The sequence below is a fragment of the Vulpes lagopus genome, chromosome 19, assembly GCF_018345385.1.
Source record: "Vulpes lagopus strain Blue_001 chromosome 19, ASM1834538v1, whole genome shotgun sequence".
Classification (NCBI taxonomy): Eukaryota; Metazoa; Chordata; class Mammalia; order Carnivora; family Canidae; genus Vulpes; species Vulpes lagopus.
In genome coordinates this window covers 51080762-51369119 of record NC_054842.1, presented here as the reverse complement: position 1 = coordinate 51369119, position 288358 = coordinate 51080762, and the positions used below count along the sequence as shown (strand labels likewise).

Sequence of the window (288358 nt, the reverse complement as noted above, 5' to 3'; positions counted from 1 at the left end):
GTGATCCGGAAAGGCTGTGCAAAAGGAGACGTTCTTGAAATTGCACAGGGAAGCTCAGAAGCCCCGAGGCTCCTGGTAGCAAGAGCAAAAAGTGCCGCACGGTGCCTTCTGCGGCTTTCGTTAACTGATAAAAGAAAGCGGAGCCACACTTCCTCGACGTGAAAATTACCGGCAGGGGTTTCTTAGTGTCGTCAACCTAATGAAAGGTCTATGGCAACTTCACGGAGATTCTACAGCTGGTCTTCAGCGGACCATTTCTTAAAACGATGCTGGATAAATGTTTAGGGGCATCGAGGTTCGATTATCTGAGAGAGCATCTCTATGGAGGACCCGAGTGATCGGGTCAGGAAGGGAACCTTATTTTTTTGTTTTTTGTTTTTTTTTAATTAATTTATTTTTTTTTAGGAAGGGAACCTTGTGATTCCAAAGAAGGAAAAGCTTAGAGAATTGCAAACATCCGCACATATTACCATTGTTGATTGTTTTTTGGCAACACCTAACCCCCTTTCACTTTATTTTATTTTTTTAAAGTAGGCTCCATGCCCAACACAGGGCTTGAACTCACCACCCTGAGATCAAGAAATGAGCTGAGACCGAGAGTCCAACATGGAGAAGACTGAGCTACGCGGGCACCCCCTTAACCCCCCTTTTAAATGCAAAGACCAAGGTCATCCGAGAGCACCAATTAATAGCTCTTATTAAAATAAGAGCACGTGGGAACCGGGGTGGCTCAGTGGTTTAGCGCCTGCCTTTGGCCCAGGGCGTGATCCTGGAGACCCGGGATCGAATCCCACATCAGGCTCCTGGGATGGAGCCTGCTCCTCCCTCCTCCTGTGTCTCTGCCTCTCTCTCTCTATGTCTATCATGAATAAATAAATAAATAAATAATATTTAAAAAAATAATAAGAGCACGTTCAAGAGCGCATACTCGGACGTGTACCTAAGGTATTTTAAACTCAGGCTGCAGAAGGAAAAGAGAAGTGCAATTTTGTGCTTCTGTTTGGAAAAAAGGTGCGGAGGTGAAAGGAATCTGTGGAAATCCCAGATTTTCAAATCTAGAAAAAGAAAACCTTGGTTCTGGACGGAGTCGTATTTCCAACAAAAGCTGGAGTAGTTTGCTTTCATTCCTGGAGTTAAGGTTAAACAACGGCAACCAGGAGAGCTGCTCTGAAATTAAAAGAATCCGAGTGAGACGGAGTCACAACCTATAGGGTCATGATCGTCTTCCTAGATTTGTTATTATCATTATCATCAAATATATTCGCCTTATTAAGGGTAAAGAGGGTCTGGGGCGGCCAAGTTTTACTGGTCATGGAACTGTGGCCCGGGACACCCCTCATTATAAAGCTCGGCCCGAGGAAGCTTAGGTTCCCTTGGGGGGTGAGGGCAGGGCCCCGGGGTCGAGCCCAAGCGGGCAACGTCCCCTGGTCCCTCCAGGGTCACCTGTTGTCCGGGAGGCCAGGCCTTCCACGCGCCCCAAGCCTGCCCCTGTCCCGGTCCGCCGGCGCTGCTCCGGCTGCTGAGCAGACCCTGGCCTGCGCCTCCCGACAGGGTCCAGGGTGGTGACAGGCAGCTCGGCCCGGAGCCTCTGCCCGCGGGGGGAAGCCCCTGCTGCCTGCCCAGGCCACACGGAGGCCGCAGGGCCCCGGGGGGCGTCCCCGGACCCCCCCTCCCCGTGCTGGGCGCCACCTGTGGTCCCGGCCGCCCCCTCCACCTGCCAGGCGTCACCTGTGGCCCCAGACCCCCGCTCCACCTGCTGGGTGCCAGCTGCGGCCCCGGAACCCCCCTCCACCTGCCGGGCCCCACCTGTGGCCTGGGACCCCCCTCCCTGTGCAGGGTGCCACCTGCAGCCCCGGACCCCCCCTCCGCGTGCCAGGTGCCACCTGCGGACCCGGACACACCCCCCTCCACCTGCCGGGCCCCACCTGTGGCCCCAGACCCCCCCTCCCCGAGCCGGGCACCAGCCTGGAGCTGTGGCTTCGGGGAGGGCCGAGGCCACGAGGCCAGGAGCACCGCGCAGACCGCGGCTGGGGCATCCGGGCGGCCGCCTCCCAGGGGCGCAGTGGTCCCTACCTTGCCGTTGACGGTCTGGGGACCCTCCCAAGTGGCGGAGTTGTAGCCCGGGACCCCCACCCTGGTGCGAGGACCTGGCCCAGCAGTAGCAGGAGGTGGACAGGGTCCGGGCCGCAGCCAGTCCAGCGCAGGGCACGCGGGCCCTGAGGCTCATTTCCTGCTGCCACACGGGCAGGCGACTACATGGGGCACCTGCGGGCGGCACCTGCGGGCAACTGAGCGTGCGCGTCCTGCACTGGGCACCTGTGGGCAGCACCTGCCGGGGGCCAGACATGCGCATCCTGCGCACAGGGGATCTGGAAACACTTGGAAAATGCCCAAGGGGCCCGTAGCTCACTGCCCTAACCTTGCGGATGTCCTTTCCTTCCTGATGTTTCTAGATGAAAGGACAGTTGGTTTGGCCTTTGGCTTTCCTTAGTTTCTTTTCCCTTGTACGGACTCTGGTGTCCCCCTCTGTCCCCCGTCTCTGCTCTGCTGCTGCAAAGTCCCACGTCTATGCAGGCCTGGAGGCCTCGGGCCAGATATAACATTTTTCTGGACGGGGCCTGCTTCAGAACCGCTTCTCTAGTCTATTCTTCAGATATCTAGAATTGAGTTAATAGCGGAAACAATGGCAGGTGTTTTCACCTTTGCATAATAGTATTTCCTTCTTTTCAATGCATGAAACAAGTGCACGGTGACAGAACTATTGCAATTTTACTAATAGATTAACCGCTTGCAATTTTGTGCCCAACAATTTTCATTCAACATCATAACGCGAGTGTTGATAGTTTTCCCCACATCACTGCAGAGCCTGTATGTCAATACTGTTTGTAACGACCGTTTCTCCACTTGGCAGGCTGCGCCTTCATTTCCTCAATCATTTCCTGATTGTTGGATATATGAGTGGTTTCCAGATTTCCACCGTAAAACATAATACTGCAGTGAACATCTTTCTTCATTAAGCCGTTTCTGCTTTCTATGCACCTCCTTAGAGTAGGTTTCGATAAGATAAATTTTGGGTTAAAGGCTACGAACATTTTGAAGAGTCTTTTAATGTGGCGGCGTAGAGGGGCGGCCCTCAGATAGTTTCGAGCCACGGGAATTTCACCAAATAACTATGATGGATACTTGACAAGAAGACAGAAAGAGAGAGGGATGGCATGAGGGACCTTGCCTGAGCTTTAGGGCTTTATTCACAAATACGTGAAATGCTTGTATGTTTTAGAGTCTAATCCCCGAGTGTTGAACTAGCCTCACTCACAGCCCACACTGAAGGAGCAAGTCGGGACGGCATCTGGCAGTGTGGGTGATAGCTGGTTACCCAAGCACACACTGGGGCTTCTCAAGCAGCAAGTGTCCCCACACCACTGTCGTCACAGTTCTGGTGGCTGCAGAAGTAGAGAGGATCTTAGAGAGGTCTGCGTGAACTCCCCTACAGGTGAAGAAACTGAAGCACAGCACACTTAGGACACTGGTTCTGAGCCCTGGTTTCATATTATAGTTGGTCTAGGGATTGGTGTAGGGTATTGGTCTAGGGATTGGTATAGGGTATTGGTATAGGGATTGGTATAGGGTATTGGTATAGGGATTGGTATAGGGATTGGTATAGGGATTGGTATGGTATAGGGTATTGGTCTAGGGATTGGTATAGGGTATTGGTCTAGGGATTGGTATAGGGTATTGGTCTAGGGATTGGTATAAGGTATTGGTCTAGGGATTGGTATAGGGTATTGGTATAGGGATTGGTATAGGGTATTGGTATAGGTATTGGTATAGGGATTGGTATAGGGTATTGGTCTAGGGATTGGTATAGGGTATTGGTCTAGGGATTGGTATAGGATATTGGTCTAGGGATTGGTATAGGGTATTGGTATAGGGATTGGTATAGGGTATTGGTCTAGGGATTGGTATAGGGTATTGGTCTAGGGATTGGTATAGGGTATTGGTCTAGGGATTGGTATAGGGTATTGGTATAGGTATTGGTATAGGGATTGGTATAGGGTATTGGTCTAGGGATTGGTATAGGGTATTGGTCTAGGGATTGGTATAGGGATTGGTATAGGGTATTGGTCTAGGGATTGGTTGGTATAGGGTATTGGTCTAGGGATTGGTATAGGGTATTGGTATAGGTATTTCTGGAGAGTGGGTTGGGGTCTAGCTAGAAGAGAAAAAGCCCACACATGAGGAACAGCTAGGGACCAGTTTCCACCTCAGAGCTGTGTTAAGTCCAGCCCAGGTGACTGGTGCAAGAAATAAATGGGAACAGTTAAGGGATGACAATCATGGAGAAGTGAGAGGGAGTCGAAAGTCCATTTCTGTGCCTTGGCTCTACTTCTCTTCAGTCCGTTGCACGGGGTCCTGGAGAGCAGGAGCCCAAAACAAAAGGGCTCTAGGTTGGTGGAAGCAGGCACTTTCCCAACAGCACATTCCAGCCCTTTGTCTGTGTCCTTCCCTCCCATCACTTAGCCTGGTTTCCTGCAGACTGTGCAAGGCCCAGGGTTACCCCCCCGCCCCCCCCCCCGCCCCCCGGCCAGTGCTGCATTACAGCTTCGACAGAGCCCACGCTGTGTAAGGGCCACACGAAGGGGACACGGTCTGCAAGTAGCCGGCTAGGAAGGGTGGCAGCAGGACGGGCCGGCCGTTGGGAGGGCGGGTCCTCGCCGGGGTCACCGCTGAGGCCCGGGGAGCCCTGATGGGCTGGCGGGCATTTGGGTCCCCACGCTCCTTTCCAGCTGCGGGGCCCCGCGGCCGGCCCGGCCTGCTGAGCGGTGCCAGGAGAGCCGAGGGCGCTGGACGGGGAGGAGCTGGTGGGGCTCGCGGCGAGGCTTCCCCGGAGCTGCAGGGCTGAGAGGCCAAGGTGGAGCTGGGGACGCCCCGCTTCCCCACGGAGGGGACCTGAGTGGGGCCACAGCCCCCGCCCGGCCGGGGCCTCCAGCTGCACCAAGTGACAGGTCGGCCTAAGCAAGCGGTGGCCTCGTGGACGGACATCCTGAGCGGCAAGGCGGCCGGAGGCTTGGCCCCCCACGCTGCTCGGGGCGCTGAGTGTGCAAGGGACAAACACACCCGCTGAGCGGGGCTCGGGGCTCAGCACCTCCAGGCCGCGCTGCAGCCTGCACCAGGCAGACAGCTAGTTTGGGACAAGGAGCCTGCCCCTTCCCGGCCCCGCCGCCCCCCACCCACGGACACACACACACACACACACACACACACACACACTGTGCGCGGCGCCGGCAGGCTGCGGCCTCTCCTTGCTCACAAGGGCAGCCCTTGCTTGTAAGCTCCTTGACATCTCTTGTTGGCTCTTTCCTGTTATTCTCGGAATCTTCTGGGTTATGTAAAGGCGAACGTCTCAGTAATCCTCTTAACAGCAGAGAAATCCGGCCCCCCTGTTAGGCAGGGGGTGGGAAGGGTCACAAGGTTCTCGAAAGCAGCGTCAGGCAAAGCTGCAAGATCACTTTGCACGGAGAAGCCCAGGACGCGGTCGGCACCGGGGCGCTGGCGTTACCCTGCGTCGCGTGCCACCGAAAGTAAACGCTAACGTAGAGTCATGCTAACGTTTTAGTCTAAAACTTTCTTTAGATCGACATTTTTATTTTTTATTTATTTTTCATTTTTTTTTTTGGGGGGGTAGATCGACATTTTTAAAAAGATACAATACCACAAAATTTTAATTTCTTTCTTTTTTCACATTTATTTACGCTCTTGGTGTGTTATCTCTGATGGATTTGTTTATTTTTTGGCTTGGGAATGTTGAAAGCACCCTTGTGACACTTGACATGATAGGACTGCGGGGCCATGGCCCGGCCTGTGCTGATTTTCTTCAGTCACTTTGTTCCTAACAAGCTGAATGCAGATGGAATCATTAAAAACTGACTCATATTTCAAAGACACTTGAGAGAGTTCAGTTTAAAAAAAAAAATACGCCCCAAAGCCTTTTCTAATGAGGGTAATCACTTCTCTGTTTGTTCTGAAAATCAAGGTTTTTGAATTTTAAGGTTCTTGAGTAAGGGACAGACCCCGTGTGGAAAACACTGTTCTTGAGAGAGCCGTGGAGTCAAAATGACCCAAGACCATGGGATAATTCTATTTGCTCCTTTGAAGTCCTCTTTCTTCGCCTGGGAAGACAGGGTTGCCCAAACGTGGCAAATCCCCAGCTACGGCGCCGGGGCCACATTGGGCTCTGGGAGCCCCAGGGGACTCCAGCTTACGGTCCGTCCCCTCCCAGCCGTGTGGCCTCAAGAAGTCACTTCTCAGGGCCTGCGTGTTCTCATCTGGAACACGACAATTGTGTACAAAGTGATCTCTGAGTCCCTCCCGGTTGTGATACTTTAGGATTCGAACAGTCTAGTGTTTGGAAGCAGCTACAAAAGAGAAAAGAAGGGAATCAACTGGGGAATCAACTTGGGTTCAAGGTCAGAGGCGGCCCAGGGCCCCCCGAGCCCGTCTCGGTGCTGTGTCAGGTCTCGGGGAGGAGACGATGCAGCGTCCAAGCCTCCCCTCGCTCAGCAAACACGCAGGAGCACCTGCTACGCGCAGGACACCGCGGAGGGTTCAGGATGTGGATGTGAGCACAACCCAGCCCCCGAGGGACTTTCCGCGACGCAGGACAGAGGCACACGAACACTCATGTTCTAAAAAGTTAATTATTTATGCATTTAGTTCTTCAGGCTCTAAGATTCTTTATTACCAAGTAATAGAGCAAGGAGGCATTTTTCACCAGAACAGCTCGGCTTTTACCTCCTGGCTCCGAGTCACTAGGATGAGGTGAAGTAGGGCTCCCTATTGATGGTTTTAAAAATTTTATCATAGAAATTTTAAATGTGGAGAGAGAGAGAAATGCAAATTTATGTAATCATAATTTATGACCAGCCTGTTTAATCTGTAACTTCCCTTAACTTCAGATTATTCTGAAGCAAACCCAAAAACATCCACATTCTTTCATCTGTAAATGTGTGAGAATATATTACTAAAAAATAATGCTTCTTTTTTGATTTTTTAAAAATGGTTTATTTATTTATTCATGAAAGACACAGAGAGAGGCAGAGACACAGGCGGAGGGAGAAGCAGTCTCCTTGCAGGGAGCCCGATGTGGGACTCGATCCCTTGTTACGATGTATTTCTTTTCCTTTTTTTTTTTTAAACATTTTTAGGGGCCACTCTCCCTCGGCTCCAGCCCCTGCTAATATTATATATGAATAAATTCATTAATTAAAAAAATTAATTTATGATAGACCCAGAGAGGGAAGCAGAAACACAGCAGAGGATAAGCAGCCTCCCTGCAGGGGCCCCAAGGTGAGACTAGATCCCAGGACCCCAGGACCACACCCTGAGCCCAAGGCAGATGCTCAACCGCTGAGCCCCCCAGGCGTCCACTTCTTTTTTTTTATTTTTTAAAACAATTTATTTATTTACTTTAGCGGAGAAAGGGAGGGAGAGAGAGAGAGAAAATCTCAAGGGGGACTATCCGCCAAGCAGGGAGCCTGATGCAGGGGTCAACGCGGGGCTCGACCCCAGCACCCTGAGGTCATGACCTGAGCCGAAATCAAGAGTCGGACCCTTAACCAACTGAGCCAGGTGCCCTCCTCCTCCTCCTCCTCCTCCTCTCTCCTCCTCCTCCTCCTCCTTCCTCCTTCCTCCTCCTCCTTCCTCCTCCTCCTCCTCCTTCCTCCTCCTCCTCCTCCTTCTCCTTCTTCTTCTTCTTCTTCTTCTTCTTCTTTCTTCTTTTTCTTTTCTTCTTTTTAAACAACATACTGTAAGGCTTACAACGGTCTGTCCCTTGATCTGCAGGCTGGCAATACAGATACTTCTTCTTTTTAAGAACTTCATCAGTTGCGTGCATATGGTTTTTTTCAGCATATACATTATACTTCAATACAAAGGTAACACAAGACATAACCACGACCTCCGTCCCTCGCACACAAAGGGAGTGAGCATGGCCTCAGGGCACAGTCCCAGTGAGGCCGTCAGTAGATGTTGGGACAGAGGAGCGAGTCCTCGGGGTCAGCCAGGGGCCCTGAACGACAGGGGAGAGGTGTGCCAGGGCTCACCCAGGCGCTGAGCAGGGGCAGCGCTGCCGCTCGGTGGGACCCGGCTGAGCAGGGCCAGGCCCCGTGGCCTGTGCACACCTGGGCCGGGCGGGCGTGAGCAAGGCCGGGGTCACTCTCCTTCAGAGGCGCCGTCTGGCATCTTTGGAAAGGCTCCCGGGTACTCCCGCCCTGGCTCCGTGTGAGTCCTGCCCTCGCAGCTCCTCCAGGCCCGCTGCTCCCTGTCGCAGCCTCAGGAGGCCACTGACCGTCGGGGCCACCACTGCAGAGCGGCCGAGAAAGCATAAGAGGGTGATGCAGGCAACGCCTGCCCCGCGGCGAGCCTCAGCAAGTTGGAGCCTTCGGGGGTAGCCGTTTTTATTTTTTTTCAAATTGCTGTTGCAGGAAATTTCAACCTTCGTACCGTGGGAGAGTATGCTGAGTCCCAGGCCTTCAGCTCCCAGCCGTCTTGTTCCCCCTCGAGGCCACCCCTCTCGTCCCTCTCCACAGTCCCTTCGGCAACTGGATTATTTCAAAGCTGATCTCAAGGAATCGATTTTGATTGTTATGATGTATTTCCTTTTTTTTTTTTTAAACATTTTTTAGGGGCCCCTGGGTGGCTCAGTGGTTGAGCGTCTGCCTCGGGCTCAGGATGTGATCCTGGGGTCCCGAGATCGAGTCCCACATTGGGATCCTTGTAGGGAGCCTGCTTCTCCCTCTGTTGTGTCTCTGCCTCCCTCTCTGAGTCTATCACAAGTTAAATTTATTTTTATTTAATTAATTTATTTATAATAATATGAGCAGGGGCAGGAGCCGAGGGAGAGGGAGAAGCAGTGCCCCCCCTTGGGTTGGATCCCAGGACCCGGAGGCCATGACTGAGCCCTGGGGCAGAGGCCCCGCTGCCTGGGCCACCCCGGGGCTCCCCCTACTTCTGAGTGGCCGATGCTGACACGACTCCAGTGGGAAGAGCACAAAGGGCAGAGGGCGGAGAGCGTGTCCCTGTCACCCTGCCCTCCCTGCGGGCATGACCCTTGGCTCCACTTGGCTTTGAGCCGCAGCTTCGACCCTCCCCCTCCCTGCACTGGGTGGGCCTGCGGGAAGCGCTCTGGCCCAGGGGTCAGGGGGGCTCGCCGGCCCCTGGGGGCTCCCACCGCGGGAAGGAGCGGGCCCGCCGGCCCTGCAGGTGCATGAGCTGCGTCCAAAGGTGGTGTTAAGCGGGCGAACCACACACTGCACAGGTGGGTCCCGGCTCCTTGGTGGGAGGGGGGAGGGGGGAGGAGAGGGAGGGAAGGGGAGGGGAGGGGGAAGAGGGAGGGAGGAGGGGAGAGGGAGGAGGGGGTTGTGCCCTCCTCCCCGGGGCTGCAGCATTGCACGACTGGGTCCTTCTAGAGGCAGGCCCTGCGCGAGTCCGACTCTCATCCCTTCTCCCCTTACCCTCGTTTGTGTGTGTGTGTGTTTTTTTAAGATTTTATCTATTTATCCATGAGACACAGCGAGAGGGGCAGAGACCCAGGCAGAGGATAAAGCAGGCTCCTTGCAGGGACCCCCAATGCAGACTCGATCCCAGGACCCCAGGGTCACGACCTGAGCCCAAGGCAGACACTCAACCACTGAGCCACCCACCCAGGCGTCCCAATCCAAGAGTTTTTGTTGAAAATATATCTTTCTCTTAATGAATTCACCTGTAATATAATCTGTAAAAAAGTTACAATCTTTTATTAAAATTCTATTTATTTACTCATGAGAGATACACAGAGAGAGGCAGACACACAGGCGGGGGGAGAAGCAGGCTCCTTGCAGGGCCCGATGCAGGACTCGAACCCGGACCCTGGAGTCATGGCCTGGGCCGGAGGCCGACGCCCCACCGCGGAGTCCCCGCCCGGGTGCCCACTTCCCCTGGTGCTTGAACACCTGACAGCACGCAGGCCTGGACTCAGCGGGCACCTCGGGCACCCCCCCCTGCACCCCAGGAGCCGCGCCTCGGCATGTGCACCCGCGGATCCCATAGTCCCCCCTGCCCCCCAAGTGTGCATGAGGAGCTGGAGACGCTGAGAGCCCAGCCCGCAGGCCTGGCGCCCCGGGGGCCGGTGTCCTGACCCCTGCCTCCCTCTGCAGCCCTGCCGCAGGGAAGCCCGGTGCGGGGAGCTCCTGGGCCCCGCGGCTCTCGTTCTGTGCACGTGCCCACGCGTGATCATCACCCACCGACAGACACCCACACGCCCAACGAGGCAAGAGTCTGGGGCAAACAAACCAGTGGCGGCCGCAGCAGCGCTAATGCCACATCCCGCTCCTGCTTCCCCAGGCGCACCCCAGCTCACAAGCCCAAACGCAGCTGCGGTCCCCGCCAGGTGTCCTTGGAGGTTGTGGGACAGGAGTGGCGCCAAGCAGCTGACGGCGGCTGCTGCCCGGAGCCAAGGGCCCAGGCCCTGCTTCCAGTCCCCGGGGCCTGGCCTCTCCCTCACTTCCCTTCAGCCACCCCCAGGCCGGCTTCTGGAGAGGCGGGGCTGGCCTGGATGCCCCCACTTCCCCCCCGGGGAAGCACATGCTGCAGGAGCCTGGACCCCACGGTGACCTGCGGCCCACAGCTGGTGTCCCCGGGAGGACCTGCGCGCGACGGCTGTCTTTCTCCACCGCCCTCCTCCCTGGTCCCGCAGGGTGCAGCACCTGCTGTGAGGCTTGTGAGCACCCCGAGACCTCCCCGTCCCCGTCCTTCCTGCGCTGGGCCCGCTCCCGGCCTGGCCCGTCTCCCAGGGCCTGGCCCGTCTCCCAGGGCCTGGCCCTCCTCTGCCCGGGGGGTGCGGGGCAATCCTGGCCTCGGATCCCCCCCGCCCCCCCCACTCCGGGGCAGGGAGACAGTTCTGTCCACACCTGATAAGCCTGACGCCGAGGTGGGGTCAGAGCCCGGTGAGGAGCCAGCCAGGCCTGCAACAGATAACCCGAGGCTGCTCCGGGTCCTCGGCGGCTCTCAGGAAAGAAAATACCTGCACCAGCAAAAAAATAAATTAAAATAAAAAGCAAACTCTGGGGAAGGAGAGAGAAGGGGGAGAAAGGACCAGGGTGGGGAAACAAGGCCTGTGAGGACCTGCAGATGTGGCCTTGGGGTGGGGGGGGGTCTCAGCCAAGGGTAATTCGCTTTTCAGGCGAAATTTAGCGAGGACAATAGTAAATGATTTTACTATCGATTGAGCAACGTTGTGCTTAGGCCGCCCGGTTGGGCCTCTCCGCGGGGCAGGTACGGCCTCCCCTTCGTGGGGAGAGCTCGCAGCCTCCTCGGAGACGCTTGCCCAAGCTCACACGACTTGGACGAGGTTGGGCTGGGGTTCGAACCCTGGTCTGCAGGACTCCCAAGTTGGGGCACCTTCCCCTCAGCCACCACGCGCCGCTTTGGGGGATCCAAGAAGAAAAAACCAATGAGGTCAGGAGCGAAACGCGGCCAGCCAGAGACCAGCACTCCCTGGGTCCTGCTCACGTTGGTCCAGGGCCTGTGATCACCCGGCACAGGACGGTCTCTGGGCACCGCGAGGGAGGCTGGCGCCAACACACCACCGAGCTGCCCTTTGGGTCTGCACATACCGGCCCCCCCTCCCTGAGGCTCGCTGGTGGGGGAACCGACGAGCCCGAACCTCCTTCCTACGCCCCTGGCACCCGCGGTGGCAGGTTCTGGGTCAGTGCGAGGGAGGCTCACACACACACACACACAAGTCGGCTTAGCGTGTCTAAAGCTACTTAAATGGCACTTCAGTGATGATAAAAATAATAAGCCCTTTAGTCTTGGTCGCAAGTCTCATCCAGGCCGAGCAGCTGCGGGCCACTTGGGTAAGTCGTATAACGCCCCTGAGGCTCACCTGTCCGCTCTTAAAATAGGATAATGACTGTAAAGTGCCGGAAAACCCGGCGTGCACAGCGTTTGCACATCAGAGGGCCCCCATCAATGCCGGATGCCTGAACGGATGAAATCTAGGGACCGGTCCTCTTATCTTGCATCTCCTGCAGCACCTAGCACGCCTGGGGCTCTTGCGTGATTCATGAATATTTTTGCAGTTGTCTTTACAATTGAGAATGAGGGGCATGCCCCATTAAAAAACAAATTAGCAAAAAACACCAAAAAAAAAAAAACAAAAAAAACAAAACCAAAAAAAAAAAAAAAACAAATTAGCTCCACTTAAACCCGGAGAAACTCTTGCTAAGAGAGGCCAAGATGGGGCCGAGATGTGCTGCAGGCCCCGTGGGGTGCTGTGGTCCTGGGATTAATGATACGATACAGATGTGCTCCTTCTCTGCTCTTGCCCCGGCTGCCTTCCAAGAGGTGACGGGGGATCCTGCTGTGCCTGCTCCAGATAAATCGCTGATAATCTTCAACCCAGTGAGGGGCGAGTCCTAGGAACGTACCCCGGGTCAGCTCCGGGGTCAGCAGCGTGGCTAAAAGCAGATTTCTTGGAAGCGGGTTACGAGAGGCTTTGAATTGGCCAGATTGCTCGCCGGGCCTGAAGCGCCGCGCACGCACGTGTGCCCACCTTGCCCACCTGGCCGTGGCTATTTCCGTGCGTCCTCTTTTCCCTTAAGCCGCCGCCGGACATTTCCAAGTCCCCCGTGGGGATCCCCAGTTTTGCAGTAATGACCATTGTCCGGCGGCCCCTTCCCTGCAGATTCGGCTCGGATGGGAGCAGAGAGGAGGGGAGGCGGGCTGCAGGGGGCCCTCCCTTCCCGTTTTAGCTCTTCGGTTGGGGCCGCTTGTGGGCAGGGATCCTGCCTCCCTCCCCGGGCCTAGACCGGTGCGTGTGCAAAAAAGGCGTCCAGAGGGTGAGCGCGGGCTGGACGGGCGCTAAGGCCACGGGCAGGTGCCGACGAAAGGGAGGAGGGCGGTGTGTCTGTCCAGACGCCTGCCTGGTTCCCACGTGGCTCCTTAAGAAAGACCCCGTCGAAACGCTTGGCGGGGCCACTCCTGGGGTGGGGGGAGCAGAAAAGCAGGTGTCAGAGGTGAGGGTTCGTGGCCGGAGCCCCTGCTCTCCTCTCTTTCTGGGGCAAGGACACGCAGTTGGGACCCCGGCCCTGGGGCCGTCCCTCGCCCGCCCTGGCCTCAACATCCGTCTATGGGGGCGGCATCCAGAGAGGGGCGACCGCCACCCGGCCCACGGGGCTGCTCCCCCAAACACAGCGGCCTGGGGCTCTCTGGCTGGCTCGGCCACGTGGGCAGAGGCAGAGGAGCACGCGGGCTGTTTCCACTGGTGTCCACCCGGTGGCCTTGGCGACAGGGAACAAGAGGAGGCGCAGCCTTACCTCGGTGCACCCCACGAGGCCAGGGGAGTGGAGGCAGCGCTGGCCTGGGAGTCTGGAGGTGAGGCTCCCGCCTGGGCTCCACTGGCCCCCGCCGCCGCCCCCCCCCCGCCCGGGCACCTCCCCGCTGGCCCGTCCGGAGCTCAGTCTTCTGGGGAGAAGGCCTGACCGTTTCCGTTTTCTGTGGCTTCAGGGGCAGCTCCACGTCGACCTGCCCTCCGTGACTCACCTTGCCCCTCGCCACCTGTGATGCAGAAGTGTCTGCCGACCAAGCAGGTGACTGAGCTGCAAGGAAGCTGGCTCTTGGCAGCGCCTGGGCCCCCGAGGCGGGGACACCTTCATCCGGGGGAGGAGGTAACCCGGCCCTTGATCCTTGACCCTGAGCTCGTGGAAAGGAAACTGGAGAAATCAAAAATAATCATGGGCAGCGTCACCGCACGAATGTCCGGAATAACAGAAATGGTAACAAGCATAGCGTCCCTGGCATGGTCTTTGACGCTTTCGGGGAACCCCCATATCCATTCTCTTGTCAGGTTCCCATAATCCCCCAGTGAGGCGGCGGCGCAGATGGGACGGTGGAGAGTGCTGAGGCCCAGGGAGGCTGAGGTCTAGGGTCCTTGGACAAGGGAGGCGCCAGGCCTGGCCTCTGTCCTCCACCTCTTGGCCTCGGGGCCTTTGTGTCGGACGTGACCCACGGGATGTCACAGAAGCATTCTCCAAGCTTGTTTGTGGCCATGACTCTTGGACTTGACACGTGTCAGACACTTTTCCGATCAAGAAGATGATCAAGATTCGTTCGCTCGACCGATGGCTTCCTGGAGCCCGTCTGGGAGCCGGGCTGGGGGCTCCGAGGCTGCGAGAGCGAGCGGGATGTGCCCCCCCGCACCCCCCCGAGCCGCTCTGGCCCTCGGGCAGTTACTCCCACGTAGTTAAATCTCTTCTGGTGACACTGGATGGAATCACCGACCACGAGATCCCCAAAGTGACCCCCGCACCCTGCGCCAGGAACAGGCATCGGCCTCTTAAAATTGCCGGGAGGGGAACGAGGAACGCGGAGCGAGGACGGAGAGGCCGCCGCTGGGCACCTCGGGCTCTGGGCCAGGCCGGGCTGCGGGGACGAGGCGGGCCCTGGGTTTGGCGATGGGAGCTGCAGGGGGCGGGCGCTGGCCACGGCCCAGGGCCCACAGCGGGGGGGGGGGGGGGGGGGTCAGCCGCAAACGGCCGTCAGAAGGAAACCCGGAGTCCATCCCCGAGTGCTCACAGCCCTGAAGAGCGGGGGGGGGGGCTGGGGGCCACGCTGCGCCCACGGCACATACTTTTCTGAAATGGACACGTGGGATCTTGAAGGCAGAGGCCTCGGGCCGCGGAGCAGCGGCATCCCCCCCCCCGCCCCCCCCCTCAGGGCCGGGAGATGAGTCCGCAGCCTCCCTCCTCCCTCGGCCTCGTGTGAGGAACTGCAAGTGCCTCCATCACCTTTCAGACTTCCTTAAAGCAGCTTTTATCTACTCGATACAATGGCAAGGAGGGGCGCGGGGGGGGGGGGGGCAGCGGTGGAGCATCTGCCTCCGGCCCAGGGTGTGACCCCAGGTCCCGGGATCGAGTCCCGCGTCGGGCTCCCTGCATGGAGCCTGCTTCTCCCTCTGCCTGTGTCTCTGCCTCTCTGTGTGTCTCTCATGAATAAATAAATAAAATCTTTTAAAAAAGAAATAAAATGGCAAGGAAGGGACAAATTTCCACATGAAGGACCCAATTTCCGGGCCAACAAGGGTTCGGGGGATATACTCTTAACTTACCGAAAACGACCTCCAACCTAGATTTCTGCTTTCCTCTGCAGAACCTGCAGCCCACACACCCTGGGGTAAACCTGGCGGACCTGAAGGCGCGAGCGAGCGCAAGGGATTCAGGGCCCACGCCCGGCTGAGGGCATGACAGCAGCAGGGGTATCAGAAGGGAAATCAGGGCCACGCGGGCTCATTTTTAACGTGCGCGGACGGAACCCACATCCACGGGAAGGACGTGCTTCGCCTTGTTTTGCTTTGCTTTTTTTTAAGACCACCTTCACGTTAGCCCATCTTTTAAAAACAAAAAATAAAAATGAATAAAAAAGCAAAGAAGCGTCGAAGGACCCGGAGCATCGGTGCCCGGGACAAGCAGAGCCGGGCTGCCCTCGGGTTGTCGGCTCAGGGAGGGAGGCCTGGAACCCGGCGGAGGCCTCGAAATCCTCCAAGTCGCCGACTCCAGTTCCCGCAGGTTCCAGAGTAAAGGTCGCATGTGGTTGGCCACGCTTCGCCGCTCTGGGAGGTCGGGGAGCCGCAGCGGAGCCCGCGGGCTGGGGGGCCAGGGCACAGGCCTGTCGCCCAGGCTGGAGGCCTGAGATGGCGCTGCTGGCCGCCTGGCACGCCCTGGCCTGTGGGAACAACCCCCACCTCCCCCCCCAGCCCCGGCCCTGCGTGGCGTCTGCCATCTGCTCGCGGCCTCCTCCCTCGGTGCACCTGTCTCCAGGGCCGAATTCCTTTTCTTCCTAAGAACGCGGGTCATATGGAATCAGGCCTTGTCTTACCTAATCCCACCGTATCTCCATATAAGGTTGACTCTTGAGGTATGAGGGTTGGGACTCTGACATAGAGTCTGGGGAGGAAACCCAGCCCGACCCCTCGCAGAGCTCTCCCTATGTGGCACGTGCCCCCCCCCCCCCCCCCGCAGCCAGGCTGCCCCCAGGCCAGGCCCCGCTGGGGGCCGGTGCGGCCACGAGCCCGGCTGCTTGGTGCCCCAGCCCCACCTCCCAGGAGCTCATGAATGTGGAGAAGTTGTTTTTGATCTCACTGTGCCTCAGTTTCCTCATCTGTAAGACAGGGATGCTATGAATCTACAAGGTCAGAGCCCTACAAGCCCCAAACACCAAAAATTGCATTTATACCTCATTTGACAGCAGAATTTGACGCGGAGTGACTTCGGGTGGCACATAAACCGGTCCTGGGTGGACAGACGGCTACGTCCAGTCTTCTTTGTGCACCACACACATCTCACTACAGAGACAGGAGCGTGTTTGACCGCAGGACACGGTTGCAGATGCTGCGGGCAGCTGTGTGGCTGGAACACACCCCCTGTGCTGCTTTCTCGAAGGCCCAAACTCTGAGGCCTCTCTCCCCGGTTTGCAGATGGCTGTCTTCTCTCTTTTTTTTAAAGATTTTATTTATGTATTCACGAGGGACAGAGCGGGGGTGGTTGGGCAGAGGGAGAAGCAGGCTCCACGCAGGGACCCGGGGTCACGCCCTGAGCCGAAAGCAGACGCTCAGCTGCTGAGCCCCCCGGGGGCCCCTGTCTTCTGGGTCCTCACATGCTCTGTCCCCTGTGCTGCGTCCTAATCTCCGTCCTTAGAAGAACACCAGTCACGTGGGGTCAGGGTCCATCCCAGTGACCTTATTTTTCATCTCATCAGCCCTTTAAAGGCCCTATCTCCAAATGCAGGCACATTCTGAGGTCCCGGGGGCTGGGGCTCCGGTGTATAAATTCAGGGGCGTGGGGCTCCCCATTCTGGCTTGTGTGTGCCGCGGTATCCTTCACACTGTGTAATCCAATCGCTTGGGCCCCGAGCCCCCGAGTCAGGACCCGGGGAGGTGACTGCGGGGCCCAGGCAGGGAGCTTGCATGCTTTGCACTTTCATGCGAGTCAGGAAAGCTGCAGAGCTTGGCTGCTCTCGCAGAACCCGGTGCCCGCCCACCCGCCCAGAGGTGAGGTCTGCCGTGCGGGCTGTGTCCCCAAGCGAGTCTCCCCGGCAGCTCGACGCCCAGGGCCAGGCGGGGTCCCTCCCTGCCCGGGGGGGCCAGGGCTTGCTCTCCTGTTAGGCTCCTCAAAGGGACTCCCTAGCTCAGTGGTTTAAGGAGCGGGTAGGAAGTGACCCCGTGAGCTTTCAGGGACCGCCCCGTCGGGGACCAGGTTTGCATCCAGCTCGGGCAGGGCCGGGGACAGGGTTAGGGCCTTCTCCAAACCACTGCTTTCTCCGGCGCGGCCTCTTGCTGAGCTCGCTGCACTTGGCGACCGCTGGTGCCACCCTGCCCCGACCCGTGTCCCTCCAGGCCCCCTGCAATGACCGCGTCCTGATGGACACCTCCCTCACCCCCCCGGGCCCCGCCCCCAGCCCTAGGCCTTGACCCTGTATCTTCGCCTCACAGAGCTCTCCTGGGCTGCCTGGACGCCCTTCTCCCCGACATGCTATCGAGGCACAAAGCCTCCTGTCACCTCCGGGATTGATGTCCCGTCTCCTCGGGCCGAGCGCTCAGGCAGGGGGGGGCCTTGCTAGGCGGGCCCTGGCCCGGCAGCCCAGGGAGGGAAGGTGGGAACCGGATTTGGGCTGCATCCCCGAAGGCCCGGCCGCCTGCCGTCCTTGCTCTGTTCCCTGACCACCGTTTCCGCGTCCTCCCGGGAGGCTCCCCGCGATCGAGGCTGCCCCGGGGGTGGCCGCCCCACGACGGCCCGCACCAAGGCCACAGCACACGCAGCAGGTGCGGGGCCATCAAAGAACGTTCCCCGTCCTCCGGGCTAGCCAGGGCCAGCAGGGAGAAGGGACAGAAAGGAACGTCGGCGCCCACTTCCGAGCGCAGCCCTGGTCACCGCGGGACGCGCAGACCCTCCGGCCGCCGACTGCTCCAGCGAGCCTCCGAGCCAAGCACCCCGCCGACGAGCCCAGGGACTGTCGCTTCCCCGAGGCCCCGCAGGCCTGCGCACCTGGCGGGCCTCCGTGCCCCTCGCCGGCCTCCTCCCTCCCTGGCCCAGGGCCCGCGTCCGCAGGGCCCAGCACGGAGCAGGGAAGCTACGCGGCTGGGAGTACACGGGTGCCTGGATCCCACCCGTGGAGAAAGCCAGGCCCCCCCCACCCCGAGTTAGTTATGTGGCTCCCACGTCGGGGCACGACGGCTTTATGTCTCCTTATTGTGATCAGCGATTCTTTCCTTTTCTTTTTCCCAAGAGTTTTCCAAGTCTGAGATGTAAATTTTTTAAGTTGCGATTTTTGAGATACCCCTTACAGAATAATACTATTTCCAAAAAAGACACAGCGTGAATTTTAGAGTAAAATGGATGATTATTTTCCTCTGCTGAGAACTTAAATACCTCCTCTTACTTAGGGCCGACTTTAATAATAATAATAAAAAAAAATTATAGAGTGGAGTGTTTTGGGATGTTGAAAATAAAAGCCTGTGAAGAAAACCTGATGCTGCCCATACCATCTCTCCTTGGATGATTAAACATTTTATCACACAAAAAATATTTTTTAAACAGGCCCTAGCTAATGATCCAGTTTCTCTTGGATTTAGGAGATGGTGATTGGCTTTAAAAAGAGAAAATAATAATAAAAAATAAATAAAATAAAAAATAATAATAATAAAAAAGAAAGTAATGCACAGAGGAAAAAGTAAGACAGTCGTCTTCACATTCACAAGGGGATAGACCGAGTATTTTCTAGACGATTTATGAAACGCACTCTGCTTTACGCCATCCTCGACACTTGGTTGATTATATTCGTCTAATGCAATTATTAAAAATTGATTAAATACCAAAATTATTTAATAAAAATTATTAAATAATTATTTAATAAAAATTATTAAATAATTATTTAATAAAAATTATTAAATAATTATTTAATAAAAGTTATTAAATTATTAATTATTAAATTATTAAATAACAAAAACATTTAAGAGGAGAAAAAATTCTACTTTGATTTACTGTTTTTCCATATTATCTACGTGGATCACTTATGGATAAATGTTTAAGTGACATTGCATGCTGTGGAGACACTCCACTCATCCCTGAGTTTTAGAAGCTAAAGCCCAGAAGGCCTCTGGGGTTGTGTGCCTCAACGTGCCTGCCCGCCCAACACCCAGTACCTCATTTTCTACTAAGAGCGTCCTGATTTCCTCTGGGGAGCCGTGCCTCCCCCCACTCTCAGTCCCTGAGACCGGGCTTGGCCAACCAGGGGTGGGCTCAGAGATGGGTACATGAGTCGAGCTGGACCAAGGGGACTGTGACCCGGGACCGTTGCTGGCACTGAGCTAGACACGTGCTTTGCCCTCTGGGATTGCTAATGCTTGGAGCTGCGGCCCAGAAGTGAAGCCAACGTAAAGGAGAGCAGATGGAGGACGGATTCAGCACACGCTGCCATGTGGACGTCTCAATAAAATGTCATTTTTCTCATTGTCCATGCTGGGCCTCCCTCTGTCCACCCAGGGTCTCCCTCTCATAATTCTAGGGTGGAGGGAGGAACAGGAGAGCAGGTCTTCTTACACCTATGGGGTTAGTCATGACTTTTTTCCAATGCTATTGCTCTCCCTAGGCCTCTTTCTTGACTTGTTCTGCTGCTTCTGTCCCCCCACAATCCCTTCTCTTCCTGTCTAGACGCCTCATACAGAAAACTCCAGTGTTAGTCTACCAAACCCAGTCCTTGGTCTGCTAAAGAAGAAGGTAATGGAAGGGGGGGTATTTTTCTCAAGGTAATTTTCTTGAATTACACAGATGTTGTCTTGCTACAAACTCCACATTTGAATTGTGAAGCTTTTATCTTTGGATACCTTCTGGAAAGAATTTTCACCCCCCACCTCCACCAGGCAGATGAATGCCTTGAACAGACTAAATTCATACGTCATGATTCCTATTACTCCTAAAAGCATCTTTTTTAAGCACCTAAAATCGAACGATACCTTAAACCAGTCTACCCAGTTTAGCAGACTAATGGATTCCGTTGTTGGTTTAGCTGGTTAGAGCTGGGTTTCAGTCACCTGCTACCCAGAGCCCTGACCGACGTGGTAATAACAGGAACTATGTCACATCATTCGCGTGGTGTTGAGCACAGCTCCACATGCAAATGAGGCTCATTAAACGCATTTGACAGACGGATGCCATGGTTAGATCCGTGACTCAGACAAAGGTGGTTGTGAAGAGCTCCTCAAGTCCATCCCCAAACCCTTCAAGGGCACTGCTTCCCTTCACATGGTGGAAGAAAAAGAATGAAGGAAGAGGACTCCTTCCTTTGGGTTAATGGGGACAGAAGAGCTTCTCCTCCCATCAGCCTGCGGAGGTTGTACCGAGACCCCACTCTATTCCTCCCCGTTCACCCAGCCCACCTCTCTTTAGCCTGTCAGCATGTTTCGGGGTCTCCTAGTAAAAAGACATCGACCGACCCCCCCCACCCCAGCCTCCCTGGCTGTAATTTCCCCTTCTCCAACCACCCAACTCCTCCGAAGCAGTAAGCTGTACCCACTGTCCTGCTGCTCCTCTTCCTTGACTCTATTTGCCTCCAACCCCTTGTGACCTGGTTTCTGCTCTCATGACCCTATCGAAACAGGGGTCAATGACTCATCCATGACTTGACTTCCTCATTGTCCCTCTCAATGGTTACATCCCAGCGTTCATGTGCTGGGCATCTCTGTGGCATTTCCCGCTCCTGGTCACTTCCTCACCCCAGAAAAACCTCCTCACTTGGACTGCTTGCTGCCATTTCCCCCCTAGTTATCTTCTCAGTTTTCTGCGCTCTCCTCAGGACCCCTATTTGGGCTCAGGACCTGGTACCCATCAGGTTCAGCTCTCCTCCATCCCGTCACCTTCCCAGGTGCTCAGCCCAGCCCCAGCTTCAGGGCCCACCTCTCTGTTGACTATTTCCCGGGGGTGCTTCGCGCGGCCTCTCTCCGGCGGGCCTGGCACCCGTGTTCCTAACTGCCTCCTGGAGGTCACCCCTGGAAGTCCCCTGCACATGAGGAATGCGTTCAAAACATGCCATCCTGCACTCAGAGCCATTCGTCGTCCTCCAGCCACTATCGCAGCGAGCGCTACCGCTATCCGCGGAGCTGCACGAGCCTGGGAACTCTTCTGGGTCCCGATTTTCCACTTCCTTCTCCCTGCTTCCTGAAACGGAGCCTCCGGAGCAGTGTGCAGGAGGGCGTGAACGAACAGAGTCCGGGCTGAGTTGAGTCTAAAGCTTACGGTCATTTGACCTTTTACATGTTTTTCCAGGCTCCTTCGTTTACGCCAGGGCACGGGCCTGGACGGTCCTCAGCTCTGATGACCCAGAGTCCAGACCCCTCCAGTCTGGCGCCGTGGGGGCTTCACCCCCGCTTCCCTCTGGTCGCTGGGAGCGATTGCTCCTCTGCCTGCCCTGCCTAGGAAGAGAGGAGAGCGGCCCTGCGATGAGCAGGACTTCACACCGAAATCAAACCTCCTCGGAGAACGCATTTCACTCTGCTGAGAGGTCCTCACCTATCTCTGCAGCCGCCATGAGTCACAGCGAGAGCTGGGAAAGGAGGGAGACGGGAGGGTGGCGGCCAGCAGCTGCTGGAAACATAAACAGACGTTTCCTCTCTCCTCTGTGTGCCAGGTCACGTAGCCCTGGGTGAGTCTCCCTAAGCGCCACCCAGGGCTTAGGGGGAAAGTACCTTCCCTCTCGTTCTGCGTGACTTTGCCTGGAAATGAGTATTGTGACTGTCCCGGGGACACCTCTGTGCCCACCGCTTCTAGTCCCCAAATCCTGCGTGCACATGGGGGTGCCTTGCACTGCAGTGACCACGCTGAGCGGTGCGCACCTCATGTCACTTACACTCTGCCACCCTGCAGGTAGGTCCTATTTCATCTCGTTTTTGCAGACCAGGAACCCACCGCTCCCCGAGCTTGGCTACACCAGGCCACCTGGCTCGTAGTGCAGGCCTGCCGAGGTCGAGCCCAGCTGTGACTGGCCGACGCCCATGCAGAGGGCACGGCCTCTGATGCGTCCCTGCTCATCTCCGTGCCATGCACGCGCCTGGCCCGCAGCAGCCTGCAGCCTGGTGGATGCTCACGGAAGGGGCGTGCAAGCCTCGCCCTACGGGCTGGATCTGGCCCAGCTGCCGGGATTCAGAAACCGCAGCCTGGGCCGGCGCCCACCGCCCTCTGCATCCGCCTCCTCGCAGATGCCCTGGAGGGAGCCTGTGCCTTCAGCACCCTCTGGCTCGGCTTCTCGCCAAGCAGCCAGGGATGAGGGCCTGACCCCGTGCGCTCGGGTCTCCGCGGGGCGGCCCCGGCCCCACCACTGACGCATGCGCGGCCCCGACGGCCGGAGCCCGGGAGCCCGCGCGGCCCTCTCCACGCATGCGCAGCCCCGACAGCCGGAGCCCGGGAACCCGGAGCCGGCAGGCCCTCCCCACGCATGCGCGGCCCCGACGACCAGAGTCCGAGAGCCCGGGAGCCCGCGCGGCCCTCTTCACGCATGCGCGGCCCCGACGGCCAGAGCCCAGGAGCCTGGCAGCCCGGGGCCAAGAGCCGGCGCGGCCCTCCCCACGCATGCGCAGTCCCCGCGACGGGAGCCCGAGAGCTAGGAGCCAGCACGGCTCTTCACGCATGCGCGGCCGCGACGACCGGAGCCCAGGAGCCTGGCAGCCCGGGAGCCGAGAGCCGGTGCGGCCCTCCCCACGCATGCGCGGCCCCGGCGGCTGGAGCCCGGGAGCCCGGAGCCGGCGCGGCCCTCCGCACGCATGCGCGGCCCCCGCCGCCCTAGCCCGGGAGCCGGCGCGGCCCCTCCACGCATGCGCGGCCGCGGGGCGGGAGGGGCGGTGCGGGGAGCTGCAGGAGCGCCTGCCCCGCGGCGGGAAGTCCGCGTCCGCGTCCCCGCAGGGACCGGGTGCGCCTGCCGGGAACGAGCCCCGGGGGGCCACGCCCTCGTTAGCAAAGGCCGGGGCTCGCCCTAGGCCCCGGGAAAGCGGTTCGTGCAGCGCGGGGGCCCCGGGAGCGCCCTGCTGTGCAGAGGAGCGCGGGAGCCCCTGTGGGGGGTGGGCGCCCCGGGCGCCGCCTGCAGGGGTGGAGGTGCTGGGGGAGCCCGGAGCCCGCCCGACTCCCGACCTGGCTCGGCTGCACGTCGTGCCCCTGCGGGGTGCGGGGTGCGGGGTGCGGAGCGCTGGCTCCAGGGGCTGGGGTCGGAGGGGCGTGGGCCGGCCCCCCCACCCCCCCCAGCCTCCCTGCTGGCATCCCTGCGCCCACCCCGCGGGACTCACCTGTGGTTCCCTTCAGCTTCACTCCATTTCCCTCCCAAGCCCCAAGAAGCCTGCAAAAGGAGATACTAAACATGATTGCAGAAAGTTGGACCAGGCATGAAATGACCCCTAAAATGACAGTGAGGTCGTGGAGACCCACTGTCTCGGGGTTTGCTTAGGCGACGTTTTAGTCTTTTTGAGATTTACGGAGACCAGCAAAACAGAAGCAAAAGCAGACCTTTCACGGAGGCAGAGAGGTTACCTGGGAACTCTGGGTCACTTCCAAGGTCATCGTGGGGATAAAGGGTGGGGATGTGCGGGCTGAAGCGGGCGAGGGGTGCTTGTAAATGAGCTTCATCCATGACTAATGTCTCCAGGGACGGGAAGGAAATACTCTGCCTTCTGCAAAGGGAAGCTGGGATTCAAAGTAGTGGAGACGCAACCTGCCCTGAAAGCTGCCGCAGCCTCCTGGGTCCCAGGACAGCGGGGCCCTTCCACACTCCTGCGCTTATTCCAAGGGCAGGTCAAGGAAGATGCTGTTTTATTAAGGACACACTACAATTCGGGGGGGCCTTGCATAACAGAAGACCCCCACACCCCCAAAGTATCCGTGCATCGGTTGCTTCTTAGCCACGTTTGAGGGGAGACCCTAAAGTTCACATTATTGTTCACATTTTCTTGTATGTTTGGTTTTTAAAAACAAGAGGAGGGGGCGCCTGGGTGATGGTCAAGCGTCTGCCTTGGGCTCAGGTCGTGACCCCGGGGGTCCTGGGATCCCCGCACTGGGCTCCTTGCTCAGCAGGCAGCCTGCTTCCCCCTCTACCTGCTGCTCTACCTGGTTGTGTGCGCGCTCCCTCTCTCTGTCAAAAGAATAAAAAAAGTAAACACACAGGACAACTTCTGTACCTACCTGGATGCAGACCCTGAGAGCTTTCAGACGGCCAAGCCATCCACGTGCCTCGCGGGATGATTGCGGGCTAGTCCTCTTTCTGCCACCCCCTACGTGGAGCACGTCACAGGTGGGCAGCTTGCTCTCCTCTCTGGCCACTTTTACCAGCCCGTCCCTCTGTCCGTGGGAATTAAACCCAGGTCTGAGAAGCAGAAAACCAGGCTTCCGAAGAGATTAGGTCCCACCAGGGGTCAGGGCCAGTCACCTGCCATCGTGGAGATTCTAACGGGTGTCACGTTTATTTGCAAGAAGAGACACAACATCTGAACTGCCAGAGTTCCACAACCACTTTCTGCTCTGTGACCTGGGACGGGGGCAGGGGTGCCGGAAGTGGCAACCTAATTCGTGTCTCCTTCCAGCTCGGTCATTGCAGACGGCCTGCTGCCTCAATGAGCGGCGGGGGGCAGCTCCCCGTAGGTACCTATTTTAGTGGCGCTCCCGCAGGATGAACGTTAGTTATTTTCGGTTGCGTGTGGGAAAACCCAGGTCCGCTGCCAAGCCGGGCAAGTGGGCATCGCGCGCTGAGCTGTCAGCCGCGGTGCTTAGCTCCGCTCGGATTCATTTCTCATTTTCAGTTGGCGCGTGGCCTTTTCCCCAGTGTGGGGTCCTGATCACTTCCTTTCTCTGCAGCATGTGGCCGGATCCCTCTAATAATAGCCGCGTGAGTGCCGAGTGGGTTGTATAAAATCCTCGGGGAGGCGCGTGGAGTGAAGCACGTCGTTCTCCGGGGGACCAGATGTACCCGTCGACAGAAGCAAACTAATATGCGGTGAAACCACACGGGTTCGTGCCTTCCATAGCTCTCCTGTACGCGGGAGGCGGCCTCTGAAATGCCCCGCTCGTCCTCACCTGCGGGCGGGTATTCCCACCTGTGGGCCTGCGGGCTCCATCTGGGGACTCCTTAAACAAGTAGAATTTTTAAAAAGTGATGGGAAGTCACCTCTGAGATTAGGTCACAAGAAGACGACAGCTTTCTCTCGACCTGTCTCCTTCCGTGTCTCTCTCTCCGCCACCCGGCACGTGGCGCGCTGCCTGCGGAGAGGCCCGTGTGGCAAGGAGCCCGCAAGGACCTGAGCTTGGCCAACAGCCACGGGCCTGAGCCCCGAAGGCGAGCCTCCCTCCGTCCAACCTGAGGCGACCACGGCCGGCCCGGGTTGTCACTTTGATTGCCACCGGGAGGCCCTGAGTCAGAGGATCACTAAGCTGTGCCTGGATCCCTGACCCACAGAAAGAGTGAGGCCAGACGTGTTTGTTGTCCTGAACACCTCAGTTTGGGGTTATTTGTGATGCGGCAATAGAAATGCGAACGCCAGCGCTCACGTCCAGATGTCCAGATCGGGTGGCTAAGAGCCCGTGTGACCCAAAGGAGCGGGCTCCCCTCTCACCTCTTGCCACACCCCCAGCATCACTCCTGGGCCATCGCTTTTTGGTCACACCTCATTCTTAGGTGTTTTTGTGCCTTTGTACAAGCAATTTTTTTCTGCCCGAAACAACCCATGTCTGTCCTGCAGGTAAAGTCCTGCTCACGCCCGGACATCTGGTGTGGATGCCCTCTGGAAGGCCTCCGGTTCAGGGTTCAGCCGGCGCAGCTCCCACCCCTTGCCCTGGGGCCCCCCGGCCCTGGGCCTCCGCCCCCGGCCGCACCACCTGGACGGCGGGAGCTTCTCTTCATCTTGCAGCCCCTGCTGCCCGCACAGCACGGGGACGGACGCCAGGCCCAGGCACGGTCCGTGGCTGTTTTGCGGAGCCAAGGAGCCTGGCAGGAAGCCGTCGGCAGCCAGTCGCGCTCCCAGCTCGGGCAGGAATCGGATCCCCGGGCTGCGCCGCGTGTAGCCCAAGACTCCTGGACTAATCGGCCCCGTCGGCACGTCTAACGCCACGGTGCCCCCCAGCGCTTCAGCCCTCATGTCAGGTCATGGGAGCTCGGAAGCTGACAGTCCTGTAATCTGAGTTATCATCATTTCAGCTTGTCCTTTGTTTTGGTTTTTTTTTGTGGTTTTTTTAAAGATTTTATTTGTTTACTCATGAGAGACCCAGAGAGAGAAGCAGAGACCCAGGCAGAGGGGGACGCAGGCTCCTTGTAGGGAGCACGATGTGGGACGCGATCCTGGGACCCCGGGGTCACGCCCTGAGCCGAAGGCAGACGCTCAACCTCAACCGCTGAGCCACCCGGGGCCCCCTGGCTTGTGACCTTTGAATTGATATGTTCCAAGCATCACAGACCTTCCTTCCCTGCATTTTGAGGGAAAACTAGAGAGGAACCATGAAGGCATCCCTGGGGCCACCTGAGAGCCTGCTGACTGTGGGTGTCAGGTCGCCGTACAGGCCCTGAAGCTCGGCGAGCACCTGGGTGCGGAGCAGCTGCAAGCCTGTCCCCCCAGCGCGTGTTGGGGTGATTGCGCGCCCTTGGTCGGATTGTCCCCGCTCCTCCGAGGCTCTCCCCCTGGCCTTGAACTCCCCAGGAACGGCTTCCCACGCGGGCTCCGGACGTGCTCTTGCTGCCCCGTCCCCGCTGTCCGCAGGGCGGCTGGAGAGTCCGCCCGGCCCATCCGCCCAAGCCCTGTGGCCTCCCCGGGCCAGGTCGGTCTGGGCGCAGCCTCGTCCCGCCTCCCGCCTACCTGCCTGCCGAGCTCTGGTCACGCTAGAGCCTCTGTGGCCGAGGAGGCGCCACAGCCCCTCCACGGAGCCTGGGACCACCTGGCCCGGGGAACCCAGCTGTTCCTGCAGATTCTGTTGCGCTCTCGCCTCCTCCGAGGACCCCCTGACGTCTCTAACCAAACCCAAGCACGGACGGGAGCTTCAGGGCTCCACACGTCGCCCTGTCACTGTTGCTCGGGCGGGGATCCGACCCGGGTCTCTCAGTTTGCTTCCCCACGGGCCGGGGGGAGAGGGGGAGCGGGCACCAGTGCCGTGGAGGGCCCGTGGGGAGGGGCAGGCATGAGGACTGAATGGAACCCAAAGGGGGAGCAGGAAGACGACCTGAAGGGCCCACAACAGGATGTCGGAGTTTCTTAGGAAATCTGCGGAGTGCACAGCATTCCCAGTTGCTGTCGCTGCCCTGCCCTGGGCCCACCTCTGCCCCCCGCCCCACTCCCGGGGCTCTCCTGCCCCAGCGCCCCTTCCCCCTGGGTGGGGGCGCTCCCTTGGGCATGTGCTCTGGGGCTCCCGTGTGTGCACCCTAGCCCAGCACCGCCCTGCACCCTAACCCCCGGCAGCCCGGCTGCTGCCTCAGAGCTTCCCCCTTCCCCCTGGGGGTGCAGGGGCACGGGACACACGTCGCCCCGGCTGCTGCTTCGGGCCTGCGGAGGGAGCTTCGCCTTCCTCCCAGTGTGGACGGCGTGTCAGCCGGCCTGCAGTGAGCATGATCCATTGTCCCCTCGTGTCCCCCGGGGCCCCCACTCTTCCTGGGGGGTCATCTCTAGTCCCACGTCTGTGGCCACCCGGTGGCTTCATGTCCCAGCCCCTGTTCCTTCCAGGGCTCAGGCAGCCTGACGCACTCGGGGTGGCAGCCGTTCTTCCCACATTTACTGCCTCGGAGAGACGGAGACAGGGATGGGGGGGCTGGGGGGAGAGGGGCAAGGTGGTGCCCTCACCCAGAGCTTGTCGCCCTCTGGGGCTCCTTCCAGGCACCTGCGCGGCTGGGTGAGCGGCCTTGGCCGCGGCTGTCGGGGGGCTGGGAATCCGTCTTCTCCGCACTAATTTTTGCTAAGAGGCAGGAGTTTGGAAGAACAAGAATCTGCTTCCTTCCAGCTTTGCCTACACGGATGACAGTATCATCACCCTCGGGCTTTTAAACCGAAAGTCTGCACGGAGATCACGGAGTCCGGGAGGGCTCCTGAGTCATCGGAGCTAATTGCCTCCTTTCCTCCCTAGGTCCTCCGTGTCTGTGAGTCAGCGGCTGGAGGACGGAGCCTCGGGAGGCCTGAGGTGAGCAAGGCGGGGCAGGGCGTGGGCAGGGGCGCTGGGAGGGTCGAGGTACGTCACCCCGGGGAGCCCCTGGCCAAGTATGCGTCTGCAGGGGACGGCCGGATCCCTGTGGCCTGGGCCGGGGCACCGCCGGGCGCTCCACGGGTGGGAGGTAGCCGGATGCCCTTGCGGCCTCGTGCATGTTCCCGAGTCCCCTGAACAGAGCAGTTGCTAGAGCGGCTTGGCCGGGGCAAGAACCCACGGCAAATTCGGGTGCCCCCCCCCAAGGCCTTTGCTCCCTGGGCCCGGCGCTGATGCCCTCCGCGGGCGCCCACCTGACCACGTGGCCATCGGGGATGAGCGGGCCCTGCCCCGGCTGCGAGCTCCTTCCCTGTGTCCAGCGCTGACCATCCATCCAGGGGTCTCCGACGAACAGACGAGCGCGAGTCTGGACGTCCAGGTGGCACGGGAGGCTCCCGGGGTGGGAACACGCTTAAGAGAACTTCTGTCCCTTCTAGGGGCGGCGTGTGCCCTGTGGAGCCCGCACACGGGAAGGTGCCTCGCAGACCACGGACGTGCAGGGGGGCATCCCCAGGAGGCTGCGGGGCGTCGGGGCAGAGCTCGGGTCCTCCGGGAGACCCGGAGGCGTGCTGGGGAGCAGGGCTGGGGGGGCTGCTCCCCGGGAGCCCCACTCCGGGCCGCCTCCCAGGCTTTCCCACTAGGGGGCAGGCAGAGGCAGGAGAAGAGTGAGGTGCTGGCCCGCAGCTCCCACCCAGCACCAAGCCCACAAGACCAGGCCCCTCTTCCTGCCCTCTCCGGCCCGTGACATCGCAGACCACGCGGCCACGGTAACCACAGTGGATGTAATGAAAGAGAGCGAGCGAGATCCCTGGTTTTCTTATTTCACTCACCGTTTGTGGGTTTTCTATCTGTGCCTCACGTGGCCGTTCATTGTCGGGAACAGTCAAGATGTACCTGAAATCCGCCACTTTATAAAATGAGAAGGTCGACGGGGGAGGGGCGCCCTGGGGGTCCCCGGGTCACCGAGGCTCAAGTCCTCAGGCCCAGTCACCGCTGCCCCCATCTCCCACCCAGCGCTCCTCTGTGTACCAACCCGGCAGTTCGAGGGAAACTCATTTTCTGGATGATTCCCACGTGCCTTGAAAAGTCATTTCCGCCTCCTCAGAAGCTCCAGGTGAGGGATCCCTGGGTGGCGCAGCGGTTTGGCGCCTGCCTTTGGCCCAGGGCGCGATCCTGGAGACCCGGGATCGAATCCCGCGTCGGGCTCTCGGTGCATGGAGCCTGCTTCTCCCTCTGCCTGTGTCTCTGCCTCTCTCTCTTTCTGTGTGACTATCATAAAAAAAAAAAAAATCCTTTCCTATAAAAAAAAAAAAAAAAAGAAGCTCCAGGTGATGGGGACCCTTGATTGGTGTAAATGTTTTCTAATCCCCAAGGATTAGAGAAAAGCAGCACAACTTTCCTTCTATGCCAGTCACCCTCTCATCAAAGTTACGGGGCCCAGACACCGGAGCCTAAAATAACTAAAGTGAGTATAAAGGAATAAACGTCTTCCTAGGCCAGACTACGGAAATGAAGGTCTTTTTTTTTTAATTTTTATTTATTTTTATTTTTTATTTTGGAAATGAAGGTCTTTGTGTGGAAAGGAGAGTCGCTTCATACGAAGCCGGAGGGTTGGAAAGTCGCATCCGCCTGCCTGCAGAGAATGTCCGACCCGCAGCCCCTCGCGCTTGGGGACCTTAATAGAAGGCTTTGCTTTAACGAAGTTAAAGACTCTTTAAGGGTTTGCATCTTTAATTGCAATGAGAACAGACCAGCCGTATGGCGTGAGCCAGTGGGGAACGCGAGACCCGGCTGAAAAGGAACGGTTTGGTTTTCCTAATGGAATCAGGATTCTTATGCAAACCTCTTTTATGCCGCAGCCTTTTTTGAATGCCGCCCGTGATTTCATTCCAGTAGTAATCACAGCTGAGCACGATCTTTTAAAGATAAAGCCTGATGGCGTTGCTTTAACGGTCTGCAAGACGCTCTCCAGAATCACCTAAAAATATGCATCTTCAACGATACCATAGATTAGTTCATCTAAAATTGTTTGGTCTCCAATTAAAAACATAAACAGGCTTGGATATATTTGGACACAGATGTTGCCGGAGTTTCCAGATCCCATTGTTTAAAGGTATTCCATAAATATGACAAAAAGCGCGGAGACGGCGCCCGTCTGATTGGGTATTCAGGCTGACAAAGCGCGTAATCACGGGGCCGGAGCCGCCGAGGCAGCCCTCATTCATCTGATTCCCTTTCGCGGAACAACAAGGCTTGACCTCGATTTCTTAAACGCAAGCGAGAGACGTTGATGTGATCCGGGCAAACCAGTCGTTCCGACGCCCCGACCAGCCTGGAAGCAGAACTGATGGACAGAAGCTGGAGGGAGCAACGGGCTCCCAGGCGGTCGTGCTGGGTTCGGAGGCCACGTCTACCTGCCGAGCCCAACCTCGGCCTTGTGCCCAGGGAAGGTCCGTTCGCCAGCGGGGTCCCGCGGGGAGGGCCGCCCCGGCCCCGCTCCAGCGTCCCCGGCCCCCTCCGCGGCCACCGCGCCCGGCCTTCCTCGCCTGTGTCCCGGGCAGGGCCTCCCTTCTCTTCCTGACAAAGCACTTTCGGGCAACTCTTGGATTTCTTCACGGCTGATTAAACTGTCTGTGTGTGTCCAGGGCCCTTCTCCTCTTTCTGTGTCCGGCCGCTGACCTTTCTGCGAGTTCACTGTCGGGGGACAGAGCTCGCCCCCCCACCCCCGACTACTTGCTAGCAGCCCTGGTGACCATGTGACCCCGGGAAGGGTGCGGGCTGTTGAAATGTCAGTGCCTCTTCTAAGCATAGGACTTTCCCCCCGGGGGGTTTTCTGAGTGAGGCAGGGGCACGGGGAAGTGGCCACCCTGCCAGCCCGCGAGTCACACCCACCAGCACCCTCCCCCGCTTGGGGGGTTGTGCCATTGGCCCCCACCGGCTCCCCGTGGGGGTGATCCCAGCGAGGAGGAGGGATGGTGGCGCGGCCAGGAAACGGGAAGGACACAGGAAGACGCAGCACGAGGATCTGTGGAGGGCCCAAAGACCAGTCCCTCGAGCCGGGAGCCCTCTACAGAGGTTCCTGGCAGCAGAGCACCAGCACCCGCACCCCCTGGTCTGGGGCTCCCGGCAGGCCCAGCTCCCCAGGGCGTGCCCAGGCCCCGTCCCCTGCACGCTCCTCGGCCTGCAGGCCCCGCTGCCTCCCGAGCTCGGGGACCCGTGCTTGCTGTACCTCTCAAAATGACACTTCTGTCCTTTGCTTCATGGCTCAGGAGTCCCAGGGGTCCCATACGCCCGCTGGCGTGGGTTGGCAGCTGGCAGCCCGGGCCTCCGTGTCTGCCCGGCTGGGACCCTGGGCACCGGGTGCCTTGGTGACCAGCAGGGCTGGAGGTGACCAGGCCGGCCTCCCCGCCCCCTTCTACATTCCTCGGAGGCCACCCTCCTCGGGGTGATAACCCAGTGGGCCCCTGGCTGTTGCTCAGCGCTGGACTCGCCACCCGGCCTAGTGTCCGAGCCGTGTCATCTGGCCGCCTCTCCATCTCCATCTGCACACTCCTGGGGGCCCAGCGCCCAGGAACCCCCCTGCCTGCTGTTCGACAGCAACACGTCGAGTGGCTAGAGGGTTAACGGCCTCCGGGGGGCGACGGTCAGGACGGACATGGCCCCAGAGCTGAAGGCGGGTCGTCCTGGCACGGCGTCCCCAGCCACCGCCGCGCCCTCCCTCCTCACGAGTCACCTGTACATTTTGTCTGGTGTGTCTCGGTGTCTTGGGGCTTTCACACTCGGCGGGACCCTCCGCGGAGCCATGGGGAGCCGTGGGGCTGGGCCGCGGGGTCTGGACCCCTGGGAGCAGCCCCGCTCATTGCCAAGTACACTGGCAGGCTTGGGGGAGACACGTAGCCGTGGAGCGGGGCACCCAACGGGCATGGATTTTAGACCTAAGGCGCAAGGCACAACTGGGTTCCACTCATTCACTGATTCATCCATGAGACACACGGAGGAGGAGGGACCCAGGCAGAGGGGGAAGCAGGCTCCCTGTGGGACTCGATCCCAGGACCCCCCTGTCACACCCTGGGCCAAGGCAGACGCTCAACCCCTGAGCCACCCAGGGGCCCCCCCAAAATTGGGCTTTTAGTAGATGTTTTTCTCCCTTGCCCTTTTCACTCTGACCTTGCTGCCCCCACAGGTCACTTTGAGAGCAGAGGATCCTGCTAGGGGGCCTGCGGGGTGGGACCACCTGTCTGCAGTCTCCCTATGAGCTACCTCAAGGCCAGAGAGCAAACCCCAGGCCGCGTGACCCCGTATGTGCACTGATGTCCCCTCCTGAGGCTCCTGCCCCAGCAACAGAATTTCTCTGCGCCTTGCCTCCCACCGACAGTCGTGAAGGTGAGGAAGTGGCTGGGCCTCCGGGCCTGCGATGCGTCCCCACCGCCCAGTGACAAGTACCTGATGCGGGAAGGTTCCCACACTACCCGGGAAACCTGCTTAATGCAAGAGATGCCCCCGCCTCCCTCTGTTCTCTCCACACACTATTAACGGTTAATTGTCAGCACGAGGTAATTACTACCTCAAAAAAAAAGAGACGATATTGGGCTCAGAAGTGTTCTCCACATTTGTTACAGGATAAAAGGGCTTAGGCCTTTTAAGAAGAAGCCAATTAAGGGGGCGCCTGGGTGGCTCAGTCGCTCGAGCATCTGACTCTTGGTTTTGGCTCAGGTTGTGATCTCAGGGTCGGGAGACATGAGGTCAAGCCCCACGTCGGGCTCAGCGCTCCGCGTGGAGTCAGCTTGAGATTCCCTCTCTCTCTCTCCCTCTCCCTCTGCCCCTCCTGCCCCTCCCCAACCCCGTGCATGGTTCTCTCTCTCTCAGATCCATACACATATCTAACAAGAAGGAGGAGGGGAGGGAGGAGGAGGGAGGAGGAGGAGGGAGGAGGAGAGGAGGAGGAGGAGGACGGGGAGGAGGGAGAGGAGGAGGAGGAGAGAGGAGGAGAAGGGGAGGAGGAGAAGGGGAGGAGGAGAGAGGAGGAGAAGGGGAGGAGGAGAGAGGAGGAGGAGAGAGGAGGAGGAGAGAGGAGGAGAAGGGGAGGAGGAGAAGGGGAGGGGGAGGAGGGGGGAGGAGAGGGGGAGGAGGAGAGGGGGAGGAGGAGGGGGGGAGGAGAGGGGGAGGAGGAGAGGGGGAGGGGGAGGACGATGGGGAGGAGGGAGAGGAGGAGGAGAGAGGAGGAGAAGGGGAGGAGGAGGGGGGGAGGAGAGGGGGAGGAGGAGAGGGGGAGGGGGAGGACGATGGGGAGGAGGGAGAGGAGGAGGAGAGAGGAGGAGAAGGGGAGGAGGAGAGGGGGAGGAGGAGGAGGGGGGAGGAGAGGGGGAGGAGGAGAGGGGGAGGAGGAAGAGAGAGGAGGAGAAGGGGAGGAAGAGAGGGGGAGGAGGAGAGGGGGAGGAGGAGGATGGGGAGGAGGAGGAGGGAGGAGGAGGGGGAGGAGGAGGAAGGAGGAGAGGGGGAGGAGGAGGAGGACGGGGAGGAGGGAGAGGAGGAGGAGGAGAGAGGAGGAGAAGGGGAGGAGGAGAGGGGGAGGAGGAGGATGGGGAGGAGGGAGAGGAGGAGGAAGAGAGAGGAGGAGAAGGGGAGGAGGAGAGGGGGAGGAGGAGGAGGAGAAGGGGAGGAGGAGGAGGACGGGGAGGAGGGAGAGGAGGAGGAGGAGAGAGGAGGAGAAGGGGAGGAAGAGAGGGGGAGGAGGAGGGGGGAGGAGGAGGACGGAGGAGGAGGAGGAGGAGAGAGGAGGAGGGAGGAGGAGGGGGGAGGAGGGAGAGGAGGAGGAGGGAGAGGAGGAGGAGGGAGGAGGAGGGAGGAGGAGGAGGAGGGAGGAGGAGAGGGGGAGGATGGACCAATCCGAGCGGGGGGCGGGGGCAGCTCGAGGTTGTCCCAGCTGTGGGGGCCTGTCCTGCAGGAAGTCGCCCGCCCTCGAGCTAAGGCTTAGCAGGCGGGGAGCCCAGTGAGCTGGCAGTGCCGCCCGGGCAGAGCGGCCGAGATGCGGTCTGGCAGGACGGGCCCTGGAGGGAAATGGGCACGCACCCCGAGGGTCCTGGTGTCCGTGGGGCTGAGGACCCTGGGGGCCGCGGGAGGGAGCTGCAGGCCACTCGGGGCGGTGCCAGGGCTGCACACAACGGGGCTTGCCCTGCGCTGGCTCTTGGCACCCCCGGGACGCTGACACAAGCTGGGCTAACTGGGGGCGTTAGTGGCCTCGTCCCCGTTCGGTGACCAGTAGCTGATGCAGAAACCATTGCAGGCTGGCGCCAACGTCGTGCGGCCCGGGCAGTACTGGTGCCGAGTGACGAGCCAGGCCGGGCTGGAAGCCACCTTCCGGCTGCCACTGCGGGCTCTCGGGCTCTGAACCCGGCTCTGGGTGGCCCCCTGCCCAGGGTCCTCAGGAGCACCCACTGTCAGGGGTCCCCACGCCCCGGCCCACAGCCCTGCACCAGCTCCGTGCTGCGATACGGTCATACGGACAGAGGGTGACACAAGATGGAAAGCGGATGGAAGTCACAGAAATACCTGAGCATTTGTAGCTTTAAAACTTTGCTCTGGGGGCACCGGGGAGGGCTCAGCAGTGGAGCGTCTGCCTTCGGCCCAGGCTGTGACCCCGGTGTCCTGGGATCGAGTCCCATGTCAGGTCCCTGCATGGAGCCTGCTTCTCCCTCTGCCTGCATCTCGGCCTCTCTCTCTCTGTCTCTGTCTCTCATGAAAAAATAAAATCTTTAAAAAAAATAAAACTTTGATTTTTGGAAATTTTAACGCATTCTAATAAAAAGTATATTTCATGAAAAAAAAGGGGGGGGGTTTATTCTACATTTGGCTTCTTGTATGGAGGAGAAAGCCTAACTATGAACTACAGACGGGCCCACAAACGTGTTAGGGCACCTGCAGGGTAAACAATTTTTGTTTTGTGTCTTAATCGACTGCCAACATGCGCCCCTAGAGGATTTCCCACTAACAAAACACAACAAAACAAAACAACGACCCACTGAACCAAATCCTAGATTTCAGTTTTCCTCGGGGACATAGAAGCCGACCTGCTGGCCCAGGCGCGTGGGGTTTCCGGCTGCGCCCCGCACCCCCCAGGCCAGCCACACCAAGGCACCTCCCCTTCCCGGGACGCCCTTCCCACCGGAGGCCGGGGGGTGCGGAGAGCCCTGTCCCTGCACCCCCGTGGGGTCCGGGGCGCTCCAACAGGGTGGGCCGGCTGCTCTGCGCCCGTGTCCTGGACTCTTCCTGCAAGACGCACGTGGGAGCCGGTGAGGGTCGGGCAGCCCCTGGGTCGGCCCCCACCCAGGGCGCACGAAGGTTCCCACCGTCCGCGGTTGGGGCTCCGGAGGGCCACCCACCACCCACCCTGAGGACCCGCCCTGAGGGCACCGGGACAGCGGCAGCTTCGGGAGGAAGGAGCTGTCTGCGGGCAGGACGCAGGCCCAACACCAGCGGACACCCCCTGTTGCCGGCGAGTCACCCCGTGGCACCGGGACTGCGAGGCAGCCGCGAGGTGCCCGGGGACGTCTGTTCCAAGGAGGCGACATGGAGCACACTGGGGACAATTGGGGGCCGCTGCCCGCGGTCGGGAGGCAGGCACCATCCAGCGCACCGAGCCCGGGCCGTGGGCACAGCTGCCACCTGCGGGGACCAGGCCCCAGTGGGACATCCTCGGGTGGCCCAGCTCCGAGCAGCTCCTTCGGGGCAGGCAGGGGCCGAGTCACGCCCGGCGCCCTGGAAGGATGTCGTGCACGTGTCTGCGGCCCCCGACGCTCCGTGTTCACCCCGCGGCCACCTCGGGCGGTGCCTGCCTGGCGGCTGGTGGGCTGTCACAGCAGGGGGTGACACAGGGGCCTGGTGCGGCCATGGAGGCTTCCCTGCCCCGCTTCCCCCACCTCATGAGCCTGCGCAGAGCGACTCTGAGTCCCCGCCACCCCCGCCGGCCGTGTCCTACCCAGTGTCCTACCGAGGAATCACAGCTGTCGCCCCCCACACCCGGCTGCGTCCTATGGAGGAACCGTAGCTGTCGCCCCCCACACCCGGCAGCGTCCTATGGAGGAACCGCAGCTGTCCCCCCCCACCGGCCCTTGTCCCGGGCCTGCCCCAGGGGCCGTCCACACAGCAGGGGGCTGAAATGAAGAGGGGCACATCTCAGAGGGGAACTGAGGTCATGCTGCTGCCAGGGCAGGGACTGTGCACCAGGGGAGGGCCCCCAGGGAGTCTGGATTCGGGGATGCCTGGGCCGGAGCTGCAGCTGGGTGCGGACTCCCCGGGTTACTTGGGAGGTGGCGGGAAAATGGGCGACGGCCTTGGTGTCACCGGGGCTTCCTGACTCACATTGGGGCCGACCAGTCTTTGCAGCACCCCAGACCCCACCCAGTCCGCCCCAGGGGCCTGCCCCTCCTCCCTACTTGTGACAACCGGAAGGACCGTGGTTGGCACCGCCTCCTGGGGGCACAAGTGTGCCTCGCTGAGAACCTTGGTGGAGGGGGGTCCCCGGGAGGCGGGGGGAGCGCGGTGCAGCCTCCCACCCCGCCAGGCCCCCTCAGGCCCCTCCCTCTGTGTCCTCCTGCACCAGCACCAGGCAGCCGCGGCCTTAAGGGAAGTGGGGAAGGAAGCACGGAAGTCGCTGAGGCTCTTCCCTTGTGAAATAGGAATTATTTTGGGGGAAGCTTGTGGCCTTGGAGGTGCCTGGGCTCCTACCGGCAAGGGCACAAAGAGAAAGTGACAACCCAACGAAACAAAAGTCCGATCGGTCCCCTGCAGGCGTGGAGAGCCACGGAGGGGGGGGAGTGTGAACACGTGCAAGACGGGGGCGGGGGGGACATGAGCCGGGCTCTGGGCAGGGCGGTCAGACCGAGGGGGTGCGGGGAGGCACCCCGGCCTCATCTCCGGCCCTGGGCCCCCGGGGCTCCGGCCGTCACGGAGTAGCCTGTGGGCACGGGGAGCACCTGCCAACCTGCCACCCGCCGGGCCTCCCGTGAAGCCACTGCAGCCCGGCGCTCGGCCGGCGGGGAGCTGCAGGATACCCCCTGAGACGGCGCAGGCTGCGGGGACGCGGGGGACGCCGTGGATGCTGTGGACGCAGGGGATGCAGGGGACATAGGGGATGTGGGGGACACAGGGGACGTGGGGGACGCCGTGGATGCTGTGGATGCAGGGGATGCAGGGGACATCGGGGATGCAGGGGACACAGGGGACACAGGGGATGTGGGGGACGCGGGGGACGCGGGGGACGCCGTGGATGCAGGGGATGCGGGGGTCACCATGAATGCCGTGACCGAGGCGTTTGGCATTAACAGCCGCGTGGGCGCTTGTGCTGCACCTGTCGCCCTCGGACACTGGAGCCGGGGCCGGCAGGTGAGGTGCGGCCGGTGCCCTGGTGTGAACTCAGCCTCGCCACACGGCGTCCCTGCCCCAGGGCCCATGGGGTGTGGGTGGCCGAGCAAGGGCCCGGGGCCTGCTGGGAGGGTCCCGGCCGAGATTCCAGAAGGGCCGAGGCGAGCGGGGCTGCCCGCCACCACCACCACTGGCCGCCTGGGCTCGGGCGGGGTCGGAGGAGGAGACGAAGATTCGAGGCCGCGGCCGTCGATGCCCAGGGTGGGCTCTGACACCAACACGCCCGGCCGGCGAGGGCCGCAGCCTGCGAGGCTCCGGCGGGTGAGAAGCCGGGAACAGAAGCAAGAGTGACCGGAACCAGGGTTTGTCCCGTCCCGAGGGAAGGCGGGGGGGGGCTGCACCGCCGAGGGCACAGCTTCGGACGGCCGTCGAGGGAGACGGGCTGGGCCCCGGCCGCTGCGCCTCCGGGTCGGTGGGGGGGTCGCATAAACACGGCCCAAGCCCAGGGCACGGGCTCGCGGGGCTCTGCGGTCCTCCGGGGCACCGGGCCGAGCTCTGCTGGCCCAGAGCAGGGTCACTCTGGAGGAGGAAGCACGAAGGTTGGGAGGATGCGCGACGGTCATGGGCAGAGATGCCAGCTGTCATCAGGAAAGGGTGTTGGGGAGGAGGGGACACAGAGGAGCCCCGACTTGTGTCAGGGCTTGCGGGGGACACACGGCAGACGCGGTTCTTGGCCTCCGGGAACGTGTGACAGACTTGCGGGGGGCGGGGGGAGAAAACACATCGAAGATTCAGAAGAACAGGTAAGGGGGGGCGACAGGACCAGCTGAGGACAAGGCCCGCTGGTGAGTGCTTGGCGCAGGCCGAGGGACCTTCCTCTAGGGACTCAGCTGCCTCGATGGTCAGGCCGTGCTGAGGGCAGAAGCCACCTTGGCCCGGCCCCCAGGACCCTGTGCCTCTATTTGAACATAAAAAAATTCCCTTAGAAATGTCCTTTATCTCTAAACGCCCGAGGTAGGGGTTGGCGACCATCCCCAGCACATGGGCCACGACGCACATCTGGAGGGTCCCCGACTCGGGCCTTACCAGGCAGTCGTCCCCGGCTCTCGCGGCGACAGCTGGCGTCCTCACGGTCCGGGCACCTTGCTCCCCAACCTCCTCACAGACGCGCAGGGCCACCCCCTCCCGACTCCGGGGTCGCAGCCGGGCCGCCCGGGCTCTGATGAAACCACCGCTTCGCGCCCAAGACGTCTCCAGAATTCTCTCTTGGTCGTCGGCGCCGGACCTCACCCCGCCAACCTCACCCATACCCCAAAACTTCACCAGCAGCTGTCGCCCGGGGGGCCGGGGGGCCGGGGACTCGGAGGCCGCGTGAATCCAGCAGCGAGAGCGGCCTGGCAGGGGCGGCCCAGCCGGACGGAGGCGGACAAGGCCCTCCCGGGGGAGGACGGCTGGAGCCCGCGCCCCAGGCCCACAGGGTGCAGGCGACCTGCCCCGGGGCAGGGGTCCCCTGGGGGGTGCAGGGCGGAGCTGGAGGCGCTCCCAGCTGGGAGTCTCCCCGGAGGCCCTCGGCACCACTCACTGGGCTGCTCCTGGGCCCCTCGGCCTCTGCCCCCCCCCCCCCCGTGAGGGGAGAAGGAGTTCCCCGGGGGGTCCCCGCGGGGGGCACTGAGCCTGCCGGGGACAGAAGCCCTCCTCCTTGGAGGTCCCTGTGACTCCCAGGCTCCGGGCAGAGGATGCTCCACGTCAAGTCTTGCCTCGATGCGCCCAGGCGGCCTCCTTGCAGTTAGCAGCTGATGGTGCTGGAAAACAAAGTGAAAAATTGGAAATAATCTGGTATTTCAGAAAAAGTGACTCAGGTGTTCCCCATGAGAAAAGTGATGACGTGAACGTCTTTGCCCTTATCCCACGGGGTGGGGGTTTCTGATTTCTCCATATGGCGAAGCCCCCGCAACCCCTCTTTCCTTTTAAAGACTTACTTGAGAGAGGGAGGGCGCGGGGAGAGGGGCGGGGGAGCAGTGGGTGCCCCACAGCGCGTGGGCCCGGACTCGGGGTGGGCCACCCTGACATCAGGCCCTGAGCTGAAACCACGAGTCGGCGCATCCCTGAGCCACGCAGGTGCCCCCACCGTGGCCGTCGGGGCCCGGGGGTCCCTCTGGTCCCGCTGGGACCCTGGTCCCCTGGCCGACAAGGCTGGCCTCTCCACGTCCATGTGGCCCTCGCAAGTGGCCCTGTGTGCGCCCCCGTCGGGGTGCGGGGCCTCGCCGGGTCCGTGCAGCTAAAGCTCCGGCAGCGCTTTCCTCCTTTTAGACTCTGCTCTCGGAGAGACAGGTGGACCCTGGCCACCGGCACCTGGTCCCCGACACCCTCATCTCCGGGAGCCCCCTGACCTATTCCAGAAGTCTGATCTGCCCCACCCTGAGGCGACTCTCCCAGGAAGGGACGCCACGGGGATCCGAGGCCGCGGCTCTCGCCTTCTTTCCAGAAAGAGTGGAGTCGGCCGTTCCCTGCCCGCCCCTCCGTCTGCACGGGCGCCTCCTGCCCTTATGACGCTCTCCCAACCTAGAACCCCTCCGGGACCCTGACTTTCCATGCCCTCCCAGCGCAGTGACGCTTGTGTCACCCCGCGTCTGTCCTTACAGCTTACCCGTCCGCTGTCATGCTGTCGCGGCCTAGCGGAGCGATGGAGGTTTCTGGAATCGGGTCTCGTCTCTGGTTCCCAAGTACCCGAGGTGACCCGGGCGCCGACGGCCTCCCCGTGCCCCGTTGGCACTGGCGGGGAATGGGCGACCAGCAGGCGGAGGCGGCCCCCAGCGCACCCGGCGCCTCTCCAGGCCCGCGGCCCCCTCCGAGGCAGCACCCGGCTCCCGAGGGCCATGACCTCCCGCAGCTGCCGCTCCCGCCCTCGAGCACGTGCCCCCCGGCCCAGCGCAGATGTCCCGCTGCCCGTTTCTCCCTCGTCAAAGCCTAGCGGCCCCTGGGTGCCCCTCGTCCCCCAGATCCAGCCTTGGCTGGCGGGGCTGAAGGGGGCCGGAGGCTCAGGCCCTCACCATGGCTGCACGTCGGGGGGCCTCCCCTCCGGGTATCACGGCCTCGTAGATGGTTCTGGGTTGGGGCTGGCTGCGCCCCGACTTACCCCTGGTGATTACTCCTCCCACACGTGGGAAGCTGTTCGGTCACGAGGCCTCCGTGACTCTGGCCCCAGGAGACGCCCTTGACCCCGAGAGGGTGGTCGGATCGGCCTTCCCTGGAATCCGACCCTTGGGCCAAGTTATCCAAAGCCAGACGCCGGCTGGCGCTTGGTCACCGTCCCCAGTGGTGCACCCAGGTAACCCCGCTGGGAGCCCCGTGCCTCAGGCCCCCATTCTGCGCTGCCTCCGGCCCCCCGAATGCCCCACTTCCTGCCCATTGAGCCCCCCTTTCTGAGCCTGCCTTCCCAGCCATTGAGAAGTCAACTGTCCTTGCAGGAAAATCCTTCTGGGTGTAGACCGGCCGGGCTTGGCCTCTGTTGCTCACACCCAAGGGGTCCTAGCTCACAGCCACCACGAACGCGGGATTCTGAGTGTCCCTGAAGTCACACGTAGTTTTACAACACTGTCCCCAAGCTTTGCTAGAAGCCAGGGAAGCCTCTACGGTTCCCCTGACTCTGCAGGAGCCGTTTCCTAGACTCCGTCCCTTTGGCCGCCAAGCCCGGCTGGTCATGGGCTGGCTGTGGTTTGTGTCCGCCTTTGCTGTTCTTCCCGCGAGGAACATTCCCCGGCCGCCCCGGGTCCCCGCGGGAAGCAGCGCAGGACGCAAAGTGTCTATGCAGGATGGTCTCCATTCGTTTTATTCAAATTGGGAAGGACCGTAGGGACCCGGGAGCTGTGCTACCTCCGGCACGGGGGGGGGGCGAGGACGCCCGAGCAGGGTAGGGGCCGCTTCCTATTTAAGGCTGGTCACAGCTCTAATCCCGGCTGCAGCCCCAGGCACACAGCTTCCCTGTTGAAGTAGTGAGTGCGTTGCCTTATATATGTGTCCATGGTTTTCTTCTCTTTTAAATAACGAACGTGCATTCTGTGTAAAAGCAGAATTTATTTTTATTTATTTATTTATTTATTTATTTATTTATTTATTTATTTATTTTAGGAAACAAAGCTTTGGTATTTTGTGATACCATTTTTTTGTGATCCTATTCATGCTTCCAGGTCATGAGGGCAGTTTTCAAGTGTGTCAATAAATGTTCAATTACTCGTGCCACAGGGAGGGAGAGTGCGTCTCGTCCTCTTAAGTGAAGCTGCTTCCACCCTGAGCACAAGGGAGGTGGGGCGGCGGCGTTGCAAGGCCAGGTCCCAGGGGGGCAGGGGTTTCCGCCTTGTCTGCAGGGGTCCCCCTCGACGTGAGGGGTGGGGCGCTGCGAGTCCTAGCAGGGGCGCTTCCCACAGTGTCCTCTGAGCCCCCGCCAGCCGCTGCAGTGGAGACCAGTGCATCTGCACCGGCACTGTGAGCGGTGGCTCTGGCCACCAGTGTGGGGGCTCTGCATCCCCCACCCACCTCGCCCCCCCCCGCCCCGCCCCGGCCTCACAGGATCCCAAGCCCCAGGGTCAGAGGAGTCGTTCCTGCCCCCAAAGGTCCTTGGTTCCACCCGGATCGCAGCCCTGCCCCCTCCTGCCTTCCTGCCAGGTGAGTGGGAACAGCAGGTCTGAGTCACCCCGGGGCCCCCGCACAGGGTGCAGCGTGCTCAACCTCAGCGGTGCTACAGGGGCCTCGTGCTGTCGCTGTAACCGTGAGAGAGATGCAGGCGGACGGAGAAGCCAGATCTGGTGCCCACCTCAGGCTTCCACGGGATTCTGGCCGCTGCCCGGTTCCTGGGCCGCGCCTTGGTGTCACAGGGGGTCGCTGCAGTTGGGAACTGTCCTGACGTCTTAGTTTGATCAGGCCGCGGACTCAGGCTGCAGGAGCGAAAGGCCGTGGACTGGGGGCTGAAGGCACAGGAGCTTGTTTGCCCACGTCCTCAGGGCTGTGAGTTCAAGATCGGCCTCTCCGAGGTCTCTGTGCTTGCAGGCTGCTCAGCCTCCTGTGTCCCCGCGTGGTCTTTGCTCCATGCACACACACCCCTGCTGTCTTCGCCTCCTCCGAGGACACGGGCTCTATTGGGTTAGGGCCCCACCCCGTGACCCCGTTTACCCATACCTCTTGAATGGTCCCGTCTGCCACTGTGGTCAGTGTGGGAAGCAGGGCTCCCCGTGTGCGTGGGAGGGGTGCACAGCTCCGGCTGGAACACCAAAGGACACAAGGGACTCCGCGCTGTGACGTGCGCCCCAGGAGCTGCAGGTGTCAGCCAAGAGAGCGCCTGAGCTCAGCGATCCAGATCCTCTCCACCAACGCCTCCTGGCCTCAGGCCCCGGGCCTGCGCCACCCCCTCTCGTGCCCGTCCAAGCAACAGCCTGCCTCGCAGGTGGGCATCGGCGGTAACCGTCCTTCCCCACATCCAGGGACCAGGTTGGGCTTCGTGCAGCTTTTACCAGTTTGCTGTTTGCTGCCCGACGAATCTCCAGCGAGAACCCCCAACGAATCTTCAGCCCCCGAAGCCGCGAGACAGCACAGAGGGCATGGTGCTGCGCACACCGCGTGTCGGTCGGTGGTGTTCGGCTGCAACCCGTCAGCTTTCCGACGCTTGAATGAAGCGTTACCCAGGAAGGGGCTTGGGAGGGGAGTTGCCAAAAGCAACCAGAGAAGAACTGAAGGAAATGCAGAGTGCCGGGAGCTACAGTGACCAGCAACAATTCTGGGGGGACTTTTCTTCTCTGATTAATTCCTAGCAATTCCTTTTTAGGTCAGTCTCTGTTCTCATCCTCTTATAGCATATTCCAGATGTGAGTCAGTCAGTGAAAGAGAAAGGAGCGAGAGAGAACACAACCTTCTACTGAGTTTTTCGAGTTAGATCCGGGACAATTTTATGCCCGTATCTGGGAGCTACAGGTGCAGAGTGAGGCCTGGAGCTGATGCGCACATTTGCCTTTTGTGATTCAAATTAGAGTGCACCCATCTTGCACTTTCCACCTTGTTTTCAGCTGCTCTTTGTCCCACTGTTTGTCCCCTGTCGTCATTCCCGGCCTCTGCCCACCTCACTTGCACGGCTTAGGGCTGAGGAGGCCTTGATTGCCCCTGAGTCACGCTCCCCTCCGTGCTCCGCAAGACCCGGCTGGCTCTCCGGGCATAGGGTGTAGCACCTCCATCCAATTGCCACCCTCTGGGGGAAGCGATCCAGTGCTAGAAACTTCTTTAGGTGAACATCAGCTCTGAAATGCATTTTATCCGCTGGTTGGAACTGGTAAGAATTTCGTTCCAAACTCTGAGAGGGCTTTATCCCGGCGTGACCCTATAAAGCTCTCAAGATTTTATCTTTCTCGAATTGTCTAAAGATAGGATGAGAGTCAATTCGCTGAGAGTCCTTGTTTTTGACACAAAGACAAATACGTGCTCCTGTGCTCCTTCACAAAGCAATGATTTATTTTAAAAAACCTCCCAGGATCCTGAATTCTCCAGATAGAGAGTGAACCCAAGTCATGCTTTCTTTATTAATTTTAGTACGTTCTCTCTCTATTGCTTCACTTCAGAAAAGAGGTATAATTACTATCTTTATGAGTCAGACTCATAGCCCAGCACCTGTTAGAAAATTGAAAAATATTTTCCCCACATCACATTACAAAGCAAGACCCGTTGTTTTTGCGCAATTGCTGGTATTTACGCCTTTGCCAAAATGACTATATTGGAGGTTTTAAAAGCCATAGTGACAATGAAAAACAATGACTAGAGACATTTCCAAATGCCGATACATAAAGATAGTAACATGAACTTGATAAACTCTGATTTTCATTCCTTTTAGATTGTTCATAGATTAATAAAGGAGAGTCTGTTTCTCCCAGGCTTGACAGAATAGGGGAGACAGACAGCTCAGAGCTGTTTCCTAAAGGCACACCCCAGCTGGTCTCTTGCACGTTAGCTATGGAATTCAATCAGTGCTAATTATGGACAGAGATTCCATATATTTGAGTATGTTGTGGGCATAAAAAGAATAATTGTAAGCAAGTAAATGCCATGACATAAAAACCATCTAGCTGAGGAAGGGGCAGCGTGTGATCAAAACAATCTTTGCACAGTCCATTTCTTGCCTAAATGCTGGATAAAGAGATAAAGGTCAAAGCACTATTGTTCCGCAGATGATGGATGTAGTGTTTGATCCCAACGCCAGGCAAAAGACGGTCAGGTGGTCGGTTCTCTCCGCTTTGCCATCCTTCCCCAGACATTTCAAAGGGTGTTTCTTAACAAGACCAACTTGAAATTTAAGTGAGAAATCCACGCCGCGCAGCTACGTACCATTCGGGTGCCGTAGGGAGGGGAGCTCCCCTAAGCCTGCAAGCAGCCCGGCGTCCAGGTCACATTTCCAGGCGAGGGCAGGGAGGCGTCCCAGGCCCATGACGACGGCAAGTAAAATGCAAGTTCAGATACAGATAGAAACCTGTGTCCTTTTCACCTAGGCTTTTTTGGTTATAGTCTTTTTTTTTTTTTTTAATATATTCTTTTCTTTTTCCTGAAGCCAGGAACCGATATTGAATGAATTTGTAATGAATTATTGGTTGGACAAGCGATATGTTCTTCATCTCTTAACCAAATTTCTCATTTCATCTATTTCTTTATAAAATAATTATGAGGTCAACAGTTTATTCATGACAAAGTCAACAGAGCACCTGGGTTTCATTCAATTTGGAGAATTATTTAGGAGCAATTTGAAGCCAGGCCAAACAATGTTTTAGGGTCAGGCACTGAGTTGTGATCTGTAGAAAAACAGGATTTTGATTTCCCTTTTTAAATCTTTTTTTTTTTATATATAATGTTAAGCACAAGAAAATTCACCATCTGGTAAAGTTATTCCTTAATTCACTACTTCAGCATAATAATTGGAACAAAGAACTTAATATTTGTTGAATAAATAAACGAATGAATAGATAATGATATAAAGTCAAAAATTATGGATGACCATTGTACTTAAAAATCAGCATTACTTTTCAGGATTAATTTTAGACAGCAGTGTTTATTCTAATTTTCTGTGGACAAAAATTAAACAAAGAATCAGAAGATATAAAACATATATCCTGGGGTTTTTTCCAAACAGAAAAATACTTTCTTCATTAAACATTTGATCAATTTGCTTGTCTCAGAAATAGATGACTAAAGGAATTTTCTAGCTTTGACTTCTTATATTAGAAAAAAAAGAAATGTTTTAAATAATTATGCTAGATTTGTACCTTCATAAACAGGAATGGGAAGAAAATTCAAAGACAAAAAAAAGAAAGGTCATAATAACATTAAAATCTGGGTCTTCTGGGAAGTAGACACAAGACAGAATTAGGAGTGTATGTACTTCTAATTTGTACAAAAATTAAAATTCCTTTAAAGGGAGAAAGAGGAGGCAGAAAACCCTTCGGGCCACAAGGCAGGTGTGGCACCTGCGGGGGAGAGGGAGCGGGGAGGGGGTGGAGGCCCAGCCGAGCCAGGCCTCAGCCCAGTCGGGGTCCCCACTCACAGTCCTGCACTGGCTACAAATGGCAGCAACGCTCGTCATTGCCCAGGGTCTTCCTGGAAGCTGTGGCTCCAGCTTGGAAACCGAGGCAGGTCCCAAAGGCCCCGTAGCTGGAGCCTGCTGGTGAGCTCCTGGCCCTCGGAGCAGGTACTTACGGGAGAGCCGAGTAGCACTCCTGGGTGGCTGCTGCAGTTTACTCCTCGTGCCTGGGGGTTCGCTTCCTCTGTACCTTTGGGACACGCAGCTGTCAGGGTTCCCGTGTGCCTTATCCGCTGCTGTGTAACAAGTTAGCCCCAAACTCAGCAGCGTAAAGAACAGCCACTATTATCCCATCCAGTGTCTCAGGGCCAGGAATCGGCGAGCTGTCTCATGAGGTTACAGCCAGGATGGTGGCCGGAGATGCACTTGTCACCGGACTTGACTGGGCCTAAAGAATCTGCTTCGGAGCCCACTCATGGCCTCTGGCTGGGTAGTGGCTTGAGATCCTCATTCTTCACGTGGCCTCTCTGAAAACCAGCCTCACGAGGGTCTCACGAGCAGCGGTAGCTGGCAGGTTGGCCAGTGGTGTGACGGAGAGTGGGGAAGAGGGAGAGCGGGGAAGAGGGGGAGCGAGAGATGCTCAACCAGAGGGCATAGTCTTTTATAACCTGTTCTTGGACGTTATATACCATCCCTTCCACCATGGTCTACTGGCTGCCCAGAACAACCCTGATACAATTCGGGGGGACCACACCAGGGTGTGAACATCAAGGGGCGAGGATCATTGGGGGCGATCTGGGAAGCTACCTACTGCACTGACCATGAGCTTCCTTTCCTGAAGGCGAACCTGGAAAAGGGAAGTCAGTGGGTCAAACTAAAGCCCCTACCACAGCAGTCAGTTTTAGGGCCACAACTGGTACCCATTGTCACTCCTCCACTATCCATTCCAAATCCCCCCAATCAAGTGCCTAGCACCTCTCCTGGTCTTTGTAGCTGCCAGTATGACGACACCTTTCCCACCTGCCGCTGCGTGGGCACATCCAACACGAAAGAACCCAGAGAACCTGGTGGCATCTGTAGCTTGTAGTCCAAAGGGACTCTTGATGTGCCGGGGTGAGAGTGCACCCCCTCTGGGGTTCGGGCCTGCGGGTTCTGCAGAACCCAGAGCTGCAGAAGCAGGAAGGAAAGCTCATGCCAGTGGGTCGCTGGAATGGTGGTAGTGGGGCCACGCCAGTCTCCATCTGTTGCTTCCCAGACCACACAGTCCTTTATGGAGATCTGCAGTTCAGGGTACACACTGCATTCCAGAGGGGGGCACCCCAGTGCCGCGGAGGGTTGCCCTCAGTCTGCTGCGCTGGGTGAGCTCCAAGGTTCACCTGATGGAGACCACCAACGTGTTAGGCAAAATAACCAAGAAAGCACCTTTAAAAGGCATCGCTGAGATGGCTCAAAAGTAAAAGAATCTGCGGAGGCCAAAAGCAAGATAAAAGTAGCAACTCTGGGAGAGGAGCACCAGAGCCCGCTCTCTGCATGAGGTGGATCCACACAGAACTGGAGATTTTTATTTTTTGTGCAATATTATTCAACAATTCCATACATTACCTTAGTGCCCATCACGGTGAGCGTACCCCTAATCCGCCTTATCGGTTTCACTCAGCTCCCCGCAACCCTCAAAATTAGAAGCCTTACAGGGGACTCCCGCATGAAGCTGGAATCTCAATTAAGAATGAGTAAAACAGGGATCCCTGGGTGGCGCAGCGGTTTGGCGCCTGCCTTTGGCCCAGGGCGCGATCCTGGAGACCCGGGATCGAGTCCCACGTCGGGCTCCTGGTGCATGGAGCCTGCTTCTCCCTCTGCCTGTGTCTCTGCCTCTCTCTCTCTCTCTCTCTCTCTCTCTGTGACTATCATAAGTAAATAAAAATTAAAAAAAAAAAAAAGAATGAGTAAAACATGAACTGTTTGCAGAAAGGGGGCAGCGGCACATCTGATTTGAATTTTATGTCGGGGGAGAACGGTGGGAAATCTCACTGGAGAATTTGTAGCCGCAGCCTGGCCTTCACACGGCTTTTTGTACAAAGTTATACTACCTGCGTGTGAAAAACTAAAATAGGAGAATTTTAATTAAAGCGCTCCCAGAATGTTTGTATAATCAACTGGGAGGAGCAAATATAAATGTTTTCAGGAAGAAGGCAATGTCAACCCAGGTCTCAAAGAATTCCTGTAGATAAAGTTCCAAAGGACGTAAGCTCACACAGGACCACACCCAGGTACGCCCTCCCTCGCCCCCTCCCCTGCTTTGCAGGGAAACAAAGCTCCGTGAGGGAGAAGGAGCAGAAGCAGTAGCAGAAGCAGACCTGAGGAGCTGATCAAGACGCAGGATAGAGAACAACCGTGTTTGGTATGGTGAAGAAATAAATATTCTGCGAGCAAGGAATAAGAGATGGTTTTCTCCACACCCCCCACCCCCAAAAAATCAAGCAGATTGATGAAAAATGGAGTAAAAGTTTCTGAAATGAAAAACTGCTTTATGCAGAAAGATTATGAGACCAAATGGAGGAAGGTCTGCAAGAAGAAATGGTAAGCGAATAAATTGATGAATATGTTGGGTAAAAATAAATAAACACTGACCACATATCATAGTAATAATAATGTCTAATTTGTGAGGCTAAACACATTCGAAGATTGGTCAAAATATAGTATAAATTGGAATGGGGTGAAAAAGCGTAGTTTAAATATTCTAAGTTTCTTGCATTGGGTGGAGCAGCAAGAAGTGAAGGAAGGTGTTCCAATGCCTAGGGTGACTCCTAAAAATAGACACAGAGATAATTAATTCCAAAGGAGAGGTAGGGGGTGGGGTGAGAACAGCAAAAGATGAAAAGGAAAAAGAAAATCTATTCAGAAGATGGCAAGAAAGGAAGAAAGAGAGAGAGAAATGGAAAGCACATAGTAAGATGACAGAAGTAAATCAAAGGCAGAAGAGCAAAGACAGAGTCTTAAGATCCTCTGCCCCAAATCAAAACAATGGGAGTTTATACACATTCTAGAATGATGGGTGTTAATTCCATACTGTTATTAACAATGAAAAATGGGCATAAATGACCTTTGAGAATAAAAGGCTTTTTATCCCACAAAAGAAACTCTAACTTCTGAAGACCTGCGTCTCCAAAATGGGACTTTTATAGACAATTTTTATGAGCACTCTTCTGATTACTAAATTTAGAACATGTTTTTATTCTTATAAATTTTGGCCTTTGACTTTATCTGGAGCGTTTTTTTCCTTGTGAACAGCTGTCTAATTCGTTATATCTCTCTCCTTTTGTACCGGTTTTAACACTCTTTCTTCTTTGTCTGTATTTAGAAGGACCTGCTTTTTTTTTTTTTTTTTTTTTTTTAAGGCTGCAGCCAGGACATCATATTCTAGAAATAAATCAGAAAGCACAGGACCTAAAGACCTAATATAGAAAATGACACATTTTTAAAAAGGAATATGGGACCTGTAATATTCTGCTGCTACAGGATGCTAATAGCTTCCTAAAGGGTCTTTGTAAGATTCTGCGATAGATCTTTTCCATTGATCTGTTGGGTCTTATTTTTTCCTACATTTCCTACATGTTGTCTTATGGCACTTTGTCCATGGGTTCTAGGCTGTGTCTTCTCTCTCTCTCTGTCTCTCCCCCCTGCCCCCCAGTTGCTCATGGTCAGTGAGGCTACACTGTCATGGCAACAGTGTAGAGATGTCACTCAAGGCTGCTGTGAAATGAGGGCCCGTCCCTTTTCAGAGACACCCACAGAGGGCAGGGTGATGGGCCTGGTCCCGGTGCCCACGAGGCAGGCCCAGCCCTGTGGCTTATAGGCTGCAGGACTTGGGGGGCGGCTCGGCCTCTCCATCCTCAGTTGTCTCTCCTGTAAATGGAGCCGATGCGCACAGCACCCCGCGTGTTCTCAGGAGGACTCAGCGGCCCACGCTCAGAGGTGGGCCCTGCACGGGTGGGCCTGGCTCTCCCGCAGGCCGCAGCCCCTCGCCCGGCCTCCCAGGCTGCCCCTGCGCCCACCAGCGCTGCCCAGCTCTCCCTCCCTGGGTCAGTCGCACAAGCTGCTTCATGAGCCGTCTTTTGTTTTAGGGGTTTCCATCTCGGGGTGTTCCCAGCAAAGTGGCCTGGGTGCTTTGAGGGGCAGCACCCATGCGGCCCAGCAGCGGAGTCAGGTTCTCGGGATTTTGTGCCTGTATGCTATGAGTGTGTGACCTTTTCTTTTCCATCATAGGGTACTTATTTATAAAAATTTTATTTATTTATTCATGAGACACACACAGAGAGGCAGAGACACAGGCAGAGGGAGAAGCAGGCTCCATGCAGGGAGCCCGATGTGGGACTCGATCCCGGGACCCCGGGGTCACACCTTGAGCTGAAGGTAGACGCTCAACCACTGAGCCCCCCCAGGTGTCCCCATCATAGCATTTTTAAAGGAGTGACTGGAAGGGACTGCACCAAGGCCTATAAACGAGGTATCACACCATTTTACACCAGAAATCTAGCTCCTGCTTTTAAACTGGGAACACAAAGTGGGGGCACGGCCTGATGCCTGTGAAGAGGGCCTTCTCCCCAGGCAAGGCAGCCATTCCTTTCTCATTCATGCTCTTCCAGTAATGAAAGAAAATCCCTTGGTCTAACCTGCAGAGAGACCTTGACTTTAACCTGAGATGACTAAGGGGGTATGGTAATTCCCTTTTTACATACATTTAAATAAGTTAGAAGGTCTGAGGTTAAATTTTCCCCTCAGGAGTCCTAAAACTAAATATAAGGGTGGCCAAGGAAAACTGCTGAGACAATATCCTCATCATGTTTCTGGGAAAATTCAGAGCCTTTATGAGAAGATCCGTACACTGAACCCTGCGGTAGTACATGTGGAATAAGGTTGGTGTTAAACCTGGAGTGACTGAGTTTCAATAACGTATGAATACATAGTTTCTTCATTAAAAGTTTGGCTGCTTTTACACTAAGAACGGCCAGAAGAAGCACACAGAATAAAAATAACTACATGAACAGTTTACAAAGAAGTTTGGTTGAAAAATAGTCAGGATCCTACACTAAATTGGGTCACATGCCCTTAGACCCAGTTGGACACCTACCTTTGCCTGTGCCCTTCCAATAACCATCCTAGTTCTGGAGGGATAAGGAGGGTTGCAGAAACTCTGGGTATTTGGGGACCCAGTACCTAGATGGCTGGATGGCTCAGCGGTTGGGTGTCTGCCTTTGGCTCAGGGCGTGATCCCAGGGTCCCGGGATCGAGTCCTGCATCGGGCTCCCTGCGAGGAGCTCCTTCTCCCTCTGTCTCTGTCTGTGCCTCTCTCTGTGTATCTCTCATGAATAAATAAAATCTTTAAAAAAATAAAAAATAATAATTAAGAATATGCCCACAAAGTGAGCATTAGAAACATTTAGGACTTTGTAACTAAAATAAGAACAGCAATACGGACTCTATACACATGTGCTACCGAAATGCATCATGACCAATGTAAAGCACGAAATTACAGATTGTTGAAGAAACATTTTCAAGACCCTTTAAATCATAAGCAAAAACTCTAACATTGGTTGTATAATTATATCTGAGTCACGAATAATAACATCAGAACGTGGAAAAGTCTCCCCATCAAATGGGGTCATCTCTCTACCAGTGTGCTACGTCCAGGGCACAAATGGTAAAAATAAACTCCTTCCCCACTTCTACATGAGTCATGCAGATATCAAGAATTTGGTGACATTAGCAGTTACTGGATCAGAGTTCCAACCACGTTATTTACGGAAAGTTTAAACCCTCCTTGACCCCAAACTTGACTTTAATGGCTCATATTCCTCTTTATGGCTTCTCCTATTGTTGCCAGTGACTGGAAATGAAGGAGAACTTTCTTTTTGGTGACTGCAGGTGTGCCTTAGACTGCGTAAGGTAAATAGGCTTGGTCCTCTCTGGGGTTCCTTTGGTTAAGGGTGTTATAAAGAGTTGCACTGGGACCTGATCACAGAGAACCACGAAGACAGCACCAAGGCTGTGCTCAGAAATTCCCTCTTCTCTGCTCTGGGCCCAAGGCCAGAAGAAGTATGAAGTGGCTCTCAGGATCCTCTCCCTGACACTCTGTATCCTGGGTGGAGGCGGGCTGAGGAAAGAGAGCGTAGCCTCTGTCTTGGATCCTAAGTCTGGGAGGCCAACCTTCTGACCTGAGGTGTTCTCTTCGATTTTGTCCAGAAGGTCTAATGCTCTGATGCAAACAGGATTCTGGTTGATTTGACTTGCTAACTTAGAAGAGTGGCCTTTAACACGGTAGACATGTACCCCAGGGGTACTTGAAAGGACTGATGACCTTAAATTCATAGACTGTCAACTTAAGATTACCCTATTTTCCTGACTTAAAAATATTGCTGTTAATGTGTCATGCTAGAAATGTAATATTTTAGTACACATCGGGATTTTCTGGTAGATTGCAGAGATGGGAGTTGGACAGTTTTGGATGAATGGTTCTCTTCTTCCGTACCCTGTATTTGTCAAATATCCATTTGAGGGACAGTTCCATGAAAGCAAGGTGAAAATAATGTTAACTAACATTGAGTAAGAAAGGTTGATTATTGAAAATGCCCCATCCTGCAATGCTTTAAATATAAGCAGCTCTTTTCAGCTCTTCTTGATATTTACTCCTCAGACATTTACTCCTTATCATTAGCTAGAAAAAAAAAACAAAACAAAACCAAAAAACTTCAAATAGCAAAGCAGTATATAGGTTAATGTCCCTAATTCTTTTAAATGTAATTAGAATTTTTTCTTAGGCTACCAAACTTTTCAAGATATCCTAGATAAAAGTTCTACGGGATCTTTCCACTTGGCACTTATTCTTCAATCAAATAGTTAAAACTAATTTTTATCAGATACTGCTTGAAATGTTTATTAAAGCAGAGTAAAATCTTCATCTTCTTTCATCATAAAATACTAGTATTTTCTACCTCTGTTAATAAAAAGCAAACAATATCTTGTTTTTTTTTCACTGCATCTGGCTTCTTTTTCATTAAATGTAAAAGGCAACATTAGATATGGATTCATTTCATCAAGAGGTACATTGTAAATAGAATTGAACTTTTGTGCTTTATAATTATTTGTCAAAATTTGTAGTATATGTCTGTCGTTTAAATAGTAGTATATTAATAAGAGATCCTGGAGGGAGCTTGGGAAGATAGTGACCGGAGTAAGAGGACCCTGAGCTTACCCTGTCCCGTGTTTTCAGCCAGAATCATTCACGTCCAGCTCCAATAAACCAGAGAGTGATCTGAGCAGAGTGGCAGAGCCGCCTCCGTAGATAAATACCGAGAAGTAGGAGGGTCAGAAAGGCAGAGTGGGGAGGCTGCTGCAGGAGGGAGGGAGCTGCGCACGTGGAGGGCAGAGGAATGGGAGCTCCCGTGAGGAAGACTAATCCCCATAGTATTTGGCTTTAAAAATCAGAGGGCCTGAATCCCAGGAGTTTGTACCAGCGATGGGACTGGAGCCTAGAGCTTGCAAAGGCGCAGCACTGGGTGAGCCTGGATGGGCACCGAGACGGCACGAAACTGGCGGCCTTAACACGATGCGGGGGGCAAATGGCAGACAGATCTGTTCTAGTGGCTTCCGAGTGTGTTGGGGGCACTTCTGAAAATGAGGGAGCTAACAGGTGCCATTTTCCTCCCCGGCCCCGTAGCATAAATCCAGAGGCCCCTGTGGGAGGCAGTGCTGCACAGACACTTGCCACTTAGCCTTTAGCAGTGGGCTATGCCCACAAGTTCTTCTGAGGACCTCCCACTCCAAGCCTGCGGCCTCAGCCCCGGGTTCAGAGCACACCTGGTTAAAGGCCTGAGTGCACTCCGTGCAGCTGCCAGGTACACAGCTGCCTATGCAAGCCACACCCATCCTCCAGCGCCCAGCCCTGGGCCCCCAGCCACGCTGGTGTGCCACCCCCAACCAGCACAGCACTTCTGGGGGGATCTGGTATAGGACTAGTGGCCCAGGACAAATTGTGCTAACACCGCTGCCCTGCTCCTAAGTTCCCTAGTGGGCATACCCCCATGGAGCTGGCCTGCCTGGGTCCTACTAACACCACAGAGAGCAAGCATGGCCTACAGTAGGCTGAGGGTCAGTGCAGATGACTGCACTAAATGGAAAAGTGTCTCAGACACAACAGCAGGGCAGAAGCAACACACATAGGATATTCTCCTGATGTGTCACTGCACTGGGGCACTCCAGGACCTCCTCTTTGTCACGTCACTATTTTCAAGAGTAGAAGACACAGCTGACTTTCTTGGCACACAGAAACAGACATGGAGAGGCAAGCAAAATGAGGAGATAGAGAAATTTATCCCAAATGAAAGAACAAGACAAGGCCACACCTAGAGATCTAAGTAACATAACTGACAGAGAATTTAAAGAATGATCATAAGGATACTCACTGTACTAAAGAAAGGGGTGAAAGACATGGAGAGAGACACTTAACACAGAGATAAGGAATAGGAGAGCAGAGACAAAGGGCTCAATAAATGAAATGAGAAATATACTTGAACAGCAGGATTGAAGAAGACAGAGAAGCGAATTACTGAACTAAAAGAAAGAACAATCGAAAGTAATCAAGATGAACAAAAGAGAGAGAAAATAATTATTCGGAATGAGAACAGACTTAGGGAACTCAGTGACTGCATCAAACCTAGTAAGATTCATACTACAGCAGTTCCAGAAGAAGAGAGAAAAAGGGGGTCAGAAAGTTTATTTGAAAAAATAATAACTGAAAACCTCCCCAATCTGGTGAAGGAAATACATATCCAGATCCAGGAGTCACAGAGAACCCCCAACAAAATCAAACCCATACCATGACATATTGTAATTAAATTTGCAAAATACAGTGATAAAGAAAAAAATTTTAAAGCAGTAAGACAAAAAGAAGCCAGTAAATTACAAGGGAAAACCCATAAGGTTAGCAGGAGATTTCTCAACAGAAACTTTGCATGCCAGAAGAGAATAGCATGATATAGTCAAAGTGCTGAATGGGAAAAACATGCTGCAAAGAACACTCTGTCCAGCAAGGCTATCATTCAGAATAGAAGGAGAGATAAAAAGTTTCCCAGACAAAAACTAAGGAGTTCATGACCACTAAATCAGCTCTGCAAGAAATATTAAAGGGGACTTTTTGAGTAGAAAGGAGACTCCAAGAGTGACAGTGTATAGGTAGAGGGAAAAAAGTAAAAATGAATATTTATATAAAAATCAGTCAAGGAATCCACACACACACACAAAAAAACAATATAAAATGTAATAACAGGGATCCCTGGGTAGTTCAGCGGTTTAACCCCTGCCTTTGGCCCAGGGCATGATCCTGGAGTCCCGGGATTGAGTCCCACATCGGGCTCCCTGCATGGAGCCTGCTTCTCCCTCTGCCTGTGTCTCTGCCTCTCTCTCTCTCTATGTCTGTCATGAATAAATAAATAAAATCTTTAAAAAAATGTAATAACATATACCTAAAATGTGGGTATAACGTAGACCTAAAATAACATATACCTAAACTGCTACTAAATAAAGTAGTGGATTCTTTTCTCCCTAACTTCACCTTTTCCCACTAACCTCAGTTCTATACTGAGTACCGTGTACCCCTTGGAAAAATAAAAATGACTCTGGTTTTGAGATCCTATGAGATCCCAACTAAAACCTCAACCATTTGAAAAGTCATAGAATGGAAATTTGGCCACCCTGGATTTTAAGCAGAATTTTTAAAATTCTGCTTTAAATCAGTGAAAAGTAGTAGTCAGTTTAGTCTTGGCAGTAACCTTAATTCCCTAGAAATTTAAGGTTCCAGATAGAAAATTACAAACGTAGAACTCATTCACTTTAAGACGACAGAAGACAGAAGGCATCTCTTTAAATTCATGTGTTAGACCATATCAAGCTTACTTGGGAGAAAGACGGATATATCTGACAATGGCGCACAATGCAAAGCCAGACGTTTGTACTTTTCGGAAAAAAGTATATTTCCAGTGTTAAGTCTTATAAAAGCCTCTATTTTAAAATGCTTCAATATTTTAAAGTATATGTCTAATTCTTGTTTTTGAATTATTATTATTATTTATGAGAATCATTAGTAACAAATCATACAAGCTGAATATCAGCAATAATAATGTTAATAAAAGATATTTAAAAACTTTTCATGCCAAATAAAGTCAATCATTTCACTATTTTCTGAATTGAAAATTTAAAGAATTGTAGTTACCCTGTTGTATAATGACATGAGCTGACTTAATACAGGCAAGTGAGCTTAATGCCTTGCTGTGTTAAATACGGATTTTGAATCTGAATTCAGATTCTTTATTACTGTTGTTACTTCTACCTTTAAAGTAAATTGATGTAGGAATAATACTGCACGTTATAGTTTTACATTTAAGTGGTTAAGAACTACTTCTAGAGGGAATAATGGTATTCTAGTATCTCTTTCATGATTCTAATAAGGCACCTAAGTATTTCACAAGCCTCAAAAGACAACCAGCTTTACCAGATTTTTTTTTTTGAATCAGATATCTAAAGATGTACCATTATGAGATTAAATGTAAGATTATTCAATGAGTTACCAATGATCAAAATGAAAGCATTTCCACGGGATTTTTTTTTTTTTTAATAACAAATCTTCAGTTCTTTGCAGGCTCAGAAACTTGGATCATGACATAAGATTCTATGAATATTCATTGGATATTGATTTCCTTTAATTCACTAGTTTTTCTGGAGCGTTTTCCAGATTTACAATCAATAAGAAAGAAAGAAAGAAAGAAAGAAAGAAAGAAAGAAAGAAAGAAAAAGAAAAAAGAAGGGATTTGAGTGCATTGGGATCTGAGGTGTTGGATGGGTCAACAGGGGGGTAGGTGGTCTCAGAGCACCATTGGTTTCAGTTAGGCATAAAGGAACTGAGTCTAGAAAGATTATTTCTGTTCAATCCTAATGCATGGCTCTTAGAGGTGGGATATACCAGGGCCAGTGGCACCACAGTGAGCGAGACTGTCATACTTTAATATGTATAAGAATCACCTGTGGATCTCATTAAAATCAGATTTCATTCAGTAGGCTTGGGTGTGAGGCCTGATAGTCTGCATTTCTAACAAGGTCCCAAGAGACACTGATCCTGCTGGATCACTTTGAGCGGCGAAAATTCACAGCATTTATATTATTCTTCCAGTCTAGGAATGAGATGTTTGGCCAAGAGCTGGAGGCCGTGACTTTCTCATCAAGTCAGCTGTTAAGCAGTTATAAGAATTTAAAAGATTATTTAACCTCTAAGGGACCCATTATCTCCTTCTGTAAAATTATAGGTCTGGTCCAGGGGATGTGTCAAGTTGCTTTGAAATTTAAGGATTTTAAGATAACACTCATTTTTATTTTGGCTGCTATCTCCTGTACTTTCCCTCATAATCAGGAAAGGTTTTATTGCACTCTATCACTCCCAAAGATCACCACTGAGTTGCGCTTTGCCGCTTTTGAGGCCAAGATGATCACTATTTTTTTTTTAAATGTCAATTTCTTCATTCTTCCTCCATAATTCTTAGAACACTACTTAGATTTTAATTTTCTTCTAACTTTAAGGAAAGTTCTTATGAATACTGAGTCTGTGGGATTAGTTATCTGTTGCCCAAATGAAAGTATAGTTTATGATTTCACATTTTTCAGAGAAACTGTAATATTCTTAAGTAGAGGGTGATCTTTTATTTGGAGCTGATCTCACACACACTGTACCCCTGCTAAGTGGCAATAGCTAGTAACAGTTTCAAAAAATATTTAACAGGGAACAAATTCTTTCCCTTCTCTGAATAGAACTGGAGTCAGCTCCTTCCTGTTTATTTCCATTATCAGCATCTTTACTCAGAATCTCAAGTCACTCTTGTCTGGACTACTGTACTAATCTACCAACTCGTGTTCCGTCTCCAGTCTTTCCACTCCATAATCGTTCCTCTAAATCCCTGCCAGATTTCAACAAAGTGCATGCCTCTTCCAGTCAAAATGCTGCAAAGCTCCTTATTCAACAACTTCATAATTTATTACTTCCCTTCACTAAATATCTTCCAACCTTCCCGTCTCTGTGCCTCTTTATACATCTCCTCTACCTAGTGTACCTTCTTCTGTAAAACTCTACCTATTAGGACCTTTGACAAATGACAGTTCTTGCTAAAAATGTTCCCTGATTCTTCCAGCAAGAAGCTGAACTCACGTAACACCTTGCTTTTGATTCTCTTCTCCGCACCGACTGCACCTATGTTATAATTTCTGCATCTGCTTCCTCTCACTCTCTACTATACAAATCTTGGCAATCTGTGGTCTGTCTTCATTAGTATAGTTCTCCCAGTGCTTTTTCAATTCTCTGTATCTGTTGAAGAAATCAGTGACTGTATAATATAGCTTCACTATTATTCTACAGATCAAGACGCTCAGAAACTGTAGAAATTTCAAAGTTATTCCTTGGTCTTAATTAGTATCTGTTTTGGATAAATTATGTAATCTCTGTGACACAGTATTCTTTTATATATTTTGGGGTGGGGTAAGGGATGTCTAGTAAATGCTTTTACTCACTTAATGGATATAAAGCACTATGCTATGTGAATGCTGGAGAGGAAGGAAATCTTTCGAATGCTGGATCGTGGTAAATATTGTCATAGGATAGGTGTGTTTCAGATTCAACTACTGTGCTGTTAAGAAAATTTTGTGCGAACTAAGAATAAACAAAGATGACATGATTTGTATTTAAGATTCTAAAGATGCAACCCAATTACATTGGCTTCACAATTTATTACTATATAGGGTTAATATTTTCAAAAAGGAAAAGCAGAGTTTCCTCCTTAAGATACCATAGACACCACCTTAGGAATGCTGCCATTATTGCCTATCATGGCTTGGGGACTATAGAGGTGTTCTGTGCAAAATACAGTGCACATGCATTATTTTCTTAAGGCATGGAAGTGAAAAAGTAAAAAAAAAAAAATCCATAATCATTGTAGGATTTGTGAACTTTGGGCACATATTAAATTGCTTTCCTGTGTTCCGTTAAATACAACATAATAAAAAAAATACAACATAATATTCTGGAATTTTCAGTTCCAGTGCATTAACCCTTTTAGGATACTAGGTTGTTCTATCAGTGCAAAATTATAATAATCATAAGAACCCTACAAGATGAAGCTTGAGAAAATTTGTTCCATAATCAACAAAATTAGCTATAATTGATCTGTAGTATTATAAAAACTTTTAAGACTAATAGAATATTTTTTAAAAACCTTAGTTTTACATAATTTTCAACATCAATGTCTCTTCCAGCCAATTCCATTTCCAGGAAATATAACTTTTAAGTAATTCTGACTAACTATAAATGTAGTAATTTAATTTTAAAAAGACTTTCAAAAATTACTTGAGAAATCTATGTCAACTATAGAATTCTCCATCTTTGTCTACAGAAGAAAAACGAAATAGGGTTATAATTCTGTGAGGAATATTTTCTGTGATATTCTTTCCTTTTTGCACCCATCAATCCTTCCCTTGAGGTCACGGAAAACATAGGTAGAGAGAGAAATTAGAACTAATAGACTTAAACCAATATCCATCATATGCATTTGAGAGCTCTAATTTGCCATGATATTCACCACTTCCTTAACATTCCTGCTACTGTTTCATGCTAGGAGTCAGCTCATCGGTGAGAAAATCAAGGAAAGTTTGTGCTCTTAAATCCCCAGGTTACTAACACTAATGTGATTCTCTTTTAAGTGTCTTTCTTTAAAAGACACCAGCACATAGCTTAGAGGGCACCATTCAAGTGGTCTAGTTCGAAACAAACGTAAATATTGTCTGTTTATCTCTCTAATGTACTTGTGGAATATAGCACAGCCTTACCGCACATCCTGATTCTGCGCTCAGAGAGGTTATTTGCATCATTACTCATTATATAAGCAAGAGTGTAACAACAAATCAAGAAACCGGGTTTTGCACTGATAGTCTTTACATCACTTTAGAAAAGCTCGTGTGTGACTTTCTTTACAAATTTAAATCTATTCATAATTTGGGAAAAACGTATCCTCATGGTTCCTGAAGAGATTGCTGAAATTGTGAGACTGTGGAGATACACGGACCATCTGATATTCTTGTATGCTTTTACTAAAGTTTTCATCAGCTTTTGTCATCTACCCTATGTCACTAGTATTTGTAATAAACATGCAAATACCAGATCAGGAACATCGAGGTCTGGGACCATACTTCCCTGAGTACGGCATGAGTATTAGTGTCATTACACAGGATGATTTTAGGGGGTGTGCCAATTAACGTTTCATATTTTAGTAGATACGCATTTATTTCCAAGTATTAGAAAAAATATACCTAGAAAATCAAATTCAATACAGTTTTTCTTCCTTTGGGTCAAGTTTTCTTTTTAATAACTTTAAAAAGTGAGGGCATTTAAAGAAAATATTAGGTAAATACTATGTAGGGCTTTTGAGAAAAGTCATGATGGGGGCTGGGGAATCTCTGATGAGTGGAAAAGCAAGGTGGAAAGTTGGGGTCAGTTAACAGTGGTCTGGTTTTAGCTCTGTCTCTAATCAGCTGTACTGCTGTAGCCAAGTCAGACCTCTTTGGGCATTTATGCTTTATTTGTAAAGAGACGTTTGGGGGTCAACATTCAATGATGTTTTGTTCTCTTGTCAAATGCCATCATAAGGAATACTGATCTCTGTAAAGCGAAAACTCAGCATTCTGAGCCTTAACATAAGATATACTCAAACTAGTCAGAGAATCAGCGGACCTAATGTGGAATTTTTTTTCTTTTTTTTTTTTTGAGGCTAAAACACTCCTGGTAGATTAGACTAATCCTTTGAAAGATAGAGATAAACTTGAATTTACTTAGTAGCTTTACTTTTTTTTTTTTTTTTTTCAGATTGGAGGGATTCCAAGTACCTTTGGATTCTCTCATCAATATGATAGCCAGAGGAGAGTTTTACATGCCATTTTTTCACGTGTTATTCTATGCTCATCTGGAAGTAAGAAGCCTCGATATCCCTGATACAGTCAGATGAAAGGTTTAAGTCAGTCAGTCTTGAAAAAAAATTACATTTCAGCTTGAAGAGGAAAAAGATAGACAAACATTAGCTTAAGGTAAAGAGTTGTGTTTTAAGAAATAGGAGGGACTTGAAGCTTTATAACTTAAAATAGCTGTTTGGTTTCTGGTTTTAATTTTTCACTCTGAAAATTGAAAATATATTAACCAGTTGCCCATTTTCAGTAGTAAAATGTGAACCCCCAATTAGCACTATGCACCTCTACAGAACTGTCCTGAATTAGTTCTTTAACCAATAGCTGTAGGATACAAATTCAAATAAAAATCTAACTGTGATTAGCAAAAAGCATTCAATGTAGAAAATCTTTACCAAGTAAATTTTCATGGTTATCCAGGCTCTCTGTTTTTAAAAATAATCTCAATAGTTTGAAAGGTAAACCACATTTTCCTTGTATTGGAGTTGCTGTCCCTTTTTCTAGAAGGTCCCAGCCTCACAAGGAAGCCTGCCTTCTTGAAGGGTACCTATCATTACTTCTGGCCTAAAAAGAAATTAGACTAATCAATTAGATTGTGAGGTGAGAAAGAAGAGGTTTCTATGCAGATAATGAATTCTGTGAATATTTGAACTAAACATTTTGGAAACTATCAAATTTAGGACTAAAGTACTTCCGTTTTCTATTTGAAATATGATTTACATCTCTAACCTATTCAGCTCAACAAACAACAAACTCTGAAAAGATGCTATGAGTGAAAACATTTACCTATGATCTCTAAAAGGACATATTCATAGAACACATCTAAACATACGATACAGAAATATGGAGAGTGGCCCTCTGGGATTATCGACAACTTCATCATCTGTTGCAATTTCAAAGGTCTCTTAGAGAGTGTGGCTTCACAATTCCTAGTTTTTCCAATTATCCTATTAAAAATATCTACAAACATGCATTCTTGATCTGTGATAATGACTTGACCTTTGCCATCCTCAGTTACAGTGTATCCCTGGCACACTGGAAAGACCAGGCGTGCCGTGTGGATCACTCACTGTTGACTCAGTCTCCTCCGCAGAATGGCAGCCAGTCTTTGTCTGGTGTCATTTACTGAAGATGTTCGACCTCTGGGAGGATGGGGTTGGGGGAGAGTGGGCAAACCTGAGCCGCCTACCCTCTTGGACTGAGCTGAGGTTGGGGGAGCAGTGGGTTTTGATACTCCGTGCAGGCTGGGGATTTTGATTCCTTTTCCAGAGTTCGGTCTTGCACGGCTTCTGTCTCCCTGATTACTGGCCACTGCAGCAGAGGAGGTTAGGCTGCCCTGGTTAGGGGAGCACGATGACAAAGGTGAACTTCCACTGAGCTTCCTGAGCTCCAGAAGCTGTTCTCTGGCTTGACTCAAAGCCTCTGTCAGTTCAAAGCGTTCTTCACACTCCCTACGCACTGTTTCCTGAAGAAAAGTGTTCTGAAATGAGAAAAGGGGGGGGGGGGGAAGCATCCGTAGCTTTAAACTGTACATATGGATAATTATCGGCATATAAATGGAGAATTGAACCAGAAATCAGAAGTCTTCTCTTTGACTGTCTTTGTGGATACTCTACTACATGGGACAGACGAGCTAAAAACGCAAATGATTGGTGAAGCTGGGAAGAACTTAAAGAGGACATTTTGTTCAATCTTTGCAGTTTGCATAATAGGGAACAAGAGCTAGGATCACTCAGATGGGTAATGGGGGGCTGGGGCTGGAAACCAGAACTTCTAATGCCTACTTTAGTGGGGTTTCAGTTTGTTGGCACGTGTGACGTCTCATGGTTAATATTGTAGGGACAAGTATGTTATTTTATAATGAAGGTAAACTGCAATACAGAAGACAGATAAAATTGCTTGAATTGTAACACTGAAGAATAAAACATATCAGCCATAGCATTTAAACAGTAAAATCAGTTAATTTATATGATGCTTTCTCAATAGACCTTAAATATACTGGTCATTTACTATTATGTAAGACATATATCAAAACAAGGAACATCTTTTGCTTTTAACTCCATTTAACAATCATTTATCAAGTTACTAGAAGCTGTAGTGGATACAATACCTGCCCTCGAGAAGTTTGCAGCCTCATGAGTTTGGGCAGAGCTGTTTTTTTTTTTACGTCTGCAACAGAATTTGGAGCCAAGGGTAGAAGCTACCGGGTTGAAGATAAGGAATAGCTTTTTAATAGCCAGAGCTGTCTGGAGGATTCCCTGAAGGGTTGACTCTCACTTGACTGGGATGTACTGGAGCAGATTTAAACTTCAAATGTGTGACTAGACTAGAGATCATCAAGGCCCCTTCAAATTCTGAGATTCTGCTGTTTTAGTTGAAGAGTTACCCATCCTCCATCTATAGAATTCATCCAAATTACTTCAAGGCCCATGGTAAGAATTAGGTCTTGGATCTTTCTAACTTCCTAACATTCATGTCTGTAGGATGTCAAAAAAGAGGTTGAAAAGTAAACAACTCAAGGTAATACCTGAAGAAGTAAACACGATTAAAATGATTGTGCTATAGGATCCTTTAACTAAAAATGAATTTCTATAGTTTGTAAAACTATCAAAGGCATTCCCAAATCTGATTGTCAGTGGGAAGTGTCCTCCTAAGACTTTACTGACTAATCTTCTGTCAGTGGAACTAAATAACAAAGCATTCAAGAAAGTAGCATCTTCCTGTATTTGAGTTTCTTGTGATTATGATCAGAATTCTATTCAATTCCAAATTTGGTAATCAGAATTGAAGAATATGGCACAATTCCAGATTAACAGTTGCTCCACAATTTTCTAGAAAATCAGCAGCATGTCTGGGTTAAACAAAGCTTCATCATTTACATATATTATTAATATACATATGTATCCATATAATCATATATTTTTAAAAATCATGAGGGTTAAATATTTACTTCCAGTTAGGTCACTTTTTTTGGTTTCTTTTTTTGTTTTGTTTTGTTTTGTTTTGTTTTGTTTTGTTGAGGAATTAGAGAACGAGGATGGTGTTGGTGGCTTTCTCATCTGGTTTTCATCAACTCCATCCGAAATACTTGTTGAAAAGGTAAGGGAGGGAGGGATAGAGAAGATTAATCAGTTGCTATGTCAGATGTCACCTCATTTCCTGCTCTCAACAACTATATTTGACAAAGAAACACACTGAAGCCTCACTGCTTATGTAACTTGCTGAGAGTCACCCAGCTCTGAAGTGGCAGGGTCCTGCCTGCTTCCAGAGCCCTGTTCCAAGCTACCAATGCCTAAATGAATTATCTAATTAATTATATCAAGCATGCAGGAGACATTTTGTTCCAGGACACGGAAGCAATTTAAAAAAAAAAAAAAGTAAGACACTTCATCTAGTTTTACGCAAGTTTTCTAAACACAATCTAAACTATTCTAAAGGGCACAACCATCAATGCATTATTTCCTCTCTACTAGTCAGTTAGCTGGCAAAATGTATTGAAGTGATTAGATTTAAAGGGCTTTCAATAACTTAGTATAAAAAATTCCCTTGATTAAGAAAGCTATAGAAAGTCTTAAGTTTATTTGAACATATAAAAGAAAAGAACGAATAGCAGTTAACTAATGAGGTCAATAAATTGGTGAAATGAATAATAGGTGCACTAATATGGAAGGATAACGTGATGGGTGATGTGATGACAAGAACTCTCATTAAAAGAAAAATAAAATTCAATCCATTTACTAAAATTAAATTCAAGCCTGAAAGGAAAGGAGCAGTGTTCTACGGAAAACATCCATAAAGCAAGCCACTTAAAAGCTATTTTAGGCAAGTGACACTCCACTAAAGGAGGAAATGAAAAGATGGAGTGAACCCAAAGATGTCCCCATAGCAAGTATAATGGGAGCAAAGTGCCCGCCAAGTCCAGATTGAACTTTGGAAGGGCTGCTGACCATCTTGGGCTGGGGCCCACTGCTCTGGAACTCATCCTTCTTCAAGGCTATTAGCTTCCCGTTCAAAGGACTATTTCTCTTTCTTCTATTATTTCCAAACCAGGAGAACCTCTGAACTGAAACAGGCTGCAGTTAGAACTTCTATTTTTGTCTTTGCCACAAACTCTGTGAAATCTCAGGTGAATTTCTCAATATCTGCAAATTCTCTGCTATCATCCTCTCTATTTCTTTTTCTTTTCTTTTCTTTTCTTTTTTTAGGGGGATGGCAGAGAGAGAGGAAGAGAGAATCCTACACGGGCTCCATGTCCAGTGCAGAGCCCAAAGTAGGGCCTGATCTCACCATGCTGAGATCATGCCCTGAGCTGAAATAAAAGAGTCAGACATTTAACTGACCTGAGCCACCCAGACCACCTGCTATGATCTTCTTTTAAAATTGAGATTATAATTCAGTTTTGTACAACAGGCAATTCAAATGTTATAATTTATCCAACTATGGAGTAACAAAATGGAAATAGAACACATCAAGTTTAGAGGATTGCTATTTCGGGGGCGGACTGTGTGTGACAGGGCATGACAAGAGCACACGTGGATGTGGCCAGAGTCAGTAAAGCACATAAGTGGAAAATTCCATCATGTGGGGAAAAAGAATCATTCACTTGTGATTAGATTGCTTTCAGTGATTTAAGCAAAATGTATCTTTCCAGGGTGGTTTTTATTTATTTATTTTTTTGGAAGGTTGTATTGTTATAGGATTTTAACGTGTGTTTTCATGGAACAGCATAGGAAAATGTGTAAGATGGGAGCTCAGTAAGAATGAAAATCCTGGGCAAACATGAGAATAATCAGCAAAGTCACAGCATTCTAAATGTTTCAGGTAAAATCATCTTTGGTCATATTTTAGCATGGTAAAATGGTATCGCTGGGGTGCAAGTAAAGCGTAAGTCAAAACGAAAAGGGAGGCATGAGCCAGGTGAAGAAGGGGCAGAGGGGTTTTCCAGGCAAAGTGGGCAGTGACTGCAAATGCCTGGCAGTGAGAGAGGGGGAGGCACATTTTGGGACGACACATGGCTTAGTATAACTCGGGGGCAGAGGGCACAAGAGGAGGAGAGACCAGGACTGAGGCAGGGAGGAGTGAGCAGGGTCAGAGTGAAGATGACTTTAATAACGTGATAATACTAGAGTTTTAACTTAATTCTGAGGGCCCTGTGGAGTCATCGTAAGGTTTATTTCAAGCAGGGGGCTGGCATGGTCAAATTTGCATTAAGGGAAGATCCCTTTGCTAGTTCTGGGGAAAATGGCCGGAAGTGGGGCAAGACGGGAGGCAGGAAGGATAGCAGGAGGCCAACATTTTCAGAGGCGGCTCCTATCCCACATTAATCAATCCCTTGATTAGAGTGGTCTTGGCATGGAAGAGCTAGTGTTTCTGGGTCCTTAAGCTCTGTTGATGGTGAAGAGCATTATCTGTAGATACGTCTATAACATTTTCAGATGAAGGCCCCTTTGAGTGGCTTTGAAATATGGCCTAATTGCGCTCCCATTGGGTAAGTAAATGTCAAAGTGAAAATATAAATTAGCTCACCATCTGTTTGAAATTTCTGATATCAAAAAATGGCCAATTTCCCCCACTCTTTGCAATAAACGAGTGGTTTATTTTTATGTTTGTTTTCATTTTTATCCTTAGAGACAGCTGGATTGCTTTTGATTCCAAAAACAGTGGAAGAAGCAAGAGACAGCTTTGCTGGGTAATTTGATCACCCTGAAGGTGGGAATCTCATTCGTGATGGCAACTGCCTGAATTTGGCAATTTGGTGGGGAACATGCCAGGAAAGCAAGTCCTCAGTGGAGGATAAGCACAGATGGGTGTCTTTCTTCATGCTTTACACCCAGTGAGGTCTGAACCAGTCACGGAATGATCAGGTTATAGTTTCCATCCACCCAAACTAGATATGTCCCAGGGTGAGTGGAGAGCTGAACAACCTAGCGGGGAGGAGATGAGCTGAGACAAAGGGAAACTGTGGGAAAGCTGTGGAAACCAGAAGGATGAGTAGGAGCTAGCAAAGGATGTGACCAAGCTTCCATTTAAGGCTTCTGGACAACTGATCTGATCAGCCCAAAACCCTGCAGAAAAACAGTAGAAACTGTCCTTTGGTAAGACAAGAATGAGAATCTGCATGTATTTCCAAAAAAGAAGATGGATGTTAGGCGGGTTGCTCTAAAATTGTATTCCTACGCTCACGGACATAATGGGCACCGTGGAATAACCACTGCGGATACAGCCAAGCCGAAGGAGAAATAGGGAAATAATCCCTTCAACTAATATGCTCCAAGAGCAGATTTTTCAGGATGGGGAGGAAGAACCGATGAAGGCTCAGAGATCAGGATTCATTTTTCTAAGTCAAGAATCTACTTAGGACTTGGTTGGTATTAATTAAACATGACAGAAACATTTTTTTTCTGTATTTTTTCTCATTCTGTCAATTTTCTGCACTTTGCATCAGGACAAATGGTCTCCACCAAGTGCAGGGCCGCCTTCTTCGGCTCTCCCCCTCCCTCCACTGCTTCTCCCCACTCCCGCGGCTCCTAGAAGCTTCTCCAGTTCTCCCCCTGCTCCCTGGGGAGCCAGAGGTTAGAGAAGCGATTCAGATGTTCTGATTTTATTTGGTCCCAAACTTGAGAACTACTCGTTTGTTAATATACCAACTGGTACTTTTTCTCATAAATGGAATTACCAGAGAAATGTGTGCCACTTTATCTATATCAGTTGAATATGAGAATATATATAGAAAATGTACGTCCTAAAACTAAGCAAATCCCTTCTGCAAGAAGAGCTGTTTGTGATTGCAAATACCCTGTGTTCCTCAGATTTAATCCTTGAGTTCACATAAATCCATCATGGCCAGATTTGTTAGTAAACTTTCCTAAATATATGGGTTTTCTCTCTTTAATAGATCTAATATTTGAAAAAAATCTTTAAAACACCAAAAAGTTTTAAAGTCACCCATAATCCCCAAATTTTTAAAAAAGTTTAAGACGTGAAACCCCCTCCATCTCTTCCTATCTCCCAAAAGGTGACCACTGTAGACAGTGTGGGGAAAATTCTTCCTTCGCTTTCTCTTATCATCTCTCTGGGTCTCTAATCCTACAGAGCCACCTTATGCACTCTCCTTTTTTTGTTTTCTAAACAAAATCGTATCCAAGATCCCAAGTGATGGTCAGGTGAAGGAACAAAACCAGCAAAAAATAGCTGTTGGCAAGAAAGTAAGTACACATCCACAATCCATTAGCCACAATTTAGACTTCCACAAAGTTCTGAAAAGAAAAAAATTGCGTGACTCATTATCTTTGGTAATAAAATCTGACTGGACTGATAATCTTCATTTTACTCCGTGAGGCCGTTCCTATGCTTCACTGCAGAAATATTACTGTTATTGCATGGGAGGGCCTGCCCTAAAATATGAAATCATGTGAATTCCCAGATCTACGGGAAGGCAACGTTTTGAATACGGGATTATGGCCCCATAGAAGTTGCATGCTCCCTTCGATGAATTCTTTCTCTCCTTACAGTCCTTGCTAGCATTCTCCAGTTTTCCTCCTACTCACTAGACATCCCTTCTCTGTCACTGTTGCTGGATTCTCCTCCTCCCAGCCTCTAAAAGTCGCAGTGCCTGTTCTCAAGCCTCTACTGCCTCAATTCCCTGGGTGATCTCATGCGGTACCAAGGCTTAAGTATCAGCCGCATGTGGTTGTCCTAAAATCAGTCTGTAGTTGGGCCTTCCCCCAGACATGCTGCCCATTACATACCTCCATTTGGATACCTAAGATTAACATGTGCCAACTCAAATTCTCGATATTCCTCCCCAGATGTATTCCTTTCCTAGTATTTCCCATCTCCGTTGCTGACATTCCAAACTTCGGAGGTATCGTTGATCCGTCTTCTACTTTCACATCATCCAACCCATCAGCAATTCCATTGCCTCTACCTTGAAAATACGTCCTGAGTCTGGCCACTTCTCACCTTCTTCACCACGATGACCATCCATGAGTTTCTAGATCGTTTCAAGAGTTTTGTCATTGGTGCTCCTGCTTTCATTTTTGCCTCCCTTCAACCTGTTTTCTACACAGCAGTCAGAGTTATCCTCTAAAAATAAATCCAATCGTGTTGCTGCTTTGTTCCTAATTTCCAGGTGGCTTTCCATCACTCTGAGAAAGCAATCCAAAGTCCTCGCTGCAGGACTACAGACTCCGCGTGGATTGGTCCTTCCAGCCTTGCTTTCCACCATCGTCCTCCTTGCTCACTAAGCTTCAGCAATGCTAGCAGGCTCCCCCGTGCTTTTTCCAAGGTTCCCAGGTGTTCTTTGCTGCAGGGCCTTTACTCTTCCTGTTTCCTCTGCCTGGAATGTTCTTCTCCTCACTTTAGGTCTGCTTGAATATTACCTCCTCAGACAGTCCTCTGACCACCCCATCTCCCACAGGACCTCTCTTTCAGGAAGTATCCCTTTGTTCTATTTTTCTTCTTAGTATCTGTTTTTAATTTTTATTTTCTAAAGATTTTATTATTTATTTACTTATTTATTTTGAGAGAGAGAGAGCGCACACATGAATTGGGAGAGTGGCGGTGGGGAGGACAGTGAAAGAATCTCAAGCAGACTCTGCGCTGAACTCAGAGCAGGAAGGAGGGCCTCATCCTATGACCTTCAGATAATGACCTGAGCCATAATCAAGTCAGACACTTAATTGACTGAGCTCAGGTGCCCCAGCATCTATTTTTCAAAAATCGTTTTACATTTTCTAAAACCTTGCCTTTTAAAACAAAACAAAACAAACAAACAAAAAACAAACAAACAACTTTGCCTTTTTATCCTATCTTCTGCCACCCTTTCTATTAGGTCTTTATATATATATATATATTACTCCTTTACATTGTTTTAAATTATTTTTTTAATTAAAGTAATACTTCACACATTTAAAAATTAAAATAGTACTATGGTATAATGAGAAGAAGCACTCCTTCATACTTCCAAGTCCTACAACCCAGGAATAACCATCTTAAGGTTTTCCAGCAGTTTCTTGTGATATTTATTTCCATATTCCTAAATAATAACATTATGCGGTCATCTCGTGGTTTTTGTTTTGAAGCCATTATCTACCAGCTTCATAGAATGCAAAATGAAGGTCTAGCTTCCTATTCCAACTCCTAGATGCTTTACCTTCCCCCATGAGATGTTTCTCTTCCTCTGGGAGAAATCCCTATCACAATTTTATTGGAAAATCTTTCCAATTTCCATCATGATTTTTAGTCAAATCTATATTTTACTTTAGATGAGTACAGTATATAAATATTATGTATACCTGAGCCATGCAGTGAACTATGATTACATTTCCCTTCTTGCATAGCTTCCTTCCAGACTTAATCACTGCCTCACTATTTATCTGCTTACGGTTCTAGGTGTTGGTTACTAATTTTTCATCAAAACCACTTATAGAAATGTAAATATCCTTTCGACATGTTCAAACACTCCATGTAACCCATCAGCTTCTCTTTGTTCTTGGAGACGCACTTCTATGAACTCTCCATTCTGCTGAACACAGCCTGGTTGTTCTCTAAATCTGTTGCCCTGATGCTTGGATTTCTTCCTGCCATCATCTTGGGGATTCGCTCCACTTCTCTCCTGTGCTGGAATTCTTACTTCCCGATTCCTGTGTCTTCTCCTTTCCGATTTTGCTCCCTCATTATGGTGTCATATATCATCTGAAAGCTTCTCAAGAAACGTTGCAAAGGAAAATATCATTTTTGAGAATTCTAGTATCTGAGAATATCCTTATTTGATACTTGCTTGATCCATCATTTGGCAGGCTATAGAATTCTAGGTTGAAAATAGTTTTTCTTCAGAATGTGGAAACCATTGTCTTCTAATTTCTACTGCTATTGTTAAGAATTCTGAGGCCATTTTGATTCCTGATCCTTTTTAAGCAACCTGCCCTCCTACTCTGCTCCCCCCTCCCCGAAACTTCCTAAGTACTTATGTTTATCCTTAACATATTGCTATTTCATGATGAAGTGCTTTGGTGTGGTTGCTTTATTACCCAATTACCATCCATTGTGTAGAAGTACATGTCCTTCAGGACTTGGAAATTATCTTGATTAATTTCTGGGTAATTTTCTTCCACTTTTTCTGTTCTCTCCAAATCTCCTCTAACTTTCTTTTCCTAATTTTCTTTTCTTTATCTCTGCTTTTTTTTTTTTTTTTAACCTTCCGGGAGATTTAATAATTTTTATCATCTAACTCAAGTACTGAATTTTTTACTTTAGCTTTTATATCTTATATTTATTCTTATTCTTTTTTCATAGCCTCCTGTTCCTGTTCCATGGATTCAGTATCTTTTCTTTTCTCTCTTAGGATGTTAATTATGCTCTTTTTGAAGCTCACGTTTGCTCCCTGCTTTTTTTTATGTCTTTTTATTCTGCGTTGGGTATTTCTTTGTTTTTTGGTGGTTTTGTTTTTTTTTTGTTTTTTGGGTTTTTTTGCTTATTTGTTTGATCCTTGTTTCTGTCTCATATTAGAGGTGTTTCTAGGATGTTTGGTGATCCTTTGGCTCTTCATGTTTAAAAATGAGTCTCCAAAAATGTTCCTAGAAGCTCTGTGTGCCTATATGAGGGTTTATTGATTGGTATACTTCTTAGTGGGTAGATAAGACATGAACAATTGCCATTTTCTCTGACCCCAATTATCAGTAGCCATTGGTTTTTTCTTTTATCTCTTCTCTTTTGTCTTCTCCTCTTCTCTTCTCTTCTCTTCTCTTCTCTTCTCTCTCTCTCTTCTCTTTTTTTTCTTTTCCTTTCCTTTCCTTTTTTTCCCTTGCCTTCCCTTCTCTTCTATTTTCTTTTCTTTTCTGCCTCATATCTCCAGAGAAGGCTCTTCCAATTTCTTAGCTGTTGATATATAAACCTGTTTGTCTGTGTTCTGGTAAGTAAGTGGTAAAGTGAACCAGAAGGTCTCACTTTTTAAGATACAGATTTTCATTCCAGTCTTATCCCCCATTCTGTTGTTCTATATCCTCAGGTCCAAAGCCCCTCACATTCAGTTTTTCTAGAGTATAAATCTTTGGTATCCTGCCAGAATGGTGACTGAGGGTTGCTTAGGGGTTTGGGAGGGCATCTGAGGATTTATCTGGTCCTTTTACAATCATTCAAACAATCCTATTTTCAGATCTACTCTTCTCTCTTTCAGAAGAATCTGGTGTCTTGAATTCCTGAGCCTTTCCAGTGTTGTGTCACATAACTGGAGTTGCTGCTTTTAGGGTTCTACCCTACTTCCCCAATCCCCACAGGCATTAGGTTTCAACATCTTGCAGTCTACAAATTACTTCCTAATTATTTTCCAAAATTCAGTCAACATGTCTTTCACCTGGTGTCAACTCCTTCCTCTCCTATTCTTTTTTCCCTATGGATGTATTCACTTTTAATTAATTTACTGTCATTTTAGTGCTGTTTTGGGATGAATCATAGATTAAAATCTGTATTCAATTCTCCATGTTTATTTTTTTATTTTATTTTTTTTTAAATCTTTTTTTTTTAATTTTTATTTATTTATGATAGTCACACAGAGAGAGAGAGTGAGAGGCAGAGACACAGGCTGAGAGAGAAGCAGGCTCCATGCACCGGGAGTCGACATGGGATTCGATCCCGGGTCTCCAGGATCACGCCCTGGGCCAAAGGCAGGCGCCAAACAGCTGCGCCACCCAGGGATCCCTCCATGTTTAATTAACCAAGAGCATTCCTTTTTATTTTTGAATGTCTTTGAGTTTTATTAGATTGCTAGAGGAACTGATAGAATTTAAAACTTCTATCCCTTTGTTTTCATTATTGATAATCTTAAGACAACAAAAATATTGAACACTCTGTACTGGTTTTCCTTTGGTACTTGTATGTAATTTCTTCTTCTTCTTCTTCTTCTTCTTCTCCTTCTCCTTCTCCTCTTCTTCCTTCTCTTTTGGATTTACCACATTCTTCCTCTGGATTACAACAAGCCCCCCGATAGTGGGGACAGGCTGCACAGTCTTGACAGGACACACACAAAGCTAGCAGGAAGGAAAACTGGCAGCAAGAAGCATGTGATCTATTTTAACCTGGGATGATGATGATGATTATTATTATTATTATTATTATTATTTAATTTAAATTTTTTTTAATTTTTAAAATATTTTTCTTTTTTTAAATTTTATTATTATTATTATTATTATTTTAAACCTGGGTTTAAATGATGTTCTGTTCTCTAACATGTTATGTTTCTTTTCTGACTTCTTTCTTCTTTTAAAAAAAAATTCCAATTTTTTTTATGTGTGTCTTCTCCATATGAAGAGTTTTCACAGGCCCTCTTTCCTCATTCACATTTCCCATACAGTTTTGCTTTCTGTTTTCTCTTCTTATTTACCTGCACCTTTTGTTGCTTGACATTTTTGACCCCTGTTGTTTCTGTGGATGCTCTACAATAATCCCTACTCCATACAGGAATGCCTATTTGCCCTTTAGAGGCTCTGGCTTTCCTCCTATCCTTGAGAATGTTCTTCATACAATGAAAAGCAAAGTCCACTCATCTCTGCCTCTTGAAAGAGAACAGGGCTTTCCTACCGTTAATTAGCTTCCTTATTAGACCATTAATTTACCTTTATTCTACTGAGAATTTGCTCTTCACCTACATGTGGCTTTATATCTCTAGAACCTGAGAAATTTCAAGTGTCTGGAATGTATGATCAAAATAATAGTGTTATTGCTTTACATGGTACAACCTCTATTCTTTCTGGCTCATAAATCCTATTACTTTTTCTGTCTCATTTCCTCTTTTTATAAGAATATTCTGGACTTTGGCATGCTTAACCAGAGAAGCAGCCTTAATTATTTACTTTTACAGTTTAATGGTAATTATTTAACTTCTAATGGAAAATCTAATCTACCTCCCTTCCTCCCACCCCAGCTAAAGGAAGTCTGTCCCCAGGCATGTCTTTAGGTAACTTTACTTTTGGAATGATCCCTTTCTATTTCCCAGTAATGATCAAATCTCTAAGTGGCTTCCTTTTATAGCTAATGAGCAGGAAGGCCTTCACATGTAGCTCCTTCTGTCTGAAAAAGAAATTCACTCTCCACCTGTAATCTAGTTTCTCTTGCCAAAGTTACCTCCAGAGGCCCTGAGATTGGCAGCCTCTACAATGGCCCCAGCCTATCACCACCCTCTTGGGTATTCACCCCCTTGTGCAATCCGTTTGCTTTGAATGAGGGCTGGACTTATTAGCTCACTTATTATAATGAATAGAATTTAGCAGAAGCATTGGGATGTCACTTCCGAGATTAGGTTAAAGACTGTGTCTTCTATCTCAGTCTTGCTAACTTGCTTGCTCTGAAGGAAGCAAGCTGCCATGTGTAAGTTTTTCTCTGGAGAAGTCCTTGCTGCAAGGGATTAAGGGAGTCCTCTGACCAATAGCCAGCAAGGTGTTAAGGCTTTCAGCCCAACAGCCATAATAAAGTAAATCCTGCTAACAACCACAAAGTGAGCCTGGAAACAAATCCTCCTCTAGTTGAGCCTTCAGACAAAACTGTACTCCTGACTTCTCACAAGAAGTCTTAAGCCAGAGGTACCCAGCTAAGCCACATTCAGATCCTGACCCACAGAAACTATGAGAGTAGATGTTTGTTGTTTGAAGCTACTAAATTTGAGGATAATTTATTGTGCAATAAGGAATAACCAATACAGGTCCTTAAGGCTAATATTGAAGACTTTAGTCTATGCTTTTTATATGTTAAGTTTTTGTTTAGGTCATTCTATCCTCTGGATGTCGATTTAATTTTTTTTTTTTTTTTTTGAGATGTAGCGGGGAGAGAACAGTGAGAAAGGGAGAGAGAATCTTAAGCAAGCTCCACACTCAACACAGAGCCTGATATGGGGCTTGATCTCATGACTCTGAGATCATGACCTGAGCTGAAACTAAGTGTTGGACGCTTAACCAACTGAGCTACCCAGATGCCTCTGGATATATTTAATCAATTTAATTACTCATATAAGATTGTCTTTAAATTCTTCTTTGAGAGCAGGAAATGGCAGTTGTCAGTTTTGTTCATAATTGTACAGATAGGGCCTAGCATAATGTCTGACCCATAGACAAGATGCTCAGTATATAATAACTGGATTCAACCCTTCTACCTTTTTCTACTTCTCCTAGTTTATAGGTTACTCCTTACTTTCTGTATTGCCATTTCTTTGGTGACGTAAGCATTAGAAAAACCTGCTGGTCTAATTGCCTTTAACCTGCCATCCCTTCTCTACAGTTTCACCACTCCTGCCTCCTTTGAAGCAAATGTGCATTGCCTCTCTCTTTCTTAGGGTTTCTTCAGCAGAACTAAGTCCATGTGTGCTCTCCTTTCCCACTCCTGCCTGGCCTATGAAGCAGGTCCCTTTATCAGGAAGGCTGTGCTGCTGTGTGTCAGCAGGAGACACTCAATGAGCTGACCCCCTTAACACCTGGAGAGGTAAGTAGTATGTTTAGTGTTATTTTAAAAGGAAAGAAAAAAGAAAGAAAGGAAGAAAGAAAGAAAGAAAGAAAGAAAGAAAGAAAGAAAGAAAGAAAGAAAGAAAGAAAGAAAGCCTAGAGATGTTGAGTGCTAAGCCTGAATTTATTTATTTATTTATTTATTTATTTATTTATTTATTTATTTATTTATTTATTCTCTTTGAAATTTAGAAGCAGAATCACTGAAATTCAGGTTTCTCAAACCAGGGAACATCATATCATGGAGACCTAAACGGCTTAGCAGTTCAGAAATGAGACTTTATTAGGAAAAAAAATTCAAATCAAAATAAGTCTATTCCAGTTTAGATAAAAAACATTGCTGAAATAATCATGCATACATAAGAAAGAAGACCAACACATATAAATTACCCTATAGTCTAGGTTGATGGAAATATAAAGCCCTAAAGAGGAATTACTTTTAAAATATATTTTCCAGGGCCACCTGGGTGACCCAGTAGGTTAAACATCTGCTCCCACTCAGGTCAGGATCTCCAGGTACTGGGATGGAGCCCTGCATCAGGCTCTGCACTCAGCAGGGAGTCTGCTTGTCCCTCTGCCTTTCTCTTCCCTTCCCCCTGCTCATGCTTTCTCTCTCTCAGATAAATAAGTCAAAATCTTTAAAAAAATAAAATAAAATATATTGTTTTTATTTTCAGATTATTCAGAAAATTATTTTCCGAAATTAAGTGGCAAGTGCTCTAAAAGTTTATTTGGCAAAGATTTAATGTCAAAACAAGTAAGAAATAAATATACAAAGGTTCCTAGTCTTAGAAGTTTTAAATGGTCATTTGCAACATAGTAGAACAGGGTGCCCAGGAAACCGCAGAGATTATGTAGTTCAATGAATTCATTTTATAGAAAAGGAAGCCAGATGCTTCTAGATCTGGCTTTATTTCTAGAAGAAGGGAGAGGTTAAGTGACTGCCTAGGTAAGAACAGAACAAGGATGTAATTCCAAGTCCTTGACTAAAAGTCCCCGACTCTACGTGACACCAAGCTGCCTTTCATGTTTTTGTTTGCTGGTCTATTTTTTTGAAAGAATGTGTGCTCTTTCACTAATTGCGATGGCACCATCAGCTGCTTCCTACCTGTTCCTGGGACTGGTTAAACTGCCGTATCAGTTGTGTTTGTGCCAGCATTACTCTTTCTAGCTCGTCCGACTTCTGCTTCATTTCCTTCCTGAGGTCCTCTGACACAGAATCATTACTATCAATTTCCTTCTTCAAACGGGATTCAAAGTCTGCAACCAGATTTTTAAGGTTTTCGATTTCTCTCTCCTTCGACTCAGAATCTTCAGTATATCGGATATAAGATTCATGGAGTTTTTCTTCAAGGGTGGCTACTTCTAGCCTTAGGTCTCTAGTAGCGCCTGCGATTAAGTCAGGTATCTGTAAGATAAAGTTTGAATTAGTTTGTAGGCAATATCTCTAGGTAACCACAGAGTTCTTAAGGTTCTAAGAAGTTTATTCTAAATAATCAGTGTTCTCTTCCAACCAGATGAAAACAAATCCTATGACATTATACAGGCCTCCAAGATCTTCTTTTTAAAAGTTCAAGTGTAGTTTTACTATGTAAAATAGAATTGCATATTAATCACTTGAGCATCCTTGGAAATATATAAATCTCTGTGTCTATTTTTTTTTTAATATTTATTTTTTTTTAAATTTTTATTTATTTATGATAGTCACAGAGAGAGAGAGAGAGGCAGAGACACAGGCAGAGGGAGAAGCAAGCCCATGCACCAGGAGCCCGATGTGGGATTCGATCCGGGGTCTCCAGGATCACGCCCTGGGCCAAAGGCAGGCGCCAAACCACTACGCCACCCAGGGATCCCCTAAATCTCTGTGTCTAGACTGAGCTACCAAGGACAGCTCAAGTTTTGATCCAAGTACCTGTTTGGATTCAGTATGTGGTGGCTTTGGGAACTAGAAATGCCTGATGTTTGGGGATGCACGTAGGGGCGCACCACAGTTATAGTCTACTCACACCATAGCAATGAGTTTTCCTTTGATTTATTTTTTTTTCTTTCTTATATATGATGACTGGAGGTACTCCAGGTACTATACCTTCTAAAGCAGTACTGCCCAACAGAACTTTCTGTGATGATATTCTGTGATGTCCAATATGGTAGCCACTAGCCACATGTGCCTACTGACAGTAGTATGTCAATGCATGTTTAGCAACTGACTCACATAAACACAAAGCCAGATTTGTATCTCATCTCCATGGTGTGAATATTCTCACCATGGCCAATTCCAAGGTGACATCACCAATTGTGGAGCTGGGAAGAGACGCATTCAATAGGCTCTGGCTTGCCAGGACCGGCTAGTGAGCATTTTAAAATGTGGCTAATGTGACTGAGGAACTGAATTTTAAATTTTATTTAGTTTTTATTAATTGAAATTAAAGTAGCTACACATGGCTAACATATTAGACTGTGCAAGTCTAAAGAATACCAGAACACTCTGAAAATACATTGTCTCTCAAGGTGGTACCTCTAGATAAAGAGATGAGAGAATGAGAGATAAAGAGATGAGAGAAGATGAACAGCTTTTCCAGAGAGTCATGGGAGTCTTTGGAAGGAAAAGGGCTGCTTGTTTTCTTTCTCCTTAAAAAACAAAACAAAGAACAGAAAACAAACCGGGAAGACCAAAGCTGCTTTTGATGAAACATATCCTTTTTATTTATGCTACGGATATTGTCATATTATAAATATTAGTACAACAAGAAACCAGTTTATGAAGCATCTGGAAAACATTCATAGACCAAAGTTCCAAGGACTTTGTGAACTATTACTTAAGAGTTATGTATCCAAAATTTGTTTCAAATGTTAAATTTACATTAAGAATAACTTTTGCAAGAAATCTATTTGTACTTAGTAACTAAAAATTAAATTAATATTCCACTATATACAATCAATTTGGGGAGGAGGAGGGTCCTTGCTAGGTCTGAGCAGCAGTTTCCATTATTCAGAGGCGAGTCCACACCGAAATAGACCAGGTTATCCTTGGGAGATGAGGCTCCCACCGCCACAAATATGTTTTCATCTCTTCAAAAAGGGAGTCAGCTTTTAAAAATCAAGAGAATTCACTTGCAAAATCTGGATTTAAGACTTCTTTTGAAAAACCATAACCCCTGGCAAGTTGGGGCCTACCATAAGAGGCCTCTCTCAGAGAAAACTAGTCTAGGAGAACTAGTCCATTCTCCCAATAGGACTCTACTTACAAAACACAAATTCAAAGATAAAGTTATTAAGAATTTCAAGAAACATCTGCAGATCATTAAACTCAAGTGGTAGGAGGCCTTTTTGAGTATGAGGCCCCGTGATACTATATTTGTCACGTATTCCCGCAGCCGGCCCTGCCTGTCATTCAGAGTGCTGTTGAAAAGGCTGTACATATCTCCCATACACCAAAGGAGGGGCCACTAAGTCCCATTTGATGTTTGATTTACACAGACTGTTAAGGAGTTATTCAGAGTATGGTTTCCCCATTGGGTCTTGGTTAATATATACACACATATACATCCATACAAACATATACACATATACACAAAAACAGGCGTGTAAATAAATGACACTCAGGTATTAAAATAACAAAGCAACCCTAACGAAACCTTAGATTATGTTTAGGGGGCCTCTGGCTGGCTTAGTTGGAAGAGTATATAACTTGACCTCAAGGTTGTGAGGTGGAGCCCCACATTAGGTATAGATATTACTTAAAAATGAAATCTTTTTATAAAATTATGTTTAGGACATACTGTTTCAGAAATTATGGAGGTAAATTACAGTTTTCAAAATATTTCAAAGATATCTAGAATTGGAAATATTTGCAATTAAAGGAGAAAGGCTTTAGTTGTTGGGAAAAATGTTAATTATGTAAAACACCTCGTTATCATTTGATGTTGGATATTTGAGGTGTTGGAATATCTAACCACATTAATTACTAGTTATATAATTTATGCTATTTTATTTTTATTTATTTATTTTTAAAAATTTTATTTATTTATTTGAGAGAGTGAGAAAGAGCATGAGCCAGGCTAGGGGCAGAGGGGGAAGGAGACTGAGCACAGAGCCAGACATGGGGCTGGATCCCAGGACCCTGAGATCATGACCTGGGCCAAAGTCAGACACTTAACCAGCTGAGCCACCCAGGTGCCCCTAATTTATGCTGTTTTAAAAATAGGCTTATTTTGAGGCACCTAGGCAACTCAGTTGGTTAAGCATCTGACTCCCGGCTCAGTCATGATTCCAGGGTCCTGAGATCCAGGCCCCTGGTGCATTGGGCTCCTTACTCAGCAGGGAGTAGACTTCTCCTTCTCCTGCTGCCCACCCCCACCCCATTCATGCTCTCTCTCTCTCACCCTCTCTCACTCTCTCTCCAATAAATAAAATCTTTAAAAACGTAAGTTTATTTTAGTAGAAAAAAATTCCATACATAGCTATATTGTATGTTTATATGATTTGTCTCAGCTATTCATTCTGGAGACTATTTAAACCATCCCACCTACGTAGCTAAAACCAAGGCACAATGACCATGAGGAGAACTACCTGAGTTAAAAATACTGTACGGTGTTCTTGGCAGGAAATAACCAACATCTATAGTTTCAAACCCGTTAAATAATAATGAATATCATAATGGCAGACCTTTGTTTGTAGTTCCTCTTGTTCTTTCTTATACTTTTGGATTATTTCTTGGTGTTTTTCCTTTTCAATATCAAGTTCCAGTTTAGCTTCTTCCTTAAAAAGCAGAGCGTGTTCCTGAAATTCAACTAAATGTCGGGCTCTTTCCTTGGAAAGCTCAGCTTCAATCTAGGAAATAGAGTAAATTAAGCTTATTTTCAGACTCTAATTTTTTAAGATTAATTCTAATATTAATTTTTTAATGAATCTAATTTGTAAATTCTAATAATTTAAAATAATCTGATTTAGAATTTAGGCCAGAAAAATTTGGGTCAAATATTTCAAGATCTTCTAAGACCTTCTAAGACTTGTAAAGTGAATAGAAAAGTTAGGGCAATATATCATGACAGTTTTTGGAAATACTAAAATCTTAGCCTTCTGTATATTTGTATTATAAACTAAGTCCCTGTCAGAAATCCCATAAGAAAAAAAAAGATTTTGATGTCTTTAGACTAAGTTCTGCTGAAAGCTCAGAGGGGATACACAGTACAAATGTTGATTTTTTTTTTAATGGTCTTTCCTGATGAAGATCCCAGAAAGTTTTGGAGTCACAGTTTATCATTTTAATGTGATTGAGGTCAAAAGGATGATTAAGAAAAACTCAGTCAAGTCAGTGATGCCTGTATCTATGTTGGATCAGATAGAACCACAGCACTGGAGGGGACCTTAGAAATCCCCTAGTTCCATTTCTCAAGCTTCCATGAATTGTGGAAAGAATAAGCAAGGGCTTTGGATTCAGATGAAGTTGAGTTTAAATCCTGGCTCTAAATCCTGGCTCTGCCACATTCTAGCTGAATAATCTTAAATCGTGACTGTAACCTCTCCTGGTGGAGTTACAACTAGTTCCCTTGGGAGTTATTAGGAAGATAAACGGGACAAACTGTATGTATAAAGCTCTAGCACGAGCAGGGATTCATTAGTCAGTGGAGAATACGTCTATGTTCTGACGCTTGAGTCCCTACCACAGGATCTTCCCCAAACCATTGCCTGCCCTGTGCCTCAACACCGCTAGAAACCATAATTCACTTCTTCCCAGCAAGCATTTCCATTTTCAGACAGTGCTAAGTATTAGGCAGTTTTTCCTTTAGTTCAGCCAACATCTCTCTCCCTGTGGTTTTTAACCACTGGTTTTGGCTCTGCTTACTAGAACACGTCTTTGAGTACTGGAGTCATCCAGGTCTGGTTGTTCATCTAGTGAGATTAGAGAATCTCAGTGACAGACTGGCTCTAGATTTACATTGTGCAATGGCTGTAAACGCCAGATAACTTGGGAGGAAAATGTCAAACTTGTGACTGTGACTCTGAGGTTCAGACCACTACGAGAGGAGGAGAGAGGTTAATATGAATTTCTCAGGGAAACATGGAAACTAGCGTACCAGGAAACAGAAAATTTGCTAAGAAAGTTTACATAAAGCCCTTTAAATTAAATAAAATTCAGATAGAAGAATAGCCCCAGCGTGGGGTCAGTTGAGTTTATTGCACTAGTTATAGGACTAAGCGTTTCCTCTACGGCAAAACAATTATGTTTATACTCGATGCAAGTAGTTATTTTGGCTCTCTCAAAATAAATTTCTGGATCGTTTGAGAAAAAGGATGTTAAGGATCACTTAGGAACATGATAGCCCTGCTTAAATGTGTTGTTCTCAGACTTCTAAAGGTAAGAGAAGCCTTGGGGGCACTCAGGAAAAAAACAAAACAAAACCACCAGATGTTCTTCTGAATTCCAGGTACTTACATCTACCTGCCTCCTGCTAGCCAATACCACAGGTGTCTCTAATAAACTGAATCGGAAACCTAGATACAATCCCTTCCCCACCTGTTCCTTCCTGTTGTCAGGACACAGAAACCACAATCCATGTAGTTATTCAGGTCAGCCACGGGGCATCATTTTTACCATTCACACCTAATCCAGCACAAGTTCTATTCAGTTTGCCTTCAACAGATGCCTTGAATCCATTCATTTATTTTCATTTCCACTCCTAACGCTCTAGTTCTGGCCGCCACCACCTTTCCACTGGCCTCTTTCCTTCCACCCCTGCTTCTCTCCAATCCATGGTACACACAGCAGGGTGTACTTGACAAAATATAAATTGGATTATTTTATTTCCTCTTAGTGGTTTCTCAATATGTTAGTATAAAATCAAAACTCCTAAACATGATCTTCCACTGGGCCACCACCAACCCACGTGACACTTTGTGTGAAGCAGAAAAGTGCCCCATCCTTAGGTGAACATAGCCTCATGCTGAGGACAGCACCTGGTGGGCAGAGCGCTGGCTGGATTCCAGCTCCCTTCCCTCCCTTGGCCTGCACTGCGGTGTTGGGCACAAGGCAAACGCTGTCTACGGCAACCCCGGGCCCCTCCAACCTGACTTTCCCTTTCCCCATTTGATTAGCACACAGTGCTCCAACCACACTGGGATGGATCAGTTAAGAACACATGAAAGGAGGATATCAAAAGCAAAGACATTTGAAAAACTTGCAAGGTTCGACTTTAAGAGTTAATAGCCCACGAGATACCCTGACACCATTAAAAAAAAAAAAATACAACTAAATAAAACAGTTTTTGAGAAGCTCAAGAGAAACATGTGCTGAGGTGTTCAAAAAAAAAAATTCCTTGTGTAGCTAATTGGTAGAGCCAAGTAGTCATTTTAGGACAAAAAGACTTCTCTCAAAATATGGACTGATTTCTCGAATTAAGAGAATAAGAATGTATACAGACCAGGTGGGACAGGCCAAACTGTAAATTAGACAACAGAAAGACTTTAGACAGACTCTTTTAAAAAGTTATTTAATTGTATTATGGGGAAGAATCTAGTTATGCAATCAGTAGAGTCCTTAGAAGAGGACGAAACACAAAGTATTCAGGGAAGAAAAGGTAGCTCACAGATTCAATGAGTCAAGTAGCAAGGAGATCTCCTTGCCCCGACGCTATTCCTTGGAGCGAGCTATTGTAGGTAAAGAGAGGGAGAAAAAGAAAAGAATAGAAGGAAGGTGGGAAAGAAAAAGCATGTAGGTGGAAGAGAGAAGAGTGATTCGCTGAGTTGAGTTTTCATTTGCACAACCAGGGAAAGGGAAGCGAAGTAATGAGCTTCAGGTGGGATTTCTGAACATTTAAGGAAGCTGCGATGGATGCCAAGGGCCACCTGAACGTGTTGACACCGTAGCACAGAAACATGATACCCCTGGTTCCTTCATAATCTGAATAGTTTGAACAAAATAATGAGCCCACAAACCCGATGGTTTTCTTAAGCCGGTGCATCAGTTGTCATTGAGGAGACGTGTTCATGCCAATTACCATGTTTATGTCTTTTATAGGTTGGTACAAGCTCCGAGATGGGGGCACCTGGCTGTGGCTCAGGTGGTGATCCCGGGGCCTGGGCTGGAGCCCTGCGGGGGCTCAGTGGGGAGTCTGCTTCTCCCTCTCCCCCTCCCCCTCCCCCTCCTCCTGCTGGTGCACTCTCGCTCACTTTCTCTCTCAAATAAATAAACAAAATCTTAAAAATAAATAAATAAAATCTCTTAGATTAAAAAAATAAACATAAAAAATAAATATCTTCGATGGCAGAATGTGTGCTTATGCAAAATAAATGAATTTGGTGATGGTGGTTACATAAAAGATAAATGACTTTATATAATAGCTAATAGTAATTTTAATAATCGTGGGGAAATTCTGATTTTGAAAACCAAAGCATGAATAATATACAAGCTCGGGAGTTACACAAATTAAAATAAATGATCTCTGTACAGATTTCAGGTTCTAATTTTTTTTTGCTTTTTATTGATCCATAGCTCCCGTTAGCTCAGACTCTCTCCTTGGTCAAGGTTTCCTGATGACTCTAGAGCACTCGGAGTATGTTGTTTTTTGATTCCCTTTGAATTTGTATGGAAACACATAACTACTATTTTATAACACCCGCGTCTAATACTGATGTGCAAAATGCTGTCTGTTCACTATTTTCCGCATGAGATATTTGTGGTTGATTCTGTGATAATTTTCTGTCTATGGAGCCAAATACCATGTTGTAACATAATCACTCATTAGTGATGATCCCCATAAAAGCAAGGGAATTTCAGATGCTGAAGTAGAAATTAGGCCACTTGTGTATATTTGATGGGTACCTATATAATTTTTAAAAATATATCTCCTAAAAATAAAATTATTTTGCTGTTTTCCAAAAATTAAAAGCAAACGCTGGTGGAAAACTAACACACCAGATTATTTATGAATTGACTACTGAATAAAAATATTGTAAAAGTAGATGGTTATTTAAATACAAAAATTTTGCAGCAAAAAAAAACCAATCCTAAGGAATCAGAATATGTATTGAAGTCCTGCCAAGAACTGAGTGAACTCGGGATGAAAGGAGAGACTATTCACTTGGTGGTACCAATACAAGGTAGGGTGGCATAGTATTAACTCATTTAATTCTTACAATATATAATAATAATAATAATAATAATATATAATAATTCTTATTCACACTGTCTGGATCCTGAAATAGGACCAGAGAGGTTAAGTACCTTCTCCAAGATCATAGAGCTACTACGAGGTGGAGACGGTGTGCACACCTACCTGTTTCTGGTAGATCCCCGGCTCACATGTTTCATTCTTCCATCTAGCCTGTCTCCCCACACACCTACATAGCATGGTGACTAAGGGCATGGACTTCGTATTTATTTAGTTTCAAAATGCTTGGGGATCTTTCCAGATAGCTTTTTGTTCATAAATTCTAATTCAATTCCACTGTGGTCAGAAAAAATACTTTGCATGTTTTGAATCCTTTTAAACTTATTGAGAGTTATTTATTTTCCAGAATATGATCTATTTTAGTAAATGTCCCATGTGCACTTGAGAAGAATGTTTATTCTGCTGTTAAATGGAGAATTTTATAAGTATCAATTAGGTCATGTTCGTTAAAAGTGTTGTTTAATATATCTCTTTAAAATAAATTGTTATGGGGCACCTGGGTGGCTCAGTGGTTGAGTGTCGGCCTTTGGCTCGGGTCGTGATCCCAGGGTCCTGGGATCAAGTCTCGCATCGGGCCCCTGCATGGAGCCTGCTTCTCCCTCTGCCTGTGTCTCTGCCTCTCTCTCTGTGTCTCTCATGAATAAATAAAATCCTTTAAAAAATTGTCATAAAAAACTATGACACTATTTTCCACAGACTATATCCTACTAATTTTCCAGATGTTTTTCTATCAATTTTTGAGAGACGGCTATTGTTGACATCTCTAATTGTGGATTTGTCTATTTCTTCTTGCTGTCCTAACAATCTTTGCTTAATTTTAAAACCATGTAACTAGGTGAATAACATGTAGGGTTATTATGTCCCCTTGGTGAGCTGATCCTTTAAACATTATGAAATGATCTTCATCATCCTTACTAATATTCTAAATATTCTGATAGCTTTGCTTTGAAATTTACTTTCCTTTTTTTTTGAAAATATTTATTCATTTATTTTAGAGAGAGAGAAAGAGAGAAAGAGAGTGCCTGCATGAGCTAGCAGGAGGAGGAGAGGGGGAGGGAGAGAATCCTCAGCAGACTCTGTGCGAGTGGACTCTGACCCTTGGCTTGACCCCAGGACCCTGAGATCATGACCTGAGCCGAAATCGAGTCAGCTACCCACTGACTGAGCCACCCAGGCCAAAATTTACTTTTCTAATAGTAACCTGGTGCTTTAGTTTTCTTTTGATTTGTATCAGCATATACTCTATTGTACATCCTTTATTTTTAACCTATTTATGAAAATATTTCTTTATATTAAAGTGTATTTTTTGCAGGGAACATAGTTTTGGAATTTTATCCAACATGACAATCTCTGTCATTCAACGGGGATTTTTAAGCCAGAGCTTGGCAAACTATGGCCCAAATGGACTAAATTTAGCCATTCATTTGCTTATCGTCTATGGCTGCTTTTAAGCTATAATGGGAGAGTTGAGTGGTTGCAACAGAGACTCAATGTCCCACAAAGCAAAAATATTTACTAACTGGTCCTTTATAGAAAACGTATGGTAACCTCTGGCTTACATGATTTACATTTAATTTGATTATTGATATGATTAGCTTTAAAGTTGTCTTGCTATATGTTTTCTGTTTGATCCATCTCATCTTTTTTCCTTTTCCTCCTTTTTTTTTTATCTTCTTCTGAATTGAGGGTTTTTTTTAATTCGATTTTATTTTCTTTGTTGGCTTGTTAGCTATAATTTTTTTCCTACTTTTGTGGTTGCTTTAGGATTTTAGCTTAATGCAATCTATCTTCTCGTGATAGATCATGTATAGGAATCTCACATTAGTATCCTCTGTTTCTTCCCTTAGACACTGTGTTTCTTTTCAATATATTTTTCTTCTACATGTTATAAATCTCATATTAGGTGGGTAATATTTTGTTTCAATAGTTAATTATATTTTTAAAAATTCAAATAATCAAATGGCTCATGTTTATCCACATTTTTATCATTTCTGATGTTCTACATTCCTTTGTATAGATCCATATTTTCATATGGTATAATTTTCCTTCTGACTAAAGGACTTCTTTAAACATTTCTCACAGTATGGTGATATATTTGCTCAACTTTTTCATTTCTGAAAAAGCCTTTCACCCTCATATTTGAAGGATACTTTCATTTTGTATGGAATTCTAGATTGGCAGCTTGCAATCCCAGTCTCCTCATTCTTTCAGTACTAAAAATACTCACCTTCTTCTTGCTTATATTGTCTTTTATTTTTGGTTTGTTTTCTAGAGAGAGAGGGGTAGGGAGGGACAGAGGGAGAGAGAAAATCTTAGGCAGGCTCCACGCCCAGCATGGAGCCCAATGTTGGGCTTAATATCACAACCCTGAGATCATGACCTGAGCCAGTCAAGAGCCTGATGCTTAATTGACTGAGCCACCCAGGTGCCCTAATCATACCATCTTTGATGAAAAAAATCTGCTGTCATCCTTACCTTTGTTCCTCTCTATATGTCTCTTATTCTCTGGTGGCATTTAAGATTTTCTTTCTACCACTATTTTTCAGCAATCAGATTAGAATGTTCCGTGGTGTGCTTGAAGTTTGTTGAACTTCTTGAATGTGCAGGTTTACAGTTTTAATTAAATCTTGAAATTTTTCAGCCATTATTTCTTCAAATATTTTTTCTGTCCTTTCTTCTTTCTCCCGTCCTTTGGGAATTCCAATTATGCATATACTAGCTTACCTGTATTTGTTTCATAGCTCACTGATGTTCTTGTTTGTTTTGAGTCTTCTATTTTTGTTTCATTTGGATTGTTTCAGTTGTGTGTATTCAGGTTCAGTAAACTTTTCTTCTGGAATGGCAAATGTGCCATTAATCCCAGTCAGTGTACTTTTTATCTTAGATATTGTATTTTTCATCTCTAGAAGTTCACTTTAAATCTTTTTTATATCTTCTATATCTCTACTTAACATAGTCGGTTTTTCCTCTATTTTTTGGACAAATAGAATACAGTTATTGCAACTGTTTTATTGTCCTTGTCTGTTCATTCTAATATATGTGCTTTTCTGAGTCAATTTTTACTTATTAATTTTTCTCTAATTATGAGCTCTCTTTTCCTTTTTCTTTTTAATGGCAGTTTTTGATTGAATTTCCATTGTAAATTTTACCTTGTTAGATGTTGGATATTTTTGTATTCTTGTGAGTATTATTAAACTCTATTCTGGGATGCAGTCAAGTTTCTTGGAATCAGCTTGACTTTTTAGTTCTTCTTTTTAAAATTTGTAAGTCAGAATCAGTTCAGCATTTAATCTGGGGCTAATTTTTTTCCTCCTACTGATGCACAACCCTTCTGAGAACTCTTCCCAGTGCCCTGTGAATTATAGGTCTTCCCGTCTGGCATTGTGTGAGAATTTGGTACTCCTCTCTGTCCTTTCAGGTGGTCTTTCTCTGCCTTTGGGTAGTTTCCCCACACATATGCACTGACCATACATATACTAAATGGGGACTCTCTAGATCTCCAGCATTCTGTCTGTGTGCAGCTCTCTGCTGAGAACACTACTCTGTGAACTCTAGCTGTCTTCGTCTCTTGGGTCTTCTCAAGACCAAGAAAGAGATGACAATGTCATATTAATGATTTTCCTCTCTTGTGCGGAAAAAAAAGTCCATGCTTTTCCTTGAGCACTTGAAGCAACTTCAGTCCATATTCTCAACTTTTAAATTTGAGCAATCACAGAGCTCACTTCTGTAAGAAGTCTCCTATCTGTAAGAATCATTGTCTTTTGTTGTCTGGTATTGGGTGTCTTGAAACCATTGTTTTCTATCTTTTCTCCAGTGGCTTAGTGATTTTGGAGGGAGAGTAAATCTGGCTTCTATTAATCCATCTAGGCCAAATGCAGAAGTTTTGAATTTTGTATTTAGCTCTCATTTTTTCCCCCAAGGTTTGTATCCGTTGTTATTTCCTGGCTATATAGCCTTGGCAACTTACCTAACTTCTCTGAGCCTTATTTTTTCCCGTGAGCTACCAGGAATAATAATTTTATAATAATTAAAATTACATTTATGAAAAGCACAAGGCCTGGCATATAGTAAACACTCTAATAATGGAGGCTACTTTTATTATCTTGGTTAAGGATTTAAATCAGATGATATTTGCAGGACATTCTAGATCTAAAATTTTGTGATCTTATTAATTCAATTTTGAAAATTACATGGTATAATTTTTCAAATTAAAGTGTGCTCCCAATATTCTTTTTAGCCATACATTTCTTATGCATAAATGTACAATGATATTTTTATGACAAGTTCATCTCTGTCAAAATTTGTTATTTTACAAGTTATTCTTTTAAATTTCATTAGTAGTACCCTAAAACACATTAGGGATTACTCAGCCATCTGCCCCTTATATTTTGAAGGAAAATTTGAGATTTTTTTGTTTGCTTCCCTTTGATGCTAGAATTGACTATCTCTTGAGGTAAACCCCAACCCCACTACCCTGCATTTTCACTATCAATTCAGCTGCTCACCTAGGAAGGTTCTGTTTGTTTATTTAACTATTGACTTTTAAAAGTTCTACGCACTATTTAAAATGAGGTCAATAGTAGTACAATTCTAAAATGTTCCTAAATGGGACGATATTTTAGTAATAATCTGACAAAATATTTGGCTGGGATTTGTTTATCACACTAAAAAGTAATAATCAACACATGACTATCACTTAATGTCAGCACTCTGGCTATAGGAAATTTTTTAATTATAAAAATTTTAACTGAAAAGTAACAACATTGTGCATTTGGAACCAATTTTAAATGTTCAGTATGCACATTAATTTATTTTCTTCACATCAAAGGAATACTTGAAATAAAAATCTATGGCAATTAGTAAATATGCAGTTATTTTAAAATGTGCCATCCTTGTTGCATAGCAACTATTGATTCTATTATGTGCTTTTTACATACTCTAAAATAATTAAGTACAGGCACAAATTGCTATCTACTTTTTTTGAATGTTAAAAACATTTAAGTTATGAAGTTTATTCTAATATGTATATTATATATTTGTAAAGGGAACACTTCATTCCTACACAAAGGCACAGTGACCCAAGAAAGAGATGACAATGTCATATTAATGATTTCCCTTTCTCATGAGAGGACTTTTTGGGAACTTTTTATTCATAGTCTCAATAACTAACACAGCCAAGACATAATTATCATTCCTTGGCTTTACTGGTCTGGATCTTGATTTACTGCTAAGCTAAATGATAAGATTTATTAACAAGAAGTCATGTCCTCTCAACAGAATGAAATGCCCATTTATATCATAGAAAATTATACATGCCAAAATGCATCTATGATATAATTAATTTATTAGAATGATATCATGGTCTTAGCTAGAACTTAGAAAATCTTACATAGGTTTATTTTCATCATCAAATTAACAGCATGAAGCAAGATCATAATGCTTTTATATGATCAAATGCTAACACTAACTTGGTCCACTTCCTCTGTCAGTAACCTCATAGACAGGGTACAGTGAGCAGCAGTAATAGAGTAAGTAGATTGTAAATGCGGAGACTTCTCTAGTAGATTGTATCTGAACGTCCTTCACGGGGTGTGACCACAGAGATAAGGAACTTCTACACAGCAAAGGCAGGAAAGTTCACTCTGTCAGTCTAAGAGAAGCTCAGGTGTCTGAGGGAAGGGAAGAATCTGTGGATTTCTATTCACATTAATTCCATCAATGAAATTTCTGCTTTAAGAGATATTTACAATATCTCTTCATACACACTTCCAAATTGCTCTCCAAAGGGTTGCTGTAACTTCCAGCCCCTTAAAGAGTGAATATGAGAGATTATCTGACTAGACTTCACAATGCCAAAACCGCTCTGTTAACTGGATGGGTTAAAAAATAATCTCATTATTTTAATTTGCAATTTTTGGATTGCTGAGTAGGTTGAGCTTTCTTTTCTTTTCTTTTCTCTTCTTTTCTTTTTTTTTTGTATTTTAAAACATGGATTCATAAGGATGGAGGAAGTGAATAAGAACAGACTAGACAACTATACCCCAAAGCCAGTAAAATTACAAAGATTTTTTTAAATGTGAGTTTTAGAGTAGAAGGAAAAGAAAAAGTCCATGCTTTTCTTTGAGTACTTGAAGCAACTTCAGTCCATATTCTCAACTTTTAAACTTTTAATTTTTGCCTCTATGGAACTGTTGTTATAGTGATCACTTCTCTTACAGAATGAGTGTGTGATCCCTGAGGGACAAGGAAAGTGAGATTGTTTTACAGAGGGCCAGTAATGCCTCAGTATGGCCAACTGAGGAAAGAATGGAAATGAAAGTGAAAACTTTAGAACAGACCTGAGCAAGCAACAATCTCTAAAGGGTTTCGATTTGGTGGATGGTAGGGCGGAAGAGTCCGCGTGGAGATGTTAGTTTGAAGGTGGCCACTGCTTGTCCCTTGAGGTTACAAGTTATAGGGCCTAGACATCACAGAGAAGAATCTGGTAATAACCAAACAGCTTGTCAAGACTTTAGTCAAGCAATCTGAATTTCAGTAGCCAGCTCTAGTTTGATATGCAAATTTACAATGTTATCAGAAAACCAAGGATGAGGACTAGTGCTAGGGAAGGTATCAGTTGGGCAAGAGAAAGAGGTGGAAAGGGTTCAGGGCATTGTTCAGGGTACGGCCCAGGGACCAATCAAGGAGTATCAGAAGTTTATGGCCGGGAGATGATGGCTGTAAGCCTCAATGACTAGAGCGGTACAAGGCCTGAGGAGGTAGAGACCAATAATTTTTAGAATATTATTTGTATCCTTTAAAATTATCAAAGTAAAAAAAATAAAAAATAAAAAAAATTATCAAAGTAATACATATTTATTACTGAAATCTTGAAAAATTTTAGAAAGTCCAAAGACAAAAAAAATCAATGCATTTTTCAGTACTCTAAGAGAAAACATTTTCTTTGCAAATAATGAGCTAAATTCTTATACATTTTACTTTGCCAAAAGTTCATAACTGAGTAATTCTGCCATTTTCCATTCTCTTGCAGTATCTTCTTAAAAGCAGAGAAATTGTAAGAATAATTGAATATTCTTCTGCTTTTAAGGATGTAGTCAAATGAAGTTTCTGTCACTTTACAGGAACAAGGTAAATACTTAAAGATAAAAATTACACTTTTACATGAGAACTAAGGGCTATCTTAATTTTATGAGATTTCAAATTCTGTTCTTACATTTTTATTTCCCATTATGTTGTTTGGTATTTTGGAAAAGACACTTACAAGCATGTTTGGTCTAGGAAATTCCAGAAGGAATCAAAATGTGCATAGAAGCAAAGACACCTGGAATAGTCTCCTGACAAACAGAATTTTTAAAAGCAAATAAGACACATGTAGATGAAAGCTACATTATTGTTACCTTCTCTCTCCAGTTATCATCATTCAGCAGCTTCTGTCTAAGGGTTTCCTGCAGCTGCTCGATGCTTTTCTGATGTGAAATCAGCATTAATTCCCTGAAAACCATAAACCCAACAAATGAGTCAAGACCCTGACACTCTTCCTAAATTGCAGCTCCTGGCTCAGGTAATAGTATTTCACAACTTAGTCTGTTTCTTCTCTTTAGCAATATATATCCTGCCACTAGATACTACTTGTACCATTAACAGCAATTTACAAACACTACATACAAGGTAAGTATTTTTCTCAGGCATAATTTTTGCTTATTAAGTTATTTCTTTTTTTTTTAAGTTATTTCTTTTGTATGAAATAGTAACAACATATGTGGAGTCATAAATACCATAAAATGTTACACATTATGGTTTCAAAGTTTATGACTAAATTCTAACACTAGACAATATTTTGTTTCCTAAAAAAAGGAAAATAGGTTGGGATATGCCATAAAATCAACATATGTTCGCGGTTCTTGCTAAATTTATTTTTCTTATACTTGTCTTAAGTACTGATTGGAACAAACCAAATGAAACAGAAGGTAATGTCTGAGATATGGTATAGTATAAAACATATTAGAAAATTGAAAAAAGGGATCCCTGGGTGGCGCAGTGGTTTAGCGCCTGCCTTTGGCCCAGGGCGCGATCCTGGAGACCGGGGATCGAATCCCATGTCGGGCTCCCAGTGCATGGAGCCTGCTTCTCCCTCTGCCTATGTCTCTGCCTCTCTCTCTCTCTCTCTCTCTCTGACTATCATAAATAAATAAATAAATAAAAATTAAAAAAAAAAAGAAAAAAAAAGAAAATTGAAAAAAAACATAAAGAACATTTTAATATTTTAATCCACATAAATGGATCTTAAAGTTTAGTTCATAATCCTCTGGGTGGAAGAAAGTGCAGAAGATTCGTTAAGAGCATTTCACAGGGGCACTGAAATTAAGCTTCTGAATATCACAAGTAGTGGCAAAAGCACATTTGTTGATCAGGGCTCCTTCCCTTTTCTGTACTGACCATGTCTCTCCTTAGTTTTTTATAGGTGATTCTTCTCCATTGCTTATTCCTCTTCCTAATCTATTTGTGTTCCATTACCACTCTATTCCTTTTAGCTCTGACTCCTTTCTCAAAATTGTGGCATTCAATTACAACTGCTTATTGGACATTTCCACCCTAATGAATCATTAATACCAGATACATTCAAAAACAAATCCACCATCATCTCCTACAATATTGCTTTCCCTTTTGGCTTCTAAAAATCTTCAAAAGTCAAAATCTTTGGTTTGAAATCCCCGAGTTTTCCCTGACCCTTTCTTCTTCTTGTCCCACCACATCCATTCAACACCAAATTCTCTATTTTGCTTCCTGAGTGCTCCTCAAACTATTTCCTCTCCTCCTTTCCTACTGCCAACAGTCTTTTTAAGGTTCTTGACTTTCTCTCACCTATAGCACTATAATAGACTCTCAATCTATCTCTTGATTTCTTTTCTGGTCTTATAATTAAACTTTTTTTTTTTTTTTTTTTTTTACCTAATAAAAATAATGCCAACATTTCTAGGCTAGAAAAACTTAAGGACACAGCTTAAGAAGACATGTTGGACTTGGTAACCAGGATTATGAATATCATTTGAGGGAAAATGATGTTTAAAAAAAACTCCCCTTTAAAAAAAAAAAAAACTCCCCAGACTTCTCTTTCTAGAAATGTGTTGGACGAGGTACTTTGACAACTCTCCTACTGAAAATAAGTAAACATTTTTTTTAACTTATAAAAAATATCTTAAACTTCATCAGTGAGCTGGACAAAAAGTAGAAAGGATGCAGAGGAAAAAACTCAAGTGAAAGGACAGAAAAAGGATATGAGCGGAAAACTTGAAATCTAAACAAGGTCTGTAGTTTAGTTAATTGTATTACACCAATGTTAATTTCATAGTTTTTACAGATGTGTCCCTGTTATTAAAAATGGGCAAACAAGGGCAGCCACAGTGGCTCAGCGGTTTAGCACTGCCTTCGGCCCAGGGCATGATCCTGGAGACCTCAGATTGAGTCCCACGTCAGGCTCCCTGCATGGAGCCTGCTTCTCCCTCTGCCTGTTTCTCTCTCTCTCTCTCTGTCTCAAATAAACAAAAAAAAGGGGGGGGTCCAAACAGAAACATAAACTCTCTCTGTATTGTCTTTGTAAATTTTTTGTAATTTCAAACTAAATCTTAAAAAAAAGAAAGTAAAAGGAAGAACCTCCAACAATAAGTAGAGCATTGAAACCAATTCTTACCTTGAAGGTACCTTCCAAATCTGATGAACCTGAGCTTTAAATTTCATAACCATGAAGGGCTCAGGAGGGAAAGAGTAAAAGGAAACTCACCTGCATGAAGCTGCATCTCAAAGAGCTGCACATGCAGTTTATGTGTGAAATTCACACCTAGTATGTGTAAAATGCAAATAACATCTCTCAAGGTACAAAAAGAAAATTACTACTTTTGAATTTTGGTGCTAGGGAGAGGGAAAAATATAAATCTCTCACAAGAATTTATAAACACAAACTAACCCTAACACAGGTTTGTATTGTGAATTCATATAACCTGAGTGATTAAAAAAGCTTCATGTTGAAAGGATATCTTCAAGTCATAATAGGTTAACTTTGCCTCCAGATGCCTGATAGAAAAAAAAAAAAAAACCACAGTATTTTGGGAACAACCTATCTTCAACGTGGGACTCAAAGATTTTCTACAGTGATAAAAATCAAGACCTATGAAATCATGTTTTTTTTTTTAAAAATCACAAAACTATAAAAGAAAAAAAGCCAGTAAGAGAATGAGCAGACACAAATGAAAGCATAATCAAACTCATGAGTGTTGAATTTTCAGATACAGAATATAGAATCAGGATATTCAAAGAAATAAAATATTTATTTAAACAACATTTAAATATGAAATATAAGATTGATTTAACATGAAATAAGAAAAGAACCAAATCAAACTTGTAAAACTTAAAAATATAATAATCAAAATGAAAAACAGTGGGTGGTCCTGTAGCAGATTATTCATAGCTAAACAATGAATAAACTTAAAGGGAGATTTAAAGAAATTTTATGGAGTAAAGTACAGGAAGTGAAAAATACAGAAAATATAAAAGAGAAGTTAATACATGGAGGACAGAGTGAGAAGATCTAATATATATCTATTTATTATTTCAGAAGGAGAGGAGAGATAAGGGAGAGGAAGCAATATGTGAGGGGACTATTCTAGACTAATGAAAAACACTAACTCACAAATCTAGGAAGCCAAATGGATTCCAAGCAAGATAATAAAAAATGAATCTCCCATCAGGGCCTCTGTTGGTAAACATGAAGAACATCAAAGTTAAAGAGATCTTAAAAGAAGCTGGAGAGAATAAAACCATTATCTTCAAAGGAACCCAAACATATTGAAAGTTTATTCTCCAACACAAATGAAGGAAGTCAGACAGCAAAATAATATGTTCAAAATCTTATGAGAAAATAACCACCAACTAAAGTTAGGTACCCAGCAAAACTATCTTTCAGAATGAGACAGATAAACAAAACCAGAGTGTTTACTACCAGCTAAAGGGCCTTTTACAAAGGAACCTTCTAAAGAATATGCTTTGCAAGAAGGGATAAGATCTCAGAAGGAAGGTCAGCATGCAAGAAGAAATGTGAGCAAAGGAACTGGCAGACACATGCAGGGAGGACAACTTCTTGGGCATATGGTCAAGACAGCTGTACAAAGCCCATGCTCAGAAGGGGATCCCGTGCTTCAGAATGAATGCTTTTTGGTCACCATTATGAAACTCTTAATAATTTTATCTTTACATTTGTGTTTTATGTGAGGTCTCATGGGACAATTGAGTATGTACCAGGGGCTTGGCTTGGAGCCTTGGCTCACACACAGTCCTACCTCCTACCACCTCTCAGCCCCTGCTCCTCAGCCCTTGCCCAGACTCTTCTGCCTTCCTCTGATTCAGGCATGGTCTCAGGTACAGGCACCTGCATGGGCAGGGTGGGGTTTGGGCATGTGCACTCCCCCTGCTCTGAATCATAGGGAGGTGTACTGAGTGCCTGTGAAAGCCTGCATCTGTTCCATGATGCCCCCAGGCCTCAGGGAGCACCACATTCAATAGTAATCATGAAAATACCATGCCAGGTTGAAAGAGATACTGTGAAGTCAGGGAAAAAAAGCTTTGTAGCTTTTTGAACAGGAGACCCATGTTTTCATTTTGTACTGGGCCCTGAAAATTCATTTTGTACTGGGCCCTGAAAATTATGCAGCCAGCTCTGCATGCGGGTGATTATAAACAAATATCTGCATAAAATACAGTTTTAACTATATCTAATTAGTGGGGCTAACAAAAGGATAGAACTAGAACAATAGACAAAACTGTAGACTATAAGTTAGGAGGGCAACTATCAGAGCTCAAGTGTTCTTTGGCCCTTGCATGGTTGGGAGTTTGAGATATTATTTTTAGACTTCACTAAGTATGCATGGTAAAATTTCAAAAGTAACCACTTAAAGAATAGGAATAGAATATACCATTAGAGGAAAAAGCATAAAGAAAATAAACTCCAACAATACCCCTCTACCCAAAGGCCCAAAAAGTAGAAACAGTGCAGAAAGGAAAAAAATAGAAAGCTTAAGGTAGCAATCACATTGATGGCAAATAAATTAAACTCACAAGTTAAAAAAAAAGAAAGAGAAACAGGCCTGATAAATGAACACAGCTGAGTTCCTTATCAGAGGCATTCTTAAAACATAAGGACATGGAAAGATTTTTTTTTTTAAAGATGTAACAGAAAGAAAAAGTATAAAGAAAAACAAGTATGCAATTAAATTAATATTAGACAAAGTAAACTTAAAGACAAAAGTCATGGGCAGCCCAGGTGGCTCAGCAGTTTAGCGCTGCCTTCAGCCCAGAGCCAGATCCTGGAGACCCGGGATTGAGTCCCATGTCGGGCTCCCTGCGTGGAGCCTGCTTCTCCCTCTGCCTGTGTCTCTGTCTCTCTCTGAGTCTCTCGTGAATAAATTTTAAAAAGATATTAAAATAAAAAGACAAAAGTCATTATTCTTGGCTTCTAGTGAGACTAGATTAATTCACCATAAATAGTCTAAATTTACATGCACCTGTTCAAGTAGCCTTAAAATATATAAAGCAAAATCCAATAGAACTGTAAGGAGAAACTATAAAATCCATCCTATAGTGGTAGATTGCAACACAGTTCCCTCAGTTACGTCAGTCAGTCTCTGGACCCACCATATAAGGCCATGGAAATTCACACTACACAGCTCCGTGCTATTATGTGAGAGGCCTTCCTATGAGGTACAATGCAGCAACCCAAAGTCAAGCACACAAATAATTCAGTAAAAATATAGAGGTTTTAACAATGCCAATAAGACAGGTTTAAGGTACACATATAGAACTCTGTACCCAACTAGAAAAACACACATTTTCCAGATCACATGAATTGAGGACTACATCCTAGGCCAGAAAGTAAATTTCAAACAATTGTCCAATTAACCTGTATATTCCAATATGGCAGCCACTAGCCATATGTAGCTTCTAAGCAGTAAAGGGTAACTGGTTCAAATTAGGATGCGCCTAATTTTAAAATGCATACCAGATTTGGAAATTTAGTAACACCCCAAATCTAAAATATCTGTGATAATTTTTAAAGATGATTACATATTTAAATGATAATTTGTATATATGGAGTTAAGTAAAATATATTAAGGTACATTTTACCTGTTTATTTTTCTCTTTTAATATGGCAATTAAAATTTTTTAAATTACATATGTACATAGTCTAATTCACATTATACTACTGAACAGCACTGTTAAAGTCCATATTCTCAGAAAACAAATGTCTGTAACGAAAGATACGTAAAATATCTCCATGTATTAGGAAATTTAAAAAGTGTATTTCTGAATAAGTCATGGGCCAAGTAAAAAATCATAATTGAGATTTAAAAGTACTTAGAATCAAAAAAAAAAAAAGTACTTAGAATCGAACAGTAATGAAATCTCTACATATCAAAACTTACGGAACACAGGTAAAACAGAAAGGACAAATCCGTTGTGGTATAGTTCCGACTGTGATGCAGATGAAGAAATGAATGATTTTCAACTACATGCACCATAATGGACAAGTCCCAGAAACATAATCTTGAGCACAAAGAAAATCACTGGGTAACACATACAGTATGATTTTAGTCCTATGAAGATAAGATCTATGCAGACTCTTTTTTTTTAAGGAATGCAAGCATACTTGGTAAAATCATAAAGCAAAGAAACATCAGGTATTATCTGCAGGTTTTTACAGACACTCTTTATCCATGGGAGAAAGTCCCCTTCTCTCCCTAGTTTGTGAGAACCGCAAAATGCGGGTTGATGGCTTCGTGTGCGCAGGAGGCACTGGGGTGGACCTGGGGAGAAGCGCAAAGGGACTTGTAAGCTAAGGTATAAGGTTCTTTCTCCTCAACTGAGCGGTTGCACACAGGTGTTCATCGTACTGTGCTTCCTTACGCTTCATACCTATGTTCACCTTCTATGGTCTAGCCAATATTCATGTGAAAAATAATTAGTGGTAAAAGCCTGAGCACATGCATGTGGAGGAAAAGGAATCAAAGGGAAAAAGATGAAGGTGAAAGACCAGCCTGGTGACCAGCGGGGCGGAGTTAGCTGCCAGTTATGCCCACTAGGGACACGGCAGGGTCACTGGGCCCTGAAGGGACAAAGGTGAATCAGGAAGGCAGGATCCCTGTCCAAATGGTGCTCAAGATCCATAAAGGAAAAGGAAGATTTGCCTTTCGGAGTGGGAGGTGCACCCAGCAGGTTCTGAGCTTGCTTAGCCGTCTCTAAGCTGGAGGAAAGGAAATGAAACAGAAGAAACAAAGAATGAGGACAAGCAAAAGTGGGATTACATTAAAAACCTCGTTTGTGGCTTTCCTCCAGATATTTGGCCATTCCTGTCTCCCTTGCAGACTCATCTTCCTGTACTTGTTATTTCAACATTAGTGTTCCTCAGCACTTTTTCCTTCCTACCCTTCCTCTAGGTGATCTTATCCGCTCCTATGCTTGAAATGCAATCTAGACGCTGACAACTCCCAAATTTTTATCTCTTGCTCAAATCTATTCTCTGAGTGTCTGACTCATGAGTCCAGCTCACCATCTGAGTGCTCTACTTTTATATTTCAGAGACGTCTCAAACTTAACGTATCTGTAATCTCAGAGGCTTAAAGTACTAGAGTTTATTTTTTGCTCATGTACGTGTCATCTGCGGCTTTGCTCCCCAGGTTTTGTTCCAGGATGTAGCTTAAGGAGCAGCTCTTACCAGGAATGCTATTTTTGTGACAGACAGAAATGAAAAGTCTCCAAAACACTGGGTCTTTTGAGGCTTCTACTCAGAATTGGTGCATTCTCTCACATTTCAGTGGCAAGAGCAAGTCAAATGGCCGAGCCCGATAGTAGGCGGGCGTGGACCGAACAGTTGTCTCACTGGGAGGTGTGCACCTGGCACCACCTGGAGTTCATCACACTTCTGAGTTCCCTGGAAGCCACTGCGAGGATCTCTACCCTGAAGGTGGACAATTTTCCTTGCCGAGATTGTAGTTCCTTTTTATTGCTGAGTAGTACCTCATTGTATGGCTTTATCAATTCACCTGTTGATAGACACATAGGTTGTTTCATAGGTTTTGGCTGTTGCAAATAAAGCTGCTATGGATACCTCTGTGCAAGTTTGTATGTGGATTATTCCATTAGCTTCCCTGGGGTGAAACGTCTGAGTAACAAGGTAAGGGTAATGCTTAACTTTTTAAGAAATTTCCAAACTGTTTCCCCAAAGACATTGCACTGTTTTACATTCCAAACAGCAGGGTATGAAAATTCCAGTTTCTCCACATTCTCATCAACACTTGGTTATGTTCAGACTTTTTAATTGTAGACATTCTGAAAGTGTGCAGTAGTAGCTCACTGTGGCTTTGATTTGCATTTCCCTAATGACTAATGATGTTGAACATCTTTTTTTGTGTACGTATTGACCACCTTTATATCTTCATTGGTGAAATGTCTGTTCAAATCTTTTGTTCATTTTTTATTAGGTTGTAATGGTCATATAATGGAGTTCCTAAAGTTCTTTACATATTCTAGAAACAAGTCCTTTATGAGATGCATAATTTGCAAATATATTATTCCAGTCTACAGGTTGTCTTTCATTCCCTGTCTTTTAAAGAACAGAAGTCTTAATTTTAATGAAGTCCAATTTATCAGGGCTTTCTTCTTTTTTTTTTTTTTAAGATTTTAATTATTTATTCATGAGATTCAGAGAGAGAGAGAGAGAGAGAGGCAGAGAGAGAAGCAGGCTCCATGCAGGGAGCCTGATGTGGGACTTGATCCTGGGTCTCCAAGATCACGCCCTGGGCCGAAGGTGGCGGTAAACCCCTGAGCTACCCAGGCTGCCCAGGGCTTTCTTCTTTTATGGAACATTCTTTTGGTGTTGATTTCTTGATTTCTTGGAAATCTTTGTCCAACTCAAGGGAGGGTGCATGCCCCTGAGTGTGGGTGGTAGGGAAGGGGAAGAGGCAGAGGGAGAGGGAGAGAGAATCTTAAGTAGACTTTGTGCTGAGCACAGAGCTCGATTTGGGGCTTGATCTCATGACCCTGAGATCATGACCCAAATTGAAATCAAGAGTCTGATGCTTAACTGCCTGAGCCACCCTGGCACCCCTACATTGGATCTATAAATCTATTTGGAGATAATTGCTCTCTTAAAGATATTGAGTCTTCTGTTCCACGAATACTGTATAACTCTCCATTTATTTTGGTCCTCTTTAACTTCCCTGAGCAGTTATAGTTTTCAGTGTATAGGTCTTGCCCATCTTTTGTTAGATTCACCCCTAGGTATTTCATGTGTTTTGAACTATTTTTGTAAATACCGTTTTTAAATGTGAATTATTTGCAAATACATGGAAATTAACTTGATTTTGGATTTTGATCTATTTTCTTGTAACCTTACTAAACTCACTTATTCCAGCAACTTCTTTTGTAGATTCCATAGGGTTTTCTATGTTAGTGAGCATGTCCTCTCCAGCTGAGCAGGGAGCTTATGTGGGGCTCAATCCCAGGATCCTAGGATCATGACCTGAGCTGAAGGCAGATGCTTAACCAACTGAGCCACCCAGGCGTCCCCAGGAATTGATTTTTTATATCCTATACGGTTTTGTTTTCCATGTCATTGCTTTCTGCTGTAATCTTTATTAACTTTCTTCTTACTTTGGATTTGCTCTTCTTTTTCTAGTTTTTTAAGTAAAAGCTGAGACCTTTTTTCTTTTTTCACATTTATTGCTATAAAGTTTTGCTTTAGTGACATCCTACAAATTTTGATATTTCCATTTAGTTCAAAATGCTTTGTAATTTCCTTTTCAATATTTTCTTTGATCTATGTCTCCTTTAGAATTGTGTTATAGAGTGTAAAAATACTTGGGGGATTTTTGAGATACTTTTGTGTTATTTATTTCTAAATTAACTACATTGTGACCAGAGAACACACTTTGTATGACTTGATTTCTTTTAAATTTCTTTGGTTTTGTTTCATAGACCAAGTATAAGATCTATCTTGGTGAATATTCTGTATGCCTTTGAGGAAAATTCTGCTGCTGTTGGGTGGGATGTTGTATACATGCCAATTAGGTTAGGTTGATTGATTGCTAAGTTCAAGTCTTCTATAGTCTTACTGATTTTTCTATTTTTTAATCTATTATTGTGAGAGGCTAGTGAAATCTCTAATAATAATTGTGGATTTTTCTACTTTTTTCAGTTCTATCAGTTTTCACTTCATATATTTTTAAGCTCTATTATTAGATGCACAAACATTCAAGATTATGCCCTCCTGATGAATTGACCTACTTATCATTTTCATTTTTTGAGAGAGAGAGAGAGAAAGACAGAGAGGAGGGAGGGAGGGGCAGTGAGAGAACCTTAAGCAGACTCCATTTCCAGCATGGAGCCTAACATCAGGCTCAGTCTCACAACCTTGAGATCATGACCCAAGCTAAAATGAAGAGTCAGAAGTTTAATGGACCGAGCCACGCAAGTGCCCTGATCCACTTATCATTATGAAATGAATCTTATTCTTAGTAATGTTTTTTGTTCCAGAATCTACCTTATATGATATCAATAGTATTTCAGCTTTCTTTTGATTAACACCAACTTGGTATATTTTTTTCATTCTTTTAATTTTAAATTATTTATGTCATTACATTTAAAATAAATTTCCTATAGGTAGTTTATAGCTGAGTCTTACTTTTTTTATATAACCTGATCATCTTTGCCTTTAAATCAGAATGTTTAGACACTTTACATTTAATTGAGTTATTGATATGGTAAACCTTAAATCTATCATTTTGTTTCCTATTTGTCTCATCTGTTGTGTCCTTTTCATATATATATATAAAGTATATATATATATACATATATATATATATAAGATTTTATTTATTTATTCATGAAAGACACACAGAGAGAGAGAGAGAGAGGCAGAGATACAGACAGAGGGAGAAGCAGGCTCCCTGCAGGGAGCCCCACTCAGAACTCGATCCCGGGTCTTCAGGATCACACCCTGTGCCAAAGGTGGCGCTAAACCGCTGGGCCACTGGGGCTGCCCGAGACAGATATAATTTTGTTGCCACTAGTATACTACCAGACTACCAAAAGTAGAATCCATTCCATATACATTCCTCTGATGGACCAAGTACAAAACACCACTGCTGTTATATGTTTTCTTTTAGAACAAAAACTGAAAGTCTAGTAGATTATAAAAGCTAAAATGTAGTAGGTCAAGGTTTAAACGATGTTAATGAAGTGATAACAATTCACTGAATTTGTAAAGAGTTATGAAGTTCCCTATGACATTTCCACAAAGCATAAGGTGTTTTGAATGAACTCTTAAAAATTAAGGACTGAAAGTCTGCAGTGGTAAGTTGGCTTGATATTTATGGCTGTAGAAATGTGGAGGACTTTCAGATCTCTTGATTCCTGCTGAGCCTCTGATCCAGACTCCAAGAACCCTTGTACGATTCTTTAGTGGGACACGGCAGAAAGAATAATGAGATGTGATTGTACAATTACTTGCTGCCCTTGATTAGCATGAAATGGGCATTGAGTAATGTAAACAGACATGATTGTATGTGTGGAAAAGATAATCCTGATTCCAAAAATAAAAATCTCACTTATATACTATACCCAAGGGAGAGCTTACACATTGTTCAGGAATACAAAACCACTGTAAGACACTGATGATTAACAAAAAACTTGTGTTAAAAGAAACTGAAAAGGATCAATTTTGACTCTTATAAGGCTTTTTGCTAGAAATAGAGAGGAATGATAAGAAATAAAACATTGTTAGATGCATATTCCATGCATGCTGAATGGAATGTTCCTTGTTATAAAAAGCTGAAAATGTGTAGCCATTTTTAATATCATACAGACCTCTAATTTCCTCTTCAGAACCAGTACTAGAGATAAGATGCCTTAGAGTTACAGGAAACAACACAGACTTAGGTCCTAAATTGGGATTTTACTAAGAATCTAATAAAGAAGATTATCACTAGCATCCAGGAGTTTGGATTGTAGTCTCGCCTCTGACTTTGGACAAGTCATTAGATCCCTGGACCTGCGAGAAATACTGAGAGATTTTGAGTCTTACGTCATGCAATCAGTGGTTTCATTAGGATTAAATCAATTCTCATCCATACATCCATCTAGTCAGCAAATATTTACTGAATGCCTATTGTGTGTCAGGCACTGTTTTAATTTCTGGCGATACAGTGGTTCTTTCTTGCCATTTTTTGGTAATACACTAATGCAATTGCCTACATTTTAGAAGAAACAATATCCTGAATCATCTAAAGTGACACAATTCATGAGGCAATGCTGGCTCAGGCGCATGCATATCAGCCTTGAGCTCTCTGCAGTGTTATGCTGCCTTTCCTTTTATATTTGAGAGGGAGGTGTGGCTATCTGCAGCACTCTACCCTGAAATTTCATGAAATACTGTTTAAAAATAACATTTCTGGAGTTGGCACAATAGGCAAATTAGGATCTCTCGCAATTAAGAGTATTTATTTTTAAAATTTTAACTTTTAAATTCTTAGACCCCAAAGAAAATGAGAATCTACTTTCTTATATACATGCAAAAATCTAGATTCCCTTAATTGTGGTTAAAAATGTAACTGCAAACAAATGTCAAACCGTAATGCCAAACGACAGCTTTAAATTCTATTTCACAAGTTGTTCTCTTAGAGATGTCTTCACATTGTCAATCAAAGACATAATTTTGATTTTGCCACAACTCCTGCCTTAGTGAAAAGCAGTTCAGTCTGTGGTATCATAAGAAGTTTGGCAAGTCTCTTGTTCTGAGAGCTGTTGATAGATAGGAAATCAGAGAAAGAGGTGAGTCTTGGGGGAAAAAAAAACATAAGGTTTGTTATTTTAGAATGATGTTACTTAAAACATTTTGTTTCACAATGCTCTCAACTAATAGGATAGCGTCCAAATTAAATCATCCCACAGACTAATATTTACAACTTGAAGAGTAAAGCAGGTAACATTGAATTCAATAGACATTTCATAAATAGCTACAGGGATCCCTGGGTGGCGCAGCGGTTTGGCGCCTGCCTTTGGCCCAGGGCGCGATCCTGGAGACCTGGGATCGAATCCCACATCGGGCTCCCGGTGCATGGAGCCTGCTTCTCCCTCTGCCTGTGTCTCTGCCTCTCTGTCTCTCTCTGTGTGACTATCATGAATAAATAAATAAAATCTTAAAAAAAAAAAATAAAAAATAATAAATAGCTACATCACCAGTGCAGGGTATACACATTGATAAGATATGATGCCTTAAGGGGTTAGCAACCTGAGAAAAGATCAAAGAGAGGGAATGCATTTTCCGAGCATTTACAACCTACCAGGTACGATGCTAGATGCTTTTTTTTTTTTAATTTTTTTATTTTTAGAATAGCCTTCATGAGAAGATAGCTGTTATTACTATCCCCATCTTACAGATATGGAAAATGAGCCTGAAGGTGGCTAAAGTTGTCCAAACTTGATACTGGTCAAGTTGAGATTTAAACCTATTTGCCAAAACAAAACAAAACAAAACAAAACAAAACAAAACAATTTGCCTAATTCTAAAGTCAGCTTTTTTTTTATACTAAGTCACAGTACCATGAGGTAACAGACCCTTTATACACTCTTCTGAATCCTTTTTCAGTCTAAACTCCTCATCTTTTTAACCTTCAAGAAAATATGACAAGCCTCATTAAAGGAACTTAACGCTAAGCTTCTCTTCTTCTCCAATGTGTTGTGAAATGTTATTATTCTGTTTTCATTCTGAAGATATAGCTCCACTTCTGATTTTGCCAAGACGCTAGAGAACAGAAGACAAAAGTCACCATCTTATATTTACTGAGTGAATGAAAGAATCCCAAAATAGTAGAGGGGTGGGGTGAGAGAGAGAGGGAAGGGGGAGAGGAGACACAAAGGGAGCGCTCTGGGTCCCCTGCTTTCTACAGGGCTGGGAGTCCCCTGAAGGCTCAGTGTTACAATATGGTTGAGAAAGGAGTCACACGGAGAAGAGTTGACACAACAGCCCTTCAAGGCAGACTGTGGTGGGAGGACCATGGGTAATGAGGTCACACACCAGCAGAGCTGGATTTCTGTCTTTGCCAATCATGTGACCCTCGGAGCCTTGCTTAACCTCTTTCCTTATGTGGAAAACGACCTGCTTGACAGGTGAAGGCGAAGGCGCCAGCTCGGCTGGCCAGTGCCTTCGAGCAAATTTGGAACTGACTTCCCCCCTGGGTAGGTACATTGGCAAACAATATTCCCTCTGCTTGGGGGCAGACCTCAGCGGAAGGCTTGGTAAGGGGAGAAGGGAATGGCCTGCTTAACGCTAGAAAACAAGCTTCTTCCTCTGTGGCAAGTGGCTAGGACAGCGGAGTCCGGGTGGGTTTTCAGGTCCCTTACTCCTTCCACTGAGGGCCTCATAGGTACATCTCACACAGGACATGATCCCCGAGGCGCTCAGAGAGCTCCCTCCCCACAACTGTGAAGCCTATGGATTGTGTGTGAGAAAGTTTGAGAGCGGAAAGAGGGAGGTGGGGTGGGGGGGCAGGGAGAGAGGGGAGAGAGCGAGCATGAGCAAGCATTCGTGTTTAATTATGGGGTCATGACGTATATAGAAAAGCAGGGAACTCCCTGCAACTCCTGAAAAAAACTTCCTAGATTTTGTATATATTCTTCTGGGGTGATGGTTTCTAGTTTTCAATTAAAAACAAACGAACAGAAACCAAAGACAAAAAGAGGAAAGAAAGAACATGGGAACTGAAAAGAAGTTAAGGTGATGTTGTGTGTTGGGGGGAATAAAATCCTTCCCTACAGCTTAAAAGATACCCTTCTGGAGGGACGGGGAGCACTTAGGTAAACTTCATTTAAAATAGATAAAGACAACGTGGATGGAACTGGAGGGCATGATGCTGAGTGCAGGAAGTCAATCGGAGAAGGACAAACATATGGTCTCATTCATTTGGGGAATATAAAAAATAGTGAAAGGGAATAAAGGGGAAAGGAGAGAAAATGAGTGGGAAATATCAGAGAGGGAGACAGAACATGAGAGACCCCTAAAACGAACAAGGGGTGGTGGATAGGGAGGTGGGCGGGGGGTGGGGGTGACTGGGTGACGGGCACTGAGGGGGACACTTGACGGGATGAGCACTGGGTGTTATGCTGTATGTTGGCAAATTGAACTGCAATAAAAAATTATTTTAAATAAATAAAATAGATAAAGAGTTAGACAGACAAGGAGATACAGACATAAATTATTTATTCCACAGAAGAAATTACACATAAGCAACCTGCACCTAACTTTGGTTACAACTAAGCTTTTCCTCCAACAATGCTCTTCGCTAATCCCACCCTGTTGTTGGCAAGTCAATCAAATAAGTATTTTCCTATATTTCTCCTTGGAATTTACCAAGAGGGAGTGAATACAGCTCCTGGGACTGCATGGGGTCTGAGAGCCGGTACAGACAGCTGCGTGTTTCAGCCGTATGGCTGTAGCCCACATGTTAGTGCATAAATTTCTCCAAGTGTTATTATGTGGGCAGTCTCCAAGCTTAAACACATATGTCCTTATAAAACGTTATTTGTCAGTTGGTTATAGGGAATTCCAAACACACTTTACCATAGAAATAATTTTCTATAAAAATGGAGTTAGGCCTGCAGGCCAGCCCACAGAACCCTATTTAATCCCCTACAGGCCTGAAGCGCTGTCACAAATTCACAGTCCTGGGCAGAGTTCTGGCTCTGACCGATGAGACCTGATGGCCCAGAAGCATGAGAGCAGAGAGCTCTCTGCGCAGAATTGAGAGCACAGCTGCCCTTTTCTCTGGTGCTGTCCGCCGTGCCTTGCTGCATCCTTCCTCATGCACAAAGGGGACCTCTCTCTCTCCAGCCTCAGAGTGTCTGTGCCCAAGCTGGCCAGACTTCTACCCCAGCATCTGTGATTTTGAGGAACCTACTTTTCTTCCTTCTGGTGGAACCTCTTCTCCTAGCAGAGCCTTCTCAGCTGCGTGTGGGGAGAAAGCAACGCATAATTAAGTAGATTTGTCCTAATACATCAACTAGTTATTTTCCTAGTCACCAACTCCTTTCCTGCCCCAAATTCAGTTCTATCAGATTTCTTTCCTAGGGTCAGTTTTGGCTTTTTACATTTTCCTTTTCTCCTCTTCTAAAGCTACAGAGCTTCTACATTGCACCTTTTCCATAATGGTCCCACTGGAGCTTTGGCAGGGGTTCTGATATCAGGAGAGGTGAGCGAGGGGTGGCATGTATGTGAGACTGAGTTTCTGGAAGTATACACCGACACTGGGAGCAACCCGGGCCTTGGCCTTTGGAGAGCACCTGTGGCAGGCAGCCTGGTTGATGGCAAGTCCCGTGATGGTGGTTTGGGATGCAGCAGATTTCCAGGCACCACTCAGCACTACTGAACAAGAATCTCTGAGTGTTACTAGTATTTCTATTTTCAAAGTTTTTGCTGAGCCTCACTTCCTCTTTGGAGGGACTCCTCACATCTCCAACTGCTTAGGGACACCTCTATTTAGAGGTCCCACTGGCACTTCCAAGCAAAGTTTTATGGGAAAACTTGCTCAGCTGAGGGACAGTTTACTACTAAAGGGAAGACAGCGGAGAGAGGAAAACCAAGTTCATGCATGAACCTTAAGGACTGTTTGCTGTCAGGAGGGAATGGAAAAGAACCAAAGACAGAAAGGGGGCAGGTTAACAGGTTGCCCTGGCAGTCAAAGAAGACAAAGTTTCAAGGTAGGTTTGGACAGAAGCATCAAAGGCTTATTTTTCTTTGAGATATCCTTTCAACTTGGCTTTCTTCTTCTTTTTTTTTTTTTTTTAAGATTTTATTTATTTATGAGAGAGAGTGTGTATGTGGGGGAAGGGGCTGAGGGAGAGGGAGAGAAGACTCTCTGCTGAGTGTGGAGCCAATGCAGTGTGAGGCTCCACCCCAGGACCCTGAGATCATGACCCGGAGATTGTGCCCTGAGCCAAAATCAAGAGTCAAATGCTTAACCGACTGAGCCACCCAAACACCCCTAACCTGGCTTTCATGTATCTGTTTTGGCTCAACATGGAGTAAATAAACCCGGGCTGTTTTGCCACTGTCCGCTTAGTCCAGACATTTAAATAACCCAGCAAGAGCTGGTAAGTGGTGGGAACTGAAGATTTTCATTTTTCTCATGTCTATTAGGCTTAACCATTCATAAAGTCCTTTCATTAATAGCAAAACAGTAACTGACCTGAGTTGCTCCCACTGCCCATTGCCATACCTTCTCCATTCAGCATCAGCATGATCTTTCCACAGTGTCACTCCTCTGTTTAAATCCTTTCAGTGGTTTCCTTTCATTGCACTGTAAATAATACCCACATCCCTAAAGGCCTGGGAGAGCGTGCATGATTCGGTCCTCGCCCACCTGACTCACAGCTGCTAGGCCCCCAGTTACTGCCATTTCTGAGAGCTCACCAAGCTTGCTCTTTACGTACCAAGCTCTTCCTGGCTTATGGCCTGGTAACTTTTCCTTGTCTTCCTTTATGTATCATCTTGGAGGTCACTTTTATGACTGTTCTTTCCAAATCAGGCCCCCTTTCTATCAGTCTCCGCTACAATACCCTTTTACTTATCTTATATCCATTATCACAATCTATAATTATTCTTGTTAGCTCTTCACTTTTTCTTTTTCTTTTCTACAGTCTCATTAGAACTTAAGCTTCTTGAGGACAAGGATGTTTCAGCTTCACCATTATATCCCCAGGGTACGTAGCACCTGGCATATAGTAAATTGTTCAACAAACAGTTGTTGACTGAGTGAACTATTCAGAGCAAGGCATTCCTTCACTCAACAAATATTTATTGAGTGGATATGTGCTAGACTCTGAGGATACAATAGAGGACAGGGCAGATACAATTTGAAGGTGGCCTAGGCCAAAGGAAAAGGACAATGCTTATGTCTAGGAGTAATCCCTTGATAGAATGATAATTTATTGGTCCATAAGCACTTTTTTTTTTCTTTGGTTATGTGCAGGCAGTAAACTTAGCATCACCAAATGACTAAGTTTAACACCATGCCTGCTTTTGGATAGACTGAAGTATAAGGAACAAAGAAGGAAACAGGATAAGAAAGAAAAAAGGGGGGAAGAAGAAGGTAAGGTGAATGGTTCAGTGATGTCTCTACTCTCAGAAAACTTAAAGAAATTATCCTTCTCATTCAACACTTATAACAGAAGGCAAGATTAGACCATACTAAATGTCTTTAAAACATGGCAAAATATATACATTCAGGTGAGTGTGTATTTCAAAATAATCCTCCAAGAAGTTCTATATTTATTCTAATGATGCCACAATCCTCAAAAGACTCATAAGACTGCCTTCTTCCAATTGCAGCAAGAGATAACTTATTAAGCATAGAAAAAAATAAAATTTACTTTTGATCCCCCATGGTATGTCCCAGATTGACTTTCTAGTATATTCACTGGATTTGCTTTCCCTGAACCCACTGAGATTATTTTAAAAATCAAATTCATTCCTAAAGGGCAAAGATTCATCATACAGAGAATATTCTTAAACATATGCACTTAAGTCAATCCTCAAAAGAGAATTCCAGAAATGTTTGAGCAAAGACAGGATCTTTTCAATGACCACTATAAAGAATATGGAATTCATTGGATAATCAGTTAAATCTGATCAATCTGACATCATTAGAAGTGAGGTATTCTAGATAATACAGGAACATAAGAAAATTTCTCAGATAACCAAAGTTGTAAGCAGAAGATTAAAAAATTATTTATTTCATGGAATCCTAGGATGTATGATTCTGTACTTTTTATATGGAGTATAAATAAAAATAAATTTTTATTTTTCTCACCCGGGGTCCTCATGATGGCCATCAGTTATTAGCCCGCGTTATAACACTCTTATATTCTTAAATATAAGAACACTCAAAGTTACTGATGTGTGTAGGGCTGTCTCTATGGCATACCAGGTCAAATTGCAATGTTTTTCAAGTTTTTGCTTGGATTTATAGTTTTTCTGTCTTCTTATGCATAACCAATATTTTAGCTGCCATTCCTTATTGTTATCAGTAAGCCTGGCTCTTACAAACTTCCTGCTTATGAAATAGCTGCTTATAATATGCTATGGGGTGAATACGTAATTGTGAAAGGGCAGAGGTGGTGGGGTGGAATGAAGATTCGTGTAACTACAAGGTAAACTATCTTTGCAAGAGGCAGGTTATTGGTATGGCTGAGTCAGGAAGAAATGGTGGGTGGCAATCAGCACTGCAGCTGTTCATCTTATCTCAGGATGGACCAGAGATAAGACTTGTTTTCCTGTGAACTGGACAGGACTTCTAGCCTGGAGCAGAGACAGATATAACCCAGGCCAAAGAGTTGATGAGAAAGTTCTAAGACGATTAACTTAATTCTAAGCTGCTTGCTACCCTTTTCCTCTGGGAGCAAATAGCTGCCCTTGTAAAGAACTAAAGAAAGATTACAAATCTTTCTTATAACTCGGGGATCCCTGGGTGGCGCAGCGGTTTAGCGCCTGCCTTTGGCCCAGGGCGCGATCCTGGAGACCCGGGATCGAGTCCCACGTCGGGCTCCCAGTGCATGGAGCCTGCTTCTCCCTCTGCCTATGTCTCTGCCTCCCTCTCTCTCTCTCTCTCTGTGTGACTATCATAAAAAAAAAAAAAAACAATAAAAAAAACAAAAAAAAACACAAATCTTTCTTATAACTCATAAAATGAACAAAATAAAAAACAAACTAAAAAAATCATAGGAAGAATGAAAACCAAATAGCCAATTTTGCCTTCTGTGCAGAGAGAATATTAGAAGACAAAAATTCTTGCCCTTGTGGAACTTGTGTTCTTCTGGAATGTAATAGTTATATCAATAAATGTAAATGGGATAACATCTCCCATTAAAGACTCCTACATTTGATAAAAATTAATAAAAGCCCAAAATGTGTGTTATATATCAGGTATGCATTTAAAGCATAAAAAAAAAACATAAAAACATCAAAAACATCAAAAAGAATGGATAAAGACATGCCAAGCACGTGAAAACAAAAAGAAAGCAAGCAGGGTACAAATAAGATTAATTTAAAGACAAATTAACTGAGCAACAGTATCCAGGAAGGCTAAATGAACAAGCTTTTTAGTTTCCCTTTACTACCTGAATGCCAGAGGTATCTTTATGAAGAGACCTCAATAAGAGGTGTTGATAAATAACAAAGAAGAAGAGTAGGAGCTAATAAAAGGAAAAAGTGATGCAAAAAGATGTTTTTCTGTTGGAAAATGATAGAATCCACCAATTATTGGCCCAGCTGAAATTCAGTAGTATAAGATCACACAAGGTCTCTTTGATACTTTTCAATAAAAATCTAACACCAAATGCAAAGTGGATTCCACCTCTGACTATGTGACTCTAAGCATGCCATTTAACCAACTTGGGTTTCAGTTTAATCAACGTCAGGTTAGGTGTTGGGATGCGATGACCTTTCCTGTGAAATACATCTTTAATGCCGTAATTTCACTGTCATTAATATATGTAAGACCTTGATATTTCAAATATAGATGGAATACTGACTTAAAATATTTTTGGAAGAAATTATTGTGGACTGCACCTTTCACTTTTTAGTGTTGCAACCTCTTCCTTTGTCTGACTCAGAAGAGTTTTGGTTATCTGTAGTTCATTTTCTGCAAGGTTAATTCTTCTTTTTACGTCTTCTTCTTGCCTTTCTTTTGCAGTCAGTTCTTCCTGTAAAGTTTTATATATTTGTTGACAAGCCATTAAAGAATCCTCTTTCTCTTTAAGCAATCTGGTATGCCTAAAATGAACACGATAAAAAAAAAACACCAATACACATTAGACACTATTTTTTATGCTTATTAAAGATACATGAAAGTCTCATTTGAAACTGAAGACTATAACTGTAACTTAAAAAAAAATCTTTTAATACTATGAAAATGGGTAGTTCTGTGATATTAAAACTTCCCTATTTAGGCAGAGGCAAGATCAATGAACAACTTTAAGATATTATAAACTTGAATTAGGTATTATACATGTGACTAATACAATAAGAAAAACTAAGTACATGTCAATAAAATGATAAAGTAGTTTCAAATTCAATGACTGAAATTACTAATTTAAAAATTTGCAGTGTGTACCGTGACTCAGAAATAACGGATTCAAACTTCAGTTTTCTAAGTTCTCTTTGGCAGTCATCAGCTTCATTAGATTTATTCCTAAAATAATATAAAAAGAGGTTCAGATATTTTATTCCCAAATAGTTCAAATATATTTTCCTTTTTAAAAAACATGTTTTTCCTTTATTACTTTTCTTATCTTTATATTCTATTTGTGATTATATATGTGATTATATATACTTTCTTGAGGTTAGAAATACACAATCGAGAGGTTTTTCTCTGTTAAAAAATAACCTGTTAGTACAACAATGTGTTTTTCTATATCATTATCTTATTCATCCATAGAAGAAATTTCTATTATTATTCAGGTGACTGAATAAACATTCAGGTCACTTCTATAAAGGCTAAATAGACTCCTATCAGACTAATCTGCATATAATAAAAGTCTAAACTTTGGACAATATTAAAAAAAGAAAATCCCTATTGAAAGGCATTGGAAAGTAAACAAAAACAAGAAGATTCTGGAAGGAGGCTGATACTTGGAATAAGGTGACAGCATGGGGTCAGGTTTTGTTCTGTTTTATTTATTTTTTTTAATAATTTCAAACCTGAGGCCCCACTCTGCACCATGCAGGGGAACTAACATTCAGATAGAAAACACAGTCAGCCTGACCTAAAGAGCTAGAGCTCAGTGTCTGGGTCAACCATAGGTGCTAAAAAATGAAGAGTGACTCAAAATTGGAGAGAGTCAACGAGAGGAGTCCCAATACTGCATATAGAGCCTACACACACATCTGGCTGAGCCCTGAACTATATACATGCACAGGGCAGACTCCAAGTGGGCTAAAGATAAAAGAATTAAACAAAGATTTGAGCTGTTACCCTAGAGACAAGAGTTTACAATCTGAGGCCAACCAAATGAACTATCTGCTTAAAGCAACACCCACCTCATCCCTACCAACAATAGTATTTAGATAAATATAACAGAATCCAGCATTTCCATAATATAACATTCACAATGCCCAGAATATAATAAAAATTACTCAACACAAGAAAGAAAGAAAAGCATGACCTATCCTCAAGAGAAATGACAGTTAATAGGGACCGCCTCTGAGATGACCCAGATACTGAAATTAGCAGACAAGGATTTTTCAAAGAGCAGTTATAACTCTGCTCAAAGACATAAAAAAAAAAAAATCCACTGTAATTAGTGAAAAGACGATAAATCTCAGTAGAAAAATAAACCATTAAAATGAACCAAATGGAAATTCCAAAACTGAAATTAACATATGCCTTGATTTTATATAATTAGGTTTTGTAACAATACTAAAAACATTAATATATTAAAAGTAATATTCCAGTTTAAGTCTATATAGGCTGGGATGCCTGGGTGGCTCAGCGGTTGAGCGTCTGCCTTTGGCTTAAGGTGTGATCCCAGAGTTAGGAGATCGAGTCCTGCATCGAGCTCCTGCAGGGAGCCTGCTTCTCCCTCTGCCTATGTCTCTGCCTCTCTCTCTCTGTGTCTCTCATGAATAAATAAAATCTTTAAAAAAAAAATAAGTCTATATAGGCTGCTTACAATAAGTCATTATCTGAAAGTACCATAAAATACCTTACAAACTGTACAACGAACTATCAGTGAGTTTGCCCTGCTTGCAGGATGACTTTAATTTCTAATAAGTAATAATTTATTTGCATCATGAACAGGAACATTTATTCTTAAACCATTTTATTGTAAAATATGAAAAATTATAAGCTATATAAAAATTGTATTAAACAATTATATAATGAATTATTATAAGGAGAAAACTCTTGTAACTAACATCTACGTAAAAACATAAAACTTGGGGATCCCTGGGTGGCGCAGCGGTTTGGCGCCTGCCTTTGGCCCAGGGCGCGATCCTGGAGACCAGGGATCGAATCCCACATCAGGCTCCCGGTGCATGGAGCCTGCTTCTCCCTCCGCCTGTGTCTCTGCCTCTCTCTCTCTCTCTGTGACTATCATAAATAAATAAAAAATTAAAAAAAAAAAAAAAAAAAACATAAAACCTGACCAGCTACCCTAGAAGTTCCATGTTCCTGGTTGCAGTCATAGCCAACCAACCCTCTCCTGAAAATAACCATTTTCATGAATTTTATGGTAATCACTTTGATTTCCTTTAGTGTTTTGTTACTCAAGTTCTATCTTTGAATATTATATTTTTGTTTAACTTTTTCTTTTGTAAAAAGAAATATCCTATTTTCTTTTATTATCTACTTTTAGTAAAATAGATTAAGGTGCTCACATACAATGAAGTACATACACTTTGATATGTCTGACATATATAAATGAACCAGTGACGCCATCACCAGGATCAAGCAGTACCTAAGCATACTCTGAGCCTAGATCTTGGTCTCTAATGCCGCTCCTAATCAAAGGAACCAAGAGTACTCAGAGAAACGGCTGATTCCAAGGCTATGGCTGAGTAAGTACATCTGAGATAGCTGGTTATGCCAGAAGGTGAGGAAGTGCTTATAAAGATGAGGAAACCGTGTTCCGATGTCACAGGAGGCAGCTTGAAGGGGCTCCTGCCAGTTAAACCTAGATAATCTATGTGTCAAAACAATTCAGTCTAGTAATAAATTACAAACCATTAAAAAAGTAACAGTTTATCAGTCCATACCAATAATAAATAAATAACTAAGTAATGAGAAGTGAGCCTCTTGCTTAAAGCAGGATACTGAGGGCTAATAAATGGAGAAGGAGGGCTGGAGTCAGAAACCACTGTGGTAAAGTTTAGATAAGGCAAAATCATTAATGGATGCTATATTGAGGGATGAATTTTGATGAGGAGAGTATTCACAGTGTATTTAAAGTGTCTCTTATAGATTTTTTACTAGTTAAAAAGGAACAAAAACCCCCAGGAATAAAGGAGTGAAAAAAATTGAGCAATACCTTTACCAGGTGATCAAAATTAACATCACCAAACATCAAGGGCAGGCAGATGGTCATAGCCTGAGAAGGACATATCTCTAGAGTGCCTGTCCTTAATCCAATCAAAAGGAAACATTAGACCAATAAAAAAAATGAAAAATTTTATTTAGAAAAGTTTGAGAGGGATGCCTGGGTGGCTCAGTGGTTGAGCATCTGCCTTTGGTTCAGCGCGTGATCCCAGGGGGTCCCAGGATCGACTCCCACATCGGGCTTCCTGCATGGAGCCTGCTTCTCCCTCTGCCTGTGTTTCTGCCTCTCTCTCTCTCTCTCTCTCTCTGTGTGTGTCTCTCATGAATAAATAAATGGAATTTTTAAAAAAGTTTGAGAGGTTCTGCATTCTTCAAAAAAATGTCAATATCATATAAAAAAAGACAGACTGGAAATATTCCAGAATTTAGGAGGCTAAAAAGACTTGCCAAGCAGGCTGACTACCTGGTCCCATACTAGAGGAGAAAATGCTATAAAGGCCAACTAACAAAATTAGAATATAGATGGTAGATTAAAGTATTGTATGTAGGGGCGCTTGGGTGGCTCAGTAGGTTAAGTGTCTGCCTTCAGCCCAGGTCACGATCTCAGGGTTCTGGGATGGAGCCCCACATGTGACTCCCTGCTCAGTGGGGAATCTGCTTCTCCGTCTCTCTCTGCCCCTACCCCCACTTGTGCACTCTCGTTCTCTCTCTCTCTCTCAAATAAATAAATAAACAAAATCTTAAAAAAAAATAAAGTATTACATGTAAATTTATGACATGGTTTATTGTGCTTATGTAAAGCATCACCATCATGAGGAAAGGCAGGCTAAAGAATTTAGAGGTAAAGGGTCATGTTGTATGTAACTTATCCTCAAATGATTCAGGAAAGAAATGTGTGCGTGTGTGTGTGTGTGTGTGTGTGCGCGCGCGTGCACATGTGTGGAGAGAGAGCGAGAGAGAGAGAGAGAGAGAGAGAGAGAAGGAGGGAGCCAGGGAAACCGTGAAGGAGAAAGCAAACGGGTTGAAATGTTAATCTGGGTAAAGTCTTTGTGAGTGCTTTTTGTCCTATTTTATGTTTACAACTTTTTGTAAGTTTGAAGTTATTTCTCAATAAAACATTTGAAAAGAAGGAATAAGGAAAAGATTGATATGCCATTGGAAAAGTGGGCAAAGGTGATGCTCAGGTGAAGGAAAAGTGGGCAAAGGTGATGCTCAGGTAAATCACAAGGGAAACAACTCTGAGTCAAATATGCAGGAGTACAATGTTTCATCAAACTAGTATTTTTTCTTTTTTTAGTTACTATACCCATGATTAGCTAGGAAGTGGAGAAATGGGTATTTGCAAACACGGCTGAAATTATAAATCAGTATAATCTTATCCAAAGTCAATGAGTCATTATGCATTAAAAGCATTAAAATTATTTAAGTTTGATTCTAGCAAAAATTATCCAAAGGAAATACTTGTGTGTGAGTAGAAAGATTTTATTTATATGAATTTCAAACTACCTTACTTATAAAAGTGAAAAATTTAGAAATTCTAAAAAACAAAAGATTAGTAAATGAGTTCTGATTCATCCACAGATTATAATACCATATAGCCATTTAGCAGTTACCTATAAATGTATCATGTAATGACATGGGGGAAATGTCCAGGATATATCACTAAGTGAAAATATGTTAAAAAAAATATACACCATCAATGTTGAAAATCCCCCAATCCCATCCTTTATTCTTTCCTTTCCAGTTCTCCTGCTCCCCAATCACAAGGCCTCCACCAATAAATCCTGTCTGGCTGAACTGACATGTATTTCTCTCCCTCTCCACACTATGGCCTTATACCCGACTACTCACTTCTCCCTTGCGAGAATGCAACAGCCTCCCAGCTGGGCTCCCCTAATTGCTCCTGTACTCTCACTCCAGGTAATTGCCCTGCTGACCTTTTAAAACAAATTGGATCAGTTCACTCTCTTGCCAAACATCCTCCAATAGTTTCCCATTGCCCTCCATGTAAATCTAAAATCCTCACTTGGCTCTGAGTGCATTGGTGTATTAATTTCTTACTGTTGCTGTACAAATTGCCACAACTTTAGTGGTTCTAAACAACACAAACTTATTATCTTATGGTCCTAAGGTAAGAAGTCCTAAAATCAAGACCTCACAAGGGCTGCGCTCCTTCTGGTAGTTCCAGGGGAAAATCTGTTTCCCTGTCTTTTCTAGCTTTTAGAGACCACTGGCATTCCTTGGCTTGTGCCCCCTTCTTTTATCTTCAAGTCACAACATTCCAAACATTGCTTCTACCTTCACAACTACTTTTGTGACTCTGATCACAAAAGTTTTCCTCTTAGAAGTACCTTTGGAATTATATTGGGCCTGCCTGAATAATCCAGGGTAATCTCCCTTTCTTAAAATCATTAATTTAATCACATGGGCAAAGTTCCTTTTTTCATGTAGAGCAATATACTCATAGATTTAAGGGATTAGGACATGAGAATCTTTGAATACCATCATTCTGTCCACCACAACTGGCCTTCCTTGTGTCTTGAACTTGGTCATCAAGTTCAACCAGCCTTCCTCATGTCGTCAACTTTGCAAAACGTCATTAACACTCTACCACTGTAGCTGGCATTCCTGGTTACCTTCTAGACAGGCACTACAGCCTTCTTCCTGGCCGTCAGAGCCCCATTATCATCTGCTCTCAGGATAAATCCTACTTGTCTAAACTAGTTGTGGTAGTCTTGTTAGCCTGGCCAGTGATTCAGTTAGGAGAGGGTATGTGAAAGGTTCCAGCCAAAGAGCTGTAAAGAGAGACCTGTGTTCTGGTGGCTTCTGGGGCATTTTTCCTCACTTCTAAGGAAACACCAGAAAAACAGGCCCTTCCTGTCTCTGGGGTGGTTACATCTGGATGTGGTACTACCTCGTAATCACAAGGGACTTAGTAGTTCTTTCATAACTCAGTTTTCTAAAAATGGATACTCTGCCCATTTTCTGTTTTGAGATGTCCTTACATAGGGCACGAAGCACCAGTTTTATAAACTGAAACAAAAGCATCAGCATATCTGTAATTGTAGAGTGATTTCCTCCAGCCAACTTGTTTGATGGACTTTAGTGAGGTGGTGTTTCTCACTCCAGCTCCAATCTACTCTGACTCTTGTCGTTTCTCAGCATTTACATTATACATTATGTTAAAAATGTAATTAATAAAAATGCCACAAAACATGTTAATATTAAATGGGAATGTTCCTTGTACATATAGAAAATTCTGTGCCAATTTATCAAGTGAAAATCAAGTCATGTCACAACCAATGAGCCCTATTCCTTGTCCTCAGTATGCTTACTTCTGCGGTTAGCTTCTCTCCTAACTTGCCAGGAGGACTGTGCTCCATATGCTGAGTCTTGGTGGGTCCACAGATTCCCTTTTAGTTTAGACACGCACCAGCCCTACTCCTCCATTCCTTGAATGTGCCTTTGTCACTTACTGAGATCCAAGAAGCCAAAGTCACAGTAGCTGTGGCCTGATTAGGTTGCCCTCCACATGAGACGTCCATATGGCCAAAGCCCTCCCTAATGTTACTAGAGGGTGGGGAACAACGATTTGGGGTGGGGGAGTGGAGCAATCGCCATCTTGCTTCTCTCTTTCATGCTTATTCTCATCCAGAAAGTCACTTCCTGGGCCCAGTGAGTTATTCAAGGGCCCTCCCCCTCGGTCCACTCATTCCTTCAACCTCAGCCATCATCATACACAGACGGCCCAACTATTGTATTTACTGTACTATTCGCCACAGTGTTGTAAAGCTTGAATATTTGCCTTTTTGTTTTTCAAAAACAAATTATTTTGCTACAAATAATTCGAGTATACATTAATTTGGTGGGGCATTTTTGGAACTTGTTCTTCCTTGTGCTGTTAAGAATTTTATTAAACACATTGTACTGAGGAGTAGTCCGTAGTCAACACAACATTTGGTTGCTAAGCATTCTAAATATTTATATTTCTTATGAAGTCCATTCTTCCAAAATATACGAACTGAAAACCAGAGCTACCAGATTACATATCACAAAGTAAAAAAATTTATTTTTCAAAGATTACACAAATTCTATTTTAGTGTTATAATTATAGATATATGAGATTTATACCATAAAGTAATTTTTTAAAACTTCTGAAGTAAATTCATTTCTAAAAGCAACAGTGGTCTGGGTATTTTACAAGGGCATTTTCTTATCACTTGTTTTCCAATATTATTCTTTTTCACTTATATAAAGCATAAGTACTCCAGCATTTCAAAGATACTCAATGATACTTCTTCAAAGATACTCTCTTTTTGAACTTAAAATTCGTAATTTTAAGAAACAACTTCAAAGTTGTTTCTTCTGGGTGAATAATAAAGAGACAATGTTAAGAGAAAAAAAAAATCAGAGAATATTTCACATTAAGTTACATTTGAATAACCAGGGGGAAGTTTTAATATATGAGTAGGTTAAGTTTCTTATTGAGGGAAGGGAACATTTCATGTATTTAAAAATATTTACAGGTCCTTTCGTAAACAATACAGGCCAGAAAAGTGCCTGAGAAAAGCAGATCACACTCACACAACTACATCACCGCCAAAAGAAGCATAGAGAACACATGGTAGGGGTAGGGGAGGTCCTTCCGAAATCTTACAGGGTGTCCAGTGTTTACCACCTCACCTGAGCTTTTCTTTACAGTTGTCGATCTCGGTCACTGCCTTCTGAAGTTTTAGCCCAAGTGCCTCTGCTTGACATTGTAAATCTGAAATGACACAATATATTCATCTGATTAGTACATTCAAAATGTCCAGATATTTTCATAGCGTAAGTCATATTCTTTTAGAATTGCCACTCCGCTCCTGAAGCACACTACAGCTGTTTATTACTCCACTTCGCCTGGATATGCAGCTCATCTCTTCTGAAACTCCATAAAATTAATGGTTTTTGACAGATCCAATTTTTTGGCCGCTTTCCTACCCAACATGTTGCTAATTTTCAAACAGCTAATAGGCTACATTTTACTAATATTTTTAAAGGAAATGTGTGTAGCTGACACATATATGAATTTCTGATCATGCGGCTCACCTCTGAAACACCTGACTGTCCGAGCTCACGCTTGTGGCGTGGAACCAAGATGTATCACTGAGGCCTCCTCGTAGAAATGAATTAGACAAACCATGCACAAGGCTCCCAGTAAAGAATTTGTTAACTCTGGGTAGCAACTAATAGGCATTTTAATGACTTTCAAAGCCAAGAAAATATAAGCAGGAAATTGGCTTCCATAGCCTGGGGAATTCAAGCAGTGTTTGAGAAAGATTATTCAAGCAGCCGTGTCTAATATGTGTACGGATGCAGAACTGAAACGAAAGCAGAAAAGAACAAATGGCTTGAATGAAGTGGGTCCTGCCATTGGCCTGTGCGTGGGAATTATGATCTGAAACCCCACTACAATGACAGGCCTTCTTGCCACTCTTTTTGAGAGAAAGGTAGAAAACAAACTTACACAGATGGACTAACTGGTTTCTATGGAGAAAATAACTGAACATGCTGGAACTATAAAATTTCTATGTTACACCTGCTCAGATATATTTTAAAAACATATTTTTAATAGTAAACTTTAAAATCTTTATGCGTCCATACAAATATATAACATTTCTATACATATTGTCAATCTGCCTTCATAATTTTGCTTTATGAAGAAGAGCCAGTTCCTTTACATTAGAAAACAAAACAAAAATCAGGAAACAAAATCAGTCTAAACAAACGTTTTAGTTAGAATTTACCAGACATTACTATGAATCTTCATGTCTATCCAGTACTTTCATGTATATTAATTCATTTTATCTCTCAAACTTCTATCTAGGTACAAATAGCTCCACTTTTCAGATGAGGAAAAGTAAAGGAGATCCTCTCTGATTCTCTTGCCTGGTACCTTACGATATACTTTTTAGCTTTATTTATTTATATGTTTTTTGTTTGTTTTTTTTGTTTGTTTGTTTTTTGTTTTGTTTTGTTTTGTTTTTTTTTGAGAGAAGGAGAGAGGCAGAGAGAGAGAGAGAGAGAATCTTAAGCGGGCTCCTGCATAGTGTGGAGCCCAAAGCGGAGCTTGAACTCACAACCCTGAGATCATGACCTGAGCAGAAAACAAGAGTTGGTCGCTTAACCTACTGAGCCACCCAGGGGCCCCTTGCCTAATATCTTACAATGAATTAATGCATTAATAGCCAACAGTTAAACTGATTGAAGGTTTTAACTCAGCTGAAGGGAACAATTTGAGAGAATGGCCCCTCAAAGTACAAGTCAATAAGGACTTAATTGGTAGATCGTATCTGTAGGGTACATTTCCCCCAGTTATCGAGTGACATCAGTGTAAGAGGGAAAAGATAACAAACATACAGATAATTTATTTTTCAGTGCAACTTTCTGAAACAAAGCAAGCTCTTATGAATGTTGCACAATGGATGGCTTTGTCATTAAGTTCATCTAGTCTTGCAGAGGGGTTCTATTCCCACAGGCACAGCCAGAAGACTTCAATCCATCCTCTGAAGAATAAGGAGGGAAGGCGGTTAGTGTTTATTAATGGTACACTCTGTGGCACTGTGTAAAATGTTTTCTCCTGTATCATTTCATATTGTCAGAACTACCATGAAAAACAGATGCACATTTTATTTTTACTAGTGAAGATTTCAAAGATCTGAGTAATGAACTTATCAAAGGACACAAAACTAGTTAGAAGTGATCCCGTGATTCAAATTCAGATTGGACTCATCCCGAAGTCCTTATCTTTCTACCTCTCCTACATGGGCTCTCAAAACATAAAAGCTACCCGGGGGAAGTATTTGTCCATGAAAGTATGGTTGGCGTAGCTATAGATCTGTTTAACATACCTGAGAGTCTTTGAAGACTTGTACTTAAGATAAATGAAAAGCATTATTTTACATAAAATATGTAGTAAATTAGCAGCTGGTTTAGATTTAATTTTTGAAAGTTTAAAAACTAATATAATTAATGAGAGATAGTAAGACAAATATGGGATCATTGTGACCAACTTTATGAGACTGGCTTCAGAGAGAGCAATTATGCCTTCTTATTAATGTCCCCTTGGTGCTTTTGTCAGAACATCACCTTAACCTGGATGAAGCATTAGTCTGAGCCTATGTGATAAATTTCAAGTTATCACTTCTAAATACAGTTATTGTTAAGAGGAAGAACGGATTACCTTGAAAACAAATTCTAAATAGTTGGTCCTTGATATGTGAATTTTATGCAATTAATTCTCAATTACCCGATAATTAGTAGAATAGTAGTTAGTAAAAATGGCAGTTAATTAAAACCCCGTTTTTATAGCATTGGAAGGCATTCTTGTTTTTGTTTTTGTTTTTGTTTTTATTTGAGAGAGAGAGAGAACACGAGAGAGCACCAGAGAGCGCAGGGGAGAGGCGCAGAGGCAGAGGGAAACAGAGAAGTGGAGCAGATTCCCCGCTGGGCCCGGAGCCCAAGGTGGGCCTCATCACAGCACTGGGGCTCACAAGCCTGAGACCTCAGCTGAGCCGAAATCAGAGTCGGAGGTTTAACCAAATGAGCCACCCAGGCGCCCTGCTTTGGAAAGTATTCTTTTCTAGAATTTACTAGGTTTAGGAAAATAAACTACACAGTCATGATGCACTCAAGAAAGGAAAAGCAATGACGCTTCCCGGTATTATTCTCTCTGCATAACCACCTAAACCTCCCTTTCTCCTTGTTTCAAGATAAGCGTAGACAGCTTAGGCTAATTCACAGTGTCCGATGAGAGCAGAAGCCACTTCCTTCAGAAAAAAAAAAATTTTTTTTTAAAGATCTTTTATTTATTCATGAGAGACACACACACACATACAGAGGCAGAGACCCAGGCAGAGGGAGAAGCAGGCTCCATGCAGGGAGCCCGACGCGGGACTCGATCTCAGGGCCCCGGGGTCACGCCCTGGGCTGAAGGCAGGCGCTAAACCGCTGAGCCCCCCAGGGATCCCCACTTCCTTCAGAAAATTGACTATGAATTTAGTACCTCTGAGTCAAAATAGGGAAAGGAAATAAATGTTTTACTCTACAACACAGAAACCACTGACGGCTGCCATGTGAAGTAAACAGAAACAGAAAATACAAGTAACGTCAACAAAGAAATCACTTTACATAAACAGAGAAGATACTACTTAGAACTGAGAAGAAAAAAAGATTCATTATGATTAATCCATAATGTACACTGACCAGTAGTGTATAATTAAGCGTTAAGACATTTCCGTGGCTGTTTCTTTGTTGTTGTTGTTGTTTTTACTTTTGGTTACATTTTCTCTAACAAAGAAGTGCTAAGAATTGTTTTAAAAATACACAGAACATATCTTTTCTGTTCTGAATAAGGAGGAGGCACGCTATTGGTTTATTATTGGTTCTGGGAGACTAGCTGGGTTGTTTTGTTTTTGGAAGCAGAGTGCCCAGTTTCTGTCCTTAATAGAGGAGCACAGTTAGGATAAGCACCAGAGAGATTAAGCCACCTGCACAAGACAGCTCCTTCAGTTCCTGAGGCAAGGAGTTCTTAAATAAGTGTATTGTTCTGTGCAGTCCTTCTCTATAGTTAAATAAATTCAACTTCAATTTTCTGTCATTCAGCATGACATTGGATTATGAGGCAAAAGGCCCTAACTGCCTCCAAAAAGAAAGGAAGCATTGGCTTTAAACACCATGCAGATGTAAGGCGGAACCCATGGAAACAATCCAAAATTTACAACAGCAAATTCTACTATGATGTGACTGCGTTCTTTACAGATATTAAATAAGAAGCAAATGATTTTAAATGAACAAGACAAAAAAGAGCTCTTAGGCTCTCTTCATACGAAGCCAGCTGCTTGCTGGATAGCATTACACAGGCATCAGATTTGGGGTAATTAGTTATTTAAGGGAATACTGCTATTCCGAAAGGTTTCTAGAAACTGCAAATACAAAAGGTATTCATAGTTAGCTATTTTATAGAATGATAAAAAAAAAAAAACCTTATAGTCACTTGGAGAATACATTTAGTATAACATTCGAGAGAACAATAAATAGAACCTTTATAGTGGAAAAGGTATTTCAAGCTTAAAGCTCTCTGGATAAACACCCCCCCCCCAAAAAAAAATCTGGTTCAAAGTGGGAGGAGGCTGATGGTTGGTCGGTTCAAGAGAAGGAAAGAATAAGCAAGTGGAAAAATTGGCCCCTAGAGACCCCGATCCAGGGAGATTTTTTAAAATGACACACTGAAGGCTGTATGCATTTTTAATGGTAGAGATCATTGAGGAAGAGGCTAAACCAAAGTTCACAGTTGTTAACACACGCCTATGACAGGGTGACATAAAGGTGCAGCGCATGACCTCTGGAGCCCGACTGCCTCATTTTGAAATTCCAGCCCCGCTTCTATGAGCTGTGTGATTTAGGTGCTTTCGTTTCCTTATCTACAAAATGGTTACTGCAGCACAGGATTGAGAACTAAGAGACTTAAATGTCCGTAGAGGGAAGAGCGTCAGGCCCATGGTGAGTCCTCCCTGCTAGCTCTTATCAGTGGTGGCCTTAGTGAGGCCACCTGGCTTTCACCCCCACTCCCTCTCTGAATCCCATTGCTTTTCACCTTAAGGACCTTCCTTGTTCTTGCAGTTGGGCCAGGTGTCACCTTGTAGGGGGGAGGGCAAAAATGTAGGCTTTTAGCCACATATTTTTCTTTAACAATATACAGAGCAACTATGGCCTATGTTGAAATTCGTCAAATATGGGTGACGGATTTGCCCACATTGGTTATAGTATTCTCTGTATTTGTCTGCATTTGACATTTCTTACAAAAATATTGTTCGCGGGGGGGTGGTTCTTGCTTGCACGGTCAAAGATGATGATAGCGTGCTCTTTAGTAAGGAGTCTAATCAACTTGGTTCTGTATATTCGAGGTACACAAGAAAACGAGGGTGAGAGAACTTGGTGTGGAGGTGGGGGATGAGATTGAAGCTTCAAGACAACACGTGATTCTGTGAGTAGATAGCTGGAGGGTATATAGTAACAAGGAAGGTGGTTAACTTCATTATTAGGTATTGGGCCATATTATTTGGATTTGGGAATGACCTATTCTAGAGAGAAGCATTCTAGAGTGTTTGTGAATTTGATGCACGCTTTCTAATTTGCTTATGTGTGAAAAAATAGTACTTTTTGCAGGTGTTTTTAAAAACTACACAAGTGGTGTTAAGCTATGCATCTCATTTTAATTCTTACTTGTCTTCACTATACATTATTTTTGAGACCTACCCGTGTAGCCATATATAGATAGGATTCATTCCTCTTGGACTCTCATATTTTATCTAATGTGTGTACATGACACATTTTACTCATCTAGTCCTATAGTGATGGAACCTGGATGTTTGAAACTCTGTGTCACCACACATAATTTTGTGACAAAAGCTTTTTACCTATTTTCTTGTGTACTTATAGGGGAATTTTAATGCCAAGTGGTTCCAGGATGGAGGCACCAGTGGACACTTCCATCTCACTAAATGAAGGTTCCTGTTTTCCTAATATTTTTCAGAAAAAGCAATTTACTGTTTTTTTTTTGTTTGTTTTTTGTTTTTTGTCTTTTGCCAATCTAGAAGGTGCAAAATAGTGTCTTATTGTTGGTTTAATCTGCAGTTTTCTGCTTACTATTTTTTTTTAAGATTTTATTTATTTATTCATGAGAGACACAGAGAGAGAGGCAGAGACACAGGCAGAGGGAGAAGCAGGCTCCATGCAGGGAGCCCAATGTAGGACTCAATCCCAGGACCCAGTGGTCACGGCCTGAGCCAAAGGCAGATGTTCAACCACTGAGCCACCCAGGTGTCCCTCTCTGCTTGAGAGAGGACTATTGAAGTCGATCACCTCATTTTATACTTCTTAGTCATTCCTGTCTCTCTTTTCATGATTTGCCTTTTTTTCCCCAGTCTCTTTTCTATCTACTCCAATCAAACTTTCTTCTTTCCTAGTCCACAGGAAGAGCTATTTTTTCTCTTTTTTAAAGATTTTATTTAAATTCAAGTTAGTTAATATATACTATATTATTAGTTTCTGGGGTAGAATTCAGTGATTCATCAGTTGTGTACAACGCCCAGTGCTCATTACATCAGGTGCCTTCCTTAACGCCCATCACCCAGTTACCCCATCCCCTCCCACCACCTCCCCTCCAGCGACCCTCAATTTGTTCTCTCTAGTCAAGAGTCTTTTAAGGTTTGCCTCCCTGTTTTTATTTTCTTTTTCCTTCCCTTCCCCTATGTTCATCTGAAATAGCTCTTTTTATAGTTCTGAATGACATGCTATCCTGGCAATTCCAAAATTCAATTCTCTGTTCTTGTAGAAGTCAACCTTTTAGCAGCATTTGACACAATTGTTTACTTCCTCTTTGAAACACTCCTCTTGTCTCTATTATACTATACTCTCTGGTTTCTTCCCAGTTCTTGGCTATTGTTTCTCGGTCTCCGTTGCGGATTCTTATTCTTTAGATACGCTCTAAATGTCAGGAAGCACCAGGGTTCAGTTTGTAGCCCTTTACTTGCATTTTATCTCTAGTGGATCTTATGGCTTTGAATAGCATTTATATAAAGGTGTCTTCCATCATCATCATCATCATCAAAACTAACAAGGGTTGATAGAGTACTTACTCTATCAGGTACTACATTCTACATGTATTACACTAGTTTAATCTTCCCAATGGAAACTAACTAGATTTTAAGTTCCATAAGAGCAGAAACCTTATCTGTTATATTCATAGCATCTGAGACATGGAAGGTACTCAAAAAATAATTGCAGAGTGAATAAATGAAATGTTGTAGAGAGTAGAAATAAGAATGCCAGCAAATAGATATTTAAATTTATGTATCTAAGGTTAAAAGACATGGAACAGAAAGAGTTGTGCAGTTTTCATTGATAATATCAAATGTGTATCTTGGCATTAAAATTCAAACCTTCTTAAAAATTGGTTATTTTACTTCAATAGACACTGATAGAGTATCTATTATGTTATAGGTAGGGTCCATGCAAACTGGATTCAGTCTACAAATACCCATAAGATATATTATTCCCTTGTCATTAGAGAAATTATAATCAAGTGCCTCATTTTACCTTCAAGGTGATGAATTATGTTTTAGATAACAAATAAATAACTCCTTTAAACCTAAACCTGTTTTATTTTTCCAATATCTTAAATGATTTAGTTAGGTGGTTAATTATATGGCTGAAATTGTGGGACTTTTGATCAGATATCACTGATGAGCATGCTTCATTTAGAGAATATTTATATGTATATATTATTATACCATAGTTTGATGAGCTTAGACCTCTACAAAAGTAATGTCTCACTTAAATTTTTTAAAAATTTAAAGCATTAACACAGGAAACCTTTGCAGATGTAAGAATATATACCAATAATGGAAGAAAGTTCTATAATGAGTATTCAACTATATCAATTGCAAATTAGCATATTTTAACTTCAGCAAACATTTTACAAAGCTCAGATGGTGATATAGCCACTTGGAAAATTCATTTCATTTTAGGGTTTATATTTCAGAGGTTTGATTCACATCTATTTTGAAACAAGTATACTTGAAGTACATTAACATTTTTCCACATAATGCCAGAAAGGACTGAAATAACATTTGGAGATTTTTATACATCAGATGCTAGAACAGGTGTGGATATACAGCTAAAAAGTTGCAATTCAGTCCAGATGTAGTTATATTAAAACCAGAAAATTATTTGGCTAGGTGTGTGTAGGCAGGGGAGAGCAGGAATATGCATTAAATCAAGCTAAGGAGATAATCAGATATTTAAAATTTGGAAATGAGGGACGCCTGAGTGGCTTAGCAGTTGGGCGTCTGCCTTTGGCTCAGGGTGTGATCCCAGAGTTCTGGGATTGAGTCCCATATTGGGCTCCCTGCATGGAGCCTGCCTCTCCCTCTGCCTGCGTCTCTGCCTCTCTCTGTGTCCCTCATGAATAAATAAATAAAACCTTTAAAAAAATAAAATTTGGAAATGAATTATATTCTAGTATTAAGAATCAAAAATTTATTTCAGAATGTAAAAAAAAGAAAAAAACAACAACCTTTAAACCAACCCATTATAACATGAGAATAACTGTGACTTATGAAATATTGCAAATCATGGATGGATGAGAGAAGCCTTAAATTCTAATGTTTTTACCCTGATTAAACTGGCAAAAGAAGATAATTCGTCATCTACATCATAAGAACAATCCTGATGGATTTAGAAACTTCTGAATATGTTAGAACAGTACTCTGCTTTCTGACAAGTTTGTACACATGCATAAATTTCACAAATCATACATATGTATATTATAATAAGATCTTTCAAAACTGGAAAATACTAGTAATGGATATGGACAGGGACTTACAATGAACAGAGAATTAGCTAAAAATGTGGGATAAAAAGAAAAAATACTTAGGGTTAATAATAAAGGAAATGAATACATGAGAAGTTTAGATCTAAAATATTTAAGATATTTTCAGATAGAGTCACATAATCTTATAAACATCAGTTTCTTTAATGAATTGGTATGTTTTACAATCAGAATGCTTACAGAGATTCCTGTATGCAAGGCAATTTTATGCAAAACTGTGAAGGAGATGTGGCATCGTCAGCCACACAGAGCTCTGATTCTTCTTGCTACACCCTTTCCCCTTGTTGTGCTGGGATGGCAGTAAAATAGGTGAAGGGCGAGAATTTCTTCAAAAGATTGCTTTCATACTTTGTGCTAATTGCATTTAAAAACTCTACCACACAATTACATAATTCAAAAGTGTCAACAACAAAAAAAACCAAAAACATTTTATAATTTGAAGACTAAAGAGATTACAAGGCAACACTCATAGGTATGTGAAAAGATTTAGCTATGAGGAAGGATATGTATCACAATATCATTTTAACAGAAAAAATAATGAAAACAACTGTTCAAGATTAGGATGCAATTAAATAAATTATGATTCATCCTAAATCAAAATATCATGAATATTTTTGACATGGTAAATTTTCATAAAAGAGGAAATGGGGGATTGGAGATTATAAAACTCTATTATTCCATTCTTATAAAAATATATACTCGAAACAGAGAGCCTAGGAGGATATGCATCAAATGTTTGTAACTCTGTGAATGTGAGATTTCCTAATCAATAGTGAACATGGCTTATTTTGGTAATAGAAAACAAAAGAATCATATTAAAGTAGCCTAAAACATACCCATACGCATCTCATAACCCATCACATATCCCATCAGTAGTTCCCATAACCTGTCCAGGCTTTTTCTGCCTTCCCCTTATGGAAACTTGCACTTACTACTAGTACTGGAAGAGGTCTGGCCCAGTAGCTCTCCTGAAGTATAAATTAATGATAACAATATATATGTTTTAATGCTCCCAGGTAGTGGAATTTTTTTTAAGATTTTATTTATTTATTCATTGAAGGGGGGAGGGGCGCAGGTGGGGCAGAGACACAGGCAGAGGGAGAAGCAGGCTCCATGCAGGGAGCCTGACCTGGGACTCAAACCCATGTCTCCAGGATCACGCCCTGAGCTGAAGGCAGGCGCTGAACTGCTGAGCCACCCAGGGATCCCCCCAGGTGGTGGAATTTAAGGGTTAAGAACCCAGTTTTGGCAGCACAGTTCTAGAGTCAGATTCCAGTTCTGCTCATGAGTAACAGGCTTTGGGCAAATGACTTAATTCCTCTAAATCTCGGTAATTTCATGTGAAAACTGGAGATAATAAAAGTGATTAATCTAGGAGGGCAGGGGGGTAATAATAAATGAGTGTGCTGTGACTCTATTGTGCCTGGGATGTGGTTAGCGCTTCACGAATGTTAGCAATTATTTAGACTGCTGTAGGAAAACTACCTGAACTCACGGGAGTGAATTTGTTTTTAGTGATGTAAGGATAGCATTAGTGGTTAGCAAGTAGGAAAGAGATGCTAGTAAGAGGCGAGACACTGGACACAGGGTGTGTGGGGTGGTCAGTTATTTCTCATTCAGAGAGTGTAGCTATTACTCCTGCTATTGACCCAGAAAGTGGATAATCTGTAAATGTCTACAAGCAGCAGGTATGTTGTGTGCCTGGATGAGTCCATGTGTGAAAGAGCGACTAGTACTGTTAAAGCTAAGCACCGCTGACTAGAATATAAACTAGTGGAGGCAAATGGACCTTTGGGCAAATAAGAATTAAAATTGATAGTTTTCCTTTGTTAGTAAAGGAGTACCTTTTAAAAATTCTAGTACTTTTCCCAAATATAATAATTTGGTTTGCTATTAGACCAGGAAAACTGATGTAAAATGCAGTTTAATATTCTATATTTGTATAGTTTTTCAGGGGTTGCAACATTTTATTTTGTTAATTCTCTTAATGCTCTAAGATAGGTTAGAAACACTATCATATTTCCATTCTTTTTTATTTATTTTATTTTTATTTTTTTTTAAATTTTATTTATGACAGTCACGCACACACACAGAGAGAGAGAGACAGAGATAGAGACACAGGCAGAGGGAGAAGCAGGCTCCATGCACCGGGAGCCCGACGTGGGATTCGATCCCGGGTCTCCAGGATCACGCCCTGGGCCAAAGGCAGGCGCCAAACCGCTGCGCCACCCAGGGATCCCTCATATTTCCATTCTAAGATGAAGTAATTAAGTCAAAAAAATTCATAACTTGTCCAAAGACCTGAAAAAGGCATAAGCAGAGCCAGGAAGCAGAACTATTTGACCCCTGGATCACTATTTTTTTCAACTGAAACCACACTGCTTATTATGATTATTTTTCACTTAAATAGAGACACTTCTAATTAAGGAATATAGTACTTATACATGCTACAACATTTTGATGACACTCAAAAATATTATGCTAAATCAGAGAAGTCAGACATGAAAGATTATATATTGTCTGGTTCTATTTATCTGAAATGTCCAGAACAGGTATTAGTGATTGATTGGGGAAGGACAGAAAGGTAAGGATAGTGACTGTTAAAAGACCATGATGTTTCTTTTTGGAGTGATAGAAATGCTCTAGATTGTAGTGGTGCGCATAAACTTCTATAAATATCCTAAAAACCATTAAACTGTACACTTAAAATGGCCGAATTTTATGATATTTAAATTGTGTCTCGATGAGGCTGTTTTTAAAAAATGCAAAGAAGATGTTAAAATACATGCAAAATAATTTTATTAAAATATTTGTCTGTTATTTATTACACCAAAAAGCTTACTGAAAAAAATTTTAAGTTTTTTCACTTGGATAAATTTGAAATTTGGTCAAATAAACTTTAGAAAAGACATTAATGCTGAAATGACTTATCTGAACTCCATCTTCCTATATTTGTGACTAATGACAAAAAATAAAGGACGCTTTATTCTTCCAGGTGAAAGGAAACTCATTTAGGTGGACTGATGTGTGGGTCACAATGGCCTCTGAGAGGAGTATTATCAATTTAGATAAGTCATGCATTTTGAAGGTTATGTTAGTGTAAGCTAAACATAAAATTACAAAACTTATGTTAATCAACCTTTAAAAAAGAACCAAGAATTTAGTCTTCAAAGTTTTATTTTATATGTTTACTTTCCTGTGAAAAAGATTAAATTTTGGCATTAAGGATTAGGCTGCTATTAATAGCATATTATTTGCTTTAAAACCACTATCAAAGTATATGGACTAGAGTTATTACTTGAATTTAAATTTTTGAATGTCTATATTATAAAAGATAAATGGAAAATGTGGGAAATCAAGGTTAAAAATTTTTATGTAGAAAGATAATGATCATAAATACTATATACTTGAATCAAAGTTGAAATTATTTAATGGTGATTTAAAACAAAAAAAAAGTAAAATTGTAAAAATAAGAACATTTATATAACTTTGGAAAGCAAATGGAATCAGAATTAGAATCAGATTACAGCACATTATAGCCCAGAGGGGCCTTAAGGCCTCAGCCCAACCCATCCATTGCCTAGATATGGATACCCACTCATCAGGGAGAAATGGCATGTCAGAGTTGTCTAGCTAATGTATGGACTGTCATTATCTTCTGATTCTTGACCTAACATGCTTTCATTTAATTCCACATCAGAGGGGAATTTTGGGTGAGGGAGTAGGTGGACAGACACAACAAGGATATAGTTAGTTTAAAATGGAGAAAGATAAGTTTATTCTAAAAGTGAATTCTAAAAGTAAGAGAATTGGGAATATAAAATACCTGAATGATTCTTAAAATGTCTTTATAAGGGAAAACAATAATGATATAGTAGTAAGCATAAGTCTAAAATTGTAAGTATAAAGAAATATATTTCCCCAAACTCCTTTTACTATGCCCTCATTATCCTGATATCAACCAGACAAGGATACTATAAGAAAAGAAACTTATAGGTCAATATCCCTGATGAACATAGATGCAAAAATCGTCAATAATATATTAGCAAACCAAATCCAACAATACATTAAAAGGATCGTGCACCCTAATCAAGTGGGATTTAGACCAGGGATGCAAGGATGGTTCAACATCCATAAATAAATCCATATGATACACCACATTAACAAAATGAAGGGTAAAAATAATATCATCATCTAAACAAATACAGAAACACCATTTAACAAACTTCAATTAGGTAAGAAAAAGAAATAGGCATCTAAACTAAAAAGGAAGAAGTAAAACTGTTGTTATATTTAGATGACATAATATTATATATAATGGAAAGACTAAACCAAAAGACTGTTAGAAATAATAAATTGTTATAGTGTACAAAATCAATAAGCAGTAATCTGTTGTTTCTCACTAGTAACAAACTATCAGAAAGAGAAATTAGGAAGATGATTTCATTGCAATTGCATCAAAAATAATAAAATATTTAGGAATAAATTTAACCAAGGAGGTACAAGGCCTGTACACTGAAAACTATTAGATATTAATGGAAGAAATTAAAGGAGACACAAAATAATGAAAAGATATTCTGTGTTCACAGGTTGGAAGAATTAACATTGTTAAAATACCCATATTACCCCAATAAACTGCATCAGTACAATCCCTATTAAAATCCAATGACTTTTTTTTCACAGAAATAGAACAAATAATCCTAAAATTTGTATAGAATCATAAAAGATTCTGAATAGGTAAAGCAATCTTGGGAAAGAATAGCAAAACTGTAAGCATCATGCTAATTTTAAACTCTCTTATAAAGCTATGATAATCAAAACAGTATCATATTGGCATAAAGACAAACATATAGATCAATGGAACAGAATTGAGAGCCCAGAAATAAACCCACACATTTACGGTCAATTAATTTATAGCAAAAGAGTCAAAAATATACAGTAGGGAAAAGACAGTCTCTTCAATAACTGGTGCTGGACAAACCTAACTTTTTCTTATTTTTTATAATATTTCTAGGCTATATGGTTTGTCTGAGTTTTTTCAAATTCGCCCAAATCTTCAAAAATGTTTCCAATATGTTTGCTGGAAAATAAATCTACATATAAGTGGACCCATGCAGTTCAAACCTGTTGTTCGCAGGTCAACTGCATATCTGTTAGCTCATTTACTAGGAGAGAGAATTTAAGAGAGAATAAGACACAAGAGCATGGATAATAACAAGCAGATTCCAAGACAAGGGCTTGAATAAATGCTTTGAAAGAAATAATGGTAAGCAGAGGGTGGAGCACAGAATTACGCAAGGAAAACAGAAGGGAAGTTGTTCAACTAGTACTAGAAAGGAAGCCTTATTATGATGCTTATCACCTGAAGCTAGTTCTGGAACAATGGAGGCCCAGTAAAATGATTCATAGGAAGGAGTATAAATCATGCAAATGGTTAGAATTGGATTTAAGGTTATAAATGATAATAAACCATTTACAACACTCATCAAAAATGAATTTAAATATTATCTATTGTATTCCTTGAACAAATTCTTGTTTCTTAAAAATAAGACACAGAAAGGGTTATGAGATGAGTGGTATATCAGTCTGCCCTTATTTTATTTACTTATTTATTTTTATTATTATTTTTTTTAGTCTGCCCTTATTTTAATTTGCCCAAATAAAATCTAAAATGCTATGCCCATTCTGTTAATCCAGTCATTTATCCGGGGAGAAGATATTCACTGTGATATGCTGATTTTTTCACTCTTTTCAAATGGTTGACATGATTTCTGAAAAGACATGAATACGTTGGAAAAGCTATAGATGGGGATCCCTGGGTGGCTCAGTGGTTGAGCATCTGCCTTTGGCTCAGGCCGTGACCCCTGGGTCCTAGGATTGAGTCCTACATTGGGCTCCCTGCATGGAGCCTGTTTCTCCCTCTGCCTGTGTCTCTGCCCCTCTCTCTCTCTCTCTCTGTCTCTCATCAATCAGTAAATAAAATCTTTAAAAAAAAAAAAAGGAAAAGCTATAGATGATTATCAAGATAGCAGAAAATCTTAAGGACATTAATTGGTTAGTAATAGAAAAATTAAGCATGCATTTAAAAGAAAGCAGAATAAAAAAGTAAGAGTGCTGAAGTTCATGAAAATCATGAAACTAAATGCCATGTGATGGCAGAAAAGGCACAACTAAAAATAATTTGAATGACAATAAAATTGGAGCTAAAGAGATTTGTAGATTATTCTAATATAGAAGAGAAAATATCTGTCAAGAATGGCTAGAGTGCCAACACCTACCACCAGTATGGAGTTAGATGTCAGAAGTCCTATGAAGACCCATAAAGAACTTGAGAACACCTGCACACCAGAAGTCAAAGCAAAGCTGAGGCTAGTTGGCCACATGTGGTCAAGGTCCAATAAACACTTGTTGAAAAAATGAAGTTAAATTCAGGGAATAGTCAGCCCAAGGCCCAAGAGATGGGAACAGATAAGGTATTGGGAAGAGGCTAATGACTAGGCTCATGGATAGTAGGCAGAAATGAAATTAGATTATAAGAAGTAGAAAATAGGTAGTGAGGAGAGAGGAGCAGAGGGCAGGTTTAGACCCCTGGACGTGGGAACACTTGAGAAAATCCCCAGTTGGTCCCACAGGGAAGAAAGTTGACCAAATTTGGGATACAGCACTGCTGAGACCTGAGACAGAAACCTGCTGTCTCTCCTGCACTTGTAGCTTTTCTAAACCACTGCGACCACTTTAGAAAAAATGAATTAAAAAAAAAAAAAAAAGAATATGTTGGTACAATCAGTTCACCAGAAGGGTATCTGCAGTTAAAGCAAGAGGCACATTTATGAACATTTTTCTAAATGTTCTGACAATTTCCATACTGAAGCCCTAACATGGGTGTAAGACTATTGTGGGATAAAAACAAACAAATGAATAAACAAACAAAACAAAATACCCGAAACCTAGGGCCCTTCATAGGTAGGTTCATAGGAAGTGCTATTTGTCATCACTGGCTGAGATCACTAGTCTCATCAGCAGCTTTAATGATCCTGTCCACTCTGACTTGCCAATTTTAAATAGTTTCAACCAAGAGAGATATAACAGCCTTTTAAAATGCTTTCTCTCAAAAAGAAAGAAAGAAAAAGAAAGAAGGAAAGAATAAAAAATAATAAAATAAAATAAAATAAAATAAAATAAAATAAAATAAAATAAAATAAAATAAAATAAAATAAAATAAAATGCTTTCTCTCTCTGTGTTAACTCCAAGTTACCCATGGAGTGAACTTGTTCAATGCATTCAACAGCAGCAGCAAAAATGAAATCCTAATTTAGTCCTGAAATTATGTGCCACTTGGCTCTGCAATTACACTGTCCTTTAGACGAGTCTACGTTGCTTACATAACTATACAACCTCTACATAAAGTACTGCACAGATCAAAGGCTCCAGCTGCACTTTTGATTTGAATATAGCTGTACTTTAATGAAGGTGAGGTCCTAATGAGTATAAAAACTGTGACTAATTAGTACTACAGCGTTTTGGTGAGGTTTTTTAATGTAGGAAGTGGAATGTGTAAAGGTTTTTTTTTTTTCTTTTTTGAAGAAGGGTTATTAAAATAACATGAGAAAAACATCTAAAAGAGGGGGGGAAATCACTTATATTTTTATCACCCTAAAACTTATAAAAATAATATTTTCATGTTGCCTTCTGGTTTCTATTCATAAATATATGTATTTTGACATAATTATAAGGTACACAAAATTTTGTGGGTTCTTTTACTATGTAATATTACAATTATAGTATTTCCCATGTTGATATCCCATGTTCACAATGTCATTTTAAAAGTTTGAATAATGTTCCAGGTGATGGTACATGATAAGTTATCAACCATTTCATTAATGTTGCAAATAAAGTATTTCTAATCATTCACTAATAAAAATATGATCTTTACATATAAATAATTTTTCCTCTTCTCCTATTTCCCAAGCATAGATTCTTAAGATTACTTGATCACAAACATTTCTGTGAGTTAGAAAACACATAATTTTTGTCATTAAATGAAGTAAAACTTTATCATTGAAGTCTTTTACCAATTTTTTAAAAGGTGAGTGTTTTATTTCATTATTAGTGATCAAACATTTTGTGCTTGTTTATTATATTTTCTGTGTTTGCTTCTGTTTTTCAACCATTTGCTGCTTGGGGTCTTGGAAGTTTTCACACATAGTTGAATACATTCCTTCTATCGTATGGATAGTAACCCTTTGCATATCATATGTGATATACATTTTTTTTGTTCCTCTTCTATTTTTAGGTTGTTTGGCAGTTTTTAAAGTCAGAGATTCTATGTTTTTTATAGGCAAAACCTGTCTATCTTACCCTTTGTAATTTTTAAAGTGTTGATTTATCCCTCCATGATTAGGGTAAGTTCTGTATCTTTTTTTGGTACTAGTTTTTCCTTCTATTTTTTTTCTTATGTAACTTGAGGTTGATTTTGGAATATTTATTTTGTTTTAGTTATCTCTATGCCATTTGCCACATAATTTTGCCTCTTCCCATTTGTTAATGATCATTACCTTAAAATCTGATTTACCTTCTTAATTTGCTATTCTGTTCTAAAAATATACATTGCCATTTTTTACAACTGTAACACATTCCTATAACAACATATTCTAAATATGCTAGGATTAGGTGGCCAAATGTGGTTCTTACTTTTCAGACTATTTTTAAAATATAGTTTTCCCAAGATCTGACCCAAGAACAACTGACATCAAGCAACAGTTGAGAATTCATTCTAAGATCAACCAGAACTGAAAGAAGAGATGGGGGGAATCAGGCAATATTATATTTATTATAGTTTCTTAAAAGAATGTAAGAGATCATGTTCTCAAATGTTTTACTGTTCTTTTAAGAAATTGTAATATTCAAAGAAACTGCTTGTTTCTAAGTCAGTAAAAGGATGAAACAAAAGAGAGGCAAGAATGATAGCCTTTGTTTTGAGGGAAAACTTGAATTTTTTTTTTTTTTTTTAGAGAGAGAGCAGGGCACAGGGTGGTGATGTGGGGGAGGGCAGGGGCAGAGGAGAGGGAGAGAGTCTCAAGCAGACTCCATGCTGAGCACTGAGCCCGATGCTGGGCTCAATCTCACAACACTGAGATCACAATCTGAGCCAAAACCAAGAGTCAGAAGCTCAACCAATTGCCCCATCTAGGTGCCAAAAATACTTGCATTTTGAAGAAATTTATTTATAAGTGTGAAATGCATATTCAAGCAAATGGGTCTTAAATCTGTCTTCTTCTCTTAAGTCTAATATAGCATCACATTCAGAATTTTTTTATTTACAACTTTATTTAATTTTATAAATAGATAATACATTCATATGATTCAAAATATTTTTTTAAATATCATACAGTTGAAATTGTTACATTGATGTTCATAATATAAATAGGCCCATAATATTCCTTTCTTTTAATATCTTTGCCTGATTTTGGTAAAACTGTTACCTTGGCTTTATAGACTGAGTTGGAAAATCATCTCTCGTTTTTAGTTGTTTAGAAAATACGTATAAAATTAAGATCTTTTGTTCCTTGAAAGTTGGTAGAACTTGCTTGTAAAAAAATCTGGTGTTTTCTCTGTGAGAGGGCATTGCTCCAATTTCTTTAATTGTTATAGGACCATTTAATTTTTTTGAGTAAGTCTTGGTAAAATATTTTTCTACTAGTATGTCCACTTCATCTAGAATTTCAAAGTTGTTGGCATAAGGTTGTCAACAGCATCCACTTTCATTTTATTTATTTTTGTACTCTTTATCTGTAGTCATTGTCCCACCTCCATTGTTCATGTTTTCTTTCATCTTCTGATCAAACTTGCCAAAAGTCTACTTTGTTGGTTTAGGAAAATATGAATGCTTTGTTTTGCTGATCTTCTTTATCATCTTTGTTTTCTATTTCACTGACTGCTGCTCTTATTTTTTTTCTTTTAAATTCTTTGAGTTTGTTGTTTGTTTTTTCCTTCTTATATTATTATTCAAAGCTATACATCTCCCTCAAAACCCCTCTTAGGCTGTATCTCACAAGTTTTGCTATACAGTGTTCTTAATGGCTTTCTTTAGATATCTTACATTCATTATAATTTCTGATTAAACCCACAGTTATTCAGCAGCATATTTTTACAAAATTGTGAATGAGACAAAGATGCCTACTATTTTATTCTATTCAAGATTATATATGAAGTCCCAGCCAGGACTGTGTCATGAACCAAGGATTATGAGTGGTCCTACTGAAGTCCAATGGAAAAAAGTGAACAAAGAAGAAAAAGAAAAATCTAACAAGCTTTCAGGCAAAAGAATGAGTTACCTTTAAAGGAAAAAGGATCAGAGCTACAGCAGACTTCTCATTTGTAGCAGTGAAAGCCAGAAGTCAGAGAGAAAAGAACCCAAGAATCCTACACTCAGCTGAGATACCATTATGTCCATCTAGCTGAGAATTACATTTTGTATTTCTAAGGTACATTTATAACAATTGATCATGTACACAACATAAAGGAAAGCTTCACAAATTCAAAAAGTTATTATAAATCACATTATTTAGTCAGAATAACCCCAAGAAAATAACTCCTTCCCCAAATAATTAACTATTTAGAAATTAAGAAGTATACTCCTAGATAAACCCTTTCACCAAATAAAAAAATTATAGAGTATTTAGACACCATTGAAAATAAGAATAATTCATATTAAAGATACGACATTGAGAAAATTTTACACAAAAGAAAACTTTACTTCCTTAAATGTCTCTATTATTAAACAAAAAAAGATGAGAAATAAAAGAATGAAATATTTCCTTCAGAAGTCTGAAAAATAGGGGTGCCTGGGAGGCTCCGTTGGTTAAACATCTGCCTTCAGCTCAGGTCATGCTCCCAGGGTTCTAGGGTCCAACCCCAAGTTGGGCTCCCTGCTCAGTGAGGAGCCTGCTTCTCCCTCTCCTCCCCAATCGTGCTATCTCTTGCTCTCTCTGTCTTTCTTTCTCTCAAATAAATAAATAAAATCCTATAAAAAAGAAGTCTCAAAAATAAAAACATACAAACAAAACAAAAAGAAACTAGAGATAGGAAATTAATAAATATAGAAGTAAAAAATAATGTTATGGAAAATAAAATTAATGGAAAGCATTAAAAAATACAAAGGTTGGGGCAGCCTGGGTGGCTCAGTGGTTTAGCGCCGCCTTCAGCCCAGGGCCTGATCCTAGAGACCTGGGATCAAGTCCCACGTCGGGCTCCATGCATGGAGCCTGCTTCTCCCTCTGCCTGTGTCTCTGCCTCTTTCTCTGTGTGTGTGTGTGTGTGTCTCTCATGAATAAATAAACAAAATCTTTTTAAAAAAGAGTATTTATGATATTTAGTTAATTTTAATGCGAAACTCTGATAAAATTAGTTTCCCCTAATAACAAAAAATTTATAAGCTAATCTCACTTAGTAGTATACATGTACCAAATTTATAAATAAAATATAACCATGTAGCAAATTATATATTTAAAAAGTTAAATCATGTAGGGTTTATTCCATAAAACTAAAGATGTTTCAATAACAGGAAATTCAATAATACTAATCCATTTTACCAGTTAAAGGGGAAAAAATACTATTATATCAATAGATGCTTAAAGGCATTTAACAAAATTCAAAAGCATTTCATATGAAACATATAAGTAAAATTGGAATAGAAGCAAAATAGTTAATTAAAAATAAATGTCTACCAAAAACATCATATATAATTCCAAGTGGCAAAATACCAAATAATTTCAATTAAAATCAGGAAGTAGATATGGATGCTCAATGTCATCATTATTATTAAACACAGTCTCAGGGGTTTAAATGAATTTAAAAAGATATGAACAAGATAAGAAAATAACAGATATAAACACTAGAAAAAATAGATTAACTCTTTTTCAGGGTTGTTGGGGCAGGCAACATAATGGTAGAATTAGAAAATCCAAGAGAGGTGCACCTGGGTGGCTCAGTTGGTTGAGCATCTGCCTTCAGCTTAGGCCATGATCCCAGGGTTTTGGGATTGAGCCCCTGTCAGCCTCTCTGTTCAGTAGGGAGCCTGTTTCTCCCTCTCCCTCTGTCAGTTGCTCTACCTACTTGTGTACACCCCCCCCAATAATTAAAATCCTAAAAATAAAAAAAGAAAATCCAAGAGAGACTAGTAAAAACACTAGAATATGAGGATTTTATAAAGTTGATGGATATAAGATAAATACACAAAAAAACAATAGCCTTTGTTTATTCTATCAACAAATACCAAGATTTCCAATCTTCTTCCATTTTCCTACTTAGAATTGCTCTTTTTCCTAAAGCCCCAAAAACTGATGATGATGGACAACTTGAGGATAGCTTCAAAGAAATTGCCACAAAACTCATATATAGACAATCTTTGTGCTTGTTGCACTATGGGCCATTCAAAAGGATCATCAGAGACATTTAAATTACAAACCAGAAAAATTCATCTGATTCCCACTGCCTGCTCCCACTCTATCTGAGAATGCTTCAAACCTAACACCTGAAAATCTCACTGGTAGTACTGGAGACTCAGACACTGGGTTTGTTATTTGTTCCAAGCATTAACCTATATTTATCTTTTGTTTCCATAAAAGTGCCTCTTATTAATTACCTGATTGCTTTCTAAGTGAAATAGTCTATATGATGGCTAACATCACTTGCTACACAATTAAGGCCTTCAAGGACTCTCAAAATAGCATTACATTATTAAACACTGAAATAACTCATTCATAAAGCAGTTCTACAAAATAAAATAGTATTAGATATTTTAACCGCTGCACAGGGTGAACGTGCCATCATAAAAACAGAATGCTATGTATATATTCCAGATTATCACAAAAATCTAACAGGATTACTAAAAGATATAAATATTCAAATTGGCATTTTAAACAATCCCTCTCAGGGTATCTGAGTGGCTCAGTGGTTGAGCATCTGCCTCTGGTTCAGTAGTGACCCCAGGCTCCTAGGATTGAGTCCCGCATCGGGGTCCCCGCAGGAAGCCTGCTTCTCCTTCTGCCTATGTCTCTGCCTCTCTCTGTCTCTTATGAATAAAAAAAATATTTTTAAAAAATAAACAATCCTTCTCTCTCCTTTAATAATTGGTTAAATTCCCAGACTGGAGGAGGATTTTGGTCAGCTATCAAAGGTCTCTTTATTGGGCTTCTTTTTCTCATAATAATTTTAATCATGTTTTGCTGTTTTTTCCAATGTCTCTCCACCTGGTGCCAAGATTCCTTCAGTGCCTTAACTTCAAACTGACAGATGATCCTTTCTACTCAAGGAGATTTATATAGGTTGTCTACCTTGGATTCAGCTGCCTCTGCCTCTGTTCATAACTCCTACATTCCCAACTGACTAATGTTGACCCATGGGTGGGGACATCTCTACATCCCTATTCAGCAGGACAAAGTTACAGAAGATAAAATCTTCCACCCTCAGCAATCTTAAAAATTTAAGGGTCAAAATTGTTCAGGAGGTAAATGAGGAGGAGAACAAAGGCAAGAGAAATGCAGCTAAAATAATTGTCTCCTTACAACTTGCAGCTCACTGATAAGTCTCTGAGACAAGCAGAGTGTAACCCTCAAGGAACTCACTTGCGGCCTTACTGTTGATGTTTCATTGAAGACTAAAAGCAACCTTATCTTAACATTAGCTAGCCCTCCAAGATCCTAGAGACCTTGCTTTTAACATGCATGAATTCCTTAGAGACTTTATCCCTAATTCCTACTAACTAAAAGGTATAAAAGCAGTTACTCCTCACAATCCCAGTGCAGCTCTTTCTGCCCATGGTCTTGTCCCTCTACTATAATAAAAGCATCTTTTTGCATCAAAGAAATAAAAAAACAAATATCAAGAAGCTGAAATAGAGAAAATGATCCATTTATAGTAGATGCAAAAGTGCAATAGTCATAAATTTAATAAGAATGACAAAGAAACATTCAAATAAAACTGAAAATATATTTAAAAACATAAAAATTTTTAAAGAAATGAAAGGACATATTATATTCTTGAATGAGAAGATTTTATAATATTAAGAAGACTTAGTATCACTAAACTGTCAATTCCCCAAAACTTAGTATATAAATATAATACAATTCTAGCTAGAATCCCTGTTGGGATTAGAATTAAATGTAAGTACCTTAATGTTTATATGGAAGAATAACTGCTTGTGAATATGTAAGAAAAGTATAAAGACTGGATGAGAAGAATTTTACTAGGTATCTATTAGAGTCTTTGGATTGGAAGTAAACCTAGGATCTTATAAAGTTCAAATCAAAGAATAACTCCTCCAAATATATATTTAAGAAAAACAGTAGAGGCAGAAAAGACTTAACAGCTATGAGAATATGCTAGTAAGTCATCATAATCAAATGAATATGTATTAGTGGTATATTAAATAAATTAGTTGAACAGAAGAGAGAACAGACTAATCAATGCTAGCATGTATAAAATTTCAACATATGACAGATGATAGCTCTATTCGATGGAAAGGATGGATTATTTAATATATAATACTATAAAACCGGTTATCCATTTGGAAAGAATAAAACTAAACCCTCATATCTCACACCATATAAAAAATAAATCTTACCTGTATTAATGACTTAAATGTAGGAAAACTCAGGAGACTGTCTGTATAATTTAAGAATGGGAGGCACTATTTTAACCAAAACTAATCAGAAACAATTGAAGGCAGTGATTTGTCCAAAACGAAAAACTTTGACATGGTGAAATTTACCATAAAAAGTCAATAAAAAAATTATACATTAGAAAAAAATTAAATAAAAAAATTAAATATAGATTATAATTACCACACTATACAAACTGCTCTTAAGAATTATCAAGGAAAATTCCAATAATGCAATAGAAAATTGGCAAAATCTATAAATAGGCAATCCATAGAAGGGAAAATTAAAATATCTGATATCTGCTCCCAGTTTATGTAATGAGTCCTTATTTTCCATTCTAACATCAGTTCCTTTCCAGATTTCATAGTCTACAAAATGTTCCCATTATTAAATATTCCCAAGAAAAGAGGTTCAGAGCGCTTGTGACTTCCTTCGCCCCATCTACTCAGTCGGGTGTTCACCTCCCTCGTCCTGGGTAGTCTGCTCAATCTTGGTTCTATCTTAGTTTTCCCATCGTGGCGATGGAAAGGACCAAGGAGACACTGGGACAAGCTTGAGCCTTGGAACCTGACTAGGTCTGCGTTCACTCCCTGCCATTTATCAGCTATGTGAAAACAGGTATGTTACCGTTCTAGGCCTTGATCCTCTCCTCTGAAAGATGGGATAATTATACCTGTTTTTCATAGTCACTGTGGGAATTGACAAAAGCAATTTATAAACAGTGCACATTAGGACCTAAAAATGTTAGTTCCCATCTACTTCAGCTTCTTACGGTTAGTCTAGGCCTGGGTTACCAGCACAGATATTTTCTAAATGGCTACCCAGCTCCAATTGCTTGATGTCTGGAATACCTCCAATCACTGCTAATAGCTTAATTTTGCTAAAACATGGCTTATATTATATCATTCTCCTGACTACCAACTTTCAACGATTCCTACTGCCTTTAGGGAAAAGTGCAAATTACAAAGCCTTAGTGCCAAGACACTTACTCCTCTGAGGTAGAAATTTAAAACTTTGCCCAAGGTGCCCAAAACACAATTTTTAATATTTTCATTTGGGAAAAATTAAGGAGTATATTCACTTAAGTCTCATCACTCTAATTAGCAGAACGGGAAGGGAAGATGGTAAACACTGATCACAGGCACAGTTATTGACGTAGTTACTAGTAATTAGGCATATTTGCAACATAAAATAATTAAAACAAGATTTTTTATAAGAGAAATAAAGATTTAGACATTTCTTATTATGGCTAGTTGCTAACAACAGCAAAAAATAATTTTCTTTTACCTACTACTTCTTTTTGCAAGTCATGGCATCTGGTTTGCAAGTTTACTTCCTGCTGTTTGGATGCCTGAATCTGCTGAGACCTCAGTATGGCTGCATCTGACAACAATTTCAGATTTTTCATTTCCTCTTCAAGGCATGTCTTATTTCTCTGGGACACTGTCAAACTTTTCTTTAGTATCTCTATTTCTGTAAAGAAAATTCAAAGTTTACTAATAGACAAAATTAAATCATAAATCATTTCCTCATAGAATGATTATTTTCTTTTAGGAAATTAATAGTTGAAAGTCAAGATGACTTTTCTGTCAGTATAATGACACCTAACCAAAAAATTTAAATTTAGTAGTTGTTCTGAAAAAATAAAAGGATTTTATCACTAAATGATGCATGAGAACCTTTCGCAGTTAAGCCTTGAAATTGTATTAAATGGCAATCCATTTTGCTTTTTAAATACTCACATATATGAATATCTGCATAATGTTCTGAGTTTTATTGAAATTAAATTGTTTTCCTGGCACCATGATTCAGAAAAGTAAATTTAAATGTGCTAGCATGAGCTGGTTGGGTGACATTTCTAGGAAAGTAACTAGGGTATATGCTACACAAATTATGAAGAAAGGCAGTAGGGGTGGAGAGGAATAAAAGAAAGTAGTGTCCAAAACTAATAAATTTATGGGCAGAAAGTATTAGTTAATATACCTTAATGATTCTAGTAATACTCTGTGCCCTCAAAATGAGACCAGAATTTCATCATAGCAATCACTTGGCATTATTCTATCTCCTTAGATTAAGCTTAATAGAAATATGCCTTGACAGCATTATGTAGATTTAAATGTGCTAATTTTACATAATTTTGTGAGAAATGCATGGAGCACATTACCCTTTAGAATAATTATCAAGCTCTCCCTTAATCAATCTCTTCGGCATGACTGTCTTAAGCCACTATTAAAATATTTTTAAAAACAGACAATAATGGTAAAGTACTATAAAATTTGTACAACCACAGTTTATTTGAATTGATGAGGATGTGACCTATATGAAAATATGGACAGTCTGCTTTTTCTGCTTGGCATCCCCTTCCTTGGTTAGCTTGTCCTGGGCTGTGTGATGGGTGTAGCGCGTGACTGGGTATCAGAGGAGTCTGGCTTGGTCTTAGAGCCACCACAGCAGAAGCAGCAGCCATGTGGGCAAGTGAAAACCAGAAGCAGACATCCCTAAGACAGACATGGCAGCAGGGGCGATGTGGGCTGGTAAGTGGTTACAGGAGAAGTCAGGTGCTAGGCCAGACGGGGCACAGAGAAGAGAATATGCCGATGAGTAGGATTAGGAATGTAGTCCAAGCAGAGGAATGCAAAATGTCTTTCTGTGGGTGACGAGTATGTCTGGAAGAGAACATGACCCTGAAGACAGATCTAGGGCATGAGCACAAAGGGTCTGGCACCTTCATCACTTTTAGTTACTGCTCAAAATGGAAAACCTGGGGCAATAAATTGGCAGGGACCAAATAAGTGAGGTTCTACTATATTCCAATGATTACTTTATATGGGAATCTTTTTCCTAAGAATAACTATGTGCTTCTAAATATTTATGGATATGCACCTGTTTGTATGAGGAAAACTGCTAACACACTAGTGCATAAAATTTTAAAAGAAGAGAGTTTAAAAAAATATGGAGGTTGCAGTTTTTCCTCAGGCCTAAACAGTCTTCTTGGGTATTTCTGTATCAAGGTGGCTCCTTATGCTGAATAAATTGTCTCATATCCTAATCATATCTGCGTTTAAATCAGAATGACACTGCAGAGGAGTCTGCACATGCTGTCACCTATTTTTCATTTGCCAGAATAATACTGCTTAGGTTAGCAGGCTGACTCTGTAAGTATACACTACTATCTGTCTCGAAAATAACTGCTCGTGTCAACATGACTTTCTATCTGACATTAAAATAATAAGAATCTGCAATACAAATTTATTTGTAAAATATATTCTTAACACATGGAAAAGTACAGCAAGATTTCCAAAACAACAGGAGCAATGTTTCTGACATGGTATTAGGAGAGTAAACTCCACGAAGGTGAAGTCAGTCACCCTTGGCAAATTACACATCCCTGTTGTTTGGCAATCCTGGTGTCAAATAGTCAATCCTACTTTCATCATTTTACAACTTCCTGTCAGTCACGTATCCCAATTTGGGGTTCAGAAGTTATCTCCACCAGATAAACCTATTCTGGTCGTTATACCCACCTTCTGTTTCCCCTGTGCCTCAGTATCCCCTATGAAGGCCTCCTGACCTCATACATCTGGCCTGCTGCTGCTCATATGCTACCACGGCCTGGAAAATCTTTCCTGACCCAATCTGGAAGTGACCTACATCTTCCTGGAACTCGCACCAACTATCCCATTTTTATTGCACTGATCATATGCATACATATGACCTACTATTAGACTGTAAGTTATTTTAGGTCAAGATAATATCTTACTCATTTTTTATGCCACCCACAATTTCTACCATGATGTCCTAGAAATGACAGGAGCTCAATACATATCTACTAAATGAGTAAAGTCATTGTTGAGCAAAACCCCTAGTTTCTGATATACCGGTTTCTGAATATTTTTTTTTCTTACCTTACCCTTCACTTCATAGGCAAGCATTTTGAGCCCCAGATTATTTAATGTCAGACTAGATAAAGTAGTAAAACACACAAGCAAAAGGAGCAAACATTTTTTTTTTTTTAAGGAGCAAACATTCTTAATAAGATAAACAAATAGGCCTATCTTATCCCTAATCTCTTCAATTTTATGAAAAATGTGGGCTACATTTCTATGCCCAATTCAGAACTTGAATTTTAAAAGTTCAAGAGCTATTCAATCAATAGTTACTTTGATAATGGAAGCAAATTGAATCTACTTAAAATAGTCTACCTTTAGTGTGGTGATTCTACCCTAAAAATATTTTTTTCCTGAAATTTCTGGAAAAATAAAATCCTGTGCTCTGGTTTAAGAAAACCTAATCTAAGAAAATTTGACTAAAATATATTGATTACACAAAGAGAAATCCACTCATTAGAGGGGTAGGAAATATTTCACTCATATCTGCTATTCAATAATCAACATATTTTGTCAGCAAGAAAATATTAAGCAATGCCTTTTCTAGGAATATTGTTTCTTTTTTGGACTTTGATTTTAAGCCTAAATTTTAATGTGCAAATCTTTTAAAGTATCTCAAATAATGTTGTGCAATGTGTATGGGGTTCATTATATTTATTAGTTTGTTAGGGCTGCTGTATGAGTGGCTGAAGCAACAGAAATTGATTTTTTTTTTCATAGTTCTGGAAGCTAAAAAGTCTGAGATCAAGCTATCAACTGGGTAAGTTTCTTCTGAGGGCCAGGAAGGATGGATCTGTTCCAGGCCTTTCTGCTTGGCTTGGAGACACTTGGCTGTGTCTTCAAGACTCTTCCCTCTGTATGTATCTGTTTCCAAATTTCCTCTTTTTTATAAGGAACATCAATCACATTAGATTAGAGCCCATCCACTTTATTTCTTTAAGGACTCTAATTCCAAATGTAACTGTATTTGTAGTCCTGAGGGATTAGGACTTCAATGTATGAATTTAGGGGAGTGATAAAATTCAGCCAATAACACTACAGTTTAGAATACCTATTAGCATTTACATTGTGATTATAAATATGCAAAAAATAGATGAGCATGTGTTGGAATAGGAGATAAAATGAGAAAATGAAAATAATTATGTTAGGATAAAGGAATTAGGAATATGAATTAGGAAGTTATTTCACTTCTTATAAAAATGTTTCATGTTTTTTTTTATATCAACTTTTCAATTGAAGAACTGTGCCATGCAGAATCAACTCATACCATAAAGATACATCCATGTAGATCATAAATAAAAGCTGAGAGTTTTTTTTAAAGTATTTGTCATTTAAAATGTTTGTAATACTGTCAAAGTTTATAGCTAATACAGGTTTTTAGCTTTCAGAAGAAATATTATACAATGTTAACTAATTTAAGTACAATTATTAGTATTACTCTTACATATTTCTTTATCTCGATAAGATCATTCTGTTGTTCTTAGTCCTGTTAGCCACATGGACTTAAAATCATTTTAGGTCATTATGTTCTCAGGAAATCTCTACAATTTTAGACATTTCTAATAGATGTGATTTCATTTCATTATGGTTATAATTTGCATTTCCCTAATTGACTAATGATGTTGAACAATTTTTCACACGCTTTTTGCCATCTGCATATCCTATTTGGTGAAATTTTTGCTGATATATTTTGTCCATTTCCTAATTAGACTGGTTCTTTAAAATGTAGAGTTTTGAGAGTTTTTCATGTATTCTAGATAAAAGTCCTTTGTGTGGTCCACAAGTGTTTTCTTCTAATCTGTAACTTGCATTTTCATCCTTTTACCAGGTCTTAGTGCAAAAGTTTTTAATTTTATTGAGGTTCTAACTATTAAGTTTTCCTATTGTACATCATGCTTTTTTTTTTTTTTTTTTTTTGGCCTATAGATAACCAATTACTCTAGTAATTACTCCAATTACTCAATTGTCTCCGATATTACTTTCAGTCAGTTAAAAAAGGCTAGGCTATCCTTCCTCCACTGAACTGCTTGCTTACCCTTATCAAAAATCAGTTCAACATATTTATGTGGGTCTGTATTTTATATATACATATATACTTAATATATTATTTATATATTAATAAATACATTTAAACTATAAGAACATTAATTTTATTTATTTTATTTTTTTATTAATTTTATTTAAGGCTACAAGCCTGCCACAAGAACACTTTAGGATAAATGTGTGGACATATGTTTTTACTTGTGGAGGGCATAAATATCTAAGGGAAGAATTTCAAGGGTCATTGGTTAGGTATATATTTAGTTTTATAACAAAACCTGTCAGATCTTTTTATCAAAGTGGCTATAGTATTTTATACTTTCACCAATTTGTATAAGAATTCCATTTGCTTTCCTTTCTCACCAACATTTGCTATTCTCAAGCGTTTTCATTTTAACCAATCTGGTGAGTATGTACTATTGACATTTGCATTTCCCTTTTGACCAATAATGGTGAGCACTTTTTCATGCCGTTATTGGTCATTTGTATGTTTCCTTGTAAAGTGTCCATTCAAATCTTTTGGCCATTTTTGATTGGGTTTTTTGTCGTTTTGTTACTGACTTGTTGGTATTCTTCATGTAACCTGGACAGCAGTTCTTTGTCACATGTTTTTCTAAAATATTTTTTCTATCCAATCATGAAATGGGCAAAAGACATGAAGAGAAATCTCACAGAGGAAGACATAGACATGGCCAACATGCACATGAGAAAATGCTCTGCATCACTTGCCATCAGGGAAATACAAATCAAAACCACAATGAGATACCACCTCACCCCAGTGAGAATGGGGAAAATTAACAAGGCAGGAAACAACAAATGTTGGAGAGGATGCGGAGAAAAGGGAACCCTCTTACACTGTTGGTGGGAATGTGAACTGGTGCAGCCACTCTGGAAAACTGTGTGGAGGTTCCTCAAAGAGTTAAAAATAGACCTGCCCTACGACCCAGCAATTGCACTGTTGGGGATTTACCCCAAAGATTCAGATGCAATGAAACGTCGGGACACCTGCACCCCGATGTTTCTATCAGCAATGGCCACAATAGCCAAACTGTGGAAGGAGCCTCGGTGTCCATCGAAAGATGATGGATAAAGAAGATGTGGTTTATGTATACAATGGAATATTACTCAGCAATTAGAAACGACAAATACCCACCATTTGCTTCAACGTGGATGGAACTGGAGGGTATTATGCTGAGTGAAATAAGTCAATCGGAGAAGGACAAACAGTGTATGTTCTCATTCATTTGGGGAATATAAATAATAGTGAAAGGGAATATAAAGGAAGGGAAAAGAAATGTTGGGAAATATCAGGAAGGGAGACAGAACATAAAGACTCCTAACTCGGGGAAACGAACTAGGGGTGGTGGAAGGGGAGGAGGGCGGGTGTTGGAGGGGAATGGGTGACGGGCACTGAGGTGGACACTTGACGGGATGAGCACTGGGTGTTTTTCTGTATGTTGGTAAATTGAACACCAATAAAAATTAATTAAAAAAAAAAGACCTAGCTCAAAAAAAAAAATAAAAATAAAATATTTTTTTCTGTCTGTGGCTTGCCTATTCATTTTCTTAGTGGCATGTCTTGATGAACAGAAGTTTTTAATTTTGATAAAGTCTAACATACTAAGTTTTAGTCTTTTTCTTACTTCTATGCCCTATCCAAGAAACCTTCATTTACTACCAATTTATGAAGATATTTGCTCTATTTCTTCTTTGATAGTTTTAGCTTTTATCTCTAATTCTATGATTTATCTTGAATTAATTTCATGTAGCAGTCAAGGTATATTTTGCCATATGCTTATTCAGTTGTTCTATCACAATTTGCTGAAAGACTTTCTCACATTGGATTGTTTTTGACACATTTGTCAAAAGTGAAATAATCATACAAATAGGATCATTTACCAGGCTATTTTGTTCCACTAATCTATGATGATCCATATGCCATAATACATAATAAATCTTAGAGACAGGTAACATTAATTTTCCACTGTTTGGATACTTTTAAAAGAGTTACTGTTTATTAGCTTTTTAGTTTTATCTTTTTGTATTTATTTTGTGGTGACTGCTTTATGAATTATATATCTTTTAGTCTACATATATTTATCATATTATATCACATAAAATATAAAAGGTGCAACTATTTGGATTTATTTACCACTTCTCTCCATCTTTATGTTCTAGTTGTCATAAGTTAACATACTTTATAAACCCTATATATAATAATTCCTACTTTAAGAATATACAATTTTTTTTAATTCAAAGAAATAGTCTTTCATACTTACTCATATTTATCACTTATGGTACATTTTAATCCATCCTAAGGGCTCTGGAGTTATGTTCATTTTTTTTTTCAAAGTTTATCTTTCCTCTTTAAAATGAATCTTTTCTATTTTTTTTAAATTTTTTTAATTTATTTATGATTGTCATACAGAGAGAGAGAGAGAGAGAGAGAGGCAGAGACACAGGCAGAGTGAGAAGCAGGCTCCATGCACCGGGAGCCCGACGTGGATTCGATCCCGGGTCTCCAGGATCGCGCCCTGGGCCAAAGGCAGGCGCCAAACCGCTATACCACCCAGGGATCCCGAATCTTTTCTATTGATCTATCTTAAATTCACTGATTTTTTTTCTATAATCACAATACGCTATATAGGTCTATCCAGTAAATTTTTATTTCAGGTATTGTACTTTTCCATTTTGAATATCCAATTTTTAATAGTTTTTTGCTAAAGTATTCTATCTTTTCATTCATTACTAGCTTACTTTCTTTTATGTCACTGAACATAGTTAACAGCTAATTTGAAATCCTGGTTAGTCATTTATATCATCTGGATCAACTCAGTATGGGCCATGTTTTCCTGTTTATTTCCAGACCAAGAAATCTGGGGTTGTGTCTTGAACATTGAGGATGTTATGTTATGGAGACCCTGAAATCTCTTATGCTTGTCTAAAGGGTAGTGATTTTGGCATTGTTTTATTTTAATAAGCAGTTAACCTGGCTGAACCCAAACTGTAAAATACATCTCCCCTTGGGTACGCAGCAGCTAAAATATCAATTATTTTGGCTTTTGATGGGTTGTTTAAAATTTTCCCTGTGCACATGTATTTCAAGAATAGGCCAAAGATTTGGAAAGAGTTTATATGCAAAAATCTGAGCACTCTCTCTGATCATCTCTTTTCTGGGATATTCTCTCTCAGAGGATGCCTTAATCTGTGTCCTCCAGTCTTTAAGCCAAAAACACTATAGATTTCTATCAGAGTCTTACCTTCCCTGTATGGAACACACTGTACCCTTCCCTCAATCTAACAGCCTTAAACAAACAAACAAAAATAAAAAATAAAACCCCAGAGAATTCACCCAGTTCCATTATTTTCTTTTAATTTAAAAAAAAATAGCCTTTTACAAAATATAACAGTTTCATAGAAAAATTATGCAGAAAGACTGAGAATTTCCACATAACCTCTCTCTCCATACATGCACAGCCTCTCCCATCATCAACACCCTGCACCAGAGTGGGACGTTTCTTATAATCAACGAATCTATACCCACACATCATAATTATCCCAAATTCTTAGTTTTTATTAGAATTCACTCTTGGGTTTTACATTCTGTGGGTTTTGACAAATGTAAAATGACATGTACCCACTATTGTAGTATCATATGAAGTATTTTCATTTCTCTAAAAATCCTCCAACTCAACCTATTCATCTTTCCCTTCCACCTTGGCAAAAACAGATTTCGTTGCTATATCCATAGTTTTGCCTTTTTCAGAATGTCATTTAGTTGGAATCTTATAGTATGTGGCTTTTTCAGATTGGCTTCTTTCACTCAGTAATATGCCTTCTCTCAATATTTGACATTTCTTCTGTTATATTAACGATTAAGTTTTGGTCACTGTGCAGTGTTTTTAAGTAGTGATTTTGTCCAGAATTTATCAGTTACCTGAGGAAAGACTGATCCAACATGAAATACAAAGTCATGAACAGAAGAAAAAATTTAAAGTACAAATTGGCACATTGAACGGTAATAAACAGACTTCTGGTCACAGCTCCAGATAGATGTATCATGGTTTATCTTAGGTCAGCCTATAATTATTGAATTCCAGTGTTCAGAGAGGACATAACAGCCTGCTAGTTTACCAACCAATAACAAATTTAAAAGTTGATCACAAGTCCCATCACATAAAATGAAGAATTATTTCATTACATATGATGCACCATACACCCAAAAAAAGAAAAGAAGATGATTACATTCTAAATATACATAACGAACCTGTCAATGCTGTTTCACTTATGGATTTAATTTGTAGAAAAACTTCTCCTTTCAGTGAAGTCCAATTTTGAAAATTATCACATACTTCATTTTTAATACTGGTTAGCTCCCTTTTAGTAAAAGTAAGTAGTGAAAGAGTCTTATTCCAGAAATATTTGTACTCCACCAATTTTTGACTGTAAAATAGTTTTTAAAAAATTAAGAATTTTTTTAAAAAGGAAGCATAATCACAAATATTTCATCAAGAAAATGGTTTTCTTTGAAAAACATTTTGAGAATGACCATATAATTTATTGTCTAAATGGAGACAACTTTGAAAGTAAAAGGAGTAAAATAAAGATGCTATTTTATTTTGCTGAGATGACAGATATAAACTGAGGATATCCCAGGAAAACTGAGGTATATGGTCACTCCAGCTTATTTCTATTGTGTTATTATTTTAGTTATAAATAAAGACAGCTAACGTTTTCATACACATTAATTCTATTAACCTTTTAAATTCATTCAACAGTAAATACTTAGTAAAGAAAATTAGGTCAAAGTGAAAATCAGAGCCAAAAATGAGAATCTCAGATTCTTAGACAGTATTCTTGCTACATACCGAGATTCTCCAGGCTGTGTAAAAGCTGCGGTAATAATAATATCTTTTAAAGTGATTGATCCAGTGCTTTTGCTTCATGAAATGTCACAATTCAAAGTAATCACATATTTTTTTCAATCTCAGTGATTTTTATCACTTCAGATGTCCTGGCTATAATTTACCTAATAATCAAAAAAGATTCAGGCATAGATCTAGGAGTTATTAGAAAAAAAAAAATGATGACTGAAGCCATGGAAGTGTAATTATTTGTTTAATATTTGTTTTCTCGAATAGACTAGATTTATGATGCAAAGACTATATCTGTCTTATTCATCACAGTTTCCCGAGCACCTAGCACAGTACCTACCACATGTATATGCTCAACAAATACTGACAAAGGAATGAGTAAAAATAATAGATCACCCAGTTGGATGAATGAAGAAGTGAATAGTGCTGAGGACAAAAACACTGGATAACACTAACATTTATGAGACTAAAACAGAAAAGAATCCCTCAAAAAAGACTAGGGAGTAAAAAAGAAAAAACAAAACAAAAGTAATATCAGAAATCCAGGAAATCAGAGAATTTAAGCAAAAAAGTAGTGGTCAGTGTTTAAGCCTTCAGGTAAAGGCTGAACAGAGTCCACCGTACCTGATATTAAGGAGGCCTCTGGTGATCTCAGAGAGAAGCATTAGGTAGGAAAGGACAGAGCTATAAAGCAGAAGTGACAAAACAGGCGATACCAGCAATCACGAACCTTGACTTAAATGGCAAGAAGAGACACAGAAAAATGCAGAGTAGAATAGTTTGTTGAGGTAGGAGACACCTGAGCAAAGCCACCTGCACACAGCCACAAGTACAATTAGAGGCCAAAAACCCAGACAAGAGGTGCAGTCAATTTCTTGTGTAAAGTCCTAGAAAGGACAGATGTAAGGCAGAGGCTGAAAGATTAGCCTATGTCAGAAAGAAGGGTGATATCATTTTATATGTCAACTAAAGTCCACCTGAGTGACCAGAAGCCACAGGAGAGGCCTCAATCAGCATGCAGAGCTGGGAGCTAAGAGACACTAATTTCAAAAAGGAAGAGAACGAGTCCAAATAGATCACTTAGTCAAGGGGGACAAAAGAATGGGGAGTCTGAATGTGGAGCCAGAAACTGGTAAGACAGGGAGACAAGAGCTATGAACTCAGTCAAGGTCAAGGGGCTAATGGTTTGGTTTAAGGAAGCTGCTGAGAGTAAGCCATATACATGGGAGCCCAGGCTTAGAAGGATATTTAACAGAAAAAAAGACTGGAGGCAGATTCAGGGGCTTCTGTAGGAGAAGGGCAGAACACAGAAAGTTCAAGCTTATTGGCTAGGAGCAGATTCATGTTTTGTGGGGCCTAAATCTTATATGATTAGTGGTGAGTGGGAGGAGTGCTTTCTAGAAAAAAAGAATACAAAAATGATGTCTATATGAGGTGGCTGAGTAGCTCAGTTGGTTAAGCATCCAACTCTTGATCTCAGCTCAGGTCATGGTCTCAGGATTGTGAGATCGAGCTCCACGTCCAGCCTCATGCTAGGTGTGGAGCCTGTTTAAGATTCTCTCTCTCTCTCCCTCTGCACCCCAACTCTTTCTTGCTCTAAAAAAATATATTTAAAAATTAAGTTTAAAAGTGCAATTATATAGAGGATGAGAAAAATCATTATAAATAAAAATTAAGTTGATGAATTCCACCAATATCACAAAATACAGGAAAATAATAAGCCGAAACCAAGAGTCAGAGGCTTAACCAACTTGAGCCGCTCAGGTGCATCCACTTGCAATTCTTGTCTACATGTTCTATAACCACTTGTTCATATGAGAACCATTTTTATATAATACTTTATGAGGAGAGAATATAAAAATTATATAACCTTTCATCTAGCATGGCCATTAGTTTTTTATTACTGGTAGTTTCAAAAGATTCTTTCAGGTTTATGGCTTATTATTGATAATACTGTGTAAATATTATATACCATGTAATTTGGAAAAAAGCTTATCAATTTTTTATATGATTATAGGATTAGGAGCATTTCAAGTGTTTTTAGAAAATGACTAGGCTTAAATTGTCTTTGAAATGATGAAACTCATAAGCCAATTTATCTTAGATGTCCTTGAAGTCGTATGATTTTTATGTTGTAGTCAGTGAAATTGGCAAGACACTTAAATCTTTTGTAAATTGGCAAGACACTTAAATCTTTCTTCAATGTATTTGAATAACTGACTCCACTTCATTGAATGGATTATGAAATAATCCAAGAGATTTTTGTTTTGTTTTGTTTGAAAGATTTTATTTATTTATTCATGAGAGACCCAGAGAGAGAGACAGAGATACAAGCAGAGGGAGAAGCAGGCTCCATGCAGGGAGCCTGATGCAGGACTCGATCCCAAAACTCCAGGATCATGACCTGAGCCAAAGGCAGATGCTCAACCACTGAGCTACCTAGGTGCCCCAATCCAAGAGTTTTTGTTGAAAATGTATCTTTCGTTTAATGAATTCACCTGTAATATAATCTGCAAAAAAGTTACATTTTTTAAAGATTTTATTTATTCATGAGAGACACAGAGAGAGAGAGAGGCCGAGACACAGGCAGAGGGAGAAGCAGGCTCCATGCAGGGAGCCCAATGTTGGACCCAATCCCAGGACTCCAGGATCATGCCCTGAGCCGGAAGGCAGACACTTAACCACTGAGCCACCCAGGCATCCCAAAAGTTACAATTTTTTTTTTTGCCAGAATAATTTCTATGCTTAAATTCATCTTTCTTGTTTTATTCCATTAATTTAAAAAAATTCATACACATCAAAATGTTTAGTATGTGATGTCTAGCTTATATTATTGAAGCATTCTAAAATGTTTCCAAATGGCAGGTTTTTGTTTTGTTTTTTTTTTTTTTAAAGATTTTATTTATTTATTCACGAGAGACACAGAGATAGGGAGGCAGAGACACAGGCAGAGGGGAGAAGCAGGCTCCATGCACCGAGAGCCCGACGTGGGACTCGATCCTGGGTCTCCAGGATCGCGCCCTGGGCCAAAGGCAGGCGCCAAACCACTGCGCCACCCAGGGATCCCCAAATGGCAGGTTTAATACTGTCTTCCCAACTCAATTTCCCTTTTTCAGATTCCCCAAATGCTTGTGACGACTCCAAGTGCGTATCAACATCAGAAGTTTGAGAAAGAGAGAAATCAGAATGGAAAAAGAAATAATTTTAACCAATTACCATTAGGCCATCTTACTTTTGCGAGAGGCCCTCTGAGAACCTTGGAAGGGGCTCCTGAGTGAAGAGGTCTGAAATTTACGTGTCATTCCATTCACAGTAAATGATGTCTGTGTTTATAATGTTAATTTTTTTTTCAAAATATGAAGGAAGACACATAGCTGCTGAGAGATGAGTAGTCCAAGCAGAATAGTGAGGACCTAGAATAGTATTGGGGAAACTGAAGGCCTGGTATTTAACAATCTGTTAGTATGAAGACTGACAGTTGTAAGGGTAATTACAACTAAATGAGTAGCGGTAAAAGGAGTTGGAATATTGGTAAACTCCTCTAGGAAGAAACATCCTCCACATAGAAAATCCTAAAGAATCCACACACACACACACCCTCAAATACTAGAACAAACAGGTTCATCAAGTTCACAGGCCACTGGATACATGATCTACATGCAAAAATCAGCTTTATGTCTGTATACCAACAATAACCAATTACAAAAATAATATTAAAATAACCCTACTCATAATAACATTAAAAAGAATAAAATATTTAGAAATAATTTACATATTTACCCCAAAGATACAAATGCAGTGAAAGACCAAGACACCTGCACCCCAATGTGGACAGCAGCAGTGTCCACAATAGCCAAACTGTGGAAGGAGCCACGATGTCCTTCAAAAGATGATGGATAAAGAAGATGTGGTCTATGTATACAATGGAATATTCCTCAGCCATTAGAAGAGACGAATACTGGCCATTTGCTTCAACGTGGAAGAACCTGGAGGGGATTATGCTGCGTGAAGTAAGTCAATTGGAGAAGGACAAACATATGGTTTCATTCATACGGGGAATATAAGAAATATTAAAAGGGACTTTAAGGGAAAGGAGGGAAACTGAGTGGGAAAAATTAGAGAGGGAGACAAATCATCAGAGACTCCTAACTCTGGGAAACGAACAAACTTCCCCCCTTGCAGAAGGGGAGGTGGGCACGGGTTGGGGTGACTGGGTGATGGGCACAGAGGGGGGCACGTGATGGGATGAGCACTGGGTGTGATACTATATGTTGACAAATCAAACTCCAATAAAAACAAATGGAAAAAAAAAGAAAGAAAGAATTTACAAAAGGAGTGTGAGACTGGTACAGGCATAACTTGGAGACATTGCAGGTTGGTTCCAGACCACCACAATAAAGTAAATTTCACAATGAAATGAGTTAAACTTGTTTGGTTTCTCAGTATATCTATAGAAGTTACGTTTATACTATATTGTAGTCTATTAAATGTGCAAAAGTATCATGTCTTAAAAATGTATATATATTAATTAAAAATACTTTATTGCTAAGAACTGCTATCATATGCATTTTCAATGAGTCACAACCTTTTTGCTGGTGGAGAGTGTTGCCTCTACGTTGATGGCTGCTGACTGATCACGATGATGGTTGCTAAAGGTTGGGATGATGTGGCAATCTTTTTTTTTTTTTTTTTGGTGCAAAAAAAGTGATTTTTATTAAAGCACAGACACAGGATCCGAAGGTCTAAAGAGCTGCTGCAATGGGATTGTGAGGAGTGGCTGAGTATATACTTGGGAACTAGGGGAGGTAAGGAAAAAGGGAGATTTCCAAAAGGACTTTAACATGTTAAAGAGGACTTAAAATATAAGACCGCAATGAAGTTTGCCAAGCCAATTGACTTGCTTTTTCACAAATGACTTCTCTGTAGCATGCAATGCGGTTTGATAGCATTTTACCCACAGCATTTCTTTCAAAATTTGAGTCAATCCTCTCAAACCCTGCCCACCACTTTATCAACTAAGTTTATGTAATTTTCTAAATCTTTTATGTCATTACAACAATCTTCTTAGCATCTTCACCAGGAGTAGATTCCATTCCAGGAAACCAGTTTCTTTGCTCATCCATATGAGGCAACTCCTCATCCGTTAAAGTTTTATCATGAAATTGCAGCAATTCAGTCATATCTTTAGGTTCTATTTCTAATTCCAGTTCTCTCGCTATATCATTAGATTCTATTCCTTTTTTTAATAATAAATTTATTTTTTATTGGTGTTCAATTTGCCAACATACAGAATAACACCCAGTGCTCATCCCGTCAAGTGCCCCCCTCAGTGCCCGTCACCCATTCACCCCACCCCCCGCCCTCCTCCCCTTCCACCACCCCTAGTTCGTTTCCCAGAGTTAGGAGTCTTTATGTTCTGTCTACCTTTCTGACATTTCCTACTCATTTCTTCTCCCTTCCCTTCTATTCCCTTCCACTATTATTTATATTCCCCAAATGAATGAGAACATATAATGTTTGTCCTTCTCCAATTGACTTACTTCACTCGGCATTATACCCTCCAGGTCCATCCACGTTGAAGCAAATGGTGGGTATTTGTCATTTCTAATGGCTGAGGAATATTCCATTGTACATCCTAATTCCAGTTCTCTCGTTATTCTCACTACACTAGTTATTTCCTCCACTGAAGTCCAGGACTCCGCAAAATCATCCATGAAGGTTGGAATCACCTTTGTGCAAACTTCTGTTCATGTCGATATTCTGACTTCTTCCTATGATTCACAAATGTTCTTTTTTTTTTTTTATTCACAAATGTTCTTAACAGGATCTAGAATGGGCAGAAAGTTTTCAGCTTACTTTGCCCAAATCCATCAGAGTAATCATTATCAATGGCAGCTATAACCTTACAAAATGTATTCCTTAAATAATAAGGCTTGAAAGTCAAAGTCACTCCTTGACCCAGGGGCTGCAGAATGGATGGCATGAAAACATTAATCTAATTGTACATCTCCACTACACCTCTTGGATGGCCAGGTGCACTGTCAATGAGCAGTCATATTTTGAAAGGAAGATTTTTTTCTGAGCAATAAGCATCAACAATAGGCATAAAATATTTAGTAAATCATATTGTAAGCAGATTTGCTATCATCCAGGCTTTGTTGTTCTATTCCTAGAGCACAGGAAGAGTAGATTCAGCATAATTCTTAAGGGCTCTCGAATTTTCAAAAATCATAAATGAACATTGGCTTCAACTTAAAGTCGCCAGCTGCATTAGCCCCTCACAAGGGAGCCAGCCTGTGCTTTGAAGCTTTAAAAACAGGCATTGACTTCTCCTGTCTAGCTAAGAAAGTCCTAGGTGGCATCTTTTCCCAATAGAAGGCTGTTTTGTCTACACTGAAAATCTGCTGTTTAGTGTAGCCACCTTCATTACTTTGCTTAACTACATCTTCTGCAAACTTGCTGTGTAGCTTCGACATCAGCACCTGCTACTTCATCTTGCACCTTTGCTATGGAGACGGCTTCTTTCCTTAAACCTCATGAACCAACCTCTGCAGGCTTCAAACTTTTCTTCCACATCTTCCCTTTCTCAGCCTTTGTAGATAGAAGTGAAGAGTAGGGGCCTTATTCCAGATTAGGCTTTGGGTTCAGGGACTATTGTGGCTGGTTTGATATTCTTCCCAAACCACTAAAACCTTCTCCGTATCAGCAATAAGGCTGTTTTGCTTTCTCATCACTCATGTATTCATTGGATATGAAAACTCATGTGTCCATTTAATATCCTTCAAGAACTCTTTATTTGCATCCACAACTTCACTAACTGTTTGGCACAAGAGGTCTAGCTTTTGGCATATCTTGGCTTTTTTTTGTTTCCTGACTTCAAGTTTTTAATTAAGTTCTAGTTAGTTAATACACGTGGTAAAATTGGTTTTAGATGATTCATCACTTACATATAATACCCGCTGTGCATCATAATTAGTGCCCTCCTTAATAATCATCACCCATTTAGCCCATCCCCCACCCACCTGCCTCCATCAACCTTCAGTTCATTCTCTATAGTTAAAAATCTCTTATGATTTGCTTCCCTTTCTCTTTTTTCTTTCCCCTATGTTCATCTCTTTTGTTTCTTAATTCCACATGTGAGTGAAGTCATACAAGTAGTTGTCTTTCTGTGACTGACTTTTTTCACTTAACATAATACACTCTAGTTTCCACCATGTCATTACAAATGGCAAGATTTCATTCTTTTTCATGGCTGAGTAATATTCTATTGTGTATGTGTGTGTGTGTGTGTGTGTGTGTGTGCGTGTACACTCTTGTGTATACACTCTTATGTGTATACATATATGCACACCACATCTTGTTTATCTATTCATCATTTGATGGATATTTGGGCTCTTTTCATTATTTGGATACTTAGGCCTATCTTGGCTTTTGACATGCCTTCCTCACTAAGCTTAACCACTTCCAGCTTTCCATTTAAAGTGAGAAATGTGTAATTTGCATTGAGCCATCAAAAAGTCTCAAATAGCCAAATCAATATTAAGGAAAAAAAGAAGCTGGAGGTATCATAAATCCAGATTTCAAGATATAGTACAAAGCTATAGTAATCAAAATAGTATAGTACTGGCACAAAAACAGATACATAGATAACTGCAACAGAACAGAAAGCACAGAAGTAAACCCACAATTATTTGGTCAATTAACCCATGACAAAGAAGGCAAGAATATGCAATAGGGTGGGAGGAGAAAGATAGTTCTTCAATAAACGGAAGAGGAAAAAACTGGACAGTTACATGTAGAAGAGTTAAATTGGAACACTTTTTAATACCACACACAAAAATAAACTCAAAATGGATTAAAGACCTAAATATGAGACCTGAAACCATAAAAATCCTAGAAGAGAGCACAGGCAGTAATTTCTCTGACATCAGCCATAGCAACATTTTTCTAGACAGGTCTCCTAGGCAAGGGAAACAAAAGCAAAAATAAACTATTGGGACTGCATCAAAATAAAAAGCTCTGCACAGTGAAGGGAACCATCAATAAAACAAAAATAAAGGGATGCCTGGGTGGCTCAGTGGTTGAGCATCTGTCTTTGGCTCAGGGCATGAACCCAGAGTTCTGGGACGGAGTCCCGCATTGGGCTCCCGGTGAGGAGCCTGCTTCTCCCCCTGCCTATGTCTCTCATGAATAAATAAAATCTTTAAAACAATACAAAATAAAACAAAAAGAACCTACTGAATGAGAGAAGATACTTGCAAATGATATATCCAATAAGGGGTTAACATCCAACATCATAATGGACTTATACAACCCAACATACATACACACATACACACACAATCTCATTAAAAATGGGCAAAGGACTTGACTAGACAAAGAAGACACAGAGATGGCCAAGAAACACAAAAAGATGCTCAGCATCACTAACTATCAGGTAAATGCAAATGAAAACTACAATGAGATAGGACCCTAGACCTGTTAGAATGACTAATATCAAAAAGGTAGGAAAAAACAAGTGTTGGCAAGGATATAGAGAAAAAAGAAACTCTCATGCACTGTTGGCAGGAATACAAATTGGTGCAGCCACTGTGGAAAACATTATGGAGGTTCCTCAAAAAATTAAAATAGAAATATCATATGATCCAATAATTCCACGATTGGGTATTTACCTAAAGAAAAAGAACACCAATTCAAAAGATACATGCATCCCTATGTTTACTGCAGCATTATTTACAATAGCCAAGATATGGAAGCAAAGGATGAGATCATGTCATTTGCAACGACATGGATGGTCCTAGAGGACATTATGCTAAGTGAAATACATCAGACTAAGAAAGACAAATACCATATGATTTCACTTGCATGTGGAAAAAAAAAACAGATGAATAAATAAACAAAAAGTAGAATCTGACTTAGAAATACAAAGAACACCCTGATGATTGCCAGAGGTGGGGGGGGGGAATGAAGAACAGACAAAATGGGTGAAGGGAAGTGGGGACATAGGCTTTCAGTTATGCGATGACTAAGTCATGAGAATAGAAGGCGCTGCATAAGGAATATAGTTAATGATACTGTAATAGTGTTGTATGGTGACAGCTGGGAGCTACACTCTTGGTGAGCACAGCATGATATAAACTTGTCAAACAGTCTGCCATACACCTGAAACTAATGTAACATTGTGTGTCTCTACTCAAAAACATTAATAAAAATATTTTGAATTTTTAAAAATTAAAAATATATAAAATAAATAAAATAAGAGGTGCAATTTTCCCTTTCACTAGTTCAATACCAGATTTCTAGGACAGGGCAGAGATTTCTGATGACAAAAATGATCATCTATGAGTAGACTCATTCATCCAAAAATTATTTATTGAGCATCAGTTATGTACAAAGCATTTATGAAAGGTACTTGGCCAGGAGATGATCACCAGATAGTATACTAAAAAATCCTTATCCCAAGTAGTATTTTTAACAAAACAATATTTCTGAAAGCTAGTAGATTGAAAAAAAAAGAAAGAAAGAAATCTAACATTCAAAAAATTCATTCAACATATTAAGTCACCCAGAACCTGTGTCTATTTGTAAGGTTCATTTAACTTATTTTCCTTTTCTAAGAGCTACATTACTCAATTTTGAAAAGAATCATTGTTTTTGACATCCTCAATATATTCCATTTCAATTTTATAAAAGAAAATGAATTTCCTAGTTTCTTTAGAACATTGGGTTTTACCTTTAGGTATTATAAACCCTCCAAAGATTATATAAAAGCAGAATTAACCTTATTTATGTTGGAGATTTCTAAATTTAGTGGGTCCATTACAATCATTTGGAAAGTTAACCTATTCTAGGAGCACCTGGGTGGTTCATTCATTCAAGCATCCAACTCTTGGTCTCGGCTCAGGTCATGATTTCATGGGTTGGGAAAACAAGGTTCATGTCAGCTCCACACTCAGCCAGGAGCCTGCTTGAAGATTCTCTTCTTCTGTCCCTTCCCCACTCAGGCATGCGCGCTCTCTCTCTCTCTCTCAAATAAATAAATAAATCTTTAAAAGAAAGCTACCCTATTCTATTACTTTTGTATCACTGGACTATCAGGCAGGGAATCAAATTCACCAAGAAATACTGGTCAAGGGAAAAATGAATTGGTTACTATGCTTTCATTCTAAATGTACTGCAAATAAAAGCAGGGTGTTTGGCTGATTTAAATACTATTGCTAAAACTATTCGGTTGAGATAATGATTTACAAAAAAAGTGAAGTTGTTTCCCTTCTCTGCATCACACTGAATATAGAAACTATATTACTAAAATGTGTTTGAATGTTTATAAAGTTACTCTTAAATGTATTTTTTAAATCTTTACCATTTTCAATTCTTTAAAGATAATCTTACCTGAATACTTGTGATTGTCTCTGCTTAATTTTTAATTCATATCGCAAATGACTCAGTTCTTTCTGGACCCTCTGAAGTTCATTTTGTTGACTTTTTAACTGCATGTTTACATCTTGAATCCTAAAAATATAAACAAACAACATCCATTACAAGTTTAAATATTCCTCCCAGGGAACTTTATTAAATTAAAATTTAAATATACACTTAATAAATGTAAATATTAAGAAATTATGTATCTTTATATATGGTAAGCGAATGTACAGAAAAAGCATGGAGAGGCACATATCAAACACTGTTATCCCTGAGAAGGAGAGTGGAAGTGATGGGCAGAGGAAAGGCAAAGAACATTGTAGAGAGATGTAACTTTTACTTTGCATCTTCTGTACTGTTCAAATTTTTACAATGAAGTATTGCCACTTGAATTATTAACTAAAATGTAACTAAACATCAATAAATCAATTTTATCAACTTAATTTTTATTAAATACATATATATAATTGCAAATGTCAAATATTACTGAGTTAAAAAAAATAGTAATCATTTGCCTTTACCTCAAATCCCACTGCCCAAAACAACTTTCAACTTTTCTCCTGATTCCTCTAGTTTTTACTTCTATATAACAAAATCATAGGCTTATATCGTTATTCCTTAATATTTCAGTTCATATATTACCTAGTAAATCACAAATCAGTTAATATCTGATTCTGCTGCATCTGAGTCCCAAATATGACAACTTAAATATATACAAGTATATCATATTGTGTAAAAACAAATGTACTGTTAGCCAATCCAATGCTGATATAATAGCTTTATAGATTCATCAGGGCCCCAGGATCCTTCCTACTTTCTGGTCTACCACCTTTGGTCCATACCCTTTATTTTCATTGACCATGATAATGGCAGAAACCCCAACAACTCTTTTCCCGTTCCACACTAGCAGTCAGAAGAAAATAATAGCTCACTCTGTCTCTCTTAAGGAGACTTCTTGGAAGTGTCACTAACTACTCCTGCGGAACTTAGACACTACTCCAAGTAAAGCTGGGAAATGTAGTCTTTAACCGGAAAGATGAGCTCCCAGATATACCCACAGTTCTATTACTAAGGAAGAAGGGAGAATGATTTTAGGGTAGGTAGCTAGCAGCCTCTATCACAATCCTAATAAGAACTGACCCTCCTACACATACCTAGACTCTGATACACACATACAAACACACTGCCTTCCCTGTCTTGCTCTTTAGTTAAATCAATCTTTTAATTCAATATTTATATTATTTTTCACTAGTGAGCCACATGTTATGATAAGATCACATTTCTTGTACAACTTTTTGCTGTCCCTGGATTTAAAACAAACAAACAAACAAACAAAACCTCCTTTTCTTAGTTTTCTGTGTGCCTATCACTGATACATCTTCCAAATCTGACAGAGGTGTAATTCTTCTTTCTCAACACCTTCACACACAGCGGAAAACTCTTCCATATCACTTCTTTCCCAGGAAACATCCTTTCCAGAGCTCTCTATTCCCCGGCTCCAGTCCGAGTATTCTCTCGATTGACTATACAACTGTCATCCTGGGTCTTCCTTTTCGTATCATTTCAGGGATATGCAATTATATCCTCAGCTTTCTTCTATCCTGGCTCTAAAGTCTTCTTCCTTCTTGGTGCACTCCTTTTGGTGGAATTGATCTTCCAGGAGCCTTTTGTGCATGGGAGGTAAATCTGAGAACATGAACATCTGAAAATGTCTTTATTGTATCTCAGACTGGACAGTTTAGCTGAATATAGGATCACAGATGAAAAAAAATATTCTTCATTCAAAAATTAGGGCACTGTTCCTGTTTCTTAACTTCCAGTGCTATTTCTGCAAAGTCCAAAGCTGCTCTAATTCCTACTTCTTTGAACAACACAGGGTAGGTTCTCCCCATTCTCCCCCTGTCTTGGCTCAGAAGCTTTAAATTTTTTCTCTTTTCACTTACTATTTTTAGATTTCATCACAATATATTATCCTGTCAGTCTTTTGTCATTTTCCATGCTGGGCACTTGATGAGTATTTGTTTTAGAAACTGACGTTCTTTAGTTCCAGGAATTCTACCCTAGGGAGAATGAGTCCTTCCTCTCCATTTTCTTTCCTTTCTGGAACATGTTTCTATCTGATGTGGGACCCTCTGGAGAGATCTAATTTTCTTAATTTTTTTTTTGTCATCTTACTACCTTAGACATTTTTAGTTTCATTATCTTCCATCCTGCCTATAAAAATTTTAATTTCTGCTATCATATTTTAATTATCAAGAATTCTTTCTTATTCTTCACTAGGTCCCTTTTCTACTAGCCTTTGTTCTTATTTCATGGATATAATTTCTTCTCTTATACTTTTGATAATTTTGGTATCAATAACAGTGTGTTTGAAAGTTTTCTTGAGCTTACTATAATGCTTCTGTTTCTTCCGGGTGTTTAAATTTTTTTCTGTTTTGCTTTTTGTCTTTCATATTTGAAGACTCCCTTACAAGTCTGGAGATCCTTTGTTGTCTATTCATATTTACAAACGAGGATAATTGGTCCAATTTCCACAATAATGACAAAGGGAGAAAAGAGCAAGGTGCTTTTTGAGATAAAAGAGAAGCAACAAAAGTGACATGTGGACCTTGTATAGACCCAGATTCAAATAAATAAACTAAAAAACATTTTTAATATTAATGAAATTTGATTATGAACTGGGAATTAGAAAATAACAAGGAACTGTTGCTAATCTGGGGATAATGATACTGCTGTTATATAAGAAAATGGCCATCACACTGAAATAAATAAGGATGAAAATAGCATGCAGTCTTGGATTTTCCTTAAATTACTTTAACAAACAAAGAAAAGGGGGACAGATGAAACACATATGACAAAAAACATGGTGATTTTCGAATATGCATTAATAGATATTATACTATTTTCTCTTTTAAAAAACCTAACAAATGAGGCACTGAAATGCTGTCTTTAAGCTTCCATGGTATGTGTTGGAATTGTTAAATGATGGGCTTCAACAGTGGGGAGATCATGTGGGGAACTAGTTATTTTGATAGTTCTTATGCCATTTGCCAGAGTCAGGATGAAGTACTAAAAAGCCTTTGGGGAGGAAGAGTGGTACAGAGGTTCTGAAAGCTTAAATGCACTTTTAAAATATTTTTAATTGGGACGCCTGGGTGGCTCAGTGGTTGAGCATCTGCCTTCAGCTCAGGGCGTGATCCTGGAGTCCTGGGATCGAGTCCCACATCGGGCTCCCTGCATGGAACCTGCTTCTCCCTCTGCCTCTGCCCTCTCTCTCTCTCTCTCTCTCTCTCCATGTCTCTCGTGAATCAATAAATAAAATCTTTTTAGAAAAATAAAATAAAAATTTTTAATAAATTCTCCTATTTTCAGCCTTACTTTGTACCCTGACAAGTATTTCTCTTGGCATACTAAGAGAAAAAAAATCAGCCAAATGTTTTCAGGAATCACATCTAAAAAAAATAAGTTAACATAAATGTAGAAAATAAAAGGTTAGAAAAATATATGCCAGACAGATGCTTTAAAAATAATAAAAAGATATATATTAATATTAATATTAATAACTAGCAAGACTGTAAATAGAAAAACCCTTTAGTTTTTATAAAAATCCCAATCTATCAAGAAAAATAATAATCATGAACTTTTACATACCCAAAACATGGCTTCAAAACAAAGAAATGTTAAAAATCCAATGAGACAAATTACTAGTCATAAGGGGAGGTATTAACAAATTTTTCACAGAAATGGAATGGTTACAATGACATGAAAGACATGAAAAATAGTAGAGATATTGAGGATTTAAGTCACATAATTAACAAACTTGATGTATGGATATAATTGGAGGTTAAATCTAATAATCATTCTTTCAGACACATAGTATAATCACAAAAATTGAGCATGTAACCAGCCACAATTAAAATTTTAATACTTTCTTAAAAAGAAAAAAATCACATGTGCACATTCACTGCCTACAGTAAAATTACATAAAACATTTACAACAAAAATTCAATTAAAAAATCTACATACATGGAAACTTAAACATACATCTAACAAACTATGGGTCAAAGAGGAAATAAAAATAAAAACTATAAACTATTTAGAAACAAATAATGGAAACACTGTATAGCAAACATTAATGTACTTATTAAATGCATTTATTAAATAAAATGGGTATTCTGAATGTCATGATCCAAGAGAAAGGTATAAATGACAAAAATCAATGCTGAGAAACCAGGGTACCTACCCCAGTGGCAATGAGCACATCCAATTCTCACATCTTGGTTTCTAAATACCATTTTCTCATAAAGGAAACCAAGGTATCTTAGAGAATTGGTTGATTCCAGGGTGGAAGAGGGAAAATCTAAGATGAGCCTAGAACATTTTTGGTGCCAGAAAGTAGGAAGAGCTCAGGAAAGACAGGACATTTGAAAGGGCACAGGTGTCACCTGAAACCTCCTAATAAACCTAATAGCTAAAACTGGAACAGTTTAGAAATAAATAACTATAGTATTTGAATATAACCCACAAAATAAAAGTGAATGATTCCACAATGATGTTATTAAGTAACTGAATAGATAAATAAATAGAAGTTACAGTCCTTCCCTCACAAAGAGATTCCAATTAATAAATGTAGAAGGAATAAGGGAAGTATTTACTCCAAGGTATGTATTAATTGCAAAGGGAAAAATAATAATTTTATAGTGGAGGAATGTGGAAAACACCACCTTTAACCAAATGATCAAGGTTATCATCACCTGTAAGAAGACATAATGACAGCATATACACTCCCACATGATACAATGAGAAAGGTACATTGCTTCTGTGGTACAGTTCCCCAAAAATGAATAACCTCAATATAATTATAAGTAAACATCAGACAACCCAAATTGTGAGATATTCTACAAAATAACTGAAAAGTACTCTTGAAACGTCTTGGGTCATGAAAGGCAAAGATTAAGGAACTGTCACAGACCAAAGAAGACTAAGACAGTATGAGCTCTAAAGGCAATGTGTGAGTCTAGATTGAATCCTGGACTGGAAAAAAAGATGCTAGTGCAAAATTGATGTAATTAAATAAAGTCTGTAGGTTAGTTAATAGTATAGTACCAACGTTAATTTCTTAGGTTTTATAGTGTACTATAGATATGTAAGGTATTAACATTAGGGGATGATAGGCATATGAAAACTGTACTATTTTTGCAACTTTCCACAAGTCAAAGTTATTTCAAAATAAGAAGTTGAAAAATTACATGTACATATATAATGAAAAAAATTGTACATGTCAAACATCTATAGTATAAATTGTGTAAAAAGGTGGGTGCATTTTAAATTTTGGAGGTCATACAATATTTTTAATAGCAAAAAGAAAAGACAACAACCTTCCTGGTCAATACCAGAGGAACATTAAATAACCTACATTCCCATACAATACTATACAAAAAATAAAAAAAGAATAAAATAGATCTCTATGTCCTGGCACAGAAAGAATACCAAGACTAATAATGGAGGAAAAAGAAAAATCTGCAATTTAAGATCAATAAAAGCTTTCAACAGCTCCTAGTGGGAATGTAAATTAATACAACTACTTTGAATAAATAGTTGGATCTATAAACCTGGCCATATGCATAAGGCCATCATCCAGAATTTCCACACCTAGTACAAACCCAACAAAAATGTGCTTATATATTCACCAAAGACACGCACATGAATGCTCATGGCACCAGTGATTATAATGGCCTTCAATCAAAAACAGCCCAATGCCAAACCACAGCGGAGCAGATAAATCTACTGTGGTATGTTCATACCATAGAAAACTGAACAGCAGCTACTACAGCAGAGATGCATCTCACAAACATAACATAGAGTGAAGGAAACCAGACAAAGAATATACACTACATGATTCCATTTACATAAAGTGTAAAAAAGGCAAAATTAATCTATAGTGTTACAAATCAAGATAGTAAATACCTTTGAGTGACAGTAAAAGAGGTAAAGAAAGCTTCTGAAAGGATATAATGCTCTGTTTCATGATCTGGGTGCTGATTACATGAAAAATTCACTTTGTGAAATTTAATTTAGCTGTACATGTATATTTATGCATTTTCTCTATATTATGCTTCAATAAAAATTTATAAAAATAAAATAGAATGTAAATAAACACCTTTTTAAAATACCTTAGACAGTTTATTATGTATATATAAGCATATCAAGACTGATGAATATGGAAAAATCCAGAAATATTATAAGAAAATTTAATTTAATATACTGTTGGATTAAATGACATTTGTATTAAACATTCCTTAATTAAAGCCCACTCCAACTATTAAGACTTACTCAGAAAAGAATTCTAAGCTTGTATTTTTACAAAACATTTTCCTTTTTCTAATTTTAAAAAACATACACATTAAGACACTTTCCAAGTTCACTTTCAATATTTCCTAAATGAATGTTACATATAAATAGCATCTCAGGCCCTCCAACAATGCTCCCTGAGAAGTTAGGCCACATGACTTCACGCTGTTCTGACTATGAAAGTTAACTTCACTTTTTTCAAATCAAACTGATATGGTTTAAAATGCCATGCCTGGAAAGGCACTAATGTTCACTCTTAACGGTATATATATATCAATTTTATAAAATAAACAATTCACATAATATTGTAACAAAGTATGCACTGTGCAAGCACACATTTTCTCTAAGGGCCATAACTCTGCATTAAAGTTGACTACTACGTTGATGTGAGGACACGTTGTTGTCTGGTGAGAGGGTGTTCCTGAAAATAGTGGGCACTAACAGCATGTTCCAGCATAGAAAGTCCTGTGCTGGAAGTTGGATGACTTGTATTATAAACCTCTTGCCAATGTACCCATGAGAACAACTCATTTACTACCTTTATCTATTTCCCAGATTTTCCCTTAGCTGACTTGACTGAAATGAGTTTTGGGAGAATCACAGAGTTGTAAAACAAATTTGGGGAAGGAATTGTATATAGTCTCTTAATCATTTCCATTTGGATCATCTATTAATATTACTTATAATGAAAATATTCTAAAGGAAAATAACTTTAAAACACCCTTTTAACTTCCCTCCACTCTATAATCAAGAACTTTAGAAAACACAAGAAAGCTAGTCACATCATTGGGGATTTTACCACCTGTAAACTATATTCTTTTATGCCAAGCTCCTGGATCTAAGGATTCCTTTATTTTTAGTCTTTCCCTCAAACTGGTTTTGCAGCAATCTAAGATGACAGGTGGAAGCTTGGGGTCTAAAGAAACGAGGTGGGGGATTTTCAGGATTATATCCTACCGAGATCTGAGAGGCAAAGGCATCTAATTATCAAGGGAAAAATTAGGGCTGCAACAAAGCAGTCAAAACAAGAGAGTACTTCAGGAGTTGTTGAGAAATGGATTTCAGAAATGGGCATGCAAATAGCTGCCAATTACAAAAAGTGGCTTCTGTAACTGCTCCTCTGGAATTAACCACTGGCTAAATGCATCCAGGAAATTAAATTGCCTTTCGAGAAAGTAGGGAGTATGGGGTGAGGAGCCCAAGTACGGAGGTAGATACTCACTTAGGATTCAATAAAACCAGAAAGAATTCTTACTTTGCAGAGAAAAGTCATTAAGCACTTTGTGAAACTCTGGAGACAGAAACCAAACTTCTTTACCTATTATCATGAGTATGGCAACTTCAAAAATGTCAACTAGAGAATGCCCAGGACCAAAAATGTCACTAACATCCAATTGCACAGAACCGTGGCAGTATTTAAAATGGAATTATTTATGGGTGCTGGGGTGGCTTAGTCAGTTGACTCTTGATTTTGGCTCAGGTCATGATCTCAGGGATATGGGATAGAGGCCCACAATCTCCAGGCTCAGCACAGAGTCTGCTAGAGATTCTTTCCCTCTCCCTATCCTCACCTCACCCCTTCGAGTGTGTGCGTGCTCTCTCTCTCTCTCTCAAATAAATAAATAAATAAACAAACAAATAAATAAATATTTTGAAAATGAAACTATTTGTAAATGCAAACACATAATTTCCCCTTGAGTGATCTCCTATTGCTTTTATTTACAAAATTATTCTGACACCTACTTATATCTTCTTACAAAAGTTCTAGTTACTAAAACATATCCTTTTCTGAGGTAATTGTTTTATCCCAGTCATTATTGTGTAAATTATCAATGTACTTTCAGTATATTGATAACAAATGTACTTCTTAATAGCTTGGCTCCTTCTAAAGAGTGATTGCCCTATTGAGGTAAGGATCAGGAATATTTACCTTTGCTAAAGGACAGAGGTTTCAAAAGCCTAATAAGCTGTTGTCTTGACATTGATATCACACAGTCATATTTGTTCCCTCCCCTCTCCTCTTCCCTCGAGCTCTCTCTCCACCTTCTCCCAACAAAGAGAGAGAAAGGTACCTTGCATTGGAATTAATCAACAGTGCTTTTTAAATTAACATGTCATTTAACTAATCCCATTTGAGCTTTATTCAGTCTTTGATTTCTCTCTTGGTCTCTTTATTTATTAATATTTTTAAGTGGATAAATACCTAGAAACATATAACCTCTCAAAAGAGAAGCAGAAAGAAATAGAAAATTCAGACAGACTGACTACCAGCAATGAAACTGACTCAGTAATCAAAAAATCTCCCGGCCTCTTTAATATGTAGAGAGTCTATTAAATAGATCTTCCTTTGACTAAGTATGACACGCTTAAGCTTTACTAGTACAGAAGCAGAAGTTAAAAGTCTTAATCCTGACTTAATAAATAACTAAACACATAATTTTGTTTTGTAGGCTTGATGTATATCTTCACAAAATGGAGGTAAAATGTTTCACTGTATTTTCCTTGAAGGTAAGGGGATAGAAGACAATTTGGAGAAAAACGGAAATTTCCACCATTTTAAAATGCTCTTAATAAAATCACAGTTTATGTAAAACACTTTTAAATATCACTACTATCATTTTAAGGTACTCTCAGTAATTACATTATTTATTCTTTGGTGCAAGAACTTATCATTCTTACTTCCCTAATTGTTCTGTCCCAGTTTTGGTAACCACAGGCATTGATAAATATTCTTTTTTTTTTTATGAACTCTAAAGGATGGAAATGCATATAAAATTCCTGCATATTCTGTTTTTCATGTAATGGTTAGCTATTGTTTTCTCCATTTAAATAGGATTCCTTTTCTGTGGAATCATCAATACTTTATGCAAGGAATTCTTTTTTCCCACTCTACTCTTGAGCTCCAACCATTCATATGACTGCCACAGAAGCTTCCATGCTCTAGGACTCAACTCCACTGGCTAAGTGGATGAAACACCTCCCCCAAGCCCTTCTCTAGGATTTTTTCCCCCTTGCGCTAGAGAAAACAGCAGGCAATCCCCTTCAGGTGGCAGTAGATATAAGAACTAAAACTTAGGCGCATTGTGGGCACCTGCTTTTCCTTCTGAAAGGAGAAACGTAAATCTGCAGTTTAAGAGCATAAGCCAGTGTGCAAAGAAAAGCAGAGATGAAAGACAAGAGGAAACCCTTGGGTGGTCATGTCCTTTGTTCCGGTTATCCCAACGCCTAGCTTCCTAGGCTCTTCCAAGATTCGATTTTTTTTTCCTTGAAATCTGTGATCCATTAAACCCTTTTTGCCTAAGCTAGTTCAAGCTAGATTTTAGTCACTTAAAATTAAGAGTCTTAACTAATAGTGTATGGCTCAGGGTCTATCATACAACAAACTTAAAATTAACTTCTAAGGTTAGTTTGAAGATTGAATGATTCTACTAGTCCTTAAAAATAGAAGACATTTCACGAAATAAGCTCATGACAATAAACAGGCAATTTGGAGAAAAGCAATATTCTGAGTAAAAAACTAAAAAAAAAAAATGCATACCACCAAAATTCAGAGGAATGGAACTTGAAACATTTATAATTGTTAATCACAATTGTAACAATTATATTATATATCTGTGTATAACATATATTTGTAAATTTCCACGTGTACAAATCCCTCATTGCAGGGTTTCTCCCTGACAGCAGAACCCACTTGAACCAATACGCTTTGTGCTGTCTGGAAGTTGGGACTTCCCCATGGGGTCTGGTTTCCCCTCAGAGTTACCAAGGGGAAGTGAGCACAGGTCCCTTTGCTTTTAGAACTTCAGACTAACTTGAGGATTCTATCAAGCCCTCTCCTTTTCTGGGACACTAACCAGTGCCTAATCTGTCTCTTGTCCACTGACTTTTTTCTCACTTCCTCAATTTACAGGGTCTTTATCTCTTCTAGTACAGGAAAAAAAAATTATTCTCTTACACTCATCCAAATCTATGATTTTTGCCATAAACTGCCTGTCCTCAGTTCCTTGGGAGCTTTGACTTTTCAGTGAAGTATAATTAACATGCGATGTTAATTATTAGTTTCAGTACACAACATATTGATTCAACAATCCTATATGGATAACTCAGTGCTCACCACTATAAGCATAGTCACCATCTGTCATCATACAACACTACTACAATATTATTGGCTATATTCCCTATGCTGTACATTTCATCTCTGTGACTTATTTATTTTATAATTGGAAGTCTATAATTCTTCATCCTCTTTATCTATTTCATCCATCACCCTACTCGTCTCCCCTCTGGCAACCACATTTGTTCTCTGTATTTAAGTCTGGTTTTTGTTAGTTTCTTTGTTCATTTGTTTTTTAGAGTCCATATATAAGTAAAATCAAATGGTGTTTTTCTCTACATGATTGATTTCACTTAGCATAATACCTCTAGGTCCATCCATGTTGTCATAAATGGCAAGATCTTTCTTTTTATGGCTGCATAATAGTCCATTACACAAACACACACACACACACACACACACACACACACAGACACATGCCCAATCTTCTTTATCCCTCTGTCTATTCGACAGACACCTGGGTTGCTTCTGTATCGGTATTGTAAATAATATTGTATTTTAATATTTTATATTAAATTAAATATTAATATTAATGTTAAATATTAATTTTTAAAATATATGAATTATAAAATATTTTATTTATAAAATTTATAAATATTCAATATTAAATTAAATATTCAAATATTTTAACCTAATAAATTAACAAAGATTTACAAAAATGAATATCCAATCCAATATTGGCAAATTACAATGAAACAGCATTTTCCTACATCATTTGTCAGAGTATAAAATTTTTATGGTCTCTTTTTGTAATGCATTTGGGAACTATCGATTAAGAAGCTTAAAATATTCATGTTCTTTGACTCAGGAATTCTGCTGGGATCTAAACTGAGGAAAAAGATCTAACTACAGAATACCTTTTTGTTTGTTTTGGCCTTGAAGAAAGCCAATCACCATAGTAATTTACAGCAGCAAAAATCTGAGAGTAATACAAATATTCAGTAAGAAAATGATCAATTGATTTATTCAATGCAATTTTAGTTACTAAAAATAATTTTATAGTAGATGTGTAATAATACAGAAAATACATTATGGTGTTAGATTTTCACAAATCAGGATATCAATCTGATTGATATATAACTGTTTTTTAAACTATAAATAACCAAAGTAATTCAGCCCTTTCTCTATGAAAATTTTTATTAATATAAGCTAGATACCATTCCATATGTTAACAGGGAATATGACTTGCTTTCTGAAGACTGCTATTAGTGAAAAGTTGATCTCTGTGAAAGTGCTACCACCTTAAATAAAGGGACAAAAGCCATTGTTCTCCAAAATAGGAACACACAGCTTCCCTGTGTAAGGGGCTGGCTGCACAGCTGACCTTGCCTCTGTTTTTTAACTCTTGGTGGTTATGACATATATAATAATTTCTAAAAACCCAATTTTAGTACAGTCTTACATACTGTTCAAGAGCTCCTCAGGGACATTTAGGTATATGTTTTTCTCTTTAGGTAAAATACATGTATAATAAAAATCATGTATTTTTCACCCTATAATAATAAAATAGCTATACTGGATTATTTTTTTTAACTTTTGTTAAAATTCTTAGAGAAAAAATAACTTTGAAACAGCTTCTAAACTCTTTTTCCCATTAAGATATACTTTTTAAAATGTGATTTGTAGGCAGTCCAGGTGGCTCAGTGGTTTAGCGCCGCCTTCAGCCCAGGGCCTGATACTGGAGACCTAGGATCGAGTCCCACGTCGGGCTCCCTGCATGGAGCCTGCTTCTCCCTCTGCGTGTGTCTCAGCCTCTCTCTCTCTCTCTCTCTCTCTCTGTGTCTCTCATGAATAAATAAATAAAATCTTTAAAAAAAAATTGTGATTTGTGAAGTTTTTATTTTCTTCTCAAAATATTGAACAATCAAGAAAAAAGTTATTATGGTTACTTTCAAATGAAAGATCATTCAAAGATTTTCATTAATACTGTAGTGACATTTTAAAATGCCCAAAGTGGACACCTGGATGGCTCAGTGGTTGAGCATCTGCCTTTGGAAAATAAAAAGAATAAAAATGCCCAAAGAACCTTTTTGACAAGATTTTACACGTACTTCATTTTACTATTCAAGGAGGATTAGGAAAATAAATGTAGTAATATTTGTTCAAAATTGAACTTACTGCCTGCCATATTCTGAGGAAATAAAATTATGAAATATTCTCCAATACAAATTGTTAAATAAAACAAAAATATAATACTCAAATATTCTTATAGTTAACAAACCTATTTTTTTTTTTTGGCTAGTTTTTCTATCAGTATTTGACTAAATACTTTCTAATTCAAATTCTATAGCCTTAACGCTGCAAGTTTTCTAATTGCAATGCCATTAGGAAATGTAACATGACTTGTAGAACATCACATAATGGCACTGTTGTCTCAAATTAATTTAAAGCAGATATTTATCAGGGTCACAAAGCACCTCATTTACAGGGTTGGGTAAGAATCGTTATACAATTTCTTTGTAGAGGGTTCAAGGACAAACAGAACCCAGAGCTGAGCTGGTATGAAGAATTGCCTGGGTTGTGCCACATGTAGTCTTACGTTTGCCCAATTCTGAAGTTGCAAACCAGTCCCTGAACATGCCTTATTTGGCTTGACTTTCCATGAGTACCACTATTTAAAATTTCAGAAATTTTACATAAAGATCCAAATTCCCTACTTTTCTTTAAAAATCAAATAATTCAGAAACAATGGGCCCACATTCCTCCCAAAAACAATCTTGTGGACCAGCTGCCTCCTCTTTAATGAGCCACAGTTTCCAGTTTACTGTAGTTCACACTCAGCCTATTTCAGTCACTATTTGGGATACCTGCATTTAAGTTTGCCATTCTAAATTCTAAATTCTAATTCCAAAAATTCACAGTGGGATTTTAGATGTTTTTATAAGCCATTTTAAACTCCATCTGAATGAGGCTTTGGCTACCTCAAATATTTTTTCTTTGAAAATGACCCAAGGTGGTTGCCTGCCATTCACTTGAGATGAAATGAATTTTATTTTTATTTTGCATATTTTGAGGAATTCTTTAGATGAATTTTATCTTTATTTTGTATATATATGTGTGTGTGTGTGTGTGTGTGTGTGTGTGTGTGTTTGAGGCACTTCAAACAAGCTAACCATCAAACTGGACTAAATCGTAGCAATAATCCTCTCCACTCAGGGTTTCATCTGTGTCATGCATTTATTCATTCATCAAAGAACTTCAGTTAATGCAGAAAACTGGTTGGTTGATCAACCAGCACTAAAGGTGAAGTACTGTAACAGCAGGCGTGTACAGAATTTTCTGTGAACCCAGGAGGTCAATGAAAGAAGCTGAATGGTAAAGGATGAGTTAGAGTCAGTATGAAGCAAGGAAAGTCAAAACAAGTAAGGAGTTCCAGAAGGGCATTAGCCAAAGCACAGAAGTTTTAGAGAAGATGGTATATTCCGGTTAATTCTTAGTGGTTCACATGGAGTGACAAGAATTGAAAGCAAACTGAAGATCAATGTGAACCATGCTATGAAATTTGCACTTTTCTCTCAGTGCCATGGGCCCCCTAGAGGATTTGAAGCAGGAGTCAGATGGACATTTTAGAAAGAGTTACCTAAGAAATTGCTACTGAGACATAGGAACATTTGTTTCATTGAATCTCCCCCTCCTCTCCAGTCTATCCTCTCCAGAATCTTGTCTCTTCTATAAAGCTCAACTTCTACAAGTTCCTGTTGATTGATAAGATCAATTGACACTTAGTTTACCATGATCACAGCTAATGCCATATGATTTATGACTTCCCCACTTAGAGACTCAGCTCAACCCTCCCCCATCCACAGGCTTTTTCCCTTCTCCTCCCCTCTCCCCTGCTTATTAGGACCAATTCTGACTTCAGACCTAAGTTCAACAACCCTGTCCACCTCTCCACACCCATTCACTCTCATTGCTGATTCCCTTATCCTCCTTTAATAAATAGGCTTGTATCTTGCTTTCCTATAATCCTGTCTTCTATTGGTAAAGCCACCTAACACTTTAATATTCTCTTGCCAAGTCAGGACCACAATCTTCCAATTCAGCTTTCTCTAATTATGTCTAACTGAGTGATTAGACTTCTAGATGTATAAACATGAGCCCTACTATCTGTTGGGGCAAGTTATTAGTACTTTGCCGTGAACTTCTCTTGTTAACTACTTATCCAGATACCTCAACCTTAGAAACTCAAGGCGGGTGTGTGTGTGGCAGGGATTTTGGGGGCCGGTGGTAGTGGAAGACTATACCTGTGCTGAGGCTGTTTTCCTTAGCACCTGATAAAGCCAATGGATAAGTGTAATTCTAGGTCCCAGTCCCTTCTAGAAAGCTATATATTTGTCTTAAGAAATTGAGTCAAGCTCAGTTGAGTTCGAGAAGGTGACAAATACCACTTACTCTAACTGTTCTCTGCGATAATAACCAGGCCCCTCAGGTGATCCTCACCGACACATCCTAATCTTAAGTGGCATATCATGAAACAATCACCTTATGCTTCTCCCTTACTATCCCTTTAAGCTTTTCCTTCCTTTATTTAGATTAAAAAGTTTGATAATTCCTTCATTGTTCCATTCTGTCTAGAAACTAGACAGTACTAGGTAGTACTAATAATTTATTAAGTATGCAATCCTGTAACCTCAAAAAGGCAAATGTATATACTTTTTTCCTACCCTTAAGTAGTCTTGGATTGTATTTCCCCGAATTAAAATTCTCCTGGAGTGTAATAGTGTAAACAAACAGAAATATGCTTACTGGCCTCCCATAAATACTGCAGTCCTCTCTGATAAAAAGGACTGTTAAAAAGAAGCATGGCTTTTAGAAAATAACTGCTTATACCCCAGTTGCTGCTGCTTCTCGTTTACCATGCTGTCAAAGTAATGCTGGCAGAGCGTTAATTTGTGGTAATCTCAAATGCTGATCTCAGTTAACAGCACAGGCCTCAGAGTTGCCTGGCAAATATAATGCTAAATTACAATTGATTCCAAATACATTAACCAGGGAATTTCTGATAGTTGGAACAGAAGGCTGAGTTGAAGTTTGTCTGCATTATTTATGATAGAAATATTAACATTATACCTGCTTTTAAACTTCAGAAAAAAATATTTAAATTTGAACTGCTTATATTTAGGAATAATCAAAAATTGTAATATTAGGTTTGGGGGATTACTAAAGCTAATCCATAAAGTGTTAAAAAACACAATAGTTTGTTGTCCTGGTTTTATTAGTAATATGTACTTGCATGAATTAAAACTGAGCGCTTATAAAATATTCTATCATTTAGATACTAATTTGGATTGCTGTGGGTAAACTGAATGGTGAGGTCATACATTATATAATGGGCCAGTTACGTTATAACTTCTCAGATTTCACTTCTCTTCATTTTGGCATATAAGTAAAAATCACAATATTCCTAGGAGGTAGGTCCATTATCCTTGACAGATAAGGAAATGGAGAGGCAGAGAAGCAAGCTGCATCAGGGCACACAACCAGCAATGACCAAGCTGGGATTTGAACCCACGCGGCCCTACTGTTATCCTGCTACTAATAAATAGTTGACAGTACTTTGCTCTGATTTTGTACTTTTGACCGTTGCTTTGCATATCATTTTAGAAGATGGACTTTTATTTGCATATTGTACTTTGAATTCTGCTTCAATTAAATTGATACTTACTTGCAATGGACAGGAACCGAAGAGGGAAGAGGGGGAAATGGCATTACCAAAAACAGAAAGTGAGTAACGGCTAAGAACCACAAATGTTATGCATGTGAAGAAAAGTTAAGCACAAATATAAATTTACACATATGTCCAAATGTACGTCTTTTTAAAATCTCCTCGCAAAACCCAGGGGTTGACAGAGGGAAAGAGTTCAGTGGTAATTCTCACGGACATTTGCTTTCATGAGCATAAAATGCTTTCAGGATCAATCCCAGTTAGTCTCTGTCCTTCAGCGTGGTAAGAATTTGGCATACTACTCTTTTCTTCTGAGAGAGAAATCTAAATGCTTGCCAAAGCACTTAATATTCTAGCTTCCACAGCAAATCGCTTTCATCTCCTTCTAGCCGCCTCCAAACTGACTTCAGACTTGGGTAAAAGAAAAAAAAGCATTGGAGGAAAAAGGCACAGGGGTGGTTGTTGTCGTTCCTATCTTTTTTTCCACTGCAACAAACAAAATATGCATGTAATTATATGAAACATAATTTTTTTTAGTATAATTCTTATCACCCTAGAGAGCTCTCTAATTGTAGTCTTCCTTCCCACAATGGCACAAAATACCAGGCCAATATAATAGCGTAAATGAGGTACTAAATGTCTGGCTTCTAACTCACTGACAATTTTGAGCTTTACTTCAATAGCCAACTTTTCTTCCCTTTAAAAGAGGATAGGAAATGGAGAAAATTATAACCTATTATTCTAGATATAAAGATATGAGTGACTATCTAGCCAAAGAAAATAAGGTTAAAAAGAAGTCTGATTTAGCATTTACAAAGAAAATAAAATTTTCCTTTTTAGAAGATAGGAGCGGTATAGGAGTTATATTATAAAACAGGTTATACTAAAGTTAATTTTTCAAAGGCATAAATATAATATGTTTTCAGCTCATACTCAAATTAGTTTTACATTAAGTTAAAGAAAAAAAGACAGGCTTGTGTTTGGACTGCAATGCTGGTGAGAGAGAACTAAGAACATTGGACAGAGTCTGACACAGAACAATGATGATAAATATTCCCAGAAAATGCTTTTAACAGACACAATTTACAAAATAAAGACAGGCTAAAAGCAAAAGGTTAGAGAAAGAGAAAACAAACTTAAGCAAAAGAAAAAGAACAGAGCAACACAGGATGTTTAATTGGTTATCTCTTTCCTTGGATTACCAGCCCCTCAAATGTGCTGGACATTCTTACTAGGCATTTTCAATCCTTTAATTTTTGTTTCTCTCTCTATGCCTCTCCTAAGTCTTCTGGCTTAACATGAGAAGGCCATTTACTTCATTTCACAAAATTATTTATTTTGCAAAAACAAAGTTATTAACAAAAGGCTTAGGAAAAGTTAAATCACAGAGCTATGAATGGCTCAGTGAGAGTGTTGTGGATTTGGCCTTAGTCCTCTTACTTGGCAATACTGTATTTCTAGTCTTAGCTTCAGTCTGAGAGATCATGCTTAGATTGATCATAAATACTATGTTTCCCAATGTACATTTGCTTTTTATTTTTTTTATTTTTATTTTTTTTACATTTGCTTTTTAACAGAAGTGTTGACCAACTGCTTTATTTTGTTGTTGTTGTTCCTTTCGTATCCTAATCCTCTCCCTACTCTTAACCCTCCTACCTTCTTTGACCATCTCTTACATGGTCACATTAAACTAGTTTCATTAGACATAGTGAAGAGGTATGTGAATGGAGACCACATTTTTTACAAAATTACATTTGAAAACAAAGACATTCTTTCCATTCCCTGATTATATCATTATGTTTATTGTTATTACAATTTTATTTCCTTCTTAATGACAGAATTTGAACTAAACAACTCTCTTGAGATTGTCAAAATAATAACAGAGTGATGCAAAATACATACAAATGAATATTCAATTTTTTCTTTCACAAGATATACCATCTGGAAAAAATTAGTAAATGATGAGTCATTCATGATTAAATGAATGAATCAATAACTTTAACCTTTATCTTTCTCTATAGAAGTTTTTCAAATGGCAGGGAGAGGGACAGAAGGATTACCTTGATCCCAGAACCTTAACACAATAATTATGTTCCACTTTTAATTTTTAAAATTTCTAATAAAGTAATTCTAAATTAGATAAATAATAGGATTAAAATTCATATTGTTATAGGAGTTGCTGATTGATTACCCTCCCTGAGCAATTACCAGGGGACTTTCACTAATATACCAATAAAGCAGAGTATATAAACTGATCATTCAAATATTTTTCAACAGAGAATTCAGAAGTCAATACTACCATTCTGATGGGCACATAAAATATCCAAAAAAATCCATAATATTTATGAACATGTTTCTATGAATGAAGGCTTGTTTCCTAGGGGGGGAAAAGAACAATAGTTTTTTTTTACCACCAAAAAATTTATGAAAAAAATGTTTGCTGTGAAAATAAATATGATTTTTCTGTATCTTTATTTCATGTACAGTAAGAATCTCTTTAACACAATGGATCCTGAAGGGAAAAAAAAGCTCTAAAATTATTTTTTCAGCTCATCTATATAATCACTGACACAAAAAAATGTGCAATGTTACAAAATAATTTTTCTCTTCTTCTGAGCCTTGATTAGCTAAAAACTAATACTTTTAAATATGCATCTTCCTTCTTCTCAGCCTCCTTGCCACATCCCACCTCAAACATGGGCAAGGAAAAGGTTGCAAATCATTTTCCACTTTCCCTCTCTCTCTGTTTTTTCTGCTCCCCTTTCCAAGCTCAGGCACAGGCATTCCACAAGGTGCTTGCTGGCTGGCAGCAGATGAGAAACACCCCTCCTCTTCAGAGGGCAGACAATGACAAAACCCAGGAGTAATCATATGCTGGCAATAAAACTCAATATAAAAACTCATGTCCATTAGAAGAAAAAATAGAATATAAATTCTAGGAAGTTATCATGATTCAATATTTTAAATTATATTTGAATGATACACTTCCAATGTGTCATTGACATTCATCTGAAATCATATAGAAGCAAAGAAAGAATATCTTTCACAGCTCTCTAAGCATTTATCTGCGTACAAATATTAGAGGATTCAGCGTGAGTGAGGTTGCCTGCTGAGAACAGAAACTGAAATGCCAAGAGGCATATTAAAAGCCAATGTAAATGATGCAATTCATGGCAAAGAGCCATCTATAGGCCTACATGAATTTACTGTTAATAGAAAACAGAAGTGGCAGCAAGAGATATACCATTCCATATCAATCCTTTCTTGGCATGGATATCATTTATAATACAGAAAGAACAACAACACATTAGCTTGAGTGCATTTCAGGAGATGTGTAAACATTCCTAGGCTATGTAGAGTGGTAAAATCAAAATGAAATGTAATATGAAAACCTTAGCTTCATGATTCATTTCATACATTCCAATCACTCAGCAAATTAGCAAACACCTACTATCATGCACTCACCATTGTGCTGGTCCTATGGGTATTACAAAGGAAAATAAAGACAGCTACTGTTCTCAAGGATTTTGACATGCAAAAAGGCAAGGCTTAAGAACAAGCACCAAAAAAAAAAAAAAAAAAGATATACTCAAATGCCAAACATTTGTTTAAAAATCTAAGTGCTATAAGGTATCAAAAAGATCATTAAGGGGTAGAGTAATATAGGTAACACCGTAAGAAAGAAGAACCTTGAAGAATCCAAAAAATCTAACTACAAGAAAAAAAAAAAAGAAAGAAATGAAATGAATAGTTTATTTTGGCAAGGGAAAAAAACATGTGCAAAAACTAATGAAAATGACTTCTGATAGTTTTATACTAACTCAAATCTATATCAAAATTATAGATTTTTTTACATGTATAAATGAGTTATTTTCTTAAAATTAGTCATAAGTTGGGATGCCTGGGTGGCTCAGCGGTTGAGCATCTGCCTTTGGCCCAGTCCCGGGATTGAGTCCCACATTGGACTCCCTGCATGGAGCCTGCTTCTCCCTCTGCCTGTGTCTCTCATGAATAAATAAAATATTTTTAAAAAATTAGTCATGAGTCCCAGGACAGTTCCAGTTTAAGGCTTATTATTCAAGAATAGTTATTGAGGGTATGAAAACCTGAACTGGAATTGAAAAATTGCAGTTAAATCAATGAGTTAACAACTGCAGGGGGACCCAGTCATAGTGCAGCCTCCACAATATTTAAAGATTTACCTCTAGGAACTTGACCAGGTTCTCATAGCAAATATCAAAGAAAAATCCCCCTTATGATTTCAGAGGAGGAGGCAAAAGGAATATGCCAAATCACTGTTCTTTTAACAAGGTCTGCTTTCCGGAGAAACTAGTTAATCAGAGCCTAATCTGCATAAGTATTAGTAGATCCTAACTGGCCTGGCAAAGGGAAATATCCAGCTCCAATCTAGTCTAGCCATCCTGTCTTACCTAAGGGCTGGGAGCAGAGGAGAAGGGGGTTGGGCAGGGGCAGAACTGAGAACCTTGTGATGTTCACAGTCCAGAGGCTCATTACAAGACTGAGACTTAATCACAGGACTATAGATTGGTACCCTTCCACCTATACCCCACTACCATCTTACTAAAAGCTGTTGACAGCAGTTCTCTTTACAAGGTTGATTATGTCTGGCATACCAAAAGGAAAAACACGCAATTTGAAGGGACAGAGCAAGCGTCAGAACCAGATATGCCAGGAATGTTGAAATTATCAGACTGTGCATTTAAAACAACTATGATTAGGGGCATGTAGGTGGCTCAGTGGGTTAAGCATCTGACTCTTGATTTTGGCTCAGGTCATGATCTCAGGATAATGAGACTGAGCCCCACATTGGGCTCCATGCTCAGCATGGAGCCTGCTGAAAATTCTCTCTCCTTTTCCCCTGCCTCAAAAAATAATAATAAAAATAAATAAAACTATGATTAATATGCTAAGGGCACTAATGAATAAAGTATACAGCATGCAAGAAATGGATAGGTAATGTAGGCAGAAAGATGGAAATCCTAAGAGAGAATCCAAAAGAAATTCCAGAGATCAGAAACACTATAACAGAATAAAGAATGCCTTTAATGTAATAGTAGACAACATGGCTGAGGAAAGGACCTTTGAGCTAGAGGAGATATCAGAAGAATCTTTGAAATCTAAAATATCAAAGAGAACAAAGACTTAAAGAAACAGAACAGAATATCCAGGTATTATGGGACAACTACAAAAGGTGTTAACACATGCACACTGGGAATACCAGAAGAAGAAAGAGAGAAGGAACAGAAGAAATACTGGAAACAATGACGACTAGGCATTTCCCAAATTAATGTCAGACAGCAAAGCACAGCTACAGGAACCTCAGAAAACACTAAGCACGATAAATGCCCCAAAAACCATACTTAGGCATATCATCTCCAAACTAAAGAAAATCAAAGATAAAGAAATAATTCAGAGGGCAAAAACACCTTATCTATACAGGAAAAAAGATAAGAATCACACTTGACTTTTCCTCAAAAAACAAGCAAACAAGAAGAGAGTAGAGTGAAATATTCAAAGTGTTGAAGGGAAAAACAAGAAACAAAAAACCCACCAACCTAGAATTCTGTATGCTGCGAAAGTGTCTTTCAAAAGTGAAGGAGAAATAAAGACTTCTTCAGACAAACAGAAACAGGTAATTTGTTGCCAGGACACTTGCCTTATAAGAAATATTAAAGAAGTTCTTTAGAGAGAAGGAAAGTAAAAAACATGGATCTACTTAAAGGAGGAGCATCAAAGAAGGATTAACTGAAAGTAAAAAAAGAAAATTATTTTACTTACTCTTAATTGATCATGACAAATACCTATGTATACTTAGGTCTATATTATACATATATGTATGTGTGTGTGTGTGTGTGTGTGTGTGTGTATACTTTTATATAAGTGAAATGAATGACAGCAATGATACAAGGGATAAAAGAAAACAATCAGGATTATTTTGTTATTTAAGGTACATACAATACTACTTGATGTGTCTAGTGTTATATGAAAGTGAACTTGGATTAGTTGTAAAGTTCTATTACAAACTCTAGGGCAATCACTAAAAAACTAAAAAAGAAGTATAACTGACATGCTAATAAGGGAGAGAAAGCATAACCATATAAAATGCTCAGCCACAAAAGGCAGAAAAAGAGAAGATAAAAATCAGAAAAAAAAAAATAAGGGCAATTACTCCAAGTATATCAATAATCATTTTTAATGTCAAAGGTCTAAGTGCACCAAGTAACAGCCAGAGATTATCAGAATGTATCAAAACCCATAAACCAACTATATATTGTCTGCAAGAAATCCACTTTAAATATAAAGACACATATAGACCAAAAGTAAATAAAGGAAAACAAACCATTTTGATTAGCTAAGACTAATCAAAGGAGAACAGAAGTAACCACATTAATTTCAGACAGAACAAACTTCAAAGTAAGAAAAGTTACCAGGGATAAGAAGAGAACTGTACAATGATAAAGAAGTTAATTCTCCAAAAAGACATAAGAAGTCTTAACATGTGTGCACCTAACGACAGAGTATCAAACAACCTGTGACAAAAACTAACAGGACTGCAAGGAGAAATACATGCGTTCACTGCTGTAGTTGGAAACTTCAACCCTCCTCCATGACGGGCAGGAGCACCTGGGCGGCTCAGTCAGTTGAGTATCTGCCTTTGGCTCAGGTCATGATCCTGGGGTCCTGGGACCAAGCCCCACGTCAAGCTCCCTACTCAGCAGGGAATCTGCTTCTCCCTCTCCCTCTGCCCCTCCCTCTTGCTCATGCTCTCTCTCTCTCTCTCTCTAATAAATAAATTTTTAAAAATCTTCACAAGAAATCGACAGATCCAATAGGGAGAAAATCAGTAAGGACATAGTTGAACTCCACAGCACCATTAAAACAACATCCAAAAAGAGCAGAATATACAGTGTTTTAAGCTAACATGGAACATTCACCGAGAAAAACTACCTTCTGGGTCATGAAACACATCTTTTTTTTTTTTTTTTTAAAGATTTATTTATTTATTTATTCATGAGAGACACAGAGAGAGAGAGGCAGAGACCCAGGCAGAGGGAGAAGCAGGCTCCATGCAGGGAGCCTGAGGTGGGACTCGATCCCAAGAGCCCAGGATCACGCACTGGGCTGGAGGCAGCGCTAAACCGCTGAGCCACCCGGGCTGCCCACATCCTAACAAATTTAAAAGAATAAAAATTATACATTATCTGCTCTCACAGACCACAATGGAATTAAACTAGAAATCAGTAACACAAAGATATATGGAAAATCCCCCCAAAGTGTAGAGAATAAATAATTCTAAATAATACATGTCAGAGAAGATATCTCAAAATAAACTAAAGAATATTTTGAACTAAATGAAAAGGAAAACATACTTTATCAAAACGTGTAGGATGTAGGAAAAACAACAACAGGGTTTAGAGAAGTTACAGTATCGAATGCATAGATTAGAAAGGAATAAAGATAAAAATATCAATAATCTAAGCTTCTAAATTAGAAAACTATAAAAAGAAAAACAAATTAAATCCAAAGTAAGCTGAAGGAAGAATAGTAACCATAGTAAGCATAAGAGCAAAAATCAATGAAACTGAAAACAGGAAATCAAACTGAAAACAGGAAATCAACTGAGAAAATCAACAAAACCAAAAGCTGTTTCTTTGGGGGAAATAAAAAAAAAAATCAATAAAACTGATACATTTCTAACCAGCCTAAGAAATGACACAAATTACTAACAATAGAAATGAAAGAGGAGAGACATCACTATAAATACTAGGAATAAAACAATAATAAAGGAATGCAATGAACAACGCTATGCCCAGAAATTTGATAGTCCAGATAAAATTAATGAATTTCTTAAAAGAACTGCAAAAACTTACACAGGAACAAATAGACAATATAAATTAGACTATATTTATTTAAAAGACTGCATTAATAACCTAGAAAAAAAAAGCCAAGCCCAAATGAGTTCACTGGTAAATTCTAAAATTTAAGGATAAGTTATACCAATTCTCTACAAACCCTTTCAGAAGGTAGAAGCAGAGGGAATACTTCCTAATTCACCTGATGAGGGAGGTATTACCCTAATTGCAAAATCAGACAAAGCCATTATAAGAAAAGAAAACTCAGATTATTATCTCTCATGAACACAGATGCAAAAATCCTCAACAAAATATTTATATATCATGACCAAGTGGGATCTACCCCAGGTGTGCAAGGCTGGTGCAACATTCAAAACTTAACTAACAACAACAAAAAAAAACTTAACTAACATAATCCATAAGGTTGACAATATCAGAAAGAAAAATTACATGATCAGATGACCAGATGCAAAAAAAGCATTTGCAAAATTCAATATCCATTCATGAACAAAATCTCACAGTAAACAAGCAATAAAAACAGAAACTTTGCCAACTTAATAAAGACTATCTTTTAAAAAAAAAAAAAAAAAGTGTAACTAGCAACATACTTAATAGTGAGACACCAAAGCTTTCCTGCTAAGATTAGGTACAAGTTAAGGATATCCCTTCTTACCACTTTTTTTCAACACTGTACAAGAAGTCCTTGCTAATGCAATAAAACAAGAAAGAGAAATAAAAAGTATATAGATTGGGAAGGAAGACATAAAACTGTCTTTGTTCTCAAGTGACATGATTATCTATGTAGAAAATCTGAAAGAATTCAACAAAAACACTTCTGGAACCAATAAGCAGTTAAAGCAATGTTACAGGATACAAAGTTAATATACAAAAGTAAATCACTTTCATATATATATAGATACATATATATATACATACAAACATATATATATATATATGTCAGCAATGAAAACATGGAATTTTAAATTAAAAGACACATTACCATTTACTTTAGCATCCCTCAAAATAAAATACTTATGTATAAATCTAACAAATGTGTATAAGATCTATATGGGGAAAACTACAAAATTGATGAAAAAAAAAACTGTAAGAAATCAAAGAACTAAATAAATTGAAAGATATTCCATGTTCAGGGATCCCTGGGTGGCTCAGCGGTTTGGCGCCTGCCTTGGGCCCAGGGCATGATCCTGGAGTTTCCAGGATCGAGTCCCGCATCGGGCTCCCTGCATGGAGCCTGCTTCTCCCTCTGCCTGGGTCTCTGCCTTTCTCTCTCTCGCTCTGTGTCTCTCATGAATAAATAAAATCTTTAAAAAAAAAAAAAAGATAGGTTGGTACTGGTGAAAAAATAGACAAAGAAATTAAAGGAACAGAATAGAAAGTCCAAAAATAGACCCATATAAGTATTGCTAGACAACTAGATATCTACATGTAAAAAAAAAAAAAAAAAAACAATCTTATACAAACCTTACAACCTTCACAAAAATTAATTCAAAATGGATCAGAGGCCTAAATGCAAAGTGCAAAACTATAAAACTCCTACAAGACAACACAAGTGAAAACCTAGATAAGCTTGGATATGGTAACGCCTTTTTAGATATAATACCAAAGACATGATCCATGAAAGAAATAATTGATAAGCTAAACTTTATCAAAATTAAAATCTTCTGCTCTACCAAACAAACAAACAAAACAAAAAACAATAATACTAAGAGAATTAGAAGTAAATCCAGACTGGGAGAAAATATTTGCAAAAGACACATCTGCTAAAGTGACTATTATGAAGAACTCTTAAAACTCAACAGTAAAAAAACAAACAACCTAATTAATAAGTGGACCAAACACCTTAATAGACGCCTCACCAAAGAAGATACAGCAAATAAGCAATAAAAGATGCTCCACAGTATGATGCAAATTTAAACAACAGTGAAATACCACTGTCCTCCTATGTGAACGGCCAAAGTCAGATCACTGGCCACACCAAATGCTGAGAAGGATATGGAACAACAGGAATTGTCATGCACTGCTGGTGCAAATGCAAAAAAAATGCAGCCACTACGGAAGATAGCTTGGCAGTTTCTTACAAAACTAAGTATACTCTCACCATATGATCCGGCAATCATGTTCCCTTGTATTTAACCCGATGGAGGTGAAAATGTAGGTCTACACAAAAATTTGCATGTGGTTATTTAGAATAGCTTTATTCATAATTGCCAAACCTGGAAGCAGCCAAGATGTCCTTCAGTAGAGAAACAGATAAACAAATTGTAGTACTCACAGAGAATGGAGTCCTAAAACGCGGACAGGTATTCAGTACTAAAAGGAAATGAACTATCAAGTCATGAAAAGACTTGGAAGAATCTTAAATGTGTATTATTAAGTTTTTTTTTTTTTAAAAAAAGCCAATCTGATAAAAGGTACCTGCTATATGGTTCCAACCATATGACATTCTGGAAAAGGCAAAACTATGGAGATAGTTTTGGAGTTTTGGAGTGGAGAGATGAATCGCCATATCACGGGGGATTTTTAGGGCAGTGTAACTAGCCTGCATGATACACGAGATAGATTCATGTCACTATACATTTTTCCAACCTATAGAATACCACACTAAGAGGGAACCCTAATGTAAACTATGGACTTTAGATGATCATGATATGCCATCATAGGTTCATTCTTATAAAAAAAAAGTACACTTCTGGTGAGTGATGTTGATAATGGGGCAGGCTATGCATGTGTGGTGGCAGGGAGGATACAAGAAATGTTCGTACCTTCTTCTTAATTTTGTTGTAAACTTAAAACTGCTCTCTTTTAGTCTTAAAAAAGACTAATTCTTAATAACACTCTCTTTTATTCTCAAAAAGTTCCCAATATGGACTATAAGTTTTATGGTCATCTTTCTTATAATGTGCTATCTCTGTAGAGAATTATGCTACTTGACATCCTTCTGTTCAGTACAGGTTGTTTTGTTTTAAACACCATTGAGAACATTTGCCAAGATATATATATATTTCAGGGCTGGAGGAAGGGCACCAAGATGTTATCAATGACCTTCTGTCTTACTTAGAATGTCCCGTTCATCCTCACTGGAAACGCACCATTACCAAAAGAGTGATCAGGCCTCAACCCTGTCCTCGGGGTTTCAGATAGGAAGAATAAGGAAGCAACAAGAGGATGGGTGGTGCAAAATTTCCCATAAACCTTCAGCAGAATTCTACTTACATCTAATTTGATAGAACCTTCACAGAAAGTGACCCTGAATTACAAATAAGGCTGAGCAAGTGAGTGTCTGGCCTTGTCAACATCTATAGGGAAAGGTCAACAAATATTCTGGAGCATCACTAACACAGACACTGTGTTAGGTGCTTGAGATAGATAAAGAATAAGGCTGGTTTTCATGAAATTTACATTATATCCAGAAATGCAAACATTAAACAAACAATTTTAAGTGTGAAGAGCATGGACAAAAAAATGTGAAGTATGGACAAAAAAAGAATGTCATGGAACTCCATCAAGGGTCAGGGTATACCTTCCTGAGGATTTGACATTTTAGGTAAGACCAGAGAAAAAAAATGTAGAGAGAAAACTGTGGAAGGCAGAGGAATCCCGAGCAGATGGTACAGCACATTCAAAGAGTCAGAGGTGAGGTTGCCTGGGTGGCTCAGTCGCTTAGGCATCTGCCTTCAGCTCAGGTTGTGATACCAGGATCCTGGGATTGAGCCCCGCATCCAGGGAACCTGTTTCTCCCTTTCCCCCTCCCCCAGCTCTTGCACGCACTCTCTCTCTCTCAAATAAATAAAATCTTAAAAAGACAAAACAAAACAAATAACAAAAAAGCAAAAGGTCAGAGATAGTCCCTTTTAGGAACTGCAAAAAAAAGGTGAGAGATGGTACCTTTTAGGAAATGGAAAAAAAAAAAAAAAGGCTAAGGTGACTAGAACAAGAAGAATGAGGCTGGAAGGATAATCAAGGGCCAGAGATCATACAGAGTCTCAAACCATAAAGAGGATTCCTGACTTTATTCTAAAAACAATACAAACCTGTGGCAGGTAAAATGGTGATGTATAATGGCCAGGTATGTATCTGACCTAGATTTCAGTGTAATAATGGATAAGAAAAAGGCGACAGGTCATGTAGGGAGACTATTGCAGATGTCCAAACAGGAAATGGACCAGGATGATGACTCTACAGTTTGAGAGGCATAGGGGCAGATTTAAGAGATACTTAGAAGGAAGGTGATAAAATAAGAATAATCTAGAATGATGCCTAGGATTGATGATAATCATAATTATAGTTTGTTATATAACTAATTCATGTATTTTATTAAACTTATTACATACATATACATATATATATATATAACCTTACAACCCTACTTAATGCTCAGAATAACCCTATAATGTAGGTAGTATTATTACTCCCATTTTGAAGAGTGGGAAGCTAAGGCAAAGAGTATTTTAGTAATTTGCCCAAGTCCATACCACTAGTAACTTGTGATGCCAATATTCAAACCCAGGCAGTCTGACTGCAGGACACAGACTCTCTACACTACCTTAATGCTGCATAGTGATGATGAAGGCAACATCTTGTTATGTTAGAAACACAAGAGTATCAGATATGCAAAGAGGGTAACCAGTTCACTTTGGGGCATTGTTGAAGCTGTGATGCCTCCAAGTGGAGATGCTGAATGAAGAATTGAATACATTAATCTGGAGCTCAGAGGAGAAGTTAAAGATGGAGGTAGAGAGTCACAAGCCTACAATACAAAGTGGATAACTGAAGTCTTGGGATGGGATAAGATAACCTTGGAAGTAATGAGAAGACATAGAATCAAAATAGAAGAGAGCTACGGACAAAGCCCTGAAAGGCTCTATTATTTACAGAGCAAGAAAAAAGTGAAGAGGCCAGGAAAGGATAATGAGAAGTAATAGTTATGAGAAGCCACACAAACATCAGAAGAATATGACATTATGGAAGTAAAAGTATTTTGACTAGAATGGGTAAAATACTGTGTCAATGCTGCTAAGGAGTCAAGAAAAATAAAGAACTAGCAAATATTTTAGATTTAGTAACATGGAAGTCGCTGGTGGCCTGAATTAGAACATTTCCTTTGAAATGATGCCAAGTGAAGGCAGATTACAGGAAGCCAAGACACATGTGAAAATAAGAAAATGGAGACAGTAAATTCAGATAATTTATTTAATAAGACTAGCATAATAAGGAAGAAGGGGCTAAGGCAGTTGCTGGAAGATACCTCAGAGTGAATAATGGTTTAATTCATTTGTTTGGAGAGTCTTAAAGAATGCTGTTGGAAAGGAAAGGGTCTGTAGAGAAACAGAAGGTAAAAATACTCCAGAAAGAGGAAATAAGTAGTATCAGGTTCCTGGCAGCGAGGGTGCCAGGACAGTGTGCGATAGTTGGAGTCATCCATGGTAGGGGTTTTCCAGGCTGATATAAGGATAATGGGAATACTGTCCAGGGAATAGCTGACACCACAGACCATGGAAACTAAGCTGAATAGGAAAAATATGATAACAGAAAGAGACAGAAGGTAGAGGCAGCAACGCATTTCAGACCTCAATGAAGCTGACCAAGTTGGAAGGTGAAGAGGCTATACACAAAGAATGGATGTCTGAATCACTCATTTCACATGTGGAGTCGCTCTGGCTAACGGAAAGAAATTTCTATTTTTACCACATCTTCAGTCTACTTTTTAAAAAGACATGTAATACATGAAGAATTTTTGTTGAGTTCTTCATATTGTTTTCCAGGCACAGCTTTCCTAATACTTCTGCAAATTCGACCAACACGTTTCTTGCCAATGATACTGGATGGTTTTCTATACGGTGGGTTTCTGCAGTCTAACAAGGCAAGACTCAAGATCTGGTGCTGTGCCCTGTCCCTTCAAAACAACTCTCCAGTGACAGTAGCTTCATGCTATCTTTTTCCATAGCTATATTTGTTTGATTTCTTCAACTAACTCAAATAGGAATATTACAGAAAAGACAAAGCAGTTAATCAACTATGTGACACTGTTATTTAAACTTTTTGTTTGTTTATCCATCTGTGAAATGGATATAACAGGAGTTGTTGATCATACCCCACTCAGTGAGTTGACTCATTTTTCTCTAATTTGAAACTGTTCCCATTTAGAAAAATGTAAATAATATATAAAGAATCTGAGAAGAAACCAAATTGCATGCTTTTTTGAAGATGTATTAATTCAAATGTACAAAAAATAAAAATCCTCCTATTCTAAGCTAAAGTAACATGATTTGACTTGTTCATTCAGGCCTAGTGGTAAGTGAAACAGTAAGGAGGCGGGTGGGAAGATGAAGATCAAGAGAAAGCTAGCAGAAAGATAAGCTGGGGCTGCCTCTTTTCAAAAAGTTTTGCTATCTCCTCAACGAACAGCAGCATTAGAGGGGCAGCCACCTGTCACCTACCATGACTGGCTTCATGCTACACAGGTAGTGCAAGTTCTCACAATGGCCTTCCTAGTTACTTCTTATAGAGTTCTTCCAGGGCTAAGTCAGCCTTGCTTAAATATATAAATAAACAAACTAAATAAAACCCATCTCTCCAATCCCTATTCTACTCCTATTCCTAGAAAAAGGCTATGAACAGATATGCCTCGAGTTCAGGTAGGATTTGCAGGAAAGCTGCATATAACTGCTGACTCTTGGGGTTCGCCTATTTTGTTTCTTAGTTTTTGTCCAATACCTCCCTCTCTTTTTTCTAGCAAGTTGTTAACCGTATTATGTCCTTTTATGACACCTCATGTCATTTTTGGAAATAAGGGGGGAGTATAATAAATAAAAGTAGATCTAAAGTTATGTTTTCTACAAAATCTCTACTCCATTGAGCAGAAACACAGGCTGTGGACATAATCAGAGTTGGCTAGGCACTTTAAATCACCAATTAAAATGGAATAGTTTTGGTAGAGCTGAGATCAAGGTATTTCTTAGACCTAAGGACTTCCCTTATAATAGTAGGTAATGTTCAGATATCCAAGGTAGGTGGGAATGTGGTGATATCTATGGAGGAAAAAACTGTATGTTATTAAGTTTAGTTAAAAAAAAAAAAAAACAAGGAAAGGGAAAAAAAGGAAGATGAGGGAAGTAAGACAATTGAATTCCTGCCAGGCACAGAGTAATGTGTACATCACTCCTGTGAAGCAGTTTGTTCTTTGACCATTTTCTAGATGAAGAAGCTAAAGTATGAAAAGATTACAAGCCAAGGTCATGGGCCTAGGTAATAGCAGAGCCTCTACCGTTTATACCGTATCATACACGGCTTCCCTTCATTCATTCTTATAACTCCCCCTAGGATTTAGTCCAATAAAAACTGCATTTTATAATGATAAATAGCTACTTTTAAGCAAGGGAAATTCAAGGGGAAAAGATAAATAGAAAGAATATTGAATGTCTGGGACCAAAATTCTACAGTGCTGATTAAAAAGCTTGGGGAAAAAAGAGACCTCCTTTAAAAAGACAAAGCAAAAAAAATAAAATAAAATAAAAAGTACCTTATTTTGGTAAGTATGTTGCTATAGCAACAACATAATGGTACACAGAAGAGCTTTCAAAGTTATACTGGTAATAAAAGATATACACGTATACATAGGTCTATCAATGTTGTTGAATAAATATCAATCTCCATAACCTTGCCAGATCTAGTAACAAGGAAACTCATGTAAGCATTATTTATACCAACAGTAAAAAACACCTGTCAACCTTTATTTACTGTTTGCACATGTCCACAGAGAGAAGGAATAAGGGAAAACAGTATGCTGTATATCTAAGGACTTTGGTCTGGAACATAGTTTAGTACTGGTGAACAACAAAAAGACAATAAAAAGATTAGCTGGTCTTCAACTACATGATGTGAATAGAACTTGTTTAAGCTTCTCAGGGTTTAAGTAATGCATAGGAAAGATATTAATATAATAAACTCTTATGTATACACCTAGACTGGAAAAAAAAAAAAAAACACCATGATATGAACTTCTAGGTTTAAATTATTTGTTAATGGGGCAGCCCGGGTGGCTCAGCAGTTTAGCGCCACCTTCAGCCCAGGGCCTGATCCTAGAGACCTGGGATGGAGTCCCACATTGGGCTCCCTGCATGGGGCCTGCTTCGCCCTCTGCCTGTGTCTCTGCACCTCTCCCTCAGTGTGTCTCTCATGAATAAATAAATAAAATCTTTAAATGAAAGAATGAATGAATGAGTGAATGAATGAATGAATGAATGAATGGTTAATGAACCTATGTCTATTAGAGCCACATTTCAGTGGCCTGAAAAAGCATAAATGTTTTCTGCAATGGAACTCAACCTTATTTTTCCTGCCTTCCCCATGCTCAACCCAACCGCACTCCCTTTAACACCAGCTCTTATGTCATTACAGATATTCTCACTCTGCCCCAAAAGGGACAAATCATGATCTTAAGAGAGACGTAAAAGCTTGAAAAGCCCCAGAGATTTGAAGTGATTACCCAAAAAGCATCCTACCCAATGAGAACTATAATTCTGCATCAGTTCTTTGTTCTAAAAATCTTCATTTTTCAAAATCAGTTGCCACAAACATTTTTAATGTGTGCCTCTTACCACGACTTCCACAAACCCCAGAGAGTACTGCAAAAGTAGAAAAAGCAGAGCCTTGATAAGACATGTATAGAAGACCTTTTTAAAAAGGGAGTCTTGATATATTTCTTTTCTTGAGATACCATTTCTCTCCCACTCAAGGAACTAGAGTAAGCATGCACACATTATTTTCTGGAGGAAGCTGTAATGGCCCAGTGAGGCAGGCCCTGTGAGTGTCTTCTTCCTTACAACAGAACCTGATATTTCAGCAAACAGTGAGCCAACTCCCCCGCAGTCAGTTCCCCAGAACCCCTGCAGTTGTAGGAAAGCTTTTGATTTCCTAATACGGGCATTTCCCCTGAGTGCTTCAGCCCTCATATTCCTGCCTAGAAATGAACATGACATCTGGCAGGGTAGAAGCCATCTTGAGATCACGACAAGACCAGCATAAGGCTCTTCTCACTGAGAAAGACAAAGTGAGAGATGGAAAGGGGCTGGGTCCCTGGTGACATTACTGAGCACCTATATACCCCTTCTTGATTCAAGAAACAAATAAAGTCTAGTCCATTTAAGCCACTTGCTGCAGAATGCAACCCTAACTGATATAACCAGCCTATGTGGAAGGTAGATTTGGCAGGGGAAGATAATTCACAAAACCTGCTTTGTTTGCCCAATTACCCTCTATTCCAGCCAAGGACATTTATAAACTCAAGGACATTCTCTGTACTAGTTTTGATCCCAAACTGTGGACTCAATCTAACTCTCTGAACCCTTGGTACCTACCTATGCCCGTTCCTCTCTGCGTTAGACCTGATTTCTATGGCTTATCTGATTGGTGAGAACTGCCAACTATGATCAACAAAACTCTTAATTCTGGCTCCTCACGGGCAGGCCTATTGCATGGCTGCTTATATCTCCATGCCACAGTCTCAGTTTGGCATGAGCAAAACAGACGTCAAAGAAAAGATGTGTAGCAGGCACACAGAAATACGTTTTATATAACCATTGACTTTTGTGAACTAGCTTCACATTTGTGAAAATTTAATCAATTACTTAAAAAAAAAAGTTTTTAGTTATTCAAAGCAGCATTTGATTTGGCTAAAATATCAACCCAAGGTCACAACCAAGATAGAGTAGCTCTGTTACTCTCAGGTCCTCCCTCTTACCACTAAAAAAAACCCTAATGGTAACACAACACAAGTATAGAAAGCCTCTGAAAGGAGAAAGAAGGCAGATGGCCTATGGATCTCAGGACTTGAGAAATACCAAGGCAGTGAGATCCCTGAGTTTCCTTATTAACTCCATATATCTCAAACAGTGCGCCAATGTCTCCAAACCAGAATCACCAATAGCAGCAGCAGCAGCAACAACAACAACAACAACAAGCTCATAGCTGATCAGGAATAGGGTGACTAAAGAACAAAAAACATTCTTGGCAACATCCACCCTCTCAAGCTAGACATCAGCTGCACAACTGTACCTCCCACCCCACAGTTTCAGTGGGGCTGCAGCCAAGTGAAAAGTTGATCTTCCACGCCACCTCATCTCTACCCCAGAGAAGCAGATGGTGTACTTAATTCACCTAACTGGCACAGTATCAGTAGGCTGATCTGGGAGCTGATCTTCCCTCTTGCAAATGTTACGATAGGCTCCAACTCTCCCACCAGGGGAAGTGTCAGCAGAGCCCATGGAAAGCAAGGCCTCCACCCCAAACCTGCACCAAGTCTGAACAAAGCTATGTAAGTCAGGAGTCGTGACCACTCCACTTTCCTTCCACTCCTGGTGTCAGTGAGGCCTAGTGGGAAATTAAATCTGCATACCAAGTGACAGCAAAGAGACTGAACGAAGCAGTTAAAAACAGTACTTGCAGCACTCCTATTCCTGCTTCTCTTCCAGATCCTGTGTCAGAGGATCTCAATTAGGAGCCTTCAGCCCCACTCAATACCAATGAGATAGAATAACATAGTATGAAACCAAGTAGTCAATGCTCTACTTCCCTCCCTCTGGTGCCAGTGGGTCCAGCAAGGAACTGAGCCTCCCCTCCAGGTTGGCATCAACAAGACAGAATAAAGTGGCAGGAAGCAGGCCTGGGTGGCACCCTACTTCTCCCATCCCTTGGTGTCAGTGGGGCACATGGAGGAGCCACGCTTCTGCCCATTCAGCTGCAACAAAGCAGTGTGAGTCAGCCCTCTGATTCACAGTCTTTGCTGACAGTGAGTTCAGCAGCAGGGAGCTAAAGTTATAACCCAAGCAGAGACACACGGCAGTGCAAGTTGGTGACCTACTTTAGCCAGAAAAGTGTGAATGGGGCCAAGGGGGAAATGTAAACTTCCACTCTATCAGTTTGATACAAGGTAATATGATTCAAAACCCACTTTTGCTAGAGAAGTGTCAGTGAGCCCAGTAGAAAGCTGAACAAATATACCCATCTGGCATTCATGCTATACCTCAACAGAGGGAGTGCCTGCTAAAAAATAAAAATAATAAATAAATAAATAAATAAATAAATAAATAAATAGATGTAATAAGATCCAGAGCCTCACAGTTTAACCTTAAAATAACCAGGATTCAATGGAAAATCACTCATCATGCCAGAACCAGGAAAATCATAACATTAACAAGAAAAGATAAACAACAGACCCAACACTGAGATAAATCAAATGTTAGAATTATCTGACAAGGATCATAAAGCAGCCAGCATAAAAATTATTTTAAAAGCAATTAAATAGTCTATTGAAACTAAAAAAATAAAGAATCCCAACAAAGAAATAGAAGTTCCAAAAAAAGAACCAAATAGAAATTACAGAACTGAAAAATGCAATAACTGAAAGAAAAAACTCACTAGACAGGCTCAATAGCAGAGTATAATGACAGAAGACAGAATCAATAAACTTTAGGATAGATCAACAGTATTCACCCAATCTGAATAGAGAGAAAATAGGGGGAAAAAAATTAACAATCTTAGACACATGTGAGATGATTACAAAAGAGCTAACATTCATATGATTAGACCCTAAGGAGAAGAGAGTAGTACCAAATAATATTCAAAGAAATAATGGCTGAAAACTTCCTAAATACAACAAGAGATATAAACTTACAGATTCAACAAGCTGTAGGGAACACTTTATTCTACCCAAAAAGAAAAAACCCAAGAAGTCCATGTAAGACACATCATAATTAGACTACAGACTATAAATTATGTATCTATAATGCAATAACTAGACCATCCACTAAGAAACCCTTGCAAAGCAATATATAAAAATTACTATAAATAGATCAGAATATAATCCTTAAAATGTTCAAGAAACCAACAGAAAGATAAGAAAAGAGAAATGGAAAAAAGAGAACCAGAAGAAACAAATTGAACATGAATAATTAAGTGGCATACTTAAACTCTAACATACTAATAATCACTGTAAATGGTCTAAATACATAAATTAAGAGACTGGCGAAGGAGTGCCTCGGTGGCTCATTTGGGTAAGTGACTGACTCCTGACTTTGGCTTAGGACACGATCTCCAGATCCTAAGATCCCTATGTGAGCTCTGCATTCAGCACAGAATCTGCTTGACATTCTCTGTCTTCTCCCTCTGCCCCTCCCCTGCTCTCCCTCTCACTCACTCACTCTGTCTCTCTCAAATAAATAAATAAACAAATAAATAAATAAATAAATAAAATCTTTTTAAAAAGAGAGACAGACTGGTAGAGTAGATTTAAAAAAAAAAAACATGCTTCAACAATATGCTGTCTATAAAACTCTCTTAAAATTTGCTCATAGGTAGACTGAGAGCAAAAGAATAGAAACAATATACCATGTAAACAGCCTTAACTTTTTTTTTTTTTTTAAGTAGGCTACACACCCAGCATGGAGCCCAAATCGGATCCTGAACACTGGGCCTAAACTCATGACCCTGAGGTGCAAGACCTTAGCTGATTCAAGAGTCAGGTGCCTAACCAACTGAGCCATCCAGGCATCAGTTAGAAAAATCAGTTAGAAACATCAGTAAAGAAACAGTAGTGGCTATCATAACATCAGAGAGAGTTGACTTCTGAGCAAAGAAAATTATTGGAGAGAAAGAAGGACATTACATAACGGTAAAAGGGTCAATCTAGCAGGAAGACATACCAATCCTAAAGGTATTCACATCAAACAAAGGAACCATAAAATATGCGAAGCAAAAATTACAGAACTCAAAGAAAAATAGACAAATCTATAACTAGAGTTGGGGACGTTTAAAATTCCACTTTTAGTAACTGATATATTTAGAAAATCAGCAAGGAAATGAAAGAACTCAACAAAACTATCAATCACCAGGTTTTAATTGCCATATATAAAAAACTCCACCCAATGACAGCAGTATACTACTTTTTTCAACGATCCGTATAACAGTCACCAAGGCAGAACATATTCTGGGCCATAAAGCCAATTTCAACAAATTTTTAAAAGTTGAAATTATATAGAATATATTCTCTTCACTACAATGGAATCAAGCTAGAAATCAGTAACAAATATAAGAAAATGTACAAACACTTGGAAACTAAACAGCACACTTCTAACACATATGTTAAAGAAGTGTCAAAAGAAAAATTTTAAATTATACATACACAGAGAACTAAAATTGAGATGAAAGTACAGCATATCAGAATATGTGCAACACAACTAAAACAGTGAATAGAATTAAATTCATGAGTAAAACTTTCTATTAGAAATATTAAGCACTTCCATTAGAAAAGAGGGAAGTTCTCAAATAAATAATCTAAGAATCACTATATTGTACACCTGAAACTAATGTTACACTGTATATTAACTAACTGGAATTTAAATAAAAACTTAAAAAAAAAAAAAAAAACTAAGTTCCTATCTCAAGAAATCAGAAAAAGGAGAGTAAAATAAACCCAAAGCAAGTAGAAGAAAAGAAATACCAGAGATAAGAGCAGAAATCAAAGAATTGAAAACAAAAATGTTCTTAAAAATGGAGAAAATTTATGAAACAAAATCTGCTCTTTAAAAAAAATCAAAATTTATAATCAATAATAGGAATTAAAAGGATAAAAATAAAAGATCAACACCATCAGTAACGAAAGAGGGAATATCACTACAGATCCTCTAGCCATGAAAAGGTATTACTATAAACAATACCCCCCCAAATTTTACAACTTGGGATAGAATTGCTTGAAAACCATGAACTACCAAACCTCAACCAAGACAATATAAATAACTTGAGCAGTCTTACAACCATTAGATATGGAATCTATGATTTAAAGGTTATCAACAGCAACAAAAATCTCCAGGATTAGATGGTTTCACTAGAGAATTCTATCAGACATTTAAAGATGAATTAATCAATCTCTTCCAGAATATAAAAGAGAAGGAACCACTTCTCACCTCATTAACATAATACCAACACCAGACAAAAGCGTAACAAAAAAAGAAACCAGACACCAGTATCTCTCAGTAATTTAGGCACAAAAACCCTCAACAAAATATTAGCAAATCAGATCTAGTAAATGTATATAATACATCATGACCAAGTGGGATTTATTCTAGGTGTACAAGTCTAGTTCAATATTTTTAAATTAATCAATGTATTCCACCATATACAAAAGATTAAGAAGAACAATTATATGATTATATCCAAGGACAAAGAAAGGAGCACCTGGGTGGCTCAGCCAGTTGGGCGTCTGCCTTTGGCTCAGGTCATGGTCCTGGGGTCCTGGGATCAGGCCCCACGTTGGGCTCCCTGCTTAGTGGGGCGTCTGCTTCTGCTCATGCACGTGCTCTCTCTCTCTCTCTCAAATAAACAAATAAAATCTTTTTTTTAAAAAAAGGGCAAAGAAAAAACATTTAAGAAAATTCATCATCTATTCATGATAAAAACTCTTAGCCGACTTAGAGGTGAACTTCTTCAATTTGATACAGAACATCTAGCAAAAAAAAACTTATGACTGACATCACACTTGCAGTGAAATATGAATGCTTTCCCTCTAAGATCGGGAATAAGGCAAGGATGTGCACTCTCACCCCACTTAATCAACATATTACTGGAAGTTCTAGTCACTATAGCAAAAAAAAAAAAGTATAAATAGTAAAGAAAAAATAAAACTGTCCGTATTTTCAGACACTATGATTGTCTGCATTTCTAAATATTAACAATGCACTTCTCTATACTAACAATGAGCATGTGGAAACCAAAATTAAAAACATGATACCATTTACAAACACTCCAAAGAAAATGGAATACTTGAGTATATATTAACATGTACAAGTTCTGCATGCTGATTATTACAAAATGTTAATGAAAGAAATCAAAGGAGACTGAAATAAATGGAGAGATATACTGTGTTCATGGACTGGAAGACTCAACATAGTAAAGATGTCAATTCTCCCCAAACTGATACACAGATTAATTTAATTCCTATCAAAATCTGAGCAAGATGTTTTGTAGACACAAGCTGATTCTCAATTTTATATGGAAAGGTAAAGAAACTAGAACTAAAACAATCTATCTATTTATTAATTTTAAAGAGAGAGAGAGTGAAGGGGTGGGCAGAGGAAGAGGGAGAGAATCTCATCAGACTTGGTGCTGAGCATGGAGCCAGACACAGGGCTCTACCTCACGATCCTGAGATCCTGACCATTATAGGCTCTAACCAACAGTCACATGCCATCTAGGCATCTCTAAAACAATCTTTAAAAAGAAGAATAAAGGGGGTCCCTGGGTGGCTCAGTGGTTTAGCACCTGCCTTCGGCCCAGGGCGTGATCCTGGGGTCCCAGGGTCAAGTCCCACACGGGGCTCCCTGCAGGGAGCCTGCTTCTCCCTCCACCTGTGTCTCTGCCTCTCTCTCTGTGTCTCTCATGAATAAATAAATAAATCTTTAAAAAAATAAAAAGAAGAATAAAATAGGATGAATCACTCTACTTTTAATATAAAGGCCTATCAAATTTCTATAGTAATCAAACTGTGTGGGACCGGCGGAAAAACAGACACATAGATAAGTGGAACAGAAGAGAGAACCCCAAAATAAACCAACACGAATGCACCCAGCTGATTTTTGACAAATGTACGAAAACAATTCAATGACGGTAAGGTGGCCTTTTAAAAAAGTGGTGCTGGAGCAACTGAACATTCAAAGGCAAGAAATGAACTTCAAATGAAGTCCCACACCTTATAACATAAAAACTTTTAGGAAAAAAAAAAAAAGAGAGAGAAAAAACACCGAAGAAAATATTCAGGCTCTACGGCCAGGCAGAGTCCTTAGACTTGACAAAAGCATGATCTATAGAAAGAAAAACTGATAAATTAAATCTCATCAAAAGTAAAAAAGTTTTCCTCTGCAAAAGACCTTATGAAGGGGATAAAAAGACTAGGAGATATTTACAAACCACATATCCTAGTACTAGGATTGAAAGCACATAAAGAACTAGTATTTTTTTTTTCTGACACCAGAGAATAAGTACTTATTGAGACATAGTTATTCTGTAAAACGGGATTCCTTGCAAAGGCCAAGCCATGCACAAGAATCCTAAGATTAGGAGCCTGTCCCCATGAAGTGGTGTAGGTATTTGACTGAATGCCAGAGAAACTGGCATAGAACTTGGAGGGTTTGTGTGGTATGTAGTTTAGATTGTTGCTTTTTTTTTTTTTTAACTTTTTAATTTAAATTCAATTTGCCAACCCAGTGCTCATCCCATCAAGCGCCCTACTTAGTGCATACAGAACTAGTATTGAGAGTACGCAAACAATTCTCCAAACTCAACGCTAAAAAAACTTAAGATTTCAGCTAGAAAATGGGCAGAAGATATACATAGACATTTCACCCAAGAGAATATACAGGTAACAAGTGAACGCAATATTAAGGACTGATTATGTCCCTCCAAAATCATATGTCGAGGGCAGCCCAGGTGGCTCAGCGGTTTAGCGCCTGCCTTCGGCCCAGGGCATGATCCTGGAGACTCGGGATCGAGTCCCACATCAGGCTCCCTGCATGGAGCCTGCTTCTCCCTCTGCCTGTGTCTCTGCCTCTGTCTCTTTCTGTGTGTCTCTCATGAATAAATAAATAAAATCTTAAAAAAAAATCATATGTTGAAGCCCTAACTCTCAATGTGACTATATCTGGAGACAGGGCCTTCAGGGAGGTAATTAAAGTTAAATGACATCATGATTGTGGGTCCCTAATCCTATAGCACTGGTATCCTTATATGAAAATGAGGAGTCCCCAGAGATCTCTCTCTTCAAATGTACAGAGAAGCGGTCATGTGGGGACACAGGGTGCAGGCAGCTATCTAAAAGCCAGGAAAAGAGGCCTTGTCAGTAATCAAGCACCTTGATCTTGGCCTTCTAGCGTCCAAAACTGTGAGAAAATAAATTTCTGTTGTCTAAGCCACGCAGTCTGTTCAATTTTGTTATGACAGCCCTGGGAAACTAATACACACATGAAAAAGTGTTTAACATCACAAGCCATTAAGGAAATGCAATTTAAAACCATGATGAGGCCCCACTATTCACCTATCAGAATAACTAAAATAAGAAATAGTTAAAAAAAAAAAAAAAAAGAAAAAAAGAAATAGTTGACATCAAATGCCAGTGACGATGTGGAAAAACTGGATGACTCATATGTTTCTGGTGAAAATATAAAGCAGTACAACCACATTGGAACACCATTTGGAAGCTTCTTATAAAACCAAACGTATAAAATAAAATAAAATAAAATAAAATAAAATAAAATAAAATAAAATAAAATAAACATGCAGTAACCTATCATCCAGCAACTGCACTCTGAACATTTATCTCAGAGAAACAAAACTCAGGTTTACACAAAAATCTATATATAAATATTCATAGCAGCTTCCACTGTAATAGGAAAAAGCTGAAAACAACCAACGTGCCCTTCTGTGAGTGATTAATGTAAATGATTAAACAAAATGTGGTACATCAATGCAATGTAATACTACTCAGCAATAAAAAGGAATGAACTATTAATACACACAACTTGAATGCATCTCCAAAGAATGAAAAGCCTATCCCAAAAGACTCATATTCTATGATCCCATCTATATGACATTCCTGAAAGGACAAAATTATAGAAATGGTGGTTGCCAGGGGTCATGAACAGAGGACGGGGAGGGTAAATGTGGCTATAAAGAGCAACATGAGGAATCTGTGGTAATGAAACTGTCCTGCATCTTGACTATATCAACGTCAAAATCCTCATTGCGATATTACACTACAGTTTTACAAGCTGTTACCATCGGGGGAAACCAGGTAAATAATTCACAGGATCTCTATTATTTCTTATACTGCTTGTGAACCTACCATGATCTCAAAAATTAAAGTTTAATGTAATCAATTCATTCAATTCTAAACACAAACGTTTCTGACCAATAATCTGCCGTTATGGTTCTTGGATTCTCTGGAACATCCAGCTGTAATCAGGATGCTACCCTGTGATGACTAAAGGTAAATGAGCACCATAAGCTTAAACTATAGTTTCAAGAAGTTTAAATCCATAGAATACCCTAGTAGTTATAATAATGATATATTTAGTATCTACAAACACAGAATTTCTTTGTGGCTACTCAAATGAAGTCTTTTCCAGAGGAACTCTGGACCAGACCTCCCAGAGGAACCCCGAAAGATATTTCTGCCACAATGTCAAGTTGGCAGCTCAATACTAGACTATGACAGACGCCAGAGGAATTGATAAAGAAGTAATAGCCTTAACCTATTAAAACCAGAAAGTCAAGGTTAGAAAATGTTATTTGAAACCCATACTTTTTTTTTTTTTTTTGAAAATGTTATTTGAAACCCATACTTTTTAAAAAGTTTCAGGCACTCATATCTTAAAAAAAAAAAAAAAAAAAAAGATTTTATTTATTTATTCATGAGACAGAGAGAGAGAGGCAGAGACCCAGGCAGAGGGAGAAGCAGACTCCATGCAGGGAGCCCGATGCGGGCGGGACTCGATCCTGGGACCCCGGGGTCATGCCCTGGGCAGAAGGCAGATGCTCTACCGCTGAGCCAGCCGGGCGTCCCTGGGCACTCATATCTGTTTATTTCCTTTGTCTCCCACATTCTGTTCTTCCTCTTGATATATCTATACTTTGATTCAGGTTCCATGAGGCTTAATGAGCCCAGGTATAAACATTTACAGCACATGAAAAAAATAAAAAAATTTAAAGTATTAAGTCATTTTTTTTTAATGCCCACGTAAGACTGCTAGTTTTCAGTCAGGAATAGAGGGAGCTTAGAAGTAAATATGCTACCCTAACAATAGGTAAAAAGATGAACAAAGTGAAAAATGAACAACTCTTGCTAGATGTGTCAGAGAAGTGAAGTCATAGGACAAACCACTGCCCTCAAAATTGGAGACAGAGGTGGATACAGAGGATCACAACTTCTCAGAGCGGAAACCCGTAAGAGAAACCTCCGTGGGAACCAACGAGAGGAAACCAAAACCTGAATTATAGCTGGCAAATGACTGGAAGCTCACTGTGGACAAGTCAGAGAATAAAAACTCCAGGGGAAATCCCATTTTTTTTTTTTTTTTTTTGAGTTTTACTTCCAGGAGCCCTGTCAGGTCCTCCCAGCGAAGATTAGAGAAAAATCCACTTGTGTTTCTGACAAAGAGAGGGGAAAGTAAACATGATGAAATACACCAAAGCTTTGCTTAACAAGGCCTGCTCTCCGAGAAATTATCTTATCAGAGTTTAACTTGCTGGGGTTTTATCAGAGCCAACTAATCTTACAAAGGGAACTACTCAGCTCCACCCTAGCCATGGGGAGGGATAAGTGGTTGGCAATTGAGAAACATCTGTGAAGTTCACAGTCCAGAGGTATGGGCTTACTGCAAGACTGAGACCCAACCGCAGGACTACTGAACGAGCCCCTCAACCCCCTCCCACCATACTACCACCGTATTACTAAAGACCCATTTACAGCAATTCCTCTCACCTAGTGCATTACATCCACTTTTGAAAAAATTTCAAGGCATATTAAAAGACAAAAAAAAAAAAAAAAACAGTTTGAAGAGATTGAACAAGCGTCAGAACCAGAGGCAGATAGGCAGGAATGTAAGAATTATCAGACCAGAAATTTTTTAAAACTATGATTATGATTAATATGAAAAGAGCTTTAATGGAAAAAAGCAGACAACATGCAAGATCACATGGATAAGTAGAGAGATGAAACTTCTAAAAGAATAAAAAAGAAATGTTAGAGATCAAAAACACTTTAATAAAATGAAGAATGCCTTTGATGGGCTTATTAGTAGACTAGACATCATTTAGGAAAGAATCTCTGAGCTTGATGATATGACAATAGAACTGAAAAGCTTCTTAAACTGAAAAACAAAGGGAAAAAATATGAAAAAAAAATTAGAGAAGATCTAAGAACTTTGGGACAACTATAACAAAAATAATAGAAAAAATATTTGAAATGATGACTGAGAATTTCTTCCAAATTAATGTCAGACACCAAACCACAGATCCAGAAACCTCCAAAAAAACCAAACAGGATAAATGCCACCCCCTCTAAAAAAAACAAACAAACAAACAAACAAAAAAACACACGCCACACTTAGGTATATTATCTCTAAACTACAGGAAATCATGACTAAAGAAAAAAAAAATCTTGATAGAAGCCAGATGATAAAAAACATCTTACCTATAGAGGAACAAAAATAAAACTTATATCTAACTTCTCCTCAAAAATCATGCAAGCAAAAAACAAAAAAGAAAAGTGGAATGAAATATTTAAAGTTTGAGAAATAAATAAATAAATAAAGTTTGAGAAAAGGGCAGCCCGGGTGGCTCAGTAGTTTAGCACTGCCTTCAGCCCAGGCTGTGATCCTGGAGACCCAGGATCGAGTCCCATGTCGGGCTCCCTGCATGGAACCTGCTTCTCCCTCTGCCTGTGTCTCTGCCTCTCTCTCTGTGTCTCTCATGAATAAATAAATAAAATCTTTTTTAAAAAAAATAAAGTTTGAGAGAGAGAAAAAAAAAAAAAAAAACCTAAAATTCTGTTCCCTATAAAATTAACCTTCAAGGTGAAGGAGAAATAAGTTTTCAGACAAAAATTGAGGGAATTTGTTGCCAGTCGACCTGCTTTGCAAGAAAAGGTTAAAAGACATTCTTCAGAAAGAAGTAAAAGAATACAGAATAGAAATTCAGGTCAATATAAAGAAAGGAAGAGCATCCAGAAAGGAATAAGTGAAGGTCAAGGAAAAACCTTTCCTTATTTTTAGTTTCATAAGCAATAGTTCATTCAAACTAATACTTGAGCAATAATGTATTTGTGTAAGCTTTTAAAAATATATATGAGTATATATGTATGCTTACTTAAAAGTGAAATGAATGACAGCAATGGTATAAGAAATAGGAGGAAGGAAGGAATTGGGAATATTTTGTTATTATGAGGTACTTAAACTACCCATGAAGTAGCACAGTATTATTTGAAAGTAGATCTTGATCAGCTACAAATAAATATTGCAAATTCTAGGGCAAAAACTAAAAAAAAAAATTTTTTTAAGAAGTATAACATATTCTAAGAAAGATAAAATGGAATTATATAAAATGCTCAAATCCACAAAAGGCAAAATAGTTAGAAGACAAAAATAAGAACAAAGAACAAGAGTAACAAAAATGGTAGATCTTGATCCAGCTACATCAATCATTACTTTGAATATCAATAGTTGAAATCCATCCATTAAAAAACAGAGATTGTCAGTGTATCAAGAAACAAAACCCAAATATATGTTGCTTGCAGGAAGACCATTTTAAATATAAAGATACAATATATTAAAAATAAAGCAGTGGAGAAAGTTGTATCATGCAAGCTCTAATCAAAAGAAAGTGAGGGGGTTCCTGGGTGGCTCAGTTAGTTAAGCATCTGCCTTTGGCTTGGGTCATGATCCCAGGGTCCTGGGATTAAGCCTCATATCTGGCTCCCCACTCAGTGAGGAGTCTGCTTCTTCTCCCTCTGCCTCTGCAGCTCCCCCTGCTTGTGCTCTCTGTCTCTGTCAAATAAATAAATAAAACATAAAAAAAAAGAAAAGAAAAGAAAGAGAAAGAAAATCTGTATTAGTTTCAGACAGAAAAGACTTCAGAGCAAAGACAGTTACCAGAATTAAAGAGGATATGACATAATGATAGAGGGGTCAATGCCTCAAGAAAACATAATAATCCTTAACAATAAAGCCTAACAACATAACATCAAAATATGAGGCAAAAGCTTATAGAATTACAAGGAGAAATAGATAAGCCCATAATTACAGTTGAACACTTTATCAAAATGGATAGATCCAGCAAGTAGAAAACCAGTAAGGACATAGTTGAACTCAACAACATCATCAATCAACTGATATAATTGACATTTATGGACTACGTCATCCAAAAGCTGCAGAATATACATTTTTCTCAAGCTCACATGGAACATTCACCAAGACAGACCACACTTTCTGGGCCACAAAACACATCTTACCAAATTTAAAAGGATTAAAATCATACAATTTCTGTGCTCAGACCACAAAGAAATTAAGCTAGGCAGATGCTCAAACACTGAGCCACCCAGGCATCCCAACAACATTTTCTTAGTAAAGGTCTAAGAAATATCAAGCTCAGTGGAGATTTAATGTAATTATAAAAATTTATAATAAAATGTAATATAAGCTCTTAATCCTAGGAGATTTAACAAAGTTCCTACTTTTACAAAGACATAACATTCATTAAATTTATTTTTTTCATTAAATTTATTAATTCAAGATTTCCTAACATCAACTGTTGATATTTTAAATGAAGAAATACTCACTTATAAGAAAAAGCCACAAAATAACAAGCAAAAACCCTTCCACAGAAGTGTATAAATTGACTGAAGTCTCTTTAGGCAGACTAAATTCCTGAATAGATTCAACTGCATCAGGAACCCATTCTTTAATTTTATTCCAATTTCAGTGATTTAGAATCATGTACCAATTTTAATTCTTTGGCATCCTTTTCAAAACATGAAAATCTTATTCTACAAATCTAAATATTTGAGGCCATTTAAAAACAAATGTTAAGTATCAAAAACTACCAAAATTCATCTGATTCTTGGTAGACAAATCTTCCTAATGATAAAGTTAGGATATACATCTGGGGAAAAATAAAACTTGACCCATCACAATGTATAATTACTGAATTAACTGGTTTCTAATTATTCAAATAGTAAATATATGCCTCAAAGAAATGCTCAACCTGTAATAATTACATTGAACAACAATAATAAAATAAAGCCAAATGTATTAAAATACAACCTATAACTAATATAGAGAAATTCCAGAAAAATGCTCAAAGTCTAGTTATTTCCTGTATTTTTCTTTCAAACTAAATAAATGATAGAAGAGAATAACAGACTCCAACCTTTCTCTTTTGGATTCATTTTCAATTTTGTACTGTTCAAAATCTTGGCTAAGAGACCGTAGTTTTTCTTGAAGTCTCTTTTCACGGTCTACACTTCCTTGATAAAATTTCATCTCTTTTTCCATCGCTTTCACTTTTTCTTCCATAGCTTTAAACTCATGAAGAATTAGATAGCTGACTCCACAGTACTTACAAACTTTTTCTTCAGGAGACATCTAGAAAACAGATGGACATACATAAATTGAAACGATATTTTTTAAATTCTGAAAAGTAAAGTTCCACTGAAGATGCTATTGCAACCATGCTGGTCAAATAAAGTAAATGGATACTGGCCTATGCCATGGAGCAGTGATTATGATTTGCCTATACCTGGATAAAGCTTCCAAAACTGGCATGACATTGATTCTGACACAAAATCTTGGAATTAAAGGGACACCTGGGTGGCTCAGTGGTTGGTCTGCTTCCAGCCCAGAACGTGACCCCAGGGTCCTGGGATCGAGTCCCACGTCGGGCTCCCTGCACGGAGCCTGCTTCTCCCTCTGCCTGTGTCTCTGCCTCTCTCTGTGTCTCTCACGAATAAATAAATAAAATCTTAAAAAAAAAAAAATCTTGGAATTAGAAAAGGGTTTTCCAGAGTGATTATTTCTCCATAGTATCTCTAAGAGAGATTTACTCTTGAAATATTTTCCATAAAATAAAACTAAAAATGATGGAAACATCTTTAAAATTTTTAAGATGAGTTTTCCATGAAGTGAAGAGAAATCACTGGCTTTTCACTGCCAGCTGCTCTGTGATCCTGGAGATGCCTCTTGGCTTTTTCAGATCTTATTTTTCTGCATTTATAAAATTCTGGCATTGGACCAAATGAACTCTTAAGTTCCTGCTGAGTTTTAAATTTTATGACTTTTACAGAATTTGACAGAATTTATGCCAGAATTCTGTCATAAAACCACAAATAGCAAAAACATTTTGAACCTAACCTCTTCTGTCTCAGTTCTTTTCCCTTCAGGTAGGGATGGTTATGCCCATCTTCTAGGTAGGGAAATGGAGCCCACTGAAGGTGACTCACCAGGTGGTATATGGAGACCCTGGGGCTGAACCCAGGTGTACCTAAGTGCAGCACCTATGCCTGCAGCCGTTCGTGTCACACTTATCTGCATGTGAAGTCAGCTACATCCTCTTACTTCCTTCAATTAAAATGTTCACGTATCTCTGACCAACATAAGGCCACTGAAAAATGGAATTTTAGCAAAGTCATGAGAGAAGTAATTCTTTTTTCTGTCTCCAGTTTATAGATATTCTTCAAGCAGACTCTACTTGTCCTGCCATTCACAAAGGATAGGAGGCGGCTTCATTAAATGTTTGCTCCGGGGCACTAAAAGGAAAGCAATACTTGAACTATTTCGGGGTGCTTCCTCTTCACGCAACCTCCCTTAAGACTGTGGAAACTGCTCCCCTGACTAAGGGCGACACCACCTCACCTGCCTGTCAATTCCATTACACAAGAGTCGGTGAAACAAAAGAACAAACTTTTACATAGTGACATTTTGCTCATCTGAGTTCAATAATAAAACTTTCAAATTATAAAACATACTACTGTGGGATACAGATGAATGACCGTATCGATCATCTCAATGCCAGTGATACCAAATTTACAGATTTGTAGAACAGCAAATATGAACGAAATCATAAAGATAACTTGGTTCATAGAACCTATTTCGGTCTAGATAAGTCATTATCCCGACTCTTTTCAACATCCCAAGTGAAGGGAAACTACTTTGCAAAGCAGCCTATCTATCTTCCGATGGTTTTGTCTGTCAGGAAGTTCCTTTTCATACTGACCCCAAATCTGCCTCCCTAGAACATCCACTGGTCCTAGAGCTCCTAGTAACCATGTGGAGCAACCCCCGAACTCTTTCTAATATTTAAAAACAGCCGTCAGGAACATTCCATAGCTTCTCTTCCCCAAGTCAACCTTCCGGTTCCCTCAGCTCCTTCCCATATGACATGGTTTTGAATTTCTTCCTAATTCTAAATAATTTCCTCTGAACTTGTTCCAGTGTTCTATGCATGCCTCAAAGCATGATGCCCAGAATTTAATACTCCAAATTTGTTTAGGGCCAAACCTCCCTCATTCTAATATCTCATAAGTTATATCAGTGATAGTATCTTTTTTTTTTGCATTTTGTTATGTATTTATTAAAGACTAATTTATAGCTTATAAAAATATATTACCCTGATATACACAAAAATTTCCTGATAATGGTAATTAAAAACAGGTACTTCCAACCCCCCTTGTGTCCACACCAATGATCAATCTAGATTGGCTTAATCTTGAAGTGTAATCCAATAAGACTGAAGACCAAGCACTTCAGGTCCTGGACAAGATAATAAAATACTCGTAAGCCTTCTGGATCCTTGGATTGATTGACATCAATAAGAGAACCAATTTTTGATGTTGTAAAAGAAATGTGTTCATCTCCAATGACAATTCAAGCTCCTGCCGGCCCACTCGAGCCGGGGGAGGCCACAAGGCATCATCCTCTTTGGTAATTTCACTGTCATCAATTATTCTCTTCAGTTCCTCCATTATACTCTTATGTACATAAGCCTCTTTCCTGATCATGACGTCATTTTTTAATTCCTGTTGTTGGCATATCTCAATTTCCCGTCGGGTCGGAACTCCAGGAACTCATGACCGAACTTGCCCTTGTGACCCACGTAGTAACGCAGATAAAAGTCACTCTTCGTGGTTCATAAGGAGGCAACAGAGACGAAACTACCAGCAAACCTCGCTGCCATGCTCTGCCAGTGGTAGTATCTTCTAATGCAACCTTAGATCGCAATTGTCTTTGTATTTTTAGCAATTATATGTTGATATTATATACCATATCAGGTTTTTGTGTTAAATAAAGCCCCTATTTTAAAAAATACTGCAGTACAAAACCATCTTTCATTATATTAAATATACCAATCTATTCCTTCCCACAACTTTTTTTTTTTAAGATTTTATTTATTTATTCATGAGAGACACAGAGAGAGAGAGAGAGAGAGAGAGAGAGGCAGAGATACAGGCAGAGGGAGAAGCAGGCTCCATGCAGGGAGCCCGACATGGGACTCGATGCTGGGTCTCCAGGATCACACACTGGGCCGAAGGCGGCACTAAACCACTGAGCCACCCGGGCTGTCCAACTTCCCACAACTTTCTTTTTTTTTTTTTTTTTTTTATTTATTTATTTATGATAGTCACACAGAGAGAGAGAGAGAGAGAGGCAGAGACATAGGCAGAGGGAGAAGCAGGCTCCATACACAGGGAGCCCGACGTTCCCACAACTTTCTTAGAGAATCTACCTTCCACCTTCCACAGTCCTGGCTGCTCTGTTTGGTAATATGACTAAAATCCCCTCCATCCATCCACCCTAGCCATGGCTGATTGGGAGGATTAGACATTAGACCCAGAAGAAACAAGCCATAAGCTAGGATGAGCCTACCAGATTTACGAGTGTTGGAGACTCAGGTATCTGGGACACCTTTAGGGCAGTCTCAAAGGAGAAGGATCATATGCAAGGTACAGAGTTAGCCACATTGAAAGAGGATGAGGGAGACAGATGAGTGCACACACAGAGACAGGATGAGACAAAGATAATCTGGATCCAGAGTATGAGAGCGAAAAAATAACCAATGACCTCCGAATACCTCACTTTAGTTCTCCTTGAGACCTAGCTGCCCTACTTGCCCTTTGGGATCCATGCCCAATCTTCCTGCACTATTATCTTTCCCCTTTTATACTACTATTTCCTGCAACCAATAACCTTCATTCTATTGTATATTTGGCTTTTCACATCAGAGTTCAGAAAAATAAATATAATTATAAATGTAAGTAAATAAATAAGATATATATACATGCATATCTTAGACACACATACATCCTAAAGACAGGTATGTCTTAGACTCAGCCTTTATTTTTTGACTTCGGTATCCAAGAAATTTTATGTTTTGTGTTTTTTCAAAACTGATCCTTATAAATTGTTTTATCCATCCAATTCATTGATTAAAAATTGGAATATGACAAAATTGGGGAAAGAACTCCACAGCATGTCATAAATACTTGGTTGATACCAATCTATTATTCAGCACACTTGAAGAGCTGAAGGTACAACTTTTCTTTTTTAAACTACCCAACTATCTTTATAACCAGCCTATACGTACTCATATTGTCTTCAGGAATATTATGACAAACTTTGTCAAATGTCTTCATAAAGTCCATATATTCTACAGCTACTACGGTTCAGGATCTAGTAATAGTACACAAAATGGAATGGCACTACCTACATGCCAGTTCTCTTAATGAACATAAAACTGGCTCAAAGGTTATTGTTTTCTCTGGTATATCCTCACAAATTAAAAATAAAAAATTTAAGATCTTATTTATTTATTTGAGAGAGAAAGAGGGGGGGGGCAGAGGGAAAAAGAGAAGCAGACTCCCTGCTAAGCAGAGATCCCAACATGGGGCTTGATCCCAGGACCCCAAGACCATGACCTGAGCTGAACACATACACTTAACTAACTGAGCCACTCAGATGCCCCCACAAATCACCTTTTAATAAATATATTCTAGTATTTTGTCTGGGTTTGAAATTGAGTTCACTGGTTGTCATTTATGGTCATTTTACACATGGGATGCATTTGTACATTATCCTCCCACTCTCTACGTGTTCTCAAAGATCACCAAGAGTAGCTCCACAATCCCATTCAAAGATACTATCAGTTCCTGGGAATATAATTTATCCAGGGCAAGAGACCTGAACTAATTCAGAGCAGATGGGTATTTTCTTATAATTCCTTTGCTCGTTGTGAGTTTGGGTTCCTACGCATCAATTTGAAAATTATATTGCTTATTTGAAGGCACTTTCATTCTTAACCTTATGCCTATTAATCATGGTTCTTGGCCAGATTTTGGTGAAACACCTTATCTTCATCCGAAAGAAAACTCTTGCTATCTTGCTAGGTGGAGCTTATTTGCAGCCCGATGTACAAAACAGGACGAGTATACGTGTCACAGTTACAAAAGCTATTAGAAGTTATTCTACAACAGCCACCAAGGCAGGGGTGGACAAAGCTGAAATACGTGAATAATACATTTTATAGACCGAGCCTTCTAGAAGTTCAGCAAAGAGAGTCCAAACACGATACTATGATCTAGGAAACAAGACAATCAAATTATAAAATAATAAATCCATAAGAAGAGGCTCCAGACCTGGCCTAGTACAATCTGAATCGCTGACTGATCTATATTTTTTTTAATATTTTATTTATTTATTCATGAGAATACACAGAGAGAGAGAGAGAGAAGCAGAGACACAGGCAGAGGGAGAAGCAGGCCCCATGCAGGGAGCCTGATGTGGGACTCGATCCTGGGTCTCCAGGATCACACCCTGGGCTGCAGGCAGCACTAAACTGCTGAGCCACCAGGGCTGCCCTGATTGATCTATATTAAATAAGTATATGGAACAAAAGTTTTCAATGTTATTATATCGTAAATAATCTTCTGTAAGTAAAACTGCAACAGAACGAAATGCAATAGCTCTTTCAAATTCTTTGTGTTTGTATGGGCTAATTACTTAGGACATTTCTGTGAAACTTGAGAAAATATGAAATACTGTAATTATGTTCCCAAATGAAGTAAAAGGTATTTGATTTTTTGTGAAATATAATCTGTTTCATTCTTATAACTTGGTGCTATGTCATGTCCTCATTTTGTAAGTAAAATAATGACATGCTGTCATTCTTGACAAAAGAGCTCTCATTAGCAGGATATTTCTGCTTTCTACAAGACGCATTTTGGAGGAGGTATCAACAAATGCAGTATATTAAATGTACAGATTAAAAATAAATTATAAAATAAACTTCTCACGTGCCGTGTTTGTACTTTTAAAATTATAATTATTTAATATGAAAATGATGCAAAAATTTTTAAAGGTGAAATTAGGCTTCAGATCCTTTCCAAAGTTCCTGTCCTGCTTCAACTAGAGAAGGAACTCCAGTAACCTCCTGCTGCCCTGCTGAGGCATTCTCTGCTCCAGAGCTGTTCTTCCTTTCTTCCCCCCACCCATCCCATGCTTTCTGTATTTGGATAAGGAAGAAACAAACAGATAAGCTATTCCACAAAGGTAAGAGTGACAGCAGTACAAAATGCTAATCTAAGAGGTTTGCCATTTAAAAAGAGGCAAAGAATGTCTAGCTAGTGAATTTCATTAAGATTAGGAAAAAACGTGGGCAGCCCGGGTGGCTCAGCTGTTCAGTGCTGCCTCCAGCCCAGGGTGTGATCCTGGAGGCCAGGGATCGAGTCCCACGTCGGGTTCCCGGCATGGAGCCTGCTTCTCCCTCTGCCTGTGTCTCTGCCTCTCTCTCTGCCTTTCATGAATAAATAAATAAAGTCTTAAAAAAAAAAAAAAAAGATTGGAAGAAACATTTTGAGACCGGACACTGTAGTTTTTGAATCATTAATTATACAGGCCATCTGACTATTTCATAAGGCCATAAGGATCCTTTCTTATCGGTAAGTCAATTTGCTACACCACCAATTTAAAGGTCAACTGGTATGGAACATCTGCCAAAAACCCTTATACCAACATTACATTTAATAGTGAAAAATTGAGTGTTTTTTCTCCTAATATTAGGAACAAGGCAAGGATATCCATTCGCTCTACTCTTATCCAACATAATGGTGGAAGTTCTAGCCAGAGCAAGAAAGCAAGAAGAAGTAAATGGTATACATACCAGTAAAGAGAGGAAGAAAATTGTCCCTATTTGAGAGGACATGATTGTCTACATAGAAAATCCCAAAGAGGGATCCCTGGGTGGCGCAGTGGTTTAGCGCCTGCCTTTGACCCAGGGCACGATCCTGGAGACCCGGGATCGAATCCCACGTCGGGCTCCCGGTGCATGGGGCCTGCTTCTCCCTCTGCCTATGTCTCTGCCTCTCTCTCTCTCTTACTGTGTGCCTATCATAAAAAAAAAAAAAAAAAGAAAATCCCAAAGAATCTACAATAGAAATCCTAGAATAAACAATTCAGCAAGGTCAATGACTGAAGATAAATATACAAAAACTAATTATATTTGTATAGACTGCCAGTGAACACATAGAATGAAATTAAAAATACCGATTATGATTGCTCAAAAAAATGAAACTAAGGCATAAATCTAACAAAACATGTACAGTACACTCTTATGCTAAAAAACTATAAAATACTGCTTAAAAAATCAAAGATATAAACAGAGAAACATACTGAAGATTCAAAGTATTAAAGATAGCAGTTATCCCCAATTTTATACGCTTATATATACATGTATGTGTATGTGTATGTGTGTGTGTGTGTGTGCGTGTGTGTGTGTGTGTAGGCTTAATGTAATTCTTATCAAAATTTTAGCAAGATTTTTTTAAGATATAGACAAGATTGTTCTCAAGCTTATATGGAAAGTCAAGTGAACTAGAAGAGCTAAAACAATCTTGAAAAAACTAAAGTGGAAAGAAGCATTTTACCTGATTTCAAGGCATATTATATTGCTAATACCACAAGACTATGGTATTAGATCAGTGGAATAGAATAGCAAACATAGATCATGGAACACAATAATGAACCCAAAAATAGGTCCGCATAAATATGCCAAACTGATTTTTTGCAATGGTCCAAAAGCAACTTAGTGAAGGAAAGACAGCCTTTTCAACAAATGGTGCTGGAACAGTCAGATACCCACGGGTTAAAAGGAAGGAGAGAAGGAAGGAAAAAGGGAAGGAAGGAAGTAAGGATCTTATACTAAACTCATACCCTATACAAAAATTAACAGAAAATGACTATGGGCTTAAATGTAAAACAAAAATATGATTTTAAAAGCAAAAAACACCTAGGGGAAAATCTTTAGGATTTTCTAGTCAAAGAATTCTTATAGTTGATACTAAAAGCTTGATCCATAAATGGAAAAATTGATAAGTTGGGATTTCATCAAAATTTGAAGCTTCTGTTCTGCAAAAGACCCTGTGAAGAGGATGAAAAGACAAGCTATAGACTGGGAAAAAAAATATTTACAAATCACATATCTGACAAAGGACTATTATCTAGATTACACAAAGAAATCTGAGAGTCCCACGTCGGGCTCCCTGCATAGAGCCTACTTCTCTCTCTGCCTGTGTCTCTGCCTGTCTCTCTCTCTCTGTGTCTCTCATGAATAAATAAAAAACCTTTAAAAAAAAAAAACACATGGCCAAAAGACATGAAGAGAAATTTCACCTAACAAGATACACGGATGCCAAATAAGTACATGAAAATATACTCATCATTAGCCATTAGGAAAATGCAAGTTAAAACCACAATGAGATTATTCCTATGTACCTATCAGAAAAGCTAACCTAAACACTAATGACAACATCAGTTTCTGATAAAAATGCAGAAAAGGTGGCTCACTTATACACTGCTGGCAAGAATGTAAAATGGGAGAGCACTCTGGAAAAGTTTGACGGTGTCTGAAAAAAACTAAACATGCAATGCTGCTACTACTACTACTGTACAACCCAGCAATTGCACTCTTGGGCATTTACCCCAGGAAAATGAAAACATATGTTCACATAATAATATATACATGAATATTTACAGCTTTATACATAATAGCTAAAAACTGGGGGGAAATCCAGATGTCCTTCGACAGGTTAAACTGTAAACCTTCATACTCTGGAATATCTCTCAGCAACAGAAAAGTATAAACTACTGATACAGGCAACAACCTGAATAAAGCTCCAGAGAATTACACTGAGTGAGCAAACTAATCCCAAAAGGTTACATATTGCATTATGCCGTTTAGACAACACTCTTGGAATGACATAATTATTAGAAATCAGTGGTTCCCAGGGGCCATGAATTAGGGTTGGGAGGTCGGGTGGTGGAGGTGTGTGAAGAGGCAGGGTGACGTGAAGGTGCCTATGAAAGGGCAATGCGATGGATCTGGTGCACATCCTGACTGTATCCGCGACCACATCCTGACCGTGACACTGCAGCGCAGTTTTGCAGATGTTACCACTGGGGGAACCTGGGGAGAGAAGGGGAAGCTGGGAAAGAAGAGGCTGGCATCTCTTGGTATCGTTTCTTGCAACTGCATGTGAATTTACAATGATCTCAAAATAAGAAGCTTACTTTTAAAATAGTAAAAGTAAAAATAAATCAATCTGAGACTAAAATACGGAGATTAATCCATAAAAAATTTAACTGAGCGATTTTAAGAAATGTTGGCTTCATATATAAATTACACATAACACACTCATTTTATATAAATATTCTTCCAAAGTGTATGTCCTCTAATACTTTTTTTTTAATACCTATCTTTCTATGGGGAAACCTCACTTTACACTCTATGACCCCCTGCAGCCAGTCAACAAAAGTATTTTTTTTTTTAAGATTTTATTTATTCAAAAAAAAAAAAAAAAAAAAAAAAAAAAAAAAAAAGATTTTATTTATTCATGAGAAACACAGAGAGAGAGAGAGAGGCAGAGACACAGGCAGACGGAGAAGCAGGCTCCACACAGGAAGCCCGACGCAAGACTCGATCCCCAGACTCCAGGATCAGGCCCTGGGCTGAAGGCAGTGCTAAACCGCTGAGCCACCCGGGCTGCCAACAAAAGTATTTTTGACAAAAAAAAATATATATATATATATTTTTTTTTTTTTTTGGACTACAAATTGACAAATGCAGATTTTTCAAGATTCCTTATAATATTTTTTTAATCATTTTTCCTAATGAACTATCTTGGGTCACAACATTAACTGAATGGTTTCTCCAAAAATTAACATTGCTTCCTGTTTCTTTTGCCATGAGGTTTTAAAACTATAATTGCTTAAAATCACAACACCCATACTCACAACCACATCCAAATATCTACAAATATCACTACTTTTCCCAGGGTGCTAGTGCTACCATTTCTGTGACTGTATCCTCCTCCTCCTTTTTCCTCTACTTTAACTCAACACAAAATCTGACCCTAGCCACAGTGGCCCAAAATGACCTGGAAAATTACGTTTATTTTTTCTGGCAATGACAACCTGTGCTTGGAAATATAAAACTGTTATTCTGAATAAATTTCAAAGTTCCAAAGTACTAAAATTACTTTACTGAAACAGGACAAAATGAGCTGTTGCTGCTAGGGAAAGGGATTGTTAGCCCAGAAAGAACAGTGTGCTCTCCAGCCCTTGCACCACCACTTCTGTTTGGTAAAACAAACAACTCTAGTCTCTTTATTTTACTTTGTGTTCTGTGGGAATAAATATCTCCTGAAGCTAAAATCCTATTACAAGTGTTCATGTTGTCACCGTCTGAAAAAACAAGAGCTCAGTTTTACTTCTGCAAAGAACTGATTTTTCCATTAGTTTATTGGAGTTATTTTGACTTCTGCGTATGTCCTCTCGCAGAAACAGCAAAAGGAGAGGTGTCCAGAACGCCTGGGTGGCTCAGTGGTTGAGCGTCTGCCTTTAGCTCAGGGTGTGACTCCGGGGTCCTGGGATCCAGTCCCACGTCGGGCTCCCTGCATGGAGCCTGCTTCTCCCTCTGCCTGTGTCTCTGCCTCTCTCTCTCTCTCTCTCACTGTGTGCCTATCATAAGTAAATAAAAAAATTTAAAAAAAAAAAAGGGTGTCCATTGCTTTTTTTTCTAAAAAGTCCACACATCTCTAACATCAGTTGACATTCAGAAGGGGAATAAAGAATTGTTACTTTGCAGATCTCGAAGTATTGTTTCCGTTTAAACTAGGGCAGTAAAATCCTCAATTAGAACAAGTGCATTCTGCTTTCAGGATACTGGATGAAAATTCTAGCAAAGCTGTTCCATACTGGAGGTCAGAGACAGGTGGGGGTTAACTCAGTCTAGAGAGAAGATTTAGAGATATGGTCTCAGCACTCTCAGGAGTGAACCGTAGAGTCTAGCAGCAGGCGAGGGGGGCAAGTGTGGTCCTGCTCTTCAGCCCACGGACCTATTTTACGTTTTCTGCCACTTAGGGATATGGATGTCGGAGGTGCATGTCATGCTCAGAAATTGTGAGTAAAAGCAGAAAGATTTAGGGAATACAAGTCAAAAGATTATCTTACTCTTTCTTTTCTAAGATTTCCTAAGAGAGGAGACCAGGGTAGTTAATTGAACAACTGTAGGCTTCTAATCAGGAAATGGATTCTGTAACTCTAGCTGGTTGCCATCAGCATTCTCCACACCCGCCCCCACCACCTTTATGTTTTCTTGCAGCTCTTTCAATTACTATTTATTTTGCTATTAATAGTACAGTATGGAAAAAAAATAGTACAGTATGGTACATTTTCATTCTTCATCATGCATCATCCATTTACAGATTATATAGCAAAAGTACAAAAAAAAAAATAGGAAAGGCTCACCTTTTCTTCCCTAATTTCTACACTAACCCACCTTGCCTACATATACAACACACACACAGACAGAAGGTAACAGAGCAGAAAGAAAAGCCAGCATAAAAACTTACATGAAAAGCTAAAAAGAAAAATTAAAAAGGAAAAAACCTTTGGAAAACCTGTCACCACATACTGATCCACACACCTCACCCACTTATTTATCTAATAAAGAAATGAGCACAATTTCAAAGCCACGGTGGAAAAAATGATTTGTTTTCTTCACCTTAATAATGAAATAGTCCTGGAATTGTTGAATCACTAAAACGTACACCTAAAACTAATATAACACCATATGTTAACTGCATTGGAATTAAAATAAAAACTTAATATAAAAAACTGAAAAAAATAATGAAATGGCTCTAATCTGAAGTATCCCTATCACCATTATAAGCTATTTATTTGTTCAACATGGTTCTGCGTGGAATGACGCAGGTAAGCTGACTACATAGACATACTGCTGATCAGTAAGCAATTTAACAAGTTACATTATGGACAATCTAGATGAATCACAGGAAGGTAAGAAGTTGTGGAAAACAAATAATTGACTTATTCTTAGACTGTGCTTCAATAGGCTGTGGCTACATGTATGTATTTTCTTTCCTCGCTTTATAATCAAGTATCCAAGAATAGTGTCTAGCACATAATAGGCACTTGATAAATATTTGTGGTATAAATGTATCTAACTTAGGTCTGAAAAAGTACAGAGCTGCACTTTACATTCTAAACATTCAGCGAGACAAGGGCGACAATCAGACAATCAGCGTAATTATCCAGGGACTCAGGCAGCTGAGTTTCTCCTGATGTCCCTTCTCTGCACTGTATGGACAGCTGCCTGCCATTCCTGCCTTGAGAATATAACTGTAGACTTATGAAAGGTTGGGTTTTATCATTTTTAAACAATTATACAGTACCTTAAACATGAAAAAAGAGCATTCTACAACTCTCATAAAAAATATCGTCAAACTAATACACTCTTTCATGTATGCAAAACATTTACATTGTTAAACATTCTCTGACTTGGCCAGCTTTTTCTCACCAGTAGGTTTCTGTTACTTTGGCCTAGGATGCCCTATTCCCCATCTGTCTATAGAAATACTCAGCCTTCAAGGGCCAATTCCAGTTCTATCTCCCACATAAAGCTCCTCCCTCCCTCAACCATCCCAAAATCATGGATTGCTCCCCCCAACTCTCCATTATCAAAGAAAATACTATCGCAAATGACACTTTTAAAAAGATTTTATTTATTCATGAGAGACATAGGCAGCAGGAGAGGCAGGCTCCCTCTGGGGAGCCTGATGCAGGACTCGATCCCAGGACCCCGGGATCATGACTGGAGCCGAAGGCAGACGCTCAACCATTAAGCCACCCAGGCGCCCCCCCTTAATATGACATTTAAATTATACACTGTCTTTTAGAGTCATTTTTTCATGCGATTATATATCCTTTTCCTTGGGATTTGTAGTATGGGTATTGTTTCTTTCAGACTGTTTTGTTCTGTTTCTTTTAATTTCTACTATACTGGCCTAATACCTGGAACGAACTCAGCTGAGAGAGAGAGGAAGGATATACCATGTCTTCAAACATATATAAGCACCATTTCTCAGATAGTATAGCATAGCTCAGCTCTCTCTGTGCTTAACGGCTCTTATATGTAACTTAAAAGGTAAAGCAAATTAAATGCAATGGTTTAAAAAGTCTTTTTCTGGGTTTTTTTCTTCCAGTTCCTGCTAGATTGCATTTTACATAAATCTGAAGGACATGCAGCAACATTAAGCCCCAAGTTAAATCAATGGAATGATTAATGCTAATAGGCGGCCCAAAGCAACGTGCACAAAGGATAAAAGCATATCTGAGGGATGACTGCAATTTTTAATTAAAAAGTAACGGATTGGTGGTTAATTAAGAGTTGACTGTAGGTTTACTGAAAAACCTCAATGATTAATGACAGTTAATGTTTGAGGTTTCAATACACAATTTGTCAATCAGTTTCAAAGAGGTATTTTAAAAATTAAACTCTTAATGCAGGCATTGCCCAACAAAATACAGGATAAATGCTTCGGCCTGAGGGCAGAAATGAACTCACAGGGAGGAGAGTAGGATAGAAACTTTTAAATTAAAATTGATTGTTAGCCAAATTCAAGGAGTAATTGATACACATGAAAGGTTTTAAAACAGTGCCCTGCCCGGTACATGATAAGTGGCAAGAATCGAGGTGAAACTGAAATAGACCTTTATATGGAGAGACAAACATTTAGCATCACAAAAAGTCACGAACTAATTGTAGTTTCTATAACGGTTTACCACGAATTATCTGTTTTGCAAATACAGACTAAGGTTCACTTAAAATTTTAAAACAGGCCCATGTATTTCCATTTTTTTAAGATTTAATTTATTTGAGACAGAGAGCACAAGCAAGGGGAAGGCAAGAGGGAGAGGGGGACTGCTGAGCAGGGACCCTGATGTGGGGCTCAATCCCAGGACTCTGGGATCATGACCTGAGCCCACCCAGGTGCCCCTATTTCCATTTTTTTAAAAACAAGGTTTCTTTTTTTCTTCTTCTGAAAAGCTGCTAGACAAATATTAAAATATAATACGTGGACATTCCAGAGGCCCTCTTTTCACAAAAGCTCCACAAACCTGTCAAATACTGTGCTGGAATTACAGGTGTCTTCCTTCACAGGTCCAACATTCTTTGCACTGAACTGAACTCTACAATCTGGCCATTATGGTTATTCCCCTTACTACTCCATCAATTCATTGCAGATCCCCCAAACAAAATGTGTGTAAAACCTCTGAAATCATTCCCCCAGGTTTTAGAACTATCTACCTTAAAACGTTCTTAATGTTACACGTAACAACCCAATCTAATATCATACCTTTTGGATTTCTTCAGGTAATGCATGCATGGGGATGTGACGATCCATAATTTCCCAAAATACAGTGAGGGAGTTCTGAAGTAAAATAATCTAAAAACATTGATGGCAATAGTCAGAATTAAAGTAATGTGAATAGAATTCAAATTAAAAGTCATAAATTCTTGGGAGAGGTCAGAGATGAATGTTGATAACTTTTAACAGTTATTTTATCAACTCAATGTTAGAAGGTACAACTAAAACTTTTCTCAGGTATTAGGCCAATAGAACAGGAAAGAAAATAGACAACTGAATTAGAAAACTTTTCTTTCTTTAGAACATTAGAGTCTAATTGTAATTTCTGTGGGGCTTTTCTACTAATTATTTGTTTTGCAAATACAGAATAAGTGTCACTTAAAATTTCAAGCAGGCCCATTTATTTCTGCTTTCTTTAATAAAAGGGGTGCAGAATCTAAAAAGCTAACAGAAAAATATCTAAAGATAGCATTTTAGTCCTGCAGATAAGAAAAACAATTGTGACATAAATGCTGGTTTAAAGGATGAGTATGAAAAAAATAGTTATCAAATTAAATATCTTATGCAGGCACTAAAGATTGATCAAAGCATGAGAAGTGCTCACTTAAAATGAACATATACATAATTTTATGCTGCTATTTTAGTACATTTTCACTTCTAATAAAAGAATTCAACACAAAATTCTATCACTACTTTCATATAACTATACAAGGTGAATGGAGGAAGTACTTTTGGTTCTTTTTTTTAATCTTTCACAAATACAGAGAAAGAAAACACAGCCCAGTTTCATGAGAAGTGTTTATATATGCATCTGAGGAGTGAGGAACAGAAAGGGAGCAGCAGAGTAAGATGACAGATGACACAGGCACAATCCCAAAGCAAGGAAGAAAGTCTGAGGGCCAGGGGTAGTTGACAAGGAACAACCTGGGAGTTCAGGAAAGGAAACTGTCTTATCTTTCTGGTGGGAATGGGGAACTAGGGAAGGCTTCCCGAGGCTGTTTGCTTTCCATCAGAAAAAAGATATCTTTTGACACAAAGATAGACAGACCGGAGAGGCCTAGTACTCTATCAGAGACAGCAACCCCAGCCGCAGCAAGTTGTTAGGGAAACTGTAGTGGACAAAAATTCTCGTAGTGGCAGTATTTTTTTTTTTTTTTAATTGTGCAGCCACTGGTGGAAAGAAAGTTCTCCATCCCGCGTTAGCACAAAGCTGTCATTTTAGTGAGGTGCCGTTTAAAACAAGTAACTAATGAGCTGACTTCCCATATAAACATGATGTGTGTTTGGTATGGAGTTAACTATGGGGGTAAAGTTAACGGACATACCCAACGAAGGTCCATATAGCCAATGACATAATAACCTAATGTTTGGCAGACTGTCTCTGATGTGGCAAGAGCTCATTATCCGCAGAAGGCTCATCATTCCCTCGTCTGTCATTTCACAATGGACTCACCATCAGTAAAATAATACGGCATCATCTTAATTAAGCTCGAGTGGGAGTAGAATGTTCCCCAAAACCACCAACTAAATCTCCTTTTTATTTATTTATTTATTTATTTATTTATTTATTTATTTATTTATTTTAAATCTCCTTTTTAAATTCCACCCATAAAACTATTTTATGAGAGCGTGGATCTGGAGACCGTATAAACAAGGGACCAGCGGAACAGTTTTTGCTTGGCGGCTTCTTGATGTCCTCACTATACAGCAGGTGGGGAAATCTGGCAGGTTCTGACCATTTAAGAAGAAAAAAAATTTTTTTAAAAATTGAAATACTGCCAACCCAGAAAATGTCTCCAGAATGCAGAAAGAATTGCATTGTTTTTGTTGTTGAATGGGCAGTTTCATTAGACTGTGATGCACATCAGAGCGGGTCTGCTAAAGAGACTAGAAAGACAGACAGAAATCCCAAGGTTTTTTTTGTTTGTTTTGCTTTGTTTTGTTTTGTTGCACGGCTGTGGAGACACAACCCATTGCATAATTGCATACACGCTCTCGGGAGAAGTGGCCAAGCCGTCCTCGATGCAGCCTGCTGCACGCGGGTCCTGGAAGGGGCGGTCTGTGATGAGGTCCAGCTGAGGGCCATGGCTCTGCGGACTACCCACCCGCAGCACGGAGCCCCGGCCCCCCAGGTGCAATCCCAAGGCACAGGGATAGCGCTTCCCGGATGGCTGCATTTCCAAAAAAAAAAGCGGGGGGGGGCTCTCACGTCTAGAAACACCTCCTGGGTCATTAAAAATATTTCCCTGCATACCCGAGGGGCAGAGGGCGCGTGCCCGGGGCAGGCCCGCTTGCACTGGTTTGCGCGTTCCGGCAGGTCAGGGTCAGGCCTTCCCGCTCCTACAGGTGACCCCGGCCCCGGGCGCACCTGCCTAAGCGCTTGGGGACCCGCCGCCGGAGCAGGAGCAGGAGGTGCCGGGAACAGGGGACCGCCCCGGACCGCCCGCTCCCAGCCCCTGGCTCGCCGCAGCTCGCGCCCGGCTCTCGGCCCTCGGGTCGCGGGCTCCCCGCCCCCCCCGCCCCCGCCCCGTGGGAACCACCCGCAGCGAGGTCAGGGCCCGGCGGCGGCCTCACGCCCCGAGGCGTCCCCGAAGCGCCGCGGTCCCGGCCCACACCGCCGCAGGCCCCGGGCAACGCGGGCCCTCCCAGGCTCCCCCCGGGCCGCCGCGGCAGGGGCCGGGGGGGCGGGCGCGGGCGGAGGCCGGGCGGGGCGCCTCGGCGGCGAGCTGCGTCCCGGGGCTGGGCGGGCGGGCGCTCACCTCCGGCTCCACCCGCGGCGCGAACGGCTTCCCCGGTCTCCCGGGAGACCGCGCCGCACGTCGGCCGGACGTCAGGGCGCGGTGACGTCACGGCCCACGCCGCCCGCTGACGCAGAGCGGGGCTCCCCGGCCACGCCCCCGGCCCGAGCGCCGGCGGAAGCGGGAGGGAGGAGGGAGGGGGGTTGGGGGAGGGGCGTGCGGGGGGCTGCGGAGGGGGACCGGAGCGTCCCAGGCCGAGGGAGAAGGGGGAGGCCTTCCTGGGGGGGCGGGGAGACCGTCCTGCATGGGGGGGGAGACCCTCCTAAGGGGTGGGAGAGACCCTCCTGCATGGGGGGTAGAGACCCTCCTAAGGGGGGAGGAGAGACCCTCCTAAGGGGGGATGGAGAGACCCTCCTAAGGGGGGATGGAGAGACCCTCCTAAGGTGGGGATGGAGAGACCCTCCTAAGGTGGGGATGGAGAGACCCTCCTAAGGTGGGAGGAGAGACCCTCCTAAGGTGGGGATGGAGAGACCCTCCTAAGGGGGGAGGAGAGACCCTCCTAAGGTGGGGATGGAGAGACCCTCCTAAGGTGGGAGGAGAGACCCTCCTAAGGTGGGGATGGAGAGACCCTCCTAAGGGGGGATGGAGAGACCCTCCTAAGGGGGGATGGAGAGACCCTCCTAAGGTGGGGATGGAGAGACCCTCCTAAGGTGGGGATGGAGAGACCCTCCTAAGGGGGGATGGAGAGACCCTCCTAAGGGGGGAGGAGAGACCCTCCTAAGGGGGGAGGAGAGACCCTCCTAAGGGGGGATTGAGAGACCCTCCTAAGGGGGGAGGAGAGACCCTCCTAAGGGGGGAGGAGAGACCCTCCTAAGGTGGGGATGGAGAGACCCTCCTAAGGTGGGGATGGAGAGACCCTCCTAAGGTGGGGATGGAGAGACCCTCCTAAGGTGGGGATGGAGAGACCCTCCTAAGGTGGGGATGGAGAGACCCTCCTAAGGTGGGGATGGAGAGACCCTCCTAAGGGGGGGATGGAGAGACCCTCCTAAGGGGGGGATGGAGAGACCCTCCTAAGGTGGGGATGGAGAGACCCTCCTAAGGTGGGGATGGAGAGACCCTCCTAAGGTGGGGATGGAGAGACCCTCCTAAGGGGGGGATGGAGAGACCCTCCTAAGGGGGGGATGGAGAGACCCTCCTAAGGGGGGAGGAGAGACCCTCCTAAGGGGGGAGGAGAGACCCTCCTAAGGGGGGATGGAGAGACCCTCCTAAGGTGGGGATGGAGAGACCCTCCTAAGGGGGGAGGAGAGACCCTCCTAAGGGGGGAGGAGAGACCCTCCTAAGGGGGGAGGAGAGACCCTCCTAAGGGGGGGATGGAGAGACCCTCCTAAGGGGGGATGGAGAGACCCTCCTAAGGGGGGAGGAGAGACCCTCCTAAGGTGGGGATGGAGAGACCCTCCTAAGGTGGGGATGGAGAGACCCTCCTAAGGTGGGGATGGAGAGACCCTCCTAAGGGGGGAGGAGAGACCCTCCTAAGGGGGGAGGAGAGACCCTCCTAAGGGGGGAGGGAGAGACCCTCCTAAGGGGGGATTGAGAGACCCTCCTAAGGGGGGAGGAGAGACCCTCCTAAGGGGGGAGGAGAGACCCTCCTAAGGTGGGGATGGAGAGACCCTCCTAAGGGGGGAGGAGAGACCCTCCTAAGGGGGGATGGAGAGACCCTCCTAAGGGGGGAGGAGAGACCCTCCTAAGGGGGGAGGAGAGACCCTCCTAAGGGGGGATGGAGAGACCCTCCTAAGGGGGGAGGAGAGACCCTCCTAAGGGGGGATGGAGAGACCCTCCTAAGGGGGGGATGGAGAGACCCTCCTAAGGGGGGATGGAGAGACCCTCCTAAGGGGGGATGGAGAGACCCTCCTAAGGGGGGAGGAGAGACCCTCCTAAGGGGGGAGGAGAGACCCTCCTAAGGGGGGAGGAGAGACCCTCCTAAGGGGGGAGGAGAGACCCTCCTAAGGGGGGAGGAGAGACCCTCCTAAGGGGGGGATGGAGAGACCCTCCTAAGGGGGGAGGAGAGACCCTCCTAAGGGGGGGATGGAGAGACCCTCCTAAGGGGGGAGGAGAGACCCTCCTAGGGGGGAGGAGAGACCCTCCTAAGGGGGGGATGGAGAGACCCTCCTAAGGGGGGGAGGAGAGACCCTCCTAAGGGGGGAGGAGAGACCCTCCTAAGGGGGGATGGAGAGACCCTCCTAAGGGGGGATGGAGAGACCCTCCTAAGGGGGGAGGAGAGACCCTCCTAAGGGGGGATGGAGAGACCCTCCTAAGGGGGGAGGAGAGACCCTCCTAAGGTGGGGATGGAGAGACCCTCCTAAGGGGGGAGGAGAGACCCTCCTAAGGGGGGATGGAGAGACCCTCCTAAGGTGGGGATGGAGAGACCCTCCTAAGGGGGGAGGAGAGACCCTCCTAAGGGGGGAGGAGAGACCCTCCTAAGGGGGGAGGAGAGACCCTCCTAAGGGGGGAGGAGAGACCCTCCTAAGGGGGGATGGAGAGACCCTCCTAAGGGGGGAGGAGAGACCCTCCTAAGGGGGGGATGGAGAGACCCTCCTAAGGTGGGGATGGAGAGACCCTCCTAAGGGGGGAGGAGAGACCCTCCTAAGGGGGATGGAGAGACCCTCCTAAGGGGGGAGGAGAGACCCTCCTAAGGGGGGAGGAGAGACCCTCCTAAGGGGGGATGGAGAGACCCTCCTAAGGGGGGATGGAGAGACCCTCCTAAGGGGGGAGGAGAGACCCTCCTAAGGTGGGGATGGAGAGACCCTCCTAAGGGGGGAGGAGAGACCCTCCTAAGGGGGGGATGGAGAGACCCTCCTAAGGGGGGGATGGAGAGACCCTCCTAAGGGGGGATGGAGAGACCCTCCTAAGGGGGGGAGGAGAGACCCTCCTAAGGGGGGGATGGAGAGACCCTCCTAAGGGGGGATGGAGAGACCCTCCTAAGGGGGGATGGAGAGACCCTCCTAAGGGGGGGATGGAGAGACCCTCCTAAGGGGGGATGGAGAGACCCTCCTAAGGGGGGAGGAGAGACCCTCCTAAGGGGGGATGGAGAGACCCTCCTAAGGGGGGAGGAGAGACCCTCCTAAGGGGGGATGGAGAGACCCTCCTAAGGTGGGGATGGAGAGACCCTCCTAAGGTGGGGAGGAGAGACCCTCCTAAGGTGGGGATGGAGAGACCCTCCTAAGGGGGGATGGAGAGACCCTCCTAAGGTGGGGATGGAGAGACCCTCCTAAGGGGGGGATGGAGAGACCCTCCTAAGGGGGGAGGAGAGACCCTCCTAAGGGGGGGATGGAGAGACCCTCCTAAGGGGGGATGGAGAGACCCTCCTAAGGGGGGATGGAGAGACCCTCCTAAGGGGGGATGGAGAGACCCTCCTAAGGGGGGGATGGAGAGACCCTCCTAAGGGGGGGATGGAGAGACCCTCCTAAGGGGGGGATGGAGAGACCCTCCTAAGGGGGGATGGAGAGACCCTCCTAAGGTGGGGATGGAGAGACCCTCCTAAGGGGGGATGGAGAGACCCTCCTAAGGGGGGATGGAGAAACCCTCCTAAGGGGGGAGGAGAGACCCTCCTAAGGTGGGGATGGAGAGACCCTCCTAAGGGGGGAGGAGAGACCCTCCTAAGGTGGGGATGGAGAGACCCTCCTAAGGGGGGATGGAGAGACCCTCCTAAGGGGGGATGGAGAGACCCTCCTAAGGTGGGGATGGAGAAACCCTCCTAAGGGGGGGGATGGAGAAACCCTCCTAAGGGGGGATGGAGAGACCCTCCTAAGGTGGGGATGGAGAGACCCTCCTAAGGTGGGGATGGAGAAACCCTCCTAAGGGGGGGATGGAGAAACCCTCCTAAGGTGGGGATGGAGAGACCCTCCTAAGGTGGGGATGGAGAGACCCTCCTAAGGGGGGAGGAGAGACCCTCCTAAGAGGGGAGGAGGAGAGACCCTCCTAAGGGGAGATGGAGAGACCCTCCTAAGGTGGGGATGGAGAGACCCTCCTGCACGGAGGTGGGGGAGACCCTCCTAAGGGGGGAATGGGGAGACCCTCCTAAGGGGGGAGGAGGAGAGACCCTCCTAAGGGGGGATGGAGAGACCCTCCTAAGGGGTGGGGAGAGACCCTCCTGCACGGGGGGTGGGGGTGGGGGGGTGGAGGCGGACAGACCCCCCCCTGCGGGCGCCCCCTCCCACAGGCCCCTGGCCCGGCCCGGCCCTCCAGGCAGGCACAGGCGCAGGCGCTCGAGGTGCAGAGCCCGAAGGGGTGCGGGCGGTTCTGCTCCTGCGGGGAGGCGGTGGGGACGCTCACCCCGACCCCAAGGAGTCAAGAAGCAGGCGCCTGGCCCAAGAGCTATCTTGAAAACCCTCCTTGGCGAGTGATCCGAGTGATCTCAGAGGCTGCTCAGCTGCACGGGACGGGATGTCCTTCCCTCCTCCCTAGGACAGTACTGAGGGATGAGCTCCTCCCAGCAGGTGACTCACGTGGGGGGGGGGCAGCTCTTGGGGTGATTGTCATCACTCCTGAACCATCCCTGTCTCTCCTTTGTGAGGATTCCATGAGGTCGAAAATGCAGCTGTCACAAGAGAAATCACCGGTGGCTCAGTGGCAGAGAAAGACACTTGCTACCATCAAATGAAGGGAGGTTGGGTATAAACACAAAGAAAACCACAACCTGCAGGTTTGGGGGTGCTCAGACAGCCCGAGTGGCCTTGCTAGCTGCCCACCGATGAACCTGAGAGCATGCAGTGCCCCACTCTCCCAAAGGCCTTGCTGCTCCAGGCACGCAGAGGTGGAGATAGGGGGACCCCGGCCGGCGTGTTTGCCCCGATGCCAACTAATGACTTAGAGTCTTCACCCCCTCAAAGAGCATTGTTGGTAATCTAGGAAACACGAGCAAGAAGAGTATTGGAGAGAATTAAAGGGAGTAGAGGACAGACAACCAAGCGGTCAGGGACAGCGTGCTTAGGAGCCGGGCAAAGAGCTTGGACAGCTGCTCATGTTCAGCGTGTTTGTGTGAGGGACGATGGAGCTGGGACTGTTCTCAATAATGGGGTTCAGACATGGGACCCAAAGCAGTTCATCTAGATCCACTGAGCGCTTCATCTGGAACAGAAGCTGCACTCCTAAGGGAGTCTGCTGAGGCTAGTTTGGCCACTAGTGTGATTATGCGCAATAATATTTATTGAGTGCTTCACGCATGATAAGGAGAGGAAACGCCTTAAGGATGGGAGAAGATCCGGCTCAAAGGCTGTAATTCATTCTGAGATTTAATGTCATCCGTCCTCAGTCATCTCTCCGCGGCCTTGAGACTAGTATTCCTCCCACCATCAACGTCCACACCGTAAATGTTTCTTAGAACTTACTGTCCAATACGATAGCCACATGGGACTATTTAGTTAAAATGAGTTTTTTTTTTTTTTTAATTCCATTTATTGCACTAGCCACAGTACAAGGGCTCAGGAGTCACCTGTTGCCATGGCATCAGACAGCCCATATCTAGAACATTATCATCATCAGAGAAAGCTCTACTGAGCAGCAGTAGGCCCAGTAAGAATTTCAAGGATAAAGAGAGTTAATAAATTGTGAAGAATAGCTTTTGTTAAAAAGTGGTAGTGAACAGTGTTATTCCTGAAGACCACAGCACAGATGACGATTTGTGACGGGGTGTCACTTTTTAAAAAAGGTAGTCCCCTAAGCCTCTCCCCAGTGTCTTGCGTGTTTATTCTTGGCTCTGTGTTGATCTCTTCCTCTGAGTTTCATTCCTTGTCTCTTTTGTTTTTCCACTGCTTTTTCTCACCCCATTATTGGCCATACTGGAACCGAAGTAGAATTCCTATCGTTGCACATATTGAATAAAGTTTTGTGTCATTCTGCTCTTGAATTTTAAATTAGCTAAATTTCTCTTTTTACTGTGACTTCATAAAGTAATCCAGTGATAAAGTTCCTTTTCACCTCCTGTACGACCCTTTATTAATCATTTTCCCCTGTGGGTCCGTGACCCTTGAAGGAAAAAATACAGTCCCTAGTTTTGGGAGAAGAGTCACTGTGAAGTGACTAAAGAGGCTTTCCGCGAAGTCTCTAGACCTTTGTGTTGTCTGTTCTTTTATTTCTATTATGAACTTACCTAAGATATTGACCCAGCAGGGCACTGTCACTCACCCCATTCATTTTGGTAAGGAATATTATTTCCCCCTCCCTCCATAAAAAGCATGTGGGAGAATAGGTACTTTGTCAGCGAGTCTGATAAAACTATCAGGAAGTCCACCCAAGATTGCTAATTTCAAAGCGAGTTCAGAACTGTACCAAGGGAGGATGGCAAAATTATAGTTAGCCCAACTGTATTTTTATCCTGTGAACCAGAACACAGTACCGCACTATTTTCCCTCAAAAGTTTGAATAAAATGGTTGCAGACAGGCCTCCCAGGTTGGAAGCCACCACAGCCTTCACTGCTATTTCTGGGCTCTATCCAATGCAATTGCAGAATTTTTTAAAAGCTCACATTTATTGGGCTCTTTCTGTTTGCCAGGCACTTCATACACAATGTCTCATTTACTGAGAGCCCTTCCAAACACAACTCAGTCGATCCTACTTATTGTTTATTTTTACCCAAATGATGGAAGTGGCCAAGGCCATGGCCCAACGCCGTGAGCGCCGAAGTGTACTTGGACTGACAGTGCAAGCAGGCGCACCTGGGCCTCGTGGGTTGCGTTAGTTGACTCCGCCGGCCAGTCCGTAACCAGGAGGCATCAGCCTACTGCCGATTAGTAACATATGTAAATGCTCAAAAAGTACTGAATTCTAGAAACATAACTTTGTCATATACTTACTTTTTTCATAACTTTTCTGAGACAGCTTCCAGTTTTCAAAAAAAGAGGCCAGCTACAAGTGATTCCTTGCTTTGTTGTACTTGCCCCAATACACTCCATTCCCACCAAGACGTGGATTAGATTTTTTACTAATACTGTTTTTTTTTTAACTGCTAATCAGCATTTAAAGTTGTAGACTCCTTTATAAAGCTGTTTTGTATATTTTGAATTCCAAATAACTGGTCTAGAGGTGGCTTTGGCCACAAAATACTATTTGTGGGGTTTTGTTCTGTATATTTTGAATCCATCCTATGTGCACTATAAACTTGAGTACATAATAAAATAAAGGTCACAATGTTTAATAGCATCTCTCTCTAGGAGTTCAAATCTGTGGTGATCTGTGCAGTAATAAATTCTATACTGAATTCTTTTTAGCCCTGAGAATATGATTATTGAATGAAATTTCCAATGAGATGTCAAGCCTTTAAGTGATAAATGTCTACTCCGAAATATTAAAAGTAGGTACTACAGTGAAACCTTTGTTTTTTTGTTTTGTTTTAAAGATTTTAATTATTCATGAGAGACACAGAATGAGAGGCAGAGACACAGGCAGAGGGAGAAGCAGGCTCCATGCAGGGAGTCTAATGCAGGACTCGATCCCAGGACCCCGGGGTCATGACCTGAGCCAAAGGCAGACGCTCAACCGCTGAGCTGCCCAGGTGCCCATACAGCAAAACCTTTAAGAATTATAAATATATTCTCTTGTGGCCTGTTCACTACTGATAAGAGCTTTTAAAAAAAAAAAAAGATTTTATTTATTTATTCATGAGAGAGACAGAGACACAGGCAGAGGGAGCAGCAGGCTCCATGCAGAGAGCCCGATGCGGGACTCGATCCCAGGACTCCAGGATAACACCCTGGGCCAAAGGCAGGCGCTAAACCGCCGAGCCACCCAGGGATCCCCCACTACCGATAAGAGCTTTACCCACAAGCGTGCTATGTGGCAAATATAGTTTAATATTTGTTACATGAACATATTTTTTATTGAGATCTGATTGACATACCACCTTACATTAGTTCCAGGCATACAACATATTTGTATATATTGGAAATCATCACCACAGTAAGTCTAGTTAACATCCCTCATCATACATAATCACAAATTTCTTTTCTTGAGGTGAGAGCTTTTAAGATCTATCATCTAAGCAATGTTTCAAATACATAATGCAGCATTATTAACTATAGTCAGTATGCTGCACGTTATATCACCAGGACATATTTACTTTCATGAACATATTTAAAAACAAAAAAAGCTCTCATGGCACTGACTTCAAAATCTTGTATTGAATTTGATGCTCAAATAAATATATGCCACTGGTAGTTCTTTAAACTCTTAGCATCCAACAATATATAGCCTATAATAAATGTTAATGAATTCAAAGACTGAAAATTGATAACTGCCTCATATATTTAAAAAACAGCTTTTGTGGAATTTGCCTGTTTAATGAAATTATAGCTTATCTCTGAGATTTCCATTGGATTCTCATGAAGCATCTAAGAGTCTCACATGTGTTTTGATAAGTGATTGACAGAAGTGATTTCATTTTACCTTTGTAGAGATGAAGTTCATGTTTCCATATCTATAATTTTAGGTAACTATGGAACTTATAAGAATCAAATTATAGCAATTTTCCTGTCACTTTGTTACATCTATTAATAGAATGATTTAACTCCATTAAATAAGGAGTTGTGGATCATCTTGAAGATATTTTCTTAAGAATTATTGATAAAAAACATCAAATAGTACTACAAGATCTATTAAACAGATGAAAAAAATAAGATACAGTAGCCCTGGTTTGCAAGGATTTAGAGCAATAGCGCTCTTAAGCATTGCTTTTAGGGTCAAAAATTAATACATTTATTATGCTGTAAACACCTTGAAATGTTCAAAACTATTGTAGGGGACATCTGAGCCCCCTTCTTCCTTTTGTTCAGGAATCCAGACCGCTTCACTCTCCCCTTCTCCTCCTCCCCCCAAGCACATGTGAATCAGCCCAACTCCAGGAATCAGCTCAGATTAGGTCACTTCTGCTAGCCCCTTCCCCTTTACCAGTGATGTAAATCAGAAATGGACCTATTGGGGCACCTGGATGGCTCAGGCAGTTGGCCTCCGATTCTTGGTTTCAGCTCAGAGGGCGATCTCAGGGTTGTGGGACAGGGCCCCAGGTTGGACTCCTGGCTTGGTGGGGAGTCTGCTTGAGATTCTCTCTCTGCCCCACCTCCCTCTTGTGCTCTCTCCATCTTTTTTAAAAAAATTAAAAAAAAAAAAAAAAGAAACAGGCCTATGATCCAATTCTGATCAAACAGGCTCCAAGAAAAGGCTGCCAGAGCTTCTGGGAAGATTCTTTCTTATTAGTACATTTTTTAGTGTTCATCAAAGTCTTGTTTATACCAAAATGTGAAATAAATTGATATATCAAATAATCAAGATTGTGCATCTGTTAGAAATGCTGATATAGTTCTTTGGTAATCAGTGTCCCAATGGATTGTTCTGTGGGAAAAAAAAAAAAAAAAAAGCAAGTTAAAAATAATATTATGGAGGATCCTGGGTGGCTCAGCAGTTTAGCACCTGCCTTTGGCCTGGGGCATGATTCTGAAGTCCTGGGATCGAGTCCCACATCGGGCTCCTGCAGGGAGCCTGCTTCTCCCTCTGCCTGTGTCTCTGCCTCTCTCTCTCTCTATGTCTCTCATGAATGAATAAATAAAATCTTTAAAAAATATACTATAAATCCAAAAAAAAATTCCAAACAGCATTCTAAACATGTATTTATTTCTATAAATGTGTATTTTCTGAGGATACCAGAGCACCTCACAGAATCAATCTGAATAACCAAGCTTCAAGAAAGCAGGCAACAGGACGGCCTTGAGAACTTGGGATATGGATTCTTGACCTCTAAAGAATTATAGGGAGTTTCAGCGCCCTGAGTTTACCAGTTAATGGAGGTTAGTTCCATTCTCTTACAGTCTCTGCACATGGGAGGACAGTGGTGGCCCACAGCCCAGATTTGCCACCAAGTGGACAAGAGGAGGCTTCTGTTCCCAGCCTCCAGTTAGAAAAATGCCAGGAAATGCTGTTGGGCCCACCTGAAGTGATGCAGCCCCCGCGGCCCGTGCCAGCCCGACCCCCAGCATCTTCCCTTCCTCACCCTGGGCCAGGAGGGTAAAGGGGCAGTGAGAACATACGTCTTGCTCTTTCCGCCTGTGCTGCGGTGGCAGGGAGCGGTGCACCTCGGCAGTCCCGGGGGCGCGGTGGGGCGGCCCACCCGGGAGAAGTCCCCCTTGCACAGCAGGGCGTGCCCAAGGGGCACCAGAGGTGTAAGGAGAATGGAGGGAAGTAAGTGCGAGCTTCGACGCGTCGGGGTCACAAGCAGGGCCGCGTCCTCCCGGCCGGCTCAGCCCCTTCCCAGAAACACTTGGCTTGGCTCGGCTCCCGCCCCGCCGTCGAGGAGCGGCCCACCACCCTCCACCCCCGGCCTCCAGCACCTGCCTCCCCCCAGCACCTACAGCACCTGCCCCCCACCCCGCCCTCCAGCACCTGCGGCACCGCCCGCCAGCACCTGTGCCTCCAGCCAGCAGCTGCGCCCCCCGCCCTCGAGCACCTGACCCTCCCTCCAGCACCTGCGTCCCCCCCACACCTGGAGCACCTCCCGCCCTCCAACACCTGTTTCCCCCCCCCCCCGCCCGCCCTCTTGCACCTGGCGCCCCCCCCCCCGCCCTCCAGCACCTGACCCCCCGCCAGCACCTGCGCCCCCCACCCTCTTTTTTTTTTTAAGATTTTATTTATTTATTCATGAGAGAGAGAGAGAGGCAGAGACCCAGGCAGAGGGAGAAGCAGGCTCCATGCAGGGAGCCCAACGTGGGACTGGAGCCCAACGTGGGACTCGATCCCAGGACCCTGGGGTCACGCCCTAGGCTGAAGGCGGCGCTAAACCGCTGAGCCACCCTGGCTGCCCCCCGTCCCCCGCTCCCCTCACCCTCTACACCTGGAGCAACCCCCTCCCCCGCCCTCCAACATCTGCGGCCCGACCCCCGCCCTCTACACCTGGAGTCCCCCCCCCCGTCCTGCAGCACCTGCCCCCCCCGACCTCCAGCACCTCGCGGCCCCCCCCGACCTCCAGCACCCGCACCCCCCGACCTCACCCCCCGACCTCCAGCACCTGCACCCCCGCCCTCCAGCACCTGCCCCCCCCGTCCTGCAGCACCTGCCCCCCCCGACCTCCAGCACCCGCACCCCCGCCCTCCAGCACCTGGCGCACCGCCCCCCCCCGCCAGGCTGCACAGGGCCTCCCCGGCACGAAGTGCGTGCGGCCGCGGCCCGGCAGGTCACGCAACCCCGCGCCCCGCCCCGGCGCCGCCGGCGCTTCCGTGCTCGCTCGCCGCTTCCCCGCCGACACCCAGTCGCCTCGCGTGCGGCCCCGGCCGGGGAGTCCGCCGAGGAGTCTCGGCTTCCGCCCGGCTCCTGCCCCCGGGGCCCTCCCCGCCGCGGGCCGCCGACCCCAGGGGCTCAACGCCGGCCAGGACCGGGTCTCGGGTCCCCGGGAGGCCGGACGTCGGCCCCGCGCCCTCCAGGCCCCGCGCCCCGCCCGCTAGGCGCCGAGGGATGCGGCCGCCCGGCCGCGGCGGGACACCGGGCGGGGACACCGGGCGGGGGCGCGCGGGAGGGGGCGCGCGGGGAGCCCCTCGGGGTTTCGTTTGGGGGCGGGGCGGGGCGGGGGCGCCCTGACGGGGCGAGCGGCCGCGGGGCGCACGCGAGGAAGCGCTGGCGTGACGACGGGCGATGAGATCAGCTGGAGGGAGGCCGGCGGCGGCCCGGGAGCGCGGCCTGTCACGCAGCCCTGCAGGCCCGGCCCCTTCCAGGCGGGGGGTGGGGGGCGCAGCGGTTCCCGGACGCGGCGGGGTGGGGCGCCCCCCGGAGCCGCGCGGATGCGGCCGCGAGTCAGGCCCCGTGCGCCCCCGGCGCTCCCTGCGCCCCCCCACCGTGCGCCCCCCGCGCGCCCCCGCGCCCCCCGCGCCCCGCTGCACCCCCGTGCGCCCCCCGTGCGCCCCCCGCGCCCCGCTGCACCCCCATGCGCCCCCCCGTGCCCCGCTGCACCCCCATGCGCCCCCCCGTGCGCCCCCCCGCGCCCCGCTGCACCCCCATGCGCCCCCAGCATCCCCGTGCGCCCCCCGCGCACCCCCCGCGCCCCGCTGCACCCCCCGCATCCCCGTGCGCCCCCCGCGCACCCCCCGCGCCCCGCTGCACCCCCCGCATCCCTGTGCGCCCCCCGCTGCACCCCCATGCGCCCCCCCGTGCGCCCCCCCGCGCCCCGCTGCACCCCCATGCGCCCCCAGCATCCCCGTGCGCCCCCCGCGCACCCCCCGCGCCCCGCTGCACCCCCCGCATCCCTGTGCGCCCCCCGCTGCACCCCCCGTGCGCCCCCCGCGCCCCGCTGCGCCCCCCCCCCCCTCCCCGCGCGTCCGCCCCACGCGGTGGCCGCGGCCCCGGCACGCGGAGCTCAGGGCCCTTAAACGGGCCTCGAGGTGCTTCTGCCCCGCGCCTGCGAGAACCGCGATTTGTAGGGTCCAGGCCGGGGCTCGGTTTGGCCCGAGGAACGATTGCGGGTTCAGTTCGGGTACAAAGAGTAGGAGGACTTAACAGGACAAATGAACTGAAAAAAAAAAAAGAAAAAACGCAGAGCAGGGCACGAGGCAGCCACTACAGCCCCTTCCCATGGCCTCGAACATCTTGTACCGACTCAACTGTAATGCGCGGCGGAAACTTTTAATTAGACACAGAAAATGCAAGTATTTAGCTGCACCAGGCAAACGTTTTCTTTTTAAGGGCCTTGTGTTACAGACACGTGATGAACACCCCTAACATGGAGAGGTGTAGCTTTACTTTTCTTTTTTCTTAATTTCAGTCATTTCCTTAGTGAGTCAGTGGTAGGCAAGTCACTGTGAAACGATTAGGATTAATCACAATGTGCCGTGAAGTCTCTGCTCCGAATTTTAAACATTTGTCAGCAGATTTTTATTTTTATTTATTTTTTTTTTTTAAGATTGTGATATTTCTGCAGTGTGAGTTCAGTAAGGAAGTGGGGGCTTGACCCTCATGGCCTAGCCAGCTGCATCAAAGAAGTATTTTCAGTGAAGGGAGGGATGAGTGAATGAACGTGTAGGCAGTGCTCTCGGAGAGTTAGAGCCTGGGTGAGTCACTGCACTGCTGCCACTGCCTTATGACTCATGTGTGATCCTAATATGATGGAAATAATGCTTACAGCGTACCTACCTCACCAGCGGCCTGGGGAGGAATATTCCTTGCTCACAAAAGGTGCTTTGAGATCTTTGGAGCAAGGCGATATATTGGACTACAAATAACACACCGCTGTTATGGCAACACATATATAAAATTACGAGAGTATAAAATAATGTTTAGGGGCGCCTGGGTGGCTCAGTCGGTTCAGCGTCTCCCTCCAGCTCAGGTCATGATCCTGGAGTCCCGGGACTGAACCCCACGGAGACTCTGCTTCGCCCTCTCCCTCTGCCTCTCCTCCCACTCACTGTCTCTCAAACAAGTAAGATCTTTAAAAAATAATAGAATAAAATAATGGTTAAATACAGTTGTGTCACCATTTTTTTTTGTACCTAGCCCAGCAAGTACTGAAATACAGTGTTGGAGGCTGTATCCTTATATAAAATATCTGACTGACCCTTCACTGTGAGTCGACAAATACGAAGTGCGTTAGAAGTTCTAAATAATCAGTATTGAGTGGCATTTGTGGTGATGATTTTTTTATATGAAAGCCGAGACCTCTGACCTATGAGGTGCCTCGGAGAAAACTAACTTTTGATGACCCTTCCTGATTGGATCTGTGCAGTCTTGAAGATGAGGGAATTTCTCGGTTTAATTCCCTATTGCTCTGGGCGCCTCAGTCAGCTAAGCGGCTGCCTCGGGCTCAGGTCATGATCTCAGGGTCCTGGGATCAAGCCCCACGTCAGGCTCTCTACTCAGCAGGGAGCCCGCTTCTCCCTCTCCCTCTGCCTGCCACTCCCCCTGTTTGTGCCTTCTCCATCTCTTACTCTGCCAAACAAACACAATCTTAAAAAAATAATTATTTCCTTTGCTCAATGACTGAAAGCCTTGGATTAGAGATTTACTCAACATATTAAGGGACCTACTGTGTGTCAAGCATTGTTCTGCGTGTTGGAGATACAGCAGTAAACACAAAAACTAATGGATCATGTAATATTTAATTTTTTGGTCTCTATTTAAGCGCAGATCACCTTAGAAATAGCAATACATGATGTGTGTTTTTTGGTAAATGTAAAACCCATTCCCGGCCTCAGCTTTTAGGAGAGATCACTAGAGGGGAAAGGAAAAGTCAAAACCAAACAATACTGCTGTTTTCCATCATTCTCCACATCCAAGTTGCCCTCATCTTTCTCAATGCCCTCTGCCATCATTTTGAGGCCACATGTGCCCTTTTTGCCAGGACACCACACCCTCGTGCAGGTTGTTGACTGTATAATGGTGCCGTGCAGAGGAGGTGGGTGGGCACTGAATCCCAGCGCCACCGTCACCTGCTAAGATACGTGCTTTGCATCCACCTGAGGAAGGGGTATCTTTTTCTGATTTGAACATAGCCCTGTAGGGCCGCAGTGGCTCTCTGTTCTTCAGAGTTCTCAGGCAACTAGCTGCCGTCTGCCCTTGACATGTATTTTCATGCTATATTGAGTAGCACTGCTCTGAGCAGCAAGCCAGAGGACACCGGGGGAGGGGGAGAAGTCGAGGCTGAAGAAGTGAACCAGCGACCTGTATCAGCTTCCACAGTTTCCACTAATATCTAGATAAGTGAAAACTAGCTGAGGCCCGATGCTGTGTGAAATGTTCTGCGGCAAAGAGGAAGCAATGACAGAGCAACAAAACTGCCTTTTCAATTTGAGCAAACTGGAAGAAATGTCAACTCACCACCGGTTGCCTCGGGATTGCCTTGCAACTGAAGAACATGATACAGTCAGACCACATGGCTCAACCTTTTGGCCGAGCTCATTTGTTGGATTTGATATCAGGTGATTTGATATAGGATATATGTCCCGCTGAACCCTAGGGATGGCCTTGGGTATTAAAGTGTTTTCCTCTTCCCGTTGCTAACTTCTCTGTGGTCTGTTGACATTACGTCATGTTGCAAACAATGAGTGGTAGAGACTGCAGTGTCAGGATGTAGTGACCTGATTAGTGCACACTCCTGCAGGGGAGACGTGCAGATAGATGAGCCCCAACAGGACCTGAAGAACCATGTCATTTTGAAATTCTGGGTGGATGGGCCACGCCCTGTATACACCTTAAATCACTTGGTGCTTTGAAGGTATAATCATTGCTCAATAACTCCCGGGATGGAGTTAATTAGTTCTTTGTATGACTTGATTACAATAAAATGAGAGTTTAAATGTAACTTATTAAAATGTGCAAATGCGGGCATAATATATTTTAAAACTTGGAATTAATATCCTGTAAGAGCATGAAAATGATCCAACTGTGTTAACACCTTCTGAAATATAGCCTCTCTCTTAGTCAAGCAGTCAGAGTCATGGCTTAACACGTAGGACCAAAGCAAATGAAACAGATGAAGACATAGGATTACTCTGCGCTACAGAAGCTATCACCGTACTTATCAAGTAACGATTCCGATGGTATTTATTAAATTAATTAATAATTATTATTTACAAAAGCCTTTGGAGAGTGTTGCTTTCCATTTTGTTGAAATTGAGAGTATTTGCTTTTCAGTTTTCAAGGTGGGGAAACAAATGAAGTAAAATACGCCATGAATCATCTACCTACCAAAGATAAGAATTAAAGCAACTGTGGGGGACCCCTGGGTGGCTCAGCAGTTGAGCGTCTGCCTTCGGCCCAGGGCGTGATCCTGGAGACCCAGGATCGAGTCCCGCGTCGGGCTCCTTGCATGGAGCCTGCTTCTTCCTCTGCCTGTGTCTCTGCGCCTCTCTCTCTTGTGTGTGTGTGTTTCTCGTGATAAATAAAATCTTTAAAAATAAATAAATAAATAAATAAATAAATAAATAAATAAATAAATACAGACTAAATAAATAAATAAATAAAAAGCGAGCAAGCAACGGTGGAACTTTACACGCAGAACACACCTGGTAGAAATGGTTGTCTAGTATAAACCAGTTACTGTAATTCCCCACCTGAGACAATAAATGTTGCAGGCAATCGATTGTTTTCTCTTTGAGGACAGACACTGCTGCATACTGATACTTGCACTGCTGGTACCATGCAATCAGTCATGATGATTCAATGAGTCAATTAATGAATGCGTATGGGAGAAAACCCCTAAGAGCTAACCTCTGAGCCCTCCATTCTAATCCCTAGGCCCTCCCAGTTTCTCTCTCGCTCAGTTCCTTCCCAGATTATTGATGCCTTACGTGAGCAATCAGGAAAAAGGAAGCAATCCAGATGGGAGGCTAGCTGTGGTCAGATGCCTCTGAAATGAACAAAGTATTTGCAGATGTTTCAACAAGTGGAGGGGATGGGCTGAGTCTAGGCCACAGGAAACAACTTCCACACCTTGGGGCTACTACAATAAAGGTATCATCACTCACCAGCACAGAGTTCTGTTGGAAACTTGAAAAGGCACTCGGGATTGGAATGCTGCATGAATCCAGACTTGCCTCAGGAATGCCACAAGTGATCAGAACTAAGTATAGAAATTAATGTGATTTGTAAAAATAGCAATAAGGATCATAGTTATCTGGGAATCACATCCTTTCATCACTTTAGACAGAGCTAATGAAACTAGAAGAAACCATCATTGATTTTGAGAGTCTCCTTCTAAATTAGTTGGCCTTTGGCTTTTGGAGAGCAAAGTTCAAATTCCAGTTCCTGCCTGACAGGAAAATAAGTCAGACACAAAGTAGATAGATAGTCTTGTAGACTCCAAACTGAAATAGCAGCGCATAAAGAAGATCTGAGTCTTGAAAAAAAAAAAAAAACCTTTGTTTTTAGAGTTGCTGAATTCATTCACCTACTGTGTTATTTTCCACTGTGCCTTTCGAGGCTGTTCACTAGATTTATGATATTTGCCTTTGTTCGCTAATCTGTTCAAATGTAAATAAGATATCTTAGACTTTTTAATGAAAAAGTGCCAAATTCTGTTATGTTCTGTGCATGCCCTCTTCCAGAACACTTGAGCTGTCTAGCTGCACAGTGGATGATGGAGAGCATGAGCATAAGTACCAATTGCTTACTAAGATACTAATAAAATACAAAGGCACCTTAAAAAGTGCTCAGAACGGTGCTCACCATTTATTTTTCGCCCTGGTCGTATTACTACCTGAGCCTGTTTTCTCGTCTCTGATATGTAACAACTTAAGAATGGTTTTGTTTTTTGGCTCAGTGGGCAAAGAAGAGATTTCCTAAAACAGTGATCTGAATTCTTGACAGAATTGGATTTGTTCCATAAAATCCTAAACTTTTAAATTGAGCAGAACTTAGAGTAGCATGGCTGTGGACTCTTGACTAATGCAGATCAGCTTTTCGTCCACACAAGATGGAAGTTTTTAAAACATTATAAGGAATGGAAGAAAATGCTGGCACTATTACTAAAATTGACCAAGATGTTTGGGGGATAGAGAAAAATTAATTGACCCTAACATTATTAGAGAATTATACATATGTTGCTGTTCTCTCTTTTTTTTTTTTTAAGATTTTATTTGAGAGAGAGAGGGAGAGAGAGAGCACGAGCAGGGTGAGGAGCAGAGGGAGAAGCAGGCTCCCTGCTTAGGGGAGGCTCGATTCCAGGAGTCTGGGATCGTGACCCGAGCTGAAGGCAGACGCTCAGCTCTACGGGCTGAGCCACCCAGGTGCCCCCATATGTTGCTATTCTCAGTGAATTGCCTTTTGTGAATATTGGAATTCAAAATATGAAGACTAAATGAGAATGCTGGCAGCAAATCCTTTTGTTGTTGTTGTTTGTAAACCTAAAAAATGCAGAGGTGTATCACATTTTACTGAGATTCCTTATTACGGAATTAGATCATTAGAGCAAGGAAGAAATTTAAATGTCAAGATCAAATTACTCATTTTATGGATGAGGAAGCAAATTCAGAGAGAAAAATTAATCTATTTAAAAACAAGGTTATTGTTGGATTATCATCCTCTTTACAGGTGCTATGCAAGGCCCCCGTGTCTGTTCTGGGGATCCAGCAGTGAACAAGACAGATGTGGTCTCTTGCCCTGAATCGTTCAGTTAATGGAGGAGCTAGCACCAGAAATGAGTCTGTGGATTTCTAATTAAAAGGGCTTCCATTAATCAAGTAGTGACTTTAGACCAGGCCCTAAGTGTTTTACCTACATTAAGTCACAGAAGCTTCACTAATGTACAATAGGGTGGAGCATGTCTTCCCACTCCTGACAACTCCTTCCCTGTGACCGGAGCTCCATTAATGGAACAGTCCTGGCTTTTCTCCCTGCCTTATTTACTCTGCCCAAGGGGAGATAAAGTGACATCTGCGTTTGGAAAGAGTGACTGTGTGTATGAGTAGCCCAGTCCCATCCCTGCTCTCAGGACAGAGATGCCGAAGGGAACATTTGTTCTTAGCTCTTCTAGGCCCAAAGATGAACAGGGCCGACGGAGGAGGCCGCTTCAGGTCTTGTGAGTGGGGAGACCAGCTTCATAGTGGGGTTCGACGCTGGGAAGCCCACTTTCCCGTAGATAGCAGCTTTCTCATCCAAAAAAATCTCCGTGTACGAATGCAAGAGGGAAGCGTTTCACAAAAACAAATGGGCAAATAAGCAAGTGTGTACTATCATATTTGAATCATCCAAAACCAGCCAAATTCTATCCGGTGTGCATGTCTGTGCCTCACATTCTGACCCCACCTGCCACAGCGCTGAGGAAATAGTATTTTAAATAAGCTCAACATAACCTTCTAGGATCGTATAACCAAGCAGCAGGGCAGCTTGCACAGCAGCCTGGACCTGTTGCAGACGGCGCATAAGACTAACCATCATACCTTCTAAACAATGTGGCCCAATTTCCCAAATGGCTACTACTGTGTTTGCTGCTGGGCTTTTTAGGAGACAAAGTGCTGAAATGTAAAGCTCTTGGGAGTTATAGAATCAGAAGACCCCGATCTGAGTCCACCCTGAGTAAGTCTCTCTAACTTGGATCCTCTGCCTTCCCTCTAAATAACAACATAGATGGGCTTCGTGAGCTCACATAGTTGTTTGAGACTCAGAGGAAAATGTATGTGCAAGTGCTCTGTAAACTGTAAAGAACTATATAAAGGTTAGTTGTTTTGCAGGCTTTAAGATACGAGCTCTAGATAGCAGTTCTGATGTTTACCATGCATTTTAAGCTTGACTTTATACAAAGATGTTTGTATGGCTGGGGGGTTGATAGTGGCCTAGGTGGCTAAGAGCCACTCCACCAACTAAGCTCTTCCCTCTCCCAACCAGCATCACTTACTTAGTGTAGTTAAAAAGTAGAAACCTCTCTCCTATCGCTGTCTACATTTTTGCCCTTAATCCTTGGCATTAGGCAATACCACTCTCAGTGACCTCCCATAAACTCTGAGCGGGTTTATAAAATACGTTTCCACTGGGAAGCAGCAGCAGCAGCACCCGTGAGGAGTAGGGTCAGGTTGGGGAGGATGATAGGCTGAGAAGGCAGGTAGCAGGCATGAAGAGTCTGGGCTGTAAGTTGCAACCAAAAGTTCTGATAAAAGACACTAAGGAGGTAGCACAAGGTGGCCAGGAGCAAGGGAACATTGTTGCAAAGTGGCACCTTTTCCCTAAGTTGTGTTAAGGCTTGCTCCTCCTCTGATCAGTCTACCCTATCTCAGTCTGAAAGTCAAAAAAAAAAAAAGGGATTCCAACCCTGTCCCTCCTACCATCCAGCTGTGTGACCTTGGATATGTAACTTTGCCTCCCTGGGTCTCAGTCTCCTTATCTGTAAAATGAAAACTTTGGATACATATTCTCTAAAGTCATTTCCACAAAAAAATATCTTGTCATTCTAGCAAAGGGCCCGGGAATATCCTCCTCTTTCAACATTTAAGTCTTAACCTTCTTCCAGGGGGAAAAAAAAATGTATTTTAGAAATATTCAAAGAACTAGGTGTGTAGGGGTGTGTGTGTGTGTGTGTGTGTGTGTGTGTGTGTATGTCTACGTGTTTGCATGTGTGTGTGTGGACACCAGTGGTAAAGTTAGAACATCACAGACCAGAGAGAAGCATTTCATGAAAATTAAAACAGAAATTAGGCAGTGGTATGCTATCTTATTTGAGCCGTTTCTCTTATAAGCAAAGAAACTTCCCAAGGAGTTGTTCTAATTTTGGTTGTATTCAGACACATTCACAGTTCAGTTAAAAAAAAAAATGAAAAGAAAAGAAAAGAAAAAAAAAAGAAGAAAAAAACTGTTGAGCCTTACAAATCACACTTGAAAGATTAAAGAATACATACTGACATTTAAAGCAGGCACCAGCCTAAAAGCATACAGGCTTTTTGACAATTGCTCTAAGTCACTAAGAGAACAGATGAATAAAATATCTACAATAGTTGTTAAATTCTCAAAATGATGCATTTTTCTCCCAAGTGTGGAGCACGGATTCTCCGTGTTTTTCTGTACGGTGATAATTCTGTTCACTGCATAAGCAGGATGAAACGAAAGGAATAACAGAAAGAGGTCAAGTATATGACCTTGGGCATTAAAAATAGACTAATTTAGGGAGAGGGATTCATTGATTCAGTATTAATCATTCTGAGAATCTGGTGGAATCAAAGGCATTCCCATGTCTTTCATGTACTTTAATAAGCTATTAATAACGTTGGCATCTATTAAATAAAATTCTACTCTCAGATCCAACAAAGAGATAGGAGTACTATTGTCATGTTTCTTGTTTATATAGATGACCTAATTGCTCTTCTTACTAAACATAACTACTGCTTCCAGAACTGAAGGCTGTAAGCTAAATTAGTACGAGGCTAAAGACGGGAGACCAGAAAAATTCAAGAAGTTTAGAGAAGGAGGATAGTATCCAGGAAGGACCACAGTCTTGGAACCGAGACTTGGGCTTAAATCCTAGTTCTGCTAAATCTAGGATTTTTTTGATTTTTCTCATCTCAAAAATAGGGCAGTTATCTGCCTTACAGTTGTGAAAAATCATGATACTGCTTGTGAAGTACCTAACAGGCACTCAGTACACGGTAGGAGTTATCATTCATTTCCTTGTTAAATAATGTCTCAGTGGGGCAAATAGGCTCTTCTTCCTGATTTAAATTTGAAATCATGCTCCTTCCAGGTCTTAACTCCTACGAAACCATGCTGTTTCAGAAAAGTCACGTAATATTCCCAAGATGACCTGGGAAAATAATGATGGTTTTCAGAATACAATCTATCTTCAGACGTAAAAAAGGGTGAGGGGAGGGGAGAAAAGGAAGAGGAAGAAGGAAAGGAGAAGGATTAAAGAAAAATGTAAGATGTGTCAAAAGAAGAAAATCAGCAGAAACAAAAAGAAAAAGGAAAGAGGAGACCTAGGTCTTTGTGCTGAACTTCATGCATATTCAAGACTTACTTACGGGGCACCTGGGTGGCTCAGTGGGTTAAGCGTCTGCCTCTCTGTTTCACCTCAGTTCATGATCTCGGGGTCAAGGGATCAAACCACCCATGAGCCCTCCAACGGGGTCCGATCTCAGTGGGGCGTATGCTTGAGATTCTCTCCCTCTTGTCCCTTCCCCCAAACCTTCCCTCTCCCTTTCTCTCTCTCTCTCAAATAAATAAATAAATCTTAAGAAAAAAGTTATCTAAGTCCCCTGAATGGTTTTCATGAAAATCCCAAAGCCTTACTCGCTTGACTCACCCAATTCTAAGAGTCCTTTGAGTTGAAATAACTTTTTCTTAGACCTTTTCCAGGCTATCGTATTTCTACTCACCTTTAAGGCTCTCGCTGAATCTCACGGGAGGACCAACAAACGTAAAGCACATAGTCTGGCCTACGTGCCTAGCATCATGCTAGGTGCTTTGTTTGAGCCGCCTCACCCACAACGGGGAGTCGTCCTGAGGGGGGATATATATGCCGGGAGGCAACGAGGAACCAAGGCAAGGAGCCAGAAAAAGAGACGAGCCAGGAATGGATCCCGGGGCTGTAGGGTCCCAAAGCCTTCATTCTGTTCCTTTGTATCATTATGCATATACCCCTGACCCTCTCTGTCAGAATTAGGAGGGTGGGGGTGGGAATGGGGGTGAAGAGGGGCAGAGGGCGGGAGAATCCCGAGCAGACTTCCAGCTGCATGGGGGGCCTGACACGGACTCCATCCCATGACCCTGAGGCCATGACCCCACTGCTTAACCCACTGAGCCACTCAGGGCCCCTGGTTTTTGTTTTTGTTTTTGTTTGAGAGGTTTTAATTATTTTAAGTAATCTCTATACCCAACATGGGGCTTGAATTCACAACCCTGAAATCAGGAGTCGCATGCTTTATAGACAGAGCCCGCCAGGCACCCCTCGGTCCATTTTGTTTTAATTTGTTACTTTCATTCTCTCTTCTGACCATTCTATTCCATTTATTAAACATTTGTTGAGCATCATGTGTGGATAGAACCCTAGATTATATTCAGGCTCTAAGTAGACTATAATGGTTTTAAATTTTGTTTTGTTCTTATTTATGATTTCCTTGCTTTTTAAATCGTGAAAAAACACATAACAAAATTTACCATCTTAACCATTTTAAGCATACTGTTCAGTCATAGTAAGTATATTCACGTTTTATGCAACTGTAAATACATATTTAATTCATGTCTGTAATTCCTCTGGTGTCTAGCACATGTTTGCTGAGTCATCAGGACTTTGCCCCCCCGTTTCCAAAACTTCCAGTCCCCAAATCCCAGTGCTCCTGAGTGCACCGCGCCCACAGGGATCCTAGGTGCCCTTTGGACAAAGACAGAGTTAGTATTTCTAAGCACCTACCTAAGAGCTATCATAGATCCCAGATCTTTAATTTTATTTACTCATTTTCAAAATAGGTCATAAACTCGTATGGTTCAAAATTCAACCAGTAGAAAAGAGTATGTATAATGAAAATGCTCCAATTCACTCCCCCTGGTCACCCAATTTCTCTCCCTGGAGGGAATCTGTATTCCCCTTATTATTTTATGCATATACAAGTAAAAACTCACACTCACACGCACATTCCCTCTGCCCCACCCTTTACACAAACTGCAGCACACTGTTTACTCTCTTTGGTACTTTGCTTTTTTCACTTCTATATTGAAGGTCATCCCATTTAGTACGCTCATATTTTACATTTTACGGATGCATATAACTTACTAATAAGTTCCCTGTTGATCGCTCGGTGATTCTAGGGGGCCTGTCTTTTGCTAGTGAAACATGACTGCAATGAACAGCCCTTCACATAGCATTTTGCAAGTGTGCCAGCCTGTCTGTCTCCTGTATTTCCAGACCTGGGATTCTTGGTCAAGGGTGTGTACATCAGAGGTTCCAGCAGACGTTGCTGGAGATTTTTAGCTTCCTGCTCCCCCTCCCCAGTCGCTAGCACTGGAGAACCGTAGAGTAATGACAGATGCTACTTACTGACAATGGCAGCGTGCACCCAACATGTGAACTGTGCGGAGGCAGAAAAATTAGGATCATTGCCCCCTGGCTTCTTTCGGTCAGGATTTCCAATTCACAGCAGAGTCTGCTTAACTAGGTTGATCCTGTGCAGCCAAGCCTCAGCCTGGTGTCCCGAGGCACTAGCCTAGGGTTGTTTACCGGCCTCGGATCACATGCTCCACTAGAGTGCAGGCCCGTGGCTCAGGGTCAGCTTGAAGAGCCTGGGGCTGCCTCTCCAGCGGGGGCCACGACCGAACAGGATCCTTCAGGAGCCTTGGCAGGCAAACGCTGGGATTAGTCCATCTATAGGGTGACTAGAATCTCAGTTTTCCTAGATGACCCCGGGTTAGGTCTGCTGTCGGGCATAATTAGCCAGAGAGCTCCCTTTCGTGCTCAGAGTGACCCAGTTTGGCCTCTAACTTACTCACGTTGCCCGAGGGAGGGGCGGTGCTGAGGTACTGGGTTGTAGGGCGCCCTTGGCCTTGTGAAGGTGCCTGAGGAGAGGCTTTCGGAGGGAAAGGAAGAGGCTGAGCAGGCGGCCCTTGCACCCCATTGCCACCGTCTACTGCGACTAAGAGATAAAGCCTCGAACAATGAACACATTTCTCCCTAATAGGAGTTAGATGTTTCTCGGAACTTTTAAGGCAGGTGGACTTGTCCCCTCTCGAGTGACACGGAAGTACCGTCAGCCGTTTTCTCCACCAAAATAGATCTCTGAAAGTCTCCCGAGGCAGTAATCGCCCGACCTCAGCAGACACCGCATCCGAATCTACCGCTCATTTGACAGCGCAGATGGGGGGCCAGGCCTTGCACCCCCTGTGGCTGCTAACAGGAGCTTCCCCCAAATGCGCTTGGAGCCCACGAGAGTCAGAACGCGGAACCTGGCCTAGGTGAGAGAATGGGCAAGAATGAGATTTTGAGTTCAGTTCAAAGACGCTGCACTTTGACTCATTTCCAAAGCAGCACGTAAGCAGGGCCCAGGATGGACACGAAGTAAGGCAGACGCAGCTGCCCGATGCCTCCTTTATGCTTCACCGAGACACAGAAATGTGGTGGTCCCGGCAGCCTGCAGAGTGAGCCGCCTGGGGGTCCGGGGAGCCCCCCTCCACGTCAGCAACCCCAAACAAGTGGTGCTGCCATATAAGGCACAACTGGAGGTATGCAGCAGGCGCCTCCCTTCGGGCTCCTGTCCAGATTCCAGACCTTGAAGTGGCTGCTGTGCCCAGCCCGGGGCGGTCTCTCCTTATCTCCACCTGGGCGCAGGGTGTAGGGGTTTCCCACTTATTTTGCAGGCAGGCCTGGCCTTGGTCTACCACAAACAGATGTGAGCCTTAAGTTCTCAAACAAGCTCTTGGCCTTCTCCTGAACTAACCCGGGCCAAAGGACATCGTGTGGCTTGTGATCCTCTACCCCCGTGGGCCATGCTTTCCATTTCGTTAATCACTTTGCCTCATCTCTCGCTGATTACTCTTGATTGCAAAAGCCTCGCTCTCCGATCGCTGCCTGATTCTCTCCGTCCTTCAGAACTATTCCTTCTGTGGGACGATTCAGCCCTTGCACACATGCAGCTCTCATCCTGTTCCCCTCGCTGAGACTGTGGCTTCCCCCCACTTTTGTTTCCATCGTAGCCACATGTGTCTTCTTACGAGCTCTCCCAACAGTCTCACAGCCTTAGAACTTTCTGGACACAAAGCAGTTGAGAGTGTCCGTAAAGTACCCCCAAATCCGTGCGCAATCACAGCACGCATGGCCAGTGCCTACGAAAGGCCACCAGCAACTGGTGACATCCCTAATCGACGCCAGACAGGACAGATGAACCCTTCCTCTGGGGTACGGTTTTGCTCAAATCCATGGCAATATCTTGTTTTAAAGTTCTTAAATCAAGTAACTTATTTTCCTCATTCTCCCTGTTTCATTGCCTTTTTTTTTTTTTCCCCTTTTCTCAACCTTTCAATCAAAGTTTAAGACTGTAGAGTCCAGAGAAGGTGACTATGACTTGAATGACAGGAAGAAAGTGGGTGGAGTGGCCAGGAAATCCAGGGAGGCTGCAAAAGTCAAAAGGGAAGAGTGGAGCAGATCACTACTAACTTGGATTTTTTTAGGTGCCCATTAAGTTAGAGTTTAATTTGTTATCAGTTTGTAAAAACAAATCCAGTCCAGCTCCTCTCTACCAGCCCCTCCCAACAAGGGAGGATGATTTTGTAGGAGGGACTGTCCTAAGAGATTACACTTCCCACACCCCAATATTATGTTGGCTCTCCGACTTGCTTCGACAAATGAAATTTGAGTAGAAAAGGCATGTGACACTCCTAGCAGAAGCTTTAAAAACCATTGCATAGGGGCGCCTGGGGGGCTCAGCGGTGGAGTGGCTGCCTTCGGCCCAGGGCATGACTCCGGGGTCCCGGGGCTCCCCGCATGGAGCCTGCTTCTCCCTCCGCCTGTGTCTCTGCCTCACTCTGTCTCTCATGAATAAATAAATAAAATATTTTATAAAAAAAAAAAAGCATTGCATGGTTCTCCCATTGCTTTTCTCTCTCATAAAATGATCAATGTGTCGCAGGTGGGCATTGCTCCTTCAGCCCAAGGCTCAAAATAAAGATGACACGGAACAAAAGCTGATCTGTTGTTAACCTGAGAAATCAGAAAACAACTTTTGTTGTTGTAAGCCACTAAAGTAAAAGGCTCATTTGTTATTGCAGCATAAGGTAGCTTGACCCGATGGATAAAACCATTAACTCCAGAAAGCGGAGAAAGAGAGAGCAGCAGTAGAAATGTTTGGCGAGGGATCCCTGGGTGGCGCAGCGGTTTGGCGCCTGCCTTTGGCCCAGGGCGCGATCCTGGAGACCCGGGATTGAATCCCACATCGGGCTCCCGGTGCATGGAGCCTACTTCTCCCTCTGCCTGTGTCTCTGCCTCTCTCTCTCTCTCTGTGACTATCATAAATAAATAAAAATTTTAAAAAATCTTTAAAAAAAAAAAAGAAATGTTTGGCGAGGGGGGCAAGGGGTAAGGGGGCGTTGAGGGTATTGCTGCACCATGACACAGGAGCTTTTGGAACCATTCAAACATCAGGAAGATTTCGGGGGGGAACAATCCGGGCTCTGACCAGAGGAGCCAGTGTCAGGGGAGACCTACGCAAGGGTTCCTTCAGGAAGTAGGAGGGGGAAAAGGGGACACAATGCAGAGTGAACTAAAGTACCTTATTCTGGGGCACCTGGGAGGCTCAGTGGTTGAGCGTCTGCCTTCGGCCCAGGTCATGACCCCGGGGTCCTGGGATCGAGTCCCCCCATCGGGGCCCCCGCAGGGAGCCTGCTTCTCCCTCTGCCTGTGTCTCTGCCTCTCTCTCTCTCTCTGTCTCTCATGAATAAATAAATCTTAAAAAAAAATAATAATAAAGTACCTTATTCTTCATTGTCCGTAGACTAGAAATGAAGCAGTATTTGAGGGCTAGGACTAAGAGTAAAGCCGATGCTTCTCTCGCCTCTGGGCCAAGTATGACTGCTTGCAGTAGGATCGAAGGCCCAGATGGAATTCCTAAGGCCCCCACACACATCTCCATGAGGAAGGAACTGTTTTAGAGGGCACGTGGGAGTTGTGGTAATTCAGGCCCTGCCTACTGCCTGGGCCGATTCCCGTGGTCAGACTCAATCTAGGGGGGATGCAGGGGTTCCAGCTAGGGAAGCCGGGTCCGGGACAGGCATTGAGCTCCCAGGGAGGTGCTTTTAGGGCAATTTCCTATTTTCCTAGATTCTTCGTTTTATCTGTGCTTTGGATCCAGTTGATGTCGGATTATAATCTCTCCAGAGCGGAGAGAAGTTGTATTTAGAGGTAGGTTTTCCCCACCGATGAGAACGTTGTTTTCACTGTTACACTTCGGCGGTCCTCTTGGTGTCTTGGCAGATAGGGTTTCTTTTCTCACAGCATAATGTTTTTCCAACATGGTTAACTCCTGTCCACACCAGCTCGCACGTCCTGCCCAGGTCTCTGGGATGCAGGAGGGCAGTGGTTCCTTTGAAGTGTGGTCCTTCAAGCATCAGCATCATCTGGAAATTTGTTAGAATGCAAATTCTTGGGCCTCACCCAACACCTACTGAATTTAAAATTCTGGGAGTGGGGCCCAGCAATCTGCTTCAACAAGTCCTCCAGGGGATTCCAATGCACACTAATTTGAGAATCACTGCGTTAGGGGCATCTGTGAACAACAAATCCGCATCTCTTTCTCCAGGCATGTCTTAATGGCCCCAGGCAAAGACAGGATCAACTCCACACCCTCCTCTGAGCTTATTACATGATCTCCACTCCCAGGTTGCCAGCTGGGTGGGCCTCCCAATCTTCATAGCACATCTCAGAGTGGAGAGGGTGATGAGAAGGGCTCAGGCCTTCCTGTGGTGCCACACTGAGCACCTTCTCCAGGGCCCCTTGGGCCAATCCAGCTCAGGTCTAGGCCAGATTTGGGAGCCACAGACAAACCTTCACTGCTCTCATGTCTCCTTCCACATGAGATCCACATAAGACAAAAGAGGCTGCTGATGAAATCCTCCCTGTACGGTGGGTATTATCTCCCTTTTACACCCAAGAAACCCGACAAGAGATTTAAATAACTTGTCACAATCATAAAATTAGCACGTGTTGGAGCTGGGATTTAAATCCCATTGGTCTAACGTCAGAAACCACCGGGAGATTGTTTGCAACATTCCCGGACACAGACTTTGAGAATCCTGCTCAGAAACACTTGAGCTGATCTACCTGAAGCACATGTCCAAAGGGTCCCCTCCTGTCCACTGGCTGTCCCCAGTTATTTGCTTTCCAGACTGAGGCAGCTGACCCGGACATTAGTAAATGAAGGTGTAATTCTAATTCCAAACAGATGTATTGTTATTTCTCTTAAGCTATTGGCCCTTCACTGAGGGGGGCACTTGATGGGATGAGCACTGGGTGTTATTCTATATGTTGGCAAATTGAACACCAATAAAAAATAAAAATAAAATAAAATAAAATAAAATAAAATAAAATAAAATAAAATAAAATAAGCTATTGGCCATTTAGGTTTTTCTCCAAACATAGGGGCAAGAGTTGTGACTTGAAGTCCAAGCCCTATACACCTCCGCTGGGGTAGCTCACAGCATCTCACACTGAGCATGCACCCGTAGGACTCTTCATTCCAGCCCCTGCCCTTCCCTAGCTCAGTGAACACACGACGGGGGCCAAGCCCAAATCTTAAGAGCCATTTCTTATTCCTTCCTTTCCACTTTCTCCTGTATTTATCTACTTGACTTCCGCAAGTCCTGGTAGTTCTACTTCTGAACCATATTCCGAGTCTGTGTACATCTTCCCACCTCTACGGCTACCACTGGGGCCAGCCACCATCCCCTCTCACAGACTACGGTGTTCACCTCCCACCCCGACCTCTTGCACCTACCATGTCACCTCCTAAAATCTATTCTGCACACGTATTCTGAATGACCTTTTTAGAACACACCAGCTATCTGTCAATTGATTATTCAACTTAGGGGGTTGTTTTCTCTTATAAATTGTCCCGTTTGCAGTTACTACACTTGTTCTCTTACGTTTACTTCTAAATCCTAAGTAGAACATAAACTACCCCAGGGAAAGCAAAAAATAAATATAAACAAACAATACAGTGGCTGTGCCACTCTCCTGTTTAAGTCCTCCAGTGGTTCCCCATTACACTTACAGTAAGATCCAAATTCCTCCCCAGGGGCCCCGGAGGCCCCAGAGGATCCCGACTCTGACTAGTCCCTGGCCTCACTTCCTCCGCTCACCCCGGCTCACCCCTCTCTGCTCCCTCTGGCCTTCTTTCCCTTCTCTAGCAGGACCAGCTGGCTCACTGCTGCCGTAGGGTAGCTTTGCTCTTCCCTCCACCCCCAACTTCTTTCTTGGGAATCTTGAACTGTCCAAGATATCATCTGTCAGTTCTCAGAGCAAAGGCATTTCCTAAGAAAGATTTTCCCTAACTACTCCTTCTTTTTTTCTTTTTTAAGATTTCTTTATTTTATGGGGGGAGAGGCAGAGGGAGAAAGCATCCCCAGCAGACTCCGCGCCGAGCACGGAGCCCAAGGCGGGACTTGATCTCACAACCCCCCGGAGCTCACGATCTGAGCTGGAACCAGGAGGTATATGCTTCACCAACTGTGCCCCCCAAGCACCCCCCACAACCACTTCTTCCAAGCTAGCATGTATCTGCCCCGTCATGGTCCCCATTTGCTGCCTTCATCGTGAGGGGATCAGAACATGCACCCCCAAATGTGCTGGTTTGCACACTGGTTATTTAGAGCCAAAGGCAATTGCAAAACAGCAGCTGCAGGAAGGGCCCCCTCCCTTCTCCCTTTCGAAAAAGCAGGGCATAGACTTCCCGTGAGAAAGATGCCCTGCTGGTCCCAGGAAGCCTCGAAAGTTCTTATCGCTGGAGATGGGGAGTTGATGCCAAGAGGAGCCTGCACAAACGAATCTTATTTAAGTCATCTTTGTCTTCGATTAGCTTCCCTCCCACGTTTCCTGGTCGCTTTCCCACAACGCCTCGCCCCTGGAGGCCCAAACCTCTGCCCTTTGTCTAGTCGCTTCTTCACAATCTGTCACCTGAGCAGTCACTAAACGGGATGGAAGGTAACAGGTCTTCCAGCTTTGAGAGAAAGGAAGAAGAGTGTGAGGATTGGAAGAAAGGGAGGGTGACCTGCAGGCAAAGGGCCCGGCGAGCGGCCCGCAAGACGTCCAAGTGCAGAGCAGATGCCAAACCCTAAAGGCCTGGTAGCACAGCCCCCGGGAGACGGTGTGGATAGGGCGTGGGCCACGGAGAGAAGGCGAGGGGCGCAGCCACCGCAAGCCATGCTCCGCTCCCTGGTGGATTCGAACCAACCCTTCCCACCAAAGACCACACACGTCAATCCACCGAGAAGAGTAGTCAAAGGAGTATTTTATTATATACAAAGAGAAGGAAAACAAGGGTGAAGTGGAGGCCTTTGCCGAGGGACCCGGCGCAGGGCCCCCTCAGGTCCCCGGGGAGTGGGCCTTCCCCTGGGGGGTCCCCTGGGCCAGGCCACCAGAGCAAGACGCCGATGCTCTCGCCCCGCAATCAATAGTTTACCAGCCAAGAAGGACGGATAAAGCCCTACTGTGGGGAAATGCTCAAGCTGAAAACCAAATGATTTTTTTTAGACATAAACTTCTTAAAATGTAAGAGGTGTTACGCACACACACATGTTCTTTTATATACCAAGATAGCTTCCTGAAGTGGCTTGTAAATTTAGATTGTTTTAAATAATAATAGTTTAAACAATAATAATATTGTTTTAAATAATAATATGATTTTTGGCCGTTTCTGCCCTAAGCTACTATCATGGGAAATGCTTTTTGGGGATTCTTTTTAAAAATTGGTGTTTAAAAAAAGGAATATCATGAAGGAAATTATAAATGTAAAGTAATGCAAAAATAAATTTGATGCGAGGTACTCCCCTTGTCCAAGTAGGCCTGTGATAGGACATGAATTGGGAGAGATTTTTTTAATTACTTTACCTTTTTGTCTCTAATTCATTTGGACATCACTTGGTGTCACTGGTGTCAGTTTATTATCATTGTGGTGACCAAGGCACGCTGGAGTCGGACAGCCTTGGATTCAAATTCTGGCTCTAGCATGCCCTTGCTGGCTGAATCAATCTCCAAGTCAAGTTTTTGTCACCTACAAAATGGGAGCCATAGACATCTGGTACAAAATAACATGTAGTGCACAGTCCTAGTAATTATTATGAATTACATGAATTCAATAAATATTTATCATGTACTTTGGCATGGTTTTAGGTGCTAGGGGTGGGCATCAGGGCTGCCTGTAGGACTGTAAGGCTGTGCACAAAGCAAATCCACAAGCCATCATCTGCATCTTCCTTCAATGGAACAATATACCCTGAAAACAGTAGGATACAACCTGGGACTCATATTTAGTTGCCCTAACAGTGGAAAGTAAAATGGGGGAAAGCTTACATTCTAATGAAAGGAATAACATTTATTACTATGACTTGACACTTTATGAAAACCCTATTATTCCACATACACAGTGAACCAATAAGTACTATTTAAGCATTTACCAGACATTCAGTGCTATGCCAGGCGGAGCAGGCAATGTGCAAGTGAAGGGTTTGCTTTGCCTTATTTCTATAATTGAGCGACTTAAAATCCGGTTGGAGTCAAAATATACAAAATATATGTAAATGCTGACCTGCATATAATATAATTAAGTATAGGCAGACCTCACTTTATAGGCCAGCCACGGCAATGTGAGCCTATAAAAATGACCTCTGTAAGCTAAAGCCGTGCAAAGTAATCTTAATAATCAATAGGAAAAATTACAATTATTCCAAGATCTTTAAAAACTTCTGTGAAAACATTGAACACTCGTTCAAGGTCAGTTATAAATGTATTGGGAAATGGGAAAAAAAAGAAGTAAAAAAACTAAAATTCAGTAAACAAGAAGTCAAAACCTTAAAAACATCGAGAATTAAAGTATTTTACTTCCTTGTGAAAAAGCATCAAGAAGCATTTCAGCAGCACTTGCTTTCTTCTCATCATCTAACTCGCTACACATCTTTTCGATGCCCTGGCAAAATTGTCACATTCCTTTCTAAATCTAGATTCGCTTCCGACACTTTATCCTTTGCACGTTCGGTGCCCTGAAATACCTCCAAGAGTTTCTTTAACGTAAGTATTTTCCTGGAGTCACTTCCTCTGGGACATCAGCATCCCTTCATCACAGCCACTTTCTCCACTGATGTCAGTAAGTTGGCTCCGCCGGGTGCCTGGCTGCACGTCCAGAGGCTCACACCGCCCTGGTGTCAACACCGCCACGGCCAGCGATTTCTTCTAGAACTCCATTTCCATCGCATTCAGAATTTACTTTTCATTTATTTGCCTCACTTCCATCTTTGTTGGCCAATTCGTTCACTCCTTTGATGAACTATTCCTGTGAAATGTCACAGGGGGTTATCACTGGGACACCAGGAGACAACTGCACACTTTGCTCTCTGTGGGTGAACTGAATAAATAACAGATGCAGGTGACCATACAGACCTTCAAGGAAGTGGTTGGTCATGGATCATGATTCACATCTGTTATTTACATAGTGATTTGTGTGCCGACGTGCTAGGAGCAAAGTTTGTGCTTCATGCAAATACAGTGAAGATGCCGTACAGCGCGGTGACTAAAATCTGAACCGTGTTATTGGGGCACTTGTGTTCCTTGACTTCAGTGTAGTCACTGAAGTTCATGCACACCAGGGTGCTGCGGACCCCCGCCCGGCCTACGTTCTCTTTGTTAGTTCTTAGCATATTTCGATAGAAAACGTGTCCTCGCGGTAGAGAGCTACTCCATCGGTTGTAAATGAATTAGATTAAACAAGGAGGGTTGACAAGAGTAACACGTCAGATGAAGTGTTAAACGTTTATCTTAACGTAACCCAAATAAAGCTGATCAACATCTCCCAAACCATGAAAATTAGGACGCCTGGTATACGGTAGCATAACTTAGAAGCCGAAGTCCAATGGCTTGAAGTGTTTTCTGACACTTTAATCCGTCTTTTTTCCCTTCTGTTTTTGTCTTTTCCCTTTTCTATTGAAATTCAGATACAGCTAAATGTAATATGAATTATTAATTCATATAGTTTAATTAATTAAACTATTAATAAAAATGTAATATGAACTATTAATTCATATAGTTTAATTAATTAAACTATTAATAAAAATGTAATATGAACTATTAATTCATATAGTTTAATTAAATAAACTATTAATAAAACTATTAAAAATAGCAACCCAGAATTTGACTTTTATAAAGGCATTTCTCTATTTCCTGCTCTTTTTTTTTTTTTTACCATTCTATCATTCTATGTATAGAGGCAGAGAAAGCATCCAGATACTGTTTTCTACTCTTAATAATGCTAATATTATGAAGCCGTGGGAAGAAGACTGCTTTTTTCATGTTCGTATTACACGGTGTAGATTATTGGAAGGTACAATTTGGCATTTTGAATAGCAAACGTGGTCCCTGTTGATACAAAGAATAGCTCCAAACCTCCCTCCTGCCCTCAACTATCACCTGCAAGGCCTCTCTAATTTTGAATTTCTTATTGCTTATAATAGATATCTTACAATGCAGTAAGGGTCAAGATCTTGATAAATTCTCTCCTATTTTCGTTATCAAGGCTGCTTCCAAAATGGCTTCCAATTCTGAAACTTAAGAGATCCTCGCAACTGTTTTCCTCTTCTGGTTGTTTTGTTGTTGTTGTTGTTTTTTTTTTTTTTTTTTCTGTTTTGTTTTGATTTTGAGGAAAATCACTATTGCTTTTGTAAGCATTACACATGTACCTCAATGCTCATCATGAAAAATTCAAATTCCTTCTTCAAGGAAATTCTGAGAGGCTTAGGCCATTCAGGAAAATTTGAAAGTATTTCTTTCAATTATTTTAAAACAATTCCAAATGTTTTTTTGTTTTGATTTTTTTTTTCTGGTTGTTTTGACTTATATCAGTTCATTCTGTTTAGTGTTTATGATTCTCCTTTTCCCCTCTTCGTTTCCATCATTCCTGATGGAATCTCAATCCTCCCTTATACCTGGACTTGCACAAAAGCCAAAGCTCCTGATCCCAACCTATGGGCACTCAGCAGTCAGAATAGATGCTCATCCACAGAGTCACCATTTTTGCTGCTGTTCTTCTGCCCGCTAAAAGCTACAGCATTCCCCCCAAATTAAATGTATTCCATCAGCTTCCATTCAAGAACTTCCATTATCCACCTCCTTTTCTTTTGAAATTATGCTTTCTTATCAGAAATGATCTATATATAATCAAATTATGCAGCTTCCCTGTGGGAAACCTCATCACTCCAGACTCCTTACCAAAGGCTAATAAGTGTCCTTTTAACCTTTTTTCCTATCATCCTTGCCACAACTCACATTTCTTTTTGTTCTTTCCACCCTAGGCCCATTGCACTAGCCTTCTTCTCTGTCTTGAACGTTTTTAGCCCAGACCATTGCCTAATGGCTTCCTCTCATCACGCTATCCCCGCAGAGGAGTCTTCCCTGACTGTCCTGTCTAATGTGCATTCACAGATGCTACTTTCACATCTTTCAATTTTATTTTATTCATAGTACTTTATATTATTTTTCGCATGTGTCACTAGGGAAAAAAAGTTCCCAAGAACCCAGGTGGCTCTCTTGTTCACCGCTTTATCTACAGGGCCTACAATAGTGCCTGGCACACAGGAGAGCCCAGGAAATATTTGCCGAATGAATTATGGTGATAGAATTTCTACTCCCTGATTAAGCCGAGCCGTTCTGGGCATTGTCTTACATGTCCATTTGCAAATTCTTGGTTATGTGTTTTCTTCATTCTGTTCTCCTCTACCTAAATCCCCTTTGTTGTTATCTTTTATCGATTTGTATTAGTCACTTCGTTCAAAGTCTAGCTCAAATGCCACTTGTAAAGTCTTTTTGAATTCTTCCTACCATGAGCCCTCTTTTATTTCTTCTCCATTTGCTTTCACGATATCATCTTGTGCTTTTAAAAAAAAAAAACCTCTAACATATTGCTTTATAACTACATTTTGTTTTTTCTTTCTGAGTCATCTATTTGTTTTTTTATTGAGAGAAGTTGTAGTTAAGTGACAAAAGCTTTGGACTGGAGAACGATGTAGTTAAGTGACAAAAGCTTTGGAGAACGATGCTAAATGGCAGAGAGCCCGTTTCCTGCATCTGCAAAACGGAAGAGTTGGTCTAGACCACAGGTTGCAAAAGGCCTGCCCTCAGGTTGAATAAGGCCCACAGATGTGTTTCATTGGGCCTTAGTGAAACTCAAATTAGTTAGCAATGTTTAAAAATCAGGAAATTTTTGGAAATCTTGGAATTATAGATCAGGCAACAAGAGATCTACATTTCTTATTTTTAAAAGATTTTATTTATTTATTTATTTGGGAGAGAAAGAGTGAGAGGGAGGGAGAGCATGAGCAGGGGTGAGGGTGAGACGCAGACTCCCCACTCAGTGGGGAGCACGATACAGGGCTCCATCCCAGGACCCTGGGATCATGACCTGAGCCGAAGGTAGATACTTAACTGACTGAGCCACCCAGGAGCCCTGAGACCTACATTTTTGCATGGTGACAAATCCACTGAGGAGGAAAGCAATTATGTTTTTTTTCTTAAGATTTATTTATTTATTCAAGGGAGAGAGAGAGAGCATGTGCGTGCATGAGTAGGGCGAGGGGCAAGAGGAAGAGAATCTTCCAGCAGACTCCCGGTTGAGTGTAGAGCCATACTATTTGGTTGGCTTTTATAAAGAAAGTCTTCTATCAAAATGGAATTCAAATAGTAACCCTAGGGTGTCACTATAGTGTGCCATGGAAAATTTAACTCTGGACAGATATCAACCAACTGAAGTTTCAGTTGGGCAGCAGAAAAGAAACGTGGTTCCTCGGTCTTTTCCCTCTGTGTGTAACTCCCACTAAAGGTTCATTGCAGTTATGCAGGCGTATCAGGAGCAGAATGTACTCTAGAGATGGAAAAATATTGCCATTTGTCCTCCTAAGTAATAATCACGTGTTCAACAGCTGGAACTTGCTGGGCCCCTCACTTATTACAATACCGATAACTACGTTTGCTTTATTCCCACAAAACCACAAACTAATTGGCATGGTTCAGGACCACCATATTTAATAAATCCCATTATTCCTTTTGCAACAATTTATTAACTTTTAAGGAGAATACATCACACTAAAATATTTTCCATGGATTAACAGCAATAGCTAAAAGATTCCACACACACACACACACACACACACACAAGATTCCACACCCAGGTTGGGCTTTGCTTGGTAAACCAAAGTGGATAGAAGTCACAAGTCTATAGCCCAGGGCAGATTTAGTACCCTGTTGTCAAAGACTACTGTCTGAACACTTTCTTCTCCATTTTTCCATTTCCTAGCATAAAGAGTAGTCATAAATGACATAAACATTTCATGTGAGAAAAGATTACATTCCTCAAAAATTTTCTACATTAACAGAGGACATAGCAGATATTATGCCATTCATATTAATACTAAAATAAACCTTTTTTATGAAGTTTGGATAGCCGTAATACTTGAAAAACATTTAGCAATTTACATTTATTCAGATCATGATATTCTAAAGAATTAAAGGGCAAATACATTAATCTGATTAAAATATTTTAACATTTAATTTAGACCGTTTTAATCTCTAGTTTTTTTTATAATGTGTGCAGGGACTGAGCTGAAGGGTACTTTTGTACTATCTACGAAAAAGTGGCTTAGTAAGTAAATGAATAGTATAAATAATATTTGAAAAGAAGCATTTACTTACCAAAGAAAATAACTTGTTTTCTAACACTTGAGATTTCTTTTATTTATAAAACGCTCTATTCAAAATGTAGGCAAGACCAGAACTTCTTAGATATGCTAATCATTTTTATCTATTTACTGAATCTGGGCCTGAACTGCCAGCCCTTATTAGCATTTTTCTGGTTGCTGTATGTACTTGAAAGTAATAAAGCTGCATGTCCTTTGAAATGGCCCAGTTTTCAGATTAGTGAATTTTTCTGTATGTATTTATGTTTTCTGTATGTATCTATATGTATTTATATTGGGTTTGAATGATCTTCATTTTCCACTGGTGTCTAAGCCGTTGCAAATATACGGTTTATATAGTAAAGAAATCCAGTTGTGCACAGCAATGAAACATGAAGCAGCAGTCTTTCTGCAAGCTGTGTGACCTTAACCTCACTAAACCTCAGTTTCCTCATTTATAAAATGGGGGTGAAAATAGTACCTATTTCCTGGGGACAAAGGCAAGATTAATAGAGATAAGACAAGCATTCTCTTAGTAAACAAAATCTACATTAACGTCTCTCCCAATAGGTGTCCAAGGTCCTATGTAGCGAATTATGCATTTTCTAATTCATACTGCATCATCCCCATTTTGCAGAGGAAGCTACTGAGGCTCAGGGAATTAAGAAACTTGCTCTAGATCACACATGTCGAGGAATGAACCTCCTTACTGTTTCTGCTCATAAACTGTGAGCAGAGCACTATTCTTCTACAAAAGCAATCTCAGGAATTCATCTTAGAAATTAGAGTCAAGGATCATCCATGAGTAGTGACTGCAGTTCCGAGACTGGTCTTCCTACACACTTTGTAGGATCAACGTCACTATTTTGAGGTTGCACCCTGTGCAGGGACGTGAGTCACCGCCTACCCGTCCACTCCTCCACACTCTAATGCTCTCCTTTATGAATTAAGTCCTAAGAATTCCTGTCTCATCACTCCCCAGAGGTGTTCACAGCCATCTCTGACTTGAATTTCACCCCCTGGTTAATAGCTTTCTGGACTCTTCCACGAGGCTGGTCGATGGCCACCTCAGCAAATAGCTTCACATCATTAGAGGAGCGAGAGGTTGTTTGGATTGTGGAGTGGTTTACAAATGCTGCACTTGCCAGTATATACCATCCCATGACCCAGGAACGTGGGAGGACGCGGCCCTGAGTGCAGAGGAAATTCCTCATAAAACATTGTTTCCCCGGGGCCTTTCCCGGACTACCTGAAGGCTAAGGGAAGGAGCAAGCTGACCGTGGCGGGGACAGCGGTGGTGGTGGTTAAGAGCGGTGGTGACAACGTGGTGGTGGAAAGACTTTGCTCAACCACGTTGGCACCTCCCCCGGAAAATACTGGTATGAGTGTAGGATTTCATTCTATCCTGACAATCTGAACTTACTTGGTCAATGTTTTATAATATTTAGGAACCCCTGAGCTTCCTAAATAAACAGTATCTCCCTTTTCCCAGGGTATAGTCTTCACATATGTGGTATTTTCTTTCTCCTTTATTTATTTATTTTTCTTTTTTTTCTTTCTTTTTTTTTTTTTTTTTCCTTTCTCCTTTAAACTTTAAAACATCCTCTACCATTCGCTTAAAGCAAATGCTTTTAACTTAAGACCCAGGGTCAAAGGAAACCTTGCCATATGAATTCAAATAACCCGATTCCTGGGAATCTCGGCGTGGCACTGCTAACCAATCTGTAAGCTCCCGAGTGGATTAGCAGTATCTTACGGAGAATGACAAATGTATGTTTGTCGTGTTGAATAACTAAAAAAAAAAAAAAAATTAGAGGAAGAAATGGAATTTTGCAAGATACGTTACACCGACAAAGATAGGTCAGGTTGTGTTTGTGGAGCACGGTGCTGCTCTGCCTAGAAGCCAGAGGTGTCGTAGGTGTGCTCGGCTGGGCCCGGGGAGGCAGGCCAGACCCAGGGCAGGACCACGCCCTGTGCAAAGGCCCGGTGCGGCCTCCAGAAGCTCGCAGCTGACTGAAGCCTTGGCAGGGTGCAGAGCAGGCTCCCGGGCTCTTAGGGCCTTGCCTAGTCTTGCAGCCTGTGACCTCAGGCCCGTGGAGGCCTCCTTCCCGGACCTGCGAAAGGGAGGAATGCAACCCCAGGACCTCTGCACTGCTCCTCTCCCCCCGGGCCCGGGCCCGAGCCGGCCTAACGCAGGTTCTTTGCTCTAGGTGTGGTTACAAGAATAAAATTATTATAATTACTGGGCGTAACTCTAGTCGCTGCATCACATCTTCCCCTAAATGTGCACCCTACATTTGCACGTCTGTTACCAAGAAAAGAAGGTGACTGTGGGCCCAGCAGTTCTGCTGAAATGCTGACTTCCACACCGTTTCCTAGAGCCCGTCCTAATAATCACTGACAAAGCTACAATTTTGGCCACGGAGTCTTGGATCTCGGAGTGCCTGCCCCCCCGCCGTGCCCCCCGTGCTCCCTCCCTCCTGTGGGTCCACCCCCAAGGCCCTCGGTCAACCACCCGGTACAGGCCCCTGCGCCGAACGAGGCCAGTGGGAAGAGAGTGTGAAACACACCCTGGACTTCCAAGACCTCATGTGGAAAATAAAAAAAGAATGTAAAATATCTCATTCGCAACTTTCAATATTGCTTGCAAAGCAAAATCAGAGTATTTTGGACATATTGTGTTAAATAAAAGATATGAGTAATTTTAATTTTAGGGCGCCTGGGTGGCTCAGTCAGTTAAGCATTGGCCTGCAGCTTCGGTCATGATCTCAGGGTCCTGGGATCCAGCCCCATGACGGGCTCCCTGCTCAGTGGGGAGCTTGCTTCTCCCTCTGCCTCTGCAGCTTCTCCTCTTGTGCTCTCTCCAGCGTGCATGCTCTCATTCTCTCGCTCTAATAAATAATAAATAAAATATTTTAAAAAATAAAAAAATAGGGATGCCTGGGTGGCTCAGTGGTTGAGCAGATGTCTGCCTTCCGCTCAGCCCAGGGCGTGACCCCGGAGTCCCGGGATTGAGTCCCACTTCGGGCTCTCCCCACAGGGAGCCTGCTTCTCCCTCTGCCTGTGTCTCTGCCTCTCTCTGTGTGTCTCTCATGGATAAATAAATTTTAAAAAATAAAATGAATTTTACCTGCTTTTTAAAAAAATTCTTTTTTAATGTGGCTATTAGAAAGTTTAAAATTACAAATGTGGCTCACATTTGTAGCTCACATTATATTTTGGTTCATTAGTGGTCTAAATAGTTTCCAGTCCTGTGTGTTAATATGCTTTATTCAAGAAAAAGCATCTCCTTAGACAATACCATCTAAAGATGTTTAATATTTTAATGTAATTATCAAATAGTTTCAAATGAATTATCAACTAAATTATGTATTTTTTACTTTTTAAAAGAATGCATTTATGTATCCACAACAAAGCCAGTTGTACTGGAAATTCAAATCCATTAAACCATAGGACAGATGCTAGAACAAACTACAGTAATACAAAGGCACGTAATAAAAGCAGCGGTACTGACCTCTTTTTGTGTCATGGGCCCATATTATTCATTGAACCAGTATTTATGATTTATCTACTGTATTCCAGACTGTGCCAGGCTCTGGAAATACAGCTGATAAACCTGATGAAAGTTTTAGACCCTCTCCCCAGGGGGAAGAAAAAAAAGCATGTATAAACACACTTACATACTTGCATTCCATTTTTGGCTCTGTGAATCTTCTGAAGCTCATCATGAATCCTAAATTAATAATTTCTAAATTTGAAGAAAAAAAAAAAAAAAAACCATGGACCTTAGGGCCAGCCAGATATGGGTTCCAATGCTGGCTCCACCAGCTCTGGGGTAGCCCTGGGCTGTATTTATCTTCTCCAAGTCCGGTTTCTTCATCTACAGGTAGGGAGATATGGACAAATTGTGGGGGTAACAAGGATCAGCTCTGAGATATTTAAAGGCCTCTCTTACACATTCCTCCCTAAGCACCTCAGTAGGTGTAACAGACGGTAACTATTATTTCTCATCTTGTGTTAGGCAGGAAAGTGGCCCAGAAGAAGGGTGAGTTAGAGACTGGATTCTTTAGTCTGAATCTTCTTTTCTATGTCAAGTTCTTCTTGATTCATGTAGTAGCCGTAAGCGTTAGTTGCTGAAAAAATAAAAGAGTTTGGTTCTCCAACCAAGCCATGACCTTTTAAATAAGATGTCCAAAAATGGTGTGTGAGTAGTCTGGGGTAATGTGATCTACAGAAATGAGAACACATCTGCCCACACCTTGAGCGATGCTCTGTGGTATGTGCATATGTTTTTCTGTGGTTTGAAAACAAATTTCTGTCTCTGCAAATCTTACAGATGAGTTTCTGTTTTAGGGGGTTGCTTTTTGTTTGCTTGCTCATTTATTTAGAAAACTGTCCTGGGGAGGAGGGCGGGGGGTGGGGGTGGATGGGTGACGGGCACTGAGGGGGGCACTTGACGGGATGAGCACTGGGTGTTATTCTGTATGTTGGTAAATTGAACACCAATAAAAAATAAATTTATAAAAAAAAAGAAAGAAAGAAAACTGTCCTGGTATGTATATACTTCTTACAGGCAACCTGAAGGCCACCTCCAGCAGGCACAAGCGAACTTTGGGATGAAAGTAGCCTTAAATGAGTAAGAACTTGGGCTACGAAGCTAAATGCCATGCTATTTCTACACCACTTGTCCTTCCAATGCCGCACTCTGGAATCGTCCATTCTCCAAATCACTAAGTTAAAGGTGGAGTGATTCACCGGCTACCAGCAGGTGAGGGTAAGCCAGCCTCACCATAATTTTACAGACTCCTCTTTCCACTCATGAAAACAAGTTATGTATGGTATTTATGTACATCTGTGTTGCTGGGCATTTTCCAAATGCCTTTTGGAGAACATTAAACAGGAAATTGATGCCACGGGGCAAATATTCATTCTTCCCATCCCCTCTCACAAAAACAAGTACAGATTTGCTGTGGCTAGACTGACTTCCTGCAGGGTGCTGTAGCTTATTCGATTTTACACTAGAAGGAAAAAAAAAATACATTCTCTGTTTCAATTTAGGGCATGTTGAAAATGGCTAAAATGCATAAACAAAAAGCTTCTCTCATGAGAGCACCGAAGTATAGAATTCAGCGCTTTATAAAATCACATAATTCAAAGGTTAATGATTGTTTCTCATGCCTATTGATGAAAGTAAATTCGTATTACACTGGATGCAACAAATTCGGCCTAAACAGCATGTTGTCTGGTTCTCAAATGGAAAAACCGTTAAGCATATGGCCGTTGTGGCTTTTCACATAAGGATGGCCTCTCCGTCTAACCTGTTACCGTGGTCTTTGGTTAATGTCCTCCTCAGCATCTGCTTTTCCCTTTTCACTTTCTTATCAGGCCAGAAACTATTTTGGGATCCATGAGACTCTGGAAGAACGTAATCTACTTCCAGCCCCAGGAATAGAGGATGTGACTTAGGTTAAGTTATTCAATGCGTTATCTCTCCTAGCCACAGAGATTTGTTCAGAGGCATGTGACCTAAGTTTATCCAATCAAGGTGAATCCTGAGGCTTTTGCTGGGAAAACATTAGTCACTTTTTCCTGATGGACAAGACCACTGAAGCAGTTGGCAGCCACCTTAGGGTCATAATGGGGACCTAATCCATTTGCCTAAAAAAAGCAAATGCCACAGAGGGCAAAATAGAGAAGCTGGAAAAAAAAAAAAAAAAAAAGGTCCCAGATGTCATGGTTTTACTGCTAGATCAAGTTTTGCCTAAAGATCTATCTCTGGACCATTTAGTAATATAAGCCATCAAATCCCCGGTATTGTTTAAACTCGTTTGATTCAAGTTTTTTGTAGTTCGCAACCAACGCTTTCTAACTGCCATACCTACCTGTTGGAAGACATTTATGAAAGAAAAGTAAGCGGACAAGGAGATAAGCTAATGGGCTACTATTAAGGTTAATTTTAGAACTGATTACAGAAAAGCAAGACCAGTAAGGAATAAAGAAGTGATTGCTACTTTCCAAGTGATGAGTAACCTACCACAGCAGTGTGGGGCAGGGGAAAAGCCAATCCATGTACTTCTTCCAAGGCCCAAGCAGAGTGGGGACTTAGCAGCAAGAAGGGTCTACCCTCAGCCAAAGCCGTTCTTGACTCACTTCCTCTCCTTCAGCTACTACTGTTGAACTACTCAGCGACACATGCAGTCTGCACTTAGCAGTCATTTGACCTCCATCCTCCCCACTGGTCTTTGCCACCTCCCTCTGAAGAATTATATATTATTATTATTATGTCCCATTTCATGGATGGGGAAACTAAGGCCCAGAAACCTTAAGTTATATGTATGATAAACAAGCAATAGAGAACAGGCTCAGATGTCAGATCGCCTTATTCTAAAGCCTATAATCATTGCCCTACAACATACCTCCTTGAAGATTGTCTTTCTGTATATATGTGGTGATTGGGGTCGTCCAGAGCAAGGCCTACAGGGATTTGACATCTGCCTTCATCCTTACTGTTCCTTTCACCAAGAGTAACGAGCGTTTATTTTGTCCACGCGGTCACCATAATTTCTTTCAGCAGCGCTCCATGCTCTGAAAGTGTCCCCTTCCTACCTCTTGGGACCATCAAAACTCCCATTCCCTCAGTCCCTGAAGACAGCAGATTGCAAGGAGGGGGTTTTCTGAATCAATGCACACCGAGGTGGGAAATACTGGTAACGACGTGGGGGTATGGATCCTCCCTGTGACCAGAAGTACTTAGTGAGCGGCCGCTTGCAGACGGAGTGCCTTCTCCCGAAGGAGCTAATCGCCCAGTACGAGTTTCAGACAATGTGGGCTCCATCCAAGGTGCAGGCACAAATACTTTGGGTAGGGGTCCTTCCGGGCCGTCTTGCTACCTGTCGGAGCAAGGGTGCTCACTTCTCCCTTCACCGACTCACAAGGCCGCACTGTGCTTCAGCCCAGTGTTCGGAGAGCTCTGGACACACCTTGATCCTCATCCAGAACTACCCTTTCACCAGCCCAACGTGGGCGCCGTCACTTGCAAAGTAATTCCTGACATCTCAGCACGGTGTTCAGCAAACACTGCTGAGCGATTAGCGTCGGATGCCCTCTGCAGCTTGCAGCCGCTTTGACAAAGACCATGTTCTCATGGCTCTTTCAAATGACAAGGTACAGGAAACTGTAGGAGATGGAAATTACTGGAAAGATAGTGGGGGCGCTCTGGAGTTATGAGAAGCAGCTTTTAGCTGGCCAGAGGTCTCACAGAGAATTAGAACACGGGACAGCATGCATGCGGCAAGGGCTTCGGAACGCCCTCGGGACACAGCAAGAGCTCTGGTCATCAGGTCATCTGGTCATCGCCTCAGGCCTGTTTATTTATTCTTGCTCTAGTGAGTCCACTATTATTGTGACTTGGCTACTATCTATCTTCATTCATTTTCCTTCCTCTCTGACCAGCTCTTCCTGCACTTCATACCTTCTACTACCTCACTGGTTCTGATTCTAAGGCTCCAAGAGAGGCAGTCCGTTTGAGTCTGTCGGGAAGTGTCTAGTTCCAAGCATCTATTTTGGGTTCAGCTCTCAAACCAGGTACCCCATGGGATCCCTATGGACCAGACGCTGACCTCTGGTTGGTTAAATCAGTCCTGAAGTCCTAACCACAGCAACCTTCGCTAGGTCCCTGGGACTCTGAAGAATCCACCTGAGAAATTTCCTTCTCTGCTTACTTTAGCAACAATCCTTTCCCGACAAAAACAAACAGTGAGGCTATACTAGCCAGGGCAGAATGACAGCTCACTGCATGTTAGTGGTAATTTGGAAGAAAAGAACAGAATATTAGGGGGTTAGGGTACTAAGTACTGAAAGCAACGTGAGAAAAATAAGGCAGCAAAATTGACTAGGCTACTAAAAAACAGGATCTCATTTAATCAAGACCTAAAAGGAGTTTTATATGTTCCAAACACACCTTAAGGACAAGATAATGGGGATTCACAAATACAGTTCACAGAAACATGGGACACAAGACCTGGAGAGTTCATGGCAAGCCACTTGTCCAACCCTCTTATTTCATAATTGGGGAAAGCCCATAAAAGTTAATTGACCAGTTAATTAATCCACACAATTAGTGGTGGAGCCCTGACTCCTGAGTCATGACCAATAAACCACTGGTCTATATTTCTGAGCTAGTAGTGGATTTTTCTTCCTAAAGATGGGCTAGATCACATTTAATGCTCCAAGGGCTCTACTGATTGTCCGGGTGAATGGGGACAAGGGCAAATAACAAAGTTGGGACATAGTGGTTGAAGGTATTCACACAAGATAAGGTCCGTGTTTTCTACAGGAGCACAGGATAGAATGAGATGTAACAGGGGGAAAAAAAAACACACTTTTTAGAACGTGAGATTCAAGTGTCATTCCTGCCACCAGGCAGCTGTGTGCGCATGAAGCACTATCAACTCTCCGAGCCTCAGGCTCTTTAACGGCTAAGGAAAAGTCAGACCAGAGGACCACTTAGGTCCCATGTACCCCTGACTCCTCCAGTTCTGATCATTCTAGGGATGATAGCACCTACTTTTTGAGAGGGAGCTCAGAGGACCAGGAGTACTAAACCAGCTAATTGCCAGTCAACTACATTGAGAATTTTTTTTAACGATTTTATGTATTTATTCATGAGACACACAGAAAGAGGCAGAGACACAGGCAGAGGGAGAAGCAGGCTCCCTGCGGGGAGCCTGATGCAGGACTCGATCCCAGGACCCCGGGGTCATGACCTAAGCGGAAGGCAGATACTCAACCGCTGAGCCACCCAGGTGCTCCATACATTGAGAATTTAATAAGTTGTTCTCAAAATTATCTAAAGGCAAGTGGACAAAGGGATGAATGTGTCCTTTCATAGAATCTTGGCTTAGACTTGCCATCTCTGAAAATACTCAGAAAGGCATTTAAAAATCATAACATTTCACACAGAAAAAAAAAAAAACTACAAAACCCCCTCTCTCTATAGTGCACCATATATGGAGACATATTTAAACACATAAGCACTTTTTTCTTTCTGTGAACTGAAAATGGAAGAGACATGACAAGTATCCAGTACACAGAGTGGCATTTTAATACATTCTCTTAGTAATAAATTTTGATGGATGGAAACTAAAAGTGGATCATGTAGAGAGAAGGGTCTCCCAGTTGGAAGTCTTACTCTGAGAAAGCTAATAAATCTTTAGGCCACTTGCGGGGTCACTGCAGATAGTCAGACCCTAAACAACTCTAAGATGTACCAATCGCATCGAGTCTATGTGGGTCATGGCCTGGGAATGGTTCACTGCACAGGCTGCAAAATGGCCCTCAGCGGCTCCGACCATGGGAGGGCTAGTGATATCCTTCAAATCCCATGTTGATAAAGGGTGCTTTGGGAGCTGCCCATAGTACTAGCTCTTCTCATGATATTTCAGAACAAGCGACTATTCAAAAGAACAGGCATATGGCAAGCATGTGGAAATTATTGCAATTGGACAAAGAAAACATTTTCATTTACATAACCAACTTTCAATCACTGTAACATCCAGTTATTATGTGAACATCCAGCAGCCAGAAACTGCCTGGATTTTAATCTCAGCTTTGGCATCTACTGCTAGCTATGGAAGCTTAGGAAATGCTACTTAATCTCTCTGTGTATCGGTTTTCTCATATATAAAACGGGGTTAATAATAATACATATATCATAAGGTTTTTATGAGAATTGAATTGTTTCATATTTAAAGAACTTAGAACAGTGCCTGGCGCATAGCAAGCTCTATGTATGGATTTGTTAAATAAATAAGGAAAAAATACAAGTAGGTATTTATTACCATTTATGACCATTCCAGCATCTTCTAACTGCTGGGCAGAATGTTGTATTAGCCACGATACATTTTCAATTATGCATCCAACTAAAACATTACTAAGACAATAATTAAAACCGAGACAAAAGTAACATATTGATAATTGTTTAAACCTCTCCTTCTGCAAAATAGATTAGACGTGAAACAACTGAGTTAAAGAACTACATGCTTAACACAAGGTAGTATTTTGGATTTTAAAACAAATGTGTAAGTTCAGTATTTGGAACATAAATTAGATTGTCAGACAAGGTGAAAGAGAACATCCAAATGAACACTTTCTTATAGGTTTTATTTCTTCTCCCACAATCATAAATATAAACTGATTACATAAGCTGACTGCAGTCCATTTCATTATAAGAATATATGAACTCAAAGAAGTTAATTTTCTCTTCGAATTTGGATTTATTACACAAAGAGCGTAACAACAATAATAGAAGGAAGGAAATACCATTAACACTTACACCCTAACACATCAATTGTTTTCATTTTTCATTGCTCCTTTCTCTACCAAGTCCAATTGCCTGCCTTTTTTTACATAGTGGTTGAAAAAAAAAAGTAAAATGCTCCGTAAGCCTCAGTCATCTGTCCTCTTCCCTTATCACACCACACACTCCCTCTGGGAGAAGCTTTTATCCATTCAGTAAATATTTATTGAATACCATTCACATGCCAACCACTGTTACAGGTGCTGGGGATATAATGATGACCAAGACAGACAAGGCCCCCGTCCTCAAAGAACTTAATTCTAGTTCGGAATAAATATGTAAACCAATACATAAATAAATAAATTCCAGACTTTTTAGGGTCAGAGGAGGCTCCTCTGAGGATATTTAAGCTGATAGAAGAAAGATGAGGTGGTAAAAGCCATGCAATGAGCTGAAGGCGTCACGTACAGCACACGCAAAAACCCTGACATAGGGAAAGAGCTTTGCATATTTGAGGAAGTGAAGGGAGGCCAATGGGAATAAAATTGGCCAGCAGGGACCTAAGAGAAAGGCAGGAATCCGCTTCATAGGACCTTGTAGGCCATGGTGAGGAGTTTGGATTTTATTTAAAGTGCAGCAAGAAGACTTTGGAAGATTTTAAGCAGAGGCAGCGCATGTTCTGTGCTCTTAGGTTACTCTCATTGCTTAGTGAAGAGTGAGTTATGGTGAGACAAGAACAGAAAGAAAGAGACCCATTGTAGTCGTGAAAGCAAGAGAGGATGGGGACTTAGACTGGGATGATAGAGTAAAGTAGCTGGATTCAAAATACATCCTAGAAGCAACACCTACACAGGCTGAGATTAGATACAGAGGACAAGGGAAAGAGGACTCCAGAATGATGGGGATCCTTATTTTGGGGGGTTAAGCAATTGGGTGTATGATGGAGGTATTTACTTCAATTGGGATAGGATCATATTTAGGAGTCCTTTTTTGTGGACATTTAGTTTACAATACCTATTTGGAGTTAAATTGGAAATGTCAGTTATGCAATTGGATCCATGAGTCTGAAGCTCAGGTCAGCTGTATATCAGCACATTGTCACATTTAAAGCCATCGGACCAGAAGGGAAGTAAGGAGAAAGAATTGAAAACCAGGCCCCGTGACACTCCAACTTTCAGATGTCAGGTAGAGGCCAAAAGCCAGCTATAAAAACTGAAAACAGTTCATTAATTTGGGAAGGAAATCAGGACAGTGTAATGTTTCTGAAACCCAGAGCATAAATTGATTCTTAAAAAAGGAGAGGGTTCTTATCGGTGTTGAATACTGTTAATAGGTCAAGTAAAGTGAGAATGAAGAAAAACCCGCTCAGTTTGGCAATATGGAGAGTTCTGGTGATTTTGGCAAGATCACTGCAGTGGCGTCCTAGAGATTGAAGCCAGAATGGAGTGGGTTGAGACTGAATGGATTTAATGCAATTCCAGTAAAAATCCAAATAGAATATTTCTTAAAAATTGACAAACTGATTCTAAAAAGCATGTAGAAAAATCAAAGGGCCGAGAATTGCCAGATTACTCTCAAAGGCCAATGGAGTTTTTTTCATTTCAGATATTAGGACTTGTTAAAAATCAAAAGTAGTTATGGGACATTGACATATGGACACGCAGGGCAGTGCGTGGCAGATTAGTCAATAAATGGAATCATTGATTATCCGTATGGAAAGAATAAAATTCGATTCAGTGTCATACTATTCTGAAATACCAATTTGTAGGTGGCTTGAGAATGTAAAATAGATGACACAATTTTAAAACTTTCAGGAGGAAATTTTATGACCTCAGAGTAGAGAAGAATTTCTTAAATAGGAGACATAAAGTTTTAACCATTAAAGAGAAGTCTGATCAATAAAAATTAAGAACATCTGTTTCCCAAAAGACAGCATTAAGAAAGTGATAACTCATACCACAGACTAAGATAGGAAGGAATGTGTGTAAGAACTATAAGTAACAAAGGATTAGAATCCAGAATACCTACAGATCTCCCCCCAATCAATACCAAAAGACAAGGGACCTGATAGCAAAGGCAAATGATGCACAAAGGCATTTTCGCAGAAGAGAATTCCCTCATGGCAAATAAGACACATGAAAAGATGTTCAACCTTTTTAATCCTTAAGAAAATGGAAACTAAGATGATAGTAGGGTAACATTTTATATTCACTAGACTGGCAAAATTAAGAAGTCGGGCAATACCAGGAGGTGGAAAGAATGTAGTCAACAGAAACTCTTAAAAATACTGCTGAGAATTCAAGTGAGTTTAACTAACTTGGGAAACTTCGTGTTATCTTATAAAATGGAACAGTCATATAGCCTACAGCCCGGCAGTCCCACCCCAGTGTAAACCCTAACGAGTCGGATGCCGTGTTCATTGTGTCACCGTTGGGACGCGTAAGAACAAGAAACAACACAAATATCCGTTGACCACAAAATGCGTTAATAAATTAGAGAATATTTTCACAATTCACTATATTTAAATGTGAGTGAATGGACTGCAGCTACCTGAAATACTATGGAAAACTGGAGTTCGGCACACAGAGTATACCATTTTGTGAACCTCAAAAACAAGAAACCCATTCGTTATACTGTTTGGGGCTATAGCATTCCAGACCCATCCCAAGGTACCATAGTGGCCCCAGGCAACCACTAGGCTCGTCCTTGGAGCAGTTTGGACAGGCCATAGCTGGAGAATTGAGGACTAGACTTTTCATTCTAGGACTTAGATGTCTCAGGAGGTGCACACGCACGCGCGTGCACACACACACACACACACAGACACACACACACTCTCCCAGCCCTGCCCAGGTCTGACCCAGACGTGGGGGTGAGGAATGAGCAAGCAGGAGCCCTGGAATCCGACGTGCAGTCGGTTCCTCCCCTCTGCTGGTGAAGACTTTTCTTTTGCCCCGAGGAACAGCGACTCTTCAGCCCTACCCTGTGGATTCCTGCTCCTCGGAATCACTCCGGTTTCTGGACTCCTGATAAAGCTCTCGGAGTTTTGAGTCCATCTTTTTCTGTTTCAAAAAACCAGACTTTTGCAAATCAAAAGGGCTTGTCCTCAGGCTATCTTGTTTCCCGAGGGAGGTAAAAACACTATTTTGAAATTCAAAAATGTAGGCAATGACCCATTTGTTCTGTGCTATATCAAATACTCCCCTTCCCTAGGACAAAAAAGCCTCAAATCCAAGGTTATTCTTAATGACTATGAGGGTAAAACAAAACAAAACAAAACTCTGAGTTACCGAGAGGGAAAAATATAACAAGAGGTATTTTAAAAACATTATCTCGCTGTGCTCTTTAGCCTGGGAGGCCCTGCCCAGGGGCACAGGGTCCCAGGCCGCAGGTCCGCAAGGGCTGTCCAGGGCTGTCGTCCTGGGGGTCCCGGGAGCACCAGGCCCCGCCACGGTCTTTCCCCCTGCGGTGCCGCCCCTGAAGCTGGTTTCCTCTCTTTGTAAGGTTCATATTCTTCAACTGGAGGTGAACCTATTTGCTGTTGGCTCCACACCCACCTTCCCTTCCCTCTCTTGGGATGTTGGGGTTGACGCTATGCAAACCTTTCTCCTTTGTCCGCAGGATTCCTTGTCAACAGGGGGTGCTCTGCCCGGGCTTTCCTATTTGCTCGCTTTTCCTGTCATGTCACCCAGCAGTGACCCTTTGTCCCGACAACAGCAGTTGTTTCCGGGCTCCAGTTGCTCTGGGCACTTCCAGAGCCGCCTTCACCCCACCTTCCTCCCAAACCCCGGCGCCTGGCCCGTGTCCCCCCTGAGGCCTGGGTCCCCTCTGTGTGTCGCCGGCCCCCAGCTCCCGGATTCTGACATCCCCAACGTCTTCCTCGTTTGCTCAGACCCAGGAGGTGGTTTTTGCTTCTTGAAGCTACTGTCTCCATGAAAGCTCAGTGTTCCCTTTTTTGTATTTTCGGTTCTCTCTAAGAGCCGATTAACTAATTCCCTGCATTACATTTTCTCAATTGAAATTCGTAGTTTGTTTTGTTTTCCTGACTGATTTATCCTCCGCGAAGTGGTGGGTGGAAGAATACGCCGCCCCAAAACAGGCCACTTCAGCCTCCCCAGGATTATTTTGAGCTGAAGGCAACGGATGAAGAAACAGATGGGGCCAAAGCTCCCCACCCCCTCCTGTTTGCCTGAAAGCAAGACATAAATTTGCTAAGGTGTCCTCCCACCGCCCCCACCAGGAAGCCCAGAACTTAACCGCCCCAGGGAATCTGCAGAGCGAACCTGACCACCTAAGCCTTACGGCCCAGTAGTTCCCCATATATTGACCTTCCCACAGTTTGCCACCCCGGGAACTCAGTCCTTTTCCTTTGTCTTGTCACTTTCTTAAAAATTTGTTGTGGGTTTGCCAAAACTCTGTGAAGCCCAAATTCTAACTTGCGTGTCCTTTGAGTTACTCCCCAAAGTACTCGCGTGGACATGGCCAATGCACGTACTGACTGTTCTCTTCGTCTAATGTGCAGCATCAGCCAACAACCCTCAGGTGGGTGGAGGGAAGACAGGGTTTCCTTCCCTGGAGAGGACTCTCTGGACCGTTTCATCCACTCCCTCCCCGTCCAAGCGTTTGTTTTTGTGCTTCCATAGCCCCTTGTAGATGGCTCCTTAGAAGGGCTGATTGTCACAGTATTACCTGCCAGTGTCCCACCACGAGGGTGGTTAGCCTCGAAGAGCGGGATCCTCTTTCATTCATCTTTACCATTCCTGTGTCAGTCACAATGAATATATGCTCACTACGTGATCCTTGAGTGGACAAATAACCACGTGGATAAACGAACACATGACTGTAGGAGTCGCGTATTTTGTCCTGCTAAAACTTACAACCACCCCTCTTTATCCGCAGAACAAACCCTCTGGCCCCTTTAATCCGGCCCCCGGCCTCCTCTCGGTTCGTCTCTCCCATCCCTGTCTTCCCAGCCCTTCTGAAGCTCCCAGCTCCCAGCACACACGTCCAGCCGTCTGTCTCTGCAGTCCTTCTTTCTTGGAATGCTTGTCCATGCCTGATTCCTCTACCACAGCGTAAGCCATTTGAGGAACCTCTTTATTTCCACTGCCCAGGAGAGTCCTAGGATGCAGGATACTCAGTGCCTAATTATTAAATGTGTTTCCATATTGCTGTAGCTTCCATAATTATCAACGTGGATTCTTGCACACTACTTTGGGTAGGTTATATGCCACGATTTACCTAACCACTGCTTTACTACTGGATATTTAAGATAGTTTCCAATGTTCGTTATTACAATTAATGCAGTAGAACACTTTTTTCTGCAAAGAGCTTGTTTTCTTGTAAGGAGAGTTATTTTTTTCTTTTTCTTAGAGGGTAGCATATGAGTCATTAAAAAAAAAAAAAGGAGTTCTCATTTTTCTCAGTTGGCATCAGTGATGGTGGGCCTAAGTTCTAGGGGATGCTTTTGGGGTCATTATGTCTTCAGAAGGCCAATGAAATAATTTTACTCTCAATAATTCTAAATATTTCCCTAAAGACTCACAAATCAAGATGTCAGTGTCCAAGTATTCCAGACCCTGTATACCCGTAGGCCTGAAACGTCATTGTCTCCGGCTTCTCTTTGAGTACAAAGAGGGAGGAAGTAAGTAGGTGGCGTTTGACTCCGGGGATGGGGTGATTGAGGTTTGAGGAACAGGATAATATATAATCAGCTTGTCAATAGAAATTAGAATCAGCTGAAGCCACCATCACTGAATCATACCAAAGTTTTTTTTCACTCTCTTCATCTGGAAATGTCCCAGAAATAAAGAAATCCCTTGATACACAAGACAAACACTCATGGAAATCTAAGTACGAGTCCCCTCTATTGAACTTTTGTTTCCTGAAGTGGTTTTCATTTTGTAACTGTGGCTGCGTCTCCAACTGCAACATGAAGTCCAACCAGATCCCTGCCTAGGCCGCCTCAGACCACTGTGCTTTCAAATAAGTTGAGAATTTCCAACTTAAAGAAGAGAGAGAGGGTAGACAGAGAAGAGATTAAGGGGGAAGAGGTGTGAACCTAAAAGTGACCTGACTTCTAGCTGTGGGAGGGCGGCCTTTCTGGACCTGCGTCCTCATTTATAAATTGGGTAGAAGATCCTCAAAGTCCTCTCGAACTCTGAATGTCTGTGACCTTGGGTATTTTAGTCCTGATCACGGGCAGAAACCTCAACAAAAGCCCCATTTAGTTTTTGGCTTTCCTGAGTCTCAAGAACAAACAGCGGAGCCTAATTCCCTTGCAGGTGCAATTCATCTTGCATCCTCCTATCCATATTTAAAACAGAACAACAACAACAAAAAAAAGTAGCACAAAGAATTTAACTGCTGTGACTCCTCAGGAAATCTTTCTCTGTTTCATCCATTATGATTTGTACATTCTTCCTCCAGATCTATGTGGAATCTGACTTGAACTCACTTTGCACTCTCTGTTGACATAGAATCCTGAAATAAATCTCTTACAACCTGCAAAAGACGACTTTACCCAATTTAGCTGATCCACAGACCTAATCAGGAGAAATCTAACAGAAATGAATGGCTCCTTACAACTTATCCAAACCGTTTCTAATTTTATATATACATAAAATATATACATATTTTATATATAATATAATTTTATATAATATATATATATTCTCTCTCTCTCTCTCTATATATATATATTACCTTAAAGTTAAAGAAATCCACTTCAATTTGGAGAAGTTGCTCTAGGCCATACCACACACCCTGGGCTTCATTTGCAGATAATAAAAGGACCACTTATCTCCTCGGTCCTTCAGGTTTACCCAGATTTATCAGAAGAAAAGGCCCCATACAGCTCTGGGTTTCATTTTTTTTTCAGCCAGCGAGTTCCTCCAATTTCCTCTCCAAAAGAACACGCAGCTGTTTATAAAATGCCTCTATTTAGGACTTCTCCTTAGGAGGCAAAAGGAAACCTCAGGCTTCTATCGTGTTTCGGCATTTTGCATCTTTGCTTTTAGATAACAAGTGGTAACAAGCGAGGGACAAGAATAAATAACATATTCCTGTTTGTGAGCGGGAATAAAAGAGCAAAACCAATGCCTCCACCCCTCCCAAGAGGGATGAGTCCTCACCGTGGGCCTCTGCTTAGGAAAGGTGTTCAAAAGGCACCAACCCTCTTTGCTGCCTACACGCTGGCGAGGAGCCAGGAGCCGCAGTACAGTGTAGCTACGGGCAAGCAGTGTCTTCAAGGTGAGGGGGGTTGCTCATTAGGGCAGCCCCTGGTTGGCCATCTCAGCTCTTAGAAGTGATGCTGGATGTTCAAAGCGATGAGAATCAAGCAGGACTGTTCAGCAAGGGCAGTTGGTCATAATTAGAGGAGCAAATCTCCCCCATAGTCTTCTTTGGATGAGTTCAAGTGGTCAGTGTTTTGCAATGTTCAACTGATGTGACAAATGATCCAGTAAGTTGTAACCTGATGCTCTGTATGTTTAGATATAAGTCAGGATTCTTTACTTAATTAGAATGTTGTAAAAGTGAATACAATGTTCCTCTATCATCGTGTTCGCCCCAGATTAGTGAAGGGCGCACTTCACCTCTTGGTAATCACAGTCCAGCAATCGTGCGTTCAATAGTCAACGCAGTGTTTTGAACATCTGCTATGCGCTAGTCTGATTCTGAGTTTAAAACCTTAATGCAGGCCCCATTTGTTACATTGCTTTTAAAATTTTTTTCTGTTTAGATTTTATTTATTTACTCATGAGAAAGAGAGAGAGAGGCAGAGACACAGGCAGAGGGAGAAGCAGGCTCCCTGCAGGGAGCCCGATGCGGGACTCGATCCCAGGACCCTGGGTCACGGCCTGAGCCCAAGGCAGATGCTCAACCGCTGGGCCACTGAGGTATCTCTATCACATTATTTTTTCATGCAAACATTAAAACTAAAATATTATTAAGTCATGTCCTGAGTCAGTGATCTATTTATTATTTTGTAGGCTGGTGGAAGAGAAAATGGCCCGGACACGTTCTACTATTTCAGTAAGAGAAAGAGTCTTAGCCCAAGAGGTACAGCCCTGGACAAGAAACCAGCCCTGCTCGTGGGGAGGGGTCTTTCTACAGGGGGAAGCAGACAATCAACGTAACCGAAAAAATAATTTTAGGTAATTATAATCTCTCTTAAAATGAACAAAAATAGGAGGCGTGATAAAGAATGACCAGAAAAGTAAAGGATAAGTGCTTTAAGGGGGTCATGGAAGACCCATTCCGGAGGTACCATGTGAGCTTAGACCTGCATCATGAGGGGGGCCCGTCCACAGAAAGCCTGAGGGAAGAATCTGGGGAGCATCCGGGGAAACCCAAGGGAAAAGCTTGGCACGTTCAAACAATAGGAAGAAGGGTAACGTGATGGCAGCGCTGTGGCTCAGCGGTGGAGCACCTGCCTTTGGCTCAGGCATGACCCCGGGATCCCAGGATCGAGTCCCACATGGGGATCCTGTTGGGGGGTGCTGGGGGCCTGCTTCTCCCTCTGCCTGTGTCTCTGCCTCTCTCTCTCTCATGAATAAATAAAATCTTAAAAAAAAAAAAACAATAAAAGAGATACAGAGACGAAGTCCTACAAGTAGGTAGGTAGAGGCTGAGAATCCCAGCCCCATAGACCAGGATACAGTAAAGCCGGAAAACATTTCAAGATTCCAATATTATTTATGTTTTAAAGCTATGACTCCGGCTGCTTTACAGATGAAAGCGGGAAAATCAGCTTTAGGGTAGTTGAGGCAGGAGCATGGTGGCGGATACTGGCAGCACATGAAAGAGGTGGATGGATCTGAGATGTTTTAGAGGAGCCCCTCCAAACTTGCTGGAGAACTATTGGGGGAGGAGGGTCGACAACCAGGAAGATTGTAGGTCTGAAGCACGGAGACGATGGTGCTTCAGACCTACGATGGACACAGGGAAACTGTGTCCAGGGTGGAGGCCGGGAGGAGGGTGGTGGGGAGGCGGGGGCACCCTGGGGTGGAGGGCAGGGGGGCAGGGGGGGGGGCGCGGGGGGCGCTGCCTGCAGGAGGCCAAACGCCCAGCTCGTGTGCAGCACAGAAAGAGCAAGGACCTTGGGCCGGGGCCACAGCATCCCCACGGGTCCACTTTGTGCTGTGGCGACAATAAGGACAAGCAGCGGGTCACCGGACTGTTTCACTGTTGAGGAAAAGCACCGCGGAGCTTTATTCCGTGAGGGTCTTTGTAACAAGTGGCCACCGCCTGGCTGACCCCGGGGCAGCCGACTTTGGGAGCTGGGATTTGTCTCCGTGGGGGTGGCTCTGGGTGCGGGACACGTCGGGGATGCACAGCAGCCCTGTGTTTGCTCACGGTGTGGACAGGCCTGTGCTCCCGAGTCCCTTCCCCTCAGCTTCTAGAACGTAAAGATGGGCTGGTGGGGGGGGGGGGGTCTTAGCAGGTCCCTAACATCCTGGGTTAGTGTGTCACGGGGCTGCTGCGAGCTCGTGAGGCTGAGGCCAGGCCTCGGGAGCCCTTGGGGCCTTGCTGGGCAGCAGCAGAACAAGGCGGCAGCATCTGCAGGGACCGCGGCCTCTGGACCCGTCCTCTGCGCTCGAAGCCCTGCTGGGCCGCTGGCCGCCGGCGACCCCCAAGACAGGCCGTGACCCCCGAGACGGGCCCGCGACCCCTCAAGACGGGTCTGCAACCCTCGGGAGGGGCCCGCGACCCCCGAGATGGGCCAACGACCCCCAAGACGGGCCCGAGTACCCCGAGACCGGCCAGTGTCCCCCGCGCTCCCCTTTAAGACGCTGACAGCCCTTCAGCAGGGTCTTTGGGCAGGTGCCATGTGGCAGATCCTGCGGGCTCAGGGCCCGGGGCCGGGTGACACCCCCCAACCCAGCGCCCCCGGGTCACCCCCGTCCTCGCCCCACCTGCTGCTGTCGTGTTTTGAATTTCCAAATTAAACCCGAAATGCAGGACGTGCAGGTCGCTTCTGGTGGCGGGCGCGGCGGGAGCGGAGGAGCCGAGCGCCTCTTTTCACAGCTTCTCAGGGTTCCTCCCGCAGGGGCCCCCACGCGGCCACCGCGGCCACCGCAGGCTCCCGGTCCCTGTGTGAGCCCCGTGGCGGTGGCGACACGGACGCCCCGCTCCAGCGCTTGCCCGGTCGCCCTGGTGCTGCCCTGGTGCAGCCGGGTGGTCACTGGGCCCGAGCCACCGCCTCGTTTTCACTGATGGATTCCTCCACCTGCACAGCCGAGGCGCGGGCACAGGTGCGGGGACAGGTGCGGGGCCCAGCAGCCAGAGGCCCAGGGCAGGAGGCCGCCTTCCTCCCGGCCGCGTTCCCCAGACGGCTTCCACGGGGACAAAGATGCAACTTGTCCGAGATTCCTAGAATTGTGTACAAATGGGAGCTAAAGGTCGTTGCCTTTTTTCCAGGCACCTTTCTCTTTCACTGAGGCATAGGATCTTCTTGCTCTGCGTTTGCGTCTTTCTTTCTTTCTTTTTCTTTCTTTCTTTCTTTCTTTCTTTCTTTCTTTCTTTCTTTCTTTCTTTTCTTTTCTTTTCTTTTCTTTTCTTTTCTTTTTTTTAAGATTTTATGTATTTATTCATGAGAGACCCAGAGAGAAGCAAAGACACTGGCAGAGGGAGAAGCAGGCTCCCTGCGGGGAGCCCAGGTGGGACTCCATCCTGGGTCTCCAGGATCACACCCTGGGCTGAAGGTGGCGCTTAACTGCGGAGCCACCCAGGCGTCCCTGTGTTTGTATTTCTAATTATCCCAAACAACACATGCTTGCTTAAATTGTGTTAACCTAACCTAAAATGGGAAGCCCCACCCCCTTGTCGGAGGAGAAGCTATTAGAACCCTGGAATCTGGGGTCTACACTTCCAGACTCTTTTCGAAGCAGATACAAGTACATGTCCATGTAAATCCACCCCAATGCGCACTGCGCACACACAATGCTTTGCTTGTTTTGTTTTCACAAAGATGATATCACCTCCACATACTGTTCTGCTACTTGATTTTCTTCATGTAGCCATATGTGACGGACACGCTATTATTTCAGTGTCGTGAGCCATCCTCCTATTGTCAGCACTTTAGGTTGTGTCCAGTTTATTGCTATTAAGGGCAGTTATTTATTTACTTGTTTATTTATTTATTAAGATTTTATTTACTTATTCATGAGAGACACACAGAGAGAGAGGCAGAGACACAGGCAGAGGGAGACGCAGGCTCCATGCAGGGATCCCGATGTGGGACTCCATCCTGGGTCTCCAGGATCACGCCCTGGGCTGAAGGCGGCGCTAAACCGCTGAGCCACCTGGGAAGGACAGTTATTTAGTAAATGTTCCTGTACATACATGTTTTCACGTTTGTGTGTGCTTATCTACAGAATAGTGTCCTAGAGGTAGAATTGCTAGGTCAGAGGGGTTGTGCATCTTAAACTTTGATTACATGAAATTGCCTTTAGGAAAGATGACACCCATGGGGCGCCTGGGGGGCTCAGTGGGTTAGGTGGCCAACTGTTGGTTTCGGCTCAGGTCATGATCTCAGGGTGGTGAGATTGAACGCCCACATCAGGCTCGGTGCTGAGGATGGAGCCTGCTTGGGATTCTCTCCCTCCCTTTCCCTCTGCCCCTCTCCCTGCTCACATGCACACTCGCTCACTCTCTTAAAAAAAAGAAAGAGAGGGATCCCTGGGTGGCGCAGCGGTTTGGCGCCTGCCTTTGGCCCAGGGCGCGATCCTGGAGACCCAGGATCGAATCCACATCGGGCTCCCAGTGCATGGAGCCTGTTTCTCCCTTTGCCTATGTCTCTGTCTCTCTCTCTC

General features: G+C 42.7%; 1 protein-coding gene, 2 long non-coding RNA genes and 1 pseudogene across 3 annotated transcripts; 1 reads left to right on the top strand and 3 right to left on the bottom strand.

Annotated features, from left to right (window-relative positions):
- The first annotated feature begins 21823 nt into the window (after positions 1-21823).
- Positions 21824-32968, top strand: LOC121478520. The gene is made up of 3 exons (XR_005984507.1): positions 21824-21950; positions 28038-28214; positions 29842-32968. It is a non-coding gene; the product is annotated as an uncharacterized LOC121478520 (long non-coding RNA).
- Positions 32969-62284: 29316 nt separating this feature from the next.
- Positions 62285-229476, bottom strand: LEKR1 (leucine, glutamate and lysine rich 1). Its single transcript, XM_041733691.1, has 13 exons — positions 229417-229476; positions 226646-226735; positions 212314-212528; positions 165291-165410; positions 154292-154467; positions 145385-145570; positions 120688-120769; positions 113083-113160; positions 112539-112742; positions 92272-92365; positions 80370-80534; positions 76813-77112; positions 62285-62698 (listed from the first exon to the last, which is right to left on the bottom strand). The coding sequence occupies exons 2-13, from the start codon at positions 226691-226693 to the stop codon at positions 62285-62287; spliced, it is 2082 nt and encodes a 693-aa protein (XP_041589625.1). The 5' UTR covers positions 226694-226735; positions 229417-229476.
- Positions 214599-216063, bottom strand: LOC121479024 (annotated as a pseudogene).
- Positions 229477-245703: 16227 nt separating the features above from the next.
- Positions 245704-252997, bottom strand: LOC121478649. The gene is made up of 3 exons (XR_005984571.1): positions 252870-252997; positions 245881-245975; positions 245704-245762 (listed from the first exon to the last, which is right to left on the bottom strand). It is a non-coding gene; the product is annotated as an uncharacterized LOC121478649 (long non-coding RNA).
- Positions 252998-288358: the final 35361 nt, after the last annotated feature.

What these genes read in the sequence shown, in the direction of transcription:
- LEKR1 (XM_041733691.1), bottom strand. Translation starts at nt 226,693, where the DNA reads ATGGATCGTCACATCCCCATGCATGCATTACCTGAAGAAATCCAAAAG. An exon ending in AATGAATCCAAAAGAGAAAG is followed by an intron (nt 165,411 to 212,313) that starts GTTGGAGTCTGT and finishes TTATATTTTTAG; the next exon opens with GATTCAAGATGTAAACATGC. An exon ending in AAGAGGAACTACAAACAAAG is followed by an intron (nt 77,113 to 80,369) that starts GTCTGCCATTAT and finishes TTTATCTTACAG; the next exon opens with ATACCTGACTTAATCGCAGG.